General features: G+C 40.5%; 9 protein-coding genes, 4 long non-coding RNA genes and 2 pseudogenes across 15 annotated transcripts in view; 6 read left to right on the forward strand and 9 right to left on the reverse strand.

The window, feature by feature from the left end:
* Positions 1–7845, reverse strand: part of c4 (complement component 4) — a 20698-nt gene extending 12853 nt beyond the window's left edge. Inside the window, exons 1-23 of the mRNA XM_084126979.1 lie at positions 7690–7845; positions 7369–7561; positions 7105–7276; positions 6899–6969; positions 6730–6815; positions 6431–6513; positions 6263–6350; positions 6069–6174; positions 5748–5874; positions 5383–5498; positions 5075–5248; positions 4690–4887; positions 4379–4573; positions 4143–4286; positions 3855–3984; positions 3685–3762; positions 3387–3587; positions 3028–3145; positions 2825–2895; positions 2583–2722; positions 2212–2415; positions 2009–2060; positions 1843–1926 (exon numbers count right to left, since the gene is read on the reverse strand). Coding sequence (XP_083983105.1) covers positions 1843–1926; positions 2009–2060; positions 2212–2415; positions 2583–2722; positions 2825–2895; positions 3028–3145; positions 3387–3587; positions 3685–3762; positions 3855–3984; positions 4143–4286; positions 4379–4573; positions 4690–4887; positions 5075–5248; positions 5383–5498; positions 5748–5874; positions 6069–6174; positions 6263–6350; positions 6431–6513; positions 6730–6815; positions 6899–6969; positions 7105–7276; positions 7369–7561; positions 7690–7748 — 2890 coding nt within the window. The 5' untranslated portion in view covers positions 7749–7845. The remainder of the gene's footprint in view (positions 1–1842; positions 1927–2008; positions 2061–2211; positions 2416–2582; positions 2723–2824; positions 2896–3027; positions 3146–3386; positions 3588–3684; positions 3763–3854; positions 3985–4142; positions 4287–4378; positions 4574–4689; positions 4888–5074; positions 5249–5382; positions 5499–5747; positions 5875–6068; positions 6175–6262; positions 6351–6430; positions 6514–6729; positions 6816–6898; positions 6970–7104; positions 7277–7368; positions 7562–7689) is intronic.
* Positions 7846–50779: 42934 nt separating this feature from the next.
* On the forward strand, positions 50780–89852 carry LOC311090364 (NXPE family member 3-like; the record flags this gene model as incomplete). Its single annotated transcript, XM_084125624.1, has 4 exons — positions 50780–50869; positions 52157–52227; positions 88955–89347; positions 89448–89852. The coding sequence occupies exons 1-4, from the start codon at positions 50824–50826 to the stop codon at positions 89850–89852; spliced, it is 915 nt and encodes a 304-aa protein (XP_083981750.1). The 5' UTR covers positions 50780–50823.
* An 8195-nt stretch (positions 89853–98047) lies between these two features.
* On the reverse strand, positions 98048–98721 carry LOC311091206. The gene is made up of 3 exons (XR_014608020.1): positions 98589–98721; positions 98278–98472; positions 98048–98185 (listed from the first exon to the last, which is right to left on the reverse strand). It is a non-coding gene; the product is annotated as an uncharacterized lncRNA (long non-coding RNA).
* LOC311091208 lies at positions 98718–99431 on the reverse strand. The gene is made up of 3 exons (XR_014608022.1): positions 99312–99431; positions 99004–99177; positions 98718–98816 (listed from the first exon to the last, which is right to left on the reverse strand). It is a non-coding gene; the product is annotated as an uncharacterized lncRNA (long non-coding RNA).
* Positions 99432–112035: 12604 nt separating this feature from the next.
* Positions 112036–116992, reverse strand: LOC311090365 (uncharacterized protein; the record flags this gene model as incomplete). Its single annotated transcript, XM_084125625.1, has 6 exons — positions 112036–112308; positions 112487–112764; positions 113416–113475; positions 113910–113969; positions 114312–114341; positions 116911–116992. The coding sequence occupies 6 exons, from the start codon at positions 116990–116992 to the stop codon at positions 112111–112113; spliced, it is 708 nt and encodes a 235-aa protein (XP_083981751.1). The 3' UTR covers positions 112036–112110.
* A 13539-nt stretch (positions 116993–130531) lies between these two features.
* On the forward strand, positions 130532–172108 carry LOC311090500 (NXPE family member 3-like). The gene is made up of 8 exons (XM_084125798.1): positions 130532–130689; positions 130879–130949; positions 167664–168056; positions 168157–168572; positions 168663–168739; positions 168927–169130; positions 169212–169549; positions 170662–172108. Exons 1-8 carry the CDS (start codon positions 130644–130646, stop codon positions 170854–170856), a joined length of 1740 nt encoding a protein of 579 aa, XP_083981924.1. The 5' UTR covers positions 130532–130643; the 3' UTR covers positions 170857–172108.
* Positions 172109–177398: 5290 nt separating this feature from the next.
* LOC311090366 (FRAS1-related extracellular matrix protein 2-like) lies at positions 177399–180087 on the reverse strand (the record flags this gene model as incomplete). Its single annotated transcript, XM_084125626.1, has 4 exons — positions 177399–178625; positions 178705–178851; positions 179734–179852; positions 180048–180087. The coding sequence occupies 4 exons, from the start codon at positions 180085–180087 to the stop codon at positions 178146–178148; spliced, it is 786 nt and encodes a 261-aa protein (XP_083981752.1). The 3' UTR covers positions 177399–178145.
* An 11159-nt stretch (positions 180088–191246) lies between these two features.
* Positions 191247–205839, reverse strand: LOC311090367 (complement C4-like; annotated as a pseudogene). The gene is made up of 23 exons (XR_014609634.1): positions 205672–205839; positions 205350–205542; positions 205077–205257; positions 196940–197010; positions 196771–196856; positions 196472–196554; positions 196304–196391; positions 196110–196215; positions 195626–195929; positions 195241–195438; positions 194949–195143; positions 194713–194856; positions 194428–194557; positions 194258–194335; positions 193960–194160; positions 193387–193501; positions 193184–193254; positions 192951–193090; positions 192580–192783; positions 192377–192428; positions 192226–192309; positions 191839–192039; positions 191247–191395 (listed from the first exon to the last, which is right to left on the reverse strand). The product of XR_014609634.1 is annotated as a complement C4-like (transcript).
* Positions 198694–200705, forward strand: LOC311091179 (uncharacterized protein). The gene is made up of 2 exons (XM_084126984.1): positions 198694–199926; positions 200329–200705. Exons 1-2 carry the CDS (start codon positions 199069–199071, stop codon positions 200554–200556), a joined length of 1086 nt encoding a protein of 361 aa, XP_083983110.1. The 5' UTR covers positions 198694–199068; the 3' UTR covers positions 200557–200705.
* Positions 205840–207808: 1969 nt separating the features above from the next.
* On the reverse strand, positions 207809–221842 carry LOC311091180 (putative nuclease HARBI1). The gene is made up of 7 exons (XM_084126985.1): positions 221824–221842; positions 221436–221463; positions 219070–219150; positions 208829–208931; positions 208509–208561; positions 208071–208435; positions 207809–207936 (listed from the first exon to the last, which is right to left on the reverse strand). The coding sequence occupies exons 3-6, from the start codon at positions 219146–219148 to the stop codon at positions 208074–208076; spliced, it is 597 nt and encodes a 198-aa protein (XP_083983111.1). The 5' UTR covers positions 219149–219150; positions 221436–221463; positions 221824–221842; the 3' UTR covers positions 207809–207936; positions 208071–208073.
* Positions 221843–231598: 9756 nt separating this feature from the next.
* LOC311091181 lies at positions 231599–256713 on the forward strand. The gene is made up of 3 exons (XR_014608015.1): positions 231599–231694; positions 232305–232375; positions 256616–256713. It is a non-coding gene; the product is annotated as an uncharacterized lncRNA (long non-coding RNA).
* A 71-nt stretch (positions 256714–256784) lies between these two features.
* LOC311091178 (NXPE family member 3-like) lies at positions 256785–259872 on the forward strand. The gene is made up of 5 exons (XM_084126983.1): positions 256785–257524; positions 257615–257691; positions 257872–258075; positions 258157–258494; positions 259606–259872. Exons 1-5 carry the CDS (start codon positions 256917–256919, stop codon positions 259798–259800), a joined length of 1422 nt encoding a protein of 473 aa, XP_083983109.1. The 5' UTR covers positions 256785–256916; the 3' UTR covers positions 259801–259872.
* Positions 259873–266741: 6869 nt separating this feature from the next.
* LOC311090368 (FRAS1-related extracellular matrix protein 2-like) lies at positions 266742–269445 on the reverse strand (the record flags this gene model as incomplete). Its single annotated transcript, XM_084125627.1, has 4 exons — positions 266742–267982; positions 268062–268208; positions 269092–269207; positions 269406–269445. 4 exons carry the CDS (start codon positions 269443–269445, stop codon positions 267680–267682), a joined length of 606 nt encoding a protein of 201 aa, XP_083981753.1. The 3' UTR covers positions 266742–267679.
* Positions 269446–270235: 790 nt separating this feature from the next.
* Positions 270236–270884, forward strand: LOC311091182. Its single transcript, XR_014608016.1, has 3 exons — positions 270236–270299; positions 270419–270488; positions 270831–270884. It is a non-coding gene; the product is annotated as an uncharacterized lncRNA (long non-coding RNA).
* Positions 270885–280705: 9821 nt separating this feature from the next.
* Positions 280706–286880, reverse strand: LOC311090369 (complement C4-like; annotated as a pseudogene). Its single transcript, XR_014609635.1, has 16 exons — positions 286785–286880; positions 286480–286606; positions 286134–286249; positions 285455–285652; positions 285144–285338; positions 284908–285051; positions 284364–284752; positions 283782–283899; positions 283580–283650; positions 283332–283471; positions 282897–283164; positions 282851–282857; positions 282763–282809; positions 282601–282684; positions 282129–282329; positions 280706–281242 (listed from the first exon to the last, which is right to left on the reverse strand). The product of XR_014609635.1 is annotated as a complement C4-like (transcript).
* Between the last annotated feature and the right edge of the window lie 1478 nt (positions 286881–288358).

Here is a 288358-nt window from a genome sequence, read left to right on the forward strand (position 1 = left end):
AGGGATGGGCACTAGCAGTGGGCATCTTCTCTACACATATAGCATCATCGGCCGTGGCCGGGACTTCGGTAGAAGTCCGGCCATGTACCACGTGCTCGTGGGCTGCAAAAAACACGTCTGCAGTTGCCTCTCGGGGAACAAACAGAGTGATTTGCATTCGGCGGCATAAATATTTTCTGCCGGCAGGCCTGGGATTCGAACCTCGGATCCCCTGCGCGAAAGTCTAAGAATCTACCACTGGACCACAGTGTAGATACATAGACAAAGTCAGCGCGAGTATTATCCACACTGGCGTTTGCTTGCAGGCATGTACCACGTGCTCGTGGGCAGCAAAAAACACGTCTGCAGTTGTCTCTCGGGGAACAAACAGAGTGATTTGCATTCGGCGGCATAAATATTTTCTGCCAGCAGGCCTGGGATTCGAACCTCGGATCCCCCGCGCGAAAGTCTAAGAATCTACCACTGGACCACAGTGAAGATACATAGATAAAGTCAGCGCGAGTATTATCCGCACTGGCGTTTGCTTGCAGGCATGTACCACGTGCTCGTGGGCAGCAAAAAACACGTCTGCAATTGCCTCTCAGGGAACAAACAGAGTGATTTGCATTTTCAGACGCCTGCAAAATGCCAGAATGTGAGAAGAGTGGATATCGCCCAGTTTCAGCGGGGCTGAAAACACTCCATTCTCCTTTCGCCAGTGACGCACGGGAACCGTAGAAACGGTGTTCGGTTGCAGGCAAGCGGGTACTACGCGCTCGCTGGCTGCAAAATGCATCTCTGCAGTCGCCTTCAGGGGACTGACAGAGCAAAGCATTGGCGGCATAAATATATATGCCGCTAGACCGGGATTCGAACTCCGGTCTCCCGTGTGGAAAACCTATAATTCCACCACTGAGCCACAGGGGGATACAGGCTTTTGAAAGCGGCGTCAACATGTATTCTTCGGCGTTTGCTGGCAGGCAAGCGTGTATAACAGACTCACTTGCTGCAATAATATTTCCAGTCGCCGAACAGGGAACTGAGAAATGTGAGAGAAAAGAGGTCAGACCGACCAACGGTGGGACTAAGAACACTCTTTTCTCCTTCGCCGGTGAATGACGCGTGCAGAGGCAGGGTAGCTTTTCTTGTAACGTAAAGAAAAACTAATCCCGCCATCCGCTTCCAGGAAGGGCAGCCTCGGAAAGGATGCCCGGCGAGTCCTCAGAGTCACCGTAGGCAATTGGCTCGGAGTGAAGGCGTTTCGCCGTCAGCGAGCGCGAGCGCTGCATGAGAAGGCATCTTGAAAAAGACGCAGCTCTTTTAGGGGTGAGTGTTGCAAAGCGAACACACACACACACACATACACAAGAACAAAGAATGTAAAGGATATGGCGTCGGAAAGCGCAGCAGGTACGGCGGTAGAAGGCGGCGTTGGCCAGCGGCTTCGAGGGCTCGTCCCGCTGAAGTGCTTGCATCAGACGACGCGTGCTTCCTCGTGATCCAGCGATGCGTGAGCTTCGCTGAAGAGATGAAAAATCAAGTGAATCAGCCTTTTCGAGCTCCTTTTATAGAGGTTAGCCACACCCGTCTCGGCGGGAAATGGCAAGGAGGGCGCGAAGCGCCCTCATTGGCCTGACGTCACCTCAGGCCTCGCTCGATAGGCTTATGCAGTTGCCGCAGAGCAGCCAATGAGCGAGCAAGCCGTCTCGCCATAGCTGAGTACTGCTGCAACATGTATGAAAATTAAGGATAATTTTTTGCTTCAGTATTTCGTGAAAAGAGACTTTTCCCGTAGCGTTTTTAATAAAAACGCAGTACGAGAGGACTCTCGTAAGAGAACCTTATACATATATACCACCTCACCTTTTAAACTCAAAAAGATGTCTGAGTCTGTCCCACCAGGGATCTCATCAGCAGGGACTGGAATATCAATCTCTAATTTCCTCACTGCATAAAAAGACAAAAAAAAGTTTACTGCAATGATGGAAAGCCTATGAACAGATCTACTATTTATATGCTGGATTCTTACATTTTGGATCAATGTTGAACTCCCTGTCAATAGAGGTGATTTCTCCTTCTCCCTAAAGATGAAGGATTACCAAGAGAGTTTTTGGATGAATACTGAATTACTTGTAGGAAACAAGAGCATTCCTATGAGAAACACCTTTAATTTCTCAGGTATGTGACACTGAAGCACAGTAAAATCGTGTTATCGTGGTAACCACACTTTACCTCCACACGGAGCTCCTTTTCTACTCGATCTTGGGCAGTGTCTGAGGCGTAAGCCAGCACGGTGATGGGGATATTTCCGATAACAAGGGGCACCACGGTGAAATACACGGCCACTGCAGAGTTACCAGGAACCGTGACCTCCTCCCTCACCTCACTGCCGCCAGCAGTACACAAACCTTCCTCCTTATTCATCTTCACTATTACCTAAAGAGACACATGATATGGCATTCTCGGCCCTTAAACAAGAACTAGAGTTTTGCCGAGTTTCAAAGCATTTTAATCTTGTTTGTCACACTAATCATTTTTCAGGCACATGCACTGTTTGCTGGTTAAAAAGAATAGCACCTGAAATAAAGATGAATTAAATTTACCTGTAAACTCTCTTGCTTGTAATTGTACACAACAGCTTTAACCTGAAGCTGTTCATTTCTCTTCACAGAGTAAGGTAGGTTGACAGACAAAAAGAAATCTTGGAAGACCTTCAGGGGTTTTGGCTCTGCAATGCAGAATCCTAAATAATAATAATAATAATAATAATAATAATAAACACCTTTTGAAAAATAATCAGCATCTAAATAGCACACCAAATGGCAGATTTTAAGTAAATAGCAACCTTTTGTGGAAGAAATGCCCACAGCCTGTATTTCCCAAGTGGTTATAGAATCAGGAGCAACTGCATCATGCCTTTAAGTTTACAAAAGACAAAAAAGTATTTACATATTAAAAAAATGATGTTAGAGGTGATTTATTCTTTTCATCAGTATATATAGTCAGACTCATTATAATATTTATTTATTTATCTGATTAATTGGTAACCTGATAATGCCAGTCCTATCTGATTCAATGACTGTCCACATCCATGACTGTGGGAAATATTTACGAAGGTAGATTGCATCCTCATTAATAACAATTTCGTCCAGTGTGTCGTCAGTGACTACAGTGACAGACAGAAAAAGAGTAGATTTCAGCCTCTATATACTTTTTTTTAATACATTTTATAATTTAAATTGAAAAAAATAAATAAATAAATAAACAAAAAAAAACAAAAAAAAACTAAACTGACTCATTTCTTTGTTTGGTTTGATTTAGAATGTCAAATCACTGCAGAATTGTGCAATAAATGTGGTTTTAATCTAAGAAAACCCTTCCAAGAAGTTATGCAAGACAAATTGTACCTCTTCCAAGGCTGGTTTTTCTCCTCTCAAATTTCTCCTTCTTCCTCCTCTCATCTGCAGCTTCGCAGCATTGTTTAAAAGCCTTACGACAGCTGTCCGATGCTTTTACTCTTTTGAGACGCTCATCACAGGACGTATGCAGTTTGCTTGGCCTTACACCATCAAGACAACATTTCCTGTCTTTGTTCTTATAGCTGTTGACTGTTGATGATATTATCAATTGACATATGATTAAAAGACAAATCATGTGAGGAATGATCAAACGGAAGGGTTGTCAAACTGTTGTTTTGCATCTTACCGACTGCATTGTATTTTGCAACATAATCCGCTGCTCTCCTGATACGAGGGTCAGGTTTAGAGTTGTAACACTTATGCTCTGAGAAGTAAAAAACTGTGTTGATCACGCTTTCATGCTCTTATGGTTCTTGAATAATAATTCACAAAATAGATTGTCAGCAGGTATTTTACTTGTGGGTAAAGGGGTTTCCAGATCACAGTTACAAATGAAAGTTAGCCCAGCTCTCTGCAGAACAGCACTGGAGTCCTCTCCTCCTCCGACAGAGCAGGCCAAGTCATACAAGTTCATATATTCAAACATCTGTGGGAAAAAAACAAATCATCTCCATCATGAGTGGCAATACTAAAAAGGTACATGCAGTACTTTTAGGAGTACACTAGCATAGCGTACTAGATATCCACAAAACTCCAGTTTTGATTTTGTACATAGTGTACAGCACATAATCCCAAATGCATTACCTTTTGAAGGCTTAGTTTGTTTTTGTTCAGAATGTAAACAGCTGAGTCCACTGCGGCAAGAGCCACCTTGGCCTTTGGATCTGTTCTGACCGTCACCTTAAACTCAGTTGCAGGTTTTATCTCAGCCATTGGATCAATTTCTACCTATACAAACAAAACGGTATGTGGAAACACTCGCTTCTAAACCAATATTTCACCATATTTAGATTCTGAATGATAAATCGTCTCTGCTGTACCTCGCCTTTGCAGACATCTTTCACATCGACCCACACAGAGTCAGCCACTATTTTTCCTTTTGGTGTAAGGCCTGTAAAATAGTAGGCGACCAGGCGAAAAGAAGGCACCATTTCCACATTGAATTTCAGATTGATTGTTGTGATTTCAGTTCTTGGCACCCTCCCCACCTGCACAATTCGTCCTTTACTCCAAACCTGTTTGGGGAATTATTTATTTTTTAAATGATGGAAGACATTAGATTGAAGATAAAGCAAATCTGGTAAAGACCTATTTAAAAAATGACATCCAAGCTGATTGTTCTTAGTCTTACCATAAAATAAAAGAAAGTTGGTTTTCCTGAACCCTGAGGTGTAATGTCCCGTAATGTGGCTTTTAAGTCTTCTCCAGGCTTTAGGAACTGTTGTTCCACTTCCAAACTAAGATAGCTGTGTTCTTCAGCTTTTATTGCACTGGCTGTCATATTTTTATCACTACGAATTACCTCCTGGTCTCTCCCCTCGGCAAAAACCTGCAAAATAAGGACCCTATTAAATGGACAGTCCCAGTTCTGGATGTTGATTGGTCAATACCAAAGCCACAAGGATACACAAAAGGTTCATACTGTTGTTGACAGCAGATTTAAAACAAGGTCACTGTATATTGTGACCACTTTGGAATGGTAATAAAGATATATCAAATATCATGTGAAATCTCACCGTTATAGCTAAATCCCTAGCCTGTGGTGGTATTTGAAAGGACATGGCTACATCTCCCATTTCATTTCCCCAGCCCTCATTGCTCAGAATCTGCTCTGGTGATCCTATTATTCTAACAGTGGCTGTAAATTTCAAGTTTGGGACTCTTTGGCCATCTGGATATGTTGCAGTAGCCTTCAAAAGAAATGCAGTAATCAAAAAATAATTTAATTTATTTGTGTATGCAGGTGTGATACTAACATACATTTTAAAGCTAGAGAGGGATAAAAATTATATATTTGAGTTAAAAAATTATTTAGGCCACATACCAAAATGGAAAACATGCCACCCGGGGTGAAATATGTCTTGGTTTTTGACAGATCCACAACATATGGTGATGTCACAATCTTCACAGAAGAACTTTCTGCTTCCTCTAGATTGCCACCTGCATAAAATAAGTCCAAATATTCATTGTGATATAATTTTCAATCAGTAAACATATTTCAATACCCATATGAGGATAAATTGTAACTTTAAGTAAATAAAATAAGTGAATAAGATGACTGGTGTATAATAAGACAAAGAAACACGTATTATTTCATCAATATACTTTTTCACTTGTGATAACTAGAATTAATTTTATTGCATACATTTCCTGATCTAATCATTAGGCTACTTTCCATTTATTACTCACTTGCTTTTTCCAAAACCGAGACTGCAATATAAAGATAATATCCCTCTATATGGCCTTGAGTGTTATTTTTTGACGCTGTCTTTAAGACCTCAGTGAGTACTTCTGTATTTGTAGTGCCATCCTCTACCTACATAACAGAAGAATATAAACAAATAAACCAAATCAGATACTGATTTGAAGTACATTTTACACACACATATACTGTACATACATATATACGTTATAAATATATATATATTTAGACAATTTCTTTTTATTATCTGAAAGACTTAATTGTCAGAAACATTTTAGCTTTTTTCTACAGCAAAATTATTTACTTACTGCTATCTGCTGTTCAGTGCCTGGGAGATATATCTTATTCCCCATTTCATCAATAAGTCCAAATCGAACATATGCTATCCCGTTGACCCCCTTCCCATAAGTATATCTGAAAACACCAAAAACTGATGAGTTACATGGCAAAATATGAAGTCAACAACAAACCCCATCAGCATGTGATGGAGTAGTGTACATACCTGGCAGAGATGTTGAATGGAAAGGACTTGCTCATCAAAATAAGGTAAGGCTGTGTAGACTCAATCTTAACCTCAAATGTGGGCAAAACTGTGGTAAATTAAAGGTTAAAGTGACCGATTAAACGAGAATTCTTCAAATAGATGCACCTGCAATTTCATAATACCTACCGTATTCCTTGACCTCAAACTCAGATGCTGAGATAGATTCAGGGTACTTATGGAATGATGCAGTGATTTTCCATTTGCCAGCCCTGAAGGATGAATAAAATTACACACAATATATCAATGAGGTTCATTACAAGTCCATAGCTGTCCCCTATAATGTAATGTTGCCCATTGTATAAGAATATGTATACTATATGCAAATGTGATTTTTACAACCAGCGCTTTAAACAATCACTATATACACACTTTATTTAGTGTAAGTGTTGTTTAGTGTTCATGTAGTATTCATGTAGTTAACTTACAGCTCCACTTCCGGTATAGAGATAGTTTTTTCCAAGATTTGGTCAGAAATCAAAATATGATTGTAAACAATCAAGCCTTTGCAATTCTGTAAAAAGAAAGTTTTTCACCTGCTCATTCCACGTATTTGTGCATATTATTCGGGTTTCATCATGGATAATAACAACTTACTGCTATTTGAACTTGAATTTCATCCTTTATGGGGAGCAAGTAGTTGTCTAGGGTGAAGATTCTGTATTTTACTGAAAAACATGGAAAAAAGAGAAACTAAACTAATGTGGGCATTTTTAATACTGGTAAACAAATAATACATATTTAATTAAAGTAAATAAGTAGAAGAAAAGAAAAAAAGAAGAAAGTGAATAGTCATACAGTACCTTTTTCCCCTGGATTATAAATGGGCTTGTCTGTTTGGATAAAAATGTACCCCCTTTTAGTTGACAAAAAGATGTTGGCTTTTTTTACTTGGTCTGCAAAGACATCATTGCTTTCAGCTGCAAGCTGAACATATGATACCATTTTTGTACTTCCATACATCTGAGGATCAACCTACAGTACATTGGTTTGAAAAGACATTGGCAGAGTTTGCTGTGGAGAAATAGATTTGAACACTTTTAAAAATCTCAAGTGTACAGACTTACTTTAAGTTTCACCACAGCTTGGTAGTTATTGTCCTTGTTAAGGATTATAGATTTCGTTTCTGACAGATGCACTAAAGAAATCTGGGTTTCAAAGTATAGCTGCATGCTGGTTTCTTTAGTTGCTCCATGAAGCTGCACACTCACAGTCTCTTCCACACCCAGGTGAATTTTATTTGGAGCAACAATTAGGCATCTGCGGTATAAATGCAAACACATGTATATAAGCACTGATAGGATAGAACAAAATGCAATAAGTGGGTAATTATGAGAAAAAATTTTTTTTTACATTTTGTAAAATTAGTCAATAATTCTAGTACTTACGTGGGTCTTGCATCCACTGCAAGAAAAACCAAAAATGCAAAAAACAGAGGGCAGATCATCTTGCTGTTTCACCTTGCTCATATGTGATTATTCCATTAGGACAGCGACTAACATCATCTACCAACTAACTGAGAAAAGACTACGAGGGCTATTTCCCACCTCCGTCAAATTGGGCTTTGACACTGAAAAAAAAAAAAAAACCTTGGCAAGAAATTGCATGGTCATGTGGTTTACAAGAAATCTTGTTTATAACAGAACACAGCAGGAACAGCAGCTGTCTGGAGCAAAGGCAACGAGAAAAGAAAACACCAGTCTAATTAATACAGTAGGCCTACATTCTAAATGTTATGCCACGTCTTTGTATTCATTTTATTAATGTGATTGATTGGTTTGTATCCCTAAGACATTCCACCAATATGATAGGGTTGGGTATGGAAGCTTGTTTCCGCCACAGAATAAAAAAAAAAAAAAAAGATAATTGCGACTTTATATCTCACAATTCTGACTTTTTCTCATATTGAAAGATATAAACTCGCCATTGCTGGTCTTGATGTATGCAGTGTCATATGTATGCAGTGTCATAACTACATCTCTGACGTTTATAATAAACCAAACAGTTTGAAAATCGGTAGAAAATTGAGCAAGTTATGGTTATTTAAAAGTACATGCACCATTAAAACACAATGTTACGAGTGAGCGAGCTCCCTGTGGCAAGATGGCCGCCGTGTGCGGACGGTGGACCTCCATTGGCCAGAAGCGCGGATGAGACATCTAGCCTTTATTATATGATATCTATGGTGCAGTCCGCCTTGCTCTGATGTCATGCTGACGCATGTAAAAAAAAAAAAAAACCTCGCGAAAAACGTGTCGAATTCTGCAGTCGAGCGCAGTTGCTCTCCACCGATTGCGCTGATCAAAAGCATGATGGGAAACGAATTGCTGACGACACAGCTTAATGCTCATTGGTTTAAACAACCATGATGTATTGTTCTCTTTTAAACTGTTTGATTTTAAAACTCTGATCTCATGTTTTTATGTGTATAAATTATGTGTTAGTATTCCCAAACTCTCTGACAGTGTGATCTATGGGTTATTTGATTGTTGTCATATTTATACAAATATATATAAAACATGTCTGTAATTAAAGTAAAAAATATTGATAAACACGTCTTTGGTATGTTATTAAATGGGTGTCTTGTTCATAATTATTTTCATATAAAAGCAACAGAACTTAAATTACATCCAGTTTATTAGCAACACTGTGCATGAGCGTGAATCCCGCAATATCCATCTTTGATCTCACAGGTGTCAGATCCACTGAGAGAAGAGAGAACTGTCCGTCTTGCCTGCGCTTTTTTCACTCCTCCCCTCACTGCAGCCGCCTACTCTCGCATACATTTCAGGCGAGGCTAGGCACCATAGACTGTAAAAAAAGATGGACAACGCCCCTTCGCTCTCTTCCATTGGTGAGAACTTAAAGCCGCCAGTGTCCCGATATGGCGCTGACATCTTGGAACTTGAGTCTGCGCAGTAGCGATATCGGGACCAGACCTGCGCAGTAGTAAGCAGGAAGTAAAGCCACAAAATCAACGCTCCGCCCCAGGGGGGTAATCTTTCAGAAAAAACTGAAGCTTCCCCGGGGGCTGCCATTGATTAGCAGACCATCACCTGCTGTTAGCATTCCATTGAGTCCCATTTATTTTGGCGTCACTTTGACAGCGAATAACTTTACATCTGAGGCGTTTAAAGACTCCATTGTCCATGTCCATTATTTATTTCTAAAGAAACACGAAAATGTATAAAAGACTCCATTACCTTGTATCTTACGTTATGGCCCTGTAGAAGCAGTTTTTGTAAAAATAGGCTAACGATTGCGTCATAACCATGCGACTCTCTGTCGCACAGTAGAGAAATTACCGTATGGACAGGAGGAGAAGCTCGCGGGCAATCGGGGGGACGTGGAGGCAAAAATGACAAAATAATTAATCAGAATACTTAGCAAAAGTTTCTCCTGCTCTAAGTGCTTCTAATTTACTTCACTTTTCTCCATTGAATCCAATGGGGTCGCTGTGTCCATTTCTTTTACTGTCTATGCTCCGCCCTCACTCTTGCAGAATGCACTCTCCCTGAGTGCCCTTTTTTAAAAATTGATTGCAGTACGACAAGAGGCTTGTTAAAATAAAGTAAATACAATCTCCTCAGTCCTCCGAAGATCCCGAAAAAAATGTCCGTTGGTGCTTCAGTGAATACTTCGCTCAGAGAACCTGTCAATCATGATGTTACACCCTGTTTTTATAGCATCACGTAACTAACTAAAAAACAACTTATTTTTGAAACAGACACTTGAACTTACATCAGCGTGATAAAAATGACAGCAAATGAAAGAAACCACCTTTGGAAAAAAGATATTTGAAGTGTAATTTAATTGTTTAGTTGGTCTCACGTCCCGTTGAATAACACGGGGAGGCGGGGTTTATGACCTATACTAGGACCAGTCACCAGGGGGCGATAGAGACGTTTTGGCTTCACTTTTCAGGGCTTGTGCGGCATGCTTGCTAGGCACATCTCGAACAAGCCTATTTCCTGTGGGTGACCTTTGCATCCTGGTATATTTGTGCAGGTGTAACGATCAACAGCTGGAGTGCCCTTGAGAGCCACCAGAGGGCACTCCACATCAGAATATTAGGCTTGTTTGAGATGTGCCTAGCCTCGCCTGAAATGTATGTGAGAGTAGGCAGCTGCAGTGAGAGGAGGAATGAGCTCGGACTCATCTGTAGCGACTGGGCTATTTGAATCATTCGTTCGTTTGATTCTGAATTAACAAATTCGGACTCTCTGTGTTTTCTAAGCACATTCCTGCCCATAACGTTCTTTGCTAAGCTTATCAGAGCTTGTAACCTCCTGACTTCGAAATTACAAATCATAGGTTGGCTCCAGCTAGTCGGCAACAAATTGACTTTTACGACATTTTATTGCACCTTGGGGGAAAGGACAAGAGTTCACAAAAGCAGCCTGAATTCTGTTACACACACACACACACACACACACACACACACACACACACACACACCTTTGGTATTAGAACTTAGAGATATTCTTTTTGATATACAATTCCATTATGCATGTTGATTAGTTTTGTGTTATTCTATAGTGTGATTCCCTAGTGTGTAGTTTTGAATTCTAAGTGGGTATTTTAAGAATGATACACTATATTTGTACCCTAACTCCCCCCAGACCATAAAATTTTATGGTCCTAACGGAATGTCAGCAGCAAGGAATCTCACTGAGATTCTGGCAGGAGAGCAGAATTAAAGTGTTCATCCTAGATATTTTATATGTATAACCATTGAAGAAATATGCAAACCTGAATGTATTTTCTCTTTTCCACGATTGTTCTTCTCTGTGATATGTTTTTGTATTCTTGTAAACCTTAAAGGAATAATGTTTCAGAGGTGCACACTGTTGCGAATTCATAGGTATATGTCATGTGGTCTTTTTAAAAGTCCAATTTTCATTCCCACTTGTAAATGCACATCACATTTTAGGTTAGTCTTATTCCCAGTTTGTTAATCGAACTTTTAATACTTATCTTACAGAATAAGAAGGTACTTCTAGGCCGTAGCTTTTAAACATACCAAATTTGGTCTTGAATTGAACCTCCATATACCCGTAGGAAAGATATGGATACCAAATTATGATAAAATGCATTTTACTGCAGTTATAATTGTTTAAAGTAGAAATGGCATGATCCTAAGACTGCCATAAAACATGCAAATCAAACTCATAGTGAGACAAAGAACTTTTCTCCCGCCTGGAATTTCGCGTTCCAATTGGCTCAAGCCCAGGGAGGAGTGAAATTCCTGTGCCCTAGAAAAGCGGTTACACTCCGCGTTCCGCTCAGTTCTGTTCTGTATTTCCTTTCGTCTTGTTTTGTTCCTGCACTCTCACGAACCCGCCTCGTCAGCGAGAAGACCTTATGGCTCCCTTTGGGAGCGTTTTCAATTTCTTTAAGTCTTTTCTTTATTTTCGTCTTCGGACTCCACGAAGCAAACGCAGCAGACAACTTCAACTCAAAGAGAAAGACTCTTTCGAAAACCCCGCTACCGCGCTCACCAGAAGACACGAGAGCGCGAGCCCTGCTTTCTTAAAGAAACACACGCACGCTGGTCTTAGGACACACGCATGAACTCTGCGTTCTTCAGCAACAAAGAGAACCATTTTGCAAGATAAGTTTATTGAATTTTTAATGTGATTTGATTCCTTGCTGTCTCTCAAAAGGTTGCCTGTTATTTTGCCATGCAGAGATCATCTCGGTGATCTCTCTCATCCTGAACTTTAGTTTCACTTTCTCCCTTTCATCCTCTCCCTCTCTCATCTGTTATCCGTTTGGTCTGTTAATGTTTTCATCCGTATGTTTCTGTTGTAAATATGTATTTACTCTGTGTATACTCGTAGTTTCGATGTAGTATTAGTCTAATTATTAAATTCCATATGTCCTTGACTGACTCTGTTTTAATTGCCCATGTTACTTAGTCCCTGAAATGTTCGATCTTAGCTATATGCTTTATCTCGGTACGATTTAAGTAAGCTAATTTTACAAACATAGAAAGTTGTCTTTTCAAGGCCTGGAAAAGATACTCTTTCTCGTGTTTGTAAGAAGGATAATTTTCCTTGAGAATTAAGTTAATCTTACGTTCAATGTTTGCTGGACAAACAGATTGTTTGATAACTAAATTAATTCCATTAAAGTTATCCCATTACTTCGAGCTGAAATAAGACTATTTGATGTATTAATGACGAACCATAACCCGTTATGGTAATCATTCATATATCAATCTAGTTCAGCTGCGATAAATTAATTTAACTGTAACATACAAAATATTAATCATATTCATGATTAATTATTAAAATTCCCTATAGATCATTTGAGCTAATATTAATATTAATGTACAACCCATTGTTGCTACAGTTTGGTGGAACGAATGCGGGGCATTTCAAACTTTGTTATGGGCAATATTCAGTTTCAATCTGTTTATATGGTTATTAATAATTTTTGCGCATTATGAAATTATGAAATTGTGAGATAAGTCGCAAACGCGAACTCACTTCTAACTGACCAAGGCAAAAAGCCGAAGTCAGCAACGTTACATTTTTAACAAGTTGCTAAAATATGCCTAGACAAATTTTAACACTGTTAAATGTGAGTAGACTGCAGTCCATATGAACCTGTGCCTGTAAAGACGAAACAAAACTCTTTGCAGTGTACATGTTGATATTAATAAACCGCCTATTAAGACGAAGGAATCTCTTTCTAGTGCGAGACGTAAGTCTGATCGGGGCGAGTTTCCCCCCCTCAGCAGTAAGTAAGGCCTGAATAAATTATCGCTAGTTTGAAGTTATGGTTAGTCCAATAATGTTCAGCTAAGACGATTTCTCCTGTGGGTTACTCAGTGACTTAGCTACTCACTGTGAACCTACGCAAATCAAAAATCATATAAACAACACAGGTTTGATGATAGATTTGTAAATTGGAGCTTTGTTAGATTTAAGGAAAATCTAAATTTATAACAACAGACGGATAATTCCTGTTGTTCGCAGCTGTATTAGTTAAACAGACGGATAATTCCTGTTTTGCTCACAGCTCTATTAACTAAACAGATGCGATACTTTCTGTTTGTTCAGTTTAATTAAAACAGACGATAATTCCTGTTTTATTTAAACCGTTTCATGTACAATGTAATTAAAACAGAAGTTTAATTCCTGTTTGTTCAATTATTAATTAAGACAGACGATAATTCCTGTTTTATTTAAACCGTTTCATGTACAATGTGTAATTAAAACAGAAGTTTAATTCCTGTTTGTTCAGTTATTAATTAAAACAGATGATAATTCCTGTTTTATTTAAACCGTTTCATGTACAATGTGTAATTAAATAGACGTGTAATCCCTGTTAGTCACATGTTGTGAAACTCGCGTCATTTTTCGCATGCAACCGAGCGCAAAACGAACCCAAATGTATAGTGATTCTAAGATAAAAATTTGCAGTCTCAATTGTTGAAACACTCCACTGACCAACAGCCTTTAGGTGTGTGGCAGTTCTCAAATTACGCGCCCCACCGAGTCATCCGACGTCAGCACCACTCCCACTGACGTCAGCCTGCATGAGCACAATTACGCCACCTCGTGGCCAGTTATCAGATAACGCTCTCTTTACGGCTGAATTCATTTCCCTGTGAATTAATGTTTAAACTCTAAATAACTATTCGCATTTACAGCTTTGCTCGTGCGAATATTATTTTGTGTTACACAATTTTCCTGCTTTTGACTGATACATTTACTCTGAGTTTGGTTCAAACTAGATTTGAATTAAAACTTAGATTAAATCCCAGCCATTCCCTTAGAGGAAACAACGGCACCTAGTGGCCGCCTCCCGCTAGGTCGGTTCACTCAGCTCTCTTTTCTCTCTCTTCAAATCCTGTCAGGAATTGTTTATTTCCACTTTTCTATTTTGATTTATTTTATAGTTATGGCACTGTTACCAGTTCTCCTTTTACATTTTCTTTACATGTTCATTTAAATTTGATTTAAACGTTTGAATTTTAAATTTAAATTGAGTTGTCTATTCAGCCACTGATATCCACTTGGAGGAAACAGCACCATCGTGTGGCCTTGTGGATACTAAGTCGGCATCACTATTTTCCTCCTTTCACTCTTTTATCGTATTTCTCTCCTGATTATTTTTATAAATAGGACTGATACTTTATTGTATCTGGATTATTATAAGATATCATTCTGATTTTCACATTTCCTTACATGCTTATTTTAAATTTTAATTTAAACAAGTTTTGAATTTTTGATTTGAATTAAGTTCTCTGTTTGCCAGGTTCAGCACAGAGTGGGAGCACGCCCCCTTGTGGTGAAAACCCACTACTGCGGCCTGCCTCTTCTCCTGGGTTCATCCTGTCATTACATTTTGATTTTATTTTTAAATTTTTATTTTTATTCTATTATTTTATTTCTACTGTTATTCTTTTCCTTCTCTCTCTTGGGTTAGGTCATTTTGATAAGTAACATTATCATAATCTCCTTTTGTTTATTATTATTTAGTAAAACCTTTGACTCTTATTGCCACATAAATAACTAATCCATTTGGTTTAAACAAACTAGCCTTAATTCACTTTAAGTTTCATTTGTTTATCCTTTGTGTATTTATAGGTGGCATTCACTAGAGCACTGTGGTGAGTTGCAGTCATCTCGGGTTGGTTTCCGCGAGCGAGGTCATCTGTCCGACGCTACCTGGCACTGGCCGTGTGTCTCGGACTCTTCCGAATCTCGTACCTCCGGTTGTGGCACGCCACCCCGACATCAGCAATTTGGCCCGCCAAAAGGTTAAGTCAACGTCAGCGACACACAAGGCAATTTTGAGACAATCACTCGAACTGGGGTCTGCTGAAAGGACCACTCCGAAAGGAGAGTTCCGAGGAAAACTCAATCTTTCCGTGCCGTCTGATGATTGACACCTTGGCGTTGCCACTTTGTGTTTAAAGTCGCAAGTGGTTTGAGTGGGCACACCGTGGTACCGAGAGACGAGGTTGCCCGAGAGCACTGCGGTCAAGTGTTGGAGAACCGTCGGAGAGGTTGACCGAGCCACTGGTTTCCACCTGAATGACCTCAATTCACCGCAGGTAAACTAAATTTAGTAAAACCCATTCCACTTACTATAAGCCACAGAACACTAGATATCTCCCGGATATTTTAAGTGTTGGCCCATCTCTTCTCTAAGCCACACCATCTTCCTAGGTTTTCTACCCCGATAGCCCCACTCACCTGTTGGCCCTATCCTAAACCCTAGCAGTGGTAATAGCTTAGGTCTCTTTATCCTCTTGAACACGTACTGTGTTACTATTCTGTTTATTTAATTTCAGACCTAGTCATCACTAGTGTTTTGTTTTACCTCAGTCTTTTCTATCCTTTGTTCGGTTGTGATTTGTTTCTTTCATTTTCACCTAGAGACAAGTAACCTACGAGAGCCACCAAGGAAGCTAAATAATAGAGCGACAAACCAAACAGCCGGTGTCATCACGTGACCCGCGAGGCTACTGCCTGTCAAATCTCTAGTTCGGGTCCTTCGACCCAAGTCAATTGGCTCCGCTAACTGTCTAACTGTGCATCAGTTAGCCCAAAATTCTCATAAACGGCATAGCCCGTATGAGTATAGCTCATTAACCTTAGAACGAACTTGCATTGGTCTCTTTGTGTGTGTGCTGTGCTTCTCTCGCCTACAGCGAAGCCAATATGTCCCGTGCATCCAGTCCCGCGGTCCGTCGGGAGCACTTAGCGACATGGCTGGAAGCGACAACTAGCACCTTCCTGCCCAAGGACGCCAGTGACCTGCAGCATCTGAACCAAACACAGCTGGATACTGAGCTGGACCAGCTGATGGCACAGGATCCTAGCCAGAGTTACACCCACAAAGAACTCGCCAGGATCACCGGGACCCTAGCTCACCTCCTCGTCACCCAGGCACGGCTCAGCGAACGGAGCAACATCGACCTGGAGCAGCAAGCCGCAACGCTTAAGCTTCAAGCGGAGGAGGCCCGGAAGGACCAGGCCCGAACCCAAAGTCGCCTTGATCAGCTCCTCCTCGAAACCCAGTACCAGCGCGAGAAAGAGGACGCCACAGATCCAGAGCTACAGAAAGAAGTAGAAAGACTTCGAAATGCCCTGCAAGATCTGCGCCTCGACACAGACCAAAGAGAACAGTTGGAGAGAGAAACAAGAAAAGAACTCGACGAAAAACTCCAACAAAGTGACGCTCTCCTAGAGAGAGCAAAGACTGAACTAAAAGAAACAGACGCAAAAGCCAGGGCTTGCGAAAAACACTTGCAAGCGGCCCGAGCTATAATCGGCGAGCTTACTCTGCAGAGAGACGAGCTCCAAGATGAACTTGACACTGTTCATGCAGAACTGAGACATTCTTACAGACTGCAGAGTGGCTGGAACGGAGAAACACACATCACAGAGTTTCTCCCGGCCAGCCACCCCATCCCTTTCAGCCAAGAAACCAGAGCTGAAAAGGGAGATGTAAGCCCACGGCTCAAGATATCACCAGCCATCTTTCAAGAACACCTGTCAGCAGCGAAAGGGGGAGGACCCTTCCAGAAAACCCATGCCACTAACCACGGCACGACCCCCCGAGAACTTGACAAGCTAGCCCGAAACATTCCTATGTTCAACCCAGATTCTGCAGAAGATTATGACATTCACTCTTATTTAAGAGACATTGACTTTCACGTGCAAACTGTCGCCAACATGACAGCTTGGGACAATTTGTATCTGTTAAGAATAACGGCTAGCAGCGATGTTCGTAGCTTCCTAGACCGCCAACCTGAGACCGTCAAAACGGACTTCCAACAATTACGGCAAGCTTTGATCTGTGAATTCTCTGATCCAGACTCCGATCAAGGCTTCATCGCTGCTGTAGACCTCAAGCAAGGTCGGCGTGAACACCCCCAGATCTACTACAACCGACTCCGACAAGCCTTTTTCGGAGCCCGGAATGAGCCCGGGATGGAACAGGACATCAACTTTAAAACTCTGTTCCTCAGAAACCTACATCCTACTTTAAGTTACCATTTGGGCGTGGCCGCGTGCCCACGTAGCATGTCTACACAACAGCTGCGAGAACTAGCCCATAAAGCTTACACCAAGCAAAAGACTATTTCTGAAAAGACTGTGAAAAACCCCACAATATTTTCTGTCTCTGAGCACTGTTCAGAACTGACTTTAGAGGGTGCCCCACAACACCACAGTCACAGACATTTTTACAGAGAATCAAAACCGTTCCAGGCCAGCAGATGGCAACACAATCGCGGTGGCGCTTGTCCAAAGCACCAGAGCGAGCGCTCTGAAAGATTCTGGGAAGCCGGCCGGCGACCCAAGAAGAACCGATCTCCACCGTCCAGGACAACAAGCCCCGACAGAGAGTGGAACCACTCTCGACACGACACTGGTAAGCTCAAGCCTGAGCTCACATCAGACAACCACAGTGCAGCCACGTCTGAGACAGCAGAGATCCTAAGGGTGCTGAAAGAGCTTCTTCACCAGAAACGTCGCAAGAAAGACAAGGACGAGCCAGACATCTTATGTCTAAGCATAAGAACTGAAACCAAACCGCCTGACCGCCATCTGACTGAGCCAAGCACCCCGAACACTGCTCGTCATCCACAGCCCACAGAGCTAACTGTCACATCACCAGGTGACAGCATCACCCAAGCTCCACAGCTGACAGCTGTACACCATGAACGAAACAGCACACTTCCTCAAACCAGATACCACAATCACAAGGTACCAGGAAATGCTGTTTCGGCTAACTGCCTCCGCAGCAAGCTACACGAGACCGGTCCTAACCACCCAACGACCGTTACACCTGTTCCGATGCCAATGTTCCTGGGCAACCTCATTGAAAAGGGCACAGGCCGAAAACTCTACCTGAACGTCACGTTGGAAAAGGAAGTGAGCATGGAAGCCTTGATCGACACAGGATCAGACATTACGATAATTTCAGTTCAACTGTTCCAAAGACTCCAATTTGAAGCTAAGAGACAAGACCGAACTCTTACACCTCAAACTTGTGAACTGAACGTACAGTCATACAGTCAACATGACATCCGGCTCGAACAGGTAGCTCACATTCACCTGACAATTGGTCCTTTAAGTCTAGTCCATCCAGTGTTCATCTCAAAAATGGACACTTTTCCGTTCCTCATCGGCAGAGACCTTCTAGATCTCTTTGAACCGTTACTGGACTTGAAACAGCTCAAGATCTGGGCCCAAGTACGAGAACTTCACTCTCTCCAGTCACAGCCAGACGGTCACGTCACAAAGGTCACGGGAACTTCCGCAGAGCCAGACTTTCAGGTCACAGAGTTCACGGGAACTCCCACAGCCAGCCATGAAGACACAGACTCAGCACCAAGTCAAGGTTCAACTGTGCTACCCTGCACCTTACAGCCCACCAAAGACTTTGACACCTGCTGCCTCAAGGTCATGACTCACCTGCAGCGACATGACCTCACTCAAGCCATCGCCAAGCCTGGCACACTAAACAACAAGCTGTGGTCACTTTCAACCCACCCACCCACCCTAAAGAAAGTGAAGCTTACACACAGCATAAGACCTTTACGAGCTCACCTACCTACCTCAGAGCCGCTTACGCTGGCTCCGCTGTTTGCAAAGACAACCATAACGGACATGCGGGCTTCTGACATCTACATAAAGACTTTAAAGGCCCACCTCTCAAACCCCTCCAACCACCCTTGCATGCCATCTGACCTCATTGACAACCAGTGCCTCAGACCACTGCATAACACAACGCACATGCTGCGTGAACAGAAAAACATTCTGAGTTGTGCACCGATTGACATCACAATGCCAAGGCTTGTAATGGCAAGGTGCACAAAGGGGGGTAAACTGCTAATGTTCGTCTATAACGCATCATGTGCTACACACAGCAGCACCAGAGCCACTGACGAGACACTGAAGCAAGCGACAAGCCGACAGCAAGATGTGGCAAAACATGGGCCAAGGCGAACTAAACCCAGTCGCCGCCCACAAAGTAAAAAGACTGCCCTGTCCAATCAAAGACAACCCTTGCTGGCTTCTTCCTCCCCTTTCTCTCTCTCTCTCCCTGTTGTCTGTACCAGGTTGCTGCTGTGGTTCGCCATGCTGTACTGTCAGCCAACCAGAGGACAGCTACCACCGAGAGAACAACTGAGACTCCAGATCACCGACCGCAAGACCTACCCCCAGCAAGTGCATATTCGACTCATCCAGGCCTGCCCGGTCTACAGAGCACACTACCCCAGCTCCGTAGCCCAATACATCGGGACAAGTGCCCGACGGACAGAGGACTCCCTCACTCATGCCGAGGCCAAGGTCGAACACATGTTCAACCAACTTGAGAAAGTGACTGTCACACAATCGGGACTCCTAAGCACCAACCACCACTCCAGACGGCTCCTGGGAGTGTTGCTCCGAGTCGTAGCTGCCACCAGAACTCTGTTTAACATTGGTACGTCCAGTGTAAATGCAGCAAACCAGACCGCAAACTCCATGAAGCCGCTGTTTACTGTCTTACAGAGTGACTTTGTCCAGACTCAGCTGGTTACAGCGCTAACGACAGACATGCTGTGGGAGGTTAGCTCCTCCAATGACAGCCTAGCCACAGGTGTAATCCCACCGTACCTGATACTAAGCCTGATGCTAACTGTGCTGGCTTCCGCCATCAACACGCCAGCTGACCTCCTACAAATACACCTGGCCTACTCTCTGGGTAGCGCCATCTCACTCTGCGTCGATCCCGAGCAGAGAGAAGTGGGTTTTCCCCTAAATCTGCCTATCATCGAGTCAAGCCAAGTCTACAGACTTACAGACATTGTCAAGGTCAGGTTTTGGAAAAACAACACCCACATCAAGATAAGCCCTCCAGACGTGGTGGCCTACCACGACAGCGACACACAACGGTACTCAGCTCCAAACCTGCACCTGTGTACTATGACCAAAGACATTCATTATCTCTGCCTTAGCAAACCCTTACTCAGAGACAACGCTGAAGAAACCTACGGGTTGCACCCCCTGGTCAGCAAAGTCACCAACACACAAGCGGAGATTGCAGGTGAAAGGTGGCGTGCTAACACACCTGTGCACACCGCCACTGTCACTCACGACCAGCATGACACAACCAGCCGTGTCAACATGCTCAACCAGAAAATGGGACTTCAAGTACTGAAAGGTGTCATCTTACACCTTGATGGCCTGACATGGTACCAGCTTCCCAGCAAAGAGTACCAGACAGCACTGAAACTACCATCCTCCCAGAACTTCAACTTCACCTTGAATCCAGGACTGGAACTCTGGATTGAGAAAAGGGGGTCCCAACTCACCGACCCTGCTCCTGTCAACACAGCCCTCCGAGCACTGTCTCGACGACCTGTTCTGAACACTTCATCTGCGGTCCAAGCCGGGACCGCCGCCGACATTGGGCTGTGCACCTCTGCAGGTAATCAGCCACACCCTAACACTAGGTTGGCCTCCATCCTGTACAGAAGACTCAACGAGATGCGATACAGCCAAGCTCACGAAAGCTGTGTCCAAAGGTTTCAGACGGAATCCCCGGAAAGGGGGTGTCAAGTCAGAGACCACGCCGAATCTCATCGAGTTGAATCCTCAGCTCCAAGAACCACCTGCCTTCCCCCATCATGATCCACCTGCTACACGACCATCATGATCCACCTGCTACACGACCATCATGATTCACCTGTCATCTACCCATCGTGATGATTGCCGTCCGATGATGTCCACGCAGGGACTTCATCGGACGGAAAGGGGGACTGTAGCGACTGGGCTATTTGAATCATTCGTTCGTTTGATTCTGAATTAACAAATTCGGACTCTCTGTGTTTTCTAAGCACATTCCTGCCCATAACGTTCTTTGCTAAGCTTATCAGAGCTTGTAACCTCCTGACTTCGAAATTACAAATCATACGTTGGCTCCAGCTAGTCGGCAACAAATTGACTTTTACGACATTTTATTGCACCTTGGGGGAAAGGACAAGAGTTCACAAAAGCAGCCTGAATTCTGTTACACACACACACACACACACACACACACCTTTGGTATTAGAACTTAGAGATATTATTTTTGATATACAATTCCATTATGCATGTTGATTAGTTTTGTGTTATTCTATAGTGTGATTCCCTAGTGTGTAGTTTTGAATTCTAAGTGGGTATTTTAAGAATGATACACTATATTTGTACCCTAACTCCCCCCAGACCATAAAATTTTATGGTCCTAACGGAATGTCAGCAGCAAGGAATCTCACTGAGATTCTGGCAGGAGAGCAGAATTAAAGTGTTCATCCTAGATATTTTATATGTATAACCATTGAAGAAATATGCAAACCTGAATGTATTTTCTCTTTTCCACGATTGTTCTTCTCTGTGATATGTTTTTGTATTCTTGTAAACCTTAAAGGAATAATGTTTCAGAGGTGCACACTGTTGCGAATTCATAGGTATATGTCATGTGGTCTTTTTAAAAGTCCAATTTTCATTCCCACTTGTAAATGCACATCACATTTTAGGTTAGTCTTATTCCCAGTTTGTTAATCGAACTTTTAATACTTATCTTACAGAATAAGAAGGTACTTCTAGGCCGTAGCTTTTAAACATACCAAATTTGGTCTTGAATTGAACCTCCATATACCCGTAGGAAAGATATGGATACCAAATTATGATAAAATGCATTTTACTGCAGTTATAATTGTTTAACGTAGAAATGGCATGATCCTAAGACTGCCATAAAACATGCAAATCAAACTCATAGTGAGACAAAGAACTTTTCTCCCGCCTGGAATTTCGCGTTCCAATTGGCTCAAGCCCAGGGAGGAGTGAAATTCCTGTGCCCTAGAAAAGCGGTTACACTCCGCGTTCCGCTCAGTTCTGTTCTGTATTTCCTTTCGTCTTGTTTTGTTCCTGCACTCTCACGAACCCGCCTCGTCAGCGAGAAGACCTTATGGCTCCCTTTGGGAGCGTTTTCAATTTCTTTAAGTCTTTTCTTTATTTTCGTCTTCGGACTCCACGAAGCAAACGCAGCAGACAACTTCAACTCAAAGAGAAAGACTCTTTCGAAAACCCCGCTACCGCGCTCACCAGAAGACACGAGAGCGCGAGCCCTGCTTTCTTAAAGAAACACACGCACGCTGGTCTTAGGACACACGCATGAACTCTGCGTTGCAAGATAAGTTTATTGAATTTTTAATGTGATTTGATTCCTTGCTGTCTCTCAAAAGGTTGCCTGTGATTTTGCCATGCAGAGATCATCTCGGTGATCTCTCTCATCCTGAACTTTAGTTTCACTTTCTCCCTTTCATCCTCTCCCTCTCTCATCTGTTATCCGTTTGGTCTGTTAATGTTTTCATCCGTATGTTTCTGTTGTAAATATATATTTACTCTGTGTATACTCGTAGTTTCGATGTAGTATTAGTCTAATTATTAAATTCCATATGTCCTTGACTGACTCTGTTTTAATTGCCCATGTTACTTAGTCCCTGAAATGTTCGATCTTAGCTATATGCTTTATCTCGGTACGATTTAAGTAAGCTAATTTTACAAACATAGAAAGTTGTCTTTTCAAGGCCTGGAAAAGATACTCTTTCTCGTGTTTGTAAGAAGGATAATTTTCCTTGAGAATTAAGTTAATCTTACGTTCAATGTTTGCTGGACAAACAGATTGTTTGATAACTAAATTAATTCCATTAAAGTTATCCCATTACTTCGAGCTGAAATAAGACTATTTGATGTATTAATGACGAACCATAACCCGTTATGGTAATCATTCATATATCAATCTAGTTCAGCTGCGATAAATTAATTTAACTGTAACATACAAAATATTAATCATATTCATGATTAATTATTAAAATTCCCTATAGATCATTTGAGCTAATATTAATATTAATGTACAACCCATTGTTGCTACACATCTCTTCAACAGGACTCATTTGTTCACCACACCGGACAGTTCTCTCTTCTCGCAGTGAATCTGACACCTGCGAGATCAAAGATGGATATTGTGGGATTCACGCTCGTGCACAGAGTTGCTAATAAACTGGATGTAATTTAAGTTCTGTTGCTTTTATATGAAAATAAATAATGAACAAGACACCCAAAGTACTTATTTAATTCCATTCCAAATACATGTTTATCAGTAATTCTTTCTTTAATACAGACATATGCGTTTTCTTTTTAAATAAAAATTACAATGCATAAGCCATAGAGATCGCACTGTCAGATAGTTTGGGAATATTCACACATAACGTATACACATAAAACATGATATCAGAGTTTTAAAATATATATTTTTAAAAGAGAACAATACATCACGGTTGTTTAAGCCAATGAGCATTAAGCTGTGTCGTCAGTAAGTCGTTTCCCATCATGCTTTTGATCAGCGCAGTCAGTGGAGAGCAACTGCGCTCAACTGCAGAATCCGACACGTCCGCCTTGCGTTCGTGAGAGTTTTTTGACATACGTCAGCATGACATCAGAGCAAGGCGGACCGCACTCGGACACATTTCTAACCGGCATGCATCTCGCGCTGATCACCGGTGATCGGTTCTGCGCAGATTTTGCTCATCTCAAACAAGCCTATTGTCATTCCCTCACAAACTACATCACCCATAATTCTCTGCCTGGACTTATGAGCGCTCATTGTTTTCAGCTGTGTCTCATTACCTTGTTTAACTCACACTATATTAGCCTGGTTTTCACATTCATTCCCTGTGAAGTCTTGTGTACTGTATGTGTCTCACTGCATTTCTGAGCTTGTTTGTATCTTGTCTCTCCCATCTCCTGGTTTTCTTGATTCTGTGCCTGTCCCCTCAGATTTCTCTCTTTGCCTCAGCCCTTATCTGTTATTGTTTGTTTGTTTGTGTATGACCCTTGCCTGGATTTGGATTATGATTGTGGATAACCCTTTGCCTGACGTCGTCATAATCAGATTCTAGTCAGAATATGAGTCTGATACTGCTCCAGTGGGCTGTGATTAAGTGGCGTGTTTCAACCGAACCAGGAAAGAAAATGCCTATGCACTTAATTGGATAGACCAACAACCAATCAGAGCAACGGAGTAGGTGACGTATGTTCTTCGTTCATCTTTCCGATCAACAAATGCCTTGATCGCAGTTCTCTGTTCCTCTTTTAAAATTAATGCGCTGTCGATATCTTCTATAACAGACGTGTTGGCGGAATCTACACATCTCAATTATTATCTCAGTTATAACTAGTGTTAATGTAGATGGTGAAATCTATGACAAATTTTCATTGGCGACCTTTGACAAGATGACAACAATGTCATTAAATGATAACTGTGACTGTAACTATATAACTTATTTTCACAGACATTTCTCCTCCTCCAGTAACAAGTATAACGTTTATGAGTTATGGTTAAGCTTTCAAAATATTAAAATTGCTTAAAAATAATAATATAAAAAATATATATAAAATAAATTACTCCGGAAGCTTAACCTGTGGAGGGGTCCTCGTGGAGTGACGTTTCGGGTACAGTAGATAATCGACCAGCGGTGCCCAACAGCCTCCATTAACTGGCATACTTTTTTTTTTTTTTTTTTTAGCTTCTTTTTTTTTATTGAAATGTCAAAATTTACAACAATAACTGGCTTAGTCATAATCCACAGAAATATCATTGCAAACAGGGAACGGAGCACGTAAAATAAAATAAAAAATAAATAAACAAAAATAATAAATGACAAATAATAAAATAAGACAGGGGCTTCAGTTAATTTTAAAGCATCAATAAAATTAAGCAATTTACTTGCTGTTTTCTTCTTCATAAACAACAGGGACTTATAGTACAATGCAAATTCTCTCTTAAAGACAGAAAAAAGAGGCTGTGTCTTTATCCATTTACATTTGTGGATGAAAAATTTACCAGAAATCATTAAAGTGTTTAAAGGCAGATCATGGTTTTTGTCCTTCATTATAAATCCAAATGTAATGTTATCTCTAGTGAAACTAGAGAGAGACTGGATATAAGGCTCCAACCAATCATACATGTCACACCAGAATGTGTTACTGTAAGGGCAGAAGAAAAACAAATGATCCGTGGTCTCTATTTCTTCATCACAGAATGTACAGTTTGTTAGATCAAATTTAAATCTACGTGAGAGGAGGTCACTTGAAGGATAAATGTCATTCATGACTTTAAAGTGAAGCTCTTTAGCTTTTGGTGATATAGGTAATTTAAAAAAGTCTGTGCGCAGTTTTTTCAGAGAAGAATGATTGAAGATAAGATGAGATGCATTTCGGCAATATTGCATTCATTGGGTATAAGGTCAGAGTAAAGAGATCACGGAACACTTTGTTTTGCAGAGTTCTACTACAGAACTGGTGACCAGCAATCACCAATGAAGGCAGAAGAGGAGGGTTGAGCAAATGAGGTAGTGCATTTTTTACCATCAAAAGGAAGGCATAAGGGATGCTTTGGATAACCATATTATAATGTTTACGATTGCACTGAAAATTAAATTTTGTACCAAAATCTTCAAAAGATAAAATATTGCCATAACTGTCCAGTAAATGTGTGAGAGACCAAATGTTGTTTTCCATCCATTCATTAAAATACAATGACTTATTTCTAAAGAGAATAAATCTGCAATTCCAGATGGGAACATCATGGGGAGTGAAATTGTGTTTGTACAATAGTTTCCAATATAACAAAACTTGTGAATGAAATGCAGACAGTTTTACAGGAAGTTTTGGAACATCAAAATCACAGCGCAAAAACAAATCAATGCCTCCCATTTTTTTAAACAATTCCCTGGAGACACAATACCAGAAGCTACTACTATTTGCGAGAAAGCATCTTAGCCATTTCATCTTTAATGTTCCGTTTATACAATCAAAGTCTATGGCTTGTAGCCCACCATCTTCATAGTCTTTCACTATAGTTGCTTTTTTAAGATAATGGGGTTTTCTTTTCCAGATGTAATCAAAGTTTAATGTATTGATGGATTTAACGGCTTTTTTAGGGATAGGTAGAGAAAAGGCTGGGTAAATACACCTGGAAAGGCTTTCCATTTTGGTTATAAAAATGCGACCAAGTAGAGAAAGATCTCTATTCAACCATCTGTCTAATCTTGATTTACATTCATCCATTTTATTCCATACATTTAATGTTTCACTCATCTTAGTATCTTTGGTTATATGAATACCCAAGTATTTGACTGCAGTTTTAATAGGGATACCATATGCTGCTTCAAGGTGGCAGTCATGTATAGATAACAACTCACACTTTTTCAGGTTCAGTTGTAACCCAGAGGCTTTTGAAAATGAGTCTATAGTTTCAGTAGCCTTTGGGACCTGCTCAAGATTTTTAAGGAATAGAGTGGTGTCGTCGGCCAGCTGACTTATAACTATTTGGTTATCAAATACATTTAACTGTTCGATATCTGAATTTTTAATGAGGATTGACAACATTTCAGCTGCAATTATGAATAGCGAGGGTGAAATGGGACAGCCTTGTTTAATACCTCTGTTGATCGTGAAGCGAGGTGTAGTGCCACCTGAGAGAGACACTGAGCTGTTGGTGTTAGTGTTTATAAATTTTTCCCCAAAACCACATAATTCTAGAGCCTTAAAAATAAAAGGGTGTTCTACAGAGTCAAACGCCTTGTAAAAATCCAAAAAAAGAATAAAGCCATCATCATTAACATGCTCATTATACTCAAGTAGATCAAGGACAAGGCGAACATTATTGTGAATTGATCTACCTCTCATAAATCCTGATTGAGTGTCACTTATTATTTGAGGAAGACCTTCTTTGAGACGATTTGAAAAAATGTGAGTTAGCAATTTAGAATCGTTGTTTAATAGTGTTATCGGCCTCCAATTGTCTAAGACTTTGGGATCTTTGTTTGGTTTCGGAATGAGAACGATTACACCTTGTCTTAACGTCTCTGGAAGTGATTGGTTGTTTAACGCTTCTTTAAGTGTTTCAAATAAAAGTACTTTGATATGATCCCAGAAATGCTTATAAAAATTGGCTGTCAGGCCGTCTGGGCCAGGGGAGCGGTCAGAAGTCAGACATTGCAACGCCTTTTCTAGCTCACTATATGTGATCTCTGCCTCACAGGTATTTTGGAAGTCCTCATTTATTTGGGGAATAAATTCTCTAATTTTATTAAAGAAGGCCTCTGATGCATCAGCCGAGAATCTAGAAGAGTATAAATTACTGTAAAAGGTATAAACTTCATTAGTTATAGTATTAGGATTAGAGCATTCATTTTCATTAATGATCAGTATTCCTATGTTATTCCTTTCTTGGCGAGTTTTCTCTAATCTACAGAAATAAGATGAGTTTCTTTCTGCTTCCTCGATCCATTTTGCTCTGGATCTGATGAAGGCTCCGTTTGCTTTTCTTGTATAAATATTATCTAATTTGGTATGTAGTGTAAGTAGCTTTCTTTTATCAGTATCTGTAAGCGTGGGTTTATTACAGCAGAGACTTATCTCTCTTGTTAAATTAGTCTCCTCTAAAAGGGTAGATTGTTGCAATTGTTTACTAAAAGAGATTGAAAAGTTTCTTATTCTGAATTTTAAAAATTCCCATTTGGAGCTATAAGACAAAAGGTTTGGGTCTTGAATAATTTCATCAATTATGTCTTTAACCCCTTGGCTATACTTTTCAGACTGTAACAGGCTGGCATTGAGTTTCCAATAACCCTTGTTTCGTTTAGGATTATTACTGGGTTTCAAGGTGAGATTAATAAAGCAGTGGTCAGATAGCGGAGCAGAAGATATAGAGCAGTCAGATATTAAGTCTTTTACACTGTCAGAGATTAACCAAAAATCAATCATTGATTTGATTGAACCATCCGGTTTAAACCAAGAGAAGTTTTTTAAATTGGGGTTTATAAAGCGCCATGGGTCAAATAGATTATGAATGCTACAGAAACTGACTAAATGAGGGTTATAGTGATGGTTATGAAACTTGGTGGGTGAGCGGTCTAACCATTCATTAAATACCATATTGAAGTCTCCTCCTAAGATAATATTAGTTGTTGGATAACGTAATTTCAAATTTTTAACAAGACCATCAATTTCAGAGAGAAGATTTTTGTTTTGGTTTACATTGTTATAGCCATAGATATTTCCCAGGATAATAAAAGAGTCTTTAACCAAAAGAACGCATAGTATCCAGTGACCATCTGTGCTCTTTTTGGATGTCACAATTTTCCCAGGGAAGTTGTTCAGAAGGACAGCAGTACCAGCAGAACGATTAGTTCCATGACAGAATAAGATTTTATCACCCCACTGATTGGACCAAAATTTTTCATCCGTATCAATTGAGTGAGTCTCTTGCAGCAGGACACAGTGTGGTTTCTTGCTTTTACAGAAGAGGAAAATTGCTTTTCGCTTGATGCTGTCTCTAAGGCCCCTTGCATTAAATGAAATGAAACATAAATTAGAATCAACAGTGAACATTAAACAGGAACTTACCACTTAAGAAAAAAAACAACCCGAGGTAAATCAGCAGGAGAAAACTGCTTTGGAATGTGAACATAAGGCAGCGTCCCCTTAAAAACAGTCAACCTGGATGTCCTTCAGAAATGTAAACAAATTTCTTCACGTTAGACACTGAAATGATAGTGAACCGCAGTGTGGTTAAGGAACCACAATTCTTTTTCCATTTATGTATCCATTTGGGCCCCTGAAGTAAGCCTGCTGACCTGCTTCTCTGGCCTGCTTAATCTGAGGCCACACTGCTGCTCTCGCCTCCCGGTCGGCTGGTAGGATGTGCTCGGCGAAACTTACATTCAGCTCCTTGCACACTGCAGATCTCTTGGTCAGACGCCAGAGCTCATCTCGGTGGTGCCTCATAGTGAACTGCATTATCACTTGCCGATGTTTAGCTTCCTCTCTTTTCCCCAGGCGATGCACGGAGTCGATGACACTGTCCATCTTGTCAGCCCAATGCGGAGCGATTTTAAGTACGATCTGTAACACCCTCTCTCTCGTGTTTTCGTTTTCTTGCTCTTTCATCCCGCGCAATTTCAAATTCCAGCGCCGTTTGTAACGCTCCAGTTCAAGGACTCTTTCTTGTAAAGCGACGTTCTCTGTACCAAACCTTTTCACCTCCTTTTCCAAAGTTTGAGTTTTGGATTGGCAGTCTTTTATTTCTTTGGCATTAAACTCAACACTTTTGGCCACTTGTGCAATCATGGTACTGTTGCTTTTCATTTGCACATTGAGTTCTTGTAACATGACAGAGAGGTTGTTAACAGCTTCGAGTATTGCAGCATTGGATACCTCTGCTTCGTTTTTAGCTTTCTTAAACGAGACAGGTATTTTAGTAGGGGTGTCAGGAAGAGGATGGCTCAGGCTCACCTTCGTGGGGGAGGTTTCCATGTTGTTATCATCGGCACCAGCACAGTAATCATGAGGGAGATGTGCTGTTGCTGCATTAGCTTTCTTCATCTTGTTAGATAGCGGCATTTCAGAGTGTGAAACTCGTGCTGAGTAAGTCAAATTGGTCACGTATCAATGTAGTTTCGTTTGTGTAGGTATTTATTCTTAAAAGAAGGACTAGTCTAATAGTTTGGGGACAAATAAACGGAGCTCTGGATTATTGAGTGCTCAGTTCGCCATCTTCGCCGGAAGTCTTAACTGGCATACCTACAGACAAAGCAAAAAGAGACAACACGCCATGCTTGACAGGTATGCCTTTCATCTGTGAGACTTGTAATAAAACGTACTCGGTTACTAACGTAACCTCGGTTCTCTCTAGAAGAGGGAACGAGTACTGAGTTTTTGTAAAAACGCTACGGGAAAAACTCTTTTTTCACGAAATACTGAAGCAAAAAATTATCCTTAATTTTCCATATATCTAAAGCGCGTTGCAGCCAGGGTGGGAATTATACCGCGGCCACGCGGCCATGGCCGCCGTTGCCCTACACTTTGGCCTTCATGCCCCGTGAAAAAAAAATCATCGTACGGCCACAGTGGCCTGTGTCCCCTGGCCCTGTCCAAGTTCCACCCAAGTAGTCTCTGAACTTCAATTAGTTTGTGGATTCGCGCAGGTGCAGTGTCATAATCACATCGATGATCTCACGCATCAAAACAGCAGTGCAAGAAGCATGTAACGTCAGCACCAACAGAAGAACGACACTCTGTTGTAGTGTTGTCAAAAGACCCGGTACTTCGGTACCAAGTCGGTACTAATTTTTTTTTAAACGTCACGGTACCAGGTTTTCTCAAACCCGGTACTTGATGCGCGTGCATGCCCGAAGCACGTGCAGTTGCGTCCTCTTCATAAAAGCGCTGATGGCGATCGGCGGTGCTGCTGCTGATGTGGTGCTGATGTTTTTGCGCGTGCAGATACGTTATTTCAAATGGCGCGCGGCAAGCGCGCTCATAATAGAAGCGGCGCGCTCGCTTTTCCATGCGCGTTCATGGATGCATAGCAACGACAGACGCCACGGGAGTACAAACGCTTGTGCGAACTGCGCTCTCCATGACGACGAGGAAGTGTGACATAGGCCTATTAATTGATTTCTAGCTCTTGCATTAGCTTTACTACTAGATATATTTATTGAGATGAGAAATAAAAAGCCGTCATTAATATCAGTCCGTCAGAAAAGCAGTTCTAGTCTTATTCTTGGCTGGATAACTCTTAGCAGGTTTAAAAAGCCCTTTTAAAGTTAAATATGAATACAGTTTTGGATTAAATAAAAGTATAGTCAAGTCAAATAAAACATATTTTATCTCCTGTATAGTTTGGTAATGCTACAATAAGATACCATTCATTAACATCACTTAATGCGTTATCTAACATAACACATTGAGTGAACAATATATTTTTACAACATTAATTAATGTTTGTGAATGTTATTTAATACAAACACTTGATTGGTCATGAACTGCCGTTATGTAGCCAAGGCGAAATCTATATGTCTATCTATGCACCAGTCTGCGCACACGTCACACCAGGAAGCGCGGGCGCCCTCAGATCACTTGGACGTCGCTGTGTTACAAGAGGTAAAAATGATATAAATACTGTTCGTTTTCTCACACAAACCGCTCGTTTCGTGTCTTAGGCCATCAATGTGTACTTACGATGGGGAATTGTTTAATTTGGACGATGGGGAATTGTTTTAATTTGGACTCTGTGGATGCTCTTTGAGACCGTGACCATAAACCTGCATTATATGACTGACAGACAAGAACGATTTTACCTAAAAATATCAAAATCTATTTGCCAGTAGATAAGTGCCCTTTTCAGAAAAGGGCCCTATGCAAGGTTCCAGAGGTAACGGCGTCGGCGCACTGAAGCGTTTTTTTTTTTAATAGTTCAAAGTTACTATAAGATTTAATGTTATTACCTTGACAAACTATAACTTACATCATTAAAAAGATATAAGACTCACGTTTCAGTATTTGACCACTATTGTATTCTGAGAAATTTATATTGACAGTTATGTCTTAATTTGTGTCAGGAGTTATGAAATGCAAAAATGAGTTGATACCTTTAATATGAATTATGAGCGTCAGACGCTCCCATTCATAAAAAACTCCTGTGCTGTCGTCATGAAAGCGATTCACAAAACAAGGTCCCTCACGGCTTTTAGCTCAAAAGTGTGCAGATTTGGAGAAATATTGATATATTCTCAGTTTACATCAGATTTCTATTGACAGGAATAATATTTTATTGAATTTATAGCCAAATGCGTCGATGTAATCATTATGAGCGCTGTATACTGATGTGCTGTGTTTTCAATTCATACCAGCAGCCCGAGGGCGCTCTACTGAACATTATAGTCCATATTTGAAACACATGAAGAAGAGCGTTCGACAATGCAGGAAATTATTAATTTATTGGCATTTGTGTTGTTTCTGAATGCTTTTATTGGCATTTGTGTTGTTTCTGAATGCTTTTATTGGCATTTGTGGTGTTTCTGAATGCTTTTATTGGCATTTATGTTGTTTCTATTGTTGTGTGAGGGTGTATACCTTCTGGATGTAATGGCGCTCTCTCTGTCTCTCTCTCTCATTAAAAAATGTTTTTTTTTATTAAAAAAGTCATAATCCATGTCTTATTCCAAATTAGGATGTTATGCTATCAATCTGAATGGGAAAACCATCGAATTGTATGATGGCCTTTGTGCCCTGTCATATGGCCTTGGTGCCCCTAAAAAAAAAAAAAAAGGTGGAGGCCAAATGGCCTTGCCCCTAAAATTCCATAATTCCCACCCTGGTTGCAGCAGTACACAGCTATGGCGAGACAGCTTGCTCGCTCATTGGCTGCTCTGCGGCAACTGCATAAGCCTATCGAGCGAGGCCTGAAGTGACGTCAGGCCAATGAGGGCGCTTCGCGCCCTCCTTGCCACTTCCCGCCGAGACGGGTGTGGCTAACCTCTATAAAAGGAGCTCGAAAAGGCTGATTCACTTGATTTTCATCGCCGAAGCGAACCAGAGTGAACCGTACGCACGGCAGAGAACGCAATACTCGTTCCCTCTTCTAGAGAGAACCGAGGTTACGTTAGTAACCGAGTACGTTCTCTTACGAGAGTCCTCTCGTACTGCGTTTTTGTAAAAACGCTACGGGAACCCCTTGTAAAACGCCGTGCGTGCTGGGATAAAACACCGATCACTGGAAGCTAACCCAGGTATACAGTGCATAATCACCAGATAGACTCACAGAGAGTCTGGGAATAAGGGGGGGGGGGGGGGACCTTAATTCCCTATATTGTGGCGTCCGCAGACGCAAAACATGACCTCACAGAGAGAGTCTAGAGACAAAAGGGGAATCCCTCCGTCCTTATATGGGACGCGGGTCCGCAGACGCGAATATGACATCACATAGACAGGGTGGGGAACCTGAACTAATGTGGGAAATGTGGGTCTTACACAATTCTGCCCATAAAACAGTCGGTAGCGCGCTGCGCATGCGATTTCAGTGTTCTAGTTAGACAGCTGATTCGACTACACCGATAGTAGCTTAGCCTACAAGGCGGGAACCTCTAGGTTGTAAAACCTAATAAATGTAGACGGCGAGGCCCAGCCTGCCGCCATACATATGTCCTGTAAGGAAATCCCGCTAGACCAAGCCCACGAAGAGGCGACGCCTCTCGTGGAGTGCGCTCTAACGCCCAACGGGCACTGGAGGCCCTTGACAGTGTAAGCCAGCGCTATGGCGTCAACTATCCATCTGGATAGGCTCTGTTTCGAAACAGCCATTCCCTTGGAACGTCCACTGAACGAGACAAAGAGCTGCTCAGTCTGTCTGAAGACAGCAGAGCGGGACACGTAAGCTCTTAACCCTCTGGGGACCAAGCTGTTTTTGGGGTCCTTGAGATGTTCTGACATGCCTTGACATTTGTGCTTTTTTCAGTTATTTATAAACATGTTAATGGCAAAGGTGTAAATTCACTCTATATAGCACAAACAGGGCTACCATAATATGCGAGCAACGTGTATGTAGATGTTTGTATTTTTAAGAGAATAATGTTTATGCGTGGTTATTGAAAAAAATTAAAATGAAAGTTGCTGAATTAAGACCACAAAACACATATTAAATATGTGTCCACAAGACTTTTGACTAATTGATGTTGTCCCTTTGAGTTCTAGCTTCAAAATGATGTAAAAATAGTCTTGCTTTATCGTTCACAAAAAAAAATACATTGATTTAAATGGTGTAAAACAGGTTTTGCTTGGAAAGCCAATATGCGAGGGGGAGGAGTAGTTTACACCTTAGATTATGAATGTCCCACCCACTCTGTATAATGAGCCATTCACTCAGGTGTGAAACTGACTGAGCCACAATGCAAGGACAAAAGATGTATTTAGAAGAAGACTTATATTGACCATTTAAGATTTCGCTTACATCTCTCTTGTAAATATGTTTTGCTATTTTATTCAAAATGTCCAACATATTCAACATATTCAACATATTCCAGTCGATTTTTACTCATCTCAGTAGGCTATAGCAAAGCAGTTTATTCTTTCACACACAGACGCGTGATTCATATTTAGGCTAAACAGTCTTTACAAATATGTCCCCTTCATTCATCTCACAGAAAGGCGAGTCATATTATAGGAATGCGATTCATCTTTTTGCGGTTTACATAGGCCTACACTAACGTTATTCCATAACGTTATTCCACACGTGAGAAAAGAAAACAGCCTACCTCACTCCTCAGCGGAATCTGCTCCTCATTTCAGGAGATATTGCTCCTCATCAGCACTGTTCTGAGGAATATTTTCTCCATAAGGTAGGCTATAATGTCTCACTCGCGAGGAGTCGCGACGCGCTTTGTTTACAGCTGATGTGGGCGTTTCACAGCTCTGAAATAGTTCTCAGAATTTGCGTTTGAATAGCACGCGCTCTCCAGGGAGTGGTCACATTACTGTGAATGAGCTCCTAATGAGCTCGACAGGAGTCGCTCTCTTTTTATACAGATTACAGAAGCTGAGAATATTTGTTTTTTATATAAATGACTTCATTTAAAAGATGCGATCTCAAGCTTTATGCCCGTGGGTCTGTTTGCCTGTTTGACTGAATTTTCGCGGAGTTATAGATCATTTTCGAACGCGTTTCAAATGGGAGTTTACTGACAGAGAGAAGGCAGAAATCGCATCATGTTAATTTTTCTTTATTTGTCAAAAAGCAAAACACTTTATTTTTATTGTGAGTATACAGAAAAAAAATAGAAACTGAACAGGATCGATTGATGTATTACACGAAAATGAAAGATCAAAATTAACAGAGCATTTAGTGTTTATTTTCATTGCTAAAAAAAAAAACGAGCAAAACGCGCGGGCGCGTTTGTGGTCCCCAGAGGGTTAAAGCCCTAATGGGGCAAAGCAAACTTGAGTCCCCTTCCTCACTTGATCCCGGCAGGGCAGACAGGGAGATAACCTGAGCCCGAAACGGCGTGTTGAGGGATTTTGGCACATAACCATGCCTAGGTTTGAGTATGACTTTAGAGTCATTAGGTCCAAACTCTAAGCACGCTGGGCTCACGGAGAGCGCGTGCAGGTCGCCTATGCGCTTCACCGAAGCGAGAGCCATCAAAAACACTGTTTTAAAAGACAAATGTTTGAGGCTAATAGATTGGATAGGCTCGAAAGGGGCACCTTTCATGGCCGCCAAAACCGTAGAAAGGTCCCACATAGGGACTGAAGGAGGTCTGGGAGGATTCAGCCTCCTAGCTCCCCTGAGGAAGCGGATGACTAAATCGTTCCTTCCTAGTGACTGACCTAGCGTTGTTCCAGAGAACGCTGCAATAGCCGCCACATAAACTTTGAGCGTGGAAGGGGATCTGCCCTTATCCAACAGCTCCTGTAGGAAGGAGAGAACCTCCGTCACCTCACAATCGAGGGGTGATAGGCCCCGAGCTGTACACCAGCCGGAGAAAACCGACCACTTCGAGGCATAAAGCCGCCTAGTCGACGGTGCTCTAGCCTGAGTGATGGTATTCATCACTCCCTCTGCGAGATCAACGGATATCCGTTGAGCGCCCACACATGAAGGGACCACAACTCCGGGTGTGGGTGCCAAATCGAGCCCCCGGCCTGCGAGAGGAGATCTTTCCTCAATGGCACTGGCCATGGAGCGATGTCTGCTAACTGCATCAGGACTGGAAACCATGCTTGGTTCTTCCAGAACGGTGCTACAAGCAGTACTGAGCATTTTGTTTCCCTGACCCGCTCTAACACCTGAGGCAGGAGGGAGACGGGGGGAAAAGCGTATAGCGGGCAGCGCGGCCACATCCGGGACAGCACGCTGTCGTTCTTGGAAAAGAACGCGGGGCAATGAGCGTTTTCGCGGGACGCGAATAGGTCCACCTCCGCTCTGCCGAATCTCTCCCACAACAGCCGGACTGTTTGTGGGTGTAGAGACCATTCGCCCAGGGGAATGTTGTTCCTGGACAGTCTGTCTGGGCCCAAATTCTGGAGCCCAGGCACATGCACTGCTCTCAGCGAGCGCAAATTGTGCTGAGCCCATGTTAGGAGGCGTTTCGCCAGCCTGTACAGGGATCTGGATCTGAGACCGTTCTGGCGATTTATGTAGGACACCACGGCCGTGTTGTCCGAACGGACTACGACGTGTTGGTCCTTGATTTGGGGACAAAAACGCGTCAGCGCGTTGTGCACTGCCAGCATTTCCAGGCAGTTGATATGTTGGAGCTTTTCTCGTTCTGACCACAGGCCGAAGAACGGTCTGCCCTCGAGCAGCGCTCCCCATCCCGAGGTGGATGCGTCTGTCGACACCATCCTCACTCCCGAGGAAGTCCCCAGGCTTACACCTGATCGCTACCAGTCGTCCGCCATCCAAGGTATCAGGGCTGCCACACAGCTCTGATTGACCTTGAGACATAACCGGCCGGACACCCGCGCTCTCAACCAGAACTGCAGAGGGCGCATGCGGAGCAAGCCCAGCTGAAGAACTGGCGATGCTGAGGCCATGAGACCCAGCATCCTTTGAAACTTCCTGAGCCGGGAAGTTGCGCCGCAGCGGAAGGATCTCGCCGCGCGCTGAATGTGCAGCACGCGCTGTGGCGACAGCCGCGCTGTCATAGACTGTGAGTCCAGAATGGTACCCAGAAACGAAATCGCTTGACTGGGGTTCAGCGAACTCTTTGTCCAATTGACCGTGATACCAAGATTCTCGCGGTGATCGAGTAAAATGGTTCTGTGCTCCACGAGCTGTGATCGTGATTGAGCTAGGATCAGCCAGTCGTCCAAATAGTTCAGCACTCGCATGCCTCTGAGTCTGAGAGGGGCGAGCGCTGCGTCCATGCACTTCGTAAATGTACGAGGTGCCAGGGACAAGCCGAACGGCAGGACTGTATACTGGTATGTCTGACCCTCGAAGGCAAATCTCAAGTATCGCCTGTGATGTGACGCTATCTGTATTTGAAAATACGCGTCCTTCAGATCTATCGACATAAACCAGTCTCCTCGGCGAATATGTGCGAGGATTTTCCTGGTCGTGAGCATTTTGAAACTGCGTTTCACTAATGCTCTGTTCAGCCGTCTTAGATCCAGTATGGGTCTGATACCACCGTCCTTTTTGGGGACCAGAAAGTATCTGCTGTATAGCCCCCCTTCGCTTTGAGATTGGGATACATGCTCTATCGCCCCTTTGCTCATCAGTTTTGATATTTCGGCGCGAAGTAGGTGTGCTACTTCTAAAGTCACCGTAGTTTCGACGCGCGCTGTGAAGCGGGGAGGGCGTCGACAAAACTGTAGCGAGAAGCCTCTCTTTATAATGTCTAGCACCCAGTCCGAAACCCCTGGAAGCGCTGCCCATGCCTCTGCATGGCTGGCTAAGGGTTGGATGCGAAGCGCGCTCTGTTCGCCGTGCGACAGAGGTGCTTCGGGGCGCAATAACATAGGTGTTACGCCTGTGACATTCGAGGCGGGGAGCGCGCTTAATACAGCGGGCAGAACGCTCGTCCTCGACCCTACTACAGTGCTTAACTGAGTGAGGGAGGGCTGAGAAAGTCTCGTGGGACTCATGCTGTCTGCTAGTAAATGTGGGCGGGAAACGGGCACATTCACTGCTTTGGACTCGCTGCCTGCCTGAGCAGAGCGAGCGCGCACAGGTCCCGTTTTTACAGAGAGCCTGTGATCTGTGAGACATAGTGTTCGTGGGCACTGGGAAGTGGGCACTTTTACTGTGTTGGAAGCGCAATCGACCTGAGTCGATTTTATGTGCGCGAGCCCTAAGTGTAGGGCTGTGCTTGTGTGTAGGGATGGGCACTGAGGAGTGGGCATCGACACTACATTTATAGCACCATCGGCCGTGGCCGGGACACCAGAAAATACACTCTTTTCGGGATATATCTGGGTAGCCGTAAAAACGGCTTTTGTGTGCAGGCAAGCGGGCAGCTGTGCGGGCTTGCGCTTTGCAGAAAACACTGGAACAGTCGCAATTCTTGGGACTGAAACAGCGGCGCGCTTGGGTGAGAGGCCGGCCGCAACGGGACTCACACACCTGCGCTTTCCTAGGCGTGCTAGGACTTCTTCGGGGCTTCCGGCTTCACTGCAATCACTGCTGTCGCTGCTGTGAAGAGGCGGCCGAAGGCGGGGGCTGAGGCTGAGAGCTCCGCGGGGTCTGTTTTTCACGACTCGCTGCAGAACCAGAGCGCTTCGGGAGGAAGTGCTTGAAGGCTTGAGACGCTTTCTGGGCTTCGGTAAATCTCTCTACGAACTCGGAGAGAGAAGATCCGAAGAGGCCAGCGGAAGACAGCGGGGCGTCGAGAAACGCGGTGCGCTCGGAATCAGCCATCTCCGTGAGAGTCAGCCATAAGTGCCTCTCAGCAACAGTGGCGGAAGCCATACACCGTCCCATGGCTTGTGCAGCAGACTTGGTAGCGCGGAGGGAGAGATCCGAAGCGCTTCTCAAATCCGCGATGCAGATAGCATCAGGCCCCATCTCGTCCAGCTTACGGAGGAGATCACCCTGGAAAATCTGCAGCGTAGCCATGGTGTGTAGTGCCGACGCAGCCTGCCCAGCGGCGGAGAAAATTCGCGCGAGCAGCGTCGACGTCATGCGGCAGGCTTTGGAAGGCAACACCGGTTTAGTCCGCCGTCCAGCAGAGGGCGGGCAAAGGTGGGTCGCTATCGCCTGTTCCACCGGCGGAAGTGAAAGGTAGCCGCGGTCTTTAGCATTATCCAAGGAGGAAAATGCTGGCGACACAGACGAACGTGTTCGTGCTGAGTAGGGAGCGTTCCAGGCCTTCGCAACTTCTTCATGAAGCTCAGGAAGAAAAGGTGCGCTCACCAGGGAGGAAGCTACCATCCAGCCGGGTGCGAGAAGGGAGTTCCGGTGCAGACCACTCGAGGCCGATGCTAGCTCTTGCCGAAGGCCTACGGGCAGGAGGCGCGAGATCCTCGGAGCTCGCCCAGTCCTCGCTGCCTGAAGCTAGCAGAAAGCAGGAATCTTTCTCCCCCGACGCGGCTTCGGAAACAACTTCCTCTGATAAAGCGGCGGCAGACTGCGGGCGCTGAGCATCAGGAAGTGATTCAGGGGAAGCCGGTGAAGCAGGCGGGCGAACCGGCGAGCTTGGTTCCGGGACCCGCTGCGAGCGGCGCTTCTTACGGCGCGGCAGCGCGGCGGGGAGTGCAGGCTCTGAGAAAAATGCCAGGCGAGTCCTCAGAGTCACCATCGGCAGAAGCTCGCAGTGAGGGCAGCCGCCGTCAGCGAGCGCGAGCGCTGCATGATCCTCACCCAAACAGGAGACACAGATGACATGACGGTCTCCCTCGGTGAGTGGGGCTCGGCACGAGCCGCAGGAAGGCATCTTTAGAATGACGCAGCTCTTTTAGGGGGTGAGTGTTGCAAGGCGAACACACACACACACACACACAAGAACAATAATAATAGAAAGGATATGGCGTCGGTACGGCGGTAGAAGGCGGCGTTGGCCAGCGGCTTCGAGGGCTCGTCCCGCTGAAGTGCTTGTCTCAGACGACGCGTGCTTCCTCGTGATCCAGCGATGCGTGAGCTTCGCTGAAGAGATGAAAATCGAGTGAATCAGCCTTTTCGAGCTCCTTTTATAGAGGTTAGCCACACCCGTCTCGGCGGGAAGTGGCAAGGAGGGCGCGAAGCGCCCTCATTGGCCTGACGTCACTTCAGGCCTCGCTCGATAGGGTTATGCAGTTGCCGCAGAGCAGCCAATGAGCGAGCAAGCTGTCTCGCCATAGCTGTGTACTGCTGCAACGCGCTTTACATATATGGAAAATTAAGGATAATTTTTTGCTTCAGTATTTCGTGAAAAAAGAGTTTTTCCCGTAGCGTTTTTACAAAAACGCAGTACGAGAGGACTCTCGTAAGAGAACAGGATTTTACCCTTTAAGCATGAGTGGTATGTAGACAGACAAGTCTCACAGATGAAAGGCATACCTGTCAAGCATGGCGTGTTGTTTGTCTCTTTTTGCTTTGTCTGTAGGTGAGCCGCTCCCACCATATGCCATGTGGCTTATAAGTGTGCTGGAAACCAATCAGCCGGTAAATTTTGGGGCATCTCAACCAGGGGGCGGGGTTACGTCCTGCGTCACATCTCTCATGCGGGTTCTCGTCGACCAGGGTCAGCACGCACCATAGCGCACACAGGCAGGCACAGAACTAGCTAGCGAACCTAGGTCTTAAATCTAATAAGTTATGTTTTTTACAACACGTTTTTTGATGGAAAAGTGATGTTTATTTTCCATAGTCTTTGTTTAGTGAACGAAAGCGAAATCAGGAATTGCGGTCTTTCAGTTTGTTTATCGTTACCTAACTACCAAGGTTTTAAAGGGGGGGTACAATGGTGTTTCATGTATTCAGAGTTGTTTACAGTGTTAATTGATTCTCATGCTAAACATGGCCAAAGTTTAAAAAAAATATTTTGGACGAATAATGAAGAATTTCTGTGCCGAAAATCTTACTTGACAAAGGCAAGGGGATTTTGTTTGGCTAAAAACTCTTTCTCTACGAAGTGCTCGTCAAACAATTTGCGCTGAGATGTCCACTGGATTTGGAAGAAAAGGTGAAGTCATTGCAACAGACACCTGGAAAAAGTTACGTCACCTATATGTTTCTTTGCTCTCAGCTGATTGGTCAAACTTCAGTCTGAGATCTTGAATCCAGAACATAACCTGCCCCGGAGCAGGTTAGCCGTGCAGCGTAAGATACCATGGCAACGAAAACCGATTAAAGCCAAGCTACTTTCATAGTACCTAAAACGTACTCGGTTACTAACGTAACCTCGGTTCTCTCTAGAAGAGGGAACGAGTACTGCGTTTTTATCAAAACGCTACGGGAAAAGTCTCTTTTCACGAAATACTGAAGCAAAAAATTATCCTTAATTTTCATACATGTAAAGCGCGTTGCAGCAGTAGTCAACTATGGCGAGACGGCTTGCTCGCTCATTGGCTGCTCTGCGGCAACTGCATAAGCCTATCGAGCGAGGCCTGAGGTGACGTCAGGCCAATGAGGGCGCTTCGCGCCCTCCTTGCCATTTCCCGCCGAGACGGGTGTGGCTAACCTCTATAAAAGGAGCTCGAAAAGGCTGATTCACTTGATTTTCATAGCCGAAGCGAACCAGAGTGAACCGTACGCACGGCAGAGAACGCAGTACTCGTTCCCTCTTCTAGAGAGAACCGAGGTTACGTTAGTAACCGAGTACGTTCTCTTACGAGAGTCCTCTCGTACTGCGTTTTTATCAAAACGCTACGGGAACCCCTTGTAAAACGCCGTGCGTGCTGGGATAAAAACACCGATCACTGGAAGCTAAGCCAGATGTACAGTGCATAATCACCAGATAGACTCACAAAGAATCCGGGATTAAGGGATGGGGGACCTTAATTCCCTAAACTGTAACGTCCGCAGACGTAAACATGACCTCACAGAGAGAGTCTAGAGACAAGAGGGTATTCCCTCCGTCCTTATATGGTCGCGCCAGCAGACGCGAATATGACATCACATAGACAGGGTGGGGAACCTGAACTGAATGTGGGAAATGTGGGTCTTACACAATTCTGCCCATAAGACAGTCGGTAGCGCGTTGCGCATGCGATTTCAGTGTTCTAGTTAAACAGCTGAATCGACTACACCGATAGTAGCTTAGCCTGCAAGGCGGGAACTTCTAGGTTGTAAAACCTGATAAATGTAGACGGCGAGGCCCAGCCTGCCGCCGTACATATATCCTGTAAGGAAATCCCGCTGGACCAAGCCCACGAGGAGGCAACGCCCCTCGTGGAGTGCGCTCTGACTCCCAACGGGCACTGAATGCCCTTGGCAGTATAAGCCAGCGCTATGGCGTCAACTATCCATCTGGATAAGCTCTGTTTCGAAACAGCCATTCCCTTGGAACGTCCACTGAACGAGACAAAAAGCTGCTCAGTCTGTCTGAAGACAGCGGAGCGGGACACGTAAGCTCTTAAAGCCCTAACAGGGCAAAGAAAACTTGAGTCCCCTTCCTCACTTGACCCCGGCAGGGCAGACAGGGAGATAACCTGAGCCCGAAACGGCGTGTTGAGGGACTTTGGCACATAGCCATGCTTAGGTTTGAGTATGACTTTAGAGTCATTAGGTCCAAACTCTAAGCACGCTGGGCTCACGGAGAGCGCGTGCAGGTCGCCTATGCGCTTCACCGAAGCGAGAGCCATCAAAAACACTGTTTTGAAAGACAAATGTTTGAGGCTAATAGATTGGATAGGCTCGAAAGGGGCACCTTTCATGGCCGTCAAGACTGTAGAAAGGTCCCACATAGGAACTGAAGGAGGTCTGGGTGGATTCAGCCTCCTAGCTCCCCTGAGGAAGCGGATGACTAAATCGTTCCTTCCTAGTGACTGACCCAGCTTTGTTCCGGAGAACGCTGTAATAGCCGCCACGTAAACTTTGAGCGTGGAAGGGGATCTGCCCTTATCCAACAGCTCCTGTAGGAAGGAGAGAACCTCCGTCACCTCACAATCGAGAGGTGATAGGCTCCGAGCTGTACACCAGCCGGAGAAAACCGACCACTTTGAGGCATAAAGCCGCCGAGTCGACGGCGCTCTGGCCTGAGTGATGGTATTTATCACTCCCTCTGCGAGGTCAACGGATATCCGTTGAGCACCCACGCATGAAGGGACCACAGCTCTGGGTGTGGGTGCCAAATCGAGCCCCCGGCCTGCGAGAGGAGATCTCTCCTCAATGGCACTGGCCATGGGGCGAAGTCTGCTAGCTGCATCAGGACTGGAAACCATGTTTGGTTCCTCCAGAACGGTGCTACAAGCAGCACTGGGCATTCTGTTTCCCTGACCCGCTCTAACACCTGTGGCAGGAGGGAGACGGGGGGGAAAGCGTATAACGGGCAGCGCGGCCACATCTGGGACAGCGCGCTGTCGTTCTTGGAAAAGAACACGGGGCAATGAGCGTTTTCGCGGGACGCGAATAGGTCCACCTCCGCTCTGCCGAATCTCTCCCACAACAGCCGGACTGTTTGTGGGTGTAGAGACCATTCGCCCAGGGGAATGTTGTTCCTGGACAGTCTGTCTGGGCCCACATTCTGGAGCCCAGGCACATGCACTGCTCTCAGCGAGCGCAAATTGTGCTGAGCCCATATTAGGAGACGTTTCGCCAGCCTGTACAGGGATGTGGATTTCAGACCGCCCTGGCGATTTATATAGGACACCACGGCCGTGTTGTCCGAACGGACTACGACGTGTTGGTCCTTGATATGGGGACAAAAACGCGTCAGCGCATTGTGCACTGCCAGCATTTCCAGGCAGTTGATGTGTTGGAGCTTTTCTCGTTCCGACCACAGGCCGAAGAACGGTCTGCCCTCGAGCAGCGCTCCCCATCCCGAGGTGGATGCATCTGTCGACACCATCCTCACTCTCGAGGAAGTCCCCAGGCTTACACCTGATTGGTACCAGCCGTCCGCCAACCAAGGTATCAGGGCTGTCACACAGCTTTGATTGATCTTGAGGCGTAACCGGCCGGACACCCACGCTCCGCGCGTTACTCGCGCTTTCAACCAGAACTGCAGCGGGCGCATGCGGAGCAAGCCCAGCTGGAGAACTGATGATGCTGAGGCCATGAGACCCAGCATCCTTTGAAACTTCGAAACTTCGAAAAGACTTCGCCGCGCGCTGAATGTGCAGCGCGCGCTGTGGCGACAGCCGCGCCGTCATAGACTGCGAGTCCAGAACGATACCCAGAAACGAAATCGTTTGACTGGGGTTCAGTGAACTCTTCGCCCAATTGACCGTGATACCAAGATTCTCGAGGTGATCGAGTAAAATGGTTCTGTGCTTCACGAGCTGAGATCGTGATTGAGCTAGGATCAACCAGTCGTCCAAATAGTTCAGCACTCGCATGCCTCTGAGTCTGAGAGGAGCGAGCGCTGCGTCCATGCATTTCGTAAATGTACGAGGTGCCAGGGACAAGCCGAAAGGCAGGACTGTATACTGGTATGTCTGACCCTCGAAGGCGAATCTCAAGTATCGCCTGTGATGTGACGCTATCTGTATTTGAAAATACGCGTCCTTCAGATCTATCGACATGAACCAGTCTTCTCGGCGAACATGCGCGAGAATTTTGCTGGTCGTGAGCATTTTGAAACTGCGTTTCACTAATACTCTGTTTAGCCGTCTTAGATCCAGAATGGGTCTGACACCGCCGTCCTTTTTGGGGACTAGAAAGTATCTGCTGTATAGCCCCCCTTCGCTTTGAGCTCGGGGAACACGCTCTATCGCCCCTTTGCTTATCAGTTTTGATATTTCGGCGCGAAGTAGGTGTGCTACTTCTGAAACCACCATAGTCTGGACGCGCGCTGTGAAGCGGGGAGGGCGTCGACAAAACTGTAGCGAGAAGCCTCTCTCTATAATGCCTAGCACCCAGTCCGAAACCCCTGGAAGCGCTGCCCATGCTTCTGCATGGCTGGCTAAGGGCTGGATGCGAAGCGCGCTCTGCTCGCCGTGCGACAGAGGCGCTTCGGGGCGCGATAACGTAGGCATTATGCCTGTGGCATTCGAGGCGGGGGGCGCGCTTATTACAGCGGGCAGAGCGCTCGTCCTCGACCTTACTACAGCGCTTGACTGAGTGAGGGAGGGCTGAGCGGGTCCCGTGGGACTCATGTCTGCGAGTAAATGTGGGCGGGAAGCGGGCACATTCACTGCTTTGGGCGCACTGTCTGACTGAGCAGAGCGAGCGCGCACAGGTCTCGTTTTTACAGAGAGCCTGTGGCCTGTGAGACATGGTGTTTGTGCGGGCACTTTCACTATGTTGGAAGCGCAATCGACCTGAGTCGATTTTATGTGCGCGAGCCCTAAGTGTAGGGCTGTGCTTGTGTGTAGAGATGGGCACTGAGTAGTGGGCATAGACACTACACTTATAGCACCATCGGCCGTGGCCGGGACACCAGAAAATACACTCTTTTCGGGATATATCTGGGTAGCCGTAAAAACGGCTTTTGTGTGCAGGCAAGCGGGCGGCTGAGCAGGCTTGCATCTTGCAGAAAACGCTGGAACAGTCGCAAGTCTTGGGACTGAAACAGCGGCGCGCTTGGGTGAGAGACCGGCCGCAGCGGGACTCACACACCTGCGCTTTCCTAGGCGAGCTAGGACTTCTTCGGGGCTTCCGGCTTCACCACAATCCTCGATCGCGGCCCGCGCGGAGCGGGGCGTCGGCTGGTTGAGCGAGAGCGGGGCCCGGAGCTGCGCTGCTGTGAGGATGCGGCCGAAGGCGGGGGCTGAGGCTGAGAGCTCCGCGGAGTCTGTTTTTGACGACCCGCTGCAGAACCAGAGCGCTTCGGGAGGAAGTGCTTGAAGGCTTGAGACGCTTTCTGGGCTTCAGTAAATCTCTCCACGAACTCGGAGAGAGAAGAACCGAAAAGGCCAGCGGAAGACAGCGGGGCGTCGAGAAACGCGTTGCGCTCGGAATCAGCCATCTCCGTGAGCGTCAGCCATAGATGCCTCTCAGCAACAGTGGCGGAAGCCATACACTTTCCCATGGCTTGTGCAGCAGACTTGGTAGCGCGGAGTGTTAGATCTGAAGCGCTCCTCAAATCCGCGATGCAGATAGCCTCAGGTCCCATCTCGTCCAACTTACGGAGGAGATCACCCTGAAATATCTGCAGTGTAGCCATGGTGTGTAGCGCTGACGCGGCCTGCCCAGCGGCGGAGAAAATTCGCGCGAGCAGCGTCGACGTCATGCGGCAGGCTTTTGAAGGCAACACCGGTTTAGTCCGCCGTCCAGCAGAGGGCGGGCAAAGGTGGGTTGCTATCGCCTGTTCCACCGGCGGAAGTGAAAGGTAGCCTCGGTCTTTCGCATTATCCAGAGAGGAAAATGCTGGTGACACAGACGAGCGCGTTCGCGCAGAGAAGGGCGCGTTCCAGGCCTTCGCAACTTCTTCATGCAGCTCAGGAAGAAAAGGAGCGGGCTTTGAATCCGGAGAAGTGCGCTCACCAGGGAGGAAGCTACCATCCAGCCGGGTGCGAGAGGGGAGCTCCGGAGCAGACCACTCGAGGCCGAGGCTCGCCGCGGCCAGCGCGAGTACTCGCATGAGCTCTCTCTCAATGTTGGCTCTCGTAGTGGGCTTGCGGGCAGCAGGCGCGAGATCCTCGGAGCTCGCCCAGTCCTCGCTGCCTGAAGCTAGCAGAGAGCAGGAATCCTTTTCCCCCGACGCGGCCTCGGAACCGACTTCCTGTGATGAAGCGGCGGCAGACTGCGGGCGCTGAGCATCAGGAAGTGATTCGGGAGAAGCCGGTGAAGCAGGCGGGCAAACCGGCGAGCTTAGTCGGGCTGGAGCGGGTTCCGGGACCCGCTGTGAGCGGCGCTTCTTACGGCGCGGCAGCGCGGCGGGGAATGCAGGCTCTGAGAAGAATGCCAGGCGAGTCCGCAGAGTCACCATAGGCAAAAGCTCGCAGTGAGGGCAGCCGCCGTCAGCGAGCGCGAGCGCTGCATGGTCCTCACCCAAACAGGAGACGCAGATGACATGGCGGTCTCCCTCGGTGAGTGGGGCTCGGCACGAGCCGCATGAAGGTATCTTTAAAAAGACGCAGCTCTTTTAGGGGGTGAGTGTCGCAAGGCGAACACACACACACACACACAAGAACAGTAAAAGGATAATGAAAGGATATGCGTCGGAAAGCGCAGCAGGTACGGCTGTAGAAGGCGGCGTAGGCCAGCGGCTTCAAGTGGCTCGTCCCGCTGAAGTGCTTGCCTCAGACGACGCTTGCTTCCTCGTGATCCAGCGATGCGTGCGCTTCGCTGAAGAGATGAAAATCAAGTGAATCAGCCTTTTCGAGCTCCTTTTATAGAGGTTAGCCACACCCGTCTCGGCGGGAAATGGCAAGGAGGGCGCGAAGCGCCCTCATTGGCCTGACGTCACCTCAGGCCTCGCTCGATAGGCTTATGCAGTTGCCGCAGAGCAGCCAATGAGCGAGCAAGCCGTCTCGCCATAGTTGAATACTGCTGCAACGCGCTTTACATGTATGAAAATTAAGGATAATTTTTTGCTTCAGTATTTCGTGAAAAGAGACTTTTCCCGTAGCGTTTTGATAAAAACGCAGTACGAGAGGACTCTCGTAAGAGAACCCAGGGTTGGCGGAAACTAAACTGAAACATAGCTGGCTAGCCACCTAATCTGGCTTCATGGTACAGGCCCCAGGCAAAAGCAGAGGAAAAAGGAGGCCTCAGAGCCTCAGAGTTTATTTTTTTCTGTTTCGGTACAAAGATGGCACCGTTACGCCCCTGAACGGCTTGGGGGTATTGCTCGTGGTGGAAACCCCTGAGTTAATTAGAATTACGGTACAGTATTCTACTCAAGTAGAGGTAAGTGTGCATTTGCCTAGCATTTGCCTATTAGATCAGCCCCTTCTACTTTCAATTATTTTAAAACCTACCTATTTTATTTAGTATATTGATTATTTTCTTTGGTTGGTTTTATTAATTTATATCTGAGTTCTGATTTCTGTTCTTGTTCTTTTGTTTTATGGTTACTCGGCTATGTTGCTCTTATTTTTGTTTTATTTTATATCTTATATGTTATATCTTTTTTATATATAATGCATGCTATATCGTTTAATGTTGTTCTTCTGTAAAGCACTTTGGTCTGTTTGGTATGTGCTACATAAATAAAATTGAACTTGAAATATTTATCAGAGTAATGTTTCATTCTTTCTTACCGTAGTAACTTACTGCGCTGTTTTTGTCTTTGTCACCACGAAATGCCATTTCTTTTCTGAATGTGAAATTTCCTGTTCAGTTTTTTGGGGCATAAATAAATACATTTGCTTGTAAACTGAAGGATGTAGTTTACTTTGAATGACATTTTGATTAAAAACCATATTTAATTGCAACCCTACATGGTCTCTGTCTGAAAGGAGTCATTTAAAAATTCAAGCACAGTACAAGCATGATAAACTAGCATAGAATCTTGCTGTATATAAAGCAAGATTGATTTTATATTGTTTCTATGTTGATTCAATGTTAAATAAGTGATTTAATTATGGTTGAAATAATATTGATTTTATGACCATATTGATTGATTTTTCATCGTTGAAATAACATTATTTCAGGGTGCAAACCTGATTAAAAATCAATGTTAAATTTCAACATTGATTCAATGATCTTTTTGGTTAATGCATTAACATTGATTCAATGTTGGTCTGCTATCTGGGGCCGCCATCTTGCCTGCCGCCATTACTGCGTGCCTGCGAAGTGACGGCGGTGTGACACTTGCCCTAATGACATTTCAATGAAAGCGGATCCTGGGGCTTCAATATTGTGATTGTCAAAACATTTTAGTAACTAAACCGTAGTAACCGAATTTTATTAGGTTTAGTGACAACATGTTGCAATGTTTATATTATATGGTACAATTTCTGGTAGCTACGTTTTTTTTTATTTTTATTATTGCTTGAAACAAATTTCAGGATTTCAATTCAGTTCAGTTCTTGTGATTTGATTTAATATTGACAAATTTGGATAAATATTAGGTACACAAGATAGGCGTTAATTTTTCTCAAGAAAAAAAAATCTCACCTAATGCTGTAAGTTAAACATACAGAGAACTTATCAGTATTAAAAATAACTCAAATTAAATATAATGCGTTTTTTTTATTATAATAACAACTTTATTAATATGAGTAAAAATATAATAAATATGTAATATATATACACATATTTAGCAAAATACTCTCTATAGCTCTTTTTTTCTAGCCAACGTGCTATAGCCTATTATGGTCATCAAATGGCTTTCCTGAGGTAAATGTTATGTGACATAATTGTTCTCCAGCTGTTTTATTGACCCCTTTCTTTGATTGATTGGTCGATATTATATATGATGAATATACATTTCGGTAAGTTGTAGGCTACTGTTTCTTTTAACATTGTTCATTCGTGTTTATTTACTAAGTTGAGATGATCGGTTCACGTGCCTCTAGGGATCCGTCACGTCACATTTACAAACACCAAAATGGTATTTATTGTTTGAATTTCGTAATAAAATTGACAGAATCTGAGAGCTGAGCTTTTTTATATCATAAGTAACCTGCTCTGTCTAGTCTGTCGGTCTCCGTGTCCTCTTTGCCTCGCGATTTTTCTGTGCGTGAGAAAATGGATGTGTGGCGTGAGAGCGTGTGAAAAGTTGCGTGTGTCTCACGGTGAAAGCATGAGAGTTGGCAGCTTACAGGTGGGTCATTCCACGAAATCAGTGCCTTTTCAACTTTGAAAAATAAAATATAAAATACGTTTAAACAATTTTTTTTAAAATATCCATTAAATGAAGACAGCATAAAATAACAAGAAATCGTATTGTGCCATCTCAGGCTATGTAATTTTATTTATCTACCTCATGTTTTGATATTTTTGTCATGCCTGTTACAGACACATGCGTTACTATACTATAGTTTTAATTAGAAATATGTTATAGTTTTCACATATATGAGCAGTATTTTAGTCCCTCTTTTCACTGGAATTGTTTCAAAATTTAGATTTTTTTTTTCCCAATCTTATATTTTCATTCAGATGACCAAGAACATACAAATTTGGGAGGGTGATCACATGTCAATTAAGAAAAATATATATTTTTACAAGAGAGATATTAAAAGAAGGGCTTTGTCAAAAATACAATATAGATAGGGTTACAATGGAAAAACTTGGAAGGCCATTTCAAATATAATTTTTATATTTTTTATAAAATTAATGACAGTAACAGGATTGACATCATAGTAACAGGACTGACCAGAGTAACAGGGATGACAGGACACACATTCTTCAGCTTACACTGCACATATTTGTTTACATAATTTTGTAAAATTTTACCTTTTTAAATTGTATTACTTGACATAGTTGTATTAGTGAAGCACATTACATTTCTAAGAGATCTAAAGATTTAAGGATATTGTAATTAGAGTAATCACCAATCACCAATACATTTTGGGGTTTCAGGATTTTTTTTAACCAAAATTTGTATAAAGATGATTCTCAACTATGTTATGAAAGATATAACAGAATGAATTGATACACCATTTTACTTTATGCAATATGTGGGTAAAATGGCCATAAATTAGTATTCCCTATGTGTCCTTAAATGCTCGTTTTTTGGTGTCGACAGATTATAAAAACTTATTTCTGGGTTTTTTAGCTTGTTTGCTGACTGTACACCTTGTCACAGCTTTTAGACATTTTGTTTTTTGTTATAAGTCAGAAATGACAAGCAGGCAGCCTCTCGCAATGCAAAGTCAATGGAGACAGTTGGAATGGATTGTTTTCCCCCCCGGTGTGGCCGTGGCCTAAATACGCTCTGTCTCTATGGGCGTAACCGTCGGTGACGCCACGCGCATACCTCTAGTCTAGTGTTTCTACACCCATTTCAGGTCCTAGAGTTTCTTCTAATGAGCTGATGAGTTGAATCAGGTGTGTTTGATTAGGGAGACAAATAAAACTTGCAGTGTTGGGGGTCCTTCAGGAGCAGGGTTGGGAAACACTGCTCTAGTCAACACACACACTATCCATTCAAGGAAATCGCCTTTGGACTATTACTTTTACAAATACATATCTTCAAAATAATGCCTTCAAAAAATAAAATGGAGCTTGAAACTCGGGAACAACAATGTAAGTTATTTCTGAATACTTCTTGGCATTTGTTTTTTTACGGAGCCCCTGAGGGGACCTTTGCAAAAATTCATTAAGTTTTGTTTTGTAGAAAACCTTTCTTTAAAGTGAATTTCGTTTTGTATAAATTGTATCTTAATTTTAATAAATTTTTCATCAACCAATTGCCTGTTTTTAATAAATGAGAAGCAAATATATAGCAGACAATATAATCATGGAGGTGCGCCGCGGTCACTTGCAATGTGACTTTCATTGCACGTGAACTGGAGCGCATCTCATCATAAATTAACCGAAACTCGGTGTATGCCTCACATACATGAGAAATACATCTGAAGAAAGTTTGAAATGTCTTTAAACGAAACAATCAAAACGAAAAGAAATAGCCTACTCTCTGATTATGTAATCCATGATGTGGGACGTGATATTCATTTATGTGATATTCATGCTTTTTTTCTTACAGTAAAGCACAGTCCACAAACAATCTCAAATGCAAACTCCATATAATAAGACAAATCTCTGGAGGCATGCTCCAAGCACACTCATCTCATCCCTTTTCCCACATTTATAGTAATGACACTATAACCAAACCGGAAATTGTAACGCGTGCGCACGCAAAACTTTCTCGTGAGCATGCGAAAGTTTCTTGTGCGCACGTGAAAGTCCATATTATAATTTTTTTTGCAAAGGTCCCCTCAGGGGCTCCGTAGTTTTTCTTCATGGACATAATATAAAAAATAGTCTAATATATAAATAATGTATACATTTAATTTATGCCTTAATAATGAATTTGGTCAGTGATCAGCAAACAATTATTAAAAACAAAATAAACAAAACAAGAAAAAAAGGCCAAATCCCCATAGACTGTTTGGATTGTTGTATGTGAACCTGTGGTGATTTGCTATAGCCAGCAACCACTGTAAACAAAAAATGTTTTATACGTTTATCCATACGTAAAATATGATTTGTTTGGGGCAAAAATATTTGTGGTTGTTGATTGTTAAAACTGTATCAGTGCCACATGGCATATATCTTGCAATTTTACATTGTTGGTTTACTTAAAATAAATTAGTTCAGTCTTATTATTATTAATATTAAATATTAATAAACATCATCAATGTTTCAATGTTCAATGTTTATGATTAAATAAATATTAATCATAAACATTGAATGGGTCGTGTTAAGTTACAAATGTGTAGCTATATTGTAGCCTATATAAGCTAACCGAACATGGAAAACGCAATTTGTTCAGAAAAAGTAAAGGACTGTGACGACATAATGCTTTTACAGTTCACAGGGAAAGATCACATGTATGGAGGTTTTTTATGGGGTTGTGTCTACTGGTGATCATGAGTTGTCTGGTAAGTTCATTTAACACAACTGCATCTTTTAATCAAACTAAATAATATGCTACAAGTGTATGGTTATATTTTTTTCCCAGTCTCATTGCTTCCCTGCTGAAAAAAATAGAGAAATGCTAATGGTTTCCACTACAAAACCATTACAAACCATCAGCCGCTAACCATTAAAACCATTAAAACCATTAGCAATTCTGTAATGAGACTTTGCGTCTCCAATGATGATGCTAACTTCACAAGAGTGTGTTCAAATGTTAATTTCCAGGAAGATCCTTTGTCTTCTTGGGGAGTGGTAATTCCTCAACCAGTTCTTCCAGTTTCCCGCTTTGACTCCGTGGGTCAAATTCAAATGAGTCCCTGTGGAGTTAGACGTTTGTTGTAGTCTTTGAGATGAAACTCAAAAATTGTCTTTCGGATGTTGGCAGCTGTAGAAACCTTCAGAGGGCTGTGTTCACCTGCAGAACACCTGGTCTCACGAGGTGTATGTAGCTTGAGTTCAGCAGGTGGATGAATGCGTTCAGGTTTTCTTCCTATGGTCCAGCGTAGAATGTGAGCAAAGTTCATAGTCAATCTGGACCTTTGTGATTTATTCAGTTGACGTGTTAATCCTTCATGAAGAAACTTCAGCTTCTGTAGCACCTTCCCCATGACGATAATCTGTCCCTTTTTGACAAATCCTGTCACCTCCAGCAGTGCGGTTGTCTGGACAGGCCTCAATGGATGAAGGGGTTCTCCTTGGTTCCACACTGCTTTGTGTGAGACACCTGAAAAGCATCTTAAATGTCCACTTCACGATTGAGTTCTTATGAACTTAAAGCTGTAAGGAAATGCATAGGAACACATAATGCAACAAGACAAAAAAAACAATAAATTGGGTTCATGTCAGCAAGTGCGATTGGTGCATCTGGTCTCAAGTGTTTCTCAAGGTCAGGTGAAAAAAAAATTATTCGTTGAATTTAATAAAAAAAATTATCGTAAGTGGTTGCACTCAATACATTTGTTTAAATGTAGGTAAAATCAATTAAGTTGAACTTAATCCATTTTATTTAGTTATGTTAGTACAAACAAAAATAGTAATTCCACCCCTACTTATGTTTTAATATTATTTCACAATATTATTGTTTTGTCTTGGTGAGCATAAGAGACTTTATTCAAAACATTTTTTATTTTATTTTTACCAACAACATTAGTGTATGTTTGAAGTTTTAGTTTAGTTCCTTTATTGTCCACAAGTGGAAATTTGTCTTTGGCTTGGTTTTACTCACTAGTCATATGGGTGATAGCACCTTAGAGATGATGATCAGCTCAACTCTGCTATGGTGCAGGGCATCTGATGCATGGAAGGATCTAGGAACACAACATACCATTTGTCACAGAGCCAACAATATATTAATACACTGACAGGTTTATTAAAAGGACAGAAGCTACAGCAGAAGTGAAATGCAGAAAAGAGAAAGAACAGACAATGATTTCTTAAGTAGGATAACAAAATGTATGTTTTTAGGTTTACTTTTTCATTGTGTTGTGTTCAAAAGCCTATACCAGTTGTGGTGTTCCCGGTCAAAAATAACTGGTCTACAAAAAATAGCTTATAAATCACTTGTTATGCTATATTATCACCCAATTCTGGATTCAATCTTTTTGTCAACTTGTTTTCGTTCAGTTACGACTGTTTTTTATATTTCTATTTGCATCTGATTAATCGTGGGCCTCATTTTTCTGAGAGTAGGCATTTATGAATAATTTTGGAAATATTAAGTAAAATATGAACATGTTCATTTTGTTCATGTACACATATGTGCATGTGTGCTTGCAAACATCGAGCCCTTGGACCTGAGCAAGTGTGGATACATGCATACACACGCTACCCAAACACACACACACACACACACACACACATTAAAACACAGAAACTATTTTGAGTATTACACACATTCTTTTTCACAGAGAGAAACTTGATCCTACCCTGAACTTCATCTAATATTCATTTATCCATCTGACATTGATACACACAAAACAAATCTTTTGAAACATTAAAGTAGACTAGTTTGATCAACGGTGCAATGTTTTTCATATTTTATTTAATATTTCCAAAATTATTCATAAATGCCTACTCTCAGTTAAATGAGGCCCACGATTAATCAGATGGAAATAGAAATATAAAACCAGTCCTAATTGAAAGAGAACAAGTTGACAAAAATACCAATGAGATAACATTAACTAGTATTTTCGGGGAAAAGAAAATCTTCTCTGTTATTTAAAGGGTTAGTTCACCCAAAAATGAAAATTCTGTCAGTAATTACTCACCCTCATGTTGTTCCAACCGCGTAAGACCTTCGTTCATCTTCGGAACACAAATTAAGATATTTTTGATGAAATCTGAGTGCTGGATCACTTCTCCATAGGCTGCTAGGTGACCGAAACTTGCTGGCCCAGAAAAGTTATTAAAGAGATTGTTAATATAGTCCAAGTGACTACAGTGGCTCAATCTTAAGTATATCAAGCGACGAAAATACTTTTTGTGTGCAAAAACAAACAAAAATAACGACTTTATTCCACTATTCATTTCCTTCTCTCTGGGCCTCTAGTTGGTTCACGTAGTGTTTTTGCGCTGCGCGTCTGTGTTACACGTCACCACGTAGGCTCACTATTGGCCGACGCTGGTCATGTGTGTGATGCGTGATGACGTGTAACACAGACGCGCTGCGCAAAAACACTACGAGGCCCAGAGAGAAGGAAATGAATAGTGGAATAAAGTCGTTATTTTTGTTTGTTTGTGCGCACAAAAAGTATTCTCGTCGCTTAATATACTTAAAGAGCAACTTGCAGGTAAAAAAAAAATCTAAATGAATATATAACCGTGTATGAAAATACCATATGAAAAGATAATGCAGGATTTAAAATGTTTTAAAACGACATAATGACACCAATTTAGTAGATAAAGTGAGCGTTTCTTTGACTGCTCGCTTTTTTTTCAACATCGCGTCATTTTACGTCACACGAGGGAGACGTGTGCTGTGCTCTGCCGCAGCTCAGTGCAGAGTGGGTGGTATTCAGTAAGAGCGGTCGTGAGACAGTGTGTTTTCAGTAGTTTTTGTATTTCAATTTATCATCGTCATGGTAAATTTATGTGTTTGTGGAGTTTGCAAAAACTCCAGCCTGTCAGGACATCGAGTCCACCGGTTTCCTAACAGGAAAAAGGACGGTGCTATCTTTCGTGCCTGGGTGCGGGTTGTGCAGGTGAAGAGACGGGATTTCTCTTCCGCGTCGGCTTCGGAAAACGCGGTCGTGTGTAGCGTTCACTTCAGATCGGAGGATTATCGTCCCGGCGATATGAAGGAGTTCAACATGGGATACCGAAGTAAGAACCGGGTGAGACTCAGAGCTAGTGCGGTTCCTTCAGTGCACGCATCTTCGGGTTCTCCCGCTGGATGTAGGCGCGAGCACAACATCAACTGGCAAACGCAATGTAAGCGGAACGAAACTGAGCTAACAGTTACTCGTTATTGTGTTTGTGTGGACCGTTTATCAGTTTGGACCAGTGCAGCGCGAGCCTGATCAAGCAACACTGTAGCCTAACTGCGAGATCCAGTAAATAAAGAATTCGCCACTGAAGTAATAACATCGCTGCGAGATCTAGTGAGAAATATTCACATTTCTCCGTTATTAACGGATCAAACAGCGCTGACGTGAAAACCAGGAATAAACATTGTGCAATGAATGAACGAACTATCCAGTGTCCATAGATCAGCAACATTCACCATGGCTTTACTGTAGTAACACTAACTGCAACCATGGAAAGTTTGGCATTTTCCACTAAGGCCCAGTATGCATCCACCTCCCTGCAACACTGACTTTCCTCAGCTGTAAACATTGCCTCGCATTTCCCACACAAGCACCTATGGAACAAAAAATGTATCAGGAATAAATATCTCTCTGTCTCTCCATGAGAAACTGCTAAGTTATATCATGTAACGTTAGTCTGGGCGGATATTAATGAGCATGACAAACGCCTGATCAAAGCTTAGTTTCTGTTATTGTAAGTTCCAATATGTTCTGTCTAACATTAATCCTGGCCTGTCCCTGCTCTCTTGGCAGCCTAGCAGGCTCATAATTGTATGGCTGTGGTCCGTAAACAATTTCCTCAGCGTCCGAAATGTCATTGCAATCCATATTTCCCTGTTGTTTGAATCGACCGCTCTCCCTCGTGCTACGTCACGACTCTCGCCCGTCACGCCCATTTTCAGATGCGGAAGTAAAATTTTCTCACAAAAACGACTCCAGAAGCCACTGTAGCATATTTATAATTTTTTTTTAAAGAAAATCTAGTTCCTACATTATTTTTCTATACATTGACTTGTTGGGTCTTCTAACCTGCAAGTTGCTCTTTAAGATTAAGCCACTGTAGTCACTTGGACTATATTAACGATCTCTTTAATAACTTTTCTGGGCCAGCAAGTTTCGGTCACCTAGCAGCCTATGGACAAGTGATCCAGCACTCAGATTTCATCAAAAATATCTTAATTTATGTTCCGAAGATGAACGAAGGTCTTACGCGGTTGGAACAACATGAGGGTGAGTAATTACTGACAGAATTTTCATTTTTGGGTGAACTAACCCTTTAATGAGCTTCCTCACCTCTGTGTTTCCCACTTCTCTTGCAGCAGATTTCTTCAGAAATGTTGACATTTTGGAGCTTTCCTCTGTTGTAGAGGAATTATTTGTGTTGCTGCTGAAATCACAGAACAATTTTTATCAATATTAGCTAGTTTCAGCAATTTTTAAGCACTCCATGTAATGCCTGGTTCAGATTACACGATTTTTTTTGTCTGTTACGTGTCAGATTACACGATTTTGACTCTTGTCATGTCGTGGTCCTGGACAAGAAACATGTCAAACTACACGTTGCACACACAGTCACACACTCACTCGCGAACACAAACTCTCACTCACTCTCCCTCACTCACTCACTCGCGCGCCGTCGTCGTGGAGGACCGTTAAAAAATTAAACATGCTAGTCTTTTTGTCGTGATGTCCTGAAGCATCGCAGACGCGACGTCGCGTAGGTTGTCGCACACTATGACACACTATACGAGATGAAACGATTGCGAATCCCCACGACACCCTACGTCAAACGGATCGTGCCAAAATCGGGCTAAAATCGTGTAATCTGAACCAGGCATAAGTGACGTCACCGATTAACAGTACGTTTACGTTAAATAAATTAGCTTACGTCCAAGCAAAATCTTTACAAAACTATCAAAACCTCTCATCTACACATAAGATGTGATTAAAGGCCCAAACTTTCATAAACAAAAGCTCAAGCTATAAAGTTAGCCTACCTCTTCTGAAAACGGTTGAGATGCTAACGGACTTTTTCGAAGACACTAAACCATTTCTATAAAGTAAATATTCAGCAGAAGCGTGTCAATTACAAGTAAGATAAGTGTCAAGAACAGTTGTGTGTATTATTTGTGTGATTTTAGAGGCTAAACTCACCTGAAAGCAGTGAAAACAACAGCGAGAGACGGAGTTTTGCTGACAGTTGCAGTAGTGCGGTCGCGCGCCGTTTCCATGGCAACTCATCTCCGCTCCAGTGTTTGAAGGCGGCTCGAGTGTTCACGCGCACGCACATTAAAACGCGTCACAGTCACACAGCATTTACAAACATAAACATCTAGAATAAGAACCTTACTTGAATAAAAATCTCTTTATAAAATTATGAATTTAAAACTCATTTTTAAGTTCTATGACCCATTCATAGGTGCAATTACCACTACTGCACGTGATAGTGGGACAATTGTGGCTTTTTGTTTATAATTTAAATATTTTTGTTGTTGTTTTTACGAACACTCAAGCCCCATATTTCATTTGAACGCGTGTTAAAAATGCTCATAGGCAGTATTTTTTATATCACCAACATTTTGCTTTTGATATTGCTGCAGCTTAGGTCAGTTTCATAATTTTTTTATTCTGTGCTTTCAGATTCTTTTTAACTGTAAAAATAAATTAAAACAAAATATACATTTATAAATTAAAGATGTCCTGTAGGCGCTCAGAAACACGTGGACCGACTATCGGCTTGCCACTGGTGTGCCGACGGTGGCCCAGCCGCGGAAAACCGCTGGTGGCGTGCCACCCAAAAAACGCTGGCAGACCGACGGGGTTTTCAGATTGGTCGGGTTGCCGATGGTGTGCCGCCGGAGGTCCGACCGTGTCAAACCGCTGACTTTGTGCCGCCCAAAAAACGCTGGTGGACCGCCAGGTCATTGTTAGCTGGGAAATTATCCAGCTTAATCTAAAACATATACAGCAGTATTTAATTGACAGTATGAGAGGTTGTTAAGTCTTTCAAATACACACAGAAATTACTTTGTTTTAATCTTATCTTTACACTGCCATAAAAAAAAAAGTAGCGAACATGTTTAATTAACAGTCAGTTTCTTTGTGGGTACAACACCCGGCTTTCTGTAGAAATGTTAAAACTCACATTGTACAATTGCAGGGATTAAAGTTCTTCGTCGCTACGACGGATTTCTGTTAATTGCAGAGAGTCTATGACGGATTTCCGTCAATTCAGGGTTCCCCCTGCCCTTATGTCTTAAATTCACTTTTCATAATTTTAAGGCTGTAAATATGCTTACATTTCTCAAATAGTGTAATAAATGTCTTAATTTTAGTTTGAATGAGTCTTCAATTAAGGAAGGACGAGGTGTATTCACCCTGCTTAGGGGGATGTGATCAAAGCCTGGAGTGGAGCAAAAAGCACGTTCCTCTCTCCCAGAGCCATAGAGAGAAAGAGTTGCGACACTCCCATAGACCTCCGTTGTAAAAAATGGCAGCGCTTTTAACCGCCTACTTCCGGGATTTGAAGATCGGATTAGTTCCAAACACTGCCATTTGGGCGTTGGACACCATTCACTTACATTGCTGCGCGTTGAGTTGTTCCAGAGTTAAGTTGCTGAAATATCGACCTCTTTTGAATTGTCAACTGTCTATATTGTATCAGAGGCCCTTTGCGATGTTTATACTGGTCTTCATTTGTACATGCACAGCGTAATTATTTATATTTTATGTTGGTTGTTTCAATTTTTGTTGTCTGTCATTGTTTATTAAAAACTATTTTATTTGAAAACCTTCATTTGTATCAGCCATGCTTAATTGATGTCTCAATAGCTGTAACAGAAGTTACAAGTGTTTTGTTAGTTAATTGTTTAGTGCACTAACCCAGAGTCATAGAGAAAAATCTTCACTCTGCACTTACCTATAGAACCAAACATAAAAGCGTAAATTCGTTTTTAATCTGTTATAGTTTTGATAATGTGTATGGCTTAATCTTAAAATAATATTCTTAGTCTTAACATGATCATGTTTCACGTTGTGGTCCTGGGGGTGAAGCTAGCTTAAGCGAATTCTGAACGGACCGCCACGGCAGACCTCTTTGCGTGATCACGAAGGTAGGCTAATAACTGCTGAATCAGAATTTATAAGCAAAATCACGGGAATCAATAGCCTAATACAGCCCAGTTGTGCTAAAATAAATTTCATGAGACGTCCATCATCAGATGAATGATATGGAAAAGTTAAGTTAGCTAAAGCCAGTGCTACCCATGCGAACATGAACACTAAGCTTTTCCCTCCAAAAATATAGCCTAAAACTTATCTCCAAATGCAAAACTGACATTAACAAAATGCAATAACAGCTGAAAAAGTACTTGGGTGTGTGTTTTATTTTATATTTACCGTTCAATAATGCAATCTCTGCTGTCTGTCCCATAGAAGAACATGACAGCCAGCGTACGTTTTGGAACTATTGGGGCTTACATGAACCACGTGACAGCCATAGCGGCGACATCAAAGAGTGTCGCAACTCTTTCTCTCTATGGCTCTGCTCTCTCCACTCTAAGCATTCTATCCACCTTATTCCTACGCCCCATGACGCTTTGCGCGAATTATGGGTGTAACTTCCGTTAGGCTGTAAACAATAAGTGAAAAAGGCTTGCTCTATACACTTTTTTTTTTTTTACAGTCTACGGTTCACTCCAAATGTAGAAGCGCGAAAAGTACACCCAAATAATGAGCGACGCCGTCGCAACTCTCGCTTGTTTTCCCAGGCGAGATGAAAAAAAACAAAAAAAACAAATGCTTTAGGGCTTTATGTTCACAGAAGCTGCGAGCCGTGACGCTTCACGATACGCTTCAGTTAACGGTCATGCGAGTCTGCCCTGCGAGATGTAAGTAGCTAAACCAAACAACTGTTTACAATAGAAGAAACAATCAATTTGCAAAGACTGTATCGCTCAGCTTTGGGAAGATAAGATATACTGGTAAAGATTAGGAGACTGCGAGAAGAAGAAAGAGAGAATGTGATGGAGATGAGAGAGGAAGAGCAGGTATTGCATACTGTGCCCATGATTAACATTATTACAATGTATTCCTATTCAACACATAAATGTTCTTTGCTAATTACAGTGGATCATATTTAGCTCAATTTAACAACACAAGCACCTATAAAATATAACTCCATAATAGTTGTATTGTATAAATATTAATTTTTCTATATGGTCCTCGAATATATTATATTTCACCAGTATCAGCACTGGGAGTTTTCACTGTTTGTATCACTCCGTTTTGTCTGTTTACGCAACTTGCATCATTAAGCCAGTAGGTGGCGACAAGTGACTGCCTTTATGAGTGAGTAATTGAACCATTAAATGAACAGATTAGTCCAAAAACATTAATTAAGGAAAAAACGAGTTGCTGAAACCAATCTTTCATGCTCATATAAATTGCTCATTTGCCTCTGGATACTGTATGCATGCCACCGAACCCCCCTAGCAAGATCCCTATAGCAAGGACCTCTGTTTGTATGACTACATCACAAAGAGTCAAGTCTTGTAAAATGATTAGATTGAGAACATTGAAATTTCACAAAAGTGTGTAAATAATAGAAACGCAGTTCAAAATTGCCTTTCTTTAAATGCAAATGTTCTTTGAGTATTTCATTTGTGAAGGTAATGCATGTACTCACTATACTCCTAATTACAAGAAGAAGAAAATTTTCACACTGGGTGTGTGACAGGGTGTGGAATGGGGTTTGGCCGAGGAAAATTTTTCAGTCAAAAGATTTTTTTTTGCTTTAATCCCTGCAATTGGCCACATACAGTGAGGAAAATAAGTATTTGAACACCCTGCTATTTTGCAAGTTCTCCCACTTGGAAATCATGGAGGGTTCTGAAATTGTCATCGTAGGTGCATGTCCACTGTGAGAGACATAATCTAAAAAAAAAATCCAGAAATCACAATGTATGATTTTTTAACTATTTATTTGTATGATACAGCTGCAAATAAGTATTTGAACACCTGAGAAAATCAATGTTAATATTTGGTACAGTAGCCTTTGTTTGCAATTACAGAGGTCAAATGTTTCCTGTAGTTTTTCACCAGGTTTGCACACACTGCAGGAGGGATTTTGGCCCACTCCTCCACACAGATCTTCTCTAGATCAGTGAGGTTTCTGGGCTGTCGCTGAGAAACACGGAGTTTGAGCTCCGTCCAAAGATTCTCTATTGGGTTTAGGTCTGGAGACTGGCTAGGCCACGCCAGAACCTTGATATGCTTCTTACAGAGCCACTCCTTGGTTATCCTGGCTGTGTGCTTCGTGTCATTGTCATGTTGGAAGACCCAGCCTCGACCCATCTTCAATGCTCTAACTGAGGGAAGGAGGTTGTTCCCCAAAATCTCGCAACACATGGCCCCGGTCATCCTCTCCTTAATACAGTGCAGTCGCCCTGTCCCATGTGCAGAAAACACCCCCAAAGCATGATGCTACCACCCCCATGCTTCACAGTAGAGATGGTGTTCTTGGGATGGTACTCATCATTCTTCTTCCTCCAAACACGTTTAGTGGAATTATGACCAAAAAGTTCTATTTTGGTCTTATCTGACCACATGACTTTCTCCCATGACTCCTCTGGATCATCCAAATGGTCATTGGCAAACTTAAGACGGGCCTTGACATGTGCTGGTTTAAGCAGGGGAACCTTCCGTGCCATGCATGATTTCAAACCATGATGTCTTAGTGTATTACCAACAGTAACCTTGGAAACGGTGGTCCCAGCTCTTTTCAGGTCATTGACCAGCTCCTCCCGTGTAGTTCTGGGCTGATTTCTCACCTTTCTTAGGATCATTGAGACCCCACGAGGTGAGATCTTGCATGGAGCCCCAGTCCGAGGGAGATTGACAGTCATGTTTAGCTTCTTCCATTTTCTAATGATTGCTCCAACAGTGGACCTTTTTTCACCAAGCTGCTTGGCAATTTCCCCGTAGCCCTTTCCAACCTTGTGGAGGTGTACAATTTTGTCTCTAGTGTCTTTGGACAGCTCTTTGGTCTTGGCCATGTTAGTAGTTGGATTCTTACTGATTGTATGGGGTGGACAGGTGTCTTTATGCAGCTAACGACCTCAAACAGGTGCATCTAATTTAGGATAATAAATGGAGTGGAGGTGGACATTTTAAAGGCAGACTAACAGGTCTTTGAGGGTCAGAATTCTAGCTGATAGACAGGTGTTCAAATACTTATTTGCAGCTGTATCATACAAATAAATAGTTAAAAAATCATATATTGTGATTTCTGGATTTTTTTTTTTAGATTATGTCTCTCACAGTGGACATGCACCTACGATGACAATTTCAGACCCCTCCATGATTTCCAAGTGGGAGAACTTGCAAAATAGCAGGGTGTTCAAATACTTATTTTCCTCACTGTAAATATCCAGCATATCAACATTGTCCTTATGTGGCAATGGGCCACAGAACATTTGTTTGTGAATCCTTAAAACAAGTGCTAAAACTCCATTAATGTTAAAAACAGAAGTGCTGAGTTTCATTACTTTGCACATTCATATAAGAAAAAAGAAAAGAAAAAAAATCACAGGTGGGATTAGCCCACAATACATTTGTTTGTGAATCCCTAATACAACAGTGCTAAAACTGCACTAATGTTAAAAACAGAAGTGCTGACTTAAATCACAAAAAAAAAAAAAAAAAAAAAAAATTAGTAACAGGCAACAGTACATTTGTTTGTGAATCATTAAAAAATGAATGCCAAAACTGCTAGAAACAAAGTGTTTACATTTCATGCAACAAATTGCAATTTGAATGTTAGTTTCAATGGTAGTTTTTGAATGTTACTTTTGAACTATAAATATACAGGTCTTGAAAGGAAATAAAGTGCAAGATACAGGCCGTGACATCTGAACAAATTTCATGATAAGCCTGAACATCCATGCCTGCTGCAAAATTACAGCATTAAGGGGGTCGCACATCGGACGAGAAGCGCAGCGCCGCGTCTAGGACAACTCGAGGTATCGCACACCGGACGCGCACTTTCTCAGTTTATGGCCAGCAATATTGTTATGTTTTAGGACATTATGGAATTAAGATAATGTCTGTACTATGTTATGATTGTACTGTACAATTAAACACAATCGTTGCTAAGTCTGCAGTCTGAACACTTTACCTCAGAGCGATCGTTAAAGGGCCCCTAATATGGATTTTTGAAAATGACCTTTCATGTAGTGTGTAACATAGCTCTAAGTGAACGAAAACATCCTGCAAAGTTTTAAATCTGAAAGTGCACGGTATATAAAGTTATTGTCTTTAAAAAGTAAGCATTGACTCTTAATCACTGAAATAGTTTTTCAAACGAGTCATAAGCCGTTTCGTTGTGACGTCAAGACGAAACATAAGCATATTGCCCACCACTTATTGAGCGCGCAAGAAAATGAAATATTTATTAATGACAGAAATCAAACACAAATTATTTTCTCACATAATGACCATTATGACATAAAAAAAAAAAAAAAAAAAAAAAAACTCCTGTCTGTACTGGATGCAGTTAGAAACAATGAGTAGCTTACCTCAAGTAAGTTACAGACAATATTAAAATAATCCAGTTTGATGCGTTCATTTAGACTGAATTTTGGCCATTAAATGACATCCTTCCAAACCTCAAAACCTATTGATTTAGTGATCACTTGATCTGTTTTGTAGCACTATAATAACCCTGATGTGGAAATTCCGTTTTACACGTCAACTTTATTTTGTTGTTGGCATATATGTGCAGTTAAGTTAAAAAATCTGCTGTTTTCATTGTTTTGAGATGATGATGTTAATTTATTTTGATTAAAAAGTTAATAGCCTATATATTTAGGTTTTTTCGTTTTTCATTTTTTTAAATCTGTCATTAATTTTACAATAAAAATACATTGAGACTGTTAACAATTCCGCTGTCCTGGCTTTGACCCAGGTGTGGTCCAACCCGTCCTAGCCTCCAGCCTCCAAGGAATTGCAGTAGTAAACCTGAGACAGAAACAAATGCAGAGAGAACCACGGTTAATTCTGATAGCTTCAAATTCAGACTGAAGCTATTCTGTGGAATTCTTTTACTTGCTCCATTATCATGTCCATTGCAATTTTAATTCCAGTTGTCACATGAAACCGAGTTTCATTGACCAGGTCTGAATGATTGCTGTTTCTGTGCAGTGTCTGACACCTAAAGCACTTCACAGTCTGCTGTGTCATATGAGCATTAGAGACCCCAGTTCTGATGGGGAAATTTTCTGGATTAATCAAGAGTTTTTATCACCCATATTGTCATGAGATCAAATGGGTAAATTCCCATGGCTTTACTTCAAGTTGCTCTCATTACAGCCAGATCTGTGGGCAGAAATTAGTTCACCTGTTTCGGCATTGCCTGCTTAGCATTTGCTGTTTTATGGTGTCGTTTACAGAATTCGGTAAATGTGTTTCTGTAACCCATTAGTAGGAATTAACCCCGGAAAAAGAAAAGGAGAAAAAATATCTACTTGGGTCTGAGCTCAACAAATGCATATAATCACAACTTATAATAGTAACTGGAGTCATGGGCTGGGGCTCTCACACCTTGCATAAATCAAAAGAAAGTAAACGGTTGTCATAGTAGGCCTACTAACTGGAAAAAAAGGGGGAAAAAAAATAATAAACCAATGATTAAAATAAATGTGAAATAAAATGAATTAATGAATAATAATAAAATGAATGAATGAATAAACAATCAGTTCACTGAACAGTAACTGTATTCACTGAAATTTCTCTTTGACTTCAATTCAGCATGCACGTAGGCCTATCACTTTGCACACATTACATGAGACTATCTTTGCCCTTTACAAATCACCATTTGAAAACAAAATATATCATTCATCAATGACAATAAAGTAAAAAATAAAGAATCAACCTGTTTGTGTACACTGAAGTCTGAGTCCAATGCAATTGACTCAGTTCAGTTTGTGTGTGTAAGCCCGTGCTCAATCGGCCCAATGGGGGCCAATGATGCTAACTTCACAAGAGTGAGTTCAAAGAAAGAAAGATCCTTTGTCTTTTCAGTGAGTCGTCGTTCCTCAACCAGTTCTTCCAGTTTATCCAGCTTACAATGGACTCCGTTCAGTTTGTGTGAATGTAATGGACTCAGTTCAGTTCGTTTGAATGTGAATGCCTACTACATTCTTTGCAGGAATGAACAATGAACGATAAAGAATCTTTTTTTCCCTCGTGAAGGCAGAGTCCCCAGATGACCCAATTCTTCCTCAGTGGAATCCAGCGCGGTTCTCCCTCACTGCACGAATCCAACACAATCACAGAGTGTCGAGACAATCCAAACTAAAGCAATAAAACAGTTCAGATATCTATTTAGAAAAATGTTGATGACGATGGATCAGATTAACGATAGCCACACATGTGGCAGGCTCACATCTATCTCTTCAATGAGCTGGCACGCATGTGATGTCAGCATCCATCACGAAATGCATAAAACATTCATAACTTTTAAACTTACAACATTATTCCCATAACATAAATGTGCAAACAGGTTTAACATACAGCATAAACTCTTTACATGTGTTGTATTTCACACTTTATTGGCCTACTCTATTACGAACAGCATTAACCATCCACATTTTCTTATATGAACAAACACATACTTAAACATCATTTATGAAAATATGAAACAATTGTGACTTACCTAATGCAATAAAACAGTTCAAAAACATTAGGGGTGGGCTAAGGGGGCTGGAGCCCAGAATGTTTTCAGTAAAGCCCCGAATGTTTTTATTACCATGCCTTGCAGTAGGCAACGCACCATCACTGTTATATTTGATACATTAGTCTCATAAGATTATTTATGCAATTTGTAAGTACCGTGTAAATGCATGTGCAGGGGCGGCTGGCCAATAGAGGGCACTAGGGTGCCGTCCCTCCATGAGCCAGCCCACAGTTTAAGAGCCACAAGCAATCAATAAATAAGTAAATGCATACATAAATTATGTATACAAATTGGCAATATTTGTGCGTTTGAGATATTAAATGCACCCAGTATATGTGAAAAATATGATAGAAATTCAAAATGTCTGCTTTTTCTAAAAGTCTCATCAGGTCCCCCTAGCAGGTATACTGCGCCCCCCCAAAATTGACAGGAAAGGGGGGGTCCGACAGCAAAGAGGGTCTTGGGCTGGGCAGAACCAGCGGTGAAGAGGGCTTTGAGCTAAGCGGGACCAGCGGCGAAGGAAACTCTGGGCTGGACAGGACTGGCGCAGGATCAGCGGGCTCTGGCGCAGGATCGGCGCAGGATCAGCGGGCTCTGGCGCAGGATCAGCGGGCTCTGGGCTGGGCAGAACCAGCGGTTTGGAAAACTCGGGGCTGGACGGGACCAGCATATCAGGAAACTCGGGGCTGGACGGGACCAGCAGGGAAAACGCTTTTGAGGAGACTGGCTCTGGCTCTTGCTCGAAGACTGGCTCTGGCTCTTGCTCGAAGACTGGCTCTGGCTCTGGCTCTTGCTCGAAGACTGGCTCTGGCTCTGGCTCTTGCTCGAAGACTGGCTCTGGCTCTGGCTCGAAGACTGGCTCTGGCTCTTGCTCGACAGGGCAGGCGACTTCTTTAGTCGGAACTGGACTCGGAACTGGACTCGGAACTGGTTCTGGCTCATCCCTGTCTGAGAAAGAAACCTCCGCGGTCCCTCTAGCAGGTATACTGCGCCCCCCAAAATTGACAGGAAAGGGGGGGTCCGACAGCAAAGAAGGTCTTGGGCTGGGCAGGACCAGCGGTGAAGAGGGCTTTGAGCTAAGCGGGACCAGCGGCGAAGGAAACTCTGGGCTGGACAGGACTGACGCAGGATCAGCGGGCTCTGGCGCAGGATCAGCGGGCTCTGGCGCAGGATCAGCGGGCTCTGGCGCAGGATCAGCGGGCTCTGGCGCAGGATCAGCGGGCTCTGGCGCAGGATCAGCGGGCTCTGGCGCAGGATCAGCGGGCTCTGGCGCAGGATCAGCGGGCTCTGGCGCAGGATCAGCGGGCTCTGGCGCAGGATCAGCGGGCTCTGGCGCAGGATCAGCGGGCTCTGGGCTGGGCAGAACCAGCGGTTTGGAAAACTCGGGGCTGGACGGGACCAGCAGGGAAAACGCTTTTGAGGAGACTGGCTCTGGCTCTTGCTCGAAGACTGGCTCTGGCTCTTGCTCGAAGACTGGCTCTGGCTCTTGCTCGAAGACTGGCTCTGGCTCTTGCTCGAAGACTGGCTCTGGCTCTTGCTCGAAGACTGGCTCTGGCTCTTGGACTCGGAACTGGTTCTGGCTCATCTGGGCCGACGACTGGCTCTGGGGACATGACGCTCTCAGTCTCGGCTGGCAAGACGCTCTCAGTCTCAGGCTCGGCGGGCACGACGCTCTCAGTCTCAGGCTCGGCGGGCATGACGCTCTCAATCTCAGGCTCGGCTGGACTGGTGTGAAGTGCAGGCTCGGCTGGACTGAGGGTGGAAACGTGACTCAGGAGAGGATGGAGCTGAGGTAGCCGACAGTGAGGCATGTGCGGCCCAGACACACATAATAGCAGCAACATAAAGGGAAAGGGTAGTCTCTTCAACCTCTACAGAACAGACATGAAGAGCAGACTGCTCTGGGGTGGCCTCCAGAATTGGGGAATGCAGGAAGTCTTCTTCCTTTTCCGTTTACGAGAGCGAGGGGGAAGACTTCCTGCATTCCCCAATTCTGGAGGCCACCCCAGAGCAGTCTGCTCTTCATGTCTGTTCTGTAGAGGTTGAAGAGACTACCCTTTCCCTTTATGTTGCTGTCTTTTCTCTTTCAGATGCAGTCAATAGCAAGCAAGCTCAGAGGAAACACTGGAAGCTCGGGAGAACAACGGATCACAAGCAATAGGAAATCGAACAGGATTCCTGGAGACAGCAGAACAATGACACAGAGGTTAGTGTTTCACAGGTGAGTATACGTTACATCTTGGAAGCATCAGAGGTTCAGGAGACAACGGATAATGGTCTGTTCCTGTTGGAGGCTTGACCATGAACTGGGGCTATGGTGAGCGTTTTATAGTGCTTGATGACGAGGTTGCTGATGGTGAACAGGTGCAGGTGATTAGTAATCTGGAGAGTGAATGCAGGTGTGCCAAAGAGGATCCTGGGTAATGTAGTGCAGAGACAGACGGTGAATGTGACAGGTACGTGATGTGACAGAAGGGGGTAGCGTACTCAAACAATGCTGAATTTTGCCGTTGATTCAATTCTACTCCACCTTAAAATAATATTAAAAGATAGCATATTTCTAGCAGGTAAAATGCAGTAAATAGGCTACGTGACATCCAATCAAATTACCTCATCTTTTGCGGTCAAAACTGACTGCATTCACACAAGCAGTGAGCATATGATATGTTTCGAACATATCAGTTACTGATGCATATCATATCAGAACAAATATAGACACATACACAGATCTATGTGATCTCTTTAACATTCAAACTCTCTTCGATACAAAAACATAACCTGTGGGAGTTCCTGTGTTTAATGTTGATCACATTATACGACTATCCACACGATTTCTAATGTGACATTGATTTTATACAACAGTTCATTTTAAACACAGGATTATAGGTGTTTTTTGCAACAAAACAATAGCTCCAACGAGAGCCACAGCAGTGTTTGTGAACGGATCTGCGGCTTTGAACAAATCGTGAGAGTCAAATAATTACAGCCACTTGCTTTTAGCTTGACGTCGTCATAATCAGATTCTAGTCAGAATTGGCTACTGAGTTTTTGATTGACAGCTTCTTGACCTGGAAGTGAAGACATCAGTGTTGTGTTTACATGTGTGGATGTGTGTGTGTCTAAGCGCAGCTTTCTATTTTATTTTAGTGATATAAAGTTATGTTTGTTTTTTTAATTTTATCTGTATTTAACTGCTGCAACTACTTTGTCGACAGATGCTTTTAGGAGCGCAAGAGATCTATTCAGTCTATTCAGGTGTAATTGTACATTAAAGTACTGTATATAATACTGAAAATATTGTATAATGTCCAATGTTTTCGGAGAATATTTGTTTATTCCGGATGATTCTTTTGCATGTTAGGCTCTGATTAGGTTGTGCTGTTACAATTTAAAGAGAATACTATTATACGTGTGTATTCAGCCGTCAAGAAAGTCTTACTTCAACCAGGTAATCAAGTTTGGCAACCATGGCCATCACACTACTCATTGTTAGCATATGCATTTACACCATCAAAATTAATGATCACTTAATAAGAGGAATTTATACAATATAAAAATTACAATCGTGGCTTGCTGTCAGATGATACAGACTTCTAAGGGCATTTCATTACATATTTCACACAAAGAATGTTCTTGTTGCCATTTTTTTTTTATCATGCCAATCATTTTATTTTGTTATTTAATTTAGTTAATATTATCATCTAACATTTAAAATTGTAAATATATTTTAACAATCATCAACAGTTTCAATTGTGAAATATAAAACTAGTTGAATTAATTCAAATAAATTTACATTCTTTGTCACTAAAGCATATACACAAGTATCAAAGTGAAAGTCTTGGATGTAATTATGTTGTAATAGGAAAGACCAGAATCCACAAAATATTAACTGCATACTATACATGCAATGCACAGTATTATCATGATATACATTACTATACAAAATGCACAATTACAAATACATATGATCAATTAGATCATATTTGCTTAGATTAGATCATATGTTGTCGGCGGCGAGGTCGACCACGACCCCTGGGAGCTGGGCGGTCAGGATGGTCAGAATGGAACTGGGAGAGTAAGGCTGGATCTAGGATATCATCACGGAGCACCCAGGAACGCTCCTCTGGACTGTAGTCCTCCCAGTCCACCAGATACTCCAGACGGGGACCTCGCCGCCGGGAGTCCATGATGGATCGAACTCTGTAGATGGCCTCTTCTTCCACAGGAACGGGAGGAGGAGGCACGTCATCCGAGGTGGAATCTGAGGGAACAGAAGAGACTGGGTCAGTGAAGGGTTTGAGGAGAGAGACATGGAAGGAAGGAGAGATCTTGTACTGAGGTGGAAGGTTGAGTCTGTAGGTTACTTCGTTCAACTGGCTCTGGATGGTGAAAGGTCCAATGAATCGAGGACTCAGCTTACGGCAAGGCAGGCAGAGGCGAATGTCCCTCGTCGATAACCACACCTTCTGACCAGGTTGGTATTGGGGTGTATCGGCTCGTAGACGATCCGCTTGATCCTTGTGCCTCCGCACTGCCTGTTGTAGATGCACATGAGCTGAGTCCCATACCCCCTCGCTCTGATGGAACCAAAAGTCGACAGCTGGAACCTCCGAGGGCTCTCCCGACCAAGGGAAGAGAGGTGGCTGATATCCGAGGAAGCACTGAAAGGGGGTGAGCCCGGTGGTACGCTGAGTGAGGGAATTCTGAGCGTATTCCGCCCAGGGGAGGTATCGGTTCCAGCTGTCTTGGTACTGGTGGCAATAAGTTCGCAGATAACGTCCTAACTCCTGAATCTTCCGCTCAGTCTGGCCGTTGGTCTGCGGATGATATCCTGAAGAGAGGCTGACAGTGACCCCGAGGAGTTTGAAGAAGGCGTGTCACACCCGGGAGATGAATTGGGGTCCCCTGTCCGAAACAATGTCTTCTGGAATGCCAAAATTTCTGAATACATGATGAAACAATGCTTCAGCTGTTTCTAAAGCCGTGGGTAAACCAGGTAAAGGTATCAGCTTGCAGCCTTTGGAAAATCTATCCACAACGACGAGCACACAGGTAAATCCACCGGATCTAGGAAGGTCAGTCATGAAGTCCACTCCGATGTGTGACCAAGGGCGTCTGGGTATAGGTAGTGGCACAAGTTTACTCTCAGGTAGTTTCCTGGGAGTGTTGGTGATGGCGCAGACTGAGCAGCCACGGACGAACCTGGAGACATCTTCGGAGATGGACGGCCACCAGTACCGCTGACTGAGGAGCGAGAGGGTACGCTTGCTACCTGGATGTCCAGAGCCCGGAACTGTGTGAGCAGAGTCCAGAAGGGGAGTACGAAGATGTTGAGGTACGAAAGTACGCCCTTCTGGACCTCCCGGCGGAGCAGGATGGCGAGAATTTTCCTGAGAGATTTGCTGGTCAATGTCCCAGAGAATGGGACTGAGGATTAAGGCTGGAGGGAGGATGGTTTCAGTACTGAGGTCCTCTGAAGATGAATGATGGAGTCTGGAAAGAGCGTCTGCCTTGCAATTCTTACTTTCTGGACGGTAAGTAACAACGAAGTTGAATCGAGTGAAGAAGAGTGCCCAGCGGGCCTGGCGAGGATTCAATCTTCTTGCCTCACGAAGATATTCCAAGTTGCGATGATCTGTAATTACTTTGAACTGGTGATTTGCTCCCTCCAGCCAATGTCTCCATTCTTCTAAAGCCAGTTTTATGGCTAGCAGTTCCCGGTTGCCGATGTCGTAGTTTTGCTCCGCCGGGGACAGCTTTTTGGAAAAGAAGGCACATGGATGGAGTCTGGGAGGCACACCCTGCCGCTGTGACAGCACCGCTCCAACCCCAGTGGAAGATGCATCGACCTCAACGATGAAAGGAAGTTCTGGATTGGGATGGATGAGGATTGGTGCTGTCGTGAAGACTTCTTTGAGGCGATGGAAGGCTTGGATAGCTGTGGGATTCGAGGACAGAGACTTGGGTCGATTCTTTAATGAAGATGTGAGAGGAGCACTGATGAGACTGTAGTTCTTGATGAATCTTCTGTAGAAGTTTGCAAAACCGAGGAATCTTTGAAGTTCTTTGATAGATGTGGGTAATGGCCAGTCTTGGATTGTTTCCACCTTCCTCTGGTCCATCTGGATACCATGCTGATCTATGATGTAACCCAGGAACTGAACAGAGGTGATATGGAACTCACACTTCTCCAATTTCAGGTAAAGCTTGTGTTCTCTCAGTTTCTCTAGTTCTTGAATGACATGACGATGGTGTTCAGCAATTGAAGATGAATAGATGAGGATATCGTCAATGTAGACAATCACAAAGCGGTTGAGGTACTCACGGAACACTTCGTTCATGTACCCTTGGAAGACCGCTGGAGCGTTGGACTGCCCGAAGGGCATAACCTGATATTCATAATGGCCAGATGGGGTGACGAACGCTGTCTTCCACTCATCTCCATGCCGTATACGGATCAAGTTGTATGTACTCCGAAGGTCCAGTTTCGAAAATATGCGAGCCCCACGCACCTGCTCCAAGGCAGCTGGGACCAGAGGAAGGGGATAACTGTATTTGACGGTTTGAGAGTTGAGATGACGATAATCGATGCAGGGCCTCAAGCCTCCGTCCTTCTTACCCACAAAGAAGAAACTTGAAGCGGCAGGGGAGGTCGATGTGCGGATGAACTGTTGTTGTAAAGCCTCCTCCACATACTCCTCCATGGCCTTCTGCTCCGGGATGGACAGTGGATAGATACGACCTTTAGGTAGAGTGGCTCCAGGTAGCAAGTCGATTGCGCAGTCCCATGGCCGATGAGGTGGTAGTTTAGTAGCCAGTTTCTTGCTGAACACATCCTGGTATGCCTGGTACTCCACTGGAATCTCTACTTGATGCTCTACTTCAGGGCTCTCAACCGAGGTGGAACAAACAGGAACTTTGGACCTCTTCTGAGGCGTCGATGATGAAGGGATTTTCTTGATGGATGACAGACAGGACAAATGGCAGGACTCACCCCAACGTAATACTTCACCAGATTTCCAGTGGAGCGTCGGCTGATGTTGAACTAACCAGGGGCGTCCCAGGATGAGCTCAGCGGTGGACTCCTCCAGCACCATAAAATAAATCTCCTCTGAATGAAGACAACCAACACGCAGCGTCAGAGTAGGTGAACAGTGACAAATTCGACCTTGACCCAGCGGTTTTCCCTGGATGGTTTGTACATGGAGGTCTTGAGAATTGCGATGTTTGCGGATGTTCAATTTTTGGAGAAGCTGTGTGGAGATGAAATTCCCCGCCGAACCAGAGTCAATAAGGGCTTGCGCTGAGACACAAATACGAGAAGTTAATACATGCACAGTGATGCGATTTAAAGCTTCAATTTTAGGTGAGACTTGAATTGTGCTTACCGCTGGGCATGGAGGTCGAACAGGGCAAGAGCTGAGAAGATGATTATCAGATGCACAATAGAGACAGAGTTTATGAAGAATTCATCGTTGACGCTCTGAAGCTGGAAGATGGGCGGAGCCGAGATCCATAGGCTCTGGTGCTGGAGGAGTGACTGATGGATCCGTGGGCGGAGGACATACAGTGGGAGTCGGAGAATCACAGGCTGATAGTCTTTGCGAAACTCGAATGGATTTTTGAATTAATTTCTCAATTCCCAGACTGTCGTCGTAAACCACCATCAACTGACGAATGTTAGGATTCAAACCATGACGAAAAGCTGTGATCAATGCTGCCTCATTCCAACCACTGGATGCCGCTAAAGTGCGGAATCGTAAAGAGAAAGTACTCACAGAAGATTGGCCTTGACGAAGATTGTAGAGTTGATCATGTACTGATAGATCGGCAGCTGTTTGACTGAAAACTTCTTTGAAGTGTTGTATGAAACCGGAGAGGGATTTGACGACTTCTGAATCCGAATTCCACAGAGACTGTGCCCACTGAAGTGCTTGCCCAGACAGAAGTGAATTGATGAAAGCAACACGAGCTGAATCGTTGATGAATTGATGTTCTTCCATGGAGAAATACAAAGGTACCTGAAGTAGAAACCCACTGCAGTCCTCCGCCTCACCGGAGAATGTCGCTGGTCGGGCCATGGGACACGCTGAGGCAGTGAACGAAGCAACGGGCGCTTGAGAAAGTGAAGCTGAAGAGGTGTGTTGATGAATGGCGATCGGATTGACAGGTGAATTCGCTGTGGATTCCGAAGGATTCTGCATGGTGTTCTGATCTTCTGTCAGGTTTGGCATAGACGAAGCAGACAGAATGGTAAGTTAAATGCTTTAATTTGCAGAATGGATCGGTACAGCGAAACAGGTGAGTAAACAGTAAGTTGAATGTCAGATGATAGCTTAACTGAAGTGTAACCAAGTCTCTCTCTCTCTTTCTCTTGCAGATGATGATGAAGGAGTTCCTTAGAAGACGGAATGGTGACTGGCTGAGAAGATCGGGATCGAAGGTAGGTATACAGGTAAGTATGGCAGAGAGTCTGTGTCATGTGTAGACGAGATCAGACAATGACTGAATGTTTGTAGCAGGTATATATGGGTGAACTGATGATGAGGTCCAGGTGACGGTGATTAGTAATCAGGTGACAATGAGCGTGTGAATGACTGAGTGGGCGGAGTGAGGGAATGAGTGGAAGGAGATGGTGATGGAATCCTGACAGCAATGATCCTTTGAACAGTTCCTGTTACAGTACAAGTAACAAAACAGTGACTGGGTGGGTACAACTTACAAGGATATAGATCACCCAAAAAATGAGAATTTTCTCATCATTTACTAACCTTCATGCCATCCCAGATGTATATGACTTTCTTTCTTCACATAAACAAACAAAGATTGTTAAGGAAATAATCCATCTCTGTGAGTTCATATAATACAAGTGGATTGCAACCCATGTACGTAAGACAGTTGGTCGGAAGTGATTTTTAATAGTTAAAACAGTTTACATTATTAGTATTTATCTTATCTAGCCTATTGTTTCACTTCAGAAGGCATTGATTCATCCACTGAGGTTGCATGGACATCTCAGTCACTATGTGTGGTTTTTATAGGACTCGCAGGGATGGATTACTTTCCTTATAATCTTAATTCATGTTTATTTTAGAAAGAAAGTAAATTGCATCTGGGATAGCATGAGGGTGAGTAAAATAAGTGAGAATTTTTTTTATTTTTGGGTGAACTATATCCCCTTAACATTCATATGTTGTTGGTATGCTAATCCAAGATCAGCATAGACTAGAAAGAATAAAGTGAAACCTCTTGTGTACTTGTGAACGGTGTTTGTTTTAATTTAGAGCTCCAAAGAAATTAGAATATTTGCTATTTTTTAATATTAAAATAAAATAAATCGGGTGTCTGAATATCAAGATCCCAGTCATTCAAAGGTGATGCGTCTGAACAAAGATTATTGTGTGATGGGGAGAGTGGATCTCTAGTACTACCACTCCATCCTCTGTGTCAGCATCACAATTTTGTTTATGGAAAAGTTGCTCCACTCCCTGGAAAAATGAGAAAGAAAATGTATTATAATCTAACAATACAAACTGCTTTGAACTCCCACATACAGTTACAAATTGCAGGCTTAAAATATTTATTTCAAACAAATGATATATATATTTTTAAGGGATTTTACAGTACTAAACATTTACCTCTGAGTCATGCACCATTTATCATCTGTAATACTGTTGTGTAACCAGTAGATGGCTGTATATCCCTATATAAAAATATATATATATATCCATGGCTGTGTATTCCCTAGTTGCTGGAGGTTTTCAGTCATAATTACTTGCATGTATTAGGTTTTGCATTTGCATATATGTGTATTATTAAAGACTATTAAAGATGAAACATTTTTCTCCGAAATGTTCATTTGAAGTGCAATTCCTTGCATTATTATTAGTCAAATATGGACACAGAAAAAGCATTTTGTTACTCATACTAGCTACATATAATAGCTTTATCAGTCATCTTTATCACACAAAAGTAATCCGAATAAATATTGCGACCAGGGCGATATTTCAAAATAATTGAGTGTTTACATATTATGAACAGAGACGTGGTCTGTGGTCAAGTCGTGTCTCTCCTCTTTCAAAAACTCTGCATTAAATTCAGGTTTAAATAGCTTTATTGACATGGTAAAAAAAAAAAAAGGCTTTACATTGCCAAAGTTGAATCAGGCAGTGATTAAAAGCGCTCTGGTCCAATGGCATCGGTCATTGTCTGATACAGTACTTTTTGTACTGTAGGCTACAGATACTGTACAGTACTCTTAGCCTAATGTTGTTTGGGGTGGCTGGGGGGAAATATGATCTAATCGAAGCAAATATGATCTAATCGAAGACTGTAACCATATGTAGATAAACAAGTCATGTAATGATTGGGCTAACAGTTAAATCAAGACAACACTGCTCTATAATGTTATGGGGTCTCACTGAGCTCTAAAATGCCTCTCCACCTGAAAAAGTAAGTACTGTATTATAAATAGTATTGGTATAGTATATTTAAAAATAATAATAATAATAATTCAGACTTACCACGAGTATACAGTATCCTGATAGCGACGATGACTAATGATAATGTTATCATTCGTCTGTACTATTCCTTCTATAAGAAATCATCTCAACAATGTAGTGTAGCAGCAAATAAATAGATATAAACTTTATAGCAATAAAATGAAATAGAAAGCTGTGCTTACAGAGGCTCACATCCACACATAAATACAACACTGACGTCTTCACTTCCAGGTCAAGAAGCTGTCAATCAAAAACTCAGTAGCCAATGAGAACACACTGCTGCTAGCCCCCGCCCCCGCGAGAGCTGTGTGCCAGAACGGCGAACAAAAACTCAGGGAGCGAGCGTAAACGAAAACTTCAGAAGCGTAAATGAAAACTCTGGACCTCATTGGATCTTGTACCGACTCGCAGAAAAACAAATAATTTGTGAGAAATCAAGATTACCAAAAAAATAAAAAAAACACAAAATATAATCCACATCTTCTTCTCTGAGGTGAATAGCCTATACCTGTTGTGTTTGACATAACAAGTCGGCCTAGGCTAGTTTTCGGGCTCTCATCTCATATAAATGTACAACAAGGGAGTTCCCTTTTTGCAAGCTTTTTCAGATATCTCCATTGCTCCCAGGTCACAAAAGTCCTCCCGGTGGCCACTTCCAACCTGAGAGCATATGGAAGAATTTCTAGTTCTGAGGGATTAGACATGAAGAGAGTTGAGGTGAATGTTATAATAAACAGACCTCCTCCCCTGCCCCATATTAGCCTTAATTTCTCCATATTCACATTGAAGTGTTGAAATCGTGGAGGTGTGTTTATCGGCTTGCATAGTGTTTACCACACAGTAAAATCATTTGAGTGGGGAGGGGCTGCGTAACACATGAGAATGCCTCGGGTTGAGATTTGCTTGTGTGCTATCTCTCTCCAGGTTGCATTCTCTTTCGAGGTGGGGTCCCCTCAAGCAAGGGACACGGTCACACCTGTTGTACTGCCCTAATGATGGCCATTGTTGTGAAACCTTTTTCTAATGTGATATGTAATAGGTATTTTCAACATTAAATGTACTGAGAAATGCAGACTAAGGATGCTCAGGTCAAAGACCATCTATACTTACCCAAAAAGTATTTAACACTGTAGAACTAACAGCCATTATGATTAGCTTAGATCATTACAAACCAATCACCAGAACAAATCACAGTGTAGAAGACTCGAGTGACATTGATTTTTACTCAGCTGTATGATTTAAATGTACATGTATCTTTCAATTTAGGAGACTCATTTGGTTATTGTGGCCAGTGATCTCCCGGCCGTGAATAAAATTTGTGAGTCATGTCAGGTATATGCTGTGCAGCTGAGAAATAGATTCTACGCTCAAAAGTCAACAACAGAAACATCTACAGTATGTGGGATTGAGGTAGTAATAGAAGTACTAAAGATTCTATGCTCAAAAGACAACAAAAGAAACAGCTAAAGTGTGATTGAAGTAGTGATAGCTTCTTGACGGGACGCCATCACCATACTTCAGGGAAGTATTGTAAGTATTCAGGGATTTCAGGGAATTACCTCGAGATACTGTAGTTATAACTGGAAGTTGTTTAAATTGTCCGTAGTGAAGAAGTCAGATTTAGTAGGTTGTATTTGTATTAAGAATTTCCATGACACTAGCAATAACATCATCATTATTATTATTATTATTATTAATAAATATTATCTTAATCCTATTTCACAATATAGACAGAACATAATGATTGTTTATAAAATGTTTAATACATAAATATAAAATATGAGCACAGACACTACTGGACAAACAGATTTGCTTGAAAAAAGGAATACTGTCTTTCATCAATCAATCAATCAAATAAATTAATTATTAATTAGTTTCCTCCAACCTTTAACGCAATGTAACTGAATGTCTATAAGAATTTGGAAAACAAGTTAATGTTTAAAACGGTACACCACTGGGCAAATAGAGACCTATAACTTAAAACAAAGGAATATTGTCTTTCATGAAAATCCAATAACAATCAATTTCATTCAACATGTACCTGAATGTTACTGAATATTTATAATATTTAGACAATAAGATAATGTTTAAAACAGGACATTTCTTTTTAACATCACATATTTATATGGAATTTTGGTTTTGGCATTATGGCACATTAAATACTTTTCAATGAATGTTAGGGTGTTTCTCGACTTTGAAGGTTCAAGGTTGAAGATTAAGTATATTGCCATTACAAATGAAAACTTCACAGACCTTCTCCCCTTCCATCATTATTTGTAAAAGAGACTCTGCATCCAAGGCACATCCATTTATATACTGCACAGGGTTGGGTGTATTTGGTTCCTAAACAAGAAGAGAATAATGTTATATCAATATAACAATATTAACAGGCACATAATTTCTGCAAATATTTGCTTTGAAATACAATTCTACTCACAACTGAGGGGACTTTAAGGGCTGGCTATTTTCCTCCTGGTCAGTAGATAGCGCCTCTCATTCATTATGCCTGATGTGTCACACCTGTGTCTTGCCCTATTTAAGTGGGTTTGTGCCATGCTTTATTGTTCAGATTTATGTTCAGTTTTTATGGGTCCCAGCACACATTGGCATCCAAGGGAATGAGATGGCAGATACTTTAGCTAAAAATGGGTTGAAAGTAAATCAGGTAGAGGTGGCAGTACCAGTTAGCAAAGTAGAGATCAAATCATATGTACAGAACAAAATTAAGATACAGTGGCAGAGTTTATGGGATAATGTAAATAAAGGAAGACATTTATATAAGATACAGCAGAAAGTGGGGGAGGAAAAGTTATTGGGGAAGAGCAGGAGAGAACAGTGTCAATTTAGCAGAATTAGACTAGGTCACACAAGTTAAATGCATCTCTGCACCTTATTGGAAAACATTCATCTGGAAATTGTGAGACATGCAGTCAACTGGAAACTGTGGAACATGTGCTGTTTGTATGCACTAAATACTCAACTCAAAGACTGGCTTTAAGGAATGGACTGGAACATGAAGGATTTAAACAAATGGACATTACAACTATTTTCTCAAATAACTCCGGAAAGATGGTACTTAAACACATCTCATCTTTTTTACAACAAACTGGACTGAACACAAGGATTTAAGTATATGTAATTAAGATACAGTAGGTAGCGATAATGCTGAAGAAGAAGAAGATACAGTGAGGAAAATAAGTATTTGAACACCCTGCTATTTTGCAAGTTCTCCCACTTGGAAATCATGGAGGGGTCTGAAATTGTCATCGTAGGTGCATGTCCACTGTGAGAGACATAATAAAAAAATAATAATCCAGAAATCACAATGTATGATTTTTTAACTATTTATTTGTATGATACAGCTGCAAATAAGTATTTGAACACCTGAGAAAATCAATGTTAATATTTGGTACAGTAGCCTTTGTTTGCAATTACAGAGGTCAAACGTTTCCTGTAGTTTTTCACCAGGTTTGCACACACTGCAGGAGGGATTTTGGCCCACTCCTCCACACAGATCTTCTCTAGATCAGTGATTTTTCTGGGCTGTCGCTGAGAAACACGGAGTTTGAGCTCCGTCCAAAGATTCTCTATTGGGTTTAGGTCTGGAGACTGGCTAGGCCACGCCAGAACCTTGATATGCTTCTTACAGAGCCACTCCTTGGTTATCCTGGCTGTGTGCTTCGTGTCATTGTCATGTTGGAAGACCCAGCCTCGACCCATCTTCAATGCTCTAACTGAGGGAAGGAGGTTGTTCCCCAAAATCTCGCAATACATGGCCCCGGTCATCCTCTCCTTAATACAGTGCAGTCGCCCTGTCCCATGTGCAGAAAAACACCCCCAAAGCATGATGCTACCACCCCCATGCTTCACAGTAGGGATGGTGTTCTTGGGATGGTACTCATCATTCTTCTTCCTCCAAACACGTTTAGTGGAATTATGACCAAAAAGTTCTATTTTGGTCTCATCTGACCACATGACTTTCTGCCATGACTCCTCTGGATCATCCAAATGGTCATTGGCAAACTTAAGACGGGCCTTGACATGTGCTGGTTTAAGCAGGGGAACCTTCCGTGCCATGCATGATTTCAAACCATGACGTCTTAGTGTATTACCAACAGTAACCTTGGAAACGGTGGTCCCAGCTCTTTTCAGGTCATTGACCAGCTCCTCCCGTGTAGTTCTGGGCTGATTTCTCACCTTTCTTAGGATCATTGAGACCCCACGAGGTGAGATCTTGCATGGAGCCCCAGTCCGAGGGAGATTGACAGTCATGTTTAGCTTCTTCCATTTTCTAATGATTGCTCCAACAGTGGACCTTTTTTCACCAAACTGCTTGGCAATTTCCCCGTAGCCCTTTCCAGCCTTGTGGAGGTGTACAATTTTGTCTCTAGTGTCTTTGGACAGCTCTTTGGTCTTGGCCATGTTAGTAGTTGGATTCTTACTGATTGTATGGGGTGGACAGGTGTCTTTATGCAGCTAACGACCTCAAACAGGTGCATCTAATTTAGGATAATAAATGGAGTGGAGGTGGACATTTTAAAGGCAGACTAACAGGTCTTTGAGGGTCAGAATTCTAGCTGATAGACAGGTGTTCAAATACTTATTTGCAGCTGTATCATACAAATAAATAGTTAAAAAATCATATATTGTGATTTCTGGATTTTTTTTTTAGATTATGTCTCTCACAGTGGACATGCACCTACGATGACAATTTCAGACCCCTCCATGATTTCCAAGTGGGAGAACTTGCAAAATAGCGGGGTGTTCAAATACTTATTTTCCTCACTGTATATATATATATATATAATATATTGCTCCGCGATATATTTTTCACTGCGTGAGAACATGGTGTGGCGTAAGAGTGGCGTGGCTTGTCGGACATAGCAACAGTAACTAAAGGGGGCGGGTCTTTGTGAACGGTCAATTGTGAGGCACTCTGGACCCTAGTTAATTCCATTAGTGTAGTTGCTTGGGTGGGGGATAGTTTTATGTAAGACTGTTAAAACAAAAGGCATTCCTACAACTTGGTGTTATGCTGTGGTTCGTGTGGTATCTCTATCATGTTGACTTGAGCTGGTCTTGCTGCTGTCTACATCTGCTCTAAAACATAGCTGAAGAAGACCATCTGTCTGCAGATGAAAGAGTGGTGCCATCACAGATGAATTGATATGGCTTACAAACTCAGCATGGTTCTTGAAAAGCTGGGCAGGGAGTTCTGAGATCTAGAAGTAATGATGATGATGGGCCTGGATATGTGTGGCCTGGTCTGTGGTGTTTTGATGAGAAAATTGATGTGCTTTGCCTTCCTCAACCCTACATTCTTCCTCATACATGCATTCCACTTCACATGATTGTCTCGCCTTGTCTAACTGCATTCTCTACCTTTATAGACAAAATAAAAGTCTTTCTTACTCTTTATTAACTTGCCTCCCTAGGATTGTAGCTTTTAGATGCAAAACACTAGTTCTTTCCTAACGATTCGCTAGCTGCCTGCCCCATAAGCATGCTGTCAAAAAAACGCGTCTCTGTAGGCAGCCGCTCTGAAATCTGCACACAAAAACAGTCGGTTTCACCACCACTCAAAACCAAAATAAATAGTGTTCCAACCAATCACCGACAGAGGTGGGTGTTGTGAGGTTTCCGCGTGCAGCCGTCATAGGCAGCCGTGCACGAGCGCAAAACCTCACAACACCTACCCCTGTCGGTGATTGGTTGGAACACTATTTATTTTGGTTTTGAGTGGTGGTGAAACCGACTGTTTTTGTGTGCAGATTTTGTGTGTTAGTTTGTCTGTATGAGACTAGCAGTAAGCTAGATCAACATTAGAATAACATAGAGATCATATTCTAACATTTTATCATTGTTGAACTATATAACATTGATTAGTTTTATGTAAATGTGCTCACCTGTTTAATAAAGTACATGTAGGAGCGGTCGAAGTCTCGGACGTGGAGCTCTCAGCATCTCGAAAACACCGCGCTGATATTGATTCTCGTTTTAGTTCTCCTTTTTTATCCAAAGTCTGCTTGCCATGGTCCATAATGTTTGAACGAAACAACAACAGCGTGCAGATAGACATTACGAACTACACAGTTGTCCACGTCTGTCGCCTTGGTTACTATCAGAGGGCTCTGGTTACTATGGCAGTACGAGCGGAAACCAGGGAGAACGCGGATATGACGCCATTGACGGCGACAAAACGGAAATAAAGAAATGGTCCGTGTCTTCGAATTAAATTACAAATTTCTCCTGGTTTGAAAGTTGTTGGAAACAGTCGGGATAATGTAAGTACACAACTAAAAAAAAATATAACATAGATATAGTGATTTTTGCTATTTTTAAAACAAAAAAAACCCTACATATTGTACCTTTAAGTAATAATTTACTTGAGTACAAGTAGAAGTACTGAAAAATAATATGACTCAAGTAAGAGTAACAAAGTAGTTTGCTTAAAAACTACTCAAGTAACTACGTTACAAAGTACTTTAGTATTATTTTTAATTTTTTACCCAAAATGGGGGGGGAGATAGCGATATAGAGCTCTAAACACAGTACATACTGATTCATCCCTCACGCAGAAAGTCCACAAGTGAGATAGAAGTATTAAACTCATGGCGTTTCAGGAAATGCCTTATGTGGATATAATAACATGCAGATAGAGACGTTTTGACTGATGAAACATGAAGACAAACAGATGATAGCGATAATATATCTGTGTTCATCAAGCTATTTCAGGTATTTTCATAAGAATGATGTATGTCTTTAAAGAGATTAGCTTCCAAAAAGGAAGATTAGCCCATGATTTACTCATCCTGAAGCCATCCTAGGTGTATATGACATTCTTCTTTCAGACAAATACAATCAGAGTTATATTAAAAAATGTCCTGGCTCTTCCAAGCTTTATAATGGCATTGAATGGCTGGAGAAATTTTGAAGCCCAAAAAAGTGCATCCATACATGATAAAATTGCTCAACTTTTACTCCAGGGGGTTAATAAAGGCTGAAGTGAAGCCATGCGTTTGTGTAAGGAAAATACCCATATTTAAAACTTTATAAACTATAAGCTTCCGCCAGACGGCCGTACACACCGATTTACGATGGAAGACTAACCCCAGACCCGACGCACAGCGTAATGACGAACATGGGAGCTCAGAGGAAAGAGCTAAACAAAACACTGGTCGCAAATTAGCAATTTCACGAGTTCACCCTTACATCAATTAAACAGAGTAAAGATTATGCGTATTTGGCGTGCTGTCCGGGGGAGGGCTCCGAGCTCGGAAATTTTGCCCGAACCCAGAGTATTCCCCCGTTGTTGTAAGAGTATTTAGGACTAGAAGTGAGGAGATGGGGTGGTGGAGGGATGCTGTTAAACTGTCAACAAACGGAGGTAAGTTTGCAGTATATATACACCTCTTACCTCGTTGATTGGGTTGATTAACAGAGTGTGGTCCACTCGTGTCTAATTTGGTTTGATTGTCTGAATGTGCTCCACATGTGTTTAATTAGGTTTAATTATCTGAACGTGCTCCTCCCGAACTTTGTTAATAAAACATCATTTTGAAGAGAAATGTCGGATTTCTATATAATAGAAGAGGAGCTTCAGTTTGTTGCACAGCCCTATTTGTTTAAACGGCGAGAGGCGTCTTAGCTTACGATACTCCTACATCCTACGTCATACATGCACCACAGGTTACTCTTGTGGCGCAACCTGAATTGCGTAGTATGCGTACGGTCGTCTGGCGGAAGCTAGTTATTTTCGATTATAAAGTTATAAATATGGGTATTTTTCTTACAAAAACCCATGGCTTCGCTTCCGAAGGCCTTTATTAACCCACTGGAGCCATGTGGAGTACTACTATTTTTTTCAGCCATTCACTCCCATTATAAAGCCTGGAAGAGCCAGGACATTTTTTTTATATAACTCTGATTGTATTCGTCAGTAAGTTGGAGTGCTGACCCCGCATTGCTACCTCCATCCTCATATTTAGACATTGTCAATTATCTTGTTTATGGTATAAGCGCATATACCAGTGAACAATTTAAAAACTATAAATCTCTGGAAGCCCACGGACATTTCACCAATGGCTGGGTACAGGGTTTATTTACATTCCGACTGAAGGACTGCGACAACACTGTAGTAACAGCAAAGGTATGTTCGCTGTAATGATGATGATAATGTCATGTTAACTGTATATCATCAGTGCCTGATAAAGGATGGTTTGTTTAGTTTGAACTTGTCAAATAAATTGTTATACTACCCTCTTTTCATGCATTTTTTTCTTTATTGTATTAATTACACAAAATGTCGAGAGAAGACATACATAAACGGAGATATGTTTGCAAAAGTGATGTTTTTGCGTCGCACAGCTCCAACCCAGGCCATCTGACGCCTCTTTGTTACGTCCACTACATGCTGTCCATGTCCTTTCTTCAAAGTGGGAAAACTAAAAAACCTTTCCCCGTTGTTTAGTTTGTGACCCTTTCTGTCGTGAGACTTACTATTGCAGCCTATCACACAACAAGAACGTACCATTTTATCACATTTACGAACAACACAATTCTCCCAATAGAACACACTAGCATTGATACCTTACAAATGGCGACTACGCCCATAATGCATTTCGTGTTTCACAAGTGTGACGTCACCTGTCAATGTGGCTGTGGCTGTCAAATATGATACTGTGGCTCATATTAATGGGGTTGCTTGCAAGTAGCAGCAGCACGAATTACGTGACCAGCAACATATTTCTGCTTCAAATATTGTGTGTAGTTAACAGTGAGTGGTGGTTTCAGACATTATTTTATTAAAGTGCATTTGTCAGTGGCGCACTCCTACTGACTCCTTCTGCCTGACAGAAAGAAAAGCTTGTAGCTTACTGAAGGCCGAGCGTTTTGACCAATCAGATGAAAGCGGCATTTCAGCGCCGCCCACGTGTGCAAATGAAATATCGAACCCATAAACCGATTTGTAAACCACAAACGTTTTTTAAACTAAACTAAAAAACGAATAAACGAGCTGGTTTCATTTATCGTTATTCCATTCCAAACAGAAAATGAAATGATCAAAAAGTACACGGACCAACCACATTCTGAGGTAAACAAATCTTTATTCATTCATTGTTATGTTGATATTTATCATAATCCAGGGCTCGACATTATCGCTTTTCCGGGATAAGTGAATGCATAGCCTGATTAAAACGTCAATAGCTGCGAATGATTGATTGTATTACATAACGTCAAATGATAATGGATTTTGAACAGCAACAGGTCACACCAGTTGATGCTCGCGCAGCCTGTCTGTGTGAGAGACTTGTGGAGAAATCAAAACAGCTCACACTATTGTATAAAATCAGTATCACTTACATTTCACAGTGTCGCAGTGACTTACATTTTAGACCCAATATTGTCAACGAAAGTAGTTCCAAACCAGAGCAGTTGTACATCTCCGAGCAACACAGTATAGTGTTTCGTTACTGAAAAATGAAAAATACATTTAATGACCCATTCATAAAGATTTGCACAGTCACTTGCTTTGTTTTTGAATGAAGACAGTGACTTGCCGCCACCTCATGTGGCTGAATAAAGATGTTTCAAGGACACCTACGCAGTGCGGAAACTGCCAACTTTGCTGGAACTAAGTGGCAATTATTTGCCATTCCTCCTCAGTTTTTGGTGTCTATAAGTGAGAAAAAAAAGTAGGTACATGCTGTGTTTTCTAAATTAGTTTCACTGACTAGTGAAACACCCTAGTGTTTAATTGAGAAACAACCAAGCATAAACTGATAAAAATATATAATTGCCACTACTGTATATATAAGCCTGTCATGCTTGTCCTCCGGTTATTATCGGTCAGACAATTTAGTTACCTATTCGGTTATCTATTCAGAAAGAAAAAAGAATTGTAATTGTGTTAATGTAATTTATTTAGAAGCAATATCCTTATCAGTGTTCTTTCAGCTTTTACTGTACGTGAATCAGCATATTTATCATAAATTGATTTCCAGGGCATTTTTTTCTAACCCTATTAAACTTGTGTGTCACCATTCATGTCAAATTCTTACATTTTATCAATAATTTTAATCAAAATATTAACTTTTACCAATTATATGAAATCAGTATCAACAAAAAATAAATCATAATTCTAGATATAAAACTAACCCGCCAGTAAATGGTGGCAAAATGTGAGTAAATGAGTCACTCATTCATGATTCATTCGATTTGTTCAGACAGCTGATTCATTCAAAGAAAAAAGAAAGTGACTGTCTTTATGAAAGGGTTATTTAAACATTGATTCAAAAATGGCGATTCATTCAATAACAAAACACTGCTGTGTTGCTCGGAGATACGCAATGGTTCAGCTGTGATGTTTGTTTGTAGGCCACAATGTCCCAATGTTTACCTTTAGATAATCATTTTTAAGTAGGCTACTTTGTGCAGTGCTTCAGACAATTCTGACACTATCCTGGAGATAAGACATGCACCCATCCTATACTGGAATCTCAGTGATTTGTAGCATTCACCTTTGGGATTAGAAATGAATACAAGACATTTTAATAATATCAAGCATGTAACGTTTTTTTTTGTTGTTGTTGTTTTTAGCAACGAGGCACGTTTCTGCGCGAGTTTTTTGTGATCGGAATGATTTGCAAGTCTGGTAGTGTATGATTCTCAGTCATGTAGTGAATGATGCCCATTTTTTCTTTGTAATCATTCACAAAGTCAGCAAGTGTATGCCTGCTGTTTAAAAATCTGTTCAGATTTTAAAAGTCGTGTAGTGTATTCCAGCCTTAACATGAAGATCCATTTTTCAGCTAGATGTTCTATGGCACAGGCAAAATGTCAAAACTAAGGCATGGGCAACAAGGATAAGGCTCAGAAATGCAGTGCAGACACACACAAGACTTCGCTTTGAATGACTCAGGCCTTGTCCACACGGACACGGGTATTTTTATAACCGTGACTTTTTTTACGCGGTTCGGCTGTTCGTCCACACGGAAACGCAGTATCAGGTCACTGAAACCGAACATTTTTGAAAACCCCTGCCAGGGTGAGGATTTTCAGAAATGCCGGTTGCAGTGTTGTCGTGTAGACAGTAAAACCGGGGTTTTTGCTTCTGATTGGCCAACGTGGCTTTACGATCGCCGCCTGCTGGTGTGGCATGCTCTTGACAGCGCGTGATAGTGTGTTTTTTGCGTTTTCATGTAGGCGGAGATTTCTTTTAAACCGAGCATGTGTGGATGGAATTTTTTTTTTAAACGCAGGAGGAAAAACTCCGGTTATAAAAAATACCCGTGTCCGTGTGGACTAGGCCTGAGTGAACAGGGTTTATATAGGCTGGGCTTAGCAAGGTAATGAATAACAGCTGGAAGTAATCAGGCATAAAGAGTATGGGCAATGGATTATGGGAGATGTAGTCAAGGGTGGGAAAGCAAGGGTCTGGGGAGGAGTGCCCTCTGGTGGATATGCAGGGCACTTCAACCGGTGATCATGACACATGTCATGTTCAATGTCAATTATCATTTATATTAAGCTAATAACTGTTTTTTAGACCACTGCCTTTTTTTCTACAATTTTCCATGTCAATAATGTAATAAAAGTCCCTAATTGACATAACATGCTTTTTTTAATGTGAAACCCAAATAGGCAGAAAGAAAAACAATATAAATATATAAAATAATATATATAATATATAAAATGAATATTAATAGCCTAATACTAATATCAATAATATACAGATACTAATATACTAATTGTAATCTAAATAAAATATTAATAAAAAGATTATTTATAACACCATTAAGGTCAACACTATCAAAGCTATGGAACCTTATAAAAAGGGTTCTATTTAGTACCAAAAGAGTTCTGCTATTGTTACAAGCCAAATAACCATAATTTTGTACTGTTTAACTTTAGAACCATTTTTCTAGGACTGCCGTCTGCCAATCAATTGCCGAGTTCCACTCTTATTTCAGACACAGGTCGCACCTGATGGTGATCCCATAGCGTTAACGTTATGACGCATTGTCTCATTCCCTTCTCAGGGAACCGGGATATATACATAACCTTAGATGTTTTTTGTTTAATAATCAACAAGCATGATTCCCACAAATACAAAACTTTTGATTAAAAACAATCTTTGTATTTGCAGGTTATATGGTCTTATACAGGTAATGAAAGGAAGAAACACCCTCCACCCAGCTTTTTGTCTCTGCACTTTGCAGGAATATATACAAACTCCACTTCTCCTTCAGTACTTAGTTCAGAAGAGTCAAGCTCATTTTACTCTGAAAAAGGAATCAATGTAGATGACTACTCCAGGTTACAGCAAGATGTGTACTGGGCCGGGCCTGACAGAGCAATCACAAATGTGTCCATGAGTACTAGTCCAGGCCACACCAAATTCATCATTCAGAACCTGAAAGAGAGCTATCAAATTGGTGAGGAGCTTTATGTTATGGTGCACGCAAAGGATTTTGACAACAAATCCAAGCGTTATGGAGGCGACTTTTTTCAAGCCAAGCTATTCTGGTCTAAAACTAAGGTCAGTTATTGTACACATTAGATTTACTAAAACTACTTGCCTGATTTATTTATCTCCCTGGGTCAGAGAGAGTTGTACTGAGAATGTACTTCTGTCACAGGCCAGTGTTTTTGGGGAGGTGGTGGACCTGCTCAATGGCTCCTACTCTGTACGTTTCCTCTTGCCGTGGGTCGGCAAGGCACAGGTGGCTGTGCGTCTAATTCACTCCAGTGAAGCTGTGCAGGTCCTGAAACATCACAGAGAGGCTGACTCTGACAGAGTTTTCTTTAATGGATATTATGAGGGACCAGGACCAAATAAGACCAGGCTGAGTGAAAAAGTGATGTGTAATGTAAAGTGGGACAACAATGGACTAGAGCATATGGGAACAGAAGACTGCTGCTGTGAATACAGCGATTCCCGTGCCGGAGAAACTTGGCACTGTCAGAGACCCAAATCGCTGCCATGCAGTGCCCTTGTGTACCACTCTATGGGTGGTTATACAGTGAGGAAAATAAGTATTTGAACACCCTGCTATTTTGCAAGTTCTCCCACTTAGAAATCATGGAGGGGTCTGAAATTGTCATCGTAGGTGCATGTCCACTGTGAGAGACATAATCTAAAAAAAAAAAAATCCAGAAATCACAATGTATGATTTTTTAACTATTTATTTGTATGATACAGCTGCAAATAAGTATTTGAACACCTGAGAAAATCAATGTTAATATTTGGTACAGTAGCCTTTGTTTGCAATTACAGAGGTCAAACGTTTCCTGTAGTTTTTCACCAGGTTTGCACACACTGCAGGAGGGATTTTGGCCCACTCCTCCACACAGATCTTCTCTAGATCAGTCAGGTTTCTGGGCTGTCGCTGAGAAACACGGAGTTTGAGCTCCCTCCAAAGATTGTCTATTGGGTTTAGGTCTGGAGACTGGCTAGGCCACGCCAGAACCTTGATATGCTTCTTACAGAGCCACTCCTTGGTTATCCTGGCTGTGTGCTTTGGGTCATTGTCATGTTGGAAGACCCAGCCTCGACCCATCTTCAATGCTCTAACTGAGGGAAGGAGGTTGTTCCCCAAAATCTCGCAATACATGGCCCCGGTCATCCTCTCCTTAATACAGTGCAGTCGCCCTGTCCCATGTGTAGAAAAACACCCCCAAAGCATGATGCTACCACCCCCATGCTTCACAGTAGGGATGGTGTTCTTGGGATGGTACTCATCATTCTTCTTCCTCCAAACACGTTTAGTGGAATTATGACCAAAAAGTTCTGTTTTGGTCTCATCTGACCACATGACTTTCTCCCATGACTCCTCTGGATCATCCAAATGGTCATTGGCAAACTTAAGACGGGCCTTGACATGTGCTGGTTTAAGCAGGGGAACCTTCCGTGCCATGCATGATTTCAAACCATGACGTCTTAGTGTATTACCAACAGTAACCTTGGAAACAGTGGTCCCAGCTCTTTTCAGGTCATTGACCAGCTCCTCCTGTGTAGTTCTGGGCTGATTTCTCACCTTTCTTAGGATCATTGAGACCCCACGAGGTGAGATCTTGCATGGAGCCCCAGTCCGAGGGAGATTGACAGTCATGTTTAGCTTCTTCCATTTTCTAATGATTGCTCCAACAGTGGACCTTTTTTCACCAAGCTGCTTGGCAATTTCCCCGTAGCCCTTTCCAGCCTTGTGGAGGTGTACAATTTTGTCTCTAGTGTCTTTGGACAGCTCTTTGGTCTTGGCCATGTTAGTAGTTGGATTCTTACTGATTGTATGGGGTGGACAGGTGTCTTTATGCAGCTAACGACCTCAAACAGGTTCATCTAATTTAGGATAATAAATGGAGTGGAGGTGGACATTTTAAAGGCAGACTAACAGGTCTTTGAGGGTCAGAATTCTAGCTGATAGACAGGTGTTCAAATACTTATTTGCAGCTGTATCATACAAATAAATAGTTAAAAAATCATATATTGTGATTTCTGGATTTTTTTTTTTAGATTATGTCTCTCACAGTGGACATGCACCTACGATGACAATTTCAGACCCCTCCATGATTTCCAAGTGGGAGAACTTGCAAAATAGCAGGGTGTTCAAATACTTATTTTCCTCACTGTATATATTACATGGCGGTCTGTTATTTCTTGATAACAGACCGCTGCAAACACACCGTTGCCATGAAAAACAGAGCGTTGCTATGGACGCAGGATTCTAACCGTAGAGACGGAACGGACTATTTTCTTTAGCAGAAGCAATACAATCGTTTTTAAATCAATAAACTCCTTTTTAAATCAATATTTTGTGTCAAATTATTGATTCATTTGGTGGGCGTCGGGGTCCCGATCAGCCTGTCGGGGTTGTATTCGCTATAACAACCGCCTCGCTCTACATTATCCCTCGCTCTACATATATATATATATATATATATATATATATATATATATATATATATATATATATATATATATATATATATATATATTGTTAAGTGAGCATGCAATTTATTCTGTTATAATGGCTCATATATATAGGCTGATATGATATTAACTTTGGAAGTGGAATATATGCAATATATTCTGTATTAAAGGGGTCATATAATGGTACATGCACTTTTACAAGTTGATTGTACTGAAATATGTGTTGGCAGTGCCTGTACACAACCATCATAAAATGATAAAAATCCATCCAGTGTTTTTTTTTAAATCTTCTTATATGTTTCCTCCTGTCTCAAATCAAGCTGTTCGATATTGTGATGTCACAATATCGACGCCCCTCCCACGATGGTTGATTGACAGCAGCGTTTCAAACACAGACCCGCCCTCGCGCCCTCATGAGCGAGCTGTCAATCATAGCACGCGCCGACGCGCGTTCATTGTTGATAGCTGGAGTGCTGAGTAGAATGGCGTCTAACGATTGTGGTGTTCTGTTCTTGGGTGTAATAACGAACACAGCAGTCATATTGATGATGTTTCTAAATCCGTACAGCTGAAGACGCAGTGGCTGAGTTTGTTTTCGAAGGGAATATTCCCCACGATCAACGTCAATGCTGTCATGTTTGCGCGAATCATTTCAACAGACTGCTTTACAAACGAGGGTCAGTATAAAGCTGTTTTTGCTAAGAAGCTGCTCCAGAAAAAAGGATCAGTACCAACTATTCGTGTTCCTGCTGAACCTCCAGAAGAACAAGTGAGTGTAACGTTTTATTGACCTTTATATTAATCTTTATATTAATCTTTGCAAATAGCTTGCACGCTTCACAATGAATGTGGCTATTTTTACATTCAGGGTACATTATGGCATGTTTTCTATGTACGACGTTCTCAATATAATTCATAATCCCACGTTTATAATGAACAACGCCTTATGGTTTTTGTATTATTATTTCAAACGGTGTATGCACAGAACAGAGGGGCGGGGTGAGCAAAGCTCATTATCATTTAAAGACACATGCACTGAAACGGCGTGCTGAAAACAGAGCTGTTTTTGACCAGGTAAAATGAGAGTTTTCTTACAATACTAATGAGAATTTTTAATTAAAGTATATTACAAACTTTTAATTTAGACCCTAAAGAATCATATTAGCTTGTACAAAAATGACATTATATGACCCCTTTAATCAATGCCTTTTATGTATAAGCTTATGTATATTACTAACCAAGTTTATGACTTAGTAAAAAAGAGTGTTGTATAAGAAAGACACTGCAACTTGTTTTGTAAGAGTTTTTATTGTGAATCTGGTTTATTAAGAAAGACACTGCAACTTGTTTTGTAAGAGTTTTTATTATGAATCTGGTTTATTAAGAAAGACACTGCAACTTGTTTTGTAAGAGTTTTTATTATGAATCTGGTTTATTAAGAAAGACACTGCAACTTGTTTTTATAATAATTTTTATTGTAATAATGCATGCAAGAAACAACAATAATGTACTCATGTTTAAGCATTTAATCAATGTAAAGAATAACATATAGTAGATAGAAATAACACTAAGTAGTGAAAAGCATGTATCGTAGTGAAGTAGAAATGGAAAGTATTACCTGTTTCTTTTCAGACCAAGCGTAGAAGACGACAAAGAATCCGAGCAAGGAAAAGAAGAACAAAAGAGAGGAAGGCTTTTTATAAGAAGTTCTTGGAGGAACTGAAAGGGTTAACAATAGATCAAGATTTTGGATTGGATAAATTGTCTATAAGTGATTGAATATGTGATAAGAGGGTGTGATATTATGAAGTATAAAAGTACAGTGTAATATGTCAACGTCAGACGCTGTAAAGACCCTGACGGCCTCTCCTCAGTTCAATTGTCCAAGCCTGCCACCTGGAGCTGAAGCTTGTGAACTGCTTATTGTATGCTTTGGTTTTTTTGTTTTATTTCTTTTTATTATTTAGTATGTAAACCAATTGATTTTGAAATAATAAAAATAATTATAATCAGTATAAAAGAACCAGCCGGCCTTGAGTCTCTGCTGTAGAAAGAATTGAGCTGAACTAAACCACGGAGCAGTCTTTCGACTGAATTGTAAGTATGGAAATTCATATACTTATTGTTTAGACCGAATTTGACTTACTTTACCTAACCTGAGAATAAATAAAATAAGGTAGAAGGTGTTTGGGAATACGCACCATAAAACAATATATATATACACACAGTATATATTAATTCTGAAACTTGAACTCTAAAGCTCCAAGTAAATAAATAAATACACAGATCTACTATACTATACTATAAAATTGTGGCAACAGAATGCAAGCAATATTATTATTTCAATTTAACAACACTTAACAATTGAGTGATAATGAATCAAATGAGATCCTTACAAATCAACCATTCAAAATGAGTAACTGCAAATTGGTTAAAAACCTACTTTTGCGAACTAGTCCAAGGTTTTTCATCCGATCGGAACAAGACCAGTCTAGGACAATTCTCTGGACTCTCTAGATGTTTCTAGATCTCTTGAAATTTTGCTTTTGGTTGGCTATAAGAGGATCATTTATAAAATAGGCGTGTCCAAATACACTCAAACGTCTTTAAGTCCTAAATAAAAACTCAGAACTTCACAAAAATTGATGGGCATATGTGACATAACATGCTAAAGAAGCATGGACATTTTTATGGAGATCGGACCATAGGTGGCGCTATAACTGTTAAAAAGCTTTGAAAACCATATATTTCCTATGGTAAATTTCCTGTATTGGCTGTAAATGGACTTTTCCATTTATTATTTCAGTGGTTAAAAGCTTTCTAAATAAATCTTAATGTCTTAAATGCTTATGTGCTTAAAGGCCTTAAATGCTTGAACCCCGATAAATGCTGCTTGCAGCTTTAATTATTATTATTATTAAGGATATTAACACTAATAATAATAAAAAAAGAATATTATTATAAAATAATAAACTAAACTGACTCACTGCTTACTCATTTCTTTGTTTGGTTTGATTTAGAATGTCAAATCACTGTAGAATTGTGCAATAAATGTGGTTTTAATCTAAGAAAACCCTTCCAAGAAGTTATGCAAGACAAATTGTACCTCTTCCAAGGCTGTTTTTTCTCCTCTCAAATCTCTCCTTCTTCCTCCTCTCATCTGCAGCTTCGCAGCATTGTTTAAAAGCCTTACGACAGCTGTCCGATGCTTTTACTCTTTTGAGACGCTCATTACAGGACGTATGCAGTTTGCTTGGCCTTACACCATCAAGGGGCATTCACCATCAAGGGGCACCATGGGCATTCATTTTTCTCAAGAAAAAAACAACTCACCTACTGCTGTAAACATACAGAGAGCCCTATCAGCTGGCAGTATTATTTAAGGTTAAAAATAACACAAATTAAATATAATGTAATATAGTATACATATTTAGCAAAATACTCACTATAGCTCTTTTTTTTTCTAGCAAACTAACGTGCTATAGCCTATATTATGGTCATTAAATGGCTTTCCTGAGGTAAATGTTATGTGACAATTGTTCTCCAGCTGTTTTATTGACCCCTTTGTTTGATTGATTGGTCGATATTATGTATGAGGAATATACATTTCGGTAAGTTGTTGTAGGCTACTACATCTTTCAACAGTGTTCATTCGTGTTTAACGTTATTTAGGCCTACTATCCGCTAGAGATGATCGGTTCACGTGCCGCTAGGGATCTCTCGCGTCACATTTACAAGTGCCAAAACAGTATTTATTGTCTGAATTTCGTAATAAAAGTGACAGAATCTGAGAGCTGAGATTTTTTTATATCATAAGTAACCTGCTCTGTCTAGTCTGTCGGTCTCTTTGCTTCGCGATTTTTCTGTGCGTGAGAAAATGGATGTGTGGCGTGAGAGCGTGTGAAAAGTGTCAATTGCGTGTGTCTCACGGTTAATGCGTGAGAGTTGGCAGCAGTGTCATCAGAGAATTTAAAAAACAGGTTGCCCGGGAGACTATTAGTACAGTCATTAGTATAAAGAGTGAACAGGACCGGTGAACTTACACAACCCTGAGGTGCACCCGTACTGATGCATTTTGATTCAGAAAGTGAATCGTTAATCCTAACATTTTGGGTTCTATCTGTTAAAAAATAATAAAACCATTTAATAATAGAAGGATTAACATTCATCTTAGTAATTTTCTGTAAGAGCAGATGAGGCCGTAAAGTATTAAAAGCAGAACTAAAATCAATAAACAAAAGGCGTGCATAGGCCTTGGGATCCTCCAGGTGCTTAAGAGTTAGGTGGGTGATGCTATTAATTGCATCGTCTGTACTCCTCCCCTGCCTATAAGCAAACTGGAGTGGATCTAGTGCAGTGTTGACTTCAGATTTCAATATGGATACTATGTATTTTTCAAAACATTTCATGACCACAGAAGTTAAAGCCACCGGTCTATAATCATTGTTTTCTGTAGGACAGGGTTTCTTTGGAATGGGAATAATGGTCGATTTTTTCCAGAGGGCAGGGACCAGATGGGAATCTACAGACCTCTGAAACACAGGGCACCATGCAGGGGTTAGCTCTGCAGCAAAGGTTTTAAGGAGAAAAGCAGAGATGCCTGCAGATTTCTTTTTACATACATGGCTGAAAAGTGACTAAATCAGTTGTAAATGACTGTAGAACATTATTACATTCCAAAGAGTAATCCTGTGTATCAAACCTCATTAAGAAATCATTAAGTTCATCTGGTTTACTCTGCTCATCATGTGTTGTGAGGCCCTTTCTATGTGTTGTCATATTTGTAACAGATTTCATTTTTAGAGTCCAAAGAGGCAAAATTCTGTTCAATAACATCCCTATGTTTCCTTCTTGCATCCCTTAATGACTGATTAAGCTCCCTTTGAACTGATTTCAACCCCAACCTATCACGATTCCTAAAAGCCATTTTTTTCCGGTTGATACAGTCCTTTAACTCTCTGGTGATGTATGGCTTATTGTTAGGGTAGATTGTAATAACCTTCTTGGTGGCCACGCAAACCTCACAGAATTTAATATAATCCGTAATAGTGTCAGTGGGCTCATCAATAGCCAAACCGTGGAAAATGTTCCAGTCTGTACAGAGAAATGAGCCCTTCAGTGTTCTTCAAAACAGTCTTATATGTAGGTATTAGATGGAGTGTATTATGGTCAGAGTTTGACAAAGTGGGCTTTGGACTGGCCCTGTATGCATGTTTTATATTACCGTAACATTTGTCCAACACTCTATTGTCTCGGGTGAACACACTTATTGTTCGAATCCAGAAAGGGAAAGTTCCAATTTACAGTGGTTAAAATCTCCAAGAATAAAAACCGGGGCTCCCAGAGTGCGTTGCAGTTGGTCGTGAACACAGTCTGCAACATGAGCTGCAGCTCGGGCCGCATTCCCGCTGGGTGGCACATACGCTGAGCAAATTATAATATTGCCAAATTCCCTCGGGAGGTAAAAAGGTCTTAGAGAAATGCACAGCAGTTCAATATCAGGGCTGCACACAGTCTCTCTCACAGAATAGTTCCTGCACCAGCTGTCACTCACAAACACACAGATACCTCCTCCTCGACTTTCCCCCGAAGTTATATCCCTGTCTGCACGGACGAGGGAGAAACCCTCCAGCTCAATCGAGTTGGGGATGTCTTCGTGGAGCCAGGTCTCAGTTAATACCAGCAAGCCCACCTCACGGTATTCAAAACATACCCTCATGTTGATACGGAGCTCCTCCATTTTGTTTTTAAGAGAGCGAATATTGCTCAGGATCATACCGGGCAGTGGAGGTCTGCTGCCTCTCCAGCGGAGACGCTGTCGGGTCCCCCCACATCGACCTCTCTTCCGTAGTTTTCTGCGAAACGGCAGGATTTTAAATGCCTCGGGCAGGTTGAATAAATCCGCGGGCGGCGATGTTGTTGTTTTTGTGTAACGAAGGGACAACAGCGTGTCTCTGGAGTAGATAAGTGGTAGCCCGCCCTCCACATGGAAATGATTGGCACATCCTTAAAAGCTGCCATACAATCAGTGCCAGTAATAGTCCTTGTGCAAATAATCCAATGGTGCTCTGCTAAAAACTTCTAAAAACGGGTAAACAACAAACAAAGAAGTAAAGTAAAAAACAGCAGCAGCAGCACACGAGCACACGAGTCCGGGTCGCCAGCAGAGCAGCGCCACGTGGTATTATGTACGTTTTACATGCAGTACTTTTAGGAGTACACTTGCATAGCGTAATAGAAATCCTCAAAACTCCAGTTTTGATTTTGTGCATAATGTACAGCACACAATCCCAAATGCATTACCTTTTGAAGGCTTAGTTTGTTTTTGTTCAGAATGTAAACAGCTGAGTCCACTGCGGCAAGAGCCACCTTGGCCTTTGGATCTGTTCTGACCGTCACCTTAAACTCAGTTGCAGGTTTTATCTCAGCCATTGGATCAATTTCTACCTATACAAACAAAACGGTATGTGGAAACACTCGCTTCTAAACCAATATTTCACCATATTTAGATTCTGAATGATAAATCGTCTCTGCTGTACCTTGCCTTTGCAGACATCTTTCACATCGACCCACACAGAGTCAGCCACTATTTTTCCTTTTGGTGTAAAGCCTGTAAAATAGTAGGCGACCAGGCGAAAAGATAGCACCATTTCCACATTGAAGTTCACATTGATTGTTGTGATTTCAGTTCTTGGCACCCTCCCCACCTGTACAATTCGTCCTTTACTCCAAACCTGTTTGGGGAATTATTTATTTTTTAAATGATGGAAGACATTAGATTGAAGATAAAGCAAATCTGGTAAAGACCTATTTAAAAAATGACATCCAAGCTGATTGTTCTTAGTCTTACCATAAAATAAAAGAAAGTTGGTTTTCCTGAACCCTGAGGTGTAATGTCCCGTAATATGGCTTTTAAGTCTTCTCCAGGCTGTAGGAACTGTTTTTCCACTTCCAAACTAAGATAACTGTGTTCTTCAGCTTTTATTGCATCTTTTATTTTATTGTCATCTTTTTATCAAATTTATTTATGTATTTGTTTTTTACGAATTACCTCCTGGTCTCTCCCCTCGGCAAAAACCTGCAAAATAAGGACCATATTAAATGGACAGTCTCAGTCCTGGATGTTGATTGGTCAATACCAAAGCCACAAGGATACACATAAGGTTGATACTGTTGTTGACAGCAGATTTAAAACAAGGTCACTGTATATTGTGGCCACTTTGGAATGGTAATAAAGATATATCAAATATCATGTGAAATCTCACCGTTATAGCTAAATTCTTAGCCTGTGGTGGTATTTGAAAGGACATGGCTACATCTCCCATTTCATTTCCCCAGCCCTCATTGCTCAGAATCTGCTCTGGTGATCCTTTTATTCTAACAGTGGCTGTAAATTTCAAGTTTGGGACTCTTTGGCCATCTGGATATGTTGCAGTAGCCTTCAAAATAAATGCAGTAATCAAAAAATAATTTAATTTATTTGTGTATGCAGGTGTCATACTAACATACATTTTAAAGCCAGAGAGGGATAAAAATAACATATTTGAGTTAAACAATTATTTAGGCCACATACCAAAATGGAAAACATGCCACCCAGGGTGAAATATGTCTTGGTTTTTGACAGATCAACAACATATGATGTCACAATCTTCACAGAAGAACTTTCTGCTTCCTCTAGATTGCCACCTGCATAAAATAAGTCAAAATATTCATTGTGGTATGATTTTCAGTCATTTAACATATTTTAATACCCATCTGAGGATAAATAGTAACTTTAAGTAAATAAAATAATTGAATAATGACTGGTATACAATAAGACAATCAATATACTTTTTCACTTGTGATAACTAGAATTTATTTTATTACATACATTTCCTGATCTAATCATTAGGCTACTTTCCATTTATTACTTTTTTATTTTTCCAAAACCGAGACTGCAATATAAAGATAATATCCCTCTATATGGCCTTGAGTGTTATTTTTTGACGCTGTCTTTAAGACCTCAGTGAGTACTTCTGTATTTGTAGTGCCATCCTCTACCTACATAACAGAAGAATATAAACAAATAAGATGCAATAGGTGGCTCTTTGTGCATTTATATAGACGACTGGTTGATACTAGCTCAGTCTCAGGAAATGGCGGCACGGCATCGAGATGACGTGCTCGACCACATGAGGTGTTTGGGGCTGAGGCTCAATGCAAAAAAGAGCGTGCTCACTCCTGTCCAAAGGACGACATATTTAGGAGTAGTGTGGGACTCGGTCACGATGCGGGCACAACTGTCTCCTGCACGTATCGAGACGATTCTGACCATGGTGTCCACAATAAAGCTAGGCCAACGCATCCAACATGATACCTTTTGGCCTGCTGCACATGAGACAACTACAGTGGTGGATCAGAACCAAGGGGTTCTCCCCGAGGGGCAACCCTTTTCGCATGATCAAGGTTACGCGCAGGTACCTTCGTTCCTTGGTCATATGGAAGAAAGCTTGGTTCTTAGCCCAAGGTCCTGTGTTAGGAGCACCATGCCAGCGCAAGATATTGTCGACAGATGTGTCCTGCACAGGGTGGGGGGAGGTGATGGAGGGCCGCTCAACCCAGGGTCTGTGGAAGGAACATCATCTATCTTGGCACATAAACTGTCTAGAGATGTCAGCGGTACTGCTAGCCTTAAGGCACTTTCTCCCAGACCTCAGAGGCCATCATGTTCTGGAGAGAATAGACAATACGTCTGTGGTCTCGTATATAAACCATCAAGGGGGTCTGAGATCGCGCCCTCTGAAGACTCAAATTTCATCATTTAATGTTTTTAGTATCATTATTACTTTTTATTAATATTCATAATCAGTAGTATTATGTATCTCTTTTATACTTTTTATATACATTCATAATTATTTGTACCCATTGTATTTGTGAAGATGTGGGGGGAGAGAGACTTTGGGGGACTTTGAATGTGTGCTGGACTGAAATGTATATGCAGTGTTTCACCAAGCATAGCATAAGGGGAATACATTCCAACATTAATGGAAACCATATGTTCTTCTGCTGAATGTATGTGTTCCTATGGTGATGTAGTTTTTTTTCTTGGTCAGTGGTATAAAAATCAAGCCCTTTTGTCCGAAAATGAGGAAGAGATGGAAATGTAGAGAAGATGACTGAGAAGCTGAATTAGACCTTCGCTTGGTCCATTGTCTCTTCCTCCTATGTTTTATAAACCAAATAAATAAGAGATCTCTTGGCAAAATCACTGGTGTCTGTTTCCATGAAATCAAACAACAGGGGAAAGCAAGATTTTTAAGTCAACAATTTGGCGTCACGAACAGGATAGCATATCCAGGCATTTGTCTCAGTCATTCAGGTAAGACTTTTTTTTTATTCTTATAAAATAGTTTTAAGTCTGCCTGATGATTAGAGACAGTGACTGAAACTGCTTAAAAGAACTGTGTGATTTCAAGTACCAGTTGTTTTGCCAATGAATATAAGACATAGTATAATAAAAAATAAAAATAATTCAATTTAATTTGGCTTATTTAAATTCTCTGAAAAAGTAAACCTCTAAAATTATTTGATATGCTGGGATTGAGATGGATCTTTTTTAGAAAAAAGACCATTTAGTCAAAAATTTGGGAGAATTAGCTGTAAGACGGTTAAACTAGAAATTTGCTTGGTTTGGCACCGTTTGGTGTGAGGGGATATGGCGGGACTATAAAAACAAAGGCAGAGTAATCCCTAAAGTATACCCAGCACGGAAGATTCGTACTCAGAAGGAGGCGAGGAGGTGAAACACAAGCAATGCTTGATTGACATGAGCGGTTAAGTGTGGCGAGTCTGTTTAAAACGAAGGCAGGAAAAAACGAACCTCTCTTCTAGAGAGAACCGAGGTTACGTGAGTAACCAGTATCGTTCTCTTACGAGAGGTTCTCTCGTATTTGCGTAAGTTTAGCTTACGCTACGGGAACCCCATTGTCAACGCCGTGCGCGCCTTGCATCCACATATAACTCCCGGGAAGCCCGAGGAGCATAGAAGTAGAAGAACAGGTGGCCAGCGGGGCGGGCCAACACGTGTCCATAAGCACACATAGGGAAAAAATAGAGCGGCGTGGCCGGTCTATATATCACTGACATGCCCTAAAGTGCAGCTCGACCAGGAGAGCTAAATCGAGTAACTAGCCTGCGCACACATAAGCAGGACGTAGACCCGACTTAGACTGATAGAAGTTTAGCCTGCAGGGCGGGAACTTCCAGGTTATAGAACCTAACAAATGTAGAGGGGGAGGCCCAGCCCGCCGTAATACAAATGTCATGAATGGAAATTCCGCTGGACCATGCCCACGACGAGGCCATGCCTCTGGTGGAATGAGCCCGTATGCCCAAAGGGCACTGCAGGTCTTTGGACGCATAAGCTGCTGCAATAGCGTCCACTATCCATCTGGATAGCGTCTGTTTCGAGGCGGCGAGACCCTTGGTGCGCCCACCAAACGAGATAAAGAGCTGCTGGAGGGTTCAATCTCCTGGCCCCTCGGAGGAAGCGGGTAATGAGTTCATTTCTTCCCAATGCGCGGCCGCGCGCCGAGTCGGCGAACGCAGCAATCGCCGCAACATAAACCTTGAGCGTGGAGGGGGACCTGCCCGCGTCCAAGAGCTCTTGGAGGAAGTTCAAAACCTATGGAACCCCACAAGTTTGAGAATTCAGACTCTTTCCCGCGCACCATTTGTTAAACACTGACCATTTAGACGCATAGAGCCGCCTCGTCGAGGGAGCTCTGGACTGCACGATCGTGTTAACTACCCCTTCTGGCAGATCAACGAATATCCGTTGATTACCCACGCATGCAGAGACCAGTGCTCTGGATGGGGATGTAGAATTGAGCCTCGGGCTTGAGAGAGAAGGTCTCTCCTCACCGGAATCGGCCACGGGGCTGTTTCTGACAGCGCCGTCAGCTCTGGGAACCAAAACTGGTTCTCCCAGCGCGGGGCTATGAGGAGCACCGCGCAGCGCGTCTCCCTGATCTTCGCTATCACTTGTGGCAGCATTGAGATCGGGGGAAAAGCGTACAACGGGACGCTGGGCCAGACTTGGGCCAGCGCGTCCTCGCTCTTTGAGAAGAACCTCTGGCACTGAGCGTTCTCGCTCGTGGCGAAAAGGTCGACTTCTGCTTTGCCAAAGCGACGCCACAGCGTCTGGACTGTTTGGCCAGTCTTTTTCTCGTATGAAATTTCTCTTTTAGGGAGAGTGTGTGTCGCAGCGGCGAACACACACAGCATGTAAATACAAAGCATTTACAAACACAGTGAGAAAAAGGATATTGTCGCCGGATAGCTGAGCTGGCACGGCAGGCTGAAGGCGGCGAAGATTCGTCCGGCTTCCTCAGGCGCTGTCCTAAGCTGGCTCGGTGCTTTCTCGACGGCGGCGGCTTCTCTCGGAGAACAGCGATGCGAAGAGCTTCGCTGAAGAGACAGAAATCAGAGTTTTAGCCTCCGAGCCCTCCTTATATACGCTCTGAGGCCGCCCATTCTGGTGGGCTGTGACGCGCGAGGGCGCCCTCATTGGGAGTGACGTCACGCCGGGCTCACCGGTAGGCTAAAGCAGTTGCCGCGCGGCAGCCAATGAGCGCGCAGTATTGCCCGCTCTAGCTCTGCTAGCTGCCTGCTGCACTGCGTTGACAATAAATGAAAATTAAGAATAATTTTTGGCTTCAGTATCTCGAGAAAAAGATGACTTTTCCCGTAGCGTAAGCTAAACTTACGCAAATACGAGAGAACCTCTCGTAAGAGAACTCTAAAACACGGTAACACGCTGGAGTAATACAAGTAAAAATAGTTAGGATCGCGTGCATTTCAATTTTGACCGTAAAGCTGTTCAAATATTTGAGGATACTGATCCGAGTAAGCTTAAAGAAAAAAAAAAAAAAGGAAACAGAAAACAAAGAAATTAATCTGAGAGAAAATCCACAAATATTTTAAAAAAAGAAAAGAATGAAGAAAAAAACTGTTTTGAGTTAACTGGAAACTAAACAAAAATACTGAAAAACATTGAAGTTAACTTTTCTCTAAAATTTTCTTTTGTTCTGTGAAGTGAAAGAGAGGGAAAGAGAGTGAGGCAGCCCCTCCCTTTAGAATTTGCTCCATACCTTCACACACACATATACTGTAGTTTGGAGAAGGGAGGAAGAGAGAGAGAAGAAGGGCAGCCTCTGACACACACACATACATGCACATATGCATACACATACATACATAGGCTTGCAGTTCTGAGCGCACACACATACTGTAGTTTGGAAAGAGAGGGAGAGAGAAGCAGGGCAGTTCTGAGAACTCACACACACACACACACACACACACACAAACACACACACACATCCCTGCTGTTCTGAGCATGTCCTGATTTTGCCAAGTGGGAGCTGTCCTGAGACCAATATCTTTATGATCACTGTGATGGCCACAGCCATGGCCTCACAACCAGTCCAAAAGCGGTAACCTCATGCACTTATATTTTTCCTGAGTTTATGCGGTTTTTCTTTAGGATTAGTTTATATACTTTTTTATACACATTATACATTTGTTGCAAATATTTATTTAGTTACAAATAACTCACAGGACACATAGTTCATTTTACATACATTATACTTTATTTAGTTGACCATACAGAAGTATATTTTTGGGAGCGCGCACCATTAGTTGCTTTTGGATTGTCATTCTGTTTGTATAATTATTTGTTTCTGAGCTTACCAGTGTTGGATTCCACACCGGGAGAGATCCAGGAAGTCGGCTGGCTTAAAGGGGTGGCGCTTGGAGCAGGAGCAGCTTTATAGGGGAGGTGGCCTGATTGGACACTACCATTGTTTGTTATGTCCGGGGGAGGTGTAGCTCATTCTCTCCTTAGATATTTTGGGGTTTAGATTTATATTATATTGAGTATTTTTGTTGAGTTAAGGTTAAGTAAAAGTACATTTCTTTTGGAATAAGTTTTAGGTAGATTTTGCTGTTATTTGTAGTTTATGTAATAGTGTTATTGTTAGTCTTCCCCTGTGTGTCAAAATTGGTCTGATCAGCCAATATATAAGTCCCTGTTGTTTCTTGTGTTAGAGGTCAGTTGTATTTTTGAGTCTTTTATGTTCAGAGCTTTAGTTACTGTCTGTTTATTAGATTTTTTTTGTGGGCCCAAAATTTTATCTTTATTTTGTTATTATGATTTTTGGGAAATAAAAATTCGTATTTTTGAACTTCCCTTGTGACTCCTCTTGCTTAACTGCTTGGTCCCTGACAATCACCCTGGGACAACAACTGCCTCAGCCAATCAACGTTTATGATGTCATCACCGTGTGCCCCCCATCGAGTCCACCAAATGTAAAAAAACAAAACAAAACAAAAAACACAAAAGTTTCCTAAAATCTCTGTAAGTACGTTAGCATTTGCGCGTGACACTGACCATTCAACTTGGTCAGACAGTACAGTGTGATTCGCTGCGAGATCCAGGGAGAAACGTTTGAATTAGCTTATTTATTCTGATGTTGTCCTCAGACGATCATATGAATATGTTGACCTCAAGTCATCACTGGTTTATTCTGTAACATGATGTTGTCCTCAGACCATCATATGAATATGTTGACCTCAAGTCGTCACTGGTTTATTCTGTTACATGATGTTGTCCTCAGACCATCATATGAATATGTTGACCTCAAGTCGTCACTGGTTTATTCTGTTACATGATGTTGTCCTCAGACCATCATATGAATATGTTGGCCTCAAGTTGTCACTGGTTTATTCTGTGACATGATGTTGTCCTCAGACCATCATATGAATATGTTGACCTCAAGTCGTCACTGGTTTATTCTGTAACATGATGTTGTCCTCAGACCATCATATGAATATGTTGACCTCAAGTCATCACTGGTTTATTCTGTTACATGATGTTGTCCTCAGACCATCATATTAATATGTTGACCTCAAGTCGTCACTGATTTATTCTGTAACATGATGTTGTCCTCAGACCATCATATGAATATGTTGACCTCAAGTCGTCACTGGTTTATTCTGTTACATGATGTTGTCCTCAGACCATCATATGAATATGTTGACCTCAAGTCGTCACTGGTTTATTTTGTTACATGATGTTGTCCTCAGACCATCATATGAATATGTTGACCTCAAGTCGTCACTGGTTTATTCTGTTACATGATGTTGTCCTCAGACCATCATATGAATATTTTGACCTCAAGTCGGTTTATTCTGTTACATGATGTCGTCCTCAGACCATCATATGAATATTTTGATCTCAAGTCGGTTTATTCTGTTACATGATGTCGTCCTCAGACCATCATATGAATATTTTGACCTCAAGTCGGTTTATTCTGTAACATGATGTTGTTCTCAGACCATCATATGAATATGTTGACCTCAAGCCGTCACTGATTTATTCTGTAACATGATGTTGTCCTCAGACCATCATATGAATATGTTGACCTCAAGTCGTCACTGGTTTATTCTGTTACATGATGTTGTCCTCAGACCATCATATGAATATGTTGACCTCAAGTCGTCACTGGTTTATTCTGTTACATGATGTTGTCCTCAGACCATCATATGAATATGTTGACCTCAAGTCGTCACTGGTTTATTCTGTTACATAATGTTGTCCTCAGACCATCATATTAATATGTTGACCTCAAGTCATCACTGGTTTATTCTGTAACATGATGTTGTCCTCAGACCATCATATGAATATGTTGACCTCACTTCGTCACTGATTTATTCTGTAACATGATGTTGTCCTCAGACCATCATATGAATATGTTGACCAAGTCGTCACTGGTTTATTCTGTTACATGATGTTGTCCTCAGACCATCATATGAATATGTTGACCTCAAGTCGTCACTGGTTTATTCTGTTACATGATGTTGTCCTCAGACCATCATATGAATATTTTGACCTCAAGTCGGTTTATTCTGTTACATGATGTCGTCCTCAGACCATCATATGAATATTTTGATCTCAAGTCGGTTTATTCTGTTACATGATGTCGTCCTCAGACCATCATATGAATATTTTGACCTCAAGTCGGTTTATTCTGTAACATGATGTTGTTCTCAGACCATCATATGAATATGTTGACCTCAAGCCGTCACTGATTTATTCTGTAACATGATGTTGTCCTCAGACCATCATATGAATATGTTGACCTCAAGTCGTCACTGGTTTATTCTGTTACATGATGTTGTCCTCAGACCATCATATGAATATGTTGACCTCAAGTCGTCACTGGTTAATTCGAGTTAATTCCTCATTCATGCCCAGAGGATATAGACATTTTAGGTCAAAAATCCATTTGCACTTCCCTCTAAAAGTTTCAGTTCCATATTACCACCCCTGCGCGACCCATGTGCTCTCTAACTACGAAATTTAATTCCGAGATTGAATGGGATATCTCATATAACAGAATAAGAGGGATCATAATTTTTTTTATTTTAGGTCTGTCCTGAATAAGATATTTCACATAACAGATATTTACATATTGTCCTTAACACAAAATAATAGCTAAATTTATATTAATGACCCCGTTCAAAAGTTTACATAAGTACCCTTGCATTTTTTATGTTTTATACCATGGTCTGGGGGTGAATACTCGATTCTGATTGGCTGCAGGGTGTCCATTAAAAAGTGATAGAGGACACCTAGTAAAGGAGTTCTGGTGAAACTGACTGTTTACCGTTCAAAATTAATAAATAAATGCGCTGACTACATCAGCTGTGAGTAACCATAGCAACAGGCAGTCAACTGAAGGGTTCTATGAGCTGAGCGGACTATAAATATCACCGGTTGCTAAATGAAGCGTCTGTGTTTTCTTACAATACTAATAATACTACTACGTGTGACGTCACACGGTCGAACGGCTTGATTTGAGACAGGGGAAAACATAAGAAGATTAAAAAAAAAAACACTGGATGGATTTTTATCATTTTATGATGGTTGTGTACAGGCACTGCCAACACACATTTCAGTACAATCAACTTGTAAATGTGCATGTACCATTATATGACCCCTTTAATGGATGGACGATCTGACAGGATTAACATTAACGCAACCTCCGGTTGAGAAGCCTGCTCTACACCTGCCCGATAGAGAAACTGAGCGTAAAGAGAAACTGAGGGCATATACATCTTTAGATGCCTGTAACTATGTGCTGAATGGCCACGTACAAGACTTGTGTGGTACGATCCGCAGTTCTGCCTAGCCAGCGCCAAAGCCAGAAGACGACAATGTAAAGAGTGACATTACGGTGCAATTTTAATTATGTGAATATTTTCTTGACATAAAAATTCCAGATACAGCATATTCATTTTTTAACTATGTATTTGATTACCCTTTCTTACCAGGTTCTTCAAAAAGCCTAGTCCCAATCAATCAAAACAATGTATACAATCATAGATGATTCACAAATAATCACAATAATTTAGAAAACATTATGCGAAAAAAAAGTAAAATTGGAGCCTGTACTCTGTCGATTCTTGAACCCAACACAACAAGATGACATTTAATAATAATAATAATAGTAATTTAAGCTCCTTATTATGTAGTCGAATCTGTGCTGGTTTGTATTGGCCGCCTCCAGTTTTCACTGTTTTGCCTCCAGCTAACGCTGTGACGTAACTGTGACGTCGGCGCAAAAGGGGTCTATAGGCCTTAATGACTTTAGTATAATCAATCAAGAACATGACATTCTCAGTACACTAACTGCACACACTAGGGTTGAGGTCTATGTCGAGGATTACCTTTATGACCTATAAATTCAGTTTTTACACTAATAACACTAAACAACATGATTTTCCTTGTCCATTTTTACAGGAACATGAATTCAAGAAAAAAGCTGAGATGTTTCACTGCCAATTTAAGAACTTGAAAGATGTCTGCAAGTACTTTAGGAACCACTGGGAGCCAATTGGTCATCTGTGGTCTAACTTCGGAAGATGTTATAAGCATGGAGACTCTGAAACAAAATCTAATAGAACGGTATACATTTTTATGCATGTTCACCTAATTATTTATTAGTGGGCTAGCTGAAAGCTAGCACGGTGTTTTGCATATTTTTTTAATTTGTTAGAGTACATTGTAATTTTTTTAAACCTGTTGCTGCTCCTCAATCAACATACTGATCTATATGCTTTTATTTCCTTATAGCTTCTTCCACCGTTTAAAATACCAATTCCTCTGTGGCATCCGGAATCGTAGATTGGATCATTTGATTGATGTGCTACTGAACAAGACTGACAAGTACTTCAACATAATACAGGATTTGCAGTCTGCTGGGAGAGTCTTTAACCCTCTGGATTGTAAAATGGAAGAAATAAAGAAGTCTGCCCAGAGGATGCTAGACAATGGTTGGGCCACAGCAGTTACTGCAGCTTCAACAGAAACATACATATACAATGTTCCATCAGAAAATAATCCACATGTAGTTTACTGTGTATGCCCCGCAGAGCAGTTCTGCAGTTGTCTCGCTGGTACAAGTGGACGTACATGTAAGCATCTCATTTTATTAAGTCTTCTCACTTGTGGTGATGGTGAGACCTTTCCAGATATGGGGCCCTATCTTGCACCCAGCGCAATTGACTTTGTACACTGACGCATGTATCATTCCTATTTTGCACCCGCGCAAAGCGCGCTTTTCCCTCCACAGAAGCACGTCGCTAAACTAGGGAATGAACTTGCGCTCCCTGGGCGGTTCAGCGCAAAAAAGGAGGCGTGTTCCGGCGCAAACGTTCCTTCATGCTATTTTGCAGGTTTAGAAAACAATTGCGCCACTAACCAGGAAAAAATAGTTTAAAGTCAGTGGCGCGTTGCGCATGTTATTCATATGCTATTTTAAGGGCGCATACTTGGCCATAATCAATGTAGCGTGTGCACAACGCGCATACACTTTGATTCTCTCATCTACACAGAAGCAGCAGTTTTCATTTTTGCAAATCATACATTATTATGATAGATAGATAGATAGATAGATAGATATATAGATAGATAGATAGATAGATAGACAATTTATTATAAAGCATACATCTAGCTTACACATTTACCCAAATTATCATACGCCTTTTTAACCGAAGTTAATTTGGGTGGGTTTCTCCATCCCCAACGTCCCTGACGAGAGCGTTGCTCTCCTTGGCTGTGAACCGCTCCTGGCGCGCGTCTGGCAAATCCGCCGTTATAATAGGAATCCGCTTTAGAACAAAGCGCGTCTGCTCTTAAAGGGAATGTGAGATGACGCTCTGATTGGTTTATTTCACGTTACGCCCAAACCACACCTATGAATAATGAAGCTACTTCAGACCAACCCATTTTAGATTTGCGCCTGGCGCAAGAGTCATTTATCCCGCTGGGAAAATAGCAACAGCGCCAAGACCCGCCCACAAAGTTACTTGCGCTTTGCGCTTTGACACTTGCGTTTCAGATCGTTAAAATAGGGCCCATGGACACACAACTGCAAGCCCATGCCAACAACTTGATTCAAAAGAATAAGTATAGCATTTCTACAAAGCCTAAAAAAACAGTAGAGGTTGAAAGCTTATTTGGAAGAGCAGTATCAAAACCATGTATAGTGACGAATGTATGTGACTGCTGTACTTTCTCATATCATAAAAAATGTGCTTGTCTACTACTTGCAAAGGGACTTTTAAATGAGATGAGTGAGACGACATCAAAACATGCAATTAACATTTCAGTGGAGCCTATACAGGATGAAATTGCAGATGAAGATAGGCATAGTACAACTATCAGGAAACTGGAAAGCATATTGAAGACTCTACAGACATGGGAGAGAATTCCTGAGGACATTGCCCATAAAGTCAATGAACTAGAAGTGCAAACAAAGGAAGAAAATATAAACTTTAAAAGATTTGTGCGACAAGTCACGTAAAATACGCCCACTATTTGCAAACAGAAAAAGAAACACTGACAGAAACACTGCCTCAGAGACGAGGACATATGTCACATTAAGTTTTCCTATTAAATCAAGAAGAAAACACAGAGCAATCAGTGGTCCAAAAAGATAATACAAATAAGGTTTGAAAAGTACTTTTTATTCAAATGCAGTTTTGCCATTTTATCAAACGTTGTACTTGTTCTCCAATATGAGTCCTCCAGTAAAAGTTACTATAAAACAATTGACTACGAAAATAAAAGCCTTGTCAAATATCAAATATTTAGAAATAAGCTGATAGCAGCCACATTAGTACATGTGTGCAGGAACATGGGGAACATGCAGGAACATGCAGGAACATGCAGGAACAATACAGTTCATTTCAAAGAGTCCTCTAAAAAGGAAAAGAAAACCTCAGCCGCTGTAGGCCCAAAGCGATGGGTGGCCAAATCCAGCTCAGATTCAGGACCAAGGTTTTCCACATTACTTTTCATTTGTTCAATGCTCCTCCTGTAAATAAATAAAAATGTTCATGTTACTACCTGGGATTGTTACTCTGTTGCATCATAGCCATAGCCCCATATTGTTAAAGGGATACTCCACTTTAAAATTTAAATTCTGTCATCATATACTCACCCTCATGTTGTTTCAATCCTTTAAGAATTTCTTTCTTCTGCTGAACAGAAAGGAAGATATTTAGAAGAATATCAGTAACCAGACAGTTTCTGGTCTCATTGACTTCCATAGTATATTTTTTTCCTACTATGGAAGTCAATGAGACCAGAAACTGTCTGGAAGTGGAGTATCCCTTTAAAAGCACTAGGCTAAATAAATGAAGGAAGGTGACCTAGACTTGAGGACATTATGGAATTGCAATACACATGACATTATCATTCTCACGTTGATTAATTGACCTCTTGATACAGGGTCTAGACAGCAGGCTGAAAAAAATTGTACAATGGTAATGTTAGAACAAAATGCATATTAGGCCAATTAAGTTTAACAAAGGTCAAAGACATCTCCAAAAAGATTATATTTTCTGTCAACTGAACAGTTCTAGAATGTCAATGCACCCTACATTTGTACTTTAAGGTCTGTCCTGATCCACGCTGCTACCATAATATCATAATATGACCTCAGAGGCCAGCAATCCTATACGCTATATAGCCCCTCTCACACAGAGATTCCGGAAAATACACGGATAATGTGACCCGAAATTTTTCCCGGGATTGTTTGATTTTGGTTCATTCACTGCCAGTATTTTTCCGGAATCTGTGCGTGCGTTCACACAACCCGTAAAGATCCCGTAAAGACACGTGATATCGATGTGACGTGAAAGGCTTGTTCGACTTGAACCGGCGCTGCACAGACCGATCGGTGAAAGTACCACGAGAGCAGACGGCTCCGTATGCTTTTGAATCGCTCTCGCGTTACTTTGATGTCATAAACATGTTGACACACTTACAGTGTTGCTGGGATGTCCTCTTCGGGTATACCAGCAAGTAGTTTCTCTTTCGGCACATGTTTGGCCAGTGCCATGCCAAACCCCTTGGCTAGGTCTTCCGCCTCTCCCTCTGTTAAAGTGCTGAATATTGTCAGCTTTGTCTTTGCCTTTCTAAGCTGCTGCAGCACATTGGGTGGAACATCTTTTTTGCCAACCTATGTATGAACAAATAGTGTCACAGATATAAAGCATGAGAGCAGGGCTTTCTAAATATCAATCATGTACTGTACTGCACCATGCCTATCAATAGCCATGAGGGGCAGAGTGGCAAACTCCATATGACTTTCTATCTTCTTTTATACTTAAATGTATGCATATAATAGAAATACAAACCCTTATTAACATTCGGAACATGTTTGTGGACATGTTTTCTCCTTTGACCCTCCTCCTCAACTCATCTTCATCTACCTGGTAGCTCTTTCCTTGCGCTGTTAGCCTTCCTAAAACTTTGTACACTTTCCTTTCTTTTTCCTCCATTCCCTCATCTTCCCTATGTCTTTCTCCGTTGTGTTGCTCATGCATCTCTTCCTCCTTGTCCTCCTCCATTTCTTCCTCACTGCAAATGGCTATAGGTTTTCCTATGGCCTCCAACATGGACATAACAGTCTCTTCTGTTCAAAAAATATGTCAGAACTCATGTCAACATCACAGGTTTACAATGTGGGACAGTCTACAAAAATGAAATTATCAGCTAAACCTTTCCATCAATTGAAGAGGAATGTCACTCCTTCATAATAATTGACATACATGTTTATTCTTTCTATGTCCCAGGGCAGAGCAAGTAAACAATACTTGTTTCTAATATATAAACAAACTGAACTCAGACCCTCCTAGGTGTTCCAGACATTATCAAACGTACACATCATTGCAGCAAGCTAAACTATATAAATGTTGAATTAAATTGAATGTACAATTAAATAGAGAAAGTTTATAGAGCTAATAGATTTGGTCAAAATAACAGATTTTTGTTTAAGGTAAATAATGTTGTTAGAAACAGCATAGTTAAGCAACATATATTGTCTTTAAGCTACAGTAAACAAGACGCAGTCTGTATAGACCATATTTGAGAACCAGGGCAAAGTTTGGCTTTGCTTTGACCTGCTTTCTCTTGGCTTTACAGTGCACTGACCAACATAATTTATGAATGGAATACTTGAAAAAAACAAATTGGCTGTCCCAGGTGAAGTGACTATAGTAGTGTAAATGAGATACAGCCAAAGTTCAGTTAAGTCAGAAAGCATGCAAAAATTAGAATTGGTTACCCTGTTGTAGTACAAAGCCTTCTGCAGATCTAGAGGGTTGGGCTGACAGGTCTGGGTCAGCTGTGTAAAAAGAAACAAGATATAAAAGATACATTTTTATAATGAGTGAGTGAGTGAGTGAGTGAGTGACTGAGTGACTGAGTGAGTGTGTTTTAGTGAGTGTTTGAGTGAGTGAGTGAGTGAGTGAGTGAGTGAATGTTTGTTTGAGTGAGTGAGTGAGTGAATGTTTGTTTGAGTGAGTGAGTGAGTGAGTGAGTGATTGAGTGTTTGTTTGAGTGTGTGAGTGAGTGATTGAGTGAATGAGTTTGTTTGAGTGAGTGAGTGTTTGACTGAGTGAGTGAGAATGTTTGAGTGAGTGAGTGAGTGATAATTTATGAATGGAATACTTGAAAAAACAAATTGGCTGTCCCAGGTGAAGTTACTATAGTAGTGTAAATGAGATACAGCCAAAGTTCAGTTAAGTCAGAAAGCATGCAAAAATTAGAATTGGTTACCCTGTTGTAGTACAAAGCCTTCTGCAGATCTAGAGGGTTGGGCTGACAGGTCTGGGTCAGCTGTGTAAAAAGAAACAAGATATAAAAGATACATTTTTATAATGAGTGTTTGAGTGAGTGAGTGTTTGAGTGAGTGAGTGAGTGAGTGTTTGAGTGAGTGAGTGAGTCTATGTACATGTATGTATACATGCATCTATACACACATTCACCAGCCAAGGGGACTGGGTAGATGAAAAAAAAAAACTGCTTAAATAATAAGTTGCCTTTTTTCTGTTAAAGTAGACATTTCATAGACAGTAGTACAGGGTCAGGTAGTAGAGTCCACTTTGTTATTGCATGACTTCTGCGATTTACTCTTTTACCTTGACATATGTAGCACATGCGTGTGGCTGCACACTCTACATGCATCACTGCCCCACAGGTACATGCCTCCTGTTAAAACAAAACAAAGAGAAAAATCAATAGGGGTGTGAACCACATACACATGACAGGTCGGTAAATTATTATATACATGTCAGGTACAGAGATTATGTATACTATATATGAAAAGTTTCCATTCCTAATATGAGTTCTCATGGACATGCATGTGAGTGTATGGTCTGTATATGCATTTTGTGTGTGTATTGACATGTAAATTATAATGATTATGCTTGAATAAGACATGCAGAATATCACTTTCATATGTGAAAACCGCACTTACTGTCTTTCTCCCTGAAACATTTTTGGCACAAATTCCACATTTTTTTGTTCGATCTGTAAATATATACAGGATATAAATATTTATAAATATATACTTGTCTTTTTTTCTTATTAAAGGTAAATATTAAAATTTTTGACCACTTGCCCCATTTCCGGTTTCATGGACTGATGAAAAGAAAAAAATATATATACATGCTTGACATGCTACTTATCTCCAGTATCATTCAACAACATAGAAATATGGCAAGGGCCCAAAATTCTGAACTTTAAATATATATATTTATACCTATTGATAACATGTCAATCAATAAGGCACATACCTAAAGACTGAAACAAAAGTGAGGCCAGCCGCATTCTCTCTTGTTGTATTGCAGGGCACTAGAAGGAGGTAATGCAGCCACCAGACTTCATGAATTCAGTGGCAAACTTGAAGGAAGGCAAAAGTTTTTGACGAGAGAAAAATTATTTAATAATATCTGTCACTAAATACATAAACAGACAAGTATTGGCGCTTTAATATATCGATGTACAAGGGTAGATTATATATGATAATAGGTTTAAATTCAATTGGTTGACACATGCTTGCAGTGATTTAAACTGGGTAACAGAAATTAACTTACTGCAAGTGTGTGGATACCACATGACACGGAATCGGTTTGCAAATTGTGTTTTGTGGTTTTAATGTTCCACTCTCCTTTCACTCCCCTTGAAGCTGCGAATGCACTGTAATCAACAAAATCACAATCACCACTAACATCTCCAGCAGTTCATTTTAAAATAAATATTTTGTAATCATCTACTCATACCCATGTCAGATAAAACTGTATTTCAGTTGTTGCGTCCTCGTAACAAAGCTAATCTACAGATTGGAGTACTTATGCTAGTCGTGAGCATGACTGTGCTAGAGTCTGTATACTGTAAATAGTGCGAGTTGTGAGGCAGTTGGTTAGAAATCGATCAGCTGTAAAAGGACTTAACTGTCACCCCCCTTTTTGAGAATGCACTATTCAAACTTAAATGGTTGTAATTCAAGAATGCTTTGGAATATAGACCTAAGTTTGGTCGTGTTTTAAAGATAACACTCAGCAGATTATTGCTAAAATTAAAGTATGAAAAAGTTATGGAAGTTTAAATTTACAGTAAATCAAATATACTGTACTTAATATTTTTTCTTTTATATAAAATAAATATTTTACAAAATATTTTTTACTATAAAATTAAAGCCATATATCTAACCAAGTTGTGTTCCAAATTTGAAGTTGATATCACAAAAATTGAAGTTCCCATGATATTTTGTTTAGGCGTATTACCCAAAATAACCACCGGGTGACATTGAATTCCATTGAATTTAATTGTATGCATTCTGCCATAACAAATTAATACATTTCTGTCCAAATAACACTTCTTTCACAAAATACGGACCTTTCTGACAATATGTGTTTTGTCAAGATTAGAAAATATCTTGATAATAAATTATTAAACATAATTATGCCCAAAAGGGGAGGAGCCTGATAAAATAATTTAGAGTACCGTTTCTATGGTAACGCAATGTCCAATTTCAAAACATGATGATAACTACTAAAATATGTAATGTAATAAAAAAGGCGATAAAAAAAGATATTATATTTTAGAGGATAATATATATACATATATATTATACTTTTTAGAGGATAATATTATTTTATAATTTTTTATTGACAAATACTAGATTTTATGTTTTGTTATGACCTTTTAGCATGAAAATAAACATTTCAATTATTGTGTGCGTCGACTTTTTGTGACAAAGGTCAGAACTCCTGTTATGATGTATTGATGTATGATTTTTTGAGGTGCACTCTTGTCATAAATTCATCTATTTCTGTTCCTACATAATTTGTAACAAAAAAATAGTCCTAAAATATCTATTTAGGAGTCTTAGACCTTTCCAACGATATATAGTTTGTCATGATTAGATTAGGATTTAATTGTAATATAGTGAAGTAAACTTAAACGTCCCGCTAGCGGGACAGTGACACTTAAGGGGTTAATGACGCAACAGTGTTAATTATAATTCATTACATTTATATAGCGATTTTCTCGGCACTCAAAGCACTTTACATGGAAGGGGGGGATCTCCTCAACCACCACCAATGTGCAGCATCCACCTGGATGATGCGAAAGGCAGCCATATTGCGCCAGAATGCCCACCACACATCAGTATATAGGGTAGGTACTGCCATTTTACATAATTTGGCCCTTATAGTAGATTTTAGCTCATTAGATGACTGATATCACTATAGTAAACCAAACAATAAATACCTACCACCAGTGTTGAGCAACTGCTTGGCACTGCCACTCTGTCTCTCCAAAGGAGTTGAAGTAGGTGATGCACCTTCTGTCAACATTGCAATGCTAAAACAGAAATATTTGAAGTTATAATAATACCATAAGACACTTATTGCAATACCATTCACTCTGCCTTCTGGCCCTGACATGCTCCAAGTTCCATGGTCCAACACAGAGTTTGAAGTTTGGAGTACTTTTAATTACTAAGTGTTCCAGGGACATGAAAAAAAACTAATGTGAGATGCAGCTCATCACAGTGTCAATCTTTTTTATTCATAATTTGAGCATGTAATAAAAAGTTTTTTGTATTTTGCCTTGAAAGTTGTAATATGTTAATTTTAACATACATGAAATGCTAGCATAACATTTTAGTCAGATTTGTTAACTTTCATGGGTTTTGTGGTGTTTAAGACATATTGTTACATAAAATAGAAACATTTGGAAGTGGTGATTTGGCAGATAACTAAAATTTTTGTATAAATACAGAAATAAATTGAAATCCACATGTGAAAATGATTTATCCTTAAAAAGGTTTGACTCACAAAAAAGCTCCAGTGATTGCCACCCTCGAGATAAGCGCCAAACATCTCTGTTGTCCCTTTAAAAATGTTATTCTGTAATTCAGAGAAATAGAATAGAAATCAAAGGAATAAAATATAACCTAGTGTCTAGAATCTGATTGCTGTTTAATTAAGCTTACTGCAACCTAGCAGCAGCTATTCATTAACATAATACCTAACAAAAAAATGCAGGCCAGTGACAAATCATTTAATCTTCCTTACCTTGAGAAAATAATGGCTCTTTGCCCTTTTTGATCCGTCCAGAATTCACATGCACAACCCCTGGGTGATCCTGATTTAAGGTAGAGGGATAAAATATTTTCCTTTTTAACAGAGTTGAAGAAATAAAAATGTTTCAAATAAATTACATACTGTATAATATAATTCAAATTATTGCTGGTAAAATTACACTTACCTTGCTAAGGACATTACATATGGAATCCATGACCTGAAAATGTAAAGGAAAAATGTGAGGTAAAATAATTGAACTGCTCTATATTTTGAGTCAAATAGAAATGTTGTTAGTCATTTGTCATCAGTCCTGTTCTAGACTGGACTTTTAAGGTACAAAATGCCCAGATGTCAGAGGCATGTTTTGATGCTAAACAAGAGCCAATACACAAAGCATGCCATTTATTTGTATGCATTCTGGGGTTAAGTTCCCAGTTTGTTTATATGTAGGCTATTTCTGTGTTTTTCAGCATCTGACTAGCAAAAAAAAGTCTTTGTGAACCCCATGCAGAAACAAATTTGAAGGCTAAATGCTAGTCAGAGGTCATGGTTGTTTGTTTTGGTGGTAGGGTAAGTGGACAGGAAATAAGTGTAAGAATTTAAATAGCTTACTATAAGGATATTAAGTTACCTCGTCAGAAACCTCGTTGTCCTCCATTAAAGTTTTAAAACTTTGTACTTGTAGATTGTATGGCCCCACACTTCCTATGGTGAATTTTGGCCTTTTAGTTTGGAGACACCTTAATGCCTTATCTACAAAGATGAAGAATAATGAATAGATTACACATTTTGCAAGCACATTGGGCTTTCATTAACAATAAAATTGTCAATAAATCAAATAAATCAATAAAAATCAAATGTTTTATTGTCAAATCAATACAATTTAAAATGCCCATATGATAACATTGCAAATGTATGTTTAAAACAACATGCTGTGAGAAGTTGCTTCTCTTGTAGCTTACAAGAGAAGCTCTCCCCCAATCGCCAGCAAGGTATACACAAAATTCACATTAAATAAATAAAAATATATTAAAAAAAACGTACTCGGTTACTAACGTAACCTCGGTTCTCTCTAGAGAGAGGAACGAGTACTGCGTAGAATACGCTAGGGGAAAATCCTTTTCCACGAGAATACTGAAGCCAAAAAATTATCCTTTAATTTTGCATTAATGTAAAACGCGTTGCTGCAGCATACAGGCATAGGCGAGACAGCTCGCGCGCCTATTGGCTGGTCTGCTGGCAACTGCTTGAGCCTATCGAGCGAGACCTAGAGTGACGTCATACCCAATGACGTCACGTCCCGCCGAAACAGGCGTGGCTTAGGTCTATAAATATCGCTCGCGGGCTCATATCTCTGATTTTTCACAGTGAAGCAACCAGAGCGCGTGCATGCACGGCAGGATACGCAGTACTCGTTCCTCTCTCTAGAGAGAACCGAGGTTACGTTAGTAACCGAGTACGTTCTCTTACGAGAGATTCTCTCGTACTGCATAGAATACGCTAGGGGAACCTAATGTAAATCGTCGTGTGTGCTGGGATCTGACACCATAGACTCAAAGGGCGACGCGAAGTTTAAAGGTTCACCGAACGTGAAGTTGCCAGAAGAGTTCATCTCCCTTTGTGGAGGGAGAACGAATATGAAAATAAAACTTAGTAAAGAAAATAAAACTGAGTTGATGATTCCCTAGCCATGGAGCCAGGAATTCTTTCAGTGCTCGTGCACGTCCTTGAGGATGAGGAGCGCGCGCCGCGGGAGATTCAAGTCTCTTTAAAGTTGAAGTTGTCGACTGAAGTCCGAAGACGAAACAAAACTAAAAGCCTGCAAGGAAAGGAAATTATAAACGGAGAAATGCTCCCTAGGGAGCCATGGATGGTCTCGCTGATGAGGAGGGTTCGTAAAAGGTGCTCCGAGTTTCCGAAGGGGAGAGAGAGAGAAACAGGCAAGTTCCGTCTTTTGAGGGAATCCCGTCCCCGCCCCATTTTACGGGAAGGGCAAATCATCTGTCGAGATTTTTCGAGCGGGAAGATTCCTGTGTTTGTTGGGAACAGCCTCTTGGCTTGAATTACAGTGAAGTTTGACTTGAGCCTTTCGGCTCCAGAAATACGAAATGTGTCAAACAATGTACATTACTGCATTCTGCTATCGAAATTCGACTCTGTTAGATTGCGAGGATTACAGAGATATGAAACTTGTCATAGGAAGATTGTAGGAACACCAAGTTACATAAGATATGCATAATTACACACATTTAAGGTTTGTTCACACGACTATCAAGCCCTGATATCGGCTACTATGACACGGGAAAATTAAATCCATGTTTATACATTTCTTAAGTGGTTATAGAAATAGAAAATGTAGGATTTAAGTAGGAGTAAAGATTAACACTTTAATTCTGCTCCACTGCCAGAATCTCAGTGAGATTCCTGGCTTGCTGACATTCCATTAAGGTCATAAAACAGCAAAACAGGGGGGGGGGGGGGGGGGGCAATTGCCAGAGAGTTCTTAAACTAAACACTTTTGATTCAAGATTACACATTAGAAAACTACACCTCTATTATAAAGCAAAACTAATCACACATGCATAATGGCATTGTACTTATATGAAAATTATATTTCTAAGTTCTAATACAAAGGTGTGTGTGTGTGTGTGTGTGTGTGTATGCATGTATGTGTGTGGGATGACTCCTCAGTCTCCCAGGGGGTGTTGTAAAGTGTTATCCTATAGCAGGAGGGGTCAGGTTACCTAGACCATGTTTCTATTTGAGAACATTACTTATGAGAAACACTTCCAAGTTACACACAAAGAAAATCGTGACTATGGCATAAAAAGGCTACCCATGCAGGCCTTAATACATCATCTTAGGTTCTGAATCATTCTGAATTAAATGCAAGGTAAGTTGTTGTGTGTTTGGAATGTCTCTAGAAAGTTTTGTTATCTCTTTGTGGGTCCTTTTGAAGCTCCCCACAGGGAAGAAGAATGTGGTTTCCAGGTTTCTGGAGTATCTCTGAGGTGCAATTAATGTCGTAAAAGTCCATTTGCTCCAGACAAGCTGGAGCCAACACAACTGATTTACCTTCGGGGGTTCAGAGTGGGACAGCAAGAAGGAATGTGCGTTTGTGTTCTGATTCAATGAGCCATGATTCATAGCCAATGTTGCTACAGAGCGGTCTGCCCTCGAGCAGCGCTCCCCATCCTGATGCGGATGCGTCCGTGGACACCACCATCAGACTCGAGGAAGTCCCCAGGCTTACACCTGAGTGGTACCAGTCTTTTGCCCCCCAAGGGTTCAAAGCTGAAATGCACGCTTGATTGACCTTGAGGCGAAGCCAACCGGAGGCCCACGCTCTGTGAGGCACTCTCTCTCTGAGCCAGAACTGCAGTGGGCGCATGCGCAGCAGGCCCAACTGGAGAACTGATGATGCTGAGGCCATCAGACCTAGCATCCTTTGAAATTTCTTGAGAGGGACTACAGCGCCGCAGCGAAAGGAGCCAACTGCGCGCTGAATGTCCAGTGTGCGCTGAGATGACAGGCGTGTCTATTCCCAGAAAAGATATAATCTGTCTGGGGAATAGCGAACTCTTTTCCCAGTTTACTGTGAGACCGAGATTCTCGAGGTGATCGAGTAAAATGGTTCTGTGCTCCACGATCTCTGAGTGAGATTGGGCTAGAATCAGCCAGTCGTCCAAATAGTTCAGCACTCGTATGCCTCGGAGTCTGAGGGGTACGAGCGCTGCGTCCATGCACTTCGTAAATGTACGGGGTGCCAGGGACAAGCCGAAAGGCAGGACTGTGTACTGATATGCCTGGCCCTCGAAGGCGAATCTCAAAAATCGCCTGTGACGTGACGCTATCTGTATTTGAAAATACGCGTCCTTTAGATCTATTGACACAAACCAGTCCCCTCGGCGAACATGTGCGAGGATTTTTCTGGTCGTGAGCATCCTGAACTGACGTTTCATAAGCGTTCTGTTCAGTTGCCGCAGATCTAGTATGGGTCTGAGACCCCCGTCTTTCTTGGGTACCAAGCCCCCCTTCGCTTTGAGCTTGAGATAAGGGTTCTATAGCCCCTTTGCTCAGTAGTTTCAGAAGTTTCAGAAGCCGGTCGAAGACGCCCTCGCCTCTTCGACCGGCGGCAGGGAGTGGTATCCTCTGTTCTTGGTGTCGTCGACAGCGGAGAACGCCAGAAAAACAGAAGATCGTGTCCTGGCCGAAAAAGGGGAGTTCCAAGACTTAGCGACTTCTTCGTGAAGCTCAGGAAGAAATGGTGCTGGCTTGGATGCAGGCGAAGTGCGCTCCCAGGACAGGAAGTAGCCGTCCAGCCGGTTGTGAGCGGGCTGCTCAGGCGTAATCCAATCGAGGCCGAGGCTCGCCGTGGCCTGAGTGAGTACGCGTATGAGCTCCGCCTCAATGCTCGCTCTCTTTCCCGTTGAAGCACGGGCAGGGGGCGCGAGATCCTCAGAGCTCGCCCAGCCTTCACTGCCTGATGCCAGGAGAGAGCAGGAATCCCCTTCTCGCAGTATCGCGTCAACCTCATCCGCGTCGTCGACAGAAGCGGCGGCAGACCGCGGCCATTGTCCGTCAGGAAGCGAAACTGATGAAGCCGGTGAAGCAGGCGGGCGCACCGGCGAGCTTTGGCAGCTGGGAGAAGGTTCCGGGATTCGTTGAGCGCGGCGCTTTTTACGGCGCGGCACTACAGCAGGTGTGGGCGCAGTCTCGTTGAAAAATGCCAAGCGAGTCCTCAGAGTCGCTATGGGCAACAGCTCGCAGTGAGGGCAGCCGCCGTCAGCGAGCGCGAGAGCTGCTTGTTCTTCACCCAGGCAGGAAACGCAAACCACGTGGCGGTCCCCGTCGCTGAGTGTGGCTCTGCACGAGCCGCAGGAAGGCATCTTTAAAAAGACGCAAGCTCTTTTAGTCAGTGTGTGTCGCGCCGGCGAGCACACACACAGTGCAGAGAAAAGGATATAGGCGCCGGATAGCGCAGCAGGAAGGCGATGAAGGCGGCGCGGCCAGCAGCTTCTCGACTCGTCCCGCTGAGATGCTTCTTCAACAGCGCGGCTTCTTCTCGGATCCAGCGATGTGAGTTGCTTCGCTGAAGGATTAAAAATCAGAGATATGAGCCCGCGAGCGATATTTATAGACCTAAGCCACGCCCGTTTCGGCGGGACGTGACGCAGAGGGCGCGAAGCGCCCTCATTGGGTATGACGTCACTCTAGGTCTCGCTCGATAGGCTCAAGCAGTTGCCAGCAGACCAGCCAATAGGCGCGCGAGCTGTCTCGCCTATGCCTGTATGCTGCAGCAACGCGTTTTACATTAATGCAAAATTAAAGGATAATTTTTTGGCTTCAGTATTCTTGTGGAAAAGGATTTTCCCCTAGCGTATTCTACGCAGTACGAGAGAATCTCTCATAAGAGAATCATACCTTCCATTGTGTGCTGTTATTGCCACTTGGTGTCCTTTAGCCTAAATACAGAAGCAATGATAAAGATTTATTATAAATATGATTATTTTACAGATAGTTCTACTGTGAGGTTATATCATCAGGGAAGCAATTGTTGGAGCACATTTTATTATATTTTATTGATCTGGAGCATTGACTTGAGGTCAACATATTCATATGATGGTCTGAGGACAACATCATGTAACAGAATAAATCAGTGACGACTTGAGGTCAACATATTAATATGATGGTCTGAGGACGACATCATGTAACAGAATAAATCAGTGACGACTTGAGGTCAACATATTAATATGATGGTCTGAGGACGACATCATGTAACAGAATAAATCAGTGACGACTTGAGGTCAACATATTAATATGATGGTCTGAGGACGACATCATGTAACAGAATAAATCAGTGACGACTTGAGGTCAACATATTAATATGATGGTCTGAGGACGACATCATGTAACAGAATAAATCAGTGACGACTTGAGGTCAACATATTAATATGATGGTCTGAGGACGACATCATGTAACAGAATAAATCAGTGACGACTTGAGGTCAACATATTAATATGATGGTCTGAGGACAACATCATGTCACAGAATAAATCAGTGACGACTTGAGGTCAACATATTCATATGATGGTCTGAGGACAACATCATGTAACATAATAAACCAGTGATGACTTGAGGTCAACATATTCATATGATGGTCTGAGGACAACATCATGTTGACAACATCATGTTACAGAATAAACCAGTGACGACTTGAGGTCAACATATTCATATGATGGTCTGAGGACAACATCATGTAACAGAATAAACCAGTGATGACTTGAGGTCAACATATTCATATGATGGTCTGAGGACAACATCATGTAACAGAATAAACCAGTGACGACTTGAGGTCAACATATTCATATGATGGTCTGAGGACAACATCAGAATAAATAAGCTAATTCAAACGTTTCTCCCTGGATCTCGCAGCGAATCACACTGTACTGTCTGACCAAGTTGAATGGTCAGTGTCACGCGCAAATGCTAACGTACTTACAGAGATTTTAGGAAACTTTTCTGTGGCCAGTGCGAGCGCTAACAAACTATCGCACCGGCAGAAAATGAGCTGGGTTTATTTTTTATTTTTTTAGCTAGACACACTATAAAAAATATAAACATCTAAACAATATTTTCATCTTTTATTGTTTTTATTTTTTGAGCCAGAACGTCAGCGATGCTGATAAATTTTAACTGGAAAAATGCAATTCTAAAAACACATTATGTTTAACCGTGGTAGAAGACTGTTGTTAATTAATAGGATAATGTAAAAAGGCATTGGTCTTAACTTACCTTGTAACCTGTGCGCTTGTTGGCAGGGGTGTTTTTTTTTATTTTGTTTTTTTTAACTCGCGGGGGGCTTTTTTTTCTTCTTTTTTTTTTAAACTCGATGGGGGGCACACGGTGATGACATCATAAACGTTGATTGGCTGAGGCAGTTGTTGTCCCAGGGTGATCATAAAGATATTGGTCTCAGGACAGCTCCCACTTGGCAAAATCAGGACATGCCTGTTCTGAGCAGCACAAAGTAACTTTGCAAGATGGCAGAAAGTGACTGTAACAGCAGAACAATTTCGGCTTGGTACCTTGAAAGAAAGAACAAGAAACAAGCTAAGCTTTTGAGAAAAGGACTTGATATAAATGCAAATATCGATGCACAGTTACATTGGTTCGAGTCTCAAAAATACAAGATAAAATCACAAGCATTTCCAATACTGGCAGCTCATTGGATTGTAAGCAAGGTGGAATTTGTTGTGATATAAATGGCGGTCCAGTTCCACTTGCTGAAGCAATGAAGCCTCAAATTGAAGCATTTAATAAGTTGAACAAAATCATGTCTATTAAATGTTCAGATGGAGAAAATACAACCAATGATGATTCGTTTGATCCAGATTGGACAAATATAATAACTGAAGCGGAAAGAAAATATTCACAACCACCAGTGAAATCCGCAACCACAGTAACGCCTCCTCCTTACAAACCAATCTATCCAGCTTTGCCTGAACAATATACAAGTTCATCTAAACCTTTGACACAGCCTCAAGCTTTGAGATCAAATGGAGGTCCAGTAGACAAGATGTACATTGCATCTGCACAAGTAGCTCCAATAATAACAAGATCTAAATTAGCCCAGCCAAACACGGACATGTTACGATGTACACCAGCTCGTAATTATGGATCTGACTGGGGAGATGAGACCAGAGATGATGACATCACAGTTGACAAGATCGGTCCTGAATTTTCTTCACCTGCTGTTAAAAGGGAAGACTTACAATCTGAAATGATGACAGAAGAGAGACCATTCACACCAGGAGAACGTCAAGCCATTCTCACAGCCTTGCCTCCTCTGAAGAGACAAGATCCAAACACAGAATTTTGGCGAGAATTAGATTCTCTGGTTGAAGCGCATCAAATGACATTAAAAGACATACACACCATTGTGAAAGCTAAAATCCCAAGAGACAGATGGGAACGCTTGCCAGCTTCGATAACAACAGCCCAATGGATAAATTTGTGGGTTGATGACCAAGGACGACCTCTGGGTCTTTGGAAAACATTAGATGTGTTTCGAAAAGAAATCCAAGAAATCTTGGGAAGTGGAAAAATTCCATTCACATCAGTGACATTGATTAAGCAAAAGGAAGATGAATCTCCAGATGAATATGCTCTGCGTAAGTGGAATGCTTACGAGAGATGGGCTCTCTGTGCTAAGAAACAACCTGACAGAGATGATGTACAGTTCACTGACACACTTGTGGATGGACTTAGCTCAAAATATCAACAAGCCTTATCACTTGGAGTCAATCCAGGTGAGACATATGATCAAATTTTACAATGGGCTGGGCGATTAGAGATGGCTATGAGATCAAACAATGAAGAAGGAAACAAGCCAAATCGAAGAGGAGTGGCGACAGTTCAATACAACATAAACACAGAGAATTAGTTGAAAATTTGCAGCAACTGTGGAAAGCGTGGTCACTTAAGAAAAGATTGTTGGGCTAAAGGAGGTGGAGCAGAAGGTCAAGGTCCATCATTTAAACAAGTCAGTTTGCAAAACCATGATGAAACCTCTCAAGGGAAGATGTGGACAGAAGCACAAGTTTGTCAGCTCATTGAGGGAATTATGTGTAACTGATGACTGGAGGAGCAATGATTCTATCTCTTGATACACCGCCACCTGCGGGAACAGGAGGAGATTCTACTTTGTTCCAAGAGAAGTTACGACACTATTTCACAATGCTGGACAAAGCTACCAAAGACAATAATAAGAAAGTGCGAGAAGCTCAACAGCAATGGGATGAAAAACATACCACTAATGACATTCCACACATTCCTGAGTTAGGCAGTTTTGTTATGGTCAAACGTATTGCTAGAAGGGGTTAGAATCTAGATAGTAAGGATCATGTGAGATACTCTTAACAATCGATACAAGTGTTTGCCTTAAAAGGAGATGGTATCATTAGTCACAAGTTAAACCTTGCTTAGTGAATGAACAAAATTATGACAGTTGATGGCCTGATATTGAACACTGTTCATGTATTAGCTTTAAAGATTGGGAACAAAGAAGTGATGTTTAATTATTTCTCTGCTTCCATTTCAGGAATCAAGTCCATTGACATTGATTAGAGATGGTTGTAAGTTATTCTCAATACGAGACATATTGATAGAACCGGGAACGGGAAATTCGGTGTGAAATAGGAGATTTTACACATTCTACACTACATACAAAACATAACCTCACAAACAATGATCACCCGCTTACTGATTTTCTACCCAAGGGATAGATCCTTTAACATCAACGTTTATTTTAGTTTGTTGTTTTGGCCAGGAACTTGAGGAGTTAAGTAATTAACGAGTCAAGGCACTGGCAGAAGACTTATTAGTTTTTCTTTTCTTAGATGATTGGGGTTCATTTTTAAATACATACACATAGATGTTAAATGACACATAGTATGCGGGGACATAACATGGGTTGGGGTTCTTTGTTCTTTACTTTTTGTTTTGTTTTCATTTCTGTTTCTAGTCTTCTATTCTATTTCTTGGTCTGCTTTTCCTCCTCACTATCACTTCTATAGGTTGGCCACCTGGGAATGATGGTGGAACTGACGGCCGTAGTTCCAGTGGAGGGACTGAAGACTCAAATTTCATCATTTAATGTTTTTAGTATCATTATTACTTTTTATTAATATTCATAATCAGTAGTATTATGTATCTATTTTATACTTTTTATATACATTCATAATTATTTGTACCCATTGTATTTGTGAAGATGTGGGGGGAGAGAGACTTTGGGGGACTTTGAATGTGTGCTGGACTGAAATGTATATGCAGTGTTTCACCAAGCATAGCATAAGGGGAATACATTCCAACATTAATGGAAAACCATATGTTCTTCTGTTGAATGTATGTGTTCCTATGGTGATGTAGTTTTTTTTCTTGGTCAGTGGTATAAAAATCAAGCCCTTTTGTCCGAAAATGAGGAAGAGATGGAAATGTAGAGAAGATGACTGAGAAGCTGAATTAGACCTTCGCTTGGTCCATTGTCTCTTCCTCCTATGTTTTATAAACCAAATAAATAAGAGATCTCTTGGCAAAATCACTGGTGTCTGTTTCCATGAAATCAAACAACAGGGGAAAGCAAGATTTTTAAGTCAACACCCTCTGTGCAGACTGGTGCATCAGATTCTCTTATGGGCCCAAGGGAAGATTCTCTCGCTGAGAGCAATCTATATTCCAGGCCATCTAAATGTGGGAGCAGACATCCTGTTGAGGCAGGGGCTGAGGCCCGGGGAATGGAGGCTGCACCGAGACGGTGCAGTTAATCTGGAGGAAGTTTGGCCAGGCGGACGTGGACCTGTTTGCGTCTCAAGTGAACTCACATTGTCCCCTCTGGCCGGAGATGTGGAAATTATGGCTCTGGCCCCTGAGGAGGATCAGTTCCTGAATGCCAGTCCCTCTACTGAGGTAGAGACCATCTTAAACTCTAGAGCTCCCTCCACGAGGAAACTATATGCGCTGAAGTGGAGAGTATTCACTTCATGGTGTACAGAGCACCAATTGGACCCAGATAACTGCACGGTGGCTTCAGTGCTGGAGTTCCTGCAGGGTCTTTTCTCGGCCGGCCTTTCCCCCTCTAAACTAAAGTTGTAGCAGTGGCTGCTTTCCATGTTCCTCTAGATGGCAGCTCACTGGGAAGGCATCATCTTATTACTCGTTTCCTTCATGGTACTCGGAGGATGAGGCCTCAGGTTGGAGTCCCCACTTGGGATCTAGCCGTAGTATTAGAAGGATTATCCTTGGCACCCTTTGAGCCTCTGGACACGGCATCAGACAAGTGCCTAGCCTTAAAGATGGCGTTTTTGTTGGCTATGTTATCTCTCAAAATAATAGAAGATTTACTGGCTTTGTCGGTTGCTCCCTCCTGTCTAGAATTTGCTTCGGGGGGAGTGAAAGCTATTCTTTACCCAAGACCTGGGTATGTACCTAAGGTGCCCACTACTGACGGCGGAACGAGAGAAGCTCAGGTTGCTTTGCCCGGTTAGGGCCCTTGAGATGTATGTCAGGAAGACATCCCAGTGGAGAAAAACTGACCATCTCTTGGTATGCTTCGGGCCCCCTAAGAAGGGCTGCCCGGCTACTAAACAGACCGTAAGCAGATGGATCGTTGAGGCCATCTCTGTGGCTTATGAGGTGAGCGGGCTGCCCTCACCTCTGTCAGTTAGAGCTCATTCCACCTGAAGAATGGCTTCTTCAAAGGCTCTGTGGTCGGGGGCATCACTCCAAGATGTATGTGATGCGGCGGGGTGGTCCTCACCACACACCTTTGTCAGATTTTACAGCTTGGACCTTCCGGCGACTCTGGGGTCTCAAGCAATCATGTCCTGAGGTCTGCCTCATTTCACACCGGGACAGACTTCCGTCAGCATGGCGAAGTGGGCATATCATTCCCCATAGTGTCGTCATAGCGACACAGCGCGAGTTCCCTCGAAAGGGAACGTCTCAGGTTTCTCTTGAACCATGGTTCCCTGAGAAGGGAACAAGACGCTGCGTCCCTCTGCCGTGCTTCCGCACACCTGAGAGCGGCTTGCTTCAGCCGATCAGAAGGCTGACAGCAGCTGTGACACTGGCTCCCTTTATAGCTTGCATATAGGAATGACGTTGCACCAATCAGGACTGGACTAAGTTGCACATGTGACTTCAGGAATGCTAACGCTGAAGGGATTCCCCAGTGTCGTCATAGCAACGTCGCATCTTGTTCCCTTCTCAGGGAACCATGGTTACATGAGTAACCTGAGACTATCTTTTGCCTCGATTTTCTCACAAATGTGTCCAGGCAGATTTTCTCACAAATACAACTTCCTCTTCTAAAACAGTAGATGGCGCTAAGATAGGGGATTAATTTAGCGCTAGTCTCCCGGGAGAAGCACTGATTTGAAACTTGCCTTTGCCTACAGCTGAGGAAAATGACCTGTGAACAGGTAATTAACCTTCTTAAGGTTTTCTTTTGTAAAATGTTTATTGCATATCTAGACAGAAAACCACATTAGCACTTAGTAGCAATTCGCTCTCTCTAGGATAGGGGAATCTATTTATCTATAAACTGAAAGCTCTGCCATCATATGTTGCTTTTTTACATTTTTTCTACATCGGACGCGTGCAAAATGACTAAATTAGTGATTATGTCTACACTGAAATAATCTATTTCTTTCATTCTCCATAAATTAATGAGAACATTTCATTTAATTGAAAGGAGGGTTTCATTTGTCTGTCCAAAATAATAATTTGGGCACTGCATATGTCACAGGCAAGTTAAGAAACAACTGTATATTGCAAAGCAGATCGAGTTTGTTTACAAAGTGCTGGATTTGTTTGTTTAATTATGGCACAATATTAACTCCATAGTGAACTGGTTGAAATGCGTGTCTCACGGTGAATGCGTCAGACTTGAGAGCGCATGACCAAAACTGGATAGATGTGGAAAGCGTTCTGAGGCACAGAACAGAAAAAGGAAAAGGTCAAATTATAAGCTTGACCTATTTTATTGACCTATTTAACAACGGTTACCTTTGGTTCAACTCTGCATTTCAGGGCTCGATATTAGTTGTCTGCTTTCTGGGACAAGTTTTTTTTTTTTTTTTTTTTTTTTGAAGGGGCAAAGACAATTCCCTTACAAAAAAAAATCCTGCAGGAATCCTGAAAGACTGTGTAGGGACCATACAGGAATCCTGCAGACATTCTGTCCCCTGTTCTGGATCTTTTTGTTTCCTGTAAGAGTTTTTTGTAAAAAAAAAAAAAAAGGGTTTGGGTGTAACCATCGGTGACCTCATGCGCATGTCCTCTAGTCAACACACACACTAACCATTCGAGGAAATCGCCTTTGGACTATTACTTTTACAAAAACATATCTTCAAAATAATGCCTTCAAAAAATAAAATGGAGCTTGAAACTCGGGACCAACACTGTAAGTTATTTCTGAATACTTCTTGGCATTTGTTTATGGACATAATAACGCTAAATAAATATTAATCATAAACATTGAATGGGTCGTGTTAAGTTACAAATGTGTAGCTATATTGTAGGCTATATAGGCTAACCGAACATGGAAAACGCAATTTGTTCATAAAAAGTAAAGGACTGACGGCTTTTATAGTTCACAGGGAAAGATCACATGTATGGAGGTTTTTTATGGGGCTGTGTCTACTGGTGATCATGAGTTGTCTGGTAAGTTCATTTAGCACAAAGCATCTTTGGTAACACTTTACGGTAAGGGTACATGAATTATCATGAATTCATGTATAAATTCATGCATGAAATATGCATTCATTCATGCATTAATATCTCATGAATCATCAGGAACTAACACGAGTTCAACGTTTTTCATTCATGACTTCATGGATGAACAACACCTTAATTAAAACATTAACTAAGATGAGTACATCATCATGAATTATGATTTATTACGCATGATCATGATGTTTTCTTTGTTCACACAAAAAATTGGTCTTTACCACCCATTGTGGATAAAGCTATGGTTATGGTACATGAATCATCATGAATTCATGCATAAAAAAGTATTAATTCATGCATGCAAGACTACTCTTCGAATTATTAAAGGAATGTACAAAAATCCACATTATCTAATGCATGCATACAGGCTAGAACAGTATATCAATTAATGTGAGAACTTTTTTCTGAATTATGATCTGAGTTATCCAGCATGTTCATGTCTTCTTTATAGTCTGCAGGTAAATGGACAGACCCCAAAATTGGCCAATCACAGCACATAACATACGAATTCTGTTCTGTGGCCCCTCAACTAAAGTGGTGACTTGGTGCTTTGAAACACTGATGAACAATGTGGCATAACTGTGAAATGAATATGAACATGAAAGTTCAAGCCTTTGCAAACAATGTACTGTGGACACAAATGGACTTTGATCTTAACTTTACTGCTTTATTCTTAAGCGGTATAAACCAGTTAAAAACCATAAAGCTGTTTGAAAAAAAAAAAAAGTTTCACAAACAGCTTGATCTCTTTTTGGGTAAAGAGTCACCTTTTAATGTATAAAGCTACTGATGTGACTCCTCCATATCATGAAATTGTAAAACAGCTTTATGGTTTTGTAAAGAGTTTTCAGATATACAGGCACTTAAAATAAAGTTCATGGTGTATGTACTGAATTCCTTCTCAGCTCTTTCCAGCTGTTGATTTAACTGGTTTATACCGTTTGGTTTCAGAATAAAGCAGTAAAGTTACATAACATTATTACGATTTTACAGCTAAAAAACGTACGTTAAACTATTTACGAATATTTCATAATAAAGATATCTGTATAATTTCCCTTTTACCATTTTATAGATTATAAATGTAAGATCCCTTAACCCTACTCCCACATCTAAACATACCCATTTTATAGACAATATTAAAAGGATAAAACGTAATGGACAGATATGTGTAGGGAAATGGCAGTTTTATTAACAATATAGCATTAAAAGATAGTTTGAGCCACTAATCCTACCACTAAACCTAACAATTTCTTAAAACTACGTAACTTAGGCAATTATAAATTAAAACAACAGACAGACAATCACAATCATTTATTTATTGAGAAAATGTCAAAACCGGTACCAAAAGTCGTTCACATGACGATGTGTTGCAGTCCTCTCTGGCAGTAACGTTATAATAGTTTTGTATGAGGTAACGTTACAGAGCAGAATTTAAGTTATTAATCCATGAAAATGTTGATTCGGTTTCGGTTTGCTGTTCGCTCTGTGAAGGCGCGAGGTAATTCTAAAAGGTAATTCTAAAAGGTAGGCTAATTCTCGCTAATTGGGCTTAAGCCCCGAATGTTTTGTCAAAAGCCCCGAATCTTTTAGGTTTTTTAAAATAACTTCAACTTTGTTTCATTTCCTCTCAGTCTTTCTGACTGGAGCGGCAAAAAATGAAACACAAGCTCCATTACCGTGCGTGGTGGCGGACGGTAATGCATCGCGCATCACTCAGCTTGTTTGCCACCTGCCATAAAAACTAACGAACGTCGTTGTCATCAGGTGCTGGCGGGCTGTTGTATGTTTCACCGGCGTCGTAGCGAGCTTACTGGCTAACCGGATGAAGTTAATATGGATATATCAAAGTTTTTTATACGGAACACTAACAGTAAACCTCACCGGCCGGAGAGAGATTCAGAAGCAGCGTCAGACGAACCGCGGACAATGTAATGATATGATGTAATGATGTTTAGGGTAGAGTGGGGGAAAACGCCCCCCACCTGTTTTTCCCAAAATAACCACTAAAAGTAGTCAAGATACATTTTTACTGTTGCTATGCACTACGTTGATAACGGGGATATACAAATCTCTATGGAGAAGCTGACACCAGCGACACATTTGAAGAGAAGAGGATTACATGGTAAATGCTATAATTTTCAGATATTAGTAAATAAGTGTTTAAGAGAATATTGTTCTGCAGGATATCACAGTGATGTATGATAGATGAATAGTGAAGTCTGTAGTTTGAGATCATATATTATTTATAAGGAATATAATTATATTTTAAAAATTAAACATTATTTTAAAAAACTCATAGATTGTGGGGTAAAACGCCCCCTACGCTGAGGGGTAAAATGCCCCCCCCCCCCGGGGGCATAGTTTCTCTATCATAATTACTATAATAAAATATTTCTGTCTATCAAATCCTTTGTTTTACACTTAATGCAGTATAACTAGGTGGTAAAATCAAAATATTTGAACAAAACATGAAAAAATTACCTCAAGTGAGCATTAACTAGCTAGCTTGCTATCACAGTTAGCTCACTGATGGAAGGTAGTTAATTTTGCCTATTTTGAACATTTCTGAAATAAATATTAATATATATACATGTTGATACATTACTTGCCTTTTACCTTTAGAGATTAAAAACTATTGTCTGTTAATTTTGCTGTTTATCTATGAAGCAAACTGGTTGGTAAGAAAGGGGGCATTTTACCCCACCTTGGGGGGCGTTTTACCCCACCGCTGGGGCAAAACGCCCCCTTTGTACAAAAATATTTTCAGTGGAAATACTAATTAAATATGAAGGCTGAGCAATTTTAATATTTGGTGAATAACTCCTGCCATAGTCACTCAAAACCGGGATGGCAATTCTAGTCACATTTATGTTTTGTTTCACTGTAATGTCACATTTTCCTTAAGGGGGGCGTTTTCCCCCACTCTACCCTACATTAAATTCCAATTTTACCTATGTAGGCTAACTTAAAAATAGTCAGATAATGGTTGCCTCTTTTTAGTTGCCAGTGGTGAAAATGAGTCATCCTTAACATTTTTGGTGTTTTGGATTCACTACAGCTGGAGAACAATTAAATACAAAATATCCTAGGTTGTAGGCTCTAGCCTACTGGGTGATTTTTTATTTTATTTTTTACTGAGTAATGTGGAAATTCTTTCTCAACTTTAAATAATAATTGGAAGACAGCTGGAAATTTCAAAAGTTATAAAGATCTTTATTTCTTGCAAGAAAGGCTGTTCACACATCAGTCAGAGTCTGATATGAGAAGCGCCCCGACTTCTCCTTTTTGCCCAGCTTATATACACAAAACACATCCTGGTCTGTCTCAAAAGATCGCCTTAGTTACCTTAAAAGGAAACGTCTTTGTTCAAGATCTCTTGTCCAACATAAATTCTATCTAGACAGCACAATATCACGTCTGCAAAAGTTTCCTGTTTTTAGCTGCTGCTCTTATTCACACATTTTGCCTATCTTTAGTTCGATCAAAGCTGCACACATACTCTTTACACTTGAAGTACAAAATAGGTCACTTGAGTACTCATAGTCTCTTTGCTACCCAGAACATTTTGTTCCTGCAAGCTTATATAATTATATTTCTTTAAATGCTTATGAGTAAAAATAAATGTTCAACGTTAACACAAGTTGCACACATCTGAAAGTAAAAAACACATCTAAATGTAAAATTTCCATTACAATCCACCCCATGTTCATTCAAAGAACATACACACAATTTGACATTTACTTCTCCATAATCATAGTAATTTACAACAGGTAAATTTTTCCCATGGTCATTTCATTTCTTAGTCAAACTCATGTTCGCTCTCGTTCTCGTATACCTCATCTTCAGACACTGTAACCTCAACTTCATCTTCTTCCCAACATTCTAATTCTAGCAATCTAATTCTATTTTCAGAAAAATACTAATCATACCATAGTACATTGCCTTTTAACTTTGAATCAAGCTAAATTTTGAATCACATTGATCTATTAGGCCTTTAACAGGCTGATACTGCTGATTAACCATTTTTCTTAACCTTATTTTGGTAGCTTTTAATTCAAGTATAGGCGATTGTTTTACTTATTCAGATCCATTTAAGGATCTGTGTAATAAAATCTAACCAAAAAATGTCTATAATTTTCATTTTTATCCTTAACACAAATATCAATAATTGTATTATCTTGTTTCAAACAATGTCATTAATTTTAAAATGAACTCAGCTCAAACCAGGTCTTGCCATTTAATCTTTAATTACTTATCTTCCTACAGTCCTATTTTTCCAGAATTAACTGATGGACATAACATGTCCTGCCTCTATTTGTTGGCAATGCGGAATAATTCATAATGGATCCATTGATCCAGATCATTAAATCTGTAACTTCATTCTGAATTAAAAAAGCTTTTTTTTTTATTTTTTTAGAATTTTGCTTTATGAGCAAATATTCTATTTCACTGAAATGTCTTAACTGTTTAGATTCATTTTAGTTTTTAAATTGAACATTTCAACTGTGTTAAATTCAAATTCAAAAGTGTTACATTGTTCTTGGTCTAGGTTTAACTTTGTGCCCCCTACATAATTAATTTTTTTTTTTAACACGTTGAAGACCTTTTTCAACAAAGCAAGTCCATATTTCATTTCTGGAAGCCGGCTAAATAAGCAAGTACTGTTACTGTATTCCTAGATAGACTAGACCCGCAGTCACCTCTCAGATATCAAATACAGACATTAGACAATACATGAAAGGAACATTTCAATAATCACACTGGTAACTTCTTTAACTAATAATAATCCAGAAATTAAATATGTTTCCCAAAATCAATCTCCTTTTGAAAGTTTTTCTTTTTCTATTTTAACAAATGGAAACACCTAAAAAATATTTAATTTAGTCATCAATTAATCGCTATAGAAGTTTACCCTATTATCTATTCGGACCTAGTCCGGCAAAGTAATTTATCCTCTCTTATTAGGGTACAACTATTACATTTTTTTTTTTAGCATCTATGATATCTGAATTAGGGTGCTAAAACCCTCAAGTTTCTTCAAAAATAGTCCCTAGATTATTTATTATCTTTACAGTAATGTACCTATTTAGAGTCCCTATACTCTACAGAATTTAGAGATTTTCCTCTTCTTAATTTACGTGTACCTGAAATATTCAAATTAATTAGTAATTGTTCAAATCATTAGATCTATATCAATTCTCAGTCGTACAGTTTGATTGAACTGAATAAAACATCAATTAACATCACACACAATTAATTATTATGCTAAGCTTAAACCATTAGTTGGTTCACATCTTCCTCCAGATGTGTTGAACATCTCGTTGCCCCATGGACGTTCCATCTTCACCAGGGTGATCCTTTGCGAACCGTCGCAATGGGCTTTCCCTCGTTGGCAAGGGAGGAACGTTACTAGCACGTCCTTGGTCCCCCACTTGACGCTGTGTGTTGTAGGCGTTGGTGTGTGGGGTTGTTGAGGGCTGGTTGGTGTAGTTTAAGTCGAGATGCTTGGACGGAGGTGTCACACACTGCAACCTTGCTGATAGTTGCAAGATTTTTCCTCAGAACACAACCGCAGTCTACTGGACCTTGTTTGTGGAGTGAACCATAAGAATAACCTGTGAATGGAGACCTTAAGAATTTTTGTTAGTGACAACATGTATCATGTCGCCAGACTCATCTGCTTGTCTGACCGGTCATCCTTTTTTGATGAGACCTGTAAAATTTCATGTTAAACAGTAACAAGACAATATTTTATATACATTTGGAACAGAATCAGTTCTGTTCGATGAGATCCATCATGACATCCTGTAAAAGGAAAAAGTTAAGTATGGGGTGGACAGGGCAAGCTTGCTTGCTCTCTGCCTTCCCAAAGTTATACGCTGCGCAGGTGTGGCATTGTTTATTTCTGCCACAACAACAATAACCCAGCTCAGGATAGTTAGCCAAAATCATCCATGGCCATTATTTTGTTGGGTATATTTTAATCTGTAGGCTCATATTTTACCATGTGGGCCCACTTTATAAATTTAGATACAGCTGTTTTGATTGACAATTTATTTATCTCAGTGTCTCTCAGAACACCATCTTTCACACACTCACTTTGACACACTTTCACACACCCCTCTCTGGCCAGAGATTCATTCATTCATTCATTCATTCATTCTTGTCTGCCTTAGCAGTTTATGAACTGAATGGGGAACATATATATTTATTAGGAGTGGAATACCACCAAATCTGAACGGTAACAATGTTCGACGACGACAGAAACTACTGAACGTAGACACACTGTGGCATTCCCCTTGCGACAGTGTCTGAACGTTAGGATATAAATTTTCAATTGTCCGATGCAGTCGCCATGTGATTTACACAGTGGACGTAAACCTAACTTTTCAAAACAAATAGATGAAACACTTTTTGTATGAAAGTTGTTGAGGTGCGGATCTTAAACTAGGTGACAACCGTTACCGATTGTTCAGGCAGAACAATAAATCACTGGGTCCATGTCCACAATAAAGTTCTTTACTGTTGTCTTTGCTTCATACATCAGTATGGGTGTGGTTCTATAAATGAACAATAATAACAATAATGAATATACAGTATACAATGAGGCAGAAACAGTGCTGAAAAAATAAATAAAAGTAATGCAATAGCATAAAGATAAGGACATATTTATATCCAGCAGCTGTACATTTACCTCAGGTTTATACACATTCACTTTAAATAAACTCACATTACATCACATAATATTCAAAAAGTAACACTCAAAGTCCAATTCAGCGTGTTTTATGCTGAAATGAATGTGCGTCGAGCTTATGTGTGCATTGACTACCTCAAAGGAATAAACAAACTTTAGAATTGCAATATAACGTAGCAGCAACTAAATCTACCAATATATACATGAAAGAGAATTTAACTACTTACTTTTAAGATGTACGCACACAGTATGAGCAAAAATCTGCAAGAAATCGGACCAGATCAGCACGGAGATCACTACAAAACTGCCGCGACATTTAGCAACATTACATGTCTCAGCATGAACACATTTTGATTGACATTCAGTTCTCCCGATCTAAACCAATGAAATTACAGGAATGATAGTCAGGTGATTCAGAAATAATATCCTAAAGTGCAACAAATTAAATGTCCAGCAGAGGGCACCAGCGTCATTAAAGCTTAGCCTTTTGTACAGCCGCCCCCAAATTTGTTTAACAAATTTGTAAATAAAGAAAAGGCTCATTAATCTTTGTTGGTGTCATCAGGTAGGGCAGGCAGTTTAATCAGACGAGCCACAGGTCTTGTGTAACTTTTGTCTTTGACATTCACTACAGCTGTGCGGACTCGTCCATCTTGTCCTGGAATTACTTTGGCTACAGTACCTATTTGCCATAGGGCTCTGGGTGCTTGATGGTCCACAATCATCACAACTTCACCAGTTTGAAGGTTTTCTGATTCTGTTTGCCATTTTTGTCGTCGTTGCAAGTCTGGGAGGTAATGCTGTATGAAACATTTCCAGAAATTTTCAGTTAGAATCTGGCTGTGACGCCATCTCCTACGACTGAGCATTTCTGATTCCGGATAGACAACTTGTGGTAATGCAGAATTTGGACGTCCCATGAGGAGGGAATTAGGTGTCACTGGGTCAATATCTGCCATGTCTGAGGAAACATATCCCAATGGTCTGGAGTTTAATATTCCCTCTATTTCCACAAGTACCGTGTTCAGTACTTCTTCTGGAACAGATTGAGAACCAAGAGAGGTACGTAGTGCTGTCTTGATAGACCTAACCTCTCTCTCCCACGATCCACCAAAATGCGGTGCATTTGGTGGGTTTAGACGGAAATTAATCTGTTGAGAAGCCAGATTCACTTTCAAGGTTGGGTGAAGTGCATTGAAGGCATTCTGAAGTTCTGTAATACCTCCTTTGAAATTTGTGCCATTATCAGAGAGCACTTCATATGGTTTCCCTCTGCGAGCTATGAACCTTCTTAACGACATAAGAAAGGAGTCTGTGTCAATGCTCGATAGAAGTTCAATATGAACAGCTTTGGTAGTAAGGCACTTGTACAGTATTCCCCAACATTTTTCACATCTGCGTCCAAACATAACCTGTAAGGGGCCAAAACAGTCAATGCCCGTCGAATAGAAAGCTGGACGAAACAGTCTAAGGTTGGACTGGGGGAGATCCGCCATCATGGGAATTTCTGGTTTCCCTCGCCATTTCTTACATTCAAAGCAACTGCGCTGGTGTCTTTTTACTGCCTCTCTGCCTCTTATGATCCAATATTTCCATCTCAGTTCTGCGAACACGCGCTCAGGTCCCGGATGTAACTGGAGGTTGTCGTAATGTTGAATCAGAAGCTTTACAAGAGGGTGAGCAGGATCTAAGACAATGGGGTGGAGAGTGTTTGCGTCCAAGTGCTTACATCTGCGGAGGCGTCCACCTACTCTGACTAATTTGGCTTTGTGATCATACTCTGGGGCTAGAGTTAGAAGACGACTAGAGCGAGATACAGGTTTACCTAACTGGAGTTGGGCTGTTTCTTCTGGGAAGCTTTCAACTTGAGCACGTCTCAGAAGTTCCTGTTCAGCTTGTGTATAGTCGTCAGCAGAGAGTTCACTTTCGTCTGCCACCCCATGAAGGTAAATAGCAGTAGCCTTAATCAGATCTTGAAGTGAATTGTATTGAGAAATATCTGGAATATCAGTTTGGCTGGAGGATAGCGTTCCACAGAAAGTAGAAGTGCGGTGTTCTTGGATATCATCGCCTGCAGCATCAAGTGGCTGTTTGGGCCAAATACTAACTGGTTGAATTAAGAACTGTGGACCTTGATTCCAGCGGCTTTGTGTTGTGAGTTTAGAGAGAGTGAGTCCTCTGGTAATGTCGTCTGCTGGGTTCAACTCTGAATTGACATAACGCCAGGCTTTTGGGTCTGTAAGGTCTTGTATCTCAGCCACACGCGTTCCGACAAACACCTTATAGTTGCATGAGTCTGATTGAAGCCAAGTCAATACAGTTGTGGAGTCAGTCCAGTATAGTTCTTGATCAATCTTGATGGTCAGTTCTTTTCTCAAAGTAGCAGCCAGCTGAGCACCAGTGAGGGCAGCACAGAGTTCGAGTCGCGGTATAGACTGTTGTCGTTTGGGTGCTACTCTCGATCTCGCAGCAACAAATGCAACCTGAGTTTCACCATGTTTATCACTTGAACTGATATATGCAACTGTCATCCATATGCACGTTCTGATGCATCACAGAATATATGCATGGTTCGTTTGCTAACTGGTAGTTCAGTATTTACTTTGGTGTAACATCTTGGGAATGTGACATGTGGTAGTTGCGTCAGTTCACTCTGCCAAGTCAACCAAGCCTGAAGTAGGTCTTTGGGAAGATCTGGGTCGTCCCATTCACGTTTCTTGTCCCATAAACGCTGGATAATTATTTTGGCTCTTGTTGTGAATGGAATTAGGAAGCCTAATGGGTCATATTGGCTTGCAAGGGTTTTGTAGATGTTCCTCAATGTTGGTACAGAATTTTCCTGTTGTTTGTATCTGTAACCAAGAACATCTGAAGAGCACTGCCAGCGTAGGCCCAGAGTCATCTCTTGTGGGTCTGCTCCACTTTGAGTGAACCAAAGGTGACTGTTTGCAGATTTCAGCTCATCCGGGAAATGAGTAATGACTGATGGAGTGTTAGTGGCCCACTGCCTCAATTCAAAGCCACCTTCTGATAGAAGTTTCTGCATCTTAGTTACAAGAGTCTGTGCTTCATCAACTGATGGGAAACTTTGCAGCCAGTTGTCTACATAAAAGTTGTGCTCTACTGAGGCATGCACATCTTCTTCTGGAGTGCTGTGGTCATAAACGTGTTTCTGCAAAGCGAAGGTTGCACAACAGGGGCTACAAACTGTCCCAAAAGGCAATACCTGCCACTCATAAACAGTTGGGGCTCTTTGCTGATCCAAGTTTCTCCAAAGGAAACGGAGAAAGGGTTTGTCCTCTGGCAGCAGACACACCTGGTGGAACATTCCTTTTACATCGCTGCTAATAGCGACAGCATTTTCTCTGAAGCGCAGAAACACTCCTAAGAGGGTTGGTCCAAGTGTAGGGCCAGGCAGGAGATGGTCATTTAAGCTTGTTCCTTTGTGCTTAAATGAGCAGTTGAAGACAATTCTGTGTTTTTCATTGTGCTGAACAATGTGGTGTGGTATGTACCATGCGCGATGGCTTTTATCTGTCTCCTCTGGTGTCAGCTTTGAGATATAACTCGCATTCTCAAGTTTCTGCACCTCTTTAATGTACACTGACGCAAGATCTGTGTTCTGCAGAAGGCGTTTTTCTGTGCTTCTTAAATGAGCTGTTACTGCTTCTTTAGTTGATTGCAAAGGAGGAAGATTTATTTTCCAGAGGAGGGGTGTTGCATACCTTTGAATGTCTCCAACTGCCACCCTGACTGTTTTCTCCTCAAGAATTTGCACTGCTTTTGTGTCTTGCCTTGATCTCGTGATCAATTTCTCACTCCTATATGGAAGTGTGTCCATTTGCCACAATTTCTGTACATTGTTGAACAGTTCGGCTTCTGGTGACAAAGTGGAGGTTAATAGACACTGCTGGGGTGAGAGCTGACTGGAAAGGAATTTTGAGGGGCCCTGCAGAGTCCACCCAAGTCTGGTTTTCACAGCGGCAGGACCACCAGGAGGTCCGAGACGTACTGGCTCTGTGGCTGTGATTAGATGCGGGTAATCTGAGCCAATGAGTAAGAGTGGTTGAGCCTGCTGCAGTGGGGGAATAGGCAGACCTTGTAGATGTCTGTATTTCTTTTGCAGCAACTTAACAGGGTAAGTGTGTTTTGCGAGGCTCAGTTCTTTGGCTGTGAAAGCTCTTTCAATGGTGAAGGGTTTGTTTGGCTGAAATACAGAAGCTACTGAGAATGAAACAGCCGCCCCATGAACGATCCGTATGTCTTGTCTCACAGTACGGAGGGCTATATCTTCTGGAAGTCCTTGAAGATCAAGTTGCTGTGCTGCTTCATACAGTAACATTGTCCTCTCTGAACCGTCATCCAGTATGGCGTATGTGTCAAGTTCCTTCTCGCCATTTCTCAAGATCACTCGGCTGACCTTCAAAAGAACTTTACTGCTTGCAGTTGGTCTGTCCAGATACAAAGTCTCTACTTCTGAGTTCACAAGACAACTGTTTTCTGCTGAAGCTTTTGTTTCATGTTTAACTTTGGCATTGAAGTCATGCAGTATTTCTAAATGTCTCTTTTCACATTTTTTGCATTTGGCTTTAAGATTACATTGTGAGATCTGGTGATCACGGCCACACTTAAAGCACTTCTGATTTGACTTCAGCCAGGACTCCACTTGATCTTGATTCAGCAGTTTGAAATTAGCACACTGGTTGAATTAATGCTGCACAGTGTTGCAAAAGGGGCAGTACTTTGTGGGTTTCTCCTTCTTGACTGCTGTAGCACTTGCCGGTTTATTCTGTTCACCACCATGCAAGACAGTAGCAAATCGTTGAACTGGTTTGAAGTTCCTTTGCTGGTCTCTCTGTGGCTGAGAGTAGGCTCTGCTTACATTACTAGCATACTGTGTCTCATCCTCTTGTATTCTGAGCTCATATTCAAGCCAGTCGCTGAGTTCTATCAGTGTTGGAACTGGGATTTGAATGGGGTTAACAAACCTTCTGAAGTTTGCTTTAAGATCATGAGGCAGTTTGGCAAGAAGACGTGAAACATGTGACCCACATTTGAGTTCTGTCCATCCTTTAGCTCCAAGTTGGTCCAGCATTCCAACTAATGCGCGCACTTTGTGGGCAAACATTCTAAAATATTTAATGTCACCACTCCTGATTTTTGGGCCATCCATCAATTCTGCAATTCTTTGTAGTGCGAGTTGATGTGGTTGACCATAAAGTGCAGTTAGAGACCTCATGGTGTTGGTGTATGGGTACCTGCTGTTGACATACGAGTCTGCAATGAGCAAAGCATTCTCCTGTTTCAGATGATCAACGAGTATTTGGTACTTGAAATGTTCTGTAGCCTCAACAGGTAGCAAATTCTCCAGTGCAATTTTGAGTCGTGCAAACTCTCTGGGATCCTCACTGCAAAAATTAGGAATGGTGGGAATGGGACCTCTGTAGGTGGGCTCTACATGAGGATATGGAGGAGAAGGAGGACGCACTGGGTGGTACGGCTGATATGTTTCAGGCTGAGCATAATCTGCGTACTGTCGTGGGGTCAAGAATCTTGATTTGTCTGCAGGAGTAGGAGCTGATCGACCATAGCAGTCTGAGTGTCTCTCATAGCGTGCATGGTGAGTTAATGTATCCCTCGGAGTAAGTCTCTCATCTTGGTAGACTGGACTTGTAGCTGAATTACCATGATGAGGTTGCTGATAACCGTGTGGTTCAGTGGAAGGGAAATAGCTGACGGGTCTACTGTTCAGACTATGATCTTTATAAGTCCCATAAGTAGCTAATGTATCTTGGCTGTAGTCCTGAGGCATAAACTGAACAGCTGGGGGAGATTGGCTGCGCTCTCTTTGGTCAGTGGACTGATAGTTATGACCTCTGTGGTCTGTGTTGTAGTAACCACGTAGTCTGTCTACATGCATAATACCAAGATGAGGATATGTAGCATCTTCTTGATGAGCTAACTTGTGCTGGGCTTGAGTTGGTCCATAATGAGAGAAAGGATGACTTGAAGTTAGCCGATTTGCAGAGCCTGGTAGCCTCAGTTCTCCTAGGTTGTCAGTGAGATAATCAATCTCTTTGTGACTGACTGGATGAGAATGCAAAGGGTCTCCTCGTGAATCTACAGGCAGTGCCCTCATGGGCTGAGGAAGATCGTCTTGATCTCTAGGCAGAACTGGCCTGCCCTCAGTGGCTGCTGTATATGGACTTGAGGAGAGAACTCTCTGTTCTGCATCAATTATTCGCCTTGGAGAAGTCCGAGTACTTGGCTGTGGCGGTGACTGCGGCAAATCTTGATATGTCTCCACAAATGAACTCCTTTCACTTGATCCAGTGCTCATACTTTTCGTTGGTTCTGGTCCGCTTTCAGTACGTGGGAACTCTTTAAAGACAGGCCTTTTACCTGGTTCAGGTCCAGTTGCACCAGTTGCTGTTCATCAGAATGAAGTAGCTGACATGGCATTGTGTAGTCAACATAGAAGTCATCTAAGTATCTTGGTGGGATGACTTGTCGACGTGGTCGAACCACTGGTAGATCTGAGGTAGCCTGTCTTTCTATTCTGGACATGGTGATACTGTAGTAGCTGTCTGATCCGGCTCGAAGGACCAAATTTTGTATGAAAGTTGTTGAGGTGCGGATCTTAAACTAGGTGACAACCGTTACAGATTGTTCAGGCAGAACAATAAATCACTGGGTCCATGTCCACAATAAAGTTCTTTACTGTTGTCTTTGCTTCATACATCAGTATGGGTGTGGTTCTATAAATGAACAATAATAACAATAATGAATATACAGTATACAATGAGGCAGAAACAGTGCTGAAAAATAAATAAAAGTAATGCAATAGCATAAAGATATAAGGACATATTTATATCCAGCAGCTGTACATTTACCTCAGGTTTATACACATTCACTTTAAATAAACTCACATTACATCACATAATATTCAAAAAGTAACACTCAAAGTCCAATTCAGCGTGTTTTATGCTGAAATGAATGTGCGATCGAGCTTATGTGTGCATTGACTACCTCAAAGGAATAAACAAACTTTAGAATTGCAATATAACGTAGCAGCAACTAAATCTACCAATATATACATGAAAGAGAATTTAACTACTTACTTTTAAGATGTACGCACACAGTATGAGCAAAAATCTGCAAGAAATCGGACCAGATCAGCACGGAGATCACTACAAAACTGCCTCGACATTTAGCAACATTACATGTCTCGGCATGAACACATTTTGATTGACATTCAGTTCTCCCGATCTAAACCAATGAAATTACAGGAATGATAGTCAGGTGATTCAGAAATAATATCCTAAAGTGCAACAAATTAAATGTCCAGCAGAGGGCACCAGCGTCATTAAAGCTTAGCCTTTTGTACACTTTTAAATAGAAATCGTATAGACCTACAATTGCAGTTGAGAGAATCCGTTTTAATTTCTCAAATGCAATTTGTCATTCTTAAAATGTCATTCAGAAAATAACATTTCTATCTCGTACCCCCGGTGATGACAGCATGTGATTTCAAAAGTTTAGAATTAGAAAACATTGTTTCTATTGAATCTAGAAAATTACCTTTAAATTAAATGGAGTGACCAATATTTTTGTTAAATCACAATTTATATTTAAAGTTGGTCACCCAATCTCATTCCCATATGCACAATGCACAAAAATTATCTTAGTTAAACATACAGTAAACCACTGACTCTTAGAATCTCATAGATCAAAACCATTTTTCCTCACTGTCTCCCAGGGATAACGGGATACAAATTCTAGACGCCTTCATATAGAAAGTATAATATTTAAACGTGCAATTCATATAGTACTATTTATTCATCACTTTAAGAGTTCTGATTCCCTTAATATTTTTTTCTTAGTGACTGTTTGTAAAACCCTCTGCTCTCAGATTGCCACACATTTTTGTCAGTGGTTGGCCACCAATCATCTAGTGCAGGGGTTCTCAAAGTTTTGATAGGTGAGGGCCAATTTAGGAACCCAACATTGAACTGAGGGCCGCCAAAGGGGCGAGGGAGAAAAAGAAAAAAAAACTGAAGAGAAAATCCCATTTGAAATAATTTTAATGACCAGGTTGCATCTCTACAGTTTAAATTGATTGCAATAAACACATTTTAATAACTGAGGCTAAACCTGGCAAAACTTGTGTAAATCTTGAGAAAAATTGCAATTCAAACAAAATGGGGTTCTCTACTCAACAAACAAATTTGGGATATAACAGAGTGTGCAGTACATTTCAAGAACAAACTTATTTAGAACAGTCTCAGTGTGCCTTGCTTCTTAACAGCATATAGGCCTTATTCAGGGGCAATTCCAGCTACCAAAGCACCAGAGGAAAACCTGAGAGAGAGAGAGAGAGAGAGAGAGAGGGGGGGGGGGGAGAAAGAAACTTTTAAAATAGAAGCTTACCAAACAAGTCATCATCATCATGCATATCTATCATTGCCTGTCAGTCGCGTTTCCATTATTACAGATTTGCGCAAATGTTTTGCCCTATTATTAGCCTATCTATCTATTTTAATCCGTAATTGAAAAACGAAAAATGAACGGTTGTTGTCTTTTTGAAACGAAACACTTCTCAAAACGTCTTTTTGAACACCAAAATTTTAATTTGAAACACCAACTGCTGAGCAAAAAAAGTAAATATCGACGAATTTTCAGATTTTTGTTTATGACTTTTTGCCACTTTTTTAAACATTGATTGTTTTATTTTATTTGACAAAAGCACAACGTTTTATTGTTATTATGAGTTCACATAAATAAAAGTAGTTGCGAATAATGTATTATTATTTTCTGTATGACCAGAAATTAGATAAAAATTTGAAGGTAATGGAAACGAGGCTATTAATAAGCTTGTCATTAAATCACACTGAATATTGATTACTTGGTCAACATACCCTTTTAAATTGCAATGGGATTTGTGGTGCTGTTTTCGGTTGGCCACGATTCCTCTGATGTCCGGCTCCATCTCCGTCGTTGTGATACGAAGGACAGCATGTAGATGGCCATCTGTCAGCCTGGATCTCAGCTTGGATTTGTTGATGGCCATGGTCGAGAAGGTCTTCTCACAGATGTATGTGCTTCCGAATAAAGATACCATTCTGACAGCATGCTGGCGAAGTGCAGGGTATGTGGATGGGGAAAGTCCTTTGTAGAACTCGATGACATTCTTGTCACGATATGCTGCTCTGGCCTCTGCGCTCTCCTGCAGGTCGATGAGCTCAAACTGCATTTCTGCTGGCTCTTCCTCAGGCACACATGAGAAAGGATTTTGGAAAAGGTTGAATGCCTTCTCGTGGTCTCTGAAATCGGAGAAGCGGTGGTCGAATTCCTCTCGGAGTTTTTTTATGAGGTTATGGTTCTTTTCTGAACGCAGCTGACGTAAAACTTGGCTCCCATCTGTGTCTGAGTCATCTACGAGCGACTTACAGGCAGGAAAATGAGTGAGATCTCCCTTCCTGAGCTGTCCCTGCAGCAGTTCAAGTTTTCGCTGGAAAGCTTTGACGTTGTCAAATAGTGTGGAAATGAGCTTCCCATGGCCTTGCAGCTTCAGATTAAGATCGCTGAGACAATTATTCATGTCAGCAAGGAACGCTAGGTCACATAGCCATTTAGTGTCACTTAACTCTGTCACATATTGTCCTTTTGACTCCATGAACTCTTTTATTTCTTTTCTCAAGTTAAAAAAACGTTTCAGTGTGGCACCTCTGCTCAGCCACCTGACGGCAGTGAAGTATATGACGTCCCCAAAATCTGCCTCTGACTGCGCCAAAAAAGCCTTAAATTGGCGGTGATTCAGACCTCTGGACTTCAGGAAATTAACGGTCTTCACAACTATGTCCATGACATGTTTCATTTCAAGCGTCTGAGCAGCGAGGGCTTCTTGGTGTATTATACAGTGGTATCTGACTAGTTTCTCACCTCCGTTGTTGACCACTTTCTCAGAGAGCAGCGACACGGCACCTGCTCTACTCCCGACCATTGCCGGTGCTCCATCTGTTGTGACACCGACCATAGATGCTAGGTTCACTTTGTATGCATCGAGACTGCGACACACAGCATCACAAATGTCGACTCCCTTTGTTGTGTCTTTCATACTCTCCACGCTTAGCAGCTCCTCGCCGATGTCAAAGTTCTCAGTGACTGTACGGATGAAAATCAGCAATTGCGCTGTGTCGGAAATATCCGTGCTTTCATCCAGTGCAATGGAAAAAGCTCCCTTTCCTAGCCCCTCCACACGTTTTTCCAGTTGCTCTTTCAGATCACTGGCCAGATCTTCGATTCGCCGTGTGACTGTGTCATTCGACAAACTAATGTCACGGAACTTTGTTTTTTGCTCTGGACATAAAATGTCGGCTACTTTCAACATGCAGTCTCGCACAAATTCTCCGTCACTAAACGGCTTGCTCCGTTTAGCTATTTCTTGAGCTACCACATAGCTAGCCTGTGTTACAGCTTCACCGGTTTTAGCCAAATTTGTGAAAACTGACTGCTGTGCAATGTAGCCTCTTTTAAGTTGTTCAAGCTTACTGGTGCGCTCCTTGCCACTGAATTTATCGTAGGTTTTATGATTGGTATCATAATGGCGTTTTATATTGAAGTCCTTGCGCATTGCAATTACCTTCTTGCAGATCAGGCAAACGACTTTATCCGACCCGTGAGGTTCGACAAAGTAATCGTTTGTCCATTTATCTTGAAACTGCCTTTTCTCCTCGCTAACATGACGTTTTTTTCTCGAAGGACCAGGCTCCCGCCCTGGCTCTCGCTCCATCATCTCCATCTAACGTTACAGACAACCGTTCCGTTGAGGCCTTCTGGGAGTGAGGTCAAGTGTGATCGGTCGGACCACACCTGTAATTACCGCTTATGCCTATAGATGCCGCTAAACACCACTAAACGGAGATTATTTTTTTCAAAGCAATGTACAGTTTTAACAGTTTTACAAATGTTATCAGATGTTATCGCGGGCCGCCAGAAACTTTTCTGCGGGCCGCCATTGGCCCGCGGGCCGCACTTTGAGAACCAATGATCTAGTGAGTCACATTGTTTCACAAAAAGCCCCAATTCTCTCCACTCTGCAGTCTGTGGTTTAGCTAAAGAGATGTGAGGGACGGCCCCCTCCACATCATAATACAGTGATGCTTAGCTATCAGACAATTCAACCATCACAGCACACCATTTATCTGACCAAACTAACTCTGAGGTTTTCAGTTCCTCACTCTCTAGTTCAGACCATTTTTCAGCAAAAATTTCATCTGGCTCACTGCTAACATGAAATGTGCAATGCAAATCACTTTCTTCCATGAAATCATGGTCAGGAGGCATCCTATTTGTGGCTTTGTTTTGCAGACCACACTGAGGAGTGCTCCATTCAAAAACATATAATGTTTCAGTTGGCATTCTCACCATACTCATATCAGCAGTGATGCCACTGTCATCACAATACAAGTTCAGCTTCAGTTTACACATCAAATCTCTTCCCAGAAGATTACAAGGACAGGTAGTAGTTACAAGAAAAGCATGAGAAAATGAGCGATCACCAATCTGACAAGACAAATCTGCTGTATATGGTTCCTTTACCAGATGCCCTGTGGCACTTCTGGAGGTTGCCCATTTTCCAGATAATACAGTTAAATCAGGCAATTGTTCATTTTTAATTACTGAGTTCGTCACTCCATTGTCAATTTAGAACTTAATTTTCTTTCCCTCGACACTAATGTCAATCATTGGTAATTTTGCAAATGCTTTATACATTCGTTCAGTGTCAGCAAGCGAATTTTCTTCATTGCAAGAAACAGCAAGCACATTTTCTTCATTGCAAGGAGCAGAAAAAGAGATAAGATTAGACATATTTACCACCTGGGAGTCAGACCCTTCACCGTCGCTCCCCTCTCCCTCCTTCATTCAATCTCCTTCTGGCTCTGGTGACTGTTGAAATCCTCTCTTCTTTGGAGGATCCGGACAGTCATTTCTCCAGTGTCCTTTTCGCCCACAATTATAACAAGCTTCAGGGTCCATTGCGGGTTTGTCACCCATTCCACGTCCTCTTCCTCCTCTGCCTCGTCCTCTTCTGCCACCTCTTCCTCCTCCTCTTGCGTAATTTTCCATCATCAACCCTCCCATCTTCAGCAAAGCCAGTTGAGTGTCTTTGTCAGTCTTTTTCTGTTTGTTCTTGGCTTGGTCTCTCAGCAGCTTTTGTTGATGCGTTGCGTGTCGTCGGATTTCTTCCAGCCGCGCTTGGTGGTACCCCACACAAGACGTTTTGACCTTTTTCCCTATTTCAGGGTCCAGACCGTCCAGAAAAACAGTTTTCAGATATTCTCCATACGTACTTATCTTTGATTGTCTGGCCTGTGCTTCTCTTTGGGTTGGTGAACATTTACGAATTTTGGAGATGGAGGAGTGTAGTCTGGAGGAGCAGAGGGCAGGGTGATCGAACCTAGCAGGCTTCGATATGGGTGTTTTGGTGGTCTTGCTTGCAGACTCGTTCCCTCTTCTCCTTTGTCTTCCTCAGGATCTTGACCTCCCATTGCTCCTGGTTGTCTTTGTGGTTCGTGGAGGGCCACTGCTGCTGGTGGTTGGTAGGGGGAGTAGGGAGCCGGACAGCGGTCGTCCTCAGCCAGGCGGGTTTTCATGCATCTCATTTCCTCGGAAGAATTAGAAACAGAGTTTAGTAAAGTTTTCCTGGCTTCCTCTGCCTTCGTCTCTCTACTATTTGCACTCTCAACATTGATGTATTGTTTTAATTTATTACTGTGAAGCTGCTTTGATACAACCTATGTTGTGAAAAGCGCTATATAAATAAACTTGACTTGACTTGACTTGACTCTCTAATGGTGCTAATGCTGCGTTTATCTGTCTTCTTTGTCTGGTAATTGCCTCATTTAACCATACATCTATAATTCGACCATCAAAGTCATAATTATCTTTTTCCTTTCTTTTTGGACTTGTTTTTTGGATTCTTGCATTAAAATGGCTCTCATTAATACGCGTTCAATATTGAACAAGTCCTTTATTCTCAATAACTTTTTTATTTCACAATCTCTGGACTTTTTATTCATAACTGAGACGTGGATAAATCACGGTGAACAAATGGCTTTCAGTGAATTGACCCCGCCGGGCTGCAACTTTCTGAACTCTCCACGGACCACAGGACGTGGTGGCGGTGTTGCTACTATTTTTAAAAACTCTTTTAAATGTAAAAGGCTGCCTATGGATTCATATTCCAGTTTTGAGGCACAGCTGTTAAAAATCGATTTCATGGGTCCTCTTTTCTGCGCACTCGTCTACAGACCTCCAAAATTTAACAAGGACTTTATGCAACAATTTTCGGACTTCCTCGCTGGACTTGCGTCTCGTGGCGACAGACTCCTCATCCTTGGGGATTTTAACATTCATGTATGTTGCCCATCAAAACCTCTGGTAAATGAATTCATTTTGCTTACTGAGTCACTAAATTTTGTGCAATATGTCACTTATCCTACTCATAACAAGGGTCACACTCTAGATCTGGTATTATCGTATGGTTTCTCTGTGTTAAACTTAGAGATTATTGACACTGGCATCTCTGACCATTATTCGATAATATTTGAGTCTGTGTTCACGTGCTCCCGCCCTACATATGCTCAGCCTCTATGTAAATCTAGGTCCATTCACTCGTCTACTGCCAATCTTTTTTCAGAATTTTATTTAATGCATTGTTCAAATGATGTATCAACTGGGCTTGACACAGAATCCTTGGTCGAAGCTTTTAATGCGTCTTGTACATTCACACTTGACAATGTCGCTCCACTTAAGCTTAGGAGGTCTAAGATTGTTTCTCAGCCTTGGTTAAATGATGTAACTCGCGCTCTCAGGCAAGATTGCAGAAAAGCTGAGCGAAAATGGAAACGAGACAAGCTTCAAGTCTCTTATGGTATCCTAAAGGATTGTTTAACAAATTATCAGAGAGCTGTAAAGGATGCAAAAGCCAATTATTTTTCTACAGTGATCACTGAAAATGCAAATAGACCAAAAGTTTTGTTCAAGACAATAAATTCAGTCTTAAATCCAAAGGAAAATACTGCTCTAGATGCCACACCAGAGAATTGTGAATTATTTTTACACTCCTTTATTCACAAAATTAAGTTAATTAAACGAGAAATCGTACCTGTTCAGATTGATCAAACACAAACTACTCCAGTATCCAGCTCTTTGACAAACTTTGAACCAGTTACATCAGAACAAATAGCGGATATAGTATCCAAGCTGAAGTGTTCAAGTTATAAGCTGGATTCCCTTACCCCACGTCTTTTCAAAGAGGTTTTTATGACTCTCAGTGTCAATGTAACCGCGATAGTCAACAGCTCTCTAGCAAGTGGTGTTGTTCCTAGCAGTTTCAAACATGCAATTATACATCCTCTGTTGAAAAAACCTTATCTGGATCCGGCAATACATGATAACTACAGACCTATTTCCAAACTGCCTCTCATGTCTAAAATCTTGGAGAGAGCTGTTTATTCCCAGCTCAACTCCTATTTAAATACATTTAACATCTTGGATACATTTCAGTCTGGTTTCAGATGTTTGCACAGCACTGAATCTGCACTACTGAAGGTCACAAATGATATCTTACTCTCTATTGATTCAGGATCACCTGTTGTCCTAGTTTTGTTAGATCTCAGTGCGGCGTTTGATACAATTGACCATGATATTCTGTTAAAACGTCTAGAATATATGGTGGGCATCCAGGGGAAAACCCTGCAGTGGTTTTCTTCCTATTTAAAAGAAAGGACTTTTTCTGTGAACTTGGCCCAATTTTCTTCTGCCTCGTCTCCGCTAGTATGTGGTGTCCCTCAGGGGTCAATCTTGGGACCCTTGTTATTCTCACTGTACATGCTTCCCCTGAGTTCGATCTTTCAGAAATATAGTGTATCATATCACTGCTACGCTGATGATTCTCAATTTTATTTCCCTGTGAGTATAGACAAAAATTGCAACTCTGACAATGCCTTGAATTGTTTTAAGGATATCAAACAGTGGCTGGCTAATAACTTTCTACAATTAAATGAGAGCAAAACGGAAGTCTTGGTTCTTGGCTCTTCCTTATCCCGCTTACCTGGCCTAGCCGTCGAACTAGGCCCGTTAGCATCTAACGTTAAAGACCATGTGAGGAACCTTGGAGTTATTTTGGACTCATCTTTACTTTTCAATAAGCAGATCAGTGCTGTTGTAAAAAGTAGTTTTTACCAGCTGAGACAAATTGCTAAAATAAAATCTCTCCTTACTCCGTCTAACTTGGAAATTGTGATCCACTCATTTATTACATCTCGGTTAGACTATTGTAATTCACTGTACAGTGGACTGCCCCAAAATGCATTATCTCGCCTACAACTTGTTCAGAATGCTGCAGCCAGGCTATTAATGGGATTACGGAAAAAGGATCATATTTCAGCAGCATTGAAAACTCTACACTGGCTCCCTGTCAAATTCAGGGTGGATTTCAAAATTCTGATGCTTGTTTACAAAGCTATAGCTGGTCTTGCTCCTAAATACATCAGTGATTTGATCCATCTTTATTCTCCAACTAGAACACTGAGATCCTCTGACAAATTATTACTGACAGTTCCTTCCTGCCGCTATAAAACTAAGGGTGACCGTGCTTTTTCGGTGAGGGGCCCGAAATTATGGAACAGTCTTCCCCTTCATGTGAGGTCTTCTTCATCTTTAGCCATTTTTAAGTCGTCTTTAAAAACATATCTGTTCTCTCTAGCTTTTAAATAGATCATGAATTGTGTATTTTGATATTGATAGAATGTTTTAATTGATGAATGTTATGATGTCAATCAAATGTTCATTTTATTTCCTAATCTGTAAAGCACTTTGGGTCAACCTCTGTTGTTTTTAAATGTGCTATATAAATAAAGGTTGACTTGACTTGACTTATTACTGTGAAGCTGCTTTGATACAACCTATGTTGTGAAAAGCGCTATATAAATAAACTTGACTTGACTTGACTTGACTCTCTAATGGTGCTAATGCTGCGTTTATCTGTCTTCTTTGTCTGGTAATTGCCTCATTTAACCATACATCTATAATTCGACCATCAAAGTCATAATTATCTTTTTCCTTTCTTTTTGGACTTGTTTTTTGTCCAATTTTCCTTTGTCATTTGCAGATGGCTTACACTCAGACCCCCATTAAATCCATACAATTTAATTAACTGTGGTATCCTATGATGCCACCACGTTCCATTTTTCTTGGTCATGGAACAATAATTCCCTTTTGAGAAATCCACTGTCTCCAACTCTTTATCATTAACATTACCCATTTTTGCACTAATTTTACTCAACAGTATTTATATTTGCGTATTTAAATTTTTCCCCTGCGTGGTCACCACGCACTATATTTACTGTATTAATTCTTTCCCCAGCGTGGCCACCACGCACCTGCCTATATTCGTCAATATAGGACTTTCAAAAATGCCTGCATCCGTTGATGTAGGTCTTTCCCAAACGAGTGCCTCTGTAATGTTTGAAAATTACTATCAGGCTTATTTCAAACAAGCACCCGTCTGGTGTTTGAGAAATTACTATCAGGCTTATTCTCAAACTCTGGCCCTTTTGGGAAAGCAATTAACACATGGCATTCGAGAAATTACTATCAGGCTTATTCTCAAACCCTGTTTGGAAATTACTTTCAGGCTTATTCCAAATCCAAAATCCTGACCCTTTTAGGAAAAATATTCAATACGCAAATAATTTTCTTATTTACTACGTAAATAATTTTCTCTCACCGTCTTTTGATGACCTTGTGAGTTCAGTTCTAGGAGTGCATTCACCTCGGTCGTCATGATGAGTAGAACAATTCTCTCTCCTTAAGATTGAAGATATTGAGCCGCAGAGTATGGACTCTCGGGATGGTCAATTGTTCCCCTCAGTCACGCCGATCGTCGGTTTACTGCATCCCATCCTCCTCGTCGCCATTTGTCCAGTGGCGGTTCTAGACCACAGTAACTGGGGGGGCCAGGCAGGGGTCACTTGTGTTTTTAGGGGGCACAACTTTAACATTCATCTTAACCTATTTTCAGTATTATTTCAAGTCATTTTTCACCATGTCATGCATGACTGCAATCTCTAGAAAAAGCTAATAAATTATATTAGCTAAGCTAATAAAACAATTTCAATTCAAATTAATGTTTCATTATGTTTCATTGTAGTGTGATATAATGATCAATAATAACACATTTTTAGCATCTAAGCACATCTAGGCACTTTTTTACACCTGGGGTGGGCAATATGGCAATAATATCATATCACGATTTTTTTTCAGGAAAATCACGATTTTATCACGATTCTTTTTTCATGTTGGTTTTACTATTTTGCAAGTGACTGAGCATTACAGCCAAACTAATGTCCCTATTTTAAAAACAAAGCATTATAGGTAACAAAATATAAAATAAAAAAGAATGGCAGACATTTAGGCCAAAGTGGCGAAGATAAAAAATCTTTGTCATTATTTTCTTTGTTATTAAAAATTATGAACAGAGATACACAACTTAATATACAAATGAAATAAACAGTGCTTTATTTTTTCAGCTATAGGTGTATTTAACAGTAGAATTGAAGAAAGTAATTAAATAAACAAATATGAAAATAAAACACAACAGACTTAAAGTTCTCAGTCAAGAGCAGTGAATGATTTCCTCTGTGTGTTTTGTTGTTTTATTAACATTAAAGGGATAGTTCTCCCCCAAAAAAGTCATAATTTACTCTCTTAAGTTGTTTTAAACCCGAATAAGTTTCTTTCTTCTGTTGAAAATAAACGTTATTTGAAAGAATGTTGACAGTTGATGTACCCCTGTGACTTCCATAGTATATTTTTTTCCTACTATGTATGGAAGTCAATGGGGACCAGCAACTGTTTGGTTTTGGGTGAACTATCTCTTTAAGGACAAGCGGCAGCATGTTTATTATTAGGGCTACTGTCTCTTTAAGAACTGCACGCGACGCGTCTAAAATACACGCATATGACAAGCAGATTTTAATTAATTTTCTCTGTTTGCTTTCACTTTAGACATAACCAACTTTGTTTATGTAAACATTGTCTGTATTTGACAGTATTAGCGCAATATAAGACTCAAAAGATAACTTAGTCCAGTAACAGGCTTTTAGTGCATGTGCCCATATTTGAACAGCGCATCAGCAGCAAATGACACGTTTAACCGGCAAGGCTTTAAAGCACATGCAAATAATGAACTTTTGTGAACTGCAGTGTCCCGTTCCTCTGCGTTAACATTTGATGTGAATATACGTCGTGCTGCAGTGTAGCCTATAGATGAAGGCGCCGCAACTGATAAAATGCGCAGTTGTTTGGTGTGATTTTACGATTCCAAATTTAGGGGGGCCAGAGGGGGGGCCAAGCTTGTTGACACAGGGGCACTGGCCCCCCCTGGCCCCCCCCTGGAACCGCCACTGCATTTGTCGTGGAAATTCTTTCTCAACTTTAAATAATAATTGGAAGACAGCTGGAAATTTCAAAAGTTATAAAGATCTTTATTTCTTGCAAGAAAGGCTGTTCACACATCAGTCAGAGTCTGATATGAGAAGCGCCCCGACTTCTTTTTGCCCAGCTTATATACACAAAACACATCCTGGTCTGTCTCAAAAGATCAACTTAGTTACCTTAAAAGGAAACGTCTTTGTTCAAGATCTCTTGTCCAACATAAATTCTATCTAGACAGAACAATATCACATCTGCAAAAGTTTCCTGTTTTTAGCTGCTGCTCTTATTCACACATTTTGCCTATCTTTAGTTCGATCAAAGCTGCGCACACTCTTTACACTTGAAGTACACAATAGGTCACTTGAGTACTCATAGTCTCTTTGCTACCCAGAACATTTTGTTCCTGCAAGCTTATATAATTATATTTCTTTAAATGCTTATGAGTAAAAATAAATGTTCAACGGTAACACAAGTTGTACACATCTGAAAGTAAAAAACACATCTAAATGTAAAATTTCCATTACAGTAACTATCATCATTTTCCCAGATAGTGTATAGATTTTTAGGCACTCTATCTAAAACAGCCTGAAAAATAGTGCATTTAGCTGACGTAAATGGGAAAAGAAATATAATATATATTTTTTTTAATTAAAAGGATTTCTATATTTTATCCACTCAATAGCCTACAATATAATAGCCATATAAACGTAGCGTAATTATAATAATAAAACAGTGGGATATTCAGTGATATTGGCTGTGCAATATGATTGGAACTGACCAGTGTACTAAATCCATAAGTGTCAAGACAAATACAGCAACTGTCACGATCCACACCAGGAAACACAGGAGAAGATCCAGTTGCAGAAAGTATGTTTAATTAGGGAAATCCGTTACTCAAAGTCCAGTCCAGGCAATAGTCGATATCATAATCCATCCAAAACAAGAACATAAACAGGAACACAGAAGAAACAGAAGTGGCGTGATAAATACAAGGACTCTGTGACACATACTAAAACAGAGGTCCATGGAGGGAAACGGGGACAGGGAGTGACAGTTCATCTGGCGGCCAGGGCGGAGACGACAGTCCCTCGGGCGGCCAGGGCGGAGACTCTCCCTCGGGCGGCCAGGGCGGAGACCTTCCCTCGGGCGGGCAAAGCACAGGAACAGGCACCACCGGCTCAGGAACAGACACCACCGGCTCAGGAACTGGAACAGACACCTGTTCAGGAACAGAAACAAACACCGGCTTCAGCACAGTGTCCGGGGTTCCAACCGGACTGGAGGCTGCCATCTTGGTAGTGTGTGCAGCCCAGGCACGCCAGACAACAACCAAATAAAAAGTGAAGACAGCCCTCTGGGCCGTGGCAGGGCTGACGGGTACAGCCTCCGGCACAGGAACAGTCTCTGCATCGACAGATGTGACGTGAACAGTCTCTGGATCGGCAGACGTGACGTGAACAGTCTCTGGATCGGCAGACTTGCTGTGTCTCTGCGTAAAAGAGAAAGACAGCCCTCCTGGCCGTGGCAGGACTGATGGTGGGCAGCTCCGAGACAATCCTCTTGTCCAAAGACACAGGCTCGGCGGCGGCCATCTTGTCCAAAGACACAGGCTCGGCAGACGTGACGTAAACAGGCTCGGCGGCAACCATCTTGTCCGCAGACACTGGATCCCGCTCGGCAGCGGCCATCTTGTCCGAAGACACAGGCTCGGCAGACGTGACGTGAACAGGCTCGGCGGCAACCATCTTGTCCGCAGACACTGGATCCGGCTCGGCAGTGGCCATCTTGTCCGAAGACACAGGCTCGACGGCGGCCATCCTGTCCGAAGACACAGGCTCGGCAGACGTGCGTCTCTTACACCCTCTCCGTCTGCGACGGTGAGACGGTGGCTCCAGTTCGTCCCTCACCATCCCAGAATCGAAAGAGGGCCATGGAGGAAAGTGGTGTTGGACTTCCTCTCGACCACCAACTCCTCTGCGACCTCCCCGGGTCCCACGAAAAATGACTAGACGGGTTCCCTCAAACATATCTCTCCTCTCCCGCTCGGTGGCTGGGGAGGAGAAGTTGGAACACATACCGCTGGATCTGTCTGTGACGGAGTCCTTCTGTCACGATCCACACCAGGAAACACAGGAGAAGATCCAATTGCAGAAAGTATGTTTAATTAGGGAAATCCGTTACTCAAAATCCAGTCCAGGCAATAGTCAATATCATAATCCATCCAAAACAAGAACATAAACAGGAACACAGAAGAAACCAAAGTGGCACGATAAATACAAGGACTCCATGACACATACTAAAACAGACAGGGTTATATACACAGGGAAATGACAATGCTAATGGGGAACAGGCTGAGTGCAATGATCAGTGATAAGGGACAGCTGAGTGCAATGAAAAGACAAGGATCATGGGGGATGTAGTTCAAGAGTGTGATGGACACCGTGGGGAAGGAGGACATCTAGTGGTGACCCAAGGAACATAAACCAGACACTGTGACAGCAACAAGCAAAGAGGCATTGACAGAGAGTCAAGAAATGATGATGAGAAGAATTATTATTAATATTTCAGTAAAGTTCATTAAATCTATTCTGTTGTTAGTGTGGTCTTTAAACTTATGAACTGTGTATGGACTGACAAAGGTGTTACATGAGGAAGCAATTTGACAACAATGCAGTAAATATTTTAGGTGCATCAAAAAGCGTGCTCGTTAAGATACCAGCAGACAAGCTAATCCAGCACAAATTAGTGCATAAAAGGTCACCAAAATGAAGTATTTGAACCTCATAATTAAATACAAAAGGAGGAGAAAAACTGCAAAAAGGTCCACTTTTTGAAAAAAAGAACCCCCCCCTTTCAATAGGCTGGCTACGGACCTGAGTTTTAGTGCTGTAAATATGTCAGTATTATACGTTTCTGTGTGTATAAAACGTAAATAAATGTACGTATGGTAGAACTACACTTTACGTAAAAATACACACGTATTCTCATGAGATCACGTTGCAAGTTAAGATCAAAGTCCATTTGTGTCCACAGTACATTGTTTGCAAAGGCTTGAACTTTCATGTTCATATTCATTTCACAGTTATGCCACATTGTTCATCAGTGTTTCAAAGCACCAAGTCACCACTTTAGTTGAGGGGCCACACACATGATGAAGTCATTGATAAATAATGCTTAGTTAATGATGACTGCTGTATTTGAACGGCAACAGAATTCGTATGTTATGTTCTGTGATTGGCCAATTTTGGGGTCTGTCCATTTACCTGCAGACTATAAAGAAGACATGAACATGCTGGATAACTCACATTTACAAGTTCTCACATTAATTGATATACTGTTCTAGCCTGTATGCATGCATTAGATAATGTGGATTTTTGTACATTCCTTTAATAATTCGAAGAGTAGTCTTGCATGCATGAATTAATACTTTTTTATGCATGAATTCATGATGATTCATGTACCATAACCATAGCTGTATCCACAATGGGTGGTAAAGACAAATTTTTTTGTGTGAACAAAGAAAACATCATGATCATGCGTAATAAATCATAATTCATGATGATGTACTCATCTTAGTTAATGTTTTAATTAAGGTGTTGTTCATCCATGAAGTCATGAATGAAAAACGTTGAACTCGTGTTAGTTCCTGATGATTCATGAGATATTAATGCATGAATGAATGCATATTTCATGCATGAATTTATACATGAATTCACGATAATTCATGTACCCTTACCGTAAAGTGTTACCGCATCTTTTAATCAAACTAAATAATATATATGCTACAAGTGTATGGTTATAATTTTTTCCCAGTCGCATTGCTTCCCTGCTGAAAAAAAAACAAAACAACAACTTTGTGATTGATTGATTGATTGAGAACTTTATTGAACAACAACAATCAACACGAAGTGTTCAAAAGGATAAAAAACACAAAAAGCCCATAGGTTTGTTTCCATTGTGGTCCTTAAGATGGAAGATGAGTAAAAGTACATGTACTAACAACATTGAGGACAATGAAGAAAGGGGGCATAAAAAATACAAATAAATAAAAAAACACAATAAAAAACACAATAAAAAGAACGAAACAAGGACTAAATTCCCAAAAGACAAGCAGACACACAAGCAGACAATACAGTATTCCTACTACTTCAAGGATTTCTATTTCCTTTCTTTTTCTTTTTTTTTTCTTTATAAGTTTAATAACCAATTTTTTATTGAAGATTTAAAATGATAATAGGAAGAGCTCAACAGTTTAAGGTTTAAAGGTAAACCATTCCACAAGGCAGCTGCAGAGTATAGGAAAGAGTACTTTCCCACACAGCTCTTAAAGCGGCAGGGCCTGTAATCTGTGGAACTCCCCCTGGTGCAGTAATTATGCGTATCACTAATTTTTGAAAAGTAATCACATAAATACTTGGGTGCCAGATTATTTCTTATCTTATAAACTAAACACAGTTTAAGTTGAGAAACCCTCTCCTCCACTCTGAGCCACCCAAGACTTGAGAAATGGTCAGGAAGAAGATGAGTTCTAGGATGTAATTTAAGGATCACTCTGATTAGTTTATTTTGACAGATCTGTAGCTTGTCTTTAAGACCTTTAGTAGTGCCTGTGTACCAAGATGTACAGGCATAGTCAAGATGACATTGAACAAGCGCATCAGCCAGGATTTTTAATGTTTTACTATCTAAGAGGCTGGATATTCTTGCCAGGAACTTAGTCCTTTGGCTTACCTTTGAGATAATTTTACGAGCCATAAGCTCCCCTGATAGTTTGTTATCTAATATACAGCCCAAGTAAGTAACTGCTTCCTTGGCTGTAATTTCAACATTACCTACGACTACCCTAAACCCCATAGCCTTTTTCAGTTTATCTCTGGACCCAAAAAGAATTGACTCTGTTTTGCCAAGGTGGATAGACAACTTGTTGTCTGTTAGCCAAACACTGAGGTTAAGGAGTTCTGAACTAAGCAGCCTTTCCACCTCTGATTTGTCTTTATTAGAGACTAGAATAGCTGAGTCATCTGCAAATAAAAACAAATTACAATTTATAGCTGACGACATATCATTGACATATAATTAAAAAAAAGAGAGGACCCAAAATACTCCCCTGGGGAACTCCACAAGTTAATTTAAGTGGTGAGGACAAGGTCCCTTCTACATCTACCACCTGTCACGACTACCTGGCTCACAGTAGCAATGACATAGGGGAGACCACACCGTTTGTTAAGTTAAATCCAAAATAATTTATTAAAACATTAAATTATACAATGAAATCATAATTTGAATCAATAAATGTATCAAGTCAGTAAATGAGAAGCAAGAGAAAGCTAATCAAAAGTGTAGTGCAGATCAGTAAAGTGTAGACTATGTGTAATGCAAAAAAGGCAAAAAAGGAGTAGGATGGTACTGCTGCCAGCCAGGAGGCCAGAGCAGAGCAGAGATGCGCAGCCCAGAGCAGAGAGCCAGAACAACTGGCAGGAGATGCTTTTAAACAGTCCCGCCCATCAGCTACTGTCAGATGGACCGAAAACAGACAGCTCCCCCTTCAGACTAGGGGGAGAGAGACGGCCCAAACATTATTCTGTTCATGGGGAAATGAGCACACCCAGCACGGCAAAGCAGGGCGTGACACAACTGTTTTCTGCCCACCAGGTATGACCTCACCCACTGAAGAGATGCAGGAGAAAATCCTAGGGCTTTTAGTTTGTTCAAAAGGACATCATACTGAACCGTATCAAAGGCCTTTTGAAGGTCTATTAACACCATGCCACAATAATTCCCCTTTTCTACCTCTTTCCTAATAAAGTCTGTAAGATAAAGCAGACAGGTATCAGTGGAATGGGCCTTTCTAAAACCTGATTGGAAGTCAAATAAAAGGTTATGTTCTGCTAAATAACTGTCTATTTGCTCATAAATGATCCTTTCCACAGTTTTTGATATTGAACACAAGATAGATACAGGGCGAAAATTTCCAGGATCAGATTTGGGCCCCTTTTTAAATAAAGGTATCACTCTTGCCACCTTAAATTTACTAGGGAAATTATTTTTTTCAATAGATAAATTAATAAGATAAGTTATGACAGGAGTGATTATTTCAGCAGCATCCTTAAGAAATCTGGCAGGGGTGTTGTCAAACCCAGTAGCCTTGGAAAGATTTAGGCCTTTGAGTTTTTTTAGTACCAGCTCCTCTGTTACTTGTTTGAAATAAAAAGTGTTTGGCTGAACTCCCTTTTCTTCATAAAACTTATGCACCCTCTGTGGATCACTAAAAACACCTGACGCAGATGGAAGCTTCTGCACCAGATTACTTGCAATTTTTGTGAAGAAACTATTAAAAGTATCTGCCACCACTTTTTTTATCATACAATATGGACCCATTAATATCTAGGCCTATTTTACCTTGTTTTTGCTTAGGGTTCTCTTTTGTCCCCAAAGGCCTAAGAGTTGACCACAATTTCTTGGGATCCTTTTTATGCTCCTCAATTTTAGACATAAAAAAATCATTTTTCGCCTCATCCACCATTCGCTGAACCTTATTTCTAAGAACTTTATATTCTTTAAAAAGAACAGGCAGTTTGGTTCTTTTAAACTCACTTAAGATTTTATCCCTCAAGTAAATGGTGTCCAAAATATCATTATTTATCCAAGGCTGTGATCTTTGTTTAATCCTGGTCTCTTTTAATGGGGCTATCTTGTCAAGTATTTTCAAGAAAATAAGATTGAAAACAATCCCATGTTGTATCAACATCACATATGTTGGTAATTTCCATCCAGTTGATTAAGTATGTCCTGAAAATTATTAACATTATACCCTTTTAAACTTCTGCTCTTCACAGATTTGTGACATTTAATCTGAGCCCTCTTGACTTTCCTGGTACAGTAGGTTAAAAAATGGTCACTAATTCCGTACACAATGACACCACTTTGTAGGATTTTACTTGTGTCAGATACAATGATGTGGTCAATAGCAGTTTGGCTATGCTCAGTTATTCTGGTTGGAACACTAATTAATTGGGTTAGACCATGAATTTTCAGAAAATCACAAAAGCCATTGTATAGTGGACCTTCTGTATTCAAAACATCAATATTATTATCTGCCATTAAAATGACTTCCTGGTTTAAAAAATCATGACAGCCTGCACTAACACATTCCAAGGTTTGAATGAAGTCATTTTGATTTGGAGGTCTATAAACAACACCACACAAAATTGGTTTGCTTTTTGGAAGCAAAATATCAATCCACACAGCTTCAAGGTTAACATTGACCAGGTCCTGTCTTATATTGAAATCAATATCAGACCTCACAAATATGCAAACCCCACCCCCTTGTCTGTTCCGGTCTTTGCGAACGATAACAAAGTTTTCAATTTCAACTTCAGAGTCAGTAATATAAGAATCTAACCATGTTTCTGAAAAACATAGTATACTTGCCTTGATTTTCCTGGCCAGCTCACGTACCTCTGTGATCTTTGGCAGTAGGCTGCGAATGTTTAAATGAAAACAATGCAAACCATTCGATGCAAAAACGGATATTTGTTCCTCAGTGAAGACCAAGTTGTTACTTCTCACAGTAGTGGCCTTCGATGTCGATTTTGTAGCCGATACTACTGGTGTCTCAAGACAAACACAGTGGTGTCCGCATCCTCACCTCCCCCGGGTAGCAGTCCCGTCAGTGTTGTATGTCCTCCAGGCGCCAGAGACTCCGTTGACCGCAGCCGTCCCGTCCTCGTCCCCTCCAGCGCCTGGTGTCTACTGGCGTTGGGTATTTCAGCCTCAGCAGCACACCGCAGCCGCATACTCGCCCGCCTCAGCACCCGACATCCGCCGGCTCCTGAGTCTACAGCCGCGCTCGCACCAGGCACCTCCCGCCGCGACCGCCGCAGCTGCCCGTGTCCGTTAGCCACATCGCCAACCACATTGGACGGCACAACATCCAGCAGACCCAAAGACAGCCCGTTCACCAGGTCCACGCTCTCGACAGCAGCAAGTTGCAGGTGGCTGATCGCTTCCTCTATTTGTGCCTTTGTTGGAAGGTTTCCTCTGAGTGCAGTCTCTGGACCAGGGCATTGGTGTATATCACTAGATAGCAACAAGTAGAGTGAGATTATCAAACCGTTGTTATTTTGGCGTTTGCTCACGGCCCAGGTTTTACACTTTTGCCCAGTGCGCGGAGACTTAGCCCAAACGCAGGTATGAATTACACCCCTTCCAAAGCCGAAATGTTTGTAGCCTGTGCCCGTTGTTTTTGAACTTATACTGATATGGATTTCAACTCCTTGGCATTGGGAGGAAATATTTTTCCTGTTCAGATTAACTTCAATGCTATCAGCTGGATTTACACAAAGGCTTGATAATAAAGCATACTGTAAGAGAGCTGCAAGCACACCTGTCTCACCCACCGCCATTTTGTTTGACCAACTACAGTGGTTTCCACTACAAAACCATTACAAACCATCAGCCGTTAACCATTAAAATCATTAGCAATTCTATGATTGGGTGTCATCAGTCATGGTCATGGAGTATACACAGGTAATATTCAGTATCAGTAAACTCCACCCGCTGGAACAGAAAACAGGCGTGGCTCGCGCGGTAAACGCGTGCATGCTAGAAATAGAACCGATGCCTATTTTTCATGCGACACGCAAGCGTGTTGGAAGCGTTTCCAGGCAAAATAGAATAGGAAAAGATGTTTATATGTCATTTGACACAAATACATATTAATAAATGACATTTTGATGTTTGAAAGCATTTTTTTACAGTCTATGTTTGAAAGTCTCTAGGTTTACACCGGCACGCGCATGCCCAGTGTTGGTGAATGGTCACGTGATCCGCGTTTTCAGTCGTTTTAATGTGGACGGAGATTAATTCTAATATGCAGCTAAAACGCTGGTGTGGTTGGAGATCGTATTCGTTTTAATTCTCCGTTTCTAAGGCCATGTCCACACTAATACGTTTTTGTTTGAAAACGTATTTTTCTCTCCGTTTTGGACTTCCGTCCACACTGAGACGGCGTTTTTATTGATGAAAACGAAGCGTTTTTGAAAACGCACTCCAAAGTGGATACATTTGAGAACGCCATTTTCCCGTTGTAGTGTGGACTGTGAAACCCGTGGTATTTAAAAACGATGACGTAAATTTAGTCATGTGACGCATATTGTGCCAATTAGATATTCATGTAGGCTAGTATTGTGCCTGTTATGTGCTATTCACTTTCACATTGTTGCTAAAAATATTCTACATTGCACACTCTTCATATCACAGTCCTGCAAAGATGACAGAATTTACTCACATTTGCTGTCCTGCGGCAAAACATGAGAGTAGTCGCGTTTTAGACCAAACATATGGTCCTGCGGCTGCGTGCGACCTGGACCGCATCAATGAATGGTGAGATATTTTACTAAATAAAATGATCCTGTCAGAAGAATTGCGCGATAACTTCATTATTTATTTTTCCATCTGAATCATATCAGTGATCTTTTGTGGGGGTTTACGCATGCGCAGTAAAGGTGAATGTAGCGTTTTCAGACGTTTTTCAAAAGTTTCTCATCCACACTGAAACGTCCGAAAACGCCTGAAAATGTTAGTGTGGATGGAGAGCGTTTATAAACGAAAACGCCGTTTTCAAATGTATCCGGATTAATGTAGACGTAGCCTAAAACGCAGTAGTGTGGATGGGGCCTAAATAGCAGACAAATCAAGTGAAAAACTAATGAGTGTGAGCGAGGCTACATTAGAAAATGAAGTTGTAGGTTGTGTTTGAATAATTACGTATCTTATTTAGCTCCCCAGGGGAAATTTAACGCAATACTCACGTATCCTTGCTCGATGAAGAATGAGACAACACAATCAGCCCAACGGGCGGTTGAAATTTAAAAGGCTGATTTTCGCACTTCAGGGCAGTGAGTGACGAGTACTAGTGCTGAACGATTAATCGCAATAAAACCGCACGCGATTTGGCAAAGGCTGCGATTATTTTATGCACAGCTTGTCAGTGGAGTGTGGCTGATTGGTAGTAAATACTGCCCCATTTGAACGCCAGAGGGCGCTCTCATGCAAACACGATAAATATGCTCCACCGCAGAAGTACAATAATGCGCATCATTCCAGGAAATCCCTATCGCTGTAGCTGAATAAACAGAAGATTGAAACGCTTTGATTAAACATGACTTATAAATACACGACTGCCTTATTCTGTGTAAGAAGGCACATCATCTCACAGAAGGATGCTCAACTGTCGTTATGAAGTGAGTTTGGAGTAAATGCATGTTATTAAATGTTGTCTGTTGTTGGACAAGATCGAGGTTCATAAATGCTTCTCATGTTTTGGAAAGATGTTTGACGCGTGTTTGACGCGTGATACATTATAAGTGACTCAAACTCACAGTGCTTTCAGATGGAGCAGTGTTTACAGAGCTGTACATCAATGACAAGCTGCGCATAAAAAAGCCTTTGCGATTTTAAAATCGCGATAAGCCATCTCGATTTAAGTGTGATTAATCGTTCAGCCCTAACGAGTACATATGTAGTCCAGTGGTTGTCCAGACACCCTAGGCACAACCTTAAGCAATGGCCCTGAACGGTGGTTTAATGTCAATATTGTGACAACGCTCTAACAATCTTCACCACACAACGTAGTTATAGCAACCTTTTGGCCATGTTGTTAAAACGTTGTTAGAAGGTTGGGAGCTGGGATGTCAGGCAGAAAATCCAAACGTTTGCGAAAATCCATCGACCTCAAATATGGCTTATTATTTGAACCATGTAAGTAGAAACTTAACATGACTGCTCACTCTAACGTTAACCTATATAAATGTACGCTATTATTAGGTGCATATTGTGTTTGTGCGGAGTGTGGAAGCATTGCATGACATGGAGGCGCCGGCATGATCACTGGCATTTAACCACGCCCGTCATTTTTGGTCTTACATCAGTAGCCTAATACATCATTCGAAACTGATTATTTTAGGATTTGTGTGCACTCACAATAATTAAACGTTGTGCTTTTGTAAAATAAACTAAACAAAGAGGGTGTGCTTTCTCCCATCTGTGAACTTGAGTGCGTCAAAAAATAAAACAAAACTCAGCGTGAACTTTACTCGCAGACATGAGAAATACATCTTTCGAAAGCTTGAAATGTCTATTTTTAGATGACAAATTCAAATATCTTAGAACATAAGATTATGTTATGAAAGCATAATACATGTATCCAGCACTGAAGATATCAATGTGCTGAAAGTGTGCTGTCTGGCAATCAATTGCCGTGTTCCACGCATATTTCAGACACAGGTCGCACCTGATGCCGTTCCCATAGCGTTATGACGCATTGTCTCATTTCCTTCTCAGGGAACCGGGATATATACATATCCCTAGACATTTTTAATTTAATAATCTACAAGCATGATTCCTACATAGACAAAACTTTTGATTAATAACAATCTTTGTATTTGCAGGTTATATGGTCTTATACAGGTAATGAAAGGAACAAACACCCTCCACCCGGCTTTTTGTCTCTGCACTTTGCAGGAATATATACAAACTCCACTTCTCCTTCAGTACTTAGTTCAGAAGAGTCAAGCTCATTTTACTCTGAAAAAGGAGTCAATTTAGATGACTACTCCAGGTTACAGCAAGATGTGTACTGGGCCGGGCCTGACAGAGCAATCACAAATGTGTCCATGAGTACTAGCCCAGGCCACACCAAATTCATCATTCAGAACCTGAAAGAGAGCTATCAAATTGGTGAGGAGCTTTATGTTACGGTGCACGCAAAGGATTTTGACAACAAATCCAAGCGTTATGGAGGCGACTTTTTTCAAGCCAAGCTATTCTGGTCTAAAACTAAGGTCAGTTATTGTACACATTAGATTTACTAAAACTACTTGCCTGATTTATTTATCTCCCTGGGTCAGAGAGAGTTGTACTGAGAATGTACTTCTGTCACAGGCCAGTGTTTTTGGGGAGGTGGTGGACCTGCTCAATGGCTCCTACTCTGTACGTTTCCTCTTGCCGTGGGTCGGCAAGGCACAGGTGGCTGTGCGTCTAATTCACTCCAGTGAAGCTGTGCAGGTCCTGAAGCATCACAGAGGCACTGACTCTGACAGAGTTTTCTTTAATGGATATTATGAGGGACCAGGACCAAATAAGACCAGGCTGAGTGAAAAAGTGATGTGTAATGTAAAGTGGGACAACAATGGACTAGAGCATATGGGAACAGAAGACTGCTGCTGTGAATACAGCGATTCCCGTGCCGGAGAAACTTGGCACTGTCAGAGACCCAAATCGCTGCCATGCAGTGCCCTTGTGTACCACTCTATGGGTGGTTATAGAAACCGCCTGACTAATAAGGAGAAAATGCTTATGTGAGATTAAAGAACACTTGATTGACTGTTTGTTTGATATATTTGATGCATTGATGGAAGACAGAATGACAAACATGTTCTCTTTGGCAGGAAGCAAACTAACAAAGGTATCAATGGAGATAAAAGGATCATCAACATTTTTCATTCAGAGGGAAATGAAACTATTGGTATGTTGGTCAATGGTTTAACCCAGCAGAATAATACAGTACAAGGAGGCAGATATGTTGGGAATTGTGTTGCACATAATACATTTTCTGACATTTAGACAATGCAAGTCAAATAAAATCTCCAGTTCAGGCAAATTTTTGAAAACTTATACCTATGACACAGAACTTACATTTACTCGTCCTGCAGAAGTTACAGAGAAATGTCACCCTGGTTTACACACTCCAGTTCCAGCTGGCTTTTACTTGAATGATGTGTGGACGTCATTCGTCTGTAGCACCCGCCATTTTACAACCCAAACGACAACAGAGTGCCTGAAAGACAAACACATCTACATGATGGGAGACTCTACTATGAGACAGTGGTTTGAGTTCTTTGTGAAAGCAATACCAAGTGAGATAAATAGTTGCCTATTTGTTAATTATAATTATTTATACAGTGCATAGATGCATTAATTGTGGGTCTGTTTTTCAGCCCTGAAGCAGATGAACCTGCATGTCCAATATAAGTCAGGGCCGCTCATAGCAGTGGATGTGGATAACAACATTGACTTACACTGGAGGGCTCACGGCGTTCCTTTGCGCAGTGTGAAAACAGCATTTGCTGATCTGCACTACATCAGTAATGAGATCGATGACCTGGCTGGAGGACCCCACACAGTCATTATGTTCAATCTGGGACCCCATTTCACCACGTACCCTCTGGATTTCTTCACCCATAGAGTGTTGAGGATTCGCAAAGCTGTTCTAGCATTGTTACAGCGGGCACCTGATTCAACTGTTATAATCAAGACTGTCAACACTGGCTATAAGGTAACGTTTAGGCCTTCATCACACTTCAAAAGCAGACGCTTCAAATAGTAGCGTAAAATCACTTCTGCTGTAGCCTGGATCAATGGCAGTACCTGTGGCACAGGATTGTTGTGATTTATTTATGTACAGTTAATCACAGATATTTCATCAACAAATCAACTTCAGTTTACTATCATTAAGAAAAGAAAAATGGTCTCATGTTATTCCGGCACATATTTCATGATTTACAGGGGAGCGCACAAGCCCACTGTATGTCTATGTGCAATACTTCAGAGTCTGATTACCTTTTTTTATTTAAAATAAATGCAAGAATAGAATACAAACAACATATCACATTAAAGACCATTAGAATTAGACAATGTTATACTGTACATCCCATTAAACAGAGGTCTTCAATCCTGTTCCTGGAGGGCCACTGTCCTGCAAAGTTTAGTTCTAATCCTAATCAAACGCATCTGAATCAGCTCATCAAGCACTTCAGAATCGCTTGAGTATTCAAAGGCAGGTGTGCTGAAGCAGGTTGGAACTAAACTCTGCAGGACAGTGGCCCTCCAGGAGCAGGATTGAAGACCTCTGCCATAAAACATTAATTGCATTGCTTTCTTGCACTCTACTTTCTAATACAATAATTAAGTACTGGATCAAATTTAAGTTCAAATAAAGGAACATTTCCAGCCCAGAGTGAATTATTCAAAAGTAACTGGTTTTGTTATCTTAAACGAGTCTTATTCTCAAGGTTTGTTTTCAATGATGGGATAGTATTGTATTTCTATTATACCTCCAGCAATAACTTGTATCTCTATATCTCTTAAATATTTTATCTCTAATGGAAGATTGTACACATGGTAGGGTATCGTTTAAGGGTAAATAAACCATTTGAAATATTGACGTTAAATGTCAAATTGCTACTTTAATTATCTTGACAAAATTAGCAACCGTCCATTCATTGACAATAATGCAGGTGGAAAATTAATTACACTACTAATAGGAAACGGATGTGACAATATGCGGACTGTGATAAATGTCTATAGAGTAACAAGTGTTCAAATAATTAAAGCACTCTGTGATGACAAGTTTGTGGATAATTTTGTGTTTCTCTGTCTTTATAATAGGATATTTTTGGCAGTGACTGGTATTCTCTACAGTTGGACAAAATTCTGCACTGGGCTTTTCAGGATGTTGGTGTTTATATTCTAGATGTGTGGCAAATGACCGCATGTCACCACAGCAGAGAGAACATTCATCCTGGCCCTATCATCATTAAAAATGAGATTGACATTTTACTCTCTTTTATTTGCCCTTACTGAATTTAAATTAAAGTATCTTGACAATTTTGTGTTCAATAACTGTTATTACAAGATTAAAAACTGTCTAAAAAAACGGAAAAATACTGTTCGACTTCCATGAGTTGTAATTAAATTGTCCAAATTATAAACCGCTTGAATTCTCAAAGTCAAAGTTTATTTATAAAGCACTTTTTATGAATGAGAATGAGAATGGTTTAGTACATGTCAGAGACCTCATTTTTTGTTTTATCATCCTCAAATTGGAAAAGCAACTTCTTTGACTTACTAAATAAACCTGCTGTCCGTGTCATTACTGTTTATCAAACAACTTTAGTAATAGCTTTAATAATAATCAGTTTATTTGTAATGAATACACTAAAGATTAGACTAAGTGATTATTTTTACGTTTATTACATTTCTACTTTTTACATTACATTATTACTTAAATACTTCTGTTAAATAGATGTAAAATTAAATAAAGCACTGTTAATTCAGTTTGTTGCTTTCTAATATTGTATTTGTTACTGTTTGTTATTTGCAACATTGCTCTTATTTTTAATAACAGAAATAAAATAATTATAATGTGATTATTAATAGTAGCCTAATTATTAATAATAAAAGAATTGGAGGAAAAGATGAAAAGAAAAAAAATTTATAATCAAATTGTTACACTTTGAATCGTAATTGAATCAAATTGTGAGGCAAGATTTACACATTTTATATATTCATTTTATTTTTTGCAAAAACTGTTTCCATTTTACCATACTTCAGCTGTATATATGTGTATATATGTGTGTGTGTGTGTATATATATATATATATATGTTACCGGCAAAGTGTGTAATCCGGAATTCTATAGAATGCCTAGGTAATGTATAGAATTAGGTAAGGTATTTTTTGCAAAAAACATCAGGAATTCTATACATTGCCTAGGCATTCTATACAATACCGGGATTTCACACTTTGCCGGTAACATATGTACACACATATATATACACACACACACACACACACACACACACACACACACATATATATATATATATGTGTGTGAGTGTGTGTGTGTGTGTGTGTATATATGTGTATATATATATGTATATATATTACATGGCGGTCTGTTATTTCTTGATAACAGACCGCTGCGAACACACCGTTGCCATGAAAAACAGAGCGTTGCTATGGACGCAGGATTCTAACCGTAGAGACGGAACGGACTATTTTCTTTAGCAGAAGCAATACAATCGTTTGTAAATCAATAAACTCCTTTTTAAATCAATATTTTGTGTCAAATTATTGATTCATTTGGTGGGCGTCGGGGTCCGGATCAGCCTGTCGGGGTTGTATTCGCTATAACAACCGCCTCGCTCTACATTATCCCTCGCTCTACATATATATATATATATATATATATATATATATATATATATATATATATATATATTGTTAAGTGAGCATGCAATTTATTCTGTTATAATGCCTCATATATAGGCTGATATGATATTAACCACAATTGTAACTTTGGAAGTGGAATATATATGCAATGTATTCTGTATTAATCAATGCCTTTTATGTATAAGCTTATGTATATTACTAACCAAGTTTATGACTTAGTAAAAAAGAGTGTTGTATAAGAAAGACACTGCAACTTGTTTTGTAAGTGTTTTTATTATGAATCTGGTTTATTAAGAAAGACACTGCAACTTGTTTTGTAAGAGTTTTTATTATGAATCTGGTTTATTAAGAAAGACACTGCAACTTGTTTTTATAATAATTTTTATTGTAATAATGCATGCAAGAAACAACAATATAATGTACTCATGTTTAAGCATTTAATCAATGTAAAGAATAACATATAGTAGATAGAAATAACACTAAGTAGTGAAAAGCATGTATCGTAGTGAAGTAGAAATGGAAAGTATTACCTGTTTCTTTTCAGACCAAGCGTAGAAGACGACAATGAATCCGAGCAAGGAAAAGAAGAACAAAAGAGAGGAAGGCTTTTTATAAGAAGTTCTTGGAGGAACTGAAAGGGTTAACAATAGATCAAGATTTTGGATTGGATAAATTGTCTATAAGTGATTGAATATGTGATAAGGGGGTGTGATATTATGAAGTATAAAAGTACAGTGTAATATGTCAACGTCAGACGCTGTAAAGACCCTGACGGCCTCTCCTCAGTTCAATTGTCCAAGCCTGCCACCTGGAGCTGAAGCTTGTGAACTGCTTATTGTATGCTTTGGTTTTTTTGTTTTATTTCTTTTTATTATTTAGTATGTAAACCAATTGATTTTGAAATAATAAAAATAATTATAATCAGTATAAAAGAACCAGCCGGCCTTGAGTCTCTGCTGTAGAAAGAATTGAGCTGAACTAAACCACGGAGCAGTCTTTCGACTGAATTGTAAGTATGGAAATTCATATACTTATTGTTTAGACCGAATTTGACTTACTTTACCTAACCTGAGAATAAATAAAATAAGGTAGAAGGTGTTTGGGAATACGCACCATAAAACAATATATATACACACAGTATATATTAATTCTGAAACTTGAACTCTAAAGCTCCAAGTAAAAAAATAAATAAATACACTAGATCTACTATACTATACTATAAAATTGTGGCAACAGATTGCAAGCAATATTATTATTTCAATTTAACAACACTTAACAATTGAGTGATAATGAATCAAATGAGATCCTTACAAATCAACCATTCAAAATGAGTAACTGCAAATTGGTTTCCTTGGACAAAATAAAACACTATGCTAATGAATACTACTAAATGGAATTGTTTTGATTTAACACAAAAACAAGTTGGTATTATTATTTTTTAATGAGTGTGGATTAATTAAAATAATTTAATGAAATCTCATTTCAGCTATGAATAACAGACATAGACGTCAAAGATGAATTATGAACTCCTTTATTATTGCCAACAACAGTCACAAAAATAGCATCTATTAGTATTCTCATAGTGAACATTCACTACTCTACCATTTTTTTCCAATTACCTTTTAAAGGCATATCAATTCACACAGGATGAGAACAGTGAAAGTTTGCAGAACAAGTCTATTTTTGTGTTTCTAGGCACAAATTGTTCAACATACACAATGCAGTTGCGTTGTTTAAATAAAATATAAGAAACAAGGTTTCTAGATTTGAACAACTAGACTTGGTTAATCTAATAATCTCATATTAAAACAGCAGTGAAGACTTGTGCAACTGGACTCCATTTGACAGCTTTGAAGCATCAAGCTCCAAGAGATTTATACTTTGACCTGTATACTTTGCAGGTTTGCAATAACGGGGCCCAGGCCCACTGCCGCCAGCGAGCCTGTCACTGTCACTGTCGGCATCAGAGAAGGACTGGGCAGCGTCCGAACTGGACTTGCGAGAAAGTCAGCACGCCATCCTCGGCTACCAAACCTTCATCCTGACAGATCGGTCAAGAGGAGGAGAGAGTTCGCTGGAGGCCCCGCCCCCAAGCGCCGTGTTCTGCATCGTGTCCCCTACGTTCCTAGCGTAGAAATCTAGACGCACCCTAGCGGCAGCAAAAAAAATTTTGCAGCCAGTGTGGTCTAGCAACTCTCTGTTGACTTTCGAGCTGGAAAAAACTAAATCAGGTCAGGCCAATCACATTGTGTATAGAGTAGGCGGGGCGGGCTTAACATAATGACGACAGAGTTTCGACGGTTCCCTGCTACTTGAAAACAAAGAATGGCTGCTGCTGCTGGCGAACAGCGGTCTTTCGAATCGGCTTTGGCCGCGACTGGAGGACTTGGAGTTAAGCTTTTCTTTGAGAAAAGAGCAAAGAACGGTACTTAAGTCATTTTTAAAAAAGGAAGATGTGTTTGGAGTTTTGCCGACTGGATACGGCAAAAGTTGAATATACCAACTAGCCTTCTTCGTTGCTCTGATTGGTTGTAGCGCTATCCTATTGCGTGCAGAGGGATTTTGAGAGACAACCGTTTATCCCGCCCCTCGGATTGAGTTGCCAGACCTAACATCTTGATGTAGGTCTGGCTTGCCAGGCTACTATGTTCCTGCAGCAGGCGACAAATGCAATGTTTGTGTAAATGCTGTGTCTGTTTGTGTGAGTTCCACAATAAAAACACTTCGGAACACAAATGAAGATATTTTTGATGAAATCTGAGAGCTGACTCACTCCATAGGCTTCTATGGGATCGAAACTTGCCGGCCCAGAAAAGTTATTAAAGACATCGTTAAAATAGTCCAAGTGACTACAGTGGCTGAAACACAAGTTTATCAAGCGATGAGAATACTTTTTGTGCGCAAAACATAACAAAAATAACGACTTTATTCAACTATTCATTTTCGTCTGTGTGGGCCTGAATGAATTCACATACAGTAGTGTAACAGTGCAGTGCGTCTGGGTTGTACGTCACCACATAGGCTCACTATTGGCCGACGCTGGTCGTGTGTGTGATGCGTATGAAGTACAACACAGAAGCGCTAAAAAAAAGACTAGACTAGCCTACCACAAGTGTGAGTTGTGGGTATTGAGTGTGGGGCAGAAATCCAAGGGCCTCTGCTGGCCATCTCCCTCTTTACTTCTGTATTTCTTTCTATTGTACTTGTCATGTGATTGAGACCTTGTGTGAAATTGTATTTACTGGATTATGTCAGCTTTGGCATTCCATACAGACGCAATCACACATTGGCGTTCCCAAAGCATCATTGACGCAGCATCTCATTTCCCTTGTTCTCAGGGAACGAGGTTTACAGTCGTAACCAGAGACGTTTTCTAAATGTACTCAAAATTGGACTGAATTCCATTAAAAAAAATACACATTATGACCAATAAATCAGTAGTTTGCTTTGCATTGAGTCATCTAAAAGAAAATCTCACTTTTATCTCAAATGTTTAATTCATCGCTGGAAAAATGGGCTTTTAATAAAACTTGGCTGCCTATACAGTAAAAAGTCAAGGTTTCACTTTATTTTGATGGTCCCTTTAACACATTCTGTTGACTATAAGTAACGCTGCACCTACATGTCTACTAACTCTCATTAGAGTGTTAGTTAAGTATTGATAGACTGGTAGGGTTAGGGTTAGATTAAGTTGAAATGTAGTTGCAAAATTACTTATAGTCAGTAGATTGTCTGTTGGAGGATCATCACAATAAAGTGTTTGCAGATATTAAGCAGACAATCTACTTATACTCCAATGAAAGTTAGTTGACATATAGTTGCAAAGTTACTTATAGTTAACAGCAAAAGGGACCATCAAAATAAAGTGTTACCAAAGTCAAATACATTTTTTGAACTAAGTTAAAAAAAATAATAATAATTTGCGCAGCCGTCATGTTCTAGCTTGAGCTGGAAAATAACCGACCAATGCATTCGTAAAGAGGGTTTTTTATTCTGCTGATGATGACAGCGTGCATGGACAGTCAAAGGAACCAGTGTGGACCTCATCAAAATTCGTTAAATACAGCTGCACCAGCCAGGACTTCTTCTAGACATACACTGGATAACATCCTGATTAAACCTGATGCATCCAAGATACTGTTGGAAAACACTTGCATCAGAATAATTTCTGTCAAGCTTGTGTATATTTTTGTTAAAGCTGTTAAGTTAAGCAATATCTTCTGTGTTTTATATGAGGTGCCCTTGGAGGTGCACTAGGCACATGTTTACTGGTTTTCCATAAAGAAATATACGTTGTTGTTAAAAATGAAAGTAAAAAAAGTGATTACAAGTGAAGTGAAGTGAAGTGAAGTTTTTACAGTGAAATGAGAGTTCCTTGTTTTTATTAAAATCAACAAATACAAATTCAAGATGCACTGAATCCAGTAAATGCATGGTGCAATGATTACATAATCTAATAAAGGAAAAAAAACTTGCCACTACTTAAGGGAATTTATTTTAGAATAAAAAGCTATTTTTACCTACTAGCCTTTTATTCAGTTCATTATATTTAGAACTAGTATAGACTGAATAGGTCCCATAGACTAAATTACATCGTATCACTCGAACCTGGGCAAATTAAGTGCCAGTCAAGTTTATTTGGTGATTTAAAACGTTAGTATCCAAAGTGATGGCAAATAGGCTTTACAACTAATGTAAAAAATATCAGTATATTTGTATGGTAAAATAGCAGTGAACTTTTCTATCACACACATGTCCCACATTCACTCGAAATCACATCTACAGTACTGTCCTGCAACAGAGCAATAACCAGGTGGTCACCAGAGTAGCGGATAATAGACCCTATTCAGAGCAGCTCCATGACAGGTATGAAAGTGAGGCTTACCATGTTTCCAATGGCATCCACTGTAAAAAAAAAAAAAAAAAAAAAGCTCCTAGATCACTTATAATTTTCCACACCTCATGTTGTCTGGAGTTTGTTGTCTACTGAATTTTTTTGGGGGAAAAATATGTTTAGAGAACAATCCAAAAACATTAAATATCAGTACAACCCATTGAAGAGATGTATGTCTATCCCTCACAGCCTCGCTTTCCTTCCCGTTAAAAGATGGCGCTGCTGTGAATGAGGTCTATTGTGTAACGTCAAAGAAATGCAACAAGGCAAAATCATTTGATCATTTCTCCCAACATTTTATCTGACTTATAATACACTATGATACATTTTTACACAGTAAGTGTAGATACAAAATAAAAATAAAATCATGCAAACTTATTGACCATAAATACGTAAAATACAGAAAAGGAATAGACTACTAATGTACTGTTGTTTTGCCAAAAATAAAACAATCTCGTTCTTGATAATAGCAAAAGTTAGTTTGAAAGCGTTTGATGTTACTAAAGTTATTGTACTACAGTATATTTATTTTGCAAAGTAGAAATAGCAGTGGGAAAACAACACACATAAATGTAATAAAAAAATTATGTCATGGATGGATCACCCATCCAGTATATAGTACAATTCATTCATCCATATAATAATAACAAGCCAATAAAAATGATCAGTGACTTAAAACCACCTGTATTTATACAATATCAATACCGTTCGTTCATCTAGCACTTTTGGATATAAAAGTAAAAGTTTAATTTGGATGAATATCAATGCCATCAAGCAGTAGTAACAGTAGCAGTAGTATACAAGACTCTCTCGGCAAAAGATTCAGACTTCAAACAATTATTAAAGCAGTGACAACAGAAGTGCTTCTGAAATTCAAGTACACTTTCAGACTGTCAAAATCCCGAGGAGAGGTAGAGAGCAACCACTCCGAGTCACTATGTGTCTTTGCGTGCCCAAGCAAATAAACAAAAAGAGGCACTTGCAAATAAAAAGTGATTTGAATAGGGGGGTCCACTGTTGGGAAATCAAACCTCTGAACTGTTGTTGCTATCAAGGACTTGCGTCATCATGGGCTCTGTGCTGTTGGAGCTTTTGACGTTCTTCTCCCGCCTAGATCGCACCACCAGAACGACGAGAACGACAAGGAGAATGGTGAAGAGAAGACCTACCAAGATTCCTATGATTAAGACAAGCCGGTCATCACTAGAGTCCCTGTGATTCAGTTCTCTGGGAACGACACTCTCCGCTTGGGATTCCTTGTGAAGGTTGGGTTGTTTTTGAGTGCTGCGGTCCAGCGTTATATGCAAGATATTTGTGCCACGATTATTTTCTGCACCAATATCCTGAGCCAAATCTGGAATGCTGCTGGCTGACCTTTTGGAAATTGAATGGCTGTGTGTCACAGAATGATAGTCAAGGCTCCTTTTCCCAATGCCCTGATTTGCGTTGTCTCTGGACCGGACGGTGTAGATGGTGTGAATGTACCACTCCCTGCCTGCCGTCACCTGGGAGGAGTGTTACAGTGTTAGCATCAGAACATGATCGCAACGTTTCTTAATGTGCCGGCTGTTGTGTGCATCTCACCTGAAACAAAGCTGAGGAATCCATCCTAAAGCCATCAGAGCCTGGCTGCCTTACCAGCACCAGCGCTTGAGGATCGTCTACAGCGAGGAAAGCATTGAAACTAATGCTACCAAATGTTCTCGCCTGAGTCTCTGGCTGAGCTTTGTCCTGTAAAGCAGAAGTTCAAACGTATGTTATACTGTCAAATGATCCTAAAATCAACGAAAAGCCAATGTTGTTCTCCATGCTATCAATAACAATTATCAATCCTGAACAGTGGTATAGTTAATTAAAACTAAAACTATTAACTCTTTCCCCACCATTGGCAATTTTCTGGCAATCCATGTTTTCAGTGTTATACGGTAGGGGGCGCAATTACGCATCTTCTATAAGAATACAGAAGCTCCGGATCCCAAAACAAGCAAAGAAGCATTGGGAAAAGGAGCCTAACGCAAACGTTAAACAGCATAAAAATCAAATCCGCCTAATATTAGTGAATGAAATGTCGACCCAGGAAAAGGTATAGGACTTGAAGGTATAGGTGTTGATGGACTCAATCTATGTTTTGATCATCGTTCTGAAGCCGATCTGGATGTAGTCTTTGACAAAAACATCAACACTTTGACATTTTCTCAGCTTTTTGTTCAAAATGTTGCTTTTTTATGAAACTTGCCCACATTCAAGTGTTGATAAAAAAGAATGCATTGTTCTGGTCGCCATTATAGTTTTGTGAAAATGATAAAAAAAATGCAGGTGCTGGCTGGCAGCGTTTTTAAAAAAGCTGGTGAAGAAAGAGTTAAACAACATTTATGATGTTTAATTGTATTCTACGTCTGTTTTCTAAATATGATTAATTGTAACTACAATTAGCTGTTTGTATGTATTTCTTTAATGCAACTGCATGTGTTTTTTAGTTTTAGTTTTTCTCAAAAACCTACTAAAAAGTAAATATTAATTTATATTAATTAATATTTTTTACAATTGACTTTAAAAGTCAATATTCAAATAAAAAATTCCAACTGTTTATGCAAAGTTTGTGTCAATACTTACAATGATCTTGAATCGGTACAAAAGAGATGGTGAATCAGCTAAGCAGCCGTACTCAAAGTTGTCAGGGTTGTACTTTGGGATGTAGCCTATCCATCCGCCCCTGTGCAAAGGAACACCTTCTCGATGTTACAGATGAACAAGTCTCCAAGATTCTGAACAGGATCTACCATTACACGGCCGTAGATGACATCTCCTAAAGAAGTGCAACAGCCCTGAATTAGTGAGAGGTGTCATACTTCAGTTCTCATAATCTTTACTTTTGGTCACAGGATCAAATCACATATATGAATAAAATGTTGTTTTTAGCATTTTACCCTCTGAGAAAGCAGTATCACTCTCCTGACCAAAGCCCATGGAGCCGTCTGACAACCAGAGAATCCTCTTTGAAAGTAGGAGCATTTGTGTGTTAAGACTGAACTCTGCTGGCACTGGATCACTCACCTAAAGGGAATAACATGCACATTACTTTTAACTAAAATTCAATTAACACAAAATTATAGTATCATTATATATTATAGCCTATAATTAGAATTTTACTAGATTTTGAAATAGAGTTTGATGTACTATGAAAAATTACTGTAAATACTAAGTCCAAAAAGAATTTATTGAACATAAGTTGCAAATATGACTTAAGTTTCACTTATGAATGAATGAATGAATGAATGAATGAATGGAGGCATTTACATAGCACTTTTACTGTGTATTGTTGTACACTCAAAGCACTTCACAATCATAACAGGGGTCTCCCCTCAACCACCACCAGTGTGCACCTCCACAGTACAACGGTGCCAGTGCGCTCACCAGACCACACACCAGCTATAGGTGGAGAGGAGAGAGAGAGATAAAGCCAATTTAGTAGATGGGGATTCTTATGACTTTATCTTGTTGGCAGTGTTGCCAGATTGGGCGGTTTTGAATTTGATTGTGCGGGTAAAATTTGGTTTGGGCGGGTGGACAAAATTTGAGCTGGTTTAGGGTCAGCTCGGTGGTTTTCAAACTTCTAAATGTTATATAATGTCTTATAAATCGCATTAATATTTTCCTACACAGTTTATAAAATATATAATATTTTATTTTTATATGTTAAAAAGACATTTTTCGTCACAGTTCGACAGTGTCACCTTATCTGTTCAGGCTTTTATTTTGAAAAGCGCCGTTCTTCTTCTTGGAAAGTTCGGATTTTTTTTTTTTTTTTATGACGCTAAAACTTCCTGTTACTCTCTCTGCACAATGTGCTCGCGGTTCGTCGGAAGAACGCAAGCGGCAACCTCCCCGTCTCTTTCTTGAAACCAACACTGAAGTGAGTTAAACTGCAATTCGTTGACTGGCCGCTTGAGGCTGATGTCAAAAGTGAGTCAAATCTGTATCTCCCCCATGTTAAAATGCCAAATTTTACAGCAGAAAAAAACGTGTTTACAGCCTGGTGTTTGTATGTGGCTTTGGTCTATACAGCTATTTTTGCCCTTCATGACAACTGTGAGGGGGGTGAATTTTTTTATAACTCATCCGTTTAGTTGATTAATATTTAAAGTTCTGCATAATTAAGGGTGTGGCCACTTGAGTGACAGGTGGGTTGTCGCTGATGTCAATGCTAGCCGCTTGTCTGTTGTCTATGGTTGTTACTAGCCGTCACTTCACCTCAGCAAATGTTAGCTGCTGAACTTGCCATCTCTGCCGTGTTTTGTGCTTTTTTTTCGGGATTATTTCATACAATTGAATACACCCATTAAGTAACGTTAACTTCGCCAACGGCTTAGGATTGTTGTCGTCGAGTATCGTTCGAGAGAACAACCAGCGCTGTATTTCAGTTTTCCTCTGTGAACATGCACTAATGGATGTCTGACAATTTCGTTGCTTTTTGGAGTTTTCAGATTTAAAAACGTCAATAAAGGCTCGTTCGTTCTGCTCTCACGGAACAGATATAGATTATAATATGCTTATGTACCGTCAGATGAAATCATGCAGGCGTCGGCGCTTTCTCCGTCCGTGCTATAAATGCACATCCATGAATGAGCGCGGATTTTCTAGCGCATTTACTTGAACTTCATAGGCAATATATCTATGGTTTAACCCATTTGAGAGGCGGCCAAAATCAGAATTTAAAATGGACTGAATAAGCTCTCTACGAACTTGACGAGCGATGCCGTGCTGACGGACCATAAGAAAGAGTTACTGACATGTGCACATAAATCACTGTCACACACAAACTCTCAGAGTAATATTAAGTTACTGCATAATACATTTTCAACTAACGTTAGCAGAATAGTACAGAATCACAATACACAGTCTCACTTGTAGCCGTGTCTTTTAAATATTATAATATAATATTTCGAAGGGCAAAACAGGAACTTTTAATTGGCTTTACATCATCAGCTAACTCGATCACGTCGAGCCATAGATATAAACAGTGTTTATAGATATATCATAGATATAAAACAGTGTTTATATCTATGACGTCGAGCTAGGTGATTTCGGCTCCTCAGCTCCACTCACGCCCCGCCTGTTTGCCTATTTTCTGTTATCCGGGAGTGACGCGAGGCCAAGATGGCGACGGCCGGCTCCGCCTACTTTAGGCTTCAAAAATGCTCTTTAGAAACCTACGGGTGACGTCACGGACACTACGTCCATATTTTTTTACAGTCTATGGAAGAACGGTAAAAACTTGTAACCCCTTTAATTATTTATTGTGTTCATCCATTTGAATCTTGTAAAGAAAGAGTTTACATTGTGATTTAATTTATTTTTGTATTGCTCGTACATTTTATTTTTTAAGAGCTCCGAACTGTGATGGTGTGTCGAGCACATAGCACATCGAATTAGCGTCCTTGGAGAAGCGGAATGAGGTATGAAGGAAAATGTAGTTTGTATTATCAAAAAGAGATTTTGTATTAGGAAAAGAGAATGTCAATACTGCATTTGTTTATGGGTTTATTGCACGTCATCAATATAACAACATTTTTCTGTGAACAATTATAATATATTGCATTTCATTTAAAAGAAGCATGTGATATTTCATTTGTCATAAAGGCTTAAAAACATATTTCATTTCATATTTCATATTGGTCATCTGTTGAAATGATTTGTATTGTGTGTAAACATGATTCATATGTGAACATAATTTATGTGCAAATTATTTGTGAAGCTACATGGAAGCATTTTGTATTTCTTCTGTTTCTTCTGTAGTTTTCACGGTGTGCATGGTGCTCGTTGAGAGGAAGAAATAAAATTACACCCGTTTGAAACTCTCTGCGTCTTGATGAATATATCCAAGGGGCCGCTACATTATATTCTACTTGGTTAATAAACAAAACTAAATCATGACGTTACTAAACACATGGTACTTGTAGCTGGATATTCAAGTGATCGCTATGCCAAAGTGGCATAAATATACAGCAAGTTGTATCTACAGTAAAGCCTAGGAAAGTAACCCAACTCTCAAAATGTGGATTATACCTGTGGTGGGAGACGACTCAAAGGCTCTTTATAAATATAACTAGGCCTAACTGCTGCCAGTTTTTTTATTTTTTTATTTTTTACTTTATTTTATATTACTACCTTTACCAGTGATCATTTTCGAATTCGTCATTCAATAAAATGATTATAAAATAAAATCATGAATCTGTTAGTCTTGACTGGCAAGGCTACGATTCGACTTTAAGCCTCAGCCAAACGGTTAAACAGAAAATGCAAGCAGCACCCGATGATGGACAGAAAACGGCCAGGGGGAGCAGAGAGGGAAAGGACAAAGAAAAAGAAAGCACTCCAAGAACAAGCAGCAAAATGTTGCAAAATGAATGACCTGTTCAGGGCTTCAAGTGCAGGTCAGTTTCATCTGTAAATACTGTATTATTTTCCTCGTTAACTTGGTATTGAACTGCTAGCAAATGTAAGCGGTAGCGCCCCTATTACTATTGTCACTCAAAATACTGTATGATAAAGGAGATTAATATTATTTAGTGTAAAGTTACATTAGTAATTTAGCAGACAAATATTAACATTTATATGGTAGGTTGTAGCAACACTGACTTGGCATCCGGCCAGATGGTCTGAATTAGGCGAATCCTGGCTTTTCAAACACAGCCCCTTTGTCAGATGAGAAAACAAGAGCTTTTTGTTTTTACTCTTCTGCAAAATGTAAGAATAATGCACAATGTCTAGATAACGCCCCAGGGTAATTACCAGCGCCGCTCTGGCTGGGGTCCCCCTGGCGTATGACACATTTATAACAAGCTCTGTATTGTTAGCAAATGATTCGACCAAGTCCCCTGATTTTCAATCTTGTGACTTTACACCACACACACCCACACATACACACACACATACACAAACTTTACACATTAAACCTAGAATATAAGCATGTCATATTTCATATACTCCTGTGTGTTTCCCAGTTTATTTTCACTTTGTTTATGACGTTTATTTGAAGGAACAAACTTAAAATGCCTATAATATCTTATGTAACTTTGTATTCCTATAATCTTCATGTGACGTGTTTGATATCTCTGTAATTCTCTAAATCTAACTGAGTCAAATTCCGATAGCAGAATGCAGTAATGTGCATTGTTTTATACATTTCATATGTCTTGAGCAAATCTTCTCAAATTCGATCTCACTCATGACTCATTCGAGTGGGCGTGTCTAACAGGACAAAGGAAGACCTTCCGCTCGAAATGCTCTAAGATGATTCGTCCTCCACGCCAAATGGGGCTTGGACAGGATTCCCTCAAAAGACGGAACTTCCCCGTTTCTCTTTCTCTCTTCTCCCTCCTTCGACTCCTCCGAAAACTTTGGAAACCCAAGTCCGGACCGGCTTCGGCCTGCTTCTCTTCTCTTTTATTTCTTTGTATGTTTTCTATAGTCTAGTTTCGTTTTCCTATTCGCCTCTGTTCATTCACGAGCTGAATGAACTTAGCCTGAATCCTTCTCGGTAACGTTACGTTCAAATGAACCTTCAAATCTTCCCGCTGCACAACTCCGGAAGAAACCATGACACGCAAGCTCAGCTCTAAAAGGGACACACCGATACCTTTTTCTCAGCTCCACAAAAGAGTGCCTCAAACTGCAAGTATCTGACATATTTTAAAGCTGAATCTAGGTGTTTCTCAAAAGGGTTATTTGTTAGTAATAAGTTGCCAGGCTCTTCTTCAATTCTCTCTCTCTCTCTGTCTCTCTCTCTCTCTCTCTCTCTCTCACACTCTCTCATTCTCTCTCTCCGATCTCTCTCTCTCTCACTCTGATCGTTCATTTTGCTTTCACTTTCCCTCGCTCATCCTCACTCTCTCATCCTATCGTAATGCGTTATTCATCTTCTTGTAATGTGTTTTGTCTAGTTTTGTCTTAATGTTTCTGTATATACATATATTCCGTGTATAACTAGTATGCATTATTAGTTCAATGATTAAAATTCATTATATCCTAGTTTTGATTCTGTCTATATTCCTCACATTACGGGTCCCTGAAATGTTTTGATCCTATAGCTACAAGCTTTACAATTTGATTATGGTTTAAGTAACCTAAATTTTATAAGTACAGGAGAATGGTTTCCATGGCCAGAAACTATTTTTCCTGGATTTATAAGAAGTGATACTTTTTATGAGAAGTTGATAAGTTAATCTTACGGTCTTTGCTGGACAAACAACTGTTTGATAATTACATTAACTTCCAGTAAAAGATATCAGGATAATTGATCTGAAGAATGGTTTATTGATATATTCAATTTATCTATTTTTCATAATTTTAATGTAACTGTAATATGCAATATATATTAATTATATTCCTGATTAATTATTAAAATTCCCTGTATATCATTTGAGCTAATGCGTTTACGTTACAAGGTACTGGGAGCAGGGAGACAGGAGTGATCGTGCAGACATCAACAAAAAATAATGCAATAACATTTTTTAGACAACTAAGACAATTATGTCTGCCCATTTGTGAGGTTTAAAACTTTTTTTTCCTTTTTTTTTTTTTATCAAATGAAGGTGGAGACAGTCAACCTAGCACTAGCTGTGGGGCAATGATCACACATCAAATTCAGCCAGGGAGTGAGATGACATGTAGAAGCAAAATAAGATATTTTTTTTTTTTTTTATGTTGGATATTTAAGTAATTTTCAGATAAAACCAACAACATTTTGTCATAAATATAATACTTCGATTTTTTACTAAAATAAATGTAGATTCTGGGCAAACAATATATGTATATATATATATATAGATAGATATAGATGGTCATGTTTTAGTTTAACACTAGTACTCCACTTTACTTAGTGTAAGGCTGATCCTGGTGGAAGGGAGAGATGGAGAGATATTAGGGAAAATGAAGAGAAGGAAAAGGGAAGTGAGGGTACCGTTTAAGAGAAAGCCTTTAATTATTTTTCACGGCCGCAGCCTAAAGATTTAGACCAATAAATGTAATTTAGGAAAAAATAGGGTTGTCCGTGTTTCTAAATTTTATTTGGGTGCACAGGATGGCCTGGATGGGTGTAGGATTTCCCGGCCTGAAATTGTGTCCCAGTCCGGCCCTGGTGAGAGCACAGTTGAATGACTTAATTGAAATCGATTATGGGACAACTCCTGTCCATGGACCAGGACACCTGCAATTTTAAAACCATCGAGACTACACTATACTCATCCCCGACAGCTGCTGAAAGAGGTTTGAATCAACAATTAATCAGTTTTGACTGTGCTAAGTTCTGCTTTTCAGAATTGATTGTTTTGTAAACCTGTCAGACTGTAATGCAGGCTTTGCAGTATATATTATGTGGTGAATGGAACACGTATGACACGTGCAGGGGCACACGCAGGGTCACATAAGACTGCACCAGGTTCAGCACCTACACAGGACAGAAAGGTCAATACTCTAGTAACTACCCAGATAACAGTTTTTGGAACCTACCTGCGAACCTACCCAGAATGAACATAATAATGTTCTCTATTAATTAGTCAGGAACTCTTTCTTTACATAAATAGAATGTTCCCTTTAGGTTTGGAGAAGGTTTAGATTTGGTTAATTTATGATTATAAAAATCACTTTTAGTTAAAGATCCATAAAGGTTCTCTTTAGGTTGTTACCAAAAAAAACTTCCTGCAATGTTCTGGGAAGGTCAATGTATGTTTATAAAAATAAAACCTACAGTAAAAATAACTGTAAGAGAGTTCTTTATAGGTTCTGTACAGGTTGTCACAAAAAACCTCCCTGAAACTTTCTTAAAAGATTTGTTTTTGGTTACAAAAAAGAACCTACATATTTTTTAGTCCCGAAAAACAAAACAAAAACATGACATTATAAGGTCGTTCTGTGTTTGCTGGGTAGACAGTCTCAAATAATTTAGCACATGAGAATTAGACTTCTAACCTCATGATTATTACACACATACTTTGGTTGCCAAATTAAAATCTTAACTATGTTAAAGGAACACGCCGACTTTTTGGGACTTTAGCTTATTCACCGTATCCCCCAGAGTTTGATAAGTCCATACATACCCCTTTCATCTCCGTGCGTGCCGTAACTCTGGACATGTTGTGATTTGTATAGTCCCAGCATGTACACGCGGTGACTATACAAATCACAACATGTAAATAGGAAAATGTTGGCGTTATTTTGTCACTTATTGGGAGCAGTATGCTTGCTGGAGCCGTTTACCTCCAGTCTTTGTGCTAAGCCAGGCTAGCGGTGGTGCGTCAGACAGAGTTATGGCACGCACGGAGATGAAACGTGTATGTATGAACTTATCTAACTCTGGGGGATACGGTGAATAAGCTAAAGTCCCAAAAAGTTGGCGTGTTCCTTTAAGAGAAGCAAAAGGCTTTTGGAATGACTGTATGTACATATGTGCCACCAGCAGATGGTGCTGTTGCTCTTGCTTTACGTTAACTCTGCAAGCCTCATCAGTTTACCCCATAGACTGGTTTACACTGAAAAGAAATTATAAATGAATTGAAAAAAAAATGTAACTCATTGACATTGACAGTCAGAATCACACATTTCTAATAGAAAAATGTATCCTAAAAGATTTGCAGTAAACTCAAATTAAAAGTACTTTAGCTGTGAAGCACTGCAGCATAGTCCACTAACTGCTAACTCTTTAAGAAAGTGTTTTGGATAACTTCACAGATCGACTGCACCGAACTTGAATGTGGCCTGTACACCCATCCATCCCTGTTTAATGACACTAGTCTACTTAAATTAACTGCAGAGTAAACCAACAGAGCCTGTGTCTATGGTGAAGATGAACGACTGGCTCAAACAGGCATGTAAACAGTTGTCTTCCAAGCTTGTTTTAAGGTCTACCCTTTCCAAGCTTGCTGTTAAAAGGGAAGAACAGAAAAAAAGAAGATTTTTTATGATCTAAAGGTCAGTTTTGACTCATTGTTGGCGAAAGACAAATAGTGGGCTGCTTAAACTTGAGGTACATAAAGCAAATGCCTTTGTCAATAAGCTAAAACGGATTGCCACAGCATAATGGTTTGATGTGATCTGATCTCACAACTGTGAAATGAGTTTAATATGTTTGGCATAGACTGGAAATCCATATATCAAGAGCAGGAGTCTAAACCTTGAAATTAATTAAATACATTCCTGAATTGACATTGAAACAAAACAAAAGAGCAATGTTAGCTGCTTTTAAGGGCACAAAATACATTCTTACACTACCGTTCAAAGGAAGTCTCTTTTTCTAATCAAAGGCTGCAGTTATTGGATAAAATCTATTCTTGTGATGCAAAACTGAATTTTCAGCATCATTAGGGGAGAGTGGGGTGATTTGTGCCAGGGGGGGAAGTAGTTCCACCCTTGTTTCTGGAAAACCATAGAAGAAATTGGTCATGTGACCACATAATTTTGAAAAGCAATCACTTTTACTCATCCTCCAAAGAAGAGAGACACATGGCATGAGAGTTAAGCATATTTTAGTGCAAAAAACAGTTTTTTCCCTTTCAAAGTAAAATTTCTATGATTTAGGTTTTTTGATTGTAGTGTCTGAACAATTATAGACAAGTTTGAAAACATTTCACACATGTTTTAGTGCTTTAGTAGTCTACACAATGAGTCTATACAGTTAGCATGATGTTAGCTCTTAACTGCTGGATCATGCTAGTTTTTCAAACTTGTGGGTCTGGGGTGATTTGTGCCAAAGGGCCTGGGTTAAGTTGTGCCAGATCCAGACCACCTAGACCTACATACTCACAGGGGATAATCTTGAGAAGTGAGGAGATGGGCATGCCTCATCATTGTTTTACTTTGGCCTGCCTGTTATTTGTTTAATTTAGCTAACACTGATTTCAGTTTTGAGTTTGCACTATGTTATTAAAGAGAAGTTTTATTCCATTTTTAAGTGGCCTATGTCACAATAGGATGTTTAGAAATTAGCCTAGTCACTTTATTCTTATATGTTACATAATTGACAGACAGCGCTGTCAACAGGCATCTATTGCCAAAGCCTTTTTGCCTGAAATGATTCACAAATATCATATATTGTGTTGCTATGGTGCTCTAAATGGTTGCTAGGGCGTAGCTTGATAGCTTCATAATGATCCTGAGAGACTGATTGGTCGTCTGAGTAAAATGAGCCCGCCCCCTTGTCTCTATGACACTGTGATCCAGAGTTATGTTCAATACAAAATCCCTATGCAATTGACCATAGTAGGAAAAACGCATGCTATGGTATCCCAGGGTGACAATATCTAAATAAACCTTAAATTAGTCATTTTGTATTGAATTTATCTTGCTTTCATATAGCATTACGGTTCATAACATTAAAATGTTCTGTTTTACTTCAGAAATCACTGGCACAATTTACCCCCAATGTATTCCCCCAAAGGCACAACTTCCCCCGCACCAGGGGCAAGTTGTGCCATGAGACCACTTTTTTCCCAAGAGCTATATTTCTGAAACCGTTTATTTCAGATCCAAAGTTATTGTTCTCAGGGATGCACCACATCCTGAAATATATGTACATCCTTAAGTTGAAGGCATTACTGCCATGGCCTCACTTTAAAGTCACTTTGAGTAAAAACTGGCACAACTCACCCCACTCTCCCCTACTCCAGTCTTCAGTGTCACATGATCCTTCAGAAATCATTATAATATGCTGATTTGGTGCTCTGATTTTGTGCAGCTTAATATTTTTGTGGAAACTGTACTGATGAGTGCCACATATGACGCTGCCAGTCGTTACTATAGATGATGATGTCATCCAAGTAAGCAGCGGCATATGCAGCATGCGGCCAGAGAATTGTGTCCATGAGATGCTGAAGGGTGGCCGAAACCCTGAACAACCCGAAAGGAAGCGTCACAAATTGGTGTAATCCAAACGGTGTTGTGAAGGCTGTTTTTTCTTTAGATAAAGGAGATAAGGGGATCTGCTAATATCCTTTTGTTAAATCAAGTGTCGAATATAATTGAGCAGTACCCAGCCGATCAAGCAATTCATCAACCCGTGGCATTGGATATGCGTCGAACTTCGACACAGCGTTCACCTTGCGATAATCCACACAGAACCGAATCGAGCCGTCCGTTTTAGGTACTAAAACTATCGGGCTCGCCCAATCACTGCTGGATTCCTCTTTTACTCCCATATCTAGCATTGCCTCCAATTCGCTCTGAACTACCTTTTTCTTATGTTCAGGCAGGCGATATGGCCGGCTGCGCACTACCACGCCCGGCTCTGTCTCAATATGGTGCTGAATAAGGTCTGTTCGGCCAGGCAGGGGCGAGAACACATCGGCAAGACCCACTGTGCGGTCTTCTTTGGCAGCCGCGCCACGAACTGCTCCAGCACCACCTTGTCGATGATGGCGTCCACGCCGCTTCCCCCGGCCATCAGCCATCTGCGGCATGAGTCCCGGAGCTGTTGCGTCATCACGAAGGGTCGCTGAAGGATGGCGTGCTTCAGGTCTTCATAGACCAGGAGGTTCCGGACTGGTAACTGCTGTGCGGCCACCTGCGCCTCTCCGGAGAGCAGAGGAATTAGCCGCACTGACCAGTCCGCTTTTGCCCACCCACATGCCTCAGCGGACCTCTCAAACAGGTCGAGGAACGCCTCGGGCTCCTCCATGCGGACCCATCTTATTGAGAGGCACGTGAGCAGGCTGGTCAGTTTTAGTAGCCGGAACCTCCCGGTCAATCCAGCTCCGGAACTGCTCGCGGTCTGCCTGCTGGGCCTGGATGAGTGCGTGGAACCGTCGCTCCTGGTCTTCCCTCAAGGCCAGCAGTGCTTCATGATGTTCTCGATGCAGACTCGCGAGCGATTGTATAACATCCGCAAATGGCGACCCTGGCGGTGACTGCATGATGGCGGCGGGCCCTCTTCTTCCTTCCCGGGTTTCGGCACCAGTGTGATGAGGCTCAGTGTGGGTGTGAAGGAAGAAGACAGGGTCGGCGTGACTGGGACTCGTATGGCTCTTTTATTTAAAGTAAAAGAAAAATAAACAAAAGGTGCGCCACTGCGCGTTCACCATAGGTTTTAACTACAGCACAGAAAATTAATTGACAGTTCACACAAGCTCTTCCCACTACAACAGCTTTCTCTGGTTCACGTAAACTCTTCCCGCTGTCAACAGCTTTCTCTTGCCACTGTCACGCTGCGTACGAGTCCTCAGTCCTCCTCTCTCCCTCTCTCTCACTCCCCGTCGGCTTATATCCGGTCTCTCCACACCGATTACTGCAACAAGACACAGGTGTTCGTCATTTGTAGGTGCCCCTAGTCACCTGTAGGTCACCTACTTATTGGATAAGTAGGTGACCTACTTACGCGCCGCTCGTCTCCCTTCTCTCGGAGAGATGATTTATTCATCACATGAATAAATTATATTTAATAACATATTCAAATAGAAAACAGTATTTTTGATCAAATAAATGCAGCCTTGGTGAGCATAAGAGACTTTTATCAAAAACATTTAAAAAAAAAACATACTGACTCCAGGAACGCGATTTCAATCGAGGAGGAAGAACCCGATTAAAATTGTGGGGGACACATTTTCCACCAAGGAGAGCCCCCAGCAACAACCTGGATACCCTAGTTACAGCCCTGCTCATAGCTTATCACCTATTAGAATATTTAATTTATTTTTTGTCATCTAAAGGCATCTCATAATGAATACGCACCAGTTTGGATCATTGATTGGGCCTCATCTCTTCGTTCAGCTTTCAGTGATATCCATTGGTTGGTGGCATCCAGGTACCTCATGGCATGAATAGCAGGAGACATCTTCACCATAGTCTACTCCGCACAGCCAGTGGGCAGCTGAATGAGTTTATCAACACCCTCCAGGTTTAGACAGTTTACCGACTCACCCATCACACCACCTGGAAAATAACAAGGTCATTATCTACTGTACCTCAACTCCATCCATCCATCCATCCATCCACACACACATAGGCTCACGCTCTTCAGAAACATTCACAGAATAAGAATTAACTTACTTGATCATTGGACTGAAAACTTCCCTGGAGTTTAGCGGCTTAAAACCTTATACATATATACCACCTCACCTTTTAAACTCAAAAAGATGTCTGAGTCTGTCCCACCAGGGATCTCATCAACAGGGACTGGAATATCAATCTCTAATTTCCTCACTGCATAAAAAGACAAAAAAAAGTTTACTGCAATGATGGAAAGCCTATTTATATGCTGGATTCTTACATTTTGGATCAATGTTGAACTCCCTGTCAATAGAGGTGATTTCTCCTTCCCCCTAAAGATGAAGAATTACCAAGAGAGTTTTTGGATGAATACTGAATTACTTGTAGGAAACAAGAGCATTCCCATGAGAAACACCTTTAATTTCTCAGGTATGTGACACTGAAGCACAGTAAAATCGTGGTATCGTGGTAACCACACTTTACCTCCACACAGAGCTCCTTTTCTACTCGATCTTGGGGAGTGTCTGAGGCGTAAGCCAGCACGGTGATGGGGATATTTCCGATAACAAGGGGCACCACGGTGAAATACATGGCCACTGCAGAGTTACCAGGAACCGTGACCTCCTCCCTCACCTCACTGCCGCCAGCAGTACACAAACCTTCCTCCTTATTCATCTTCACTATTACCTAAAGAGACACATGATATGGCATTCTCGGCCCTTAAACAAGAACTAGAGTTTTGCCGAGTTTCAAAGCATTTTAATCTTGTTTATCACACTAATCATTTTTCAGGCACATGCACTGTTTGCTGGTTAAAAAGAATAGCACCTGAAATAAAGATGAATTAAATTTACCTGTAAACTCTCTTGCTTGTAATTGTACACAACAGCTTTAACCTGAAGCTGTTCATTTCTCTTCACAGAGTAAGGTAGGTTGAAAGACAAAAAGAAATCTTGGAAGACCTTCAGGGGTTTTGGCTCTGCAATGCAGAATCCTAAATAATAATAATAATAATAATAAACACCTTTTGAAAAATAATCAGCATCTAAATAGCACACCAAATGGCAGATTTTAAGTAAATAGCAACCTTTTGTGGAAGAAATGCCCACAGCCTGTATTTCCCAAGTGGTTATAGAATCAGGAGCAACTGCATCATGCCTTTAAGTTTACAAAAGACAAAAAAGTATTTACATATTAAAAAAATGATGTTAGAGGTGATTTATTCTATTCATCAGTATATATAGTCAAACTCATTATAATATTTATTTATTTATCTGATTAACTGGTAACCTGATAATGCCAGTCCTATCTGATTCAATGACTGTCCACATCCATGATGGGAAATATTTACGAAGGTAGATTGCATCCTCATTAATAACAATTTTGTCCAGTGTGTCGTCAGTGACTACAGTGACAGACAGAAAAAGAGTAGATTTCAGCCTCTATATACTTTTTTAAATACATTTTATAATTTAAATTGATTGCATATAAGTGTAAGCAGCCAATTTAGTATTAATATTGACAATATTGTAATAATAATTATAATAATTATGATTATATACTAAATGACTTCACTGCTCAGTAACATTTATACTATATTTTACTATACTATATTTTTAAACTATAGTGGCAGTGAAGCCACTGCTATAGACAATATTTTATTAATATTATTATTAAGGATATTAACACTAATAATAATAAAAAAATAATATTATTATAAAATAATAAACTAAACTGACTTCACTGCTCACTCATTTCTTTGTTTGGTTTGATTTAGAATGTCAAATCACTGCAGAATTGTGCAATAAATGTGGTTTTAATCTAAAAAAAACCTTCCAAGAAGTTATGCAAGACAAATTGTACCTCTTCCAAGGCTGGTTTTTCTCCTCTCAAATTTCTCCTTCTTCCTCCTCTCATTTGCAGCTTCGCAGCATTGTTTAAAAGTCTTACGACAGCTGTCTGATGCTTTTACTCTTTTGAGACGCTCATCACAGGACGTATGCAGTTTGCTTGGCCTTACACCATCAAGACAACATTTCCTGTATTTGTTCTTATAGCTGTTGACTGTTGATGATATTATCAATTGACATATGATTAAAAGACAAATCATGTGAGGAATGATCAAACGGAAGGGTTGTCAAACTGTTGTTTTGCATCTTACCGACTGCATTGTATTTTGCAACATAATCCGCTGCTCTCCTGATACGAGGGTCAGGTTTAGAGTTGTAACACTTATGCTCTGAGAAGTAAAAAACTGTGTTGATCACGCTTTCATGCTCTTATGGTTCTTGAATAATAATTCACAAAATAGATTGTCAGCAGGTATTTTACCCATGGGTAAAGGGGTTTTCAGATCACAGTTACAAATGAAAGTTAGCCCAGCTCTCTGCAGAACAGCACTGGAGTCCTCTCCTCCTCCGACAGAGCAGGCCAAGTCATACAAGTTCATATATTCAAGCATCTGTGGGAAAAAAACAAATCATCTCCATCATGAGCGGCAATACTAAAAAGGTACATGCAGTACTTTTAGGAGTACACTAGCATAGCGTACTAGATATCCACAAAACTCTTTTGATTTTGTGCATAATATACAGCACACAATCCCAAATGCATTACCTTTTGAAGGCTTAGTTTGTTTTTGTTCAGAATGTAAACAGCTGAGTCCACTGCGGCAAGAGCCACCTTGGCCTTTGGATCTGTTCTGACCGTCACCTTAAACTCAGTTGCAGGTTTTATCTCAGCCATTGGATCAATTTCTACCTATACAAACAAAACGGTATGTGGAAACACTCGCTTCTAAACCAATATTTCACCATATTTAGATTCTGAATGATAAATCGTCTCTGCTGTATCTTGCCTTTGCAGACATCTTTCACATCGACCCACACAGAGTCAGCCACTATTTTTCCTTTTGGTGTAAGGCCTGTAAAATAGTAGGCGACCAGGCGAAAAGAAGGCACCATTTCCACATTGAATTTCAGATTGATTGTTGTGATTTCAGTTCTTGGCACCCTCCCCACCTGCACAATTCGTCCTTTACTCCAAACCTGTTTGGGGAATTATTTATTTTTTAAATGATGGAAGACATTAGATTGAAGATAAAGCAAATCTGTTAAAGTTCTTAGTGATTGTTCTTAGTCTTACCATAAAATAAAAGAAAGTTGGTTTTCCTGAACCCTGAGGTGTAATGTCCCGTAATGTGGCTTTTAAGTCTTCTCCAGGCTTTAGGAACTGTTGTTTCACTTCCATACTAAGATAGCTGTTTTCTTCAGCTTTTATTGCACTGGCTGTCATCTTTTTATCACTACGAATTACCTCCTGGTCTCCCCCTTCGGCAAAAACCTGCAAAATAAGGACCATATTAAATGGACAGTCCCAGTCCTGGATGTTGATTGGTCAATACCAAAGCCACAAGGATACACAAAAGGTTCATACTGTTGTTGACAGCAGATTTAAAACAAGGTCACTGTATATTGTGGCCACTTTGGAATGGTAATAAAGATATATCAAATATCATGTGAAATCTCACCGTTATAGCTAAATTCTTAGCCTGTGGTGGTATTTGAAAGGACATGGCTACATCTCCCATTTCATTTCCCCAGCCCTCATTGCTCAGAATCTGCTCTGGTGATCCTTTTATTCTAACAGTGGCTGTAAATTTCAAGTTTGGGACTCTTTGGCCATCTGGATATGTTGCAGTAGCCTTCAAAAGAAATGCAGTAATCAAAAAATAATTTAATTTATTTGTGTATGCAGGTGCCTTGAGTGTTATTTTTTGACGCTGTCTTTAAGACCTTAGTGAGTACTTCTGTATTTGTAGTGCCATCCTCTACCTACATAACAGAAGAATATAAACAAATAAACCAAATCAGATACTGATTTGAAGTACATTTTACACACACACATATACTGTACATACATATCTACGTTATATATATATATATATATTTAGACAATAGACTTAATTGTCAGAAACATTTGAGCTTTTTTCTCCAGCAAAATTATTTACTTACTGCTATCTGCTGTTCAGTGCCTGGGAGATATATCTTATTCCCCATTTCATCAATAAGTCCAAATCGAACATATGCTATCCCGTTGACCCCCTTCCCATAAGTATATCTGAAAACACCAAAAACTGATGAGTTACATGGCAAAATATGAAGTCAACAACAAACCCCATCAGCATGTGATGGAGTAGTGTACATACCTGGCAGAGATGTTGAATGGAAAGGACTTGCTCATCAAAATAAGGTAAGGCTGTGTAGACTCAATCTTAACCTCAAATGTGGGCAAAACTGTGATAAATGAAAGGTTAAAGTGACCGATTAAACGAGAATTCTTCAAATAGATGCACCTGCAATTTCATAATACCTACCGTATTCCTTGACCTCAAACTCAGATGCTGAGATAGATTCAGGGTACTTATGGAATGATGCAGTGATTTTCCATTTGCCAGCCCTGAAGGATGAATAAAATTACACACAATATATCAATGAGGTTCATTACAAGTCCATAGCTGTCCCCTATAATGTAATGTTGCCCATTGTATAAGAATATGTATACTATATGCAAATGTGATTTTTACAACCAGCGCTTTAAACAATCACTATATACACACTTTATTTAGTGTAAGTGTTGTTTAGTGTTCATGTAGTATTCATGTAGTTAACTTACAGCTCCACTTCCGGTATAGTGATAGTTTTTTCCAAGATTTGGTCAGAAATCAAAATATGATTGTAAACAATCAAGCCTTTGCAATTCTGTAAAAAGAAAGTTTTTCACCTGCTCATTCCACGTATTTGTGCATATTATTCGTGTTTCATCATGGATAATAACAACTTACTGCTATTTGAACTTGAATTTCATCCTTTATGGGGAGCAAGTAGTTGTCTAGGGTGAAGATTCTGTATTTTACTGAAAAACATGGAATAAAGAGAAACTAAACTAATGTGGGCATTTTTAATACTGGTAAACAAATAATACACATTTAACTAGATGCAAAAGTTCGTCGAGACAAACTTTAAGTTGGCTTGAGAAAGTTTGGACCAGAACGTTTTTCGCTAGGCGGCTGCTAGGGTGTTCTGGATGGTTGCTATGGTGTTGCTAGGCGGTTGCTAAGGTATTCTGGGTGGTTGCTAGGCGGTTGCTAGGGTGTTGTTAGGCGGTTGCTATGGTGTTCTGGGTGGTTGCTATGCTGTTGCTAGGTGGTTGCTAGGGTATTCTGGTTGGTTGCTAGGGTGTTCTGGGCGGTTGCTAGGGTATTCTGGGTGGTTGCTATGCTGTTGCTAGGTGGTTGCTAGGGTATTCTGGTTGGTTACTAGGGTGTTCTGGGTGGTTGCTAGGCAGTTGCTAGGGAGTTCTGGGTGGTTACTATGGTGTTGCTAGGCGGTTGCTAGGGTATTCTGGGTGGTTGCTAGGGTGTTCTGGGTGGTTGCTATGCTGTTGCTAGGCGGTTGCTAGGGTGTTCTGGGTGGTTGCTATGGTGTTGCTAGGTGGTTGCTAGGGTGTTCCGGGTGATTGCTATGGTGTTGCTAGGTGGTTGCTAAGGTATTCTGGGTGGTTGCTAGGCGGTTGCTAGGGTGTTCTGGGTGGTTGCTATGGTGTTGCTAGGCGGTTGTTAGGGTGTTCTGGGTGGTTGCTATGCTGTTGCTAGGTGGTTGCTAGGGTATTCTGGTTGGTTGCTAGGGTGTTCTGGGTGGTTGCTATGGTGTTGCTAGGCGGTTGCTAGGGTATTATGGGTGGTTGCTAGGTGGTTGCTAGGGTGTTGCTAGGGTGTTCTGGGTGGTTGCTATGCTGTTGCTAGGCGGTTGCTAGGGTGTTTTGGGTGGTTGCTAGGGTGTTCTGGGTGGTTGCTATGGTGTTGCTAGGCGGTTGCTAGGGTATTCTGGGTGGTTGCTAGGCGGTTGCTAGGGTGTTCTGGGTGGTTGCTTTGGTGTTGCTAGGTGGTTGCTAAGGTATTCTGGGTGGTTGCTAGGCGGTTGCTAAGGTATTCAGGGCGGATGATATGGTGTTACTAGGTGGTTGGTAGTTGTCACAGATGGTTACTATTGAGTTTTTATAGAGTTCTTAGAATGATTTAACACTTAACTAATCGCTATTAGCATGTAGCTATTCACTGCTAGCATGTGTAGCATGTTGGAAGTGCTGTTTGCTAGCATGAGTCAAAAGAGCCAAACCTCATCTCTATCCACAAGTTTCCTACGTCCCATGAGGCATTGCGTCAAAAGTGGGCGCGACTTCCGGTTCGAAGTAAACAAGCGGGAGTTGACACTCATTCATTCATTAGTTGACCGTCATTCAAGATTTAGCGATCCAAACTTAATGATGTGGGAACACAACCTCAACGAAATTAAAAGGGGTGATATAACAGTACCTTTACCATCCGCGGTAGACGGTTGGGAGGATGACGTGAAGAAGTGGCCTCGTATCACGTATGGTAACATTTTTAGCTATTTTGTAGATTCAGTAGCCTGTGATGGTAAAGCGATGAGCAATCTGAAAAGCTCAGAAGCATATCAATATCTACACAGTGATAAAGTAGGTCGAGTGTTGTTTAAGGACGTCGGAAACGACCTTGCATATCTAAAAGCTGACATTGAGCCGAGCCAGAGCCTGCACGTAACACATCATAAGGCTTGGGTGCTAGTTTCAGTGACAGGTGAAGTACAGACAGCGGGTTGTTCATGTATTGCAGGGCCAGGACGCTCTTGTAGTCATGCAGCAGCACTTTTGTGGAAGGTCAGTAAAGTCAGGACAATTAAGGGCACAAAATGTATTATTGTATTGTGTATTATTGTATATTTTTAATTAATTAATAAATGTACTAAACTGAAATGTTTACTGTGTGTCATTCATGTTCTGTATATGTTGCTTCACAGTAGCCTTGACTTAAAATATTTATTTTAATATTGTTGGATAATAAAATTGAATTCAATTTAGGTTGAAAATGCAGTCAGGCAGGGAAAGACAGGGATGGCATGCACTGATGTGCAAAGGAAGTGGAATTCAGGTGCGAAGAAGAATGTAGGAATGAGGAAGGTGAAGAACATTAATTTTAACCATCACAGGCCATACCACATTTATCCAGGCACATCAACAATGCAAGAATCAACAATGCCTCCCCAACTTTTTAAGAACCACAGAGAGTTCATAGCCCACAGTAATTCATCAGTGATGGCCCCACTGTTTCAGCTCCAGACAAATGGTCTTATTCAGTTAAGTTATAGAGCAGATGTAGACAGCAGCAAGGCAGGCCACAGCAAACATGGTCCAACCCACAGTAATACACTCTGTCATACTGAACACAGCACAACACTAACATGTCCAAAATGCACACATTTTTATGAGGCCTACATTAAAGTGTCCCCTACACAAGCAGCTACACTGATGGAAGAAACCAGGATGCAAAGTGCTTCACAGTCATGGCATGATGCTAGAAAGCTTCGTCTAACAGCCAGCACAGCAAAACGGGTCCCAAAACGAAACACCACAGATCCTCAAAAATTTCTAAATGAGCATCTGTACCCAACATTCACCGGCAATACAGCAACACTGCATGGCAAAGAAAATGAGATAAACGTCATCACACTCATGGAAAGCAGAGGGCATACTGTGGAGAAGAGAGGCCTGGTCGTGCACCCTGACCATCCTTGGTTGGGAGCCAGCCCAGATGGGATCCTTGACTCAGCACAACTCCTTGAGATCAAGTGCCCCTTCAAGAGTTCCATGTCACTGGCAGAGTTTCTAGGACGGCCAAATGGTGACATCAAAAGTTTAGGTGATGGACAGTACCTGATTTGTCCTAAAGGAAAGGATGGATACTACCTCCAGGTGATTCTTTAATAATTTAATAATAAAGATTATTGTTTTTAAATAAATGTATTTTCTATATTTAGAAATATACTTTTTAATATGAAAGTAGCTCTATTATTAGACTAACATTGTATTTTAAACTTACAGGTGCTTCTCAATAAGAATGTCGTGGAAAAGTTAATTTATTTCAGGAATTCAACTTAAAATGTGAAACTAATATATTATATAGACTCATTACATGCAAAGTGAGATATTTCAAGCCTTTATTGGTTATAATTTTGATGATTATGGCTTACAGCTTATGAAACCCCCAAATTCAAATAAATGAACTTTTCCACAACATTCTAATTTATTGAGAAGCACCTGTATGCATTAATTAAACAGATTATTTTTACAAATATGTACTCTTAATCCTTTCAGACACAACTGACCATGATGTGTCTGGGCCTACAAAGTTGCAAGCTAGTCATCTGGACACCAAGTGAGGACATCGAATTGGAGATTCCATTTGATAAGCACTACACAGATGCACAAGTGCAACATCTGCAGAACTTCTTCTTTGTACACATGCTACCTAGATTGGCTGATGATTTTGCTGACAAGAAAATACATCTCTGTCCAACATACCTGCAGATGTTTAATGCGTAGTTGGAGGAATGTTTACACTGTTCTCAATATTATAATAATATTATTAATAATCAATACTTATAAAGGCATGGTTACAGTTGTGTGAGGAAACAAACCACAATTAAAACAAAAAAATACACACTGAATAAAAACATATTACACACTTAGTCATTGGCTTTTGAGTTTATTTATAAGAATAAATTAATGTCATTTGCACATTTGGTTAACAGTGGTATTCAGAACATTTCATTAAATAAAAATAGTAATACTATACTGTGAAAGTACACACACTTCTCTCTTTTGCAGAATATTACGAGATTGAAAAATATTAAGAATTTAAACAAATTTACACAGCAAAAAGAAAATATCTATGAAACAACAACTAAAAGAAAAAGTGTTGGTATATCAGTGCAAGTAAAAGTTGTGTATTGGTTTATACAGTTGATAAAGTTATAGAGAGAATTGAAGATTTAAGCTCAAGCTGATTGTGTAAAATATTGTGTCTATGTTCTAGAAATAAGCTCTCCTCGCAGATTTACGAGTGCTGCACAGATTCTTAGTATTCTGTCGATTTTAGGGACAAAATTAATAGGCACAGTTTGAGAGAGGATCTTGTACACCTTAAGACGTCTGATTGCTCGCTCAATGTGGATGCGGACATTAGCAATGCGTCTTGTGCGAGTGACCTGCTCATTTGTCAGCTGGCATTTCTTGCGCGTAAAAGCTGGCATGATCAAACGAACATTCCGTTCCTCTAGCAGATCTCTGATGGTGAAGCCACGGTCCCCCATCACCTCATCTCCAGCACGCAAATGGTCGAGAAACCCAGAGTTCTGTGTGATGAATCTATCGCTACATTTGCCACCGTAAGCCTCTGAAATGTACATAACCATACCAGATGGAGCAATTGCTACCAGATACTTGACAGTATTGTTTGCATAGTAGTGACTATAAGATTCAGTTCTTGAGTCCAGATTTTTAGCCTTCTGCAAGACACTTTCTGTGCAGTCAATGACACAAGTTGTGTTGGGGAAATTGTCCTTAAAAATTTGCGGCAAAGTGGCTTTTATTGTTTCGCGCGGCAGCCATGGAATGAGATCCTGGGTGTGCTCAGCAATCACATCTATCCAAAATGTCAGTGTTTTACTGACCTGACCAGGTGACATTTTGAAGCGTCTAGCTAAATCGGCAATAACAAAGTTCTGTCTAAGCTTCATTAAAGGTGCCATAGAATGTGAAATTGAATTTATCTTGGCATAGTTAAATAACAAGAGTTCAGTACATGGACATGACATACAGTGAGTCTCAAACACCATAGTTTTCTCTTTCTTATTTAAATCTCGTTTTTGAAAAACACCCCTGAAAAACGGGCGAATCTCCACATAACACCAACTGTGACGAAACCGATGGGATCATTAATATGTACGCCTCTAAAAATTTGCATATGCCAGCCCATGCTCAGTGCTAGGCGAAACTGCACAGCCGAATCATCAGAAGTTCTGCAGGTGAAGAAACAAGCAGGAGGAGGATCATAGGGAAAATGGCAGATCTATCTATAATCTATCTATCTATAATCGGATACCGCTACAGTTTAATTCGAAGTTGTTTAGTTGCTCTGCCCATTTCACCACGGACTGTTACAACAATATCAAGCAGCCAGGCTTCTCTCGGCGTCTCAAACGGACGAAGGGGGCAATTTCAACTAACGTTATATTCCCGCAAGCGGCAAGTAGGGATTTTATTAACGATAATTTACATTGTGTTATCTAGATCCAGCGCGATATTGTTTTTTCCTCGAGAGACATCATGGCTTGCAAACGAGCGAACGAAGCATGGCAGTTGCTCAGTGTTTGGTTGTACAAATGAACACAAAAATATTTTTTTGCTCCTTCATCCGAGCCTCTGGAGAACCAGTGGGTTATGTGAATTTCTGATGTGTAATTGTTCAAATTCAGACAGATAATCTTTCTTTCAAAGTCGTTCAACACTGTTTATGCATCAGTATATCGCGTTGCAGTGATAAGATCTTCATTCACGCGATCAACAGGCTGTCATCTGCTCAGTGCTCATCACTGAAACCTTTTATGTGATGGGAATAGATCTAAATACTTAAAAAAAAAACTTCTCATGATTCGTTAATCCCGATAGCTGTAATAGTAAAAACATATAAAAGCTGTAATAGTAAAAGTTTTCCAGATAGCTCTACATGTAATGCCAGATATTTCATATGCAAGCATGTCAGCCAATCACAGCAGTGGGCAACAACACTGAAGTCTCACAGCAGACACGCCCCTTCAAACAGAGTGTTCAAATCAATGGATGAAATCAGGCTAGGAAATATGCCTTTTATTTCTAAATTATAACAAATTTTGATCTAAAAAACATACTAACATTATAAGGGCACCCCAGGAAACATTATAAAATAATAAAATAATCCATTCTATGGCACCTTTAATGTCAAGAGGATTTGGTCCTCTGCTGAAAATGCTGACGATGTGGGGGCAAAACGTTGCAAGCAAGACACAAGGGTTTTGAATTCGAGAAGTGGAATCCCTGTGTACAGCAGACAGTCTGTATCGTCTTTCAAAACAACATCTGCAACAGGCAGTGTCCTCTCAGTGGATGGGGCAGTTGTCATACCACATGTGATGGTAGGTGCTTTGGAGTAGGTGTGGTCCTCCATTGTTGGGTCTGACCACTGTGTCTGGGCATCATGGAAGGTCCGTGAGGTAGGATCTGGGTCCCCAGAAACCTGCATCACATCAGGCTCATCTGCAGGGAATACATTAAGTACATATTTAGCTGGTTAGTCCTTCAATGACGATTAAAAAAACAATTAGGGGGCATTAGAGTCTTGAAAAACATCTAGACTGCGTTTAATATCATCAATATAGATATTCTGTAACATTAAATGTTAACTAATAGAGGAAATTAAATTAGCATCTGTCACTGTGTACCATTGTGCCCTCCAAGCTCGTCACAATAAAAGTTTATGCGAGGCAAAAACATAAGGCTACCTGTCTACCGTCATGGCACAGGTTTTCATATATTAATAATAAGTAATTCAAGAAAAACAAACGGAAAAAAAACAAGCTAGTTGACATTACATTAATGTTAAGTTACCTGTTGTTGTTGTTGTTGTGACATGTCGAATCCTAGGTCGGCGTCTCTTCTCCGGTTGCTTCTCGTAACCCAGAAAGAGCGTTGGGTACGGGTTATCCACTGTTGGCTTCTTGTCCACGAAGTGAAACGAGCACACAAACAGGTGTTTTGGGGGTGTTTTTAAGTTTAAGTTCTTCCTCCATATTCTATTTGATTCGTCGTCTTTTGGGAGGGGATGGAAACTGTATAATCGTTCACAGGAACACTCAGATTTAGTTTTAGGCTTATGTTCAAAACACTCACGTTTCAGCCACTGAATTAGTTTAGTGCGGTTATATGTACAACCACGAACAGCACATGTTGTCCCTGAGCTCCGTAACGACATCTCTCATTAATGTTTGCGACTTTAAATAGTAGAAAAATGTACTCGAAAAATACCTAACCTCTCCGCTATGTAACACAAAATACCGTCGATTTACTACTTCCGCCACCTAACCGGAAGTTTCACCCACGTTCTATTTTACAGTAGCGCCCCCCGGAAACAGGTGGATACGATGTTCTGATACAGAGATATAGGTCTTGCAATACGGTTGCTAGGGTACTCAAGTTTGGTTGCTATGGAGTTGCTTGGGAGCTGGGAGCTTAAAACGTAAGAAGTTTAAAGTGGTTTGAAGTTTAAAGTAGTTTACAGTAGTTTGAAGTTTATGACAGATAGATAGATAAATAAGTTAGATAGATACACACACACACGCACACACACACACACACACACACACACTAACTCGCTCACACACTCACTCAGACACACACACACACACACTCAGAGTTTATGAGTTTAGAGTTTATAAGTGTATAGATTGATGCGTTTATAAGTGTACGAGTTTTTGAGTTTAGAGTTTATAAGTTTAAATGAGTTTAGAGTTTATAAGTTTAAATGAGTTTAAGAGTTCAGAGTTTATTAATTTATGAGTTTAAGAGTTCATAAGTCTATGAATTCATGAGTTTATAAGTTAATTAGTTTATAAGTGTATGAGTTTAGAGTTCATTAGTTTAAATGAGTCTCATTGGCTAATATAGTATATAGAACGGCAGTTTGGTTTAGTCTTCAAGGTATTTTGAGTCGGGGGAGTTTAAGTCAATGGGAGTTTTTGAATGAGTTTTTTCGAGTTTTGATCGTCATTTTTAGGAAAACCGTAAGTCCGATCAGTCTGAAAAGATATAGCACACTTGGTCAGATCAGTTTGAGTGTCTGAGCCGAGTTTGGAGTATGTAGAGTTAAAGCTCTAGGAGGAGTTTGAGTTAGAAATTTTTCCGCTCAGAATAATAATAATAATATGTTTAAATAGGATTTCAGTAAGTTGGCTTTCTCAAGCCAACTTAATTAAAGTAAATAAGTAGAAGAAAAGAAAAAAAGAAGAAAGTGAATAGTCATACAGTACCTTTTTCCCCTGGATTATAAATGGGCTTGTCTGTTTGGATAAAAATGTACCCCCTTTTAGTTGACAAAAAGATGTTGGCTTTTTTTACTTTTTTGACTTGGTCTGCAAAGACATCATTGCTTTCAGCTGCAAGCTGAACATATGGATCCATTTTTGTACTTCCATACCTCTGAGGATCAACCTACAGTACATTGGTTTGAAAAGACATTGGCAGAGTTTGCTGTGGAGAAATATATTTTAACACTTTTAAAAATCTCAAGTGTACAGACTTACTTTAAGTTTCACCACAGCTTGGTAGTTATTGTCCTTGTTAAGGATTATAGATTTCGTTTCTGACAGTTGCACTGAAGAAATCTGTTTTTCAAAGTATAGCTGCATGCTGGTTTCTTTAGTTGCTCCATGAAGCTGCACACTCACAGTCTCTTCCACACCCAGGTGAATTTTATTTGGAGCAACAATTAGGCATCTGCGGTATAAATGCAAACACATGTATATAAGCACTGATAGGATAGAACAAAATGCAAGAAGTGGGTAATTATGAGAAAACAATTTTTTTTTACATTTTGTAAAATTAGTCAATAATTCTAGTACTTACGTGGGTCTTGCATCCACTTCAAGAAAAACCAAAAATGCAAAAAACAGAGGGCAGATCATCTTGCTGTTTCACCTTGCTCATATGTGATTATTCCATTAGGACAGCGACTAACATCATCTACCAACTAACTGAGAAAAGACTACAAGGGCTATTTCCCACCTCCGTCAAATTGGGCTTTGACACTGAAAAAAAAAAAAAACCTTGGCAAGAAATTGCATGGTCATGTGGTTTACAAGAAATCTTGTTTATAACAGAACACAGCAGGAACAGCAGCTGTCTGGAGCAAAGGCAACGAGAAAAGAAAACACCAGTCTAATTAATACAGTAGGCCTACATTCTAAATGTTATGCCACGTCTTTGTATTCATTTTATTAATGTGATTGATTGGTTTGTATCCCTTAGACATTCCACCAATATGATAGGGTTGGGTATGGAAGCTTGTTTCCGCCACAGGATAAAAAAAAAAATTTAAAGATAATTGCGACTTTATATCTCACAATTCTGACTTTTTCTCATATTGAAAGATATAAACTCGCCATTGCGAGTTATGTCAGAATTGTGAAACAAACTCGCAATTGCAAGAAATAAAGTAAGAATTGCGAGATACTGTATAAACTTGCAATTGTGAGGAATAAAGTAGACTTGCGAGATGTAAATTTTTTATATTTTCTTGCAATTTTGACTTTTCTCAGAACTGAGATATAAACTCACAATTGGAAGTTATAAAGTCCAATTCTGAGGGGAAAAAAGATTCTGACTTTATAACTCGTAATAGAGTGGTGAAGGTATGAAAACTAATACGCCACTGGTTCCAGAGATTTTCCTATGGGTTTTTTCGATTTATGTGTAAAACCCCATAGGAAAATCTAAGGAACCAGCAGCGAATTAGACTTCTGGTTTCTGACATCATACTGAACCTGCAACTGTCAGGGATGAACGAGACAGAAGTAATCACAAATGCAGTAAGGTGAATTTATTAGAATTACAGTAGTGTGAACAGCAGGCAAAGCCAGTTACAAACTGGTACAGAGAGTTGTGGGTATCCACGCAACAACCAGAGCCACAAACAGACAGTCCATAAACAAGATCTGAATTCATCAGTGTAGCAATCACCAGGACTGGAACAGGACCGAGGCAAAACTGTGAGCTGGAAAACACTGCACAATAAACACCAAACTTCTGACAACACAGAACAGAAAAGGCACAGGTTAAGTAGAGTTGTGCTAATGAGGACCAGGGGCCTCATGTACAAAGACTTGCGTTGAATTCATACTAAAACATTGCGTACGGAGAAAGCTGTAAATGTGCGTACGCACCAAAAAAATCAGATGTATGAATCTCTGCGTACGCAGCATTCCACATACATTTTCTTTGTACATCCCAATTAACGCGAAATTGAGCGCACATGCACGAGCACAACACCACACCCTGTCTCCTCCCTCAATTAAATTAATTTAAATATGGTAATTAGTCCAGTTTGGAAAAGAAACCTGCAAGAACATGGCTAAAGCAAGCAAGAAACGAAATTTCACTGAAAATGAATTAGAGGTGCTACTATCAGAGGTAGAAACAAGAAAAAATATTTTATTTGGAACTTTGTCCTCTGGAATTAATAATAAAAGAAAGAAAAAAGAGTGGGAGAGTTTGTCTGATGCCGTTAACGCGGTGGGATCTGAGAGTCGCACCGTAAATGAACTGAAGAAGAAATGGTCTGACATAAAGGTGGAAGTTAAGCGGAGAACTGCTGCGCACCGACAAAGTGTGGGCAGAACAGGCGGTGGTACAGGGGCCGATGAACTTGCACCCTTTGATCAGAGAGTTGCCTCTATTGTAGGAGACACGTTAATCTCTGGAATCGTATCCGTTGATGTGGGAGACTCGGATATACTACAGGACTGCCAGCAAGGTGACTAATTTAAAATGTATTTCCTTAACTTTGATACATATAGCCTACCAGCCACCATTTAATTTTAAAATGCATGCAATGTGGCAAAAAGTACACCAGAGATTTTACGTATCCACTGCTTTTATTGCAAATGCGTGTACCCATTAATAAGGAACTGACTCAAATTACAGTTAACATGTGCCTGTGTTTATTTGGACTTAGGAACCGCAGGAACAACAGCAGGAACGTCCACTGGCACGCACTCAGAGTCCGCACCACCCGAGCAGCCAGAGCCCATTCAGTCCAGCGTCTCCGGTGTCTCTAATGCTCCCCCCAGTGCTGAACCCCGTCCATCTGGCCGCGTCTTGACGCATGCTGTTCTGGAGTCACAACAGCAAATTGTTAGGGCCATTGGAGAAATTAACAGTCACCTGAAAAATGTCACTGACGCACTCACAGAAATAAACCATTCATTAAAGGAATTGGTCAAAAAATGAACTTTGTGTCTGAGTACCATTTATATTGTCGCAATTACACGTTGACGGGCCTGAATGGCTTGTTGATTGTGCTGCACATATACTGGTCCTGGGTCAGGGTCATCTGGCGGTGCCCCCACCTCACCAAGGGGTATGCCATGCCTGTGCGCGACATTGTGCAGCACTCCACAGGCCAGTATGATGCGGCAAACCTTGTCAGGGCGGTATAACAGCATCCCCCCGGTCCTGTCAAGGCAGCGCCACCGACTTTTCAGCTGCCCAATCGCCCGCTCCACAACTGACCGAGTGCGAGAATGGACATCATTGTATCTGCGCTCTCGGTCAGTTTGTGGGTTGGTGAGGGGGGTTAACAGCCACGTCTTTAGTGGATAACCACTGTCTCCTGATGGGTAGTTGAATAATTACACACACAAAAATTTAACTTTTAGATAGAACCATACATTTAAATAACTTACCAAGTAGCCACCCATCGCGCACCCTGCCAGCTTGGAGTCTCATGCCAACCATGCTGTTTGTAAGGATATATGAATCATGGGTTGACCCAGGCCACCTTGCCACAATATTTGTTAGGCGCATTTGTGCATCACATATAATCTGCACATTTATTGAATGAAAATGTTTCCGATTCACATATGCAAATTCTTCTTCAGATGGCGCCTTTATAGCAATATGTGTGCAGTCGATCGCTCCGATTACATTATGAAAACCGGCTATCGCTGCAAATTGCGCTTTAATATTTGGCTGGTCACCTGCATCGTATGGGAACGTTATATACCTGGTAGACAAGCGGATGATCCCGTCCCATACAGCTGGCATTGCACGGCTCAAACACGACTGGCTTATTCCTGAGCGGTCTGCCAGTTCTCTTTGGAAAGAACCTGTTGCCAGGAAACCAAGTGTAGTAAGCACCTGTAAAGGAACGGGTAATGCGTGGCTCCTCACTGTCTCTCTTTCCAAATTCGGACCCAACTCAGCGCAGAGCTCCAAGAGTATAGCCCTTGGAAATCTGAAACGGCTGATAAGCCAGTCATCATCGTGGGCCAGAAAATCATTGTGGTCCCTAAAAACTCGTTCTCTCCGGATTCGTCCATTGAAAATGTCCTCTAATAAAGCCAACACTGCCATTGCTAGATGGGTTGTAGGCTATCAATTTGCACATGCTTTATATATGTTCTTACTTAATTGCATAATTAATAGAATATTTTAGTAAGACTCGTGTGACAATAATATGTCAAATAATTTATCAATTACAAATTATAAGCAATATCTGACAGCTGGTGGTGCGATAGAACAATTCGTAATGTAATGTTTGCCACTTCACTTTATTGCCTCTATGAGTCGCCAACGGACAAAAATCACGACAAATGTACGTACGCCAGGCATGAAGTTTACGTGGAGGAACGCACATTCTTACGTTAATTTCACTGTTAGTACATCTGACCGTGAACGTGAAAGCTGGCGTACGCCGTGTTTTTGTGCGTACGCAGTGTTGATACATGAGGCCCCAGGTGAGATGACTCAGTCAGCACTCAGGAGCACAGAGAAGCTGTGTCCCAATTGAGTTCGCAATTAAGACCCGCCCCCTTTAGTTATTAGGCTTGTTTGAGATGAGCAAAATCTGCGCAGAGCCGATCACCGGTGATCAGCGCGAGATGCATGCCGGTTAGAAATGTGTCCTAGTGCAGTCCATAGATATCCATATAAGGCTAGATGTCTTAAGGCAGAGTCTCGAACGGCATCACCGGCGGCCATCTTGTCACAGGGAAGCTTTCTGGCGAGCTCTGTGGTATCTGAAGTAAGGTGAGTGATCAGCACGAACACAAATCCTCTTATCTCGCTGAAATCTTGATGTATGCAGTGTCATATGTATGCAGTGTCATTACTACATCTCTGACGTTTATAATAAACCAAACAGTTTGAAAATCGGTAGAAAATTGAGCAAGTTATGGTTATTTAAAAGTACATGCACCATTAAAACACAATGTTACGAGTGAGCGAGCTCCCTGTGGCAAGATGGCCGCCGTGTGCGGACGGTGGACCTCCACTGGCCAGAAGCGCGGATGAGACATCTAGCCTTTATTATATGATATCTATGGTGCAGTCCGCCTTGCTCTGATGTCATGCTGACGCATGTAAAAAAAAAAAAAAAAAAAAACTCGCAAAAAACGTGTCGAATTCTGCAGTCGAGCGCAGTTGCTCTCCACCGATTGCGCTGATCAAAAGCATGATGGGAAACGAATTGCTGAAGACACAGCTTAATGCTCATTGGTTTAAACAACCGTGATGTATTGTTCTCTTTTAAACTGTTTGATTTTAAAACTCTGATCTCATGTTTTTATGTGTATAAATTATGTGTTAGTATTCCCAAACTCTCTGACAGTGTGATCTATGGGTTATTTGATTGTTGTCATATTTATACAAATATATATAAAACATGTCTGTAATTAAAGTAAAAATTATTGATAAACACGTCTTTGGTATGTTATTAAATGGGTGTCTTGTTCATAATTATTTTCATATAAAAGCAACAGAACTTAAATTACATCCAGTTTATTAGCAACACTGTGCACGAGCGTGAATCCCGCAATATCCATCTTTGATCTCACAGGTGTCAGATCCACTGAGAGAAGAGAGAACTGTCCGTCTTGCCTGCGCTTTTTTCTCTCCTCCCCTCACTGCAGCCGCCTACTCTCGCATACATTTCAGGCGAGGCTAGGCACCATAGACTGTAAAAAAAGATGGACAACGCCCCTTCGCTCTCTTCCATTGGTGAGAACTTAAAGCCGCCAGTGTCCCGATATGGCGCTGACATCTTGGAACTTGAGTCTGCGAAGTAGCGATATCGGGACCAGACCTGCGCAGTAGTAAGCAGGAAGTAAAGCCGCAAAATCAACGCTCCGCCCCAGGGGGGTAATCTTTCAGAAAAAACTGAAGCTTCCCCGGGGGCTGCCATTGATTAGCAGACCATCACCTGCTGTTAGCATTCCATTGAGTCCCATTCATTTTGGCGTCACTTTGACAGCGAATAACTTTACATCTGAGGCGTTTAAAGACTCCATTGTCCATGTCCATTATTTATTTCTAAAGAAACACGAAAATGTATAAAAGACTCCTTTTATCTTGTATCTTACATTATGGCCCCGTAGAAGCAGTTTTTGTAAAAATAGGCTAGCGATTGCGTCATAACCATGCGACTCTCTGTCGCACAGTAGAGAAATTACCGTATGGACAGGAGGAGAAGCTCGCGGGCAATCGGGGGGACGTGGAGGCAAAAATGACAAAATAATTAAATAATAAATACTTAGCAAAAGTTTCTCCTGCTCTAAGTGCTTCTAATTTACTTCACTTTTCTCCGTTGAATCCAATGGGGTCGCTGTGTCCATTTCTTTTACTGTCTATGCTCCGCCCTCACTCTTGCAGAATGCACTCTCCCTGAGTGCACTTTTTTAAAAATTGATTGCAGTACGGCAAGAGGCTTGTTAAAATAAAGTAAATACAATCTCCTCAGTCCTCCGAAGATCCCGAAAAAAATGTCCGTTGGTGCTTCAGTAAATACTTCGCTCAGAGAACCTGTCAATCATGATGTTACACCCTGTTTTTATAGCATCACGTAACTAACTAAAAAACAACTTATTTTTGAAACAAACACTTGAACTTACATCAGCGTGATAAAAATGACAGCAAATGAAAGAAACCACCTTTGGAAAAAAGATATTTGAAGTGTAATTTAATTGTTTAGTTGGTCTCACGTCCCGTTGAATAACACGGGGAGGCGGGGTTTATGACCTATACTAGGACCAGTCGCCAGGGGGCGATAGAGACGTTTTGGCTTCACTTTTCAGGGCTTGTGCGGCATGCTTGCTAGGCACATCTCGAACAAGCCTATTTCCTGTGGGTGACCTTTGCATTTGTGCAGGTGTAACGATCAACAGCTGGAGTGCCCTTGAGAGCCACCAGAGGGCACTCCACATCAGAATATTAGGCTTGTTTGAGATGTGCCTAGCCTCGCCTGAAATGTATGTGAGAGTAGGCAGCTGCAGTGAGAGGAGGAATGAGCTCGGACTCATCTCTTCAACAGGACTCATTTGTTCACCACACCGGACAGTTCTCTCTTCTCGCAGTGAATCTGACACCTGCGAGATCAAAGATGGATATTGTGGGATTCACGCTCATGCACAGAGTTGCTAATAAACTGGATGTAATTTAAGTTCTGTTGCTTTTATATGAAAATAAATAATGAACAAGACACCCAAAGTACTTATTTAATTCCATTCCAAATACATGTTTATCAGTAATTTTTTCTTTAATACAGACATATGCGTTTTCTTTTTAAATAAAAATTACAATGCATAAGCCATAGAGATCGCACTGTCAGATAGTTTGGGAATATTCACACATAACGTATACACATAAAACATGATATCAGAGTTTTAAAATATATATTTTTAAAAGAGAACAATACATCATGGTTGTTTAAGCCAATGAGCATTAAGCTGTGTCGTCAGTAAGTCGTTTCCCATCATGCTTTTGATCAGCGCAGTCAGTGGAGAGCAACTGCGCTCATCTGCAGAATCCGACACGTCCACCTTGCGTTCGTGAGAGTGTTTTGACATACGTCAGCATGACATCAGAGCAAGGCGGACCGCACTCGGACACATTTCTAACCGGCATGCATCTCGCGCTGATCACCGGTGATCGGTTCTGCGCAGATTTTGCTCATCTCAAACAAGCCTATTGTCATTCCCTCACAAACTACATCACCCATAATTCTCTGCCTGGACTTATGAGCGCTCATTGTTTTCAGCTGTGTCTCATTACCTTGTTTAACTCACACTATATTAGCCTGGTTTTCACATTCATTCCCTGTGAATGACAGAGAAACAACTGCGGAAAGTTGGGCACGAGCCGAGCGGACGGGGGACTCGACTGCTTTTGGAAGTTCTGTTTGGGTGGACTGTTGGACTGGGCTGGACTGTTGACATATTTCATTTCTGGTTTTTAGAATTGCAGATAGCGATCTGACTATAAGGATTAGTTGGAACTGATTTATTGGATTCATTATTGGACACTGAACTGAGGACCTTTTGACTTGGTAAACGGTAGGTCGTTAGTGGAGAGGAGTGTGGGAGTACCGGCCGACGGCCTGTATAGGTCCGGTAGCGGTGCTCCTCCTCTACTTTTCATTGACTAAATAATATCAAACTTTTCAGGATGACAGAAAGAGAGTCAGTATATGAAAACAGCATGGAATGTAGAGATCAAGAAGAGGAAAGTGAATGGGAGGAGGTGATAAGGGGACCTAGAACTAATAAATTGCCTAGACATAAAAGAAAGAAAAATGACTCAGAAAGTTTGGGTGGAACGGAAAGTGAGGGAAGAGAAGTTGAGGTAAATGATTTGAGATCAGAATTGTTTAATGTAGTAGTACGTTTTGAGGGAGAAGGGGGAGTAAAGAAAACTGACCCGTTAAAACTGACTAAAGTCATTAAAGCACAAATAGGAGAAGTAAAATATGCAAGAGTACTGGGAGATGGAAACTTACTTATTGGATGTAGCTCTGAAAAACAGATAGAGAAGGCAAAGAGAATGAGCACTGTGGGAAAAATAAAAGTAACAAAAGTGGTTAGAGTTGGAGGAGAAAAGGACGAGAGTTGTAAAGGAATCATGGCAGGAGTTCCTCTTATGGTGGGTATGAAGGAGATCGTAGAGAATTTGAGGGTGAGAACTGGATCAGTTAAATCTGCTAAAAGAATGACAAGAGGAATTGACAAAAAGGAAACGGAATCTGTTCTGATTGAATTTGATTGTAAGGACCTCCCTAAAGAGGTATACTTTGGTTATATTAAATATAACATAAGAGAATTCATAACTAAGCCTATGAGATGTTATAACTGCCAGGAATTTGGTCATGTGGCAAGGGGATGTAAAAAGCAAAGAAGATGTGCTAGATGTGGAGGAGATCACGACTATGGGAAGTGTGGAGAAGGTGTTAAACCAAAGTGCTGCAATTGTGGAGGCAATCATAGTGTTGCTTTCTGGGGATGTGAAGTAATGAAACGAGAGGTGGAAGTACAACAAATTAAGGTGAAGGAAAAAATTTCATATGCTGATGCTATCAAGAGAAGTGAGGGAAAAAAGAAGGATGTGGATGAAGAGTATGATAAAGGAAAAAAAATGGAGGTGAGCAGAAAGAATGGAGGAAGATTTGGGAAGAAAAGAAGAAGTTAGTTACCTTTATAGCAGGGGTAATAAATGCAACATCTGAGATTAAATCTAAAACTGAAAGGATTCAAATCATAGTTAAAGCGGCAGTACATCATTTGGAGTTAGTAGGATTAAAATGGGAAGAAGTAAGAGATGAGCTTAATATGCAGTCAAGTCAAGATCCAACATGGGTGGGTTAATAATATTAATTATGCTAATTCTTCAATGGAATGCCAGAAGCCTAATTGCAAATGGACAAGATTTTAAACAATTTATAGACAGCAGAGAGGAAAAACCAGAAGTAATATGTGTTCAAGAAACTTGGCTAAAGCCTAATTTGGATTTTGTTTTAAATGGATATATAGCAATTAGACAAGACAGGAAAGAGGGAGGAGGTGGAGGGTGTGCTACATTTGTTAAGCAGGGAATTCCTTATAGAGTTACAAGAGTGGAAAGTGAACAAGAATATGTGGGAATAGAAATTTGGGGAGGAAAATCAAAATTATCAATCGTAAATTACTATAATCCATGTAAAAAGCTTGAAATAAACAAACTTTTAGAAATAGGGGGACAGTGTGAGAACAGTATGGTATGGTGTGGGGATTTTAATGCACACAGCACATTGTGGGGATGTAAAAAAACTGATAATAATGGTGTAGTATTGGAAGAGTTATTGGAAGAAAGGGAATTAGTGTGTCTAAATGATGGAAATAAGACACGGATTGATATTAGGACAGGAAAGGAATCAGCTCTCGATCTTACTTTGGTATCAAATAATTTGGCATCAGTTTGTGATTGGAGAGTACATAAAGATGGGACAATAGGGAGTGATCATTATCCGGTTATATGTGAGATTAATATCTCTGTAGTGGAACAAATAGATGGAAGAGGAGGGAATTGGGTATTTGAAAAAGCTGATTGGGAAACATTTCAAGCAAAAAGTGATAAATATTTAAGTCAAGTTGTTAACTATATAGATATAGAGTTATTAAATAATGAAGTAAAACAAGGAATATTATTAGCAGCAATAGAAACTATACCTAAAAGTAAAGGTATAAAAAGGAGGAAGTCAGTACCATGGTGGAATGAGAATTGTAAAACTGCAGTAAAAACCAGAAATAAAGCCTTCAAGTTATTGAAAAGAACTCATAATTTCCAACATATGATACAGTATAAACAAGCACAGGCAGTTGTAAGAAGAACAATCAGGCAAACAAAGCGGATATATTGGAGGGAGTTTTGTAGTTTAATTGGAAGTACTACTCAGATAGGAGAAGTTTGGGGGATGATTAAAAAGATGAGTGGGGATGTAAGGGAGTGGAATTATCCTGTGTTAAATGATGGACATAAAGATGCTGTTACTAACAAAGGAAAAGCAGAGATGTTGGTAGATGCATTTGTTAGTATACACAGTTCAAATAATTTGTCAGTGGAGGGAAGGAGAGGTAGAGAGAGCACCAAATCTAAGAACATGGAAATTTTAAACAAAAAGGAAATCTTTGAGGACGATCTAAATAAACCTTTTAATATAGGAGAAGTTGAAAGAGCTTTAGCTAAAACTAGAAACACTGCACCAGGAAAAGATGAAATAAGCTATACTATGTTAAAACATTTAAGTATAGAAAGTAAGGAAAAATTGCTAATGCTATTTAATAAGATATGGGAAGGAGGAAGAATTCCTGAAAGTTGGAAAGAAGCAATAATTATCCCGATAAGGAAGCCAGGAAAAGATGCTAGTAAGCCAACAAATTATAGGCCTATAGCATTAACGTCGCATATTTGCAAATTAATGGAAAGAATGGTAACTGAAAGATTAATGTATTTTTTGGAAAAAAAGGGTTTGGTAACGGAATTTCAAAGTGGGTTTAGGAGAGGAAGGGGTACAATGGATGCAGTGTTGTGTTTAGAAGACGATATTAGGAAAGCTCAAATAAGTAAAGAATCTGTGGTAGCAGTATTTTTTGACGTTGAGAAGGCGTATGATATGTTATGGAGAGAGGGATTAATGATTAAATTGCACAAAATAGGAGTAAGAGGTAAAGTTTTTAATTGGATTTTAGATTTCCTAAAAGGAAGATCGATTCAAGTTAAAATAGGAACAGATATTTCAAATAAACACAAAGTAGAAAATGGAACACCGCAAGGGAGTGTTATAAGTCCTACACTTTTTTCCATTATGATAAATGATATATTTAAGAATGTACATAATGGCATGAATAGATCATTGTTTGCAGATGATGGGGCGCTTTGGAAACGTGGGAAAAATTTGGAATATGTAGTTAAGAAAATACAGGAAGGAATAAACCAGGTTGAAATGTGGGGAATGGAATGGGGTTTTAAGTTTTCTGCTGAAAAATCAAAAGTGATGCTCTTCTCTGGAAAGAAAAATAAAGATATTAAATTGAAGTTATACAGGAATAATCTGGAAAGAGTTGAAAGTTTTCGTTTTTTGGGGGTGTGGTTTGATTCACGATTAACATGGAGAGCACACATTAAACAAGTAGAGGATAAATGTAAAAAAGTAATAAATATTATGAGGTGTCTTACAGGAGTGGAGTGGGGAGCAGACTTTAAGTCATTAAGATATATATATATATCACTAGTAAGATCTAGGTTGGATTATGGGAGTCAGGCATTTGGATCAGCAGCAAAATCAGTGTTAGCAAGGTTGGACAATCTTCAGGCACAGGCACTGAGATTATGTCTCGGAGCCATGAGAACATCACCAGTGTGCTCACTGCAGGTAGAGGCAGGAGAAATGCCTTTGAGTCTAAGACGGAAGCAGTTGCTTGTAAATTACTGGATTAATTTAAGGGGACAAATAGATAGTCACCCAACCAAAAGAGTATTACAAGATAGTTGGGAAAAGGGAAAGGGGAAAAAATGTAGTTTTGGTTGGACAGGAGATGACGCGGCACGTGACTTGGGAGTATATGGAAAGGAGTTTTGTAAAACTGTGGTATGGCCCAATATCCCTATCTGGAAGTTTGAAACTCCAATAGTGGATTTAGAGGTATTGCAGACCAAAATAGTAAATAATCAAGTTGATTTGGTGAGTGAATTTTATAGACATGTGAACCAAAAATATAGTAATTTTAAGCAAGTTTTTACAGATGGATCCAAAGACCCAATAACCGGAGTTACAGGTGCTGCAATTGTAGTTCCCAGCCAGACGATTGAGATGAACAGGAGAACTTCAGATCATTTAAGTGTATATGCTGTTGAGATGTTTGCCATTTTGATGGCATTAGAATGGATAGAAAGCACTAAGTTAAACCAAACTTTAATTTGCAGCGACTCTGTTTCTGTACTGCAGAGTCTTAAGACCGGTATGGTCAAGAATCATCAGGAGTTGTTTTATGATATTATGGCTATCTATTTAAAAATAAAGAATAAAGGTGATGACGTTATATTTATGTGGGTCCCAGCACATATGGGTATTATAGGAAATGAAAAGGTAGATAAAATTGCTAAGGAAGCACTTCAAAAAGAGAATATAGAAGCAGTCATCAGTCTTTCAAGATCAGAAGGAAAGAGTATAGTGTGGGGAGAAATTACGAAAAAATGGCAACAAAGGTGGGACCAAGAAATTAAAGGAAGACATCTATACTCAATTAAAAGAAGAGTTGGCAATGTAGAAAATAAGAGAGGAAACAGGAGAGAAGAAACTATTGTAACCAGATTAAGAATAGGGCATAATAAATTAAATAGTACTCTGCATATAATGGGGAAACATCCAACTGGGTTTTGTGATCAATGTCAAATACCTGAGACTGTAGAACATGTGTTAATTAATTGTTCAAAATATGAATTACAGAGAATAGTTATGATTAAAGACATGGAAAAAATAGGACTAATAGGACATGGAGTAAAGAGTATAATGGACTGCAGTAAGAGTGAACAAGGAATTAAATATTTGATTTGTTTTCTGACAAAATCGGGACTAATGACAAGAATATGATGACTAAAAATATGGAAAATAACTAGAACCAGAAGATGGCAGTAATGCAACGTCAAGGATGCAAGCTGCCGTTAAAATCCAAAGAAGAAGAAGAAGAACATTCCCTGTGAAGTCTTGTGTACTGTATGTGTCTCACTGCATTTCTGAGCTTGTTTGTATCTTGTCTCTCCCATCTCCTGGTTTTCTTGATTCTGTGCCTGTCCCCTCAGATTTCTCTCTTTGCCTCAGCCCTTATCTGTTATTGTTTGTTTGTTTGTGTATGACCCTTGCCTGGATTTGGATTATGATTGTGGATAACCCTTTGCCTGACGTCGTCATAATCAGATTCTAGTCAGAATATGAGTCTGATACTGCTCCAGTGGGCTGTGATTAAGTGGCGTGTTTCAACCGAACCAGGAAAGAAAATGCCTATGCACTTAATTGGATAGACCAACAACCAATCAGAGCAACGGAGTAGGTGACGTATGTTCTTCGTTCATCTTTCCGATCGACAAATGCCTTGATCGCAGTTCTCTGTTCCTCTTTTAAAATTAATGAGCTGTCGATATCTTCTATAACAGACGTGTTGGCGGAATCTACACATCTCAATTATTATCTCAGTTATAACTAGTGTTAATGTAGATGGTGAAATCTATGACAAATTTTCATTGGCGACCTTTGACAAGATGACAACAATGTCATTAAATGATAACTGTGACTGTAACTATATAACTTATTTTCACAGACATTTCTCCTCCTCCAGTAACAAGTATAAAGTTTATGAGTTATGGTTAAGCTTTCAAAATATTAAAATTGCTTAAAAATAATAATATAAAAAATATATATAAAATAAATTACTCCGGAAGCTTAACCTGTGGAGGGGTCCTCGTGGAGTGACGTTTCGGGTAGATAATCGACCAGCGGTGCCCAACAGCCTCCATTAACTGGCATACCTACAGACAAAGCAAAAAGAGACAACACGCCATGCTTGACAGGTATGCCTTTCATCTGTGAGACTTGTAATAAAACGTACTCGGTTACTAACGTAACTTCGGTTCTCTCTAGAAGAGGGAACGAGTACTGCGTTTTTGTAAAAACGCTACGGGAAAAACTCTTTTTTAACGAAATACTGAAGCAAAAAATTATCCTTAATTTTCCATATATGTAAAGCGCGTTGCAGCAGTACACAGCTATGGCGAGACAGCTTGCGCGCTCATTGGCTGCTCTGCGGCAACTGCATAAGCCTATCGAGCGAGGCCTGAAGTGACGTCAGGCCAATGAGGGCGCTTCGCTATGGAGGCAGATTAGTCTCAAATATAAATCACGCAAAAAACATGATTCACAAATGCGTAGACAATTTCACATGCATGAAACCTAATTCACGTACACACAAAAAAAATCCACGTGCGTGAAAAAAAATATATTCACAAAAAGCAATTCACATGCGCAAAATAAAATTATACTCATAAAATACATTTCACAAATGCAAAACATAATTCGTAGATATACAACTGTGCACAAAAACCTTTGAATGTTTAAAATGTACGAGTGTATCCTTGCATTTGAATGTGCAAATCGTCATTCACGTACGAATTGCCTTAGATATGTGTGTGTGTGTGTGTTTTTGAGACTTTCCTGGCAGCATAACACTCCTAACACAGAGCAGTCGTACTCTTTAGCCAATCAGATTTAAGCTTATCAATCGACCAATCAGTATCACGTGAGGGCGGGCCTACCTACATGTTACGTCATCAGCTTTCGACCAGTTCATGGCTGAGCAGAGGTAAGTGCAGTTAATCGTTCATTTCTGTTTAGAAGTTAGAGATCAGTTGAAGCAATAGTTTATTAACTGCTGTTTAGTCCACATGTGAATATAAACATTTATTTTTAGTATTGATGGATTTTCATGTCCTGTCCACCACACATTCAACTGAGGATAATGTATGTAATGACGTGCATATATAGGAGACATGTTTTGATCTGCATATATTATGTAGTTTTATTGTTTCAGATTTCCAAGACAGATGATGTATGAAGTTGCAGACAACCAGTACTGTGATCTTACCATTTCTACTGTAATTCTTTGAAAACAGTCATGTTGCAAGCCATCCATTTTGACTGTTGTTTCAACAAGTGGTTGAAAGTGATGCATTGTTACTGTATTAATTTGTCTCCTGCGGACTATATGTACATGCTTTAGGAATAAAGCCTTGCTATGCATGCATTATTAAATGTTCTTGTAAGAATTAAAATATTCAGACATAGTTCAATCTGATGTACACGTTTTATTAATTTGAAAGTTTCCGAATCCTTTGGGAATAAAATATATAAAATGACTTGATCATGATTAATGTTCCTGTTACATATGAAGATCATGAACTGACAGTCTAAACTGTGAAGCACAATATTCAGTACAGAGAAATATACGTCTCTTCAGGAGTTGTGAGATCCAGTCAGAGTGTACTTTGCTTTTAAAGTATATAAATATAAGTGCAATACATCAAGTGAAAAGTTAAAAAATGAATTGTGTTCAGTCCGGTCATCAGTAGACCTCTCTGTTAGGACATATAAGATTTTGTCCTGATATTTAAAGTACTAAAACCCTATAGTACAAGAGGTGCAGACAGAGGATGTGGGAAATTAAGTGATGGTATTTGAATAGAGTTTACTGAGTAATCTTAGTCGCATAATCTTAATTGCCTCTCTATGATAAGTACCTTTGTCTTATCAGCATAAAATCAGATTTGCCTATTTTACTAGGCAAAGTAAAATTAATGCTTCACAATATTGTCCTGTGAGACGTTAAGATGACAATAAAAAACCTTATTTAAAAACCTTGACATTACAATACAGCATAAGGAAATGCATGTTGAATATATTGGTAACACTCTACAATAAGGTACAATAACTAAGTTAACATTAGTTAATGTATTAAATAACCATGAGCAATACATTTGTTGCTGTGTTTGTTAATCTTTGTTAACGTTAGTTAAAAATACAGCTGTTCATTGTTGGTTTACAGTGCATTTACTAATGTTAACAAGATTTTAATGAAGTATTAGTAAATGTTAACATTAACAAAAAATAATAAAGGCTGTTCACGTGCAGTTCATTATTAGTTCATGTTAACTAATGAAACGTTTTAATAAAGTGTTACCAATTAAGACATAAATACAAAAAAAAAAGTATAAAATAAAGAAACAACATGAATTAAGATGTTCGTGACTGCTAACGTTACCCAGATGTCACACCAAAGGTGAGTAATCCTGAAAAATGCAGGGAAACAAGTGTTAATAATAATTTAACATCATACACAAATGGCAAAAAACACTGGCTGCTCATTAAAATAGGTCTATTCACTATTTAAAGAACAATCTCGATGGGTATTGACCACAGATGATTGTTTTGCAATCATTAGCGTGATTGTAGCTGTGAGAGCTGTCTGTACCTTCAGCTAAAATACAACAAAACAAGCATCATTCTTCTTCATTTTTGACACGATATGGGACATCTGATTACAACAACACTTGCTTACATCAGTTAATAGTTCATAAACTATTGCTTCAACTGATCTCAAACTTCTTTAACTTCAGTTAACACAGAAATGAACGATTAACTGCACTTACCTCTGCTCAGCCATGAACTGGTCAAAAGCTGATGACGTAACATGTAGGTAGGCCCGCCCTCACGTGATACTGATTGGTCGATTGATAAGCTTAAATCTGATTGGCTAAAGAGTACGACTGCTCTGTGTTACGAGTGTTATGCTGCCAGGAAAGTCTCAAAAACACACACACACATATCTAAGGCGATTCGTACGTGAATGACGATTTGCACATTCAAATGCAAGGATACACTCGTACATTTTAAACATTCAAAGGTTTTTGTGCACAGTTGTATATCTACGAATTGTGTTTTGCATTTGTGAAATGTATTTTATGATTATATAATTTTATTTTGCGCATGTGAATTGCTTTTTGTGAATATATTTTTTTTTTCACGCACGTGGATTTTTTTTGTATGTACGTGAATTAGGTTTCATGCATGTGAAATTGTCTACGCATTTGTGAATCATGTTTTTTGCGTGAATTATATTTGAGACTAATCTGCCTCCATACTTCGCGCCCTCCTTGCCACTTCCCGCCGAGACGGGTGTGGCTAACCTCTATAAAAGGAGCTCGAAAAGGCTGATTCACTTGATTTTCATCGCCGAAGCGAACCAGAGTGAACCGTACGCACGGCAGAGAACGCAGTACTCGTTCCCTCTTCTAGAGAGAACCGAGGTTACGTTAGTAACCGAGTACGTTCTCTTACGAGAGTCCTCTCGTACTGCGTTTTTGTCGTGCGTGCTGGGATAAAACACCGATCACTGGAAGCTAACCTAGGTATACAGTGCATAATCACCAGATAGACTCACAGAGAGTCTGGGAATAAGGGGGGGGGGGCCTTAATTCCCTATATTGTAGCGTCCGCAGACGCAAAACATGACCTCACAGAGAGAGTCTAGAGACAAAAGGGGAATCCCGCAGACGCGAATATGACATCACATAGACAGGGTGGGGAACCTGAACTAATGTGGGAAATGTGGGTCTTACACAATTCTGCCCATAAAACAGTCGGTAGCGCGCTGCGCATGCGATTTCAGTGTTCTAGTTAGACAGCTGATTCGACTACACCGATGGTAGCTTAGCCTGCAAGGCGGGAACCTCTAGGTTGTAAAACCTAATAAATGTAGATGGCGAGGCCCAGCCTGCCGCCATACATATGTCCTGTATGGAAATCCCGCTAGACCAAGCCCACGAAGAGGCGACGCCTCTCGTGGAGTGCGCTCTAACGCCCAACGGGCACTGGAGGCCCTTGACAGTGTAAGCCAGCGCTATGGCGTCAACTATCCATCTGGATAGGCTCTGTTTCGAAACAGCCATTCCCTTGGAACGTCCACTGAACGAGACAAAGAGCTGCTCAGTCTGTCTGAAGACAGCAGAGCGGGACACGTAAGCTCTTAAAGCCCTAATGGGGCAAAGAAAACTTGAGTCCCCTTCCTCACTTGATCCCGGCAGGGCAGACAGGGAGATAACCCGAGCCCGAAACGGCGTGTTGAGGGATTTTGGCACATAACCATGCCTAGGTTTGAGTATGACTTTAGAGTCATTAGGTCCAAACTCTAAGCACGCTGGGCTCACGGAGAGCGCGTGCAGGTCGCCTATGCGCTTCACCGAAGCGAGAGCCATCAAAAACACTGTTTTAAAAGACAAATGTTTGAGGCTAATAGATTGGATAGGCTCGAAAGGGGCACCTTTCATGGCCGCCAAAACCGTAGAAAGGTCCCACATAGGGACTGAAGGAGGTCTGGGAGGATTCAGCCTCCTAGCTCGCCTGAGGAAGCGGATGACTAAATCGTTCCTTCCTAGTGACTGACCTAGCGTTGTTCCAGAGAACGCTGCAATAGCCGCCACATAAACTTTGAGCGTGGAAGGGGATCTGCCCTTATCCAACAGCTCCTGTAGGAAGGAGAGAACCTCCGTCACCTCACAATCGAGGGGTGATAGGCCCCGAGCTGTACACCAGCCGGAGAAAACCGACCACTTCGAGGCATAAAGCCGCCTAGTCGACGGTGCTCTAGCCTGAGTGATGGTATTCATCACTCCCTCTGCGAGATCAACGGATATCCGTTGAGCGCCCACACATGAAGGGACCACAACTCCGGGTGTGGGTGCCAAATCGAGCCCCCGGCCTGCGAGAGGAGATCTTTCCTCAATGGCACTGGCCATGGAGCGATGTCTGCTAACTGCATCAGGACTGGAAACCATGCTTGGTTCTTCCAGAACGGTGCTACAAGCAGTACTGAGCATTTTGTTTCCCTGACCCGCTCTAACACCTGAGGCAGGAGGGAGACGGGGGAAAAGCGTATAGCGGGCAGCGCGGCCACATCCGGGACAGCGCGCTGTCGTTCTTGGAAAAGAACACGGGGCAATGAGCGTTTTCGCGGGACGCGAATAGGTCCACCTCCGCTCTGCCGAATCTCTCCCACAACAGCCGGACTGTTTGTGGGTGTAGAGACCATTCGCCCAGGGGAATGTTGTTCCTGGACAGTCTGTCTGGGCCCAAATTCTGGAGCCCAGGCACATGCACTGCTCTCAGCGAGCGCAAATTGTGCTGAGCCCATGTTAGGAGGCGTTTCGCCAGCCTGTACAGGGATCTGGATCTGAGACCGCCCTGGAGATTTATGTACGACACCACGGCCGTGTTGTCCGAACGGACTACGACATGTTGGTCCTTGATTTGGGGACAAATTTCCAGGCATTTGATATGTTGGAGCTTTTCTCGTTCTGACCACAGGCCGAAGAACGGTCTGCCCTCGAGCAGCGCTCCCCATCCCGAGGTGGATGCGTCTGTCGACACCATCCTCACTCCCGAGGAAGTCCCCAGGCTTACACCTGATCGGTACCAGTCGTCCGCCATCCAAGGTATCAGGGCTGCCACACAGCTCTGATTGACCTTGAGACGTAACCGGCCGGACACCCACGCTCCGTGCGGTACTCGCGCTCTCAACCAGAACTGCAGAGGGCGCATGCGGAGCAAGCCCAGCTGAAGAACTGGCGATGCTGAGGCCATGAGACCCAGCATCCTTTGAAACTTCCTGAGCGGGGTAGTCGCGCCGCAGCGGAAGGATCTCGCCGCGCGCTGAATGTGCAGCACGCGCTGTCATAGACTGTGAGTCCAGAATGGTACCCAGAAACGAAATCGCTTGACTGGGGTTCAGCGAACTCTTTGTCCAATTGATCGTGATACCAAGATTCTCGAGGTGATCGAGTAAAATGGTTCTGTGCTCCACGAGCTGTGATCGTGATTGAGCTAGGATCAGCCAGTCGTCCAAATAGTTCAGCACTCGCATGCCTCTGAGTCTGAGAGGGGCGAGCGCTGCGTCCATGCACTTCGTAAATGTACGAGGTGCCAGGGACAAGCCGAATGGCAGGACTGTATACTGGTATGTCTGACCCTCGAAGGCGAATCTCAAGTATCGCCTGTGATGTGACGCTATCTGTATTTGAAAATACGCGTCCTTCAGATCTATCGACATAAACCAGTCTCCTCGGCGAATATGCGCGAGGATTTTCCTGGTCGTGAGCATTTTGAAACTCCGTTTCACTAATGCTCTGTTCAGCCGTCTTAGATCCAGTATGGGTCTGATACCACCGTCCTTTTTGGGGACCAGAAAGTATCTGCTGTATAGCCCCCCTTCGCTTTGAGCTTGGGATACATGCTCTATCGCCCCTTTGCTCATCAGTTTTGATATTTCGGCGCGAAGTAGGTGTGCTACTTCTAAAGTCACCGTAGTTTCGACGCGCGCTGTGAAGCGGGGAGGGCGTCGACAAAACTGTAGCGAGAAGCCTCTCTTTATAATGTCTAGCACCCAGTCCGAAACCCCTGGAAGCGCTGCCCATGCCTCTGCATGGCTGGCTAAGGGTTAGATGCGAAGCGCGCTCTGTTCGCCGTGCGACAGAGGTGCTTCGGGGCGCAATAACATAGGCGTTACGCCTGTGACATTCGAGGCGGGGAGCGCGCTTAATACAGCGGGCAGAACGCTCGTCCTCGACCCTACTACAGTGCTTAACTGAGTGAGGGAGGGCTGAGAAAGTCTCGTGGGACTCATGCTGTCTGCTAGTAAATGTGGGCGGGAAACGGGCACATTCACTGCTTTGGACGCGCTGCCTGCCTGAGCAGAGCGAGCGCGCACAGGTCCCGTTTTTACAGAGAGCCTGTGATCTGTGAGACATAGTGTTCGTGGGCACTGGGAAGTGGGCACTTTTACTATGTTGGAAGCGCAATCGACCTGAGTCGATTTTATGTGCGCGAGCCCTAAGTGTAGGGCTGTGCTTGTGTGTAGGGATGGGCACTGAGGAGTGGGCATCGACACTACATTTATAGCACCATCGGCCGTGGCCGGGACACCAGAAAATACACTCTTTTCGGGATATATCTGGGTAGCCGTAAAAACGGCTTTTGTGTGCAGGCAAGCGGGCAGCTGTGCGGGCTTGCGCTTTGCAGAAAACGCTGGAACAGTCGCAATTCTTGGGACTGAAACAGCGGCGCACTTGGGTGAGAGACCGGCCGCAACGGGACTCACACACCTGCGCTTTCCTAGGCGTGCTAGGACTTCTTCGGGGCTTCCGGCTTCACTGCAATCCTCGGCCGTGGCCCGCGCTGAGCGGGGCATCGGTTGCTAGAGCGAGAGCGGGGCCTCGAGCTGCGCTGCTGTCGCTGCTGTGAAGAGGCGGCCGAAGGCGGGGGCTGAGGCTGAGAGCTCCGCGGGGTCTGTTTTTCACGACTCGCTGCAGAACCAGAGCGCTTCGGGAGGAAGTGCTTGAAGGCTTGAGACGCTTTCTGGGCTTCGGTAAATCTCTCTACGAACTCGGAGAGAGAAGATCCGAAGAGGCCAGCGGAAGACAGCGGGGCGTCGAGAAACGCGGTGCGCTCGGAATCAGCCATCTCCGTGAGCGTCAGCCATAAGTGCCTCTCAGCAACAATGGCGGAAGCCATACACCGTCCCATGGCTTGTGCAGCAGACTTGGTAGCGCGGAGGGAGAGATCCGAAGCGCTTCTCAAATCCGCGATGCAGATAGCGTCAGGCCCCATCTCGTCCAGCTTACGGAGGAGATCACCCTGGAAAATCTGCAGCGTAGCCATGGTGTGTAGTGCCGACGCAGCCTGCCCAGCGGCGGAGAAAATTCGCGCGAGCAGCGTCGACGTCATGCGCCAGGCTTTGGAAGGCAACACCGGTTTAGTCCGCCGTCCAGCAGAGGGCGGGCAAAGGTGGGTCGCTATCGCCTGTTCCACCGGCGGAAGTGAAAGGTAGCCTCGGTCTTTAGCATTATCCAAGGAGGAAAATGCTGGCTACACAGACGAACGTGTTCGTGCTGAGTAGGGAGCGTTCCAGGCCTTCGCAACTTCTTCATGAAGCTCAGGAAGAAAAGGAGCGGGCTTTGATTCCGGAGAGGTGTGCTCACCAGGGAGGAAGCTACCATCCAGCCGGGTGCGAGAAGGGAGTTCCGGTGCAGACCACTCGAGGCCGAGGCTCGCCGCGGCCAACGCGAGTACTTGCATGAGCTCCTTCTCGATGCTAGTTCTTGCCGAAGGCCTACGGGCAGGAGGCGCGAGATCCTCGGAGCTCGCCCAGTCCTCGCTGCCTGAAGCTAGCAGAGAGCAGGAATCTTTCTCCCCCGACGCGGCTTCGGAAACAACTTCCTCTGATAAAGCGGCGGCAGACTGCGGGCGCTGAGCATCAGGAAGTGATTCAGGGGAAGCCGGTGAAGCAGGCGGGCGAACCGGCGAGCTTGGTCGGGCTGGAGCGGGTTCCGGGACCCGCTGCGAGCGGCGCTTCTTACGGCGCGGCAGCGCGGCGGGGAGTGCAGGCTCTGAGAAAAATGCCAGGCGAGTCCTCAGAGTCACCATCGGCAGAAGCTCGCAGTGAGGGCAGCCGCCGTCAGCGAGCGCGAGCGCTGCATGATCCTCACCCAAACAGGAGACACAGATGACATGACGGTCTCCCTCGGTGAGTGGGGCTCGGCACGAGCCACAGGAAGGCATCTTTAGAAAGACGCAGCTCTTTTAGGGGGTGAGTGTTGCAAGGCGAACACACACACACACACACAAGAACAATAATAATAGAAAGGATATGGCGTCGGAAAGCGCAGCAGGTACGGCGGTAGAAGGCGGCGTTGGCCAGCGGCTTCGAGGGCTCGTCCCGCTGAAGTGCTTGCCTCAGACGACCAGCGATGCGTGAGCTTCGCTGAAGAGATGAAAATCGAGTGAATCAGCCTTTTCGAGCTCCTTTTATAGAAGTTAGCCACACCCGTCTCGGTACTTTCATAGTACCTAAGTACCGTCTCGGTACTTTCATAGTACCTAAAACCCAGGGTTGGCGGAAACTAAACTGAAACATAGCTGGCTAGCCACCTAATCTGGCTTCATGGTACAGGCCCCAGGCAAAAGCAGAGGAAAAAGGAGGCCTCAGAGCCTCAGAGTTTATTTTTTTCTGTTTCGGTACAAAGATGGCACCGTTACGCCCCTGAACGGCTTGGGGGTATTGCTCGTGGTGGAGTTAATTAGAATTATGGTACAGTATTCTACTCAAGTAGAGGTAAGTGTGCATTTGCCTAGCATTTGCCTATTAGATCAGCCCCTTCTACTTTCAATTATTTTAAAACCTACCTATTTTATTTAGTATATTGATTATTTTCTTTGGTTGGTTTTATTAATTTATATCTGAGTTCTGATTTCTGTTCTTGTTCTTTTGTTTTATGGTTACTCGGCTATGTTGCTCTTATTTTTGTTTTATTTTATATCTTATATGTTATATCTTTTTTATATATAATGCATGCTATATCGTTTAATGTTGTTCTTCTGTAAAGCACTTTGGTCTGTTTGGTATGTGCTACATAAATAAAATTGAACTTGAAATATTTATCAGAGTAATGTTTCATTCTTTCTTACCGTAGTAACTTACTGCGCTGTTTTTGTCTTTGTCACCACGAAATGCCATTTCTTTTCTGAATGTGAAATTTCCTGTTCAGTTTTTTTGGGCATAAATAAATACATTTGCTTGTAAACTGAAGGATGTAGTTTACTTTGAATGACATTTTGATTAAAAACCATATTTAATTGCAACCCTACATGGTCTCTGTCTGAAAGGAGTCATTTAAAAATTCAAGCACAGCACAAGCATGATAAACTAGCATAGAATCTTGCTGTATATAAAGCAAGATTGATTTTATATTGTTTCTATGTTGATTCAATGTTAAATAAGTGATTTAATTATGGTTGAAATAATATTGATTTTATGACCATATTGATTGATTTTTCATCGTTGAAATAACATTATTTCAGGGTGCAAACCTGATTAAAAATCAATGTTAAATTTCAACATTGATTCAATGATCTTTTTGGTTAATGCATTAACATTGATTCAATGTTGGTCTGCTATCTGGGGCCGCCATCTTGCCTGCCGCCATTACTGCGTGCCTGCGAAGTGACGGCGGTGTGACACTTGCCCTAATGACATTTCAAGAAAAAAAAATCTCACCTAATGCTGTAGGTTAAACATACAGAGAGCCTTATCAGTATTAAAAATAACTCAAATTAAATATAATGCGTTTTTTTTATTATAATAACAACTTTATTTAATGATATGAGTAAAAATATAATAAATATGTAATATATATACACATATTTAGCAAAATACTCTCTATAGCTCTTTTTTTCTAGCCAACATGCTATAGCCTATTATGGTCATCAAATGGCTTTCCTGAGGTAAATGTTATGTGACATAATTGTTCTCCAGCTGTTTTATTGACCCCTTTCTTTGATTGATTGGTCGATATTATGTATGATGAATATACATTTCGGTAAGTTGTAGGCTACTGTTTCTTTTAACATTGTTCATTCGTGTTTATTTACTAAGTTGAGATGATCGGTTCACGTTCCGCTAGGGATCCGTCACGTCACATTTACAAACACCAAAATGGTATTTATTGTTTGAATTTCGTAATAAAATTGACAGAATCTGAGAGCTGAGCTTTTTTATATCATAACTAATCTGCTATGTCTAGTCTGTCGGTCTCCGTGTCCTCTTTGCCTCGCGATTTTTCTGTGCGTGAGAAAATGGATGTGTGGCGTGAGAGCGTGTGAAAAGTTGCGTGTGTCTCACGGTGAAAGCATGAGAGTTGGCAGCTTACAGGTGGGTCATTCCACGAAATCAGTGCCTTTTCAACTTTGAAAAATAAAATATAAAATACGTTTAAACAATTTTTTTTTAAATATCCATTAAATGAAGACAGCATAAAATAACAAGAAATCGTATTGTGCCATCTCAGGCTATGTAATTTTTTATTTTATGACTATTTATCTACCTCATGTTTTGATATTTTTGTCATGCCTGACACATGCGTTACTATACTATAGTTTTAATTAAAAATATGTTATAGTTTTCACATATATGAGCAGTATTTTAGTCCCTCTTTTCACTGGAATTGTTTCAAAATTTAGATTTTTTTTTCCCCAATCTTATATTTTCATTCAGATGACCAAGGACATACAAATTTGGGAGGGTGATCACATGTCAATTAAGAAAAATATATATTTTTACAAGAGAGATATTAAAAGAAGGGCTTTGTCAAAAATACAATATAGATAGGGTTACAATGGAAAAACTTGGAAGGCCATTTCAAATATCATTTTTATATTTTTTATAAAATTAATGACAGTAACAGGATTGACATCATAGTAACAGGACTGACCAGAGTAACAGGGATGACAGGACACAATTTCTTCAGCTTACACTGCACATATTTGTTTACATAATTTTGTAAAATTTTACCTTTTTAAATTGTATTGCTTGACATAGTTGTATTAGTGAAGCACATTACATTTCTAAGAGATCTAAAGATTTAAGGATATTGTAATTAGAGTAATTAGACCCATGCGTCCATCTGTTTGTCTGTGTGAGTATGTCCCCTCACAGAACTTAAAATATACTGATCTGGTTCAATTATTAGGCAAGGAAGATAATCAGATCTTGGTCTTTCTATGATCATCTGAAAACATGCTAACATTTGGTTTCACTTTCTTGAACATTACAAGATTGGGGCGAGGGTCTGCAGTCACCTTACTGCTATTGTTTGTAATCGCACTTACATGGATGAATTGACAATGAGTCCTCTGTAGTGGATACCAGGACTAAGTTGTTTAAAAAGTAAAATGACATGAAATTATATGTATAGGAAAAAACATTGGGATTTTTTTTTCAATCACCAATACATTTTGGGGTTTCATGATTTTTTTTAACCAAAATTTGTATATAGATGATTCTCAACTATGTTATGAAAGATATAACAGAATGAATTGATACACCATTTTACTTTATGCAATATGTGGGTAAAATGGCCATAAATTAGTATTCCCTATGTGTCCTTAAATGCTCGTTTTTTGGTGTCGACAGATTATAAAAACTTATTTCTGGGTTTTTTAGCTTGTTTGCTGACTGTACACCTTGTCACAGCTTTTAGACATTTTGTTTTTTGTTATAAGTCAGAAATGACAAGCAGGCAGCCTCTCGCAATGCAAAGTCAATGGAGACGGTTGGAATGAATTGTTTTCCCCCCCGGTGTGGGCGTGGCCTAAATACGCTCTGTCTCTATGGGCATAACCGTCGGTGACGTCACGCGCATACCTCTAGTCTAGTGTTTCTACACCCATTTCAGGTCCTAGAGTTTCTTCTAATGAGCTGATGAGTTGAATCAGGTGTGTTTGATTAGGGAGACAAATAAAACTTGCAGTGTTGGGGGTCCTTCAGGAGCAGGGTTGGGAAACACTGCTCTAGTCAACACACACACTAACCATTCAAGGAAATCGCCTTTGGACTATTACTTTTACAAATACATATCTTCAAAATAATGCCTTCAAAAAATAAAATGGAGCTTGAAACTTGGGAACAACAATGTAAGTTATTTCTGAATACTTCTTGGCATTTGTTTTTCTTCATGTACATAATATAAAAAATAGTCTAATATAAAAATAATGTATAGCCTACATTTAATTTATGCCTTAATAATGAATTTGGTCAGTGATCAGCAAACAATTATTAAAAACAAAATAAACAAAACAAGAAAAAAAGGCCAAATCCCCATAGACTGTTTGGATTGTTGTATGTGAACCTGCGGCGATTTGCTATAGCCAGCAACCACTGTAAACAAAAAATGTTTTATACGTTTATCCATACGTAAAATATTATTTGTTTGGGGCAAAAATATTTGTGGTTGTTGATTGTTAAAACTGTATCAGTGCCACATGGCATATATCTTGCAATTTTACATTGTTGGTTTACTTAAAATAAATTAGTTCAGTCTTATTATTATTAATATTAAATATTAATAAACATCATCAATGTTTCAATGTTCAATGTTTATGATTAAATAAATATTAATCATAAACATTGAATGGGTCGTGTTAAGTTACAAATGTGTAGCTATATTGTATAGGCTAACCGAACATGGAAAACGCAATTTGTTCAGAAAAAGTAAAGGACTGTGACGACATAATGCTTTTACAGTTCACAGGGAAAGATCACATGTATGGAGGTTTTTTATGGGGTTGTGTCTACTGGTGATCATGAGTTGTCTGGTAAGTTCATTTAACACAACTGCATCTTTTAATCAAACTAAATAATATGCTACAAGTGTATGGTTATAATTTTTTCCCAGTCTCATTGCTTCCCTGCTGAAAAAAATAGAGAAATGCTAATGGTTTCCACTACAAAACCATTACAAACCATCAGCCGCTAACCATTACAAACCATCAGCCGCTAACCATTAAAACCATTAAAACCATTAGCAATTCTGTAATGAGACTTTGCGTCTCAAATGATGATGCTAACTTCACAAGAGTGAGTTCAAATGTTAATTTCCAGGAAGATCCTTTGTCTTCTTGGGGAGTGGTAATTCCTCAACCAGTTCTTCCAGTTTCCCGCTTTGACTCCGTGGGTCAAATTCAAATTCCATTTGCCTAGATTTGGAATTACTTGCAACATGTATAATTTAAATGAGCAGATAAAACACAACAGATAGACCTGCATGTAAATAAATTACGCAACAACTCCTTGGTATTTTGACTTAGCTACAATACCACCACTATGCTACTAGACTAAACCCTTTACTCCAGTATGAAGACCGCGGGTCTTTCTGCCTCCTGGTTGCGTGCGCAAGCAGTGATGACGTCGCCGAGAAATCCATGTATTACCACTACTGCACGTTATAGTGGGACAATTGTGGCTTTTTGTTTATAATTTAAATATTTTTGTTGTTGTTTTTATGAACACTCAAGCCCCATATTTCATTTGAACGCGTGTTAAAAATGCTCATAGGCAGTATTTTTTATATCACCAACATTTTGCTTTTGATATTGCTGCAGCTTAGGTCAGTTTCATAATTTTTTTATTCTGTGCTTTCAGATTCTTTTTAACTGTAAAAATAAATTGAAACAAAATATACATTTATAAATTAAAGATGTCCTGTAAGCGCTCAGAAACACGTGGACCGACTATCGGCTTGCCACTGGTGTGCCGACGGTGGCCCAGCCGCGGAAAACCGCTGGTGGCGTGCCACCCAAAAAACGCTGGCAGACCGACGGGGTTTTCAGATTGGTCGGGTTGCCGATGGTGTGCCGCCGGAGGTCCGACCGTGTCAAACCGCTGACTTTGTGCCGCCCAAAAAACGCTGGTGGACCGCCAGGTCATTGTTAGCTGGGAAATTATCCAGCTTAATCTAAAACATATACAGCAGTATTTAATTGACAGTATTGAGAGGTTGTTAAGTCTTTCAAATACACACAGAAATAACTTTGTTTTAATCTTATCTTTACACTGCCATAAAAAAAAAGTAGCGAACATGTTTAATTAACAGTCAGTTTCTTTGTGGGTACAACACCCGGCTTTCTGTAGAAATGTTAAAGCTCACATTGTACAATTGCAGGGATTAAAGTTCTTCGTCGCTACGACGGATTTCCGTTAATTGCAGAGAGTCTATGACGGATTTCCGTCAATTCAGGGTTCCCCCTGCCCTTATGTCTTAAATTCACTTTTCATAATTTTAAGGCTGTAAATATGCTTACATTTCTCAAATAGTGTAATAAATGTCTTAATTTTAGTTTGAATGAGTCTTCAATTAAGGAAGGACGAGGTGTATTCACCCTGCTTAGGGGGATGTGATCAAAGCCTGGAGTGGAGCAAAAAGCACGTTCCTCTCTCCACTCTAAGCGTTCTATCCACCTTATTCCTACGCCCCATGACGCTTTGCGCGAATTATGGGTGTAACTTCCGTTAGGCTGTAAACAATAAGTGAAAAAGGCTTGCTCTATACACTTTTTTTTTTTTACAGTCTACGGTTCACTCCAAATGTAGAAGCGCGAAAAGTACGCCCAAATAAAGAGCGACGCCGTCTGTTTTCCCAGGCGAGATGAAAAAAAACAAAAAAAACAAATGCTTTAGGGCTTTATGTTCACAGAAGCTGCGAGCCGTGACGCTTCACGATACGCTTCGGTTAACGGTCATGCGAGTCTGGCCTGCGAGATGTAAGTAGCTAAACCAAACAACTGTTTACAATAGAAGAAACAATCAATTTGCAAAGACTGTATCGCTCAGCTTTGGGAAGATAAGATATACTGGTAAAGATTAGGAGACTGCGAGAAGAAGAAAGAGAGAATGTGATGGAGATGAGAGAGGAAGAGCAGGTATTGCATACTGTGCCCATGATTAACATTATTACAATGTATTCCTATTCAACACATAAATGTTCTTTGCTAATTACAGTGGATCATATTTAGCTCAATTTAACAACACAAGCACCTAAAATATAACTCCATAATAGTAGTATTGTATAAATATTAATATTTCTATATGGTCCTCGAATATATTATATTTCACCAGTATCAGCACTGGGAGTTTTCACTGTTTGTATCACTCCATTTTGTCTGTTTACGCAACTTGCATCATTAAGCCAGTAGGTGGCGACAAGTGACTGCCTTTATGAGTGAGTAATTGAACCATTAAATGAACAGATTAGTCCAAAAACATTAATTAAGGAAAAAACGAGTTGCTGAAACCAATCTTTCATGCTCATATAAATTGCTCATTTGCCTCTGGATACTGTATGCATGCCCCCGAACCCCCCTGGCAAGATCCCTATAGCAAGGACCTCTGTTTGTATGACTACATCACAAAGAGTCAATTCTTGTAAAATGATTAGATTGAGAACATTGTGTGTAAAAAAGTGTGTAAATAATAGAAACGCAGTTCAAAATTGCCTTTCTTTAAATGCAAATGTTCTTTGAGTATTTCATTTGTGAAGGTAATGCATGTACTCACTATACTCCTAATTACAAGAAGAAGAAAATTTTCACACTGGGTGTGTGACAGGGTGTGGAATGGGGTTTGGCCGAGGAACATTTTTCAGTCAAAAGATTTTTTTTTTTGCTTTAATCCCTGCAATTGGCCACATACAGTGAGGAAAATAAGTATTTGAACACCCTGCTATTTTGCAAGTTCTCCCACTTGGAAATCATGGAGGGGTCTGAAATTGTCATCGTAGGTGCATGTCCACTGTGAGAGACATAATCTAAAAAAAAAAATCCAGAAATCACAATGTATGATTTTTTAACTATTTATTTGTATGATACAGCTGCAAATAAGTATTTGAACACCTGAGAAAATCAATGTTAATATTTGGTACAGTAGCCTTTGTTTGCAATTACAGAGGTCAAACGTTTCCTGTAGTTTTTCACCAGGTTTGCACACACTGCAGGAGGGATTTTGGCCCACTCCTCCACACAGATCTTCTCTAGATCAGTCAGGTTTCTGGGCTGTCGCTGAGAAACACGGAGTTTGAGCTCCGTCCAAAGATTCTCTATTGGGTTTAGGTCTGGAGACTGGCTAGGCCACGCCAGGACCTTGATATGCTTCTTACAGAGCCACTCCTTGGTTATCCTGGCTGTGTGCTTCGTGTCATTGTCATGTTGGAAGACCCAGCCTCGACCCATCTTCAATGCTCTAACTGAGGGAAGGAGGTTGTTCCCCAAAATCTCGCAATACATGGCCCCGGTCATCCTCTCCTTAATACAGTGCAGTAGCCCTGTCCCATGTGCAGAAAAACACCCCCAAAGCATGATGCTACCACCCCCATGCTTCACAGTAGGGATGGTGTTCTTGGGATGGTACTCATCATTCTTCTTCCTCCAAACACGTTTAGTGGAATTATGACCAAAAAGTTCTATTTTGGTCTTATCTGACCACATGACTTTCTCCCATGACTCCTCTGGATCATCCAAATGGTCATTGGCAAACTTAAGACGGGCCTTGACATGTGCTGGTTTAAGCAGGGGAACCTTCCGTGCCATGCATGATTTCAAACCATGATGTCTTAGTGTATTACCAACAGTAACCTTGGAAACGGTGGTCCCAGCTCTTTTCAGGTCATTGACCAGCTCCTCCCGTGTAGTTCTGGGCTGATTTCTCACCTTTCTTAGGATCATTGAGACCCCACGAGGTGAGATCTTGCATGGAGCCCCAGTCCGAGGGAGATTGACAGTCATGTTTAGCTTCTTCCATTTTCTAATGATTGCTCCAACAGTGGACCTTTTTTCACCAAGCTGCTTGGCAATTTCCCCGTAGCCCTTTCCAGCCTTGTGGAGGTGTACAATTTTGTCTCTAGTGTCTTTGGACAGCTCTTTGGTCTTGGCCATGTTAGTAGTTGGATTCTTACTGATTGTATGGGGTGGACAGGTGTCTGGGTGGACACGGTGAGTGAGGAACCACACACCCACAGCGTGCGGTCAATGAATTTGATGAGAGGTAGGTCGAGATCATCCAACAGCAGTATCTGGGCAAGAGGATCTTCCAAACCCCTCAAAAACTGCATCTTTAGATCCTCTTCATCCCAATTTACATCCTGAAACCAACTTACGTCCTGAAAGAGAACTAGGTAGAACTCAACATACTCCTCCAGAGTCCGATCACCCTGGAAGAGCATAGTGGATTCCTTGGGGTTTGCGGAAGCACCGTCTTTGGGCTGTGTAGGATCCATAACGGCGTAAGGTCAAGCCTTCTGTCAGGATACAGGCACGGAGACAGAGGTAAGTGAATCCAAACACAGCTTTATTCAAGTTGACAAGAGTGCAAGGTGAGTATTCAATGAGTTCAAGTGCAGATTCAATGAAGATCACTCGGTGTGGGGCAGACAGCAGGTAAGCAACTTCACTTCAGGTTGGTAGATACCAAACAGTCACAGTTCATAAATACTTGTCTTTTCTCTTTCAGATGCAGTCGATAGCAAGCAAGCTCAGAGGAAATTGGGATGAGGAGACTTCTTTGAGGCGATGGAAGGCTTGGATAGCTGTGGGATTCAAGGACAGAGACTTGGGTCGATTCTTTAATGAAGATGTGAGAGGAGCACTGATGAGACTGTAGTTCTTGATGAATCTTCTGTAGAAGTTTACAAAACCGAGGAATCTTTGAAGTTCTTTGACAGATGTGGGTAATGGCCAGTCTTGGATTGTTTCCACCTTCCTCTGGTCCATCTGGATACCATGCTGATCTATGATGTAACCCAGGAACTGAACAGAGGTGATATGGAACTCACACTTCTCCAATTTCAGGTAAAGCTTGTGTTCTCTCAGTTTCTCTAGTACTTGAATGACATGACGATGGTGTTCAGCAATTGAAGATGAATAGATGAGGATATCGTCAATGTAGACAATCACAAAGCGGTTGAGGTACTCACGGAACACTTCGTTCATGTACCCTTGGAAGACCGCTGGAGCGTTGGACTGCCCGAAGGGCATAACCTGATATTCATAATGGCCAGATGGGGTGACGAACGCTGTCTTCCACTCATCTCCATGCCGTATACGGATCAAGTTGTATGCACTCCGAAGGTCCAGTTTCGAAAATATGCGAGCCCCACGCACCTGCTCCAAGGCAGCTGGGACCAGAGGAAGTGGATAACTGTATTTGACGGTTTGAGAGTTGAGATGACGATAATCGATGCAGGGCCTCAAGCCTCCGTCCTTCTTACCCACAAAGAAGAAACTTGAAGCGGCAGGGGAGGTCGATGTGCGGATGAACTGTTGTTGTAAAGCCTCCTCCACATACTCCTCCATGGCCTTCTGCTCCGGGATGGACAGTGGATAGATACGACCTTTAGGTAGAGTGGCTCCAGGTAGCAAGTCGATTGCGCAGTCCCATGGCCGATGAGGTGGTAGTTTAGTAGCCAGTTTCTTGCTGAACACATCCTGGTACGCCTGGTACTCCACTGGAATCTCTACTTGATGCTCTACTTCAGGGCTCTCAACCGAGGTGGAACAAACAGGAACTTTGGACCTCTTCTGAGGCGTCGATGATGAAGAAGGGATTTTCTTGATGAATGACAGACAGGACAAATGGCAGGACTCACCCCAACGTAATACTTCACCAGATTTCCAGTGGAGTGTCGGCTGATGTTGAACTAACCAGGGGCGTCCCAGGATGAGCTCAGCGGTGGACTCCTCCAGCACCATAAAAGAAATCTCCTCTGAATGAAGACAACCAACACGCAGCGTCAGAGTAGGTGAACAGTGACAAATTCGACCTTGACCCAGCTGTTTTCCCTGGATGGTTTGTACATGGAGGTCTTGAGAATTGTGATGTTTGCGGATGTTCAATTTTTGGAGAAGCTGTGTGGAGATGAAATTCCCCGCCGAACCAGAGTCAATAAGGGCTTGCGCTGAGACACAAATACGAGAAGTTAATACATGCACAGTGATGCGATTTAAAGCTTCAATTTTAGGTGAGACTTGAATTGTGCTTACCGCTGGGCATGGAGGTCGAACAGGGCAAGAGCTGAGAAGATGATTATCAGATGCACAATAGAGACAGAGTTTATGAAGAATTCGTCGTTGACGCTCTGAAGCTGGAAGATGGGCGGAGCCGAGATCCATAGGCTCTGGTGCTGGAGGAGTGACTGATGGATCCGTGGGCGGAGGACATACAGTGGGAGTCGGAGAATCACAGGCTGATAGTCTTTGCGAAACTCGAATGGATTTTTGAATTCATTTCTCAATTCCCAGACTGTCGTCGTAAACCACCATCAACTGACGAATGTTAGGATCCAAACCATGACGAAAAGCTGTGATCAATGCTGCCTCATTCCAACCACTGGATGCCCCTAAAGTGCGGAATCGTAAAGAGAAAGTACTCACAGAAGATTGGCCTTGACGAAGATTGTAGAGTTGATCATGTACTGATAGATCGGCAGCTGTTTGACCGAAAACTTCTTTGAAGTGTTGTATGAAACCGGAGAGGGATTTGACGACTTCCGAATCCGAATTCCACAGAGACTGTGCCCACTGAAGTGCTTGCCCAGACAGAAGTGAAATGATGAAAGCAACACGAGCTGAATCGTTGATGAATTGATGTTCTTCCATGGAGAAATACAAAGGTACCTGAAGTAGAAACCCACTGCAGTCCTCCGCCTCACCGGAGAATGTCGCTGGTCGGGCCATGGGACACGCTGAGGCAGTGAACGAAGCAACGGGCGCTTGAGAAAGTGAAGCTGAAGAGGTGTGTTGATGAATGGCGATCGGATTGACAGGTGAATTCGCTGTGGATTCCGAAGGATTCTGCATGGTGTTCTGATCTTCTGTCAGGTTTGGCATAGACGAAGCAGACAGAATGGTAAGTTAAATGCTTTAATTTGCAGAATGGATCAGTACAGCGAAACAGGTGAGTAAACAGTAAGTTGAATGTCAGATGATAGCTTAACTGAAGTGTAACCAAGTCTCTCTCTCTCTTTCTCTTGCAGATGATGATGAAGGAGTTCCTTAGAAGACGGAATGGTGACTGGCTGAGAAGATCGGGATCGAAAGTAGGTATACAGGTAAGTATGGCAGAGAGTCTGTGTCATGTATAGACGAGATCAGACAATGACTGAATGTTTGTAGCAGGTATATATGGGTGAACTGATGATGAGGTCCAGGTGACGGTGATTAGTAATCAGGTGACAATGAGCGTGTGAATGACTGAGTGGGCGGAGTGAGGGAATGAGTGGAAGGAGATGGTGATGGAATCCTGACAGCAATGATCCTTTGAACAGTTCCTGTTACAGTACAAGTAACAAAACAGTGACTGGGTGGGTACAACTTACAAGGATATAGACCACCCAAAAAATGAGAATTTTCTCATCATTTACTAACCTTCATGCCATCCCAGATGTATATGACTTTCTTTCTTCACATAAACAAACAAAGATTGTTAAGGAAATAATCCATCTCTGTGAGTTCATATAATACAAGTGGATTGCAACCCATGTACGTAAGACAGTTGGTCGGAAGTGATTTTTAATAGTTAAAACAGTTTACATTATTAGTATTTATCTTATCTAGCCTATTGTTTCACTTCAGAAGGCATTGATTCATCCACTGAGGTTGCATGGACATCTCAGTCACTATGTGTGGTTTTTATAGGACTCGCAGGGATGGATTACTTTCCTTATAATCTTAATTCATGTTTATTTTAGAAAGAAAGTAAATTGCATCTGGGATAGCATGTGAGTAAAATAAGTGAGAATTTTTTTTTTTTTTTTGGGTGAACTATATCCCCTTAACATTCATATGTTGTTGGTATGCTAATCCAAGATCAGCATAGACTAGAAAGAATAAAGTGAAACCTCTTGTGTACTTGTGAACGGTGTTTGTTTTAATTTAGAGCTCCAAAGAAATTAGAATATTTGCTATTTTTTAATATTAAAATAAAATAAATCGGGTGTCTGAATATCAAGATCCCAGTCATTCAAAGGTGATGCGTCTGAACAAAGATTCTTGTGTGATGGGGAGAGTGGATCTCTAGTACTACCACTCCATCCTCTGTGTCAGCATCACAATTTTGTTTATGGAAAAGTTGCTCCACTCCCTGGAAAAATGAGAAAGGAAATGTATTATAATCTAACAATACAAACTGCTTTGAACTCCCACATAAAGTTACAAACTGCAGGCTTAAAATATTTATTTCAAACAAATGATATATATATTTTTAAGGGATTTTACAGTACTAAACATTTACCTCTGAGTCATGCACCATTTATCATCTGTAATACTGTTGTGTAACCAGTAGATGGCTGTATATCCCTATATAAAAATAGATATATATATCCATGGCTGTGTATTCCCTAGTTGCTGGAGGTTTTCAGTCATAATTACTTGCATGTATTAGGTTTTGCATTTGCATATATGTGTATTATTAAAGACTATTAAAGATGAAACATTTTTCTCCGAAATGTTCATTTGAAGTGCAATTCCTTGCATTATTATTAGTCAAATATGGACACAGAAAAAGCATTTTGTTACTCATACTAGCTACATATAATAGCTTTATCAGTCATCTTTATCACACAAAAGTAATCCGAATAAATATTGCGACCAGGGCGATATTTCAAAATAATTGAGTGTTTACATATTATGAACAGAGACATGGTCTGTGGTCAAGTCGTGTCTCTCCTCTTTCAAAAACTCTGCATTAAATTCAGGTTTAAATAGCTTTATTGACATGGAAAAAAAAAAAAAAAAGGCTTTACATTGCCAAAGTTGAATCAGGCAGTGATTAAAAGCGCTCTGGTCCAATGGCATCGGTCATTGTCTGATACAGTACTTTTTGTACTGTAGGCTACAGATACTGCACAGTACTCTTAGCCCAATGTTGTTTGGGGTGGCTGGGGGGAAATATGATCTAATCGAAGCAAATATGATCTAATCGAAGACTGTAACCATATGTAGATAAACAAGTCATGTAATGATTGGGCTAACAGTTAAATCAAGACAACACTGCTCTATAATGTTATGGGGTCTCACTGAACTCTAAAATGCCTCTCCACCTGAAAAAGTAAGTACTGTATTATAAATAGTATTGGTATAGTATATTTAAAAATAATAATAATAATTCAGACTTACCACGAGTATACAGTATCCTCATAGCGACGATGACTAATGATAATGTTATCATTCGTCTGTACTATTCCTTCTATAAGAAATCATCTCAACAATGTAGTGTAGCAGCAAATAAATAGATATAAACTTTATAGCAATAAAATGAAATAGAAAGCTGTGCTTACAGAGGCTCACATCCACACATAAATACAACACTGACGTCTTCACTTCCAGGTCAAGAAGCTGTCAATCAAAAACTCAGTAGCCAATGAGAACACACTGCTGCTAGCCCCCGCCCCCGCGAGAGCTGTGTGCCAGAACGGCGAACAAAAACTCAGGGAGCGAGCGTAAACGAAAACTTCAGAAGCGTAAGGGACCTTTCGGTATTTATGGAAGGGGCCACCGGAGGAAAATAGGGGAGGGTCATGTCTTTTTATTCATTGTTGAGGGGAGGGTCATCCAACTTTTTTTAGTCCAGGGGAGGGTCACCCAACTTTTATATTCAAGAAAACAAGTGGCTTGTTTGGTGCTATTTTTTTCCATTTAGCTCCATGTTGATATCGCGTTATCAGCCCCCCTTCGATATCAGATGGGTCTGACCCAACAAAAACCCAGTTTGGCGCTGTTTGACAGTGCGCGCGCACTTCAGTTTGCGCTTAGAAAAAGTGCATCATGTCAGAACAGAATGCCGTGCACAGTGTCCTGTGAGTGTAACTCTACCTCTGCAGGTTTCCAACCGTTCCGTATAATACGGAATCGTCCCGTATTTGACACATAAAAGTTTTGTTCCGTATTGAACTGATACGGAACGCACTTTGTTCCGTATTTTTGAGAATTCAGTGCAAATCCATGACAGACACATTATAGCTTCTAATATAGCCTATGTCAGACAGACTATGAACAAAGACATTTGTAGGCTATGACAAGAAAAAAAAAAAAAAAAACCGACGGTGCGGTAGATACTAATTTGTCCCCCTGTTTGTCTATGATCAGCGTAGCGTTTTTAACATCTTGCAACATCATCAGAGAATGCCCTTTTAATTGGTCGTTTCAGTCATTGTGAGTCACGTATCGTAGCAACGATGACGACAAGTGACAACAGCGGGATGATAGCCTTTATATTTCACATTTCTGTGGTTCAGTCTTGTATATTGATTAGGCCTACTTTGCTATTCTATAAATATATAGGCCTAATAAGTTGTATTATAATATGCTATAATGTATGAAATATATTTAGCCAATATAAATGTATCAATTAGTTTTCACAATATTCACCAGAAGTCATCATTTCAGGGGTTATTTTTAAAAAAATTCTTCCGTGGGGACCAAGCACGGCGTTAGTTTTCGGCGCACCCAAAACTAAATAATAATAATAATAATAATAGTAATAAGCTCATAATTTGTACTAAAATAGTCTAAATGTTTAGTTTTAAAAACAATTTTAAAAAGCTGGCTATGTCTATTTTGATGTTTCTGCGCAAGTTCAGCAGACAGTGCGGTTCGGGTTTGTTCTGATCAGAGCTCGTGAGCGGAGAGCGCATTTCTGAATATTCCGCTCTGCTCGCTCATTCCTTGCCACAAATAACCGGTTAAAGTAATGATTATGAATGTGTCTAAATTAGCAAGGAGACATTTATTTGTTTAGTAATAAACTGGTGTTTTCTGTGTCGCTGCAAAGATGAAGTTGACGATGCTCGCCATGAACGCCAGAGAGAAATGCACATTTCATATGGATTTTCAGAGAGTAGCCTATTTATTTTGGTTTGAATATTTTCGTTTAAAAGTAGACATTTCAAGCTTTCTGTAATATAGACTATATTCCTCAAATCTGTGAGGCACACGCTGAGTTTCGGCGCCCTCCAGTTCACGTGCAATGCAAGTGATCGTGTCGGCGCCTTATTACATTGTCTGATATTGGCTTCTTTTTTATTAAATACGGGCAATTGGTTGATAAAACATTGATCAAAATTAAGATACAATTTATACAAAACGAAAATCTTTTAAAAAGAGTTTTCTACAAAACAAAACTTAATGAAGTGGTCAAAATCATGTTTTACCAAAAACAGCGCCGTTGCTAGGAGGGTGCCAGCACCTCTGCCTCTCAGCGCCTCTGCCTCGCGAGTGGATGATAGCCCTGAAGACGCCTAGCAATGATATACCTTTAGTGGTAGTATACCTTTAGTTAAGTTATACCTTAAGAGTCTTCGTAGCGCGCTAAGAGACAATAGCCGCGTTTCCATTACAGATTTGCGCAAATGATTTGCGCTATTATCTAAATATCGATAAAAAACTATTGCGAAATGACGGTGTTTCCATTAACCGATGTTATGCGACTAACACGTCCTTTTTTCTCTCGCGATAAGTCATTCCAAAAATCACGGCAATGGACGTTGGTTTATATAACATCACAGCCACCGCATTAGACATTATTATTATCAATCGAAGGAGACGTGGCGTGTTATCCAAGCATTAATGGCAGGAAAGACCCTTATACTGCGAACGACACATAAAGCCTAAGCAGTTTCTGGGTGTTTCTCCCTCATTTCTGCTCCGATCTTTGATTGTGGCATTTATTTGAGATTTAGAATCCAGTATTCCTATAGGCTAATTATTGTTTCTTTTATTAATTTAATAAAGAACTCTGTCTCGTATTCTGTCCAAACGATCCATGTAGGCTACTTTTGTGTCACCAAAATTTTAATTTGAACTGGCTAGAACCAACTGCTGCGCAAAAAAGTAAATATCGACGAATTTTCAGATTTTTTTTCAGTTTATGACTTTTTGCCCCTTTATTAAACATTTAAAATATTCACAAATTAATATGGAAAACATGTCGATTTTACTGGTTTTCTAAGGCCAAATTAGAACCTGGAATCGATGTTTTTCCCGCAGTGCTGAATGAGAAGAGCCATTAATATTATTAAACTATTGTTTTGGCTAAAATCACATCTCCATCTCCGCTGTTAAGCAGATGGATTACATAATCAGAAGGTATTAGCCTTCGATTCGAATTTGTTCGTTTTAAAGTGGACATTTCAAGCTTTAGCCTACATTTTGTTTCAGTTCTCGCGCTCCAGTTTACGGAGATCATGAAAGTGCGTCTGATTGTTTTCTTTTATTTTACAAAAGCACAACGTTTTCTTGTTATTGTGAGTTTACACAAATAAAAGTAGTTGAGAATAATGTATTATTATTTTCTGTATGACCAGAAATGATAGAGTATTTTAAGTTGTTTCCACTGTTGATAGGAAAATGCAAGTGTTCGCGCTCGCGCCTCCGTGTCATGCAGTGCGCGCTCCACACTCAGCTTCCTTTTTTGCATAAAAGCGTCTTCTAAATATAGCCTATTAAATGTTATAATAAAATAATATACAATTATTATTATTTGTGTAGCTATACATGGACCTCAAACACACCGCGTCTTCTAAGTCAGGTGACTGTAAATGCGCAAAAACTGTTTCCATTGCAGTTTTGCGAAATATTCCTTTTTCGAATTGCCTGAAAAACCACCTCATGAGAGCGTAAAAACTTTTTTGCGATAAACGGGAGTTTTTGCGAAATTGACGTGTTTCCATTGTGCGTATTTTCAATTCGCAATTTCAATTTGCGCAATTTGAAGGGTAATGGAAACGCGGCTAATGTTATCGGAAAATGCAGCCCAGGTATGATGCGTATGATGCATAAAGGAGATTCCAAAGCGCTCTTCTTTGGTCAGAACCATGGAGAGCGATCGCGGATAGGTCGTCCTATGCAACAGAAACTTTTAACAATGCAACAAAATTTTTAAAGAGCATCAAGCTATTAAAATCTATATTATGTATACGCATAGATAATATAACATTAGGCTTTATTAGTCAATATTTTGTATTAGGTTAAACAGTGATTGGATAACGTTTTTAATTTAACGTTTTTAATTTAAGGCCTACCCACGATTGGTCTGGCCCATCCAAAACTGGTTCACGATTCCAGTGTTATGGACGTGACATTTGCAGTCAAAACTTGAAATATAAATTCTCAGAAAATGCATTTAATACCAATATTTTGAAACGTCTGAAAGGAGTCAACACATTAGAAAAATATCAGTCTACACATGCGTTTTATATTTAATATGAGGGAAATACATATGTGACGTGACACAAAAAATCTTTAACTTTTAGGTGGCAAAATATTTTTTTAGAAATTCTATAAATTACACTGTGCAAACCAAAAGATACCCACCGGATGAATAAAGATCGGCCTCCACAGAACATAAAATATTATTTTTATTTTATTTTTCGTGTTCGCATTTATGTGAAAAAAAAAAAAAAAAAAAAAAAAAACAATGTTACAGGCGTGACAGTTCTCCATTACGGACATGACTGCTCTGAAAGCGACTTTAAAATTTTCACAGAGACCTCAAACAGAAAGCACAAAGCCTTTCTTTAAAGTGAATTTCGTTTTTTTATTAATTGTATCTTAATTTTAATCAATGTTTCATCTGGATTTAATAAGTAAATATAGTAGAAAATACATAGCCTATAATCATGACATGGAGGCGCGGGCGAGTGAACTGGACTCTTGTCTCATAAATGAACCGAAACTCAGCGTAAGGTAGGCTACTTGCCTCACAGACCTGAGAAATATATAGAAAGCTTGAAATGTCTACTTTTAAACAGAACCATTCAAAACGAAGGAAAACAGACTGATTTCTGCTTATGAAATGTGCATTTCTCTCTGGCGCGTTCTGAGAAGATCGCGACGCATCGTCAACTTCATCTTTGCAGTCGACACAGAAAACACTTATTTATTAATAAACAATTAAAATGTCTCCTTGCTATATTTGACATATTAATAATCATTACTTTTGCCGGTTCTTTGTGACAGCTTTTAGATGCTTTGTTGGCAGCGCCACCCACATGTTGAACGAGTCACACCGCATCAGCACCGAAAATCTAAATCTAAATCTTTTTTTTTTTTCAAATCTAAAATCAAAAATCGTGATACGAACCGAATCGTAGGTTTGGTCTATCGTTACAGCCCTAGTAAGATGAGAAAGCAAGAGTTTATGGTTTAAAACAAACAAACAATGGCTATCTGAACATCTTTGCCAAGCGAAAACCAGTACAGAAGTAGGCTATAAATTATCGGGGAGGGTCATGCCTTTTTTCACAATCATTTTGGAGGGTCATAGAAAAATGTATTGCTGGCGAAGGGAGGGTCATGTCTTTTTTGACAACAGATCTCAAAACTCCTCCGGTGGCCCCTTAAATAAAAAACGAACAGTCCCTAAATGAAAACTCTGGACCTCATTGGATCTTGTACCGACTCGCAGAAAAACAAATAATTTGTGAGAAATCAAGATTACAAAAAAAACCCCACAAAATATAATCCACATCTTCTTCTCTGAGGTGAATAGCCTATACCTGTTGTGTTTGACATAACAAGTCGGCCTAGGCTAGTTTTCGGGCTCTCATCTCATATAAACGTACAACAAGGGAGTTCCCTTTTTGCAAGCTTTTTCAGATATCTCCATTGCTCCCAGGTCACAAAAGTCCTCCCGGTGGCCACTTCCAACCTGAGAGCATATGGAAGAATTTCTAGTTCTGAGGGATTAGACATGAAGAGAGTTGAGGTGAATGTTATAATAAACAGACCTCTTCCCCTGCCCCGTATTAGCCTTAATTTCTCCATATTCACATTGAAGTGTCGAAATCGTGGAGGTGTGTTTATCGGCTTGCATAGTGTTTACCACACAGTAAAATCATTTGAGTGGGGAGGGGCTGCGTAACACATGAGAATGCCTCGGGTTGAGATTTGCTTGTGTGCTATCTCTCTACAGGTTGCATTCTCTTTCGAGGTGGGGTCCCCTCAAGCACGGGACACGGTCACACCTGTTGTACTGCCCTAATGATGGCCATTGTTGTGAAACCTTTTTCTAATGTGATAGAAATATTTATGTAATAGGTATTTTCAACATTAAATGTACTGAGAAATGCAGACTAAAGATGCTCAGGTCAAAGACCATCTATACTTACCCAAAAAGTATTTAACACTGTAGAACTAACAGCCATTATGATTAGCTTAGATCATTACAAACCAATCACCAGAACAAATCACAGTGTAGAAGACTCGAGTGACATTGATTTTTACTCAGCTGTATGATTTAAATGTACATGTATCTTTCAATTTAGGAGACTCATTTGGTTATTGTGGCCAGTGATCTCCCGGCCGTGAATAAAATTTGTGAGTCATGTCAGGTATATGCTGTGCAGCTGAGAAATAGATTCTACGCTCAAAAGTCAACAACAGAAACATCTACAGTATGTGGGATTGAGGTAGTAATAGAAGTACTAAAGATTCTACGCTCAAAAGACAACAAAAGAAACAGCTAAAGTGTGATTGAAGTAGTGATAGCTTCTTGACGGGACGCCATCACCATACTTCAGGGAAGTATTGTAAGTATTCAGGGATTTCAGGGAATTACCTCGAGATACTGTAGTTATTATTTTTAACAACTGGAAGTTGTTTAAATTGTCCGTAGTGAAGAAGTCAGATTTAGTAGGTTGTATTTGTATTAAGAATTTCCATGACACTAGCAATAACATCATTATTATTATTATTATTATTCATAAATATTATCTTAATCCTATTTCACAATGTAGACAGAACATAATGATTGTTTATAAAATGTTTAATACATAAATATAAAATATGAGCACAGACACTACTGGACAAACAGATTTGCTTGAAAAAAGGAATACTGTCTTTCATCAATCAATCAATCAAATAAATAAATTATTAATTAGTTTCCTCCAACCTTTAACGCAATGTAACTGAATGTCTATAAGAATTTGGAAAACAAGTTCATGTTTAAAACGGTACACCACTGGGCAAATAGAGACTTATAACTTAAAACAAAGGAATATTGTCTTTCATGAAAATCCAATAACAATCAATTTCATTCAACATGTTCCTGAATGTTACTGAATATTTATAATATTTAGACAATAAGATAATGTTTAAAACAGGACATTTCTTTTTAACATCACATATTTATATGGAATTTTGGTTTTGGCATTATGGCACATTAAATACTTTTCAATGAATGTTAGGGTGTTTCTCGACTTTGAAGGTTCAAGGTTGAAGATTAAGTATATTGCCATTACAAATAGAGCCATGGTCACATCATCAACTTCACAGACCTTCTCCCCTTCCATCATTATTTGTAAAAGAGACTCTGCATCCAAGGCACATCCATTTATATACAGCACAGGGTTGGGTGTATTTGGTTCCTAAACAAGAAGAGAATAATGTTATATCAATATAACAATATTAACAGGCACATAATTTCTGCAAATATTTGCTTTGAAATACAATTCTACTCACAACTGAGGGGACTTTAAGGGCTGGCTATTTTCCTACTGGTCAGTAGATAGCGCCTCTCATTCATTATGCCTGATGTGTCACACCTGTGTCTTGCCCTATTTAAGTGGGTTTGTGCCATGCTTTATTGTTCAGATTTATGTTCAGTTTTTATGGGTCCCAGCACACATTGGCATCCAAGGGAATGAGATGGCAGATACTTTAGCTAAAAATGGGTTGAAAGTAAATCAGGTAGAGGTGGCAGTACCAGTTAGCAAAGTAGAGATCAAATCATATGTACAGAACAAAATTAAGATACAGTGGCAGAGTTTATGGGATAATGTAAATAAAGGAAGACATTTATATAAGATACAGCAGAAAGTGGGGGAGGAAAAGTTATTGGGGAAGAGCAGGAGAGAACAGTGTCAATTTAGCAGAATTAGACTAGGTCACACAAGTTAAATGCATCTCTGCACCTTATTGGAAAACATTCATCTGGAAATTGTGAGACATGCAGTCAACTGGAAACTGTGGAACATGTGCTGTTTGTATGCACTAAATACTCAACTCAAAGACTGGCTTTAAGGAATGGACTGGAACATGAAGGATTTAAACAAATGGACATTACAACTATTTTCTCAAATAACTCCGGAAAGATGGTACTTAAACACATCTCATCTTTTTTACAACAAACTGGACTGAACACAAGGATTTAAGTATATGTAATTAAGATACAGTAGGTAGCGATAATGCTGAAGAAGAAGAAGATACAGTGTGGAAAATAAGTATTTGAACACCCTGCTATTTTGCAAGTTCTCCCACTTGGAAATCATGGAGGGGTCTGAAATTGTCATCGTAGGTGCATGTCCACTGTGAGAGACATAATCAAAAAAAAAAAAATCCAGAAATCACAATGTATGATTTTTTAACCATCTGTCTGCAGATGAAAGAGTGGTGCCATCACAGATGAATTGATATGGCTTACAAACTCAGCATGGTTCTTGAAAAGCTGGGCAGGGAGTTCTGAGATCTAGAAGTAATGATGATGATGGGCCTGGATATGTGTGGCCTGGTCTGTGGTGTTTTGATGAGAAAATTGATGTGCTTTGCCTTCCTCAACAGTGGCGGATCTACGGGGTGGCAAAGGGTGGCAGCTGCCACCCCTGGGATACAGTCTTGCCACCCCTGTTGCCACCCCATTTATAAATCAGATAATATTTTTTAAGTATATTTTATGTTCATAGCTACACGTTGAAGGCCAAGGCCAACATGTGTTTAATTAGGTTTAATTATCTGAACGTGCTCCTCCCGAACTTTGTTAATAAAACATCATTTTGAAGAGAAATGTCAGATTTCTATATAATAGAAGAGGAGCTTCAGTTTGTTGCACAGCCCTATTTGTTTAAACTGCGAGAGGCGTCTTAGCTTACGATACTCCTACATCCTACGTCATACATGCACCACAGGTTACTCTTGTGGCGCAAGCTGAATTGCGTAGTATGCGTACGGTCGTCTGGCGGAAGCTAGTTATTTTAGATTATAAAGTTATAAATATGGGTATTTTTCTTACAAAAACCCATGGCTTCGCTTCCGAAGGCCTTTATTAACCCACTGGAGCCATGTGGAGTACTACTATTGTTTTCAGCCATTCACTCCCATTATAAAGCCTGGAAGAGCCAGGACATTTTTTTATATAACTCTGATTGTATTTGTCAGTAAGTTGGAGTGCTGACCCCGCATTGCTACCTCCATCCTCATATTTAGACATTGTCAATTATCTTGTTTATGGTATAAGCGCATATACCAGTGAACAATTTAAAAACTATAAATCTCTGGAAGCCCACGGACATTTCACCAATGGCTGGGTACAGGGTTTATTTACATTCCGACTGAAGGACTGCGACAACACTGTAGTAACAGCAAAGGTATGTTTGCTGTAATGATGATGATAATGTCATGTTAACTGTATATCATCAGTGCCTGATAAAGGATGGTTTGTTTAGTTTGAACGTGTCAAATAAATTGTTATACTACCCTCTTTTCATGCATTTTTTTCTTTATTGTATTAATTACACAAAATGTCAAGAGAAGACATACATAAACGGAGATATGTTTGCAAAAGTGATGTTTTTGCGTCGCACAGCTCCAACCCAGGCCATCTGACGCCTCTTTGTTACGTCCACTACATGCTGTCCATGTCCTTTCTTCAAAGTGGGAAAACTAAAAAACCTTTCCCCGTTGTTTAGTTTGTGACCCTTTCTGTCGTGAGACTTACTATTGCAGCCTATCACACAACAAGAACGTACCATTTTATCACATTTACGAAAAAACACAATTCTCCCAATAGAACACACTAGCATTGATACCTTACAAATGGCGACTACGCCCATAATGCATTTCGTGTTTCACAAGTGTGACGTCACCTTTTAATGTGGCTGTGGCTGTCAAATATGATACTGTGGCTCATATTAATGGGGTTGCTTGCAAGTAGCAGCAGCACGAATTACGTGACCAGCAACATATTTCTGCTTCAAATATTGTGTGTAGTTAACAGTGAGTGGTGGTTTCAGACATTATTTTATTAAAGTGCATTTGTCAGTGGCGCACTCCTACTGACTCCTTCTGCCTGACAAAAAGAAAAGCTTGTAGCTTACTGAAGGCCGAGCGTTTTGACCAATCAGATGAAAGCGGCATTTCAGCGCCGCCCACGTGTGCAAATGAAATATCAAACCCATAAACCGATTTGTAAACCACAAACGAAAAATGAAAAATCGAGCCAAAATCTAATTTTTCGTTTTTTAAACTAAACTAAAAAACGAATAAACGAGCTGGTTTCATTTATCGTTATTCCATTCCAAACAGAAAATGAAATGATCAAAAAGTACACGGACCAACCACATTCTGAGGTAAACAAATCTTTATTCATTCATTGTTATGTTGATATTTATCATAATCCAGGGCTCGACATTATCGCTTTTCCGGGATAAGTGAATGCATAGCCTGATTAAAACGTCAATAGCTGCGAATGATTGATTGTATTACATAACGTCAAATGATAATGGATTGTGAACAGCAACAGGTCACGCCAGTTGATGCTCGCGCAGCCTGTCTGTGTGAGAGACTTGTGGAGAAATCAAAACAGCTCACACTATTGTATAAAATCAGTATCACTTACATTTCACAGTGTCGCAGTGACTTACATTTTAGACCCAATATTGTCAACGAAAGTAGTTCCAAAGCCACACCAGAGCAGTTGTACATCTCCGAGCAACACAGTATAGTGTTTCGTTACTGAAAAATAAATTTAATGACCCATTCATAAAGATTTGCACAGTCACTTGCTTTGTTTTTGAATGAAGACAGTGACTTGCTGCCACCTCATGTGGCTGAATAAAGATGTTTCAAGGACACCTAAGCAGTGCGGAAACTGCCAACTTTGCTGGAACTAAGTGGCAATTATTTGCCATTCCTCCTCAGTTTTTGGTGTCTATAAGTGAGAAAAAAAAAGTAGGTACATGCTGTGTTTTCTAAATTAGTTTCACTGACTAGTGAAACACCGTAGTGTTTAATTGAGAAACAACCAAGCATAAACTGATAAAAATATATAATTGCCACTACTGTATAAGCCTGTCATGCTTGTCCTCCGGTTATTATCGGTCAGACAATTTAGTTACCTATTCGGTTATCTATTCAGAAAGAAAAAAGAATTGTAATTGTGTTAATGTAATTTATTTAGAAGCAATATCCTTATCAGTGTTCTTTCAGCTTTTACTGTACGTGAATCAGCATATTTATCATTAATTGATTTCCAGGGCATTTTTTTCTAACCCTATTAAACTTGTGTGTCACCATTCATGTCAAATTCTTACATTTTATCAATAATTTTAATCAAAATATTAACTTTTACCAATTATATGAAATCAGTATCAACAAAAAATAAATCATAATTCTAGATATAAAACTAACCCGCCAGTAAATGGTGGCAAAATGTGAGTAAATGAGTCACTCATTCATGATTCATTCGATTTGTTCAGACAGCTGATTCATTCAAAGAAAAAAGAAAGTGACTGTCTTTATGAAAGGGTTATTTAAACATTGATTCAAAAATGGTGATTCATTCAATAACAAAACACTGCTGTGTTGCTCGGAGATACGCAATGGTTCAGCTGTGATGTTTGTTTGTAGGCCACAATGTCCCAATGTTTACCTTTAGATAATCATTTTTAAGTAGGCTACTTTGTGCAGTGCTTCAGACAATTCTGACACTATCCTGGAGATAAGACATGCACCCATCCTATACTGGAATCTCAGTGATTTGTAGCATTCACCTTTGGGATTAGAAATGAATACAAGACATTTTAATAATATCAAGCATGTAACGTTTTTTTTTGTTGTTGTTGTTTTTAGCAACGAGGCACGTTTCTGCACGAGTTTTTTGTGATCGGAATGATTTGCAAGTCTGGTAGTGTATGATTCTCAGTCATGTAGTGTATGATGCCCATTTTTTCTTTGTAATCATTCACAAAGTCAGCAAGTGTATGCCTGCTGTTTAAAAATCTGTTCAGATTTTAAAAGTCGTGTAGTGTATTCCAGCCTTAACCAGGGTGGGAATTATGTAATTTTAGGGGCAAGGCCATTTGGCCTCCACCTTTTTTTTTTTTTTAGGGGCACCAAGGCCATATGACAGGGCACAAAGGCCATCGTACAATTCGATGGTTTTCCCATTCAGATTGATACCATAACATCCTAATTTGGAATAAGACATGGATTATGACTTTTTTAATAAAAAAAAACAACATTTTTTAATGAGAGAGAGCGCCATTACATCCAGAAGGTATACACCCTCACACAACAATAGAAACAACATAAATGCCAAATAAAAGCATTCAGAAACACCACAAATGCCAATAAAAGCATTCAGAAACAACACAAATGCCAATAAATTAATAATTTCCTGCATTGTCGAAAGCTCTTCTTCATGCGTTTCAAATATGGACTATAATGTTCAGTAGAGCGCCCTCAGGCTGCTGGTATGAATTGAAAACAGCACATCAGTATACAGCGCTCATAATGATTAACGTTACATCGACGCGTTTGGCTATAAATTCAATAAAATATTATTCCTGTCAATAGAAATCTGATGTAAACTGAGAATATATCAATATTTCTCCAAATCTGCACACTTTTGAGCTAAGAGCCGTGAGGGACGTTGTTTTGTGAATCGCTTTCATGACGACAGCACAGGAGTTTTTTATGAATGGGAGCGTCTGACGCTCATAATTCATATTAAAGGTATCGACTCATTTTTGCATTTCATAACTCCTGAGTCCTGACACAAATTAAGACATAACTGTCAATATAAATTTCTCAGAATACAATAGTGGTCAAATACTGAAACGTGAGTCTTATCTTTTTAATGATGTAAGTTATAGTTTGTCAAGGTAATAACATTAAATCTTATAGTAACTTTGAACTATTAAAAAAAAACGCTTCAGTGCGCCGACGCCGTTACCTCTGGAACCTTGCATAGGGCCCTTTTCTGAAAAGGGCACTTATCTACTAGCAAATAGATTTTGATATTTTTAGGTCAAACCGTTCTTGTCTGTCAGTCATATAATGCAGGTCTATGGTCACGGTCTCAAAGAGCAGCCATCCACAGAGTCCAAATTAAAACAATTCCCCATCGTAAGTACACATTGATGGCCTAAGACACGAAACGAGCGGTTTGTGTGAGAAAACGAACAGTATTTATATCGTTTTTACCTCTTATAACACAGCGACGTCCAAGTGATCTGAGGGCGCCCGCGCTTCCTGCTGTGTGACGTGTGCGCAGACTGGTGCATAGATAGACATATAGATTTCGCCTTGGCTACGGCAGTTCATGAACGAATGCCGTAGCCAAGGCGAAATCTAGTGTATATATCTATGCACCAGTGTAGACAACAGAGTGTCGTTCTTCTGTTGGTGCTGACGTTACATGCTTCTTGCACTGCTGTTTTGATGCGTGAGATCATCGATGTGATTATGACACTGCACCTGCGCGAATCTACAAACTAATTGAAGTTCAGAGACTACTTGGGTGGAACTTGGACAGGGCCAGGGCACACAGGCCAATGTGGCCGTACGATGATTTTTTTTTCACGGGGCATGAAGGCCAAAGTGTAGGGCAACGGCGGCCATGGCCGCGTGGCCGCGGTATAATTCCCACCCTGGCCTTAACATGAAGATCCATTTTTCAGCTAGATGTTCTATGGCACAGGCAAAATGTCAAAACTAAGGCATGGGCAACAAGGATAAGGCTCAGAAATGCAGTGCAGACACACACAAGACTTCGCTTTGAATGACTCAGGCCTTGTCCACACGGACATGGGTATTTTTATAACCGTGACTTTTTTTACGCGGTTCGGCCGTTCGTCCACACGGAAACGCAGTATCAGGTCACTGAAACCGAACATTTTTGAAAACCCCTGCCAGGGTGAGGATTTTCAGAAATGCCGGTTGCAGTGTTGTCGTGTAGACAGTAAAACCGGGGTTTTTGCTTCTGATTGGCCAACGTGGCTTTACGATCGCCGCCTGCTGGTGTGGCAGCGCGTGATAGTGTGTTTTTTGCGTTTTCATGTAGGCGGAGATTTCTTTTAAACCGAGCATGTGTGGATGGGATTTTTTTTTTTTAACGCAGGAGGAAAAATTCCGGTTATAAAAAAATACCCGTGTCCGTGTGGACTAGGCCTGAGTGAACAGGGTTTATATAGGCTGGGCTTAGCAAGGTAATGAATAACAGCTGGAAGTAATCAGGCATAAAGAGTATGGGCAATGGATTATGGGAGATGTAGTCAAGGGTGGGAAAGCAAGGGTCTGGGGAGGAGTGCCCTCTGGTGGATATGCAGGGCACTTCAACCGGTGATCATGACACATGTCATGTTCAATGTCAATTATCATTTATATTAAGCTAATAACTGTTTTTTAGACCACTGCCTTTTTTTCTACAATTTTCCATGTCAATAATGTAATAAAAGTCCCTAATTGACATAACATGCTTTTTTTTAATGTGAAACCCAAATAGAGGAGAATAGGCAGAAAGAAAAACAATATAAATATATAAAATAATATATATAATATATAAAATGAATATTAATAGCCTAATACTAATATCAATAATATACAGATACTAATATACTAATTGTAATCTAAATTAAATATTAATAAAAAGATTATTTATAACACCATTAAGGTCAACACTATCAAAGCTATGGAACCTTATAAAAAGGGTTCTATTTAGTACCAAAAGAGTTCTGCTATTGTTACAAGCCAAATAACCATAATTTTGTACTGTTTAACTTTAGAACCATTTTTCTAGGACTGCCGTCTGCCAATCAATTGCCGAGTTCCACTCTTATTTCAGACACAGGTCGCACCTGATGGTGATCCCATAGCGTTAACGTTATGACGCATTGTCTCATTCCCTTCTCAGGGAACCGGGATATATACATAACCTTAGATGTTTTTTGTTTAATAATCAACAAGCATGATTCCCACAAATTCAAAACTTTTGATTAATAACAATCTTTGTATTTGTAGGTTATATGGTCTTATACAGGTAATGAAATGAAGAAACACCCTCCACCCAGCTTTTTGTCTCTGCACTTTGCAGGAATATATACAAACTCCACTTCTCCTTCAGTACTTAGTTCAGAAGAGTCAAGCTCATTTTACTCTGAAAAAGGAATCAATGTAGATGACTACTCCAGGTTACAGGAAGATGTATACTGGGCCGGGCCTGACAGAGCAATCACAAATGTGTCCATGAGTACTAGTCCAGGCCACACCAAATTCATCATTCAGAACCTGAAAGAGAGCTATCAAATTGGTGAGGAGCTTTATGTTATGGTGCACGCAAAGGATTTTGACAACAAATCCAAGCGTTATGGAGGCGACTTTTTTCAAGCCAAGCTATTCTGGTCTAAAACTAAGGTCAGTTACTGTACACATTAGATTTACTAAAACTACTTGCCTGATTTATTTATCTCCCTGGGTCAGAGAGAGTTGTACTGAGAATGTACTTCTGTCACAGGCCAGTGTTTTTGGGGAGGTGGTGGACCTGCTCAATGGCTCCTACTCGGTACGTTTCCTCTTGCCGTGGGTCGGCAAGGCACAGGTGGCTGTGCGTCTAATTCACTCCAGTGAAGCTGTGCAGGTCCTGAAACATCACAGAGAGGCTGACTCTGACAGAGTTTTCTTTAATGGATATTATGAGGGACCAGGACCAAATAAGACCAGGCTGAGTGAAAAAGTGATGTGTAATGTAAAGTGGGACAACAATGGACTACAGCATATGGGAACAGAAGACTGCTGCTGTGAATACAGCGATTCCCGTGCCGGAGAAACTTGGCACTGTCAGAGACCCAAATCGCTGCCATGCGGTGCCCTTGTGTACCACTCTATGGGTGGTTATAGAAACCGCCTGACTAATAAGGAGAAAATGCTTATGTGAGATTAAAGAACACTTGATTGACTGTTTGTTTGATATATTTGATGCATTGATGGAAGACAGAATGACAAACATGTTCTCTTTGGCAGGAAGCAAACTAACAAAGGTATCAATGGAGATAAAAGGATCATCAACATTTTTCATTCAGAGGGAAATGAAACTATTGGTATGTTGGTCAATGGTTTAACCCAGCAGAATAATACAGTACAAGGAGGCAGATATGTTGGGAATTGTGTTGCACATAATACATTTTCTGACATTTAGACAATGCAAGTCAAATAAAATCTCCTGTTCAGGCAAATTTTTGAAAACTTTGACACAGAACTTACATTTACTCGTCCTGCAGAAGTTACAGAGAAATGTCACCCTGGTTTACACACTCCAGTTCCAGCTGGCTTTTACTTGAATGATGTGTGGACGTCATTCGTCTGTAGCACCCGCCATTTTACAACCCAAACGACAACAGAGTGCCTGAAAGACAAACACATCTACATGATGGGAGACTCTACTATGAGACAGTGGTTTGAGTTCTTTGTGAAAGCAATACCAAGTGAGATAAATAGTTGCCTATTTGTTAATTATAATTATTTATACAGTGCATAGATGCATTAATTGTGGGTCTGTTTTTCAGCCCTGAAGCAGATGAACCTGCATGTCCAATATAAGTCAGGGCCGCTCATAGCAGTGGATGTGGATAACAACATTGACTTACACTGGAGGGCTCACGGCGTTCCTTTGCGCAGTCTGAAAACAGCATTTGCTGATCTGCACTACATCAGTAATGAGATCGATGACCTGGCTGGAGGACCCCACACAGTCATTATGTTCAATCTGGGACCCCATTTCACCACGTACCCTCTGGATTTCTTCACCCATAGAGTGTTGAGGATTCGCAAAGCTGTTCTAGCATTGTTACAGCGGGCACCTGATTCAACTGTTATAATCAAGACTGTCAACACTGGCTATAAGGTAACGTTATAGGCCTTCATCACACTTCAAAAGCAGACGCTTCAAATAGTAGCGTAAAATCACTTCTGCTGTAGCCTGGATCAATGGCAGTACCTGTGGCACAGGATTGTTGTGATTTATTTATGTACAGTTAATCACAGATATTTCATCAACAAATCAACTTCAGTTTACTATCATTAAGAAAAGAAAAATGGTCTCATGTTATTCCGGCACATATTTCATGATTTACAGGGGAGCGCACAAGCCCACTGTATGTCTATGTGCAATACTTCAGAGCCTGATTACCTTTTTTTATTTAAAATAAATGCAAGAATAAAATACAAACAACATATCACATTAAAGACCATTAGAATTAGACAATGTTATACTGTACATCCCATTAAACAGAGGTCTTCAATCCTGTTCCTGGAGGGCCACTGTCCTGCAAAGTTTAGTTCTAATCCTAATCAAACGCATCTGAATCAGCTCATCAAGCACTTCAGAATCGCTTGAGTATTCATAGGCAGGTGTGCTGAAGCAGGTTGGAACTAAACTCTGCAGGACAGTGGCCCTCCAGGAGCAGGATTGAAGACCTCTGCCATAAAACATTAATTGCATTGCTTTCTTGCACTCTACTTTCTAATACAATAATTAAGTACTGGATCAAATTTAAGTTCAAATAAAGGAACATTTCCAGCCCAGAGTGAATTATTCAAAAGTAACTGGTTTTGTTATCTTAAACGAGTCTTATTCTCAAGGTTTGTTTTCAATGATGGGATAGTATTGTATTTCTATTATTCCTCCAGCAATAACTTATATCTCTATATCTCTTAAATATTTTATCTCTAATGGAAGATTGTGCATGGTAGGGTATCGTTTAAGGGTAAATAAACCATTTGAAATATTGACGTTAAATGTCAAATTGCTACTTTAATTATCTTGACAAAATTAGCAACCGTCCATCCATTGACAATAATGCAGGTGGAAAATTAATTACACTACTAATAGGAAACGGATGTGACAATATGCGGACTGTGATAAATGTCTATAGAGTAACAAGTGTTCAAATAATTAAAGCACTCTGTGATGACAAGTTTGTGGATAATTTTGTGTTTCTCTGTCTTTATAATAGGATATTTTTGGCAGTGACTGGTATTCTCTACAGTTGGACAAAATTCTGCACTGGGCTTTTCAGGATGTTGGTGTTTATATTCTAGATGTGTGGCAAATGACCGCATGTCACCACAGCAGAGAGAACATTCATCCTGGCCCTATCATCATTAAAAATGAGATTGACATTTTACTCTCTTTTATTTGCCCTTACTGAATTTAAATTAAAGTATCTTGACAATTTTGTGTTCAATAACTGTTATTACAAGATTAAAAACTGTCTAAAAAAACTGAAAAATACTGTTTGACTTCCATGAGTTGTAATTAAATTGTCCAAATTATAAACCGCTTGAATTCTCAACTACAATCATTTTTTTTTTAGAGAATGGTTTAGTAGATGTCAGAGACCTCATTTTTTGTTTTATCATCCTCAAATTGGAAAAGCAACTTCTTTGACTTACTAAATAAACCTGCTGTCCGTGTCATTACTGTTTATCAAACAACTTTAGTAATAGCTTTAATAATAATCAGTTTATTTGTAATGAATACACTAAAGACTATGCAGTGATTATTTTTTACGTTTATTACATTTCTACTTTTTACATTACATTATTACTTAAATACTTCTGTTAAATAGATGTAAAATTAAATAAAGCACTGTTAATTCAGTTTGTTGCTTTCTAATATTGTATTTGTTACTGTTTGTTATTTGCAACATTGCTCTTATTTTTAATAACAGAAATAAAATAATTATAATGTGATTATTAATAGTAGCCTAATTATTAATAATAAAAGAATTGGAGGAAAAGATGAAAAGAAATTTTTTTTATAATCAAATTGTTACACTTTGAATCGTAATTGAATCAAATTGTGAGGCAAGATTTACACATTTTATATATTCATTTTATTTTTTGCAAAAACTGTTTCCATTTTACCATACTTCAGCTGTATATATGTGTATATATATGTGTGTGTGTATATATATATATATATATATATATATGTTACCGGCAAAGTGTGTAATCCGGAATTCTATAGAATGCCTAGGTAATGTATAGAATTAGGTAAGGTATTTTTTGCAAAAAACATCAGGAATTCTATACATTGCCTAGGCATTCTATACAATACCGGGATTTCACACTTTGCCGGTAACATATGTGTATATATATATATATATATATATATATATATATATATATATGTGTGTGTGTATATATGTGTGTGTATATATGTGTATATATATGTATATATATTACATGGCGGTCTGTTATTTCTTGATAACAGACCGCTGCGAACACACCGTTGCCATGAAAAACAGAGCGTTGCTATGGACGCAGAATTCTAACCGTAGAGACGGAATGGACTATTTTCTTTAGCACAAGCAATACAATCGTTTTTAAATCAATAAACTCCTTTTTAAATCAATATTTTGTGTCAAATTATTGATTCATTTGGTGGGCGTCGGGGTCCCGATCAGCCTGTCGGGGTTGTATTCGCTATAACAACCGCCTCGCTCTACATTATCCCTCGCTCTACATATATATAATATACATATATATATATATTGTTAAGTGAGCATGCAATTTATTCTGTTATAATGCCTCATATATATAGGCTGATATGATATTAACCACAATTGTAACTTTGGAAGTGGAATATATATGCAATTTATTCTGTATTAATCAATGCCTTATGTATAAGCTTATGTAGGCTATATTACTAACCAAGTTTATGACTTAGTAAAAAAGAGTGTTGTATAAGAAAGACACTGCAACTTGTTTTGTAAGAATTTTTATTATGAATCTGGTTTATTAAAGGAGAACTCGGTAACTCTAGCGAACTCTAGTCACTTCTTTGCTGATTTTCCCTTTTGTTGTCGCATGTTTTCCCCACGAGCTCCCCCTACAGCTGTGGTGGGGCGTATATTTCACAACACAGTCGTAAAAAACTCACTTGCGGCGGCCTCCTCCCCTTCTCTACCGCTGCTCATGTGCGTTTGTTTTGATCGGAGCAAGCCAACTGTATCGCATGGAGCTATGTCTACCGAGGTGGGTAATCTGGTAATACATCATACATGCGTGTGTGTTTATGTCGAATTGCCGTAAAGCAATTTGTGTTTCGCGCTCGTTCTCGTTCTAGTTCTCGCTTCTCACGAGACTTCCAATTTCTATCTTGCCGGGACGGTAGTGAACAAGTTGCAAGGTTGGTTTTGCGCCTGGGAACGCTGGGGGGAGCGGGGAAAGTCACCAATATCACCAGAACAGGTTGTTTAACCATCCAAAAGATTTCTAGACAGTTTTATTAAGTTAAAAAAGTTACCAAGTTCTCCTTTAAGAAAGACACTGCAACTTGTTTTTATAATAATTTTTATTGTAATAATGCATGCAAGAAACAACAATAATGTACTAATGTTTAAGCATTTAATCAATGTAAAGAATAACATATAGTAGATAGAAATAACACTAAGTAGTGAAAAGCATGTATCGTAGTGAAGTAGAAATGGAAAGTATTACCTGTTTCTTTTCAGACCAAGCGTAGAAGACGACAAAGAATCCGAGCAAGGAAAAGAAGAACAAAAGAGAGGAAGGCTTTTTATAAGAAGTTCTTGGAGGAACTGAAAGGGTTAACAATAGATCAAGATTTTGGATTGGATAAATTGTCTATAAGTGATTGAATATGTGATAAGGGGGTGTGATATTATGAAGTATAAAAGTACAGTGTAATATGTCAACGTCAGACGCTGTAAAGACCCTGATGGCCTCTCCTCAGTTCAATTGTCCAAGCCTGCCACCTGGAGCTGAAGCTTGTGAACTGCTTATTGTATGCTTTGTTTTTTTTGTTTTATTTCTTTTTATTATTTAGTATGTAAACCAATTGATTTTGAAATAATAAAAATAATTATAATCAGTATAAAAGAACCAGCCGGCCTTGAGTCTCTGCTGTAGAAAGAATTGAGCTGAACTAAACCACGGAGCAGTCTTTCGACTGAATTGTAGGAAATTCATATACTTATTGTTTAGACCGAATTTGACTTACTTTACCTAACCTGAGAATAAATAAAATAAGGTAGAAGGTGTTTGGGAATACGCACCATAAAACTATATATATATATATATATATATATATATATATATATATATATATATATATATACACACACAGTATATATTAATTCTGAAACTTGAACTCTAAAGCTCCAAGTAAAAAAATAAATAAATACACAGATCTACTATACTATACTATAAAATTGTGGCAACAGAATGCAAGCAATATTATTATTTCAATTTAACAACACTTAACAATTGAGTGATAATGAATCAAATGAGATCCTTACAAATCAACCATTCAAAATGAGTAACTGCAAATTGGTTTCCTTGGACAAAATAAAACACTATGCTAATGAATACTACTAAATGGAATTGTTTTGATTTAACACAAAAACAAGTTGGTATTATTATTTTTTAATGAGTGTGGATTAATTAAAATAATTTAATTAAATCTCATTTCAGCTATGAATAACAGACATAGACGTCAAAGATGAATTATGAACTCCTTTATTATTGCCAACAACAGTCACAAAAATAGCATCTATTAGTATTATAGTGAACATTCACTACTCTACCATTTTTTTCCAATTACCTTTTAAAGGCATATGAATTCACACAGGATGAGAACAGTGAAAGTTTGCAGAACAAGTCTATTTTTGTGTTTCTAGGCACAAATTGTTCAACATACACAATGCAGTTGCGTTGTTTAAATAAAATAGATATAAGAAACAAGGTTTCTAGATTTGAACAACTAGACTTGGTTAATCTAATAATCTTATATTAAAACAGCAGTGAAGACTTGTGCAACTGGACTCCATTTGACAGCTTTGAAGCATCAAGCTCCAAGAGATTTATACTTTGACCTGTATACTTTGCAGGTTTGCAATAACGGGGCCCAGGCCCACTGCCGCCAGCGAGCCTGTCACTGTCACTGTCGTCATCAGAGAAGGACTGGGCAGCGTCCGAACTGGACTTGCGAGAAAGTCAGCATGCCATCCTCGGCTACCAAGCCTTCATCCTGACAGATCGGTCAAGAGGAGGAGAGAGTTCGCTGGAGGCCCCGCCCCCAAGCGCCGTGTTCTGCATCGTGTCCCCTATGTTCCTAGCGTAGAAATCTAGGCGCACCCTAGCGGCAGCAAAATTTATTTTGCAGCCAGTGTGGTCTAGCAACTCTCTGTTGACTTTCGAGCTGGAAAAAACAAACTCAGGTCAGGCCAATCACATTATGTATAGAGTAGGCGGGGCGGGCTTAACATAATGATGACAGAGTTTCGACGGTTCCCTGCTACTTGAAAACAAAGAATGGCTGCTGCTGCTGGCGAACAGCGGTCTTTCGAATCGGCTTTGGCCGCGACTGGAGGACTTGGAGTTAAGCTTTTCTTTGAGAAAAGAGCAAAGAACGGTACTTAAGTCATTTTTAAAAAAGGAAGATGTGTTTGGAGTTTTGCCGACTGGATACGGCAAAAGTTTAATATACCAACTAGCCTTCTTCGTTGCTCTGATTGGTTGTAGTGCTATCCTATTGCGTGCAGAGGGATTTTGAGAGACAACCGTTTATCCCGCCCCTCGGATTGAGCCGTGCCAGTGGTGAGTTGCCAGACCTAACATCTTGATGTAGGTCTGGCTTGCCAGGCTACTATGTTCCTGCAGGCGACAAATGCAATGTTTGTGTAAATGCTGTGTCTGTTTGTGTGAGTTCCACAATAAAAACACTTCGGAACACAAATGAAGATATTTTTGATGAAATCTGAGAGCTGGCTCACTCCATAGGCTTCTATGGGATCGAAACTTGCCGGCCCAGAAAAGTTATTAAAGACATCGTTAAAATAGTCCAAGTGACTACAGTGGCTGAACCACACGTTTATCAAGCGATGAGAATACTTTTTGCGTGCAAAAAATAACAAAAATAACGACTTTATTCAACTATTCATTTTCGTCTGTGTGGGCCTGAATGAATTCACATAGTGTAACAGTGCAGCGCATCTGGGTTGTACGTCACCACGTAGGCTCACTATTGGCCGACGCTGGTCGTGTGTGTGATGCGTATGAAGTACAACACAGAAGCGCTAAAAAAAAGACTAGACTAGCCTACCACAAGTGTGAGTTGTGGGTATTGAGTGTGGGGCAGAAATCCAAGGGCCTCTGCTGGCCATCTCCCTCTTTACTTCTGTATTTCTTTCTATTGTACTTGTCATGTGATTGAGACCTTGTGTGAAATTGTATTTACTGGATTATGTCAGCTTTGGCATTCCATACAGACGCAATCACACATTGGCGTTCCCAAAGCATCATTGACGCAGCATCTCATTTCCCTTGTTCTCAGGGAACGAGGTTTACAGTCGTAACCAGAGACGTTTTCTAAATGTTCTCAAAATTGGACTGAATTCCATTAAAAAAAATACACATTATGACCAATAAATCAGTAGTTTGCTTTGCATTGAGTCATCTAAAAGAAAATCTCACTTTTATCTCAAAGGTTTAATTCATCGCTGGAAAAATGGGCTTTTAATAAAACTTGGCTGCCTATACAGTAAAAAGTCAAGGTTTCACTTTATTTTGATGGTCCCTTTAACACATTCTGTTGACTATAAATAACGCTGCACCTACATGTCTACTAACTCTCATTAGAGTGTTAGTTAAGTATTGATAGACTGGTAGGGTTAGGGTTAGATTAAGTTGAAATGTAGTTGCAAAATTACTTATAGTCAGTAGATTGTCTGTTGGAGGATCATCACAATAAAGTGTTTGCAGATATTAAGCAGACAATCTACTTATACTCCAATGAAAGTTAGTTGACATATAGTTGCAAAGTTACTTATAGTTAACAGCAAAAGAGACCATCAAAATAAAGTGTTACCAAAGTCAAATACATTTTTTGAACTAGGTTAAAATAATAATAAATAATAATAATTCGCGCAGCCGTCATGTTCTAGCTTGAGCTGGAAAATAACCAACCAATGCATTCGTAAAGAGGGTTTTTTATTCTGCTGATGATGACAGCGTGCATGGACAGTCAAAGGAACCAGTGTGGACCTCATCAAAATTCGTTAAATACAGCTGCACCAGCCAGGACTTCTTCTAGACATACACTGGATAACATCCTGATTAAACCTGATGCATCCAAGATACTGTTGGAAAACACTTGCATCAGAATAATTTCTGTCAAGCTTGTGTATATTTTTGTTAAAGCTGTTAAGTTAAGCAATATCTTCTGTGTTTTATATGAGGTGCCCTTGGAGGTGCACTAGGCACATGTTTACTGGTTTTCCATAAAGAAATATACGTTGTTGTTAAAAATGAAAGTAAAAAAAGTGATTACAAGTGAAGTGAAGTGAAGTGAAGTTTTTACAGTGAAATGAGAGTTCCTTGTTTTTATTAAAATCAACAAATACAAATTCAAGATGCACTGAATCCAGTAAATGCATGGTGCAATGATTACATAATCTAATAAAGGAAAAAAAACTTGCCACTACTTAAGGGAATTTATTTTAGAATAAAAAGCTATTTTTACCTACTAGCCTTTTATTCAGTTCATTATATTTAGAACTAGTATAGACTGAATAGGTCCCATAGACTAAATTACATCGTATCACTCGAACCTGGGCAAATTAAGTGCCAGTCAAGTTTATTTGGTGATTTAAAACGTTATTATCCAAAGTGATGGCAAATAGGCTTTACAAGTAATGTAAAAAATATCAGTATATTTGTATGGTAAAATAGCAGTGAACTTTTCTCTCACACACATGTCCCACATTCACTCGAAATCACATCTACAGTACTGTCCTGCAACAGAGCAATAACCAGGTGGTCACCAGAGTAGCGGATAATAGACCCTATTCAGAGCAGCTCCATGACAGGTATGAAAGTGAGGCTCCTAGATCACTTATAATTTTCCACACCTCATGTTGTCTGGAGTTTGTTGTCTACTGAATTTTTTTGGGGGAAAAATATGTTTAGAGAACAATCCAAAAACATTAAATATCAGTACAACCCATTGAAGAGATGTATGTCTATCCCTCACAGCCTCGCTTTCCTTCCCGTTAAAAGATGGCGCTGCTGTGAATGAGGTCTATTGTGTAACGTCAAAGAAATGCAACAAGGCAAAATCATTTGATCATTTCTCCCAACATTTTATCTGACTTATAATACACTATGATACATTTTTACACAGTAAGTGTAGATACAAAATAAAAATAAAATCATGCAAACTTATTGACCATAAATACGTAAAATACAGAAAAGGAATAGACTACTAATGTACTGTTGTTTTGCCAAAAATAAAACAATCTCGTTCTTGATAATAGCAAAAGTTAGTTTGAAAGCGTTTGATGTTACTAAAGTTATTGTACTACAGTATATTTATTTTGCAAAGTAGAAATAGCAGTGGGAAAACAACACACATAAATGTAATAAAAAAATGATGTCATGGATGGATCACCCATCCAGTATATAGTACAATTCATTCATCCATATAATAATAACAAGCCAATAAAAATGATCAGTGACTTAAAACCACCTGTATTTATACAATATCAATACCGTTCGTTCATCTAGCACTTTTGGATATAAAAGTAAAAGTTTAATTTGGATGAATATCAATGCCATCAAGCAGTAGTAACAGTAGCAGTAGTATACAAGACTCTCTCGGCAAAAGATTCAGACTTCAAACAATTATTAAAGCAGTGACAACAGAAGTGCTTCTGAAATTCAAGTACACTTTCAGACTGTCAAAATCCCGAGGAGAGGTAGAGAGCAACCACTCCGAGTCACTATGTGTCTTTGCGTGCCCAAGCAAATAAACAAAAAGAGGCACTTGCAAACAAAAAGTGATTTGAATAGGGGGGTCCACTGTTGGGAAATCAAACCTCTGAACTGTTGTTGCTATCAAGGACTTGCGTCATCATGGGCTCTGTGCTGTTGGAGCTTTTGGGGGGCTCTGTGACGTTCTTCTCCCGCCTAGATCGCACCACCAGAACGACGAGAACGACAAGGAGGATGGTGAAGAGAAGACCTACCAAGATTCCTATGATTAAGACAAGCCGGTCATCACTAGAGATCCCTGTGATTCAGTTCTCTGGGAACGACACTCTCCGCTTGGGATTCCTTGTGAAGGTTGGGTTGTTTTTGAGTGCTGCGGTCCAGCGTTATATGCAAGATGTTTGTGCCACGATTATTTTCTGCACCAATATCCTGAGCCAAATCTGGAATGCTGCTGGCTGACCTTTTGGAAATTGAATGGCTGTGTGTCACAGAATGATAGTCAAGGCTCCTTTTCCCAATGCCCTGATTTGCGTTGTCTCTGGACCGGACGGTGTAGATGGTGTGAATGTACCACTCCCTGCCTGCCGTCACCTGGGAGGAGTGTTACAGTGTTAGCATCAGAACATGATCGCAACGTTTCTTAATGTGCCGGCTGTTGTGTGCATCTCACCTGAAACAAAGCTGAGGAATCCATCCTAAAGCCATCAGAGCCTGGCTGCCTTACCAGCACCAGCGCTTGAGGATCATCTACAGCGAGGAAAGCATTGAAACTAATGCTACCAAATGTTCTCGCCTGAGTCTCTGGCTGAGCTTTGTCCTGTAAAGCAGAAGTTCAAACGTATGTTATACTGTCAAATGATCCTAAAATCAACGAAAAGCCAATGTTGTTCTCCATGCTATCAATAACAATTATCAATCCTGAACAGTGGTATAGTTAATTAAAACTAAAACTATTAACTCTTTCCCCACCATTGGCAATTTTCTGGCAATCCATGTTTTCAGTGTTATACGGTAGGGGGCGCAATTACGCATCTTCTATAAGAATACAGAAGCTCAGGATCCCAAAACAAGCGAAGAAGCATTGGGAAAAGGAGCCTAACGCAAACGTTAAACAGCATAAAAATCAAATCCGCCTAATATTAGTGAATGAAATGTCGACCCAGGAAAAGGTATAGGACTTGAAGGTATAGATGTGTTGATGGACTCAATCTATGTTTTGATCATCGTTCTGAAGCCGATCTGGATGTAGTCTTTGACAAAAACATCAACACTTTGACATTTTCTCAGCTTTTTGTTCAAAATGTTGCTTTTTTATGAAACTTGCCCACATTCAAGTGTTGATAAAAAAAGAATGCATTGTTCTGGTCGCCATTATAGTTTTGTGAAAATGATAAAAAATGCAGGTGCTGGCTGGCAGCGTTTTTAAAAAAGCTGGTGAAGAAAGAGTTAAACAACATTTATGATGTTTAATTGTATTCTACGTCTGTTTTCTAAATATGATTAATTGTAACTACAATTAGCTGTTTGTATGTATTTCTTTAATGCAACTGCATGTGTTTTTTAGTTTTAGTTTTTCTCAAAAACCTACTAAAAAGTAAATATTAATTTATATTAATTAATATTTTTTACAATTGACTTTAAAAGTCAATATTCAAATAAAAAATTCCAACTGTTTATGCAAAGTTTGTGTCAATACTTACAATGATCTTGAATCGGTACAAAAGAGATGGTGAATCAGCTAAGCAGCCGTACTCAAAGTTGTCAGGGTTGTACTTTGGGATGTAGCCTATCCATCCGCCCCTGTGCAAAGGAACACCTTCTCGATGTTACAGATGAACAAGTCTCCAAGATTCTGAACAGGATCTACCATTACACGGCCGCAGATGACATCTCCTAGAGAAATGCAACAGCCCTGAATTAGTGAGAGGTGTCATACTTCAGTTCTCATAATCTTTACTTTTGGTCACAGGATCAAATCACATATATGAATAAAATGTTGTTTTTAGCATTTTACCCTCTGAGAAAGCAGTATCACTCTCCTGACCAAAGCCCATGGAGCCGTCTGACAACCAGAGAGTCCTCTTTGAAAGTAGGAGCATTTGTGTGTTAAGACTGAACTCTGCTGGCACTGGATCACTCACCTAAAGGGAATAACATGCACATTACTTTTAACTAAAATTCAATTAACACAAAATTATAGTATCATTATATATTATAGCCTATAATTAGAATTTTACTAGATTTTGAAATAGAGTTTGATGTACTATGAAAAATTAGGTAAGTTTCACTTATGAATGAATGAATGAATGAATGAATGAATGAATGAATGAATGAATGGAGGCATTTACATAGCACTTTTACTGTGTATTGTTGTACACTCAAAGCACTTCACAATCATAACAGGGGTCTCCCCTCAACCACCACCAGTGTGCACCTCCACAGTAGGCTACAACAGCGCCAGTGCGCTCACCAGACCACACACCAGCTATAGGTGGAGAGGAGAGAGAGAGATAAAGCCAATTTAGTAGATGGGGATTCTTATGACTTTATCTTGTTGGCAGTGTTGCCAGATTGGGCGGTTTTGAATTTGATTGTGCGGGTAAAATTTGGTTTGGGCGGGTGGACAAAATTTGAGCTGGTTTAGGGTCAGCTCGGTGGTTTTCAAACTTCTAAATGTTATATGTAAATGTCTTATAAATCGCATTAATATTTTCCTACACAGTTTATAAAATATATAATATTTTATTTTTATATGTTAAAAAGACATTATAGTTCGACAGTGTCACCTTATCTGTTCAGGCTTTTATTTTGAAAAGCGCCGTTCTTCTTTGAAAGTTTTTTTTTTTATGACACTAAAACTTCCTGTTACTCTCTCTGCACAATGTGTTCGCGGTTCGTCGGAAGAACGGTAAAAACTTGTAACCCCTTTAATTATTTATTGTGTTCATCCATTTGAATCTTGTAAAGAAAGAGTTTACATTGTGATTTAATTTATTTTTGTATTGCTCGTACATTTTATTTTTTAAGAGCTCCGAACTGTGATGGTGTGTCGAGCACATAGCACATCGAATTAGCGTCCTTGGAGAAGCGGAATGAGGTATGAAGGAAAATGTAGTTTGTATTATCAAAAAGAGATTTTGTATTAGGAAAAGAGAATGTCAATACTTCATTTGTTTATGGGTTTATTGCACATGTCATCAATATAACAACATATTTCTGTGAACAATTATAATATATTGCATTTCATTTAAAAGAAGCATGTGATATTTCATTTGTCATAAAGGCTTAAAAACATATTTCATTTCATATTTCATATTGGTCATCTGTTGAAATGATTTGTATTGTGTGTAAACATGATTCATATGTGAACATAATTTATGTGCAAATTATTTGTGAAGCTACATGGAAGCATTTTGTATTTCTTCTGTTTCTTTTGTAGTTTTCACGGTGTTCATGGTGCTCGTTGAGAGGAAGAAATAAAATTACACCCGTTTGAAACTCTCTGCGTCTTGATGAATATATCCAAGGGGCCGCTATAGTCTACTTGGTTAATAAACAAAACTAAATCATGACGTTACTAAACACATGGTACTTGTAGCTGGATATTCAAGTGATCGCTATGCCAAAGTGGCATTAATATACAGTAAGTTGTATCTACAGTAAAGCTTGGGAAAGTAACCCAACTCTCAAAATGTGGATTATACCTGTGGTGGGAGACGACTCAAAGGCTCTTTATAAATATAACTAGGCCTAACTGCTGCCAGTTTTTTTATTTTTTTTATTTTTTACTTTATTTTATATTACTACCTTTACCAGTGATCATTTTCGAATTCGTCATTCAATAAAATGATTATAAAATAAAATCATGAATCTGTTAGTCTTGACTGGCAAGGCTACGATTCGACTTTAAGCCTCAGCCAAACGGTTAAACAGAAAATGCAAGCAGCACCCGATGATGGACAGAAAACGGCCAGGGGGAGCAGAGAGGGAAAGGACAAAGAAAAAGAAAGCACTCCAAGAACAAGCAGCAAAATGTTGCAAAATTAATGACCTGTTCAGGGCTTCAAGTGCAGGTCAGTTTCATCTGTAAATGGGTCAATGACGTGACGCCTACATTTTCTGTCCGATTGCATTTTTTCAGGCAAAAATGGGTTTAAATGCCTAAAAAGATATTGCATATTTGTAGTACCTCTCCTATGTATGTACTCACTTTAACTTTTCAAAAACCTTTACTTACTTTATTTGTTATTTGTTTTGTTGGTGCGACCGTCCGGCCATAACTTCTGTTTTGAAAACATCTTTGAAATTACTCTGAATTTATTCAAATTTATATTCTGCACTATTTGGCATGATTTCCAAAATGTTTTGTAATCCTTTAAAAAAATTCAAAGCATTTGCATTTATATTTCCATCATAATATACAAACAAACTTTGTCCGATGATGTCCATTTTATGAAATATCATGTGGTGCGACCATCAAAGAACTACCATTTTGGGACTTATATGTTGAAAACTATTCAAACACAGGAAGTTACATCATAAACCAATTTACCAAGGACCCATGGAAGGAGCAAGCAGGTTTGTAATTCTCTCAAATTGGAAAAAAAAATAAACCTTTGTAATGGTTGGTATGTAGTTGCCAAATTTGGATGTCATGTGGTATGACCTCAAAAAAATAATAATATTAAAGTTATTTCTACAGATATATATTTTTATTATAAATTTCATAGTGACCTTTTTTGGCAAGCTAGCTTGTTTTGTTTAGGTGGCCAATTCTGTGCCTGTAAATTATGACTGAATTTGAAAATATCATGTGGTGCGACCAAATATCATGTGGTGCGACCACTGCAGACTGTTTTCCATGATAGATATATGTCCTAGATTGGCAGTTTTATGCTTTTATATTCAATTGACGGTTTATATAAAAAAAGTACTTTACTTTAGTATCATTTGGAATAGATTTTTATGCAATTTGGGATATTTTTTTTATATATTTCAGACAGTTTATGTTTACTCTTTGTACAATATGAGAAAAATGCACAAATTTTTTTTTTTTCAGTTTAGTAATACTGCATTTATTTGTAGTGTATTTATTATTGCCTATTTATTTATTTAAAACTATTTTAATCTATTTTACCAGATGCCACTGCCAAGCGAAAAAATTCTGACCCTGCAGCATGAGCGGAGTACCTTGATAGGAGAAGAGTGAAATATTATTACAGTTTAAAATATCTGTTTTCTATGTGAATATATAGTAAACTGTAATTAATTCCTGTGATCAAAGCTGAATTTTCAGCATCATTACTCCAGTCTTCAGTGTCACATGATCCTTCAGAAATCATTCTAATATGTAACCCTAGACCACAAAACCACTCAATGGGTCAATGTCATATGGGTCAATTTTTTGAAATTGATCTTTATACATCATATGAAAGCTGAATAAATAAGCTTTCTATTGATGTATGATTTGTTAAGATAGAACAATATTTGGCCGATACAACTGAAAATCTGGAATCTGAGGGTGCTACAAAATCGAAACATTGAGAAAATCGCCTTTAAAGTTGTCCATTTATGTTTGCGATATTGCTATATTCACTCACAAAAATAAATGTTAATAAATTTATGGTAGGACATTTACAAAATATAAAACATCTTTATTTAATATCCTAATGATAATTTTGACCCATACAATGTATTGTTGGCTATTGCCACAAATATCCTGTGCGACTTGTGACTGGTTTTGTGATCCAGAGTCACTAATGATTTGCTGCTCAAGAAACATTTCTGATTATTATCAATGTTCATATTTTTGTGGAAACTGTGATACATTTTATATGTCAGGATTATTTGATGAATAGAAAGTTCAAAAGAACAGCATTTATTTGAAATAGAATCTTTCGTAACATTATAGCCTGCGCCTGACAGTGACACTGAATGTGTCCTTGATTAATAAAAGTATTAATTACTTTAAAAAAACTATTGACCCCAAATGTTAACTGTATACAATACTTTTATGAAATAATTTATATCTATAACATTATTATTTGTTTGAAAGAAATTCTAAGTCAAGTTAAATGAAATGGTGCACTTGTGATGTGATTTTTATAAAAAAAAAAGTTTATTAAATGTTTATGTTCAGGAAATTTCTGTGAAATTTGTATAAAATCTGGTTTAAATCTATTTTTTTTGTATAAAATGTATTGTTTATTGATCTCTTTAAATAGATTTTTAACTATATAAGGTCTTCGTGTCATTTGGAGCGACCACTTATCATGTGGTGCGACCAATAAAAGCAATCACTGTATTAAATTTAAAATAAAGTATCTTATTTCTGTGGCTGAAATATGAATCACTGATTCAGTATGCTTTAGTAAATTATATTTTTAAAACATTTCTATCAGTTTTATGTGATTTACAGGAAAAATAAGTCTGTTAACTAGATTTAAGAAGGCAACTCGGAAATTATAGAACAAAAAAGGAGATCATTATTTACAAAAACTCAAAAGAAATGCAAATACTTGGTTTCTAAACACTTTAATTACCAAGAACTTGTAAAAAAATGTTTAAGCATGTTAAGGAAATTAATACATTTTAAGATAAATCACGGTCGCACCACATGACATTTTTTAAGGCTACGGACAATTCATCTAGATGAAAAAACACTAAAATCACTTAAATTAAATTTTTAAAATGAATTTAGGTGTACACAACATCCTTAATGTTTGAACAATTGCAACAGATATTATTATTTTTAGTATTTTAAAATTGGCCTGTCGAAAATCCTTATACGTCATTGACCCAAATACTGTATTATTTTCCTCGTTAACTTAGTATTGAACTGCTAGCAAATGTAAGCGGTAGCGCCCCTATTACTATCGTCACTCAAAATACTGTATGATAAAGGAGATTAATATTATTTAGTGTAAAGTTACATTAGTAATTTAGCAGACAAATATTAACATTTATATGGTAGGTTGTAGCAACACTGACTTGGCATCCGGCCAGATGGTCTGAATTAGGCGAATCCTGGCTTTTCAAACACAGCCCCTTTGTCAGATGAGAAAACAAGAGCTTTTTGTTTTTACTCTTCTGCAAAATGTAAGAATAATGCACAATGTCTAGATAACGCCCCAGGGTAATTACCAGCGCCGCTCTGGCTGGGGTCCCCCTGGCGTATGACACATTTATAACAAGCTCTGTATTGTTAGCAAATGATTCGACCAAGTCCCCTGATTTTCAATCTTGTGACTTTACACCACACACACCCACACATACACACACACACATACACGAACTTTACACATTAAACTTAGAATATAAGCATGTCATATTTCATATACTCCTGTGTGTTTCCCAGTTTATTTTCACTTTGTTTATGACGTTTATTTGAAGGAACAAACTTAAAATGCCTATAATATGCCTATCTTATGTAACTTTGTATTCCTATAATCTTCATGTGACGTGTTTGATATCTCTGTAATTCTCTAAATCTAACGGAGTCAAATTCCGATAGCAGAATGCAGTAATGTGCATTGTTTTATACATTTCATATGTCTTGAGCAAATCTTCTCAAATTCGATCTCACTCATGACTCATTCGAGTGGGCGTGTCTAACAGGACAAAGGAAGACCTTCCGCTTGAAATGCTCTAAGATGATTCGTCCTCCACGCCAAATGGGGCTTGGACAGGATTCCCTCAAAAGACGGAACTTCCCCGTTTCTCTTTCTCTCTTCTCCCTCCTTCGACTCCTCCGAAAACCCAAGTCCGGACCGGCTTCGGCCTGCTTCTCTTCTCTTTTATTTCTTTGTATGTTTTCTATAGTCTAGTTTCGTTTTCCTATTCGCCTCTGTTCATTCACGAGCTGAATGAACTTAGCCTGAATCCTTCTCGGTAACGTTACGTTCAAATGAACCTTCAAATCTTCCCGCTGCACAACTCCGGAAGAAACCATGACACGCAAGCTCAGCTCTAAAAGGGACACACCGATACCTTTTTCTCAGCTCCACAAAAGAGTGCCTCAAACTGCAAGTATCTGACATATTTTAAAGCTGAATCTAGGTGTTTCTCAAAAGGGTTATTTGTTTGTAATAAGTTGCCAGGCTCTTCTTCAATTCTCTCTCTCTCTCTCTCTCTCTCTCTCTCTCTCTCTCTCTCTCTCTCTCTCTCTCTCTCTCTCTCTCTCTCTCTCTCTCTCTCTCTCTCTCTCTCTCTCTCTCTCTCTCTCACACTCTCTCATTCTCTCTCTCCGGTCTCTCTCTCTCTCACTCTGATCATTCATTTTGCTTTCACTTTCCCTCGCTCATCCTCACTCTCTCATCCTATCGTAATGCGTTATTCATCTTCTTGTAATGTGTTTTGTCTAGTTTTGTCTTAATGTTTCTGTATATACATATATTCCGTGTATAACTGTAGTATGCATTATTAGTTCAATGATTAAAATTCATTATATCCTAGTTTTGATTCTGTCTATATTCCTCACATTACGGGTCCCTGAAATGTTTTGATCCTATAGCTACAAGCTTTACAATTTGATTATGGTTTAAGTAACCTAAATTTTGTAAGTACAGGAGAATGGTTTCCATGGCCAGAAACTATTTTTCCTGGATTTATAAGAAGTGATACTTTTTATGAGAAGTTGATAAGTTAATCTTACGGTCTTTGCTGGACAAACAACTGTTCGATAATTACATTAACTTCCAGTAAAAGATATCAGGATAATTGATCTGAAGAATGGTATATTGATATATTCAATTTATCTATTTTTCATAATTTTAATGTAACTGTAATATGCAATATATATTAATTATATTCCTGATTAATTATTCAAATTCCCTGTATATCATTTGAGCTAATGCGTTTACGTTACAAGGTACTGGGAGCAGGGAGACAGGAGTGATCGTGCAGACATCAACAAAAAATAATGCAATAACATTTTTTAGACAATTTAGACAATTATGTCTGCCCATTTGTGAGGTTTAAAACTTTTTTTTCCTTTTTTTTTTTTATCAAATGAAGGTGGAGACAGTCAACCTAGCACTAGCTGTGGGGCAATGATCACACATCAAATTCAGCCAGGGAGTGAGATGACATGTAGAAGCAAAATAAGATTTTTTTTTTTTTTTTTTTTTAATGTTGGATATTTAAGTAATTTTCAGATAAAACCAACAACATTTTGTCATAAATATAATACTTCGATTTTTTACTAAAATAAATGTAGATTCTGGGCAAACAATATATGTATATATATATATAGATAGATATAGATGGTCATGTTTTAGTTTAACACTAGTACTCCACTTTACTTAGTGTATGAGGCTGATGATCCTAGTGGAAGGGAGAGATGGAGAGATATTAGGGAAAATGAAGAGAAGGAAAAGGGAAGTGAGGGTACCGTTTAAGAGAAAGCCTTTAATTATTTTTCACGGCCCCAGCCTAAAGATTTAGACCAATAAATGTAATTTAGGAAAAAATAGGGTTGTCCGTGTTTCTAAATTTTATTTGGGTGCACAGGATGGCCTGGATGGGTGTAGGATTTCCCGGCCTGAAATTGTGTCCCAGTCCGGCCCTGGTGAGAGCACAGTTGAATGACTTAATTGAAATCGATTATGGGACAACTCCTGTCCATGGACCAGGACACCTGCAATTTTAAAACCATCGAGACTACACTATACTCATCCCCGACAGCTGCTGAAAGAGTTTTGAATCAACAATTAATCAGTTTTGACTGTGCTAAGTTCTGCTTTTCAGAATTGTTTTGTAAACCTGTCAGACTGTAATGCAGGCTTTGCAGTATATATTATGTGGTGAATGGAACACGTATGACACGTGCAGGGGCACACGCAGGGTCACATAAGACTGCACCAGGTTCAGCACCTACACAGGACAGAAAGGTCAATACTCTAGTAACTACCCAGATAACAGTTTTTGGAACCTACCTGCGAACCTACCCAGAATGAACATAATAATGTTCTCTATTAATTAGTCAGGAACTCTTTCTTTACATAAATAGAATGTTCCCTTTAGGTTTGGAGAAGGTTTAGATTTGGTTAATTTATGATTATAAAAATCACTTTTAGTTAAAGATCCATAAAGGTTCTCTTTAGGTTGTCACCAAAAAAAAACTTCCTGCAATGTTCTGGGAAGGTCAATGTATGGTTATAAAAATAAAACCTACAGTAAAAATAACTGTAATAGAGTTCTTTATAGGTTCTGTACAGGTTGTCACAAAAAACCTCCCTGAAACTTTCTTAAAAGATTTGTTTTTGGTTACAAAAAAGAACCTACATATTTTTTAGTCCCGAAAAACAAAACAAAAACATGACATTATAAGGTCGTTCTGTGTTTGCTGGGTAGACAGTCTCAAATAATTTAGCACATGAGAATTAGACTTCTAACCTCATGATTATTACACACATACTTTGGTTGCCAAATTAAAATCTTAACTATGTTAAAGGAACACGCCGACTTTTTGGGACTTTAGCTTATTCACCGTATCCCCCAGAGTTTGATAAGTCCATACATACCCCTTTCATCTCCGTGCGTGACGTAACTCTGGCCGACCCACCGCTAGCCTAGCTTAGCACAAAGACTGGAGGTAAATGGCTCCAGCTAGCATACTGCTCCCAATAAGTGACAAAATAATGCCAACATTTTCCTATTTACATGTTGTGATTTGTATAGTCACAGCATGTACACGCGGTGACTATACAAATCACAACATGTAAATAGGAAAATGTTGGCGTTATTTTGTCACTTATTGGGAGCAGTATGCTAGCTGGAGCCGTTTACCTCCAGTCTTTGTGCTAAGCCAGGCTAGCGGTGGTGCGTCAGACAGAGTTACGGCACACACGGAGATGAAAAGTGTATGTATGAACTTAGCTAACTCTGGGGGATACGGTGAATAAGATAAAGTCTAAAGTGATAAAAAGCTATTTATGTAACACCTCACACCATAAAAGTATAAATAAATGCTTACCTGCTCAACAAAAAGTCAGCCGTGTCAGCGTCGGTTTTCAGTCCCAAATCTCCACTGCTGAGCTGATGCTACTTTGCTAGCTACCATAGACTGTCAGCTGCTTGCCCGCAAAATTTCATGTCGCAGGAGGGGGGCGGGGTGGGGTGCGGTGGGGTGGAGACGCGAGCGCCACGTGGAGTTTCAAGTGGAGCGGGGAATTGGATGAGAGCAGTTGACCAATGTAAGCTGTCCGGCCGGACAGCTTACATTGGTCAACTTCTCTGCAGCTGTACACCCAATAGAGTGAATGGATTTTTTTCATTCTTTTTTCTCTTCATATTGTTAGGATTGTACTGTAGAACCATAACCAGCATCTAAACGAGGTTATTAATAATGAACAATCTTTGAAATCGTAGACCATAGCTTTAAAATTACATTGACAGTCAGAATCACACATTTCTAATAGAAAAATGTATCCTAAAAGATTTGCAGTAAACTCAAATTAAAAGTACTTTAGCTCTGAAGCACTGCAGCATAGTCCACTAACTGCTAACTCTTGAATGTGAGCCACTAACTGCTAACTCTTGAACTTGAATGTGGCCTGTACACCCGTCCATCCCTGTTTAATGACACTAGTCTACTTAAATTAACTGCAGAGTAAACCAACAGAGCCTGTGTCTATGGTGAAGATGAACGACTGGCTCAAACAGGCATGTAAACAGTTGTCTTCCAAGCTTGTTTTAAGGTCTACCCTTTCCAAGCTTGCTGTTAAAAGGGAAGAACAGAAAAAAAGAAGATTTTTTATGATCTAAAGGTCAGTTTTGAATCATTGTTGGCGAAAGACAAATAGTGGGCTGCTTAAACTTGAGGTACATAAAGCAAATGCCTTTGTCAATAAGCTAAAACGGATTGCCACAGCATAATGGTTTGATGTGATCTGATCTCACAACTGTGAAATAAGTTTAATATGTTTGGCATAGACTGGAAATCCATATATCAAGAGCAGGAGTCTAAACCTTGAAATTAATTCAATACATTCCTGAATTGACATTGAAACAAAACAAAAGAGCAATGTTAGCTGCTTTTAAGGGCACAAAATACATTCTTACACTACCGTTCAAAGGAAGTCTCTTTTTCTAATCAAAGGCTGCAGTTATTGGATAAAATCTATTCTTGTGATGCAAAACTGAATTTTCAGCATCATTACTCCAGTCTTCAGTGTCACATGATCCTTCAGAAATCATTATAATATGCTGATTTGGTGCTCAAGAAACATATCTTACTGTTATCAATGTTAAAAAACAGTTGTGCAGCTTAATATTTTTGTGGAAACTGTACTGATGAGTGCCACATATGACGCTGCCAGTCGTTACTATAGATGATGATGTCATCCAAGTAAGCAGCGGCATATGCAGCATGCGGCCAGAGAATTGTGTCCATGAGATGCTGAAGGGTGGCCGAAGCCCTGAACAACCCGAAAGGAAGCGTCACAAATTGGTGTAATCCAAACGGTATTGTGAAGGCTGTTTTTTCTTTAGATAAAGGAGATAAGGGGATCTGCCAATATCCTTTTGTTAAATCCAGTGTTGAATATAATCGAGCAGTACCCAGCCGATCAAGCAATTCATCAACCCGTGGCACTGGATATGCGTCGAACTTCGACACAGCGTTCACCTTGCGATAATCCACACAGAACCGAATCGAGCCGTCCGTTTTAGGTACTAAAACTATCGGGCTCGCCCAATCACTGCTGGATTCCTCTTTTACTCCCATATCTAGCATTGCCTCCAATTCGCTCTGAACTACCTTTTTCTTATGTTCAGGCAGGCGATATGGCCGGCTGCGCACTACCACGCCCGGCTCTGTCTTAATATGGTGCTGAATAAGGTCTGTTCAGCCAGGCAGGGGCGAGAACACATCGGCAAGAACCACTGTGCGGTCTTCTTTGGCAGCCGCACCACGAACTGCTCCAGCACCACCTTGTCGATGATGGCGTCCACGCCGCTTCCCCCGGCCATCAGCCATCTGCGGCATGAGTCCCGGAGCTGTTGCGTCATCACGAAGGGTCGCTGAAGGATGGCGTGCTTCAGGTCTTCATAGACCAGGAGGTTCCGGACTGGTAACTGCTGTGCGGCCACCTGCGCCTCTCCGGAGAGCAGAGGAATTAGCCGCACTGACCAGTCCGCTTTTGCCCACCCACATGCCTCAGCGGACCTCTCAAACAGGTCGAGGAACGCCTCGGGCTCCTCCATGCGGACCCATCTTATTGAGAGGCACGTGAGCAGGCTGGTCAGTTTTAGTAGCCGGAACCTCCCGGTCAATCCAGCTCCGGAACTGCTCGCGGTCTGCCTGCTGGGCCTGGATGAGTGCGTGGAACCGTCGCTCCTGATCTTCCCTCAAGGCCAGCAGTGCTTCATGATGTTCTCGATGCAGACTCACGGGCGATTGTATAACATCCGCAAATGGCGACCCTGGCGGTGACTGCATGATGGCGGCGGGCCCTCTTCTTCCTTCCCGGGTTTCGGCACCAGTGTGATGAGGCTCAGTGTGGGTGTGAAGGAAGAAGACAGGGTCGGCGTGACTGGGACTCGTACGGCTCTTTTATTTAAAGTAAAAGAAAAATAAACAAAAGGTGCGCCACTGCGCGTTCACCATAGGTTTTAACTACAGCACAGAAAATTAATTGACAGTTCACACAAGCTCTTCCCACTGCATCAGCTTTCTCTGGTTCACGTAAACTCTTCCCGCTGTCATCAGCTTTCTCTGGTTCACGTAAACTCTTCCCGCTGTCAACAGCTTTCTCTTGCCACTGTCACGCTGCGTACGAGTCCTCAGTCCTCCTCTCTCCCTCTCTCTCACTCCCCGTCGGCTTATATCCGGTCTCTCCACGCCGATTACTGCAACAAGACACAGGTGTTCGTCATTTGTAGGTGCCCCTAGTCACCTGTAGGTCACCTACTTATTGGATAAGTAGGTCACCTACTTATTGGATAAGTAGGTGACCTACTTACGCGCCGCTCGTCTCCCTTCTCTCGGAGAGATGATATATTCATCACATGAATAAATTATATTTAATAACATATTCAAATAGAAAACAGTATTTTTGATCAAATAAATGCAGCCTTGGTGAGCATAAGAGACTTTTATCAAAAACATTTAAAAAAAAATCATACTGACTCCAGGAACGCGATTTCAATCGAGGAGGAAGAACCCGATTAAAATTGTGGGGGACACATTTTCCACCAAGGAGAGCCCCCAGCAACAACCTGGATACCCTAGTTACAGCCCTGCTCATAGCTTATCACCTATTAGAATATTTAATTTATTTTTTGTCATCTAAAGCAGTGGTTCTCAAACCTGTCCTGGAGGACCACCAACACTGCATGTTTTCTTTGTCACCCTAATCCAGGGTTCACCAATCTCGGTCCTGGAGGGCCGCTGTCCTGCAGAGTTTAGCTCCAACCCCAATTAAACACACCTGAACCAGCTAATCAAGGTCTCACTAGGCATACTAGAAACTTTCAAACAGGTTTGTTGGAGCTGGTTGGAGCTAAACTCTCCTTTACCTAACCACCTTTACCTCCAGGACCGAGATTGGTGAACCCTGCCCTAATCAAACACACCTGATTCAACTCATCAGCTCATTATCACATGGGTTAATGAGCTGATGAATTGAATCAGGTGTGTTTGATTAGGGAGACAAAGAAAATGTGCAGTGTTGGGGGTCCTTCAGGACAGGTTTGAGAACCACTGATCTAAAGGCATCTCATAATGGATACGCACCAGTTTGGATCATTGATTGGGCCTCATCTCTTCGTTCAGCTTTCAGTGATATCCATTGGTTGGTGGCATCCAGGTACCTCATGGCATGAATAGCAGGAGACATCTTCACCATAGTCTGCTCCGCACAGCCAGTGGGCAGCTGAATGAGTTTATCAACACCCTCCAGGTTTAGACAGTTTACCGACTCACCCATCACACCACCTGGAAAATAACAAGGTCATTATCTACTGTACATCCATCCATCCATCCATCCATCCATCCATCCATCCATCCATCCATCCATCCATCCATCCATCCATCCATCCATCCATCCATCCATCCATCCATCCACACACCCATCCATCCATCCACACACATAGGCTCACGCTCTTCAGAAACATTCACAGAATAAGAATTCACTTACTTGATCATTGGACTGAAAACTTCCCTGGAGTTTAGCGGCTTAAAACCTTATACATATATACCACCTCACCTTTTAAACTCAAAAAGATGTCTGAGTCTGTCCCACCAGGGATCTCATCAACAGGGACTGGAATATCAATCTCTAATTTCCTCACTGCATAAAAAGACAAAAAAAAGTTTACTGCAATGATGGAAAGCCTACAGATCTACTATTTATATGCTGGATTCTTACATTTTGGATCAATGTTGAACTCCCTGTCAATAGAGGTGATTTCTCCCCTAAAGATGAAGAATTACCAAGAGAGTTTTTGGATGAATACTGAATTACTTGTAGGAAACAAGAGCATTCCCATGAGAAACACCTTTAATTTCTCAGGTATGTGACACTGAAGCACAGTAAAATCGTGGTATCGTGGTAACCACACTTTACCTCCACACGGAGCTCCTTTTCTACTCGATCTTGGGCAGTGTCTGAGGCGTAAGCCAGCACGGTGATGGGGATATTTCCGATAACAAGGGGCACCACGGTGAAATACACGGCCACTGCAGAGTTACCAGGAACCGTGACCTCCTCCCTCACCTCACTGCCGCCAGCAGTACACAAACCTTCCTCCTTATTCATCTTCACTATTACCTAAAGAGACACATGATATGGCATTCTCGGCCCTTAAACAAGAACTAGAGTTTTGCCGAGTTTCAAAGCATTTTAATCTTGTTTGTCACACTAATCATTTTTCAGGCACATGCACTGTTTGCTGGTTAAAAAGAATAGCACCTGAAATAAAGATGAATTAAATTTACCTGTAAACTCTCTTGCTTGTAATTGTACACAACAGCTTTAACCTGAAGCTGTTCATTTCTCTTCACAGAGTAAGGTAGGTTGACAGACAAAAAGATATCTTGGAAGACCTTCAGGGGTTTTGGCTCTGCAATGCAGAATCCTAAATAATAATAATAATAATAATAATAATAATAATAATAAACACCTTTTGAAAAATAATCAGCATCTAAATAGCACACCAAATGGCAGATTTTAAGTAAATAGCAACCTTTTGTGGAAGAAATGCCCACAGCCTGTATTTCCCAAGTGGTTATAGAATCAGGAGCAACTGCATCATGCCTTTAAGTTTACAAACGACAAAAAGTATTTACATATTAAAAAAATGATGTTAGAGGTGATATATTCTATTCATCAGTATATATAGTCAAACTCATTATAATATTTATTTATTTATCTGATTAATTGGTAACCTGATAATGCCAGTCCTATCTGATTCAATGACTGTCCACATCCATGACTGTGGGAAATATTTACGAAGGTAGATTGCATCCTCATTAATAACAATTTCGTCCAGTGTGTCGTCAGTGACTACAGTGACAGACAGAAAAAGAGTAGATTTCAGCCTCTATATACTTTTTTAAATACATTTTATAATTTAAATTGATTGTATATAAGTGTAAGCAGCCAATTTAGTATTAATATTGACAATATTGTAATAATAATTATAATAATTATGATTATATACTAAATGACTTCACTGCTCAGTAACATTTATACTATATTTTACTATACTATATTTTTAAACTATAGTGGCAGTGAAGCCACTGCTATAGACAATATTTTAACATTATTATTATTATTATTAAGGATATTAACACTAATAATAATAAATAAAGAATATTATTATAAAATAATAAACTAAACTGACTCACTGCTCACTCATTTCTTTGTTTGGTTTGATTTAGAATGTCAAATCACTGTAGAATTGTGCAATAAATGTGGTTTTAATCTAAAAAAAACCCTTCCAAGAAGTTATGCAAGACAAATTGTACCTCTTCCAAGGCTGGTTTTTCTCCTCTCAAATTTCTCCTTCTTCCTCCTCTCATTTGCAGCTTCGCAGCATTGTTTAAAAGCCTTACGACAGCTGTCCGATGCTTTTACTCTTTTGAGACGCTCATCACAGGACGTATGCAGTTTGCTTGGCCTTACACCATCAAGACAACATTTCCTGTCTTTTTTCTTATCACGCTTTCATGCTCTTATGGTTCTTGAATAATAATTCACAAAATAGATTGTCAGCAGGTATTTTACTTGTGGGTAAAGGGGTTTCCAGATCACAGTTACAAATGAAAGTTAGCCCAGCTCTCTGCAGAACAGCACTGGAGTCCTCTCCTCCTCCGACAGAGCAGGCCAAGTCATACAAGTTCATATATTCAAACATCTGTGGGAAAAAAACAAATCATCTCCATCATGAGTGGCAATACTAAAAAGGTACATGCAGTACTTTTAGGAGTACACTAGCATAGCGTACTAGATATCCACAAAACTCTTTTGATTTTGTGCATAATGTACAGCACACAATCCCAAATGCATTACCTTTTGAAGGCTTAGTTTGTTTTTGTTCAGAATGTAAACAGCTGAGTCCACTGCGGCAAGAGCCACCTTGGCCTTTGGATCTGTTCTGACCGTCACCTTAAACTCAGTTGCAGGTTTTATCTCAGCCATTGGATCAATTTCTACCTATACAAACAAAACGGTATGTGGAAACACTCGCTTCTAAACCAATATTTCACCATATTTAGATTCTGAACGATAAATCGTCTCTGCTGTATCTTGCCTTTGCAGACATCTTTCACATCGACCCACACAGAGTCAGCCACTATTTTTCCTTTTGGTGTAAGGCCTGTAAAATAGTAGGCGACCAGGCGAAAAGAAGGCACCATTTCCACATTGAATTTCAGATTGATTGTTGTGATTTCAGTTCTTGGCACCCTCCCCACCTGCACAATTCGTCCTTTACTCCAAACCTGTTTGGGGAATTATTTATTTTTTAAATGATGGAAGACATTAGATTGCAGATAAAGCAAATCTGGTAAAGACCTATTAAAAAAATGACATCCAAGCTGATTGTTCTTAGTCTTACCATAAAATAAAAGAATGTTGGTTTTCCTGAACCCTGAGGTGTAATGTCGCGTAATGTGGCTTTTAAGTCTTCTCCAGGCTTTAGGAACTGTTGTTCCACTTCCAAACTAAGATAGCTGTGTTCTTCAGCTTTTATTGCACTGGCTGTCATCTTTTTATCACTACGAATTACCTCCTGGTCTCCCCCTTCGGCAAAAACCTGCAAAATAAGGACCATATTAAATGGACAGTCCCAGTCCTGGATGTTGATTGGTCAATACCAAAGCCACAAGGATACACAAAAGGTTGATGCTGTTGTTGACAGCAGATTTAAAACAAGGTCATTGTATATTATGGCCACTTTGGAATGGCAATGAAGATATATCAAATATCATGTGAAATCTCACCATTATAGCTAAATTCTTAGCCTGAAAGGACATGGCTACATCTCCCATTTCATTTCCCCAGCCCTCATTGCTCAGAATCTGCTCCGGTGATCCTTTTATTCTAACAGTGGCTGTAAATTTCAAGTTTGGGACTCTTTGGCCATCTGGATGTTGCAGTAGCCTTCAAAAGAAATGCAGTAATCAAAAAATAATTGAATTTATTTGTGTATGCAGGTGTGATACTAACATACATTTTAAAGCCAGAGAGGGATAAAAATAACATATTTGAGTTAAACAATTATTTAGGCCACATACCAAAATGGAAAACATGCCACCCGGGGTGAAATATGTCTTGGTTTTTGACAGATCAACAACATATGGTGATGTCACAATCTTCACAGAAGAACTTTCTGCTTCCTCTAGATTGCCACCTGCATAAAATAAGTCAAAATATTCATTGTGATATGATTTTCAGTCATTTAACATATTTTAATACCCATCTGAGGATAAATAGTAACTTTAAGTAAATAAAATAAGTGAATAAGATGACTGGTATATAATAAGACAATCAATATACTTTTGCACTTGTGATAACTAGAATTTATTTTATTACATACATTTCCTGATCTAATCATTAGGCTACTTTCCATTTATTATTCACTTGCTTTTTCCAAAACCGAGACTGCAATATAAAGATAATATCCCTCTATATGGCCTTGAGTGTTATTTTTTGACGCTGTCTTTAAGACCTCAGTGAGTACTTCTGTATTTGTAGTGCCATCCTCTACCTACATAACAGAAGAATCTAAACAAATAAGATGCAATAGGCGGCTCTTTGTGCATTTATATAGACGACTGGTTTATACTAGCTCAGTCTCAGGAAATGGCGGCACGGCATCGAGATGTCGTGCTCGACCACATGAGGTGTTTGGGGCTGAGGCTCAACGCGAAAAAGAGCGTGCTCACTCCTGTCCAAAGGACGACATATTTAGGAGTAGTGTGGGACTCGGTCACGATGCGGGCACAACTGTCTCCTGCACGTATCGAGTCGATTCTGACCATGGTGTCCAGAATAAAGCTAGGCCAACACATCACTGTAAAACAGTTCCAGAGACTGTTAGGCCTCATGGCGGCAGTGTCCAACGTGATACCTTTTGGCCTGCTGCACATGAGACAACTACAGTGGTGGCTCAGAACCAAGGGGTTCTCCCCGAGGGGCAACCCTTTTCACATGATCAAGGTTACACGCAGGTGCCTTCGTTCCTTGATCATGTGGAAGAAAGCTTGGTTCTTAGCCCAAGGTCCTGTGTTAGGAGCACCATGTCAGCGCAAGATATTGTCGACAGATGTGTCCTGCACAGGGTGGGGGGGCGGTGATGGAGGGCCGCTCAACCCAGGGTCTGTGGAAGGAACATCATCTATCTTGGCACATAAACTGTCTAGAGATGTTAGCGGTACTGCTAGCTTTAAGGCACTTTCTCACAGACCTCAGAGGCCATCATGTTCTGGAGAGAATAGACAATACGTCTGTGGTCTCGTATATAAACCATCAAGGGGGTCTGAGATCGTGCCCTCTGTGCAGACTGGCGCATCAGATTCTCTTATGGGCCCAAGGGAAGATTCTCTCGCTGAGAGCAATCTATATTCCGGGCCATCTAAATGTGGGAGCAGACATCCTGTTGAGGCAGGGGCTGAGGCCCGGGGAATGGAGGCTGCACCCCGAGATGGTGCAGTTAATCTGGAGGAAGTTTGGCCAGGCGGACGTGGACCTGTTTGCGTCTCAGGAGAACTCACATTGTCCCCTCTGGTTTCCCCTCACTTATCCAGCCCCTCTGGGACTGGATGCCATGGTACAGCTGTGGCCGAGGCTTCGGCTGTACGCATTTCCCCCGATCGCCTTGCTCCCGGGAGTTCTAGAGAAAATTCGCCAGGGCAGGGACCAAGTCTTATTGGTAGCCCTGTGCTGGCCGGCCCGAGTTTGTTTTTTCAGACCTGATGGCCCTCCTGGACGGCCCCCCGTGGGAGATTCCCGTCAGGAGGGACCTTCTAACTCGGGCCGGGGGCACAATATTTCACCCCCGGCCGGAGATGTGGAAATTATGGCTCTGGCCCCTGAGGAGGATCAGTTCCTGAATGCCGGTTTCTCTACTGAGGTAGTGGAGACCATCTTAAACTCTAGAGCTCCCTCTACGAGTAAACTATATGCACTGAAGTGGAGAGTATTCACTTCATGGTGTACAGAGCACCAATTGGACCCAGTTAACTGCCCGGTGGCTTCAGTGCTGGAGTTCCTGCAGGGTCTTTTCTCGGCCGGCCTTTCCCCCTCTACACTAAAGTTGTAGCAGTGGCTGCTTTCCATGTTCCTCTGGATGGCAGCTCACTGGGAAGGCATCATCTTATTACTCGTTTCCTTCGTGGTACTCGGAGGATGAGGCCTCCGACTCAGGTTGGAGTCCCCACTTGGGATCTAGCCATAGTATTAGAAGGATTATCCTTGGCACCCTTCGAGCCTCTGGACACGGCATCAGACAAGTGCCTAG

This window comes from Abramis brama, assembly GCF_963993115.1.
Source record: "Abramis brama genome assembly, chromosome: 10".
NCBI classification, from domain to species: domain Eukaryota; kingdom Metazoa; phylum Chordata; class Actinopteri; order Cypriniformes; family Leuciscidae; genus Abramis; species Abramis brama.

What these genes read in the sequence shown, in the direction of transcription:
- LOC311090500 (XM_084125798.1), top strand. Translation starts at nt 130,644, where the DNA reads ATGCCTTCAAAAAATAAAATGGAGCTTGAAACTCGGGACCAACACT. An exon ending in TGGTGATCATGAGTTGTCTG is followed by an intron (nt 130,950 to 167,663) that starts GTAAGTTCATTT and finishes TTGTATTTGCAG; the next exon opens with GTTATATGGTCTTATACAGG. An exon ending in AATAAGGAGAAAATGCTTAT is followed by an intron (nt 168,573 to 168,662) that starts GTGAGATTAAAG and finishes TCTCTTTGGCAG; the next exon opens with GAAGCAAACTAACAAAGGTA.
- LOC311091179 (XM_084126984.1), top strand. Translation starts at nt 199,069, where the DNA reads ATGGCATGCACTGATGTGCAAAGGAAGTGGAATTCAGGTGCGAAGAAG. An exon ending in AGGATGGATACTACCTCCAG is followed by an intron (nt 199,927 to 200,328) that starts GTGATTCTTTAA and finishes TAATCCTTTCAG; the next exon opens with ACACAACTGACCATGATGTG.
- LOC311091180 (XM_084126985.1), bottom strand. Translation starts at nt 219,148, where the DNA reads ATGCCAGTTAATGGAGGCTGTTGGGCACCGCTGGTCGATTATCTACCC. An exon ending in CCACGAGGACCCCTCCACAG is followed by an intron (nt 208,932 to 219,069) that starts GTTAAGCTTCCG and finishes TCCTGGCAACAG; the next exon opens with GTTCTTTCCAAAGAGAACTG. An exon ending in ATCATCCGCTTGTCTACCAG is followed by an intron (nt 208,562 to 208,828) that starts GTATATAACGTT and finishes CCTTACAAACAG; the next exon opens with CATGGTTGGCATGAGACTCC.
- LOC311091178 (XM_084126983.1), top strand. Translation starts at nt 256,917, where the DNA reads ATGTTATGGTGCACGCAAAGGATTTTGACAACAAATCCAAGCGTTATG. An exon ending in CTTTGTGAAAGCAATACCAA is followed by an intron (nt 258,076 to 258,156) that starts GTGAGATAAATA and finishes TCTGTTTTTCAG; the next exon opens with CCCTGAAGCAGATGAACCTG. An exon ending in CTGTCAACACTGGCTATAAG is followed by an intron (nt 258,495 to 259,605) that starts GTAACGTTATAG and finishes TCTTTATAATAG; the next exon opens with GATATTTTTGGCAGTGACTG.